General features: G+C 33.5%; 4 protein-coding genes across 9 annotated transcripts; 2 read left to right on the forward strand and 2 right to left on the reverse strand.

Annotated features, from left to right (window-relative positions):
- Positions 1 to 2,653: 2,653 nt before the first annotated feature.
- Positions 2,654 to 112,252, reverse strand: Itpr (Inositol 1,4,5,-trisphosphate receptor). Its single transcript, XM_090115787.1, has 59 exons — positions 112,065 to 112,252; positions 72,057 to 72,174; positions 70,478 to 70,548; positions 69,626 to 69,747; positions 67,069 to 67,188; positions 65,984 to 66,101; positions 65,485 to 65,597; positions 64,891 to 65,121; positions 64,311 to 64,423; positions 63,434 to 63,583; positions 62,947 to 63,031; positions 62,030 to 62,190; positions 61,135 to 61,300; positions 60,662 to 60,805; positions 60,156 to 60,300; positions 58,698 to 58,854; positions 57,996 to 58,086; positions 57,702 to 57,880; positions 56,876 to 57,031; positions 50,578 to 50,775; positions 50,128 to 50,234; positions 49,427 to 49,503; positions 47,868 to 47,975; positions 47,289 to 47,443; positions 46,562 to 46,609; positions 40,001 to 40,160; positions 39,412 to 39,553; positions 38,562 to 38,686; positions 38,113 to 38,244; positions 37,266 to 37,403; positions 36,351 to 36,554; positions 35,594 to 35,709; positions 34,711 to 34,846; positions 34,147 to 34,294; positions 28,731 to 28,864; positions 27,830 to 27,950; positions 27,388 to 27,530; positions 26,948 to 27,138; positions 26,556 to 26,667; positions 26,196 to 26,304; positions 24,792 to 24,932; positions 24,453 to 24,544; positions 15,279 to 15,405; positions 13,963 to 14,073; positions 13,068 to 13,210; positions 12,581 to 12,761; positions 11,979 to 12,208; positions 11,374 to 11,469; positions 10,541 to 10,678; positions 10,069 to 10,261; positions 8,468 to 8,590; positions 7,766 to 7,938; positions 7,303 to 7,467; positions 6,431 to 6,608; positions 5,816 to 6,024; positions 5,284 to 5,449; positions 4,812 to 4,972; positions 3,868 to 4,032; positions 2,654 to 2,859 (listed from the first exon to the last, which is right to left on the reverse strand). Exons 2-59 carry the CDS (start codon positions 72,137 to 72,139, stop codon positions 2,767 to 2,769), a joined length of 8,094 nt encoding a protein of 2,697 aa, XP_089971913.1. The 5' UTR covers positions 72,140 to 72,174; positions 112,065 to 112,252; the 3' UTR covers positions 2,654 to 2,766.
- A 4,455-nt stretch (positions 112,253 to 116,707) lies between these two features.
- Positions 116,708 to 119,578, forward strand: LOC149897878 (vitellin-degrading protease-like). Its single transcript, XM_090115934.1, has 5 exons — positions 116,708 to 116,805; positions 117,251 to 117,422; positions 118,093 to 118,348; positions 118,943 to 119,048; positions 119,335 to 119,578. Exons 1-5 carry the CDS (start codon positions 116,760 to 116,762, stop codon positions 119,538 to 119,540), a joined length of 786 nt encoding a protein of 261 aa, XP_089972060.1. The 5' UTR covers positions 116,708 to 116,759; the 3' UTR covers positions 119,541 to 119,578.
- A 1,423-nt stretch (positions 119,579 to 121,001) lies between these two features.
- Magi (membrane associated guanylate kinase, WW and PDZ domain containing protein magi) lies at positions 121,002 to 147,688 on the reverse strand. The gene is made up of 21 exons (XM_090115730.1): positions 146,898 to 147,688; positions 145,584 to 145,783; positions 143,246 to 143,352; positions 142,085 to 142,184; positions 141,590 to 141,721; positions 140,879 to 140,996; positions 140,272 to 140,435; positions 135,047 to 135,171; positions 134,289 to 134,390; positions 133,727 to 133,838; positions 133,077 to 133,193; positions 131,938 to 132,492; positions 131,134 to 131,247; positions 129,489 to 129,624; positions 126,705 to 126,810; positions 125,883 to 126,018; positions 125,239 to 125,363; positions 124,808 to 124,899; positions 124,376 to 124,462; positions 123,716 to 123,843; positions 121,002 to 123,252 (listed from the first exon to the last, which is right to left on the reverse strand). The coding sequence occupies exons 1-21, from the start codon at positions 147,107 to 147,109 to the stop codon at positions 123,077 to 123,079; spliced, it is 3,144 nt and encodes a 1,047-aa protein (XP_089971856.1). The 5' UTR covers positions 147,110 to 147,688; the 3' UTR covers positions 121,002 to 123,076.
- A 6,003-nt stretch (positions 147,689 to 153,691) lies between these two features.
- On the forward strand, positions 153,692 to 236,413 carry cher (filamin A protein cher). 6 transcript variants are annotated; one of them, XM_090115840.1, is made up of 20 exons: positions 153,692 to 153,854; positions 171,270 to 171,382; positions 203,996 to 204,136; positions 204,621 to 204,790; positions 205,265 to 205,390; positions 205,825 to 205,938; positions 206,585 to 206,773; positions 207,752 to 207,854; positions 208,528 to 208,670; positions 209,084 to 209,192; positions 211,723 to 211,887; positions 214,436 to 214,675; positions 224,329 to 224,519; positions 231,012 to 231,167; positions 232,486 to 232,555; positions 233,182 to 233,300; positions 233,827 to 233,923; positions 234,397 to 234,461; positions 235,419 to 235,560; positions 236,112 to 236,413. In XM_090115840.1, exons 3-20 carry the CDS (start codon positions 204,007 to 204,009, stop codon positions 236,294 to 236,296), a joined length of 2,514 nt encoding a protein of 837 aa, XP_089971966.1. In that variant the 5' UTR covers positions 153,692 to 153,854; positions 171,270 to 171,382; positions 203,996 to 204,006; the 3' UTR covers positions 236,297 to 236,413. The 6 variants fall into 6 exon arrangements, with proteins under 6 accessions (XP_089971966.1, XP_089971965.1, XP_089971964.1 ...); XM_090115839.1 differs by lacking the exon at positions 153,692 to 153,854 and adding an exon at positions 170,186 to 170,264; XM_090115838.1 differs by lacking the exons at positions 153,692 to 153,854; positions 171,270 to 171,382 and adding exons at positions 192,636 to 192,724; positions 203,354 to 203,611.
- The last annotated feature ends 2,867 nt before the right edge of the window (positions 236,414 to 239,280 follow it).

Below are 239,280 nucleotides of genomic sequence, written 5' to 3' on the forward strand. Positions count from 1 at the left end.
TTAGCGGTCATTTTACTTCTTTTATTTAAAATGTGTGTATGTAGGGTTCTGGGTAAAAATAAAACGAGAAAATGTGCCATATCATTTATTTTTTTAACAAAAATGATTGCAGTCAAGTACACGGTCACTACTCTACGTCTAACAAGTAACAATAGATTCGAAAATACAGATCTGACGAACAAAGGAATGTTTGTATAAGATATTAAAGAGCTTAGAAATAGATAAATTTATCAAAAACATTGGAAAAAGTAGTTTTTATTAAGTACGTAAGATACTAAAATAACTGCAATCGGAATGTATTGTTAAAAAAAAAGTTTTAATCATATTTTATTTCATCAATTGCCCATTCAATAATTTTCGAGTATTTCTGTTGTATTTCTTATTGATTGGATTAACATATTTCCTCTGTATTATAAATTATAATATTAAATTATTACAAACAATAACAATTAAATATATCTAACGTCTCACTGCAATATCAAAATGGCACTATATTTGTATAAATGTGAAATTAATTGTTCTTAATAGGAATACAAATATTCGAGCACGTATCATTGGTAGATAATCATAAAAATCCAAGTCTGTTGATACTTCATTTTTTCACTAAAACTAAATTTTAACTAAGTAAACAATTGAGAAAAAATATTTAGATAAATTTTCAAATAAATAATTTCATTTGCGTAAAAAATATTTTCTGTATAAACCCATTCCTAGAAAACCATTACTCAATTAAAACAACCGTAAACTTACAAAATATCTTAACTAAATATACAGTGTGTCCGGACATGACATACCGATATTTGAAGGGGCTATTCTCCAGGTATTTTTATCGACAATTCAATCCCTCTACAGTCCCCTACCTCACCCCCCTCAAAATGGCAAACCTATCAATTCGGATAGTGAATTTATGAAAATTGTAATAACTTCGAAAGTGAGTGTCACAAAATACTAAATTTGGTTTTATTTGAACAATAACAAGTTATTCTAGGGACCACTAAACAAATTTAATTGATAAGAGTGATGAAACATACTTTAAAAAATTCGAAAACCATTTTGAGGGGGGTGAGGTAGGGGACTGTAGAGGGGTTGAATTGTCGATAAAAATACCTGGAGAATAGCCCCTTCAAATATCGGTATGTCATGTCCGGACACACTGTATTTATCAAACACAGAAACCTTGGGTGCTATAAAAATAACTTTATTCAATAGTTTTACTATATCCCATGTAAGTAAAAAAGCAACTAAAACCGAAAAAAATATAATTGTAAAACAGATCTTTAAAAGATTTCAATATTTATTTATATTTGTTTAAAATCTAACTAACTAGTAAGTAGGTAACGGATTTGAGCTTGACGTATTGCACATCCGATAAAAATAGTAACAATTAGTTAAGTAAGTAACAACATCAGAAAAAACTACAATATAATTAAATAGATTTTTTTACTATTTGTTTTTAGAAATATTGACACTAAGACATAAAATGATCCCTTTGAAATATTTTCTACATCCATAACAGAATATATAACATTATACAGATAGATAATAACTAATAGTAGATATTATTATTTATTCCCAATTTTCACTGATCTTGTTCATGGTCAATTAATTTTGTTTTAGTTTAATTTATTAAAGTGAAACTTTTATTACATCGTCTCAAACTGTTTGGTCTGTGTAGCGCATGTCGCGTGTATCGCGGACCGTCACGCGACATGCGCTACACAAAGCAGTGTTCGGAACCGTTCGAACAGTTTCACTTTTACCGTGGTTTCATAAAACCACACAACATTTTTTTGATAAAAAAAGAACCTCCTCCTCTTTTTTTGAGGTCGATTAGACGTCTATCGTTTTAGTATTCCATGATATATTTAGCCTCAATTTAATAATAAAGATTTGGTTTAAGCTCAGATTCATTGTATAAATAGCTCTGAGAGTACAACTATATAGAAAACAGCTAATAGTAGAAAAGTTAAAGATTTGTCTCTAATAAATATCGAATACTTTGGATATGACAAAACGTTTGGGTAACAATATCACTAGACTCAACTATTATTAAAACTACTCAACTACTATAGTTGAAATATTTTAGAATACGATGCAAGCTTGTAGAGCCAACTTGTTTTTGAAATTACATAAATATAAAGAGACATTACGTAGGAGTAGGAAAAAATCCGGCTCGAAGGACTAAAATGCGATGGTCCTTCGAGCCGGATTTATTTTTAAAATATTTTTTTTATTGGTTAAGTTTTAGACAATAATATAAAAAAAAAGTATGTGTCATTTAGTTGCACTCTAAAAGTTTGCATTGTACAATATAAGTATAATAATTATTGCTGTCGAAAATTGTATAATTTAGACATTATATTTTTGATATTTTTTTAATCATTCACCGCTCGTGTATTTGATTATTTCATTATTCAAAATTATTGTGCGATAGGCTCGGACATTACACAACAAAGAAAACATACATAATACACTTAAAATATTAAAGATTTTTAATAAAAGGTAACAGAGAGATATGAGAAAAGACAAGATTAAAGTTAAACAATATTTATATAATATAAAAAATCCAAAAATAAGTACATACCAAATGTAAGTGTAATATCGTACATTCATGTTTTATTATTTTAAAAATAACTTTTAACACAACTATTATTTTAGTTCCGTTAAACGTTCTTACAGGAATCGAAAAGACCAAAATTATTGGTAAATCGTGTAAACAAATATGGTATCTGGGTACAATATGAATAGAGCTTATTATCGCGTGTCTCAGGGCGGCAAGTTCATCTGCAGGTTGTGCAGGTACGCTGATGTCGAGTTGAGCAATCCGATGCGCTGTTTTTGCTTGCGCTGCTCCGTCATCTGGGAAAAACAACATTTAAAGATTATTATGTAAATGTCAATGTAATGGTTATTATAATTAAAACACTTTTCATTTTTAACAGATAATCAGAAAAAAGTGAATGTTTTTTTTAATGTTATACGCATCCATTTAAGAAACGTGTTATACGCTCGCTGTCCACATGACCAACCTGTTATGCAGCTCACTGTCCACTTGACCAACCTGTTATGCAGCTCACTGTCCACTTGACCAACCTGTTATGCAGCTCGCTGTCCACTTGACCAACCTGTTATGCAGCTCACTGTCCACTTGACCAACCTGTTATGCAGCTCACTGTCCACTTGACCAACCTGTTATGCAGCTCGCCGTCCACTTGACCAACCTGTTATGCAGCTCACTGTCCACTTGACCAACCTGTTATGCAGCTCACTGTCCACTTGACCAACCTGTTATGCAGCTCGCTGTCCACTTGACCAACGTGTTATGCTGCTCGCTGTCCACTTTACCAACGTGTTATGTAGCTAGCTGTCCACTTGACCAACGTGTTATGCAGCTAGCTGTCCACTTGACCAACGTGTTATGTAGCTAGCTGTCCACTTGACCAACGTGTTATGTAGCTAGCTGTTCACTTGACCAACGTGTTATGTAGCTAGCTGTCCACTTGACCAACGTGTTATGCAGCTCACTGTCCACTTGACCAACCTGTTATGCAGCTCACTGTCCACTTGACCAACCTGTTATGCAGCTCACTGTCCACTTGACCAACCTGTTATGCAGCTCGCTGTCCACTTGACCAACCTGTTATGCAGCTCACTGTCCACTTGACCAACCTGTTATGCAGCTCACTGTCCACTTGACCAACGTGCTATGCAGCTCGCTGTCCACTTGACCAACCTGTTATGCAGCTCGCTGTCCACTTGACCAACCTGTTATGCAGCACGCTGTCCACCTTAGCAACGTGTTGTGTAGCCCACTGTCCACCTTGGCAATGTATGCAGCTCGCCACACAACCTCCATGTCCCCTGTACCTGGTCGCGCAGCTCGGTGAGCAGGTCGGTGAGCGTGCGCACGGCGAGCTGCGCCCGCTCGAGCTGCGCCTGCAGCGCGCGCAGCTCCAGCTCGCCGCCCTCGCCCTCACCGCCGCCCACTAGTGACAGCGCGCGCAGACGCGGGAACCAATCTAAGTTGTTCGACTGTAAATTTCGGACTTTCAATAAGCGTTTGATAACGTATTCTATGAAACGTATCTGATTAATAATCACAATAATCATAAAAAATATAATAGTGTGCCTAATATAACAGCAAAGATATGCATGGATTACTTAATAAAGGATAGTGGCTTTTATATACAGGGTGTAATCGTTAAGTGTGCACAGGCGATTATTCCGTAACTATTACAGATATCAAAAAACTTTAAACTGATATCGAAAGTACTTAACCTAATGAGTAAAATGGCCATAATAAATTTTTAAAAATAATACGAGAAATATCTAAAAAATTAACTTTAAGCCCTCCCATACATTTAGTATGAGATATGAATATCCCATGTACATGGGTTGATACAAAAGTAATGATAATCAATATTAAACAAGGTCATTACAGTTAAAATAATTATGTATTTCTCTAGATAGTCTTCTAACTAGATAATACTTCGATATTTTTTTTCGAAGTCTACGTCTACGAAGAGTATTATGTGTAGTGAATTTGATGTATCAAGTCATTAATAGAAAAAAAAAACAAAATAGGCCCTAGTAGTGAGCCTTGGAGAACCCCGAAGTAGTTACAAAGGTAAAATGAGTAGAACGATTCGTAACCATGTTTGAAAATTTAAAATTATAATTTTTATTGTTTAAATACATTGCAAACATTGCAGCATTATCAAATGTCTTAGTGGAATCCACATAATATTTGGTATGAATATTTTAACAATTTTTTTTTTGTAATTTTTCCACAAAAAGCATAGATAAATTACCTTTATCATAGAGTGCACGTAGCTCTCAGGACCTGTGAACTCCGTGGGGTCCTTGACCCGCACAAGCACCATAAAGTGCAGGTAGTGCCACATGTTGTGTTCGCTCTTTATGTGCTCTTCGAATGATACTGTTTTGTTGTCGAACGCTGATCTGTTTAAACCTGTCAATCATATTATATCTTAGCTAGGAAGTCTTTCTTTCTTTTTAAGTCTAAGATGGTAGGCGCTTCCCTAGTTCACTTTACACTTGAAAATAAAATACTAACGAAGTTAAACAATTTATAATTGATTTTTACTATAGTGACAAGCATAAAAGAATTATTAAGTTTTTACTTTTAAAAAATTGCGAAACAAACAATCAATCAAAACTGTCTTATTAATAGTTCTGTAGACAGAGTTTACAAAAAAAAATAATGCATATTATAAGATAAGGTGCCAGACAGAATTAATAAGCAAAACAAAAGGTACCCACCGCAAATAAAACAAGTATTTTTCAAAATAAGTTCCTTCTGCTGTTTCTCGCTACGCAGATCAGCGAAGGTGTCGATGATGACACCAAAGATGAGGTTCAGGACAATAATGATCACCACGAAGAAGAATAGTAGGTCGTATACCACACGCGCAACGAATAATGGTTCCTGGATAAATATATTTATGTAAAGAAAATGGAAAAATTTCAACACGATTAAAATTTTCATATTTTATAAGCGAGAAGTGTAAACTCTCACTTTACACTTTAGTTAGTGAAAAAAACGAAATGGTAAACGGTTTTTAATCCGTATGAATAAATTAATATTTTGATACATTCAGAATTTTATTAGATAGATAGGTCTTCGGCAATCAGAGCAGGCAAACAATCTGGTAAGATACCTGATAATAAACAATCACTATAAGGGGCTGTTGGCTTTTCAAAATAATTAAGAAGAGCACTGTTCTGTGAGACAAAACGATGGATTCTAGTTTTTTTTGTTACACAAGCAAATAATAGCCTCCTAAATACTTACAAAGCTAGCCGGCGCGCGAAGTATATCCCCGATTCCACCCCCATTTCTCAATCCCTGGTTAAGTGTAGTCACAATGCACATGACAAGTGAATCACAGCTGCGCTCGCGCAAGTCACCGCCAACAGACACTATGCGGGAAGCTCTAGTGCGGTATTTGGAAGCAGGATCGTCTTCGCATTTGTCCACTTCGAAGCGTGGATCGTCGTCGTCTGTAGGTAGTATTTGAGAAATACAGTTAAAAGTAAACCATAATAAAATAACTCGAACTGGAAAGAATATGTAAATTCAACCCATTTTCTCATATATTTTATAGATATATAAGACTGATTCTGATCTGTAATTTAGAATCATTGTTTTCAATCAATACACGTTAAAATCTAAGTAATGTGGAACAAATATTACCAAAATCATGTTTCTGTTATAAATCAGCACGAAACTTATTTACACACTTTTTGACACTAAGAATTCCATAAATTTTCAATACCCTAAACTCACTTGATTAAAAAGATAATTATATCAAACAATTCTATGACCAATAATAGCAATAATTTGACCAACACAAAGTACAACAAACAAACAAAATTTTCATTTTCATTTTCATTACAAATTACTCACCATCCAATCTATCCACATTGACCAGGAAATCATCCCGGAAGAACATATAGCCCACGATAGAGAACATGTACACGAGCACAAGCGCTAACACAGCTGTGAGGAGGATAGAGCGCCCGTTGCGTGTGACGGAACGCATCACGTTTAAGAGGGTCTCTTCGCGGTATACTATGTCGAGGAGCTGCGGATTTAAATCAATTTATAGGTGAAATTAAAGATGAAATGAAATGTCAGTCAGTAAGTGTTTCAACTAACAAATCTAGTTAGACATTATTTTAATATTTTTTTTTTTTTGTTAAAGATAGTTTGATTCGTTATTTTTCTTTAATTTAAGGTCCCAGAAAGATTTGTTACACAGTTTGAACACGATTATAAAAAAAATTGTGACTTCTTTATTAGAATCCAAAAGCACTTAAATTGGATTAGCAAAATGTCCATCAATCGAACTAAAATGAGTTTTGTATACTATACTTTGTAATTAAAATAAAGTTGCTCTTATTTTCAATGCATACTTTCAAATCAATCTGTACAGTTACCCTTTAAGATATAGTTGAAATAAAAGGTGAAATGAACTGTCAAGTTCTTGTAAGTGGTGAGGACAACTTATAAATCTACTTAGACAATTACAGATGTTTTTTAAACTATTAATAATTCCAGAAAGGGATGTTTACATAAGGATAAATAAACATGTTATATTAATAACTGAATGTACTCACAATCATGAGACAATATTATAATGAAATTCAAAAGCTATTGAAAATATTTTTTTTTAGCACAATTTCCATAAAGGAAATAAATGACATTTTTGATTATAATGATTCGTAAGTACAACATAATTTTGCCATTAATTATAAAAACTAGGTCTCAAAACTTACCAAAACAGAAAAGAAGAACGGATGACAGCAGATAGCCAGGAAGCAGAAGATGAGGTAGACCCCGTGGTACAGCAGCTCAGGGTCCGTGATCACGTCCCGCAGGGATTTGGATAACGTGCCCTGGTTGCCCATTATGCTGACTAAATGGATACCTTTTACTACTATCTGAAATATAAAAAAGTGTGAGTATTAAAAAAAGACGACAAATACAACTACTTAAATTAAACTTCCAGCTAAGGGTAATTTAAAAAGGTGGTATTGGTAATGGTTGTAACATTGATGGTAAAAACAATTCTCGTGCTAAATAGAATGATACTCATAATATTTCTTATGATAATGACGTTCCTGATCCAAACGACATTGGTGATGGTTGCGATTTCACTCTAAAGCATCTAATCTCTAAATCATCATATCTGTTCCAGTTTTTACTTTACGATAAGACTATGACTTTTGTAACACTTACAGTAAGCATTCCCAGCAGCCACAACATAGGTTCGGGCCCTAGCAGATATATGAGCAGTACGATAACGCAAGCCGCTAGGGCCCGTAGCGAGGCCCAGCTTGGGGCCCACGTGACTAAGGCCGCGGCCAAACAGAGAGCTATCCATACTACCATGGAGAGGTGTTCGTCTAATTCTGTAGAAATATTAAATTAAGTAAAGTATCTTTACAGATCAAAAGAGTATCCCTTTTGATGTTGAAATTTTTTTACTTTAAATACATGAGGTCCTAGAAATCAATATCCTGCCGGAAATAGGAGAATGGTTATAAATAATAAATAAATAAATAAATATTATAGGACATTATTACACAAATCGACCTAGTCCCACAGTAAGCTCAATTAAGGCTTGTGTTGTGGGTACTAGGCGACGATAAATATAATATTATAAATACATATATAGATAATAACACCCAGACCCAAGAACAAATAATTGAGTTCATCACACAAATATTTGCCCTGACCGGGGATCGAACCCGGGACCGTCGGCTCAGTAGGCAGTTACTTTACCACTGCGCCAACCGCGTCGTCGCCGTCGTCGTCGGTTGATTGATATTTAATATAAAAAAAGAAAAATATACATTTTTGCAGAACAATACAAATGCCTGAAAAAGACACCAAACCGAGAAATTCATTCCCATTGTTTTAAGCTTAGTAACCACTTACCTGGATTTTCTTCTTGAAACGGATAGAAAAATGCAACAATGACGTTTATGAGAACAGCGAAATTGAACAGAATGTTGCTCCAATACGACATGTAAGATGACACCCAAAAGAGGAATGGTTGACCTGAAATATATTGATTATTTTAATTATTTCATTATATTATTAACTAGCTTTCCGCCTGCGGCTTCGCCCGCGTTTTCAAAGAAAAACCCGCATAGTTCCCGTTCCCGTGGGATTTCCGGGATAAAACCTAGCCTATGTTACTCGTGGATAATGTATATAGATTTCGAATGGTGAAAGAATTTTTAAAATCGGTCCAGTAGTTTATGAGCCTATTCATTACAATCAAACAAACAAACAAACAAAGTTTTCCTCTTTATAATATTAGTGTAGATTTAAACTTATTTTATCATTGCTTCTTTTTTTTAGTATACACCGCCTACTTGTATTTGTAATTTATTATTGTTTTCCTTGGTCGGGTCACCTGGAAGAGATGGCTCTGTGGCCATAAGGTCACCCATTGTGCAATTTGTTTGTATCGTATCTTATGTTATTTCTTTCAACTGGTGTGTGCAATAAAGAATTCATTCATTCATTCATTCATTCATTTTTATAGAATAAACGTTGATTCTTTTCATCATTTTATATTTATAGTAGTTTAGAAATAATTGCTTAGCCTACATTGCAATTTTTTGAACAAAACAAAATTAATATAATTTGTTACTACTGTATTACTTAACTGAGAGTCAGTTAAGTAATACATAAAGGAGAATGGGCATTTTACTATGGAAGTTGGGCCTGAACACTTGAGTTGGACCAATACACATGAGATATTAATTTTATAATAGATCATAACACATACATAACGGGAAAAATATATATAAAAAAATAATCAACCGGGTTTTTGTAGGTACAGTCACATCAAGTTTTATTACTTTGTGTATAATATTTTTTGCAATTAATAACTGTTGCAAGACAATGACAATATCTTTATGTTACTCCTATTCACTTTCACTTACAAAGACGTACTAATCTGAAGCCTTCTAATAACCAAAATACACTAATATTATGTTTTGTAACAGGTACCTATACCGTGTTTATTATAATTCAACGTAGTTAGACGTTTTTTATGGTTAAACTCAGTCACTCCAGTGACATTTAGGTTTATATTTACTTCACTAGAATTAAAAACACCGTTATTGTGCGCAAAATAAATAAAACTTTTTGCCTTGACTGTACAAGAACCCGGTCGATTTATTTTTTTATTTTATTTTTTTCGTAAGGTATGTGTAATGATCTATCACAAAAACAATATTTCGTGTGTATTGGTCTTAGCCTAAGTTTCAGGCCCAATTTGCCCATTCTCCTTTAAGGACAAATGTAAAGGTCTAAATTTTCAAATAGTTCGTATTTCTTTTTAACTGTAAACTAATCAATAAATTATAAAGCATAGATCATCTATCACAGAAACAAAAGTGCATCTGCCATCTACCTATCCCTTCCTAGAACAATTCCGATACATACTAATCTAAATACACCCCTAACCCAAATAATTAAAATCCAAATACATTAATAACTTCAGTCCATTTCCCCACACATACCTCGCAGCTTCTTCTGCCACTTCATCTCATGGAACAGATTATCCAATCTCGAGAAGAAATCCGCCACTTTACTGCCCTGGTCATCTCTTTCAGCGCTCTGCAGGACCCTGTGTTTACTCTCATCAGGAAGGTATTCGCATATTTCTGGTATTGGGAACACGATTTGCTCCATGCTGCGGTCTGTGCGAACTATCTGTAGGAGTAATTTTAGGTTGATGTAATTGTTGAAGTGTTGTTTTAATCATTCGCTAGAAATAAGACAGGATGAGTTAATTTGAACAAACAATGTCTACTTTTTTTCTAGTTTTTGAAGATATTTTTGTAAAAGGTTCACATTCGGGGGGGTACAGTGCAGAAATGTAAAGTTATTTTTTTAATTTTTTTAAGAAATAAAACAAAATTATTTTTTTGACAACCCTAAAACTTTCCTAGTTCTAAACAACCGTATATTTTCCACAAAAGCACATATAACCTCAATCTGCGCAGTGTGCGAGCGGTAGTACTGCAGCGCGGGCGCAGCGGGCCCGCTGGGCGTGGCGCGCACCAGTGCTGCCAGCTCCTTGTTGTGGGCGGCCAGCTGGTGGCACAGGATGTAGATGTTGTGCCCCACCTGTGGGTATCACATTCATTTACGACAATCCAAATAAGATTTGGATCGATTCAACGCATATCATGACGCATAGGTCAAGCCAATTAATATTTCTAACGAAAAAGATCGATCATCATCATCGAAACGAGGTAAACAATAAACTTTTGTATTTAAAGTTAATACAAACTATTAGAGAAAATTAATCAAAATTTCAAAGTGAAAAAAATAGATGAAGGTATCGCAATTTTTTATTGTAGAGAAAGCATAGTAGTTTCAATAGTCACTACCACCCATAAACACTTGTGTTAAAGGCATCCTGTAAGCATAATGAAAACTAAGGTCCAAATATACATCCTTGGAGAACCCCTTATATGGTGTCATTAAACATTATACATTTTATCCTATAAGTAGCTCCATTGCCTTCTTACATTGTTTTCTATCCAGGCGACCATTTTCTTACAAAGCCCAGAACATAACCCCTTAAACCGTAATGATTGATTTCTTAAATAAAATGATGTGATTGACTGTGTCAAAGGCTATCCAGAAAGATTTCTAACATTGCAATTGGTTAGATTACTTATTGTACAAATTTGTTTTGTTTTTTTTTTCATTAAAGTTCAGTAATTGTTTTGTTTATTTATGATATGACGGTTGTGACATTGTTTTTTAGTTCATAAAAAAGTCTTGTGCAAAACTAATGACAAAACAAATCTAACCTCTTTAGGAGAAACTCCTGCACATGGACCATCATCTTCGTTATCTGAGTCAGCGTCCGCGTGCTCTTGGTGGAATGCACTGCATGCTACGTCCACCTGTGTATAAAATTAATTATTTATATTATTAAATATTTATTTTTAAATTTTATAATTCAACATACTCTTTCACACTGATACGATAATAATTCGGAAAAATTACTCATTAATTTTGAAGAGTTTAATTTCCATAGCTAGAAAACCGCTAAAAGTGTATCTAAACTTGACATGACAATAACTTATATTTACGCTGCTGAGCAATATATCCCTACTAATATTATAAATGCGAAAGTAACTCTGTCTGTCTGTCTGTTACGCTTTCCCGCTTAAACCTCTCAACCAATTTTGATGAAATTTGGCACAGACAATCTTTAGACTCTGAGAAAGAACATAGGCTACCTCTAATCAAAACACCACGCGGGCGAAGCCGCGGGCGGAAGCTAGTGATACATAAATGATAAGGTTGTCTTCTGTGCTGTAAGTTTGTTATGTTGGCAGCATTTTACAGTGTATAAAATAAAATAAACACACAAAAGCATTGTATTCATTAGGCACTAAACCAAATCTACCAATTGCTTAGGGTTCATGTTATACAGGATCCTCTCAGCATTATTCTCGGAGTCGTTCCTGGACTCCATGATGGCCAGCAGCAGTTTAGAGGCGTTGTTCTTCAGCTCAAGGACCAGGTCCATGCGGGTCTTGCCCAGGGGGTTGATGTCGTTGAGGATGAGGGCAGTGATGATGTCCAGCCCGTTGCTTTCGTGGGTCGCTATGCAGTTCTGGTTCTCGTGGCAGGGACCTTTTTAAATTAGTTATATTTTGTTATTATGAGAAAAGAATATTATTTTTTACACACGGAAAAAACAGCATTGGAATTATTTTATTTTTTTATCGTTAGATAGTACATTGTTTTTTTTTTATTGTGTATTTTTTAAATGTTGTTAACATTAAACAAAAATATTTTGCGTCAAAATTAAAATACAATCATAAAATAAACATATACTCGCATTTTACATCTAAAACTTAATTTGGAACAATTAAAACAGCATTTGAACAAGGATTACGATTAGAAAACTGCCCAAATTACTGACTGTTTAAAATACTGGAAAAAATGACCATAACATGTATCTCCGACCTTAAAAATATGACTCATTATAGATAAAAAAACTACCTTGACAGTATTCAGTAAGCGTCTCCAACGTCTGGTTGATAAGCGCAACATTTCCCTCGTTAATATACAAGCCTAGTAGCCCGAGTCCACCCGTGGTAGATCCACATATACAGTCCAGGAACATCAGCGTCTCTGACACTAAGTTGTAGTTCGATTTGTTGTTCTGGTTGCGGAGAAGGTTCTGGAAATGTGGAGAAGTAATAAAATCATGATATCCCAAAAAAGACAAAAATATTTATACTACAACATACATAAAATAAAATACAATTCACTTATCTCCATACTAGGAGTTCCTGTTTTGTGGAAATTAAAAACTACGCTACTTTTTTTTTAAATTCAACCAAAGCTATAGCTAAAACATTATTTAAGAACGATCGGAGAGAATTACATTGTTTTTAGCCATTTTAATTTGAATTTAACTAGTAGACCGCCAGCTCAACTAGTTCTCAATAAAATACATAATTTTGTTTCCAAAAAAAATCCATACCTGAAGGTCCGGGTTGTGGTTTTCACAGAGCAGTTGCAAGAACCTCAAGATAGGCTTCATCACGGCAACCTTGGCTGGCAGAACATCCCCGTTACCACTGGACCGTTTCTTTTCCGCCATTATTTCTTCTAACACTGTTGTACCTGACATATGGAAAAATAGAAGTTATTGATCAGATCAAGTTTGGTCAGTATTTTATTTATTACATTTATTTCAGCATACAGTACAGACCTATAGAATATTTACAGTACAAACTAACATACATATGAAAAAGAGTGAGTGTGCCGAGCACACTTGTCAGAAGTGAAACTTCTTTGGCAAGATTCAAAGATACCAAAATCATCGCCTTACTCTATGACGTGACGTTATTACCATGACGCGACCTTGAAATATTACTCTCAACGCGCATCAAGAAGTTTCACTTCAATAATTTATACCTAAACTTAGAAACTAAGCACTACTAATTGTTGACAGCACTGGCCGCTGGCGGTGTAAACTGAAAAGTATTACTATATCGACCAAAAACTAGCACTCTATGACTTCACTTTAAGACACAATATAACATACTGCAAATTACCTTTCTTATTATGACGATATCGTTTGATACGTTTGGGTTGAAAAGGGGTAAAAACTGGAAAACAAACAATAATAATGTTTCCAGTTACAAAAACAAAATGGAAAAAATACCTCAAATTCTTCGTTTCCTAGAATTTAAATATAAGCCATGTCTGTTTTGTAAATTTTATGCAAAAGGAAGGAATATTTATCCTTTTAGAAATACAAACTTAAAGTACCCGCACAAATATTCACTTTTTAAACAGGTTTTTACTAGTGACAATGATAAATTCATGCTTAACTTTTTAAATAGGATTTACTCATATAATATCTCTCTTACCATGCGACATAGTATGTATATCTGAGTAGGCGTGTACCGCGGATCCGCACGCGTTGTTCACTTCTTCGTCCATGTCTTCACCGACCACTAATGGTCCTGTTACTGGTTTACCTGTGTGAAAATAAGTTTTTTTTTATATTAAGAAGATACTACTACCACGCGATTTTTATATTAAGATAGGTAAAATAAAAATCCTGTTATTTTGTAAATTTTGCAGTTAACAAATTTAGTGGGTAATACAAATGCGCACTTCATAGAGCATTAAAATAACTGCAATAATTGAATGAATTTTTTTATTAAATGGCAATTATTTATAAAGGTTTACATATTTTCAATCTAAATTATCGTCCAATTCTAACGTTAATAAAACTCATAAAATATTGTAACGTCACCTTAGATCATTAAGTAATGGATGGAGTACGCTGGCAAATGTTCTAACTAAACTTTCTGCTGATTTTGGTGCGGGGAGGGCAACTCACACTATTGAAACACAATCACACATTCACAAAAATAATTTGTGTCACGAAAGTCGTAAAAATTTACGACCTTTTAAGCGACGAGTTTTTAAATTCAACTCTATCCCTAAGTTCATAAAGATTAAATTTGTATTTCTTTCCAAGTTGTCTCGTGGGGAGTGTGGTTCAATATCGCATTCTAAATTCAACTTTATAACTTAGATCATAAAGATTAAATTTGTATTTCTTTAAAAGATAGTCTCGTAAGGAATGCAGTTCATTATCGCGTTTTAAATTCAACTTTCTCTCTTAGTGGATAAAGATTAAATTTGTATATTTTCTTTCCATGATAGTCTCGTCTCTTTCTCTCTCGAAACATGACTCGATTATTTGTCTTGATCATATCGCTAAACGATACATCGACGATTATTAGAAATTGCATTTAATTAGAAATGTACGTTAAAAAATAAAAAAATATACACAAATTAAAGGTTATTCCATCTTTTTTAATATTCGACATGTTTGAATTGCTTCTGCAAGACTTGACAGTGCAAAACGGCATTTTTAGCGGAGCACTTGCAGACGTCCTTTCGATGTTTTACGAATACGCAGAGTGTTTGTAATCGATTACGCAAGTAGTTTTTATGAAAGCATAAGATTTTTCGATTCGAATAATCTTATACCTCAGCAAAAGGGGAAACGCCTGCGAGTGTTATCCATTACTTAATGATCTAAGAACGTCACCGATGCTTAATAAGTATACAAGGTTTAAATTAAATCCGTATATTTAAAGTCAAAATCGAATCTTAAGAAGCGGAACATACAAACATACATGCTAATAAAAGCGTGTTAAGACCTTACCATCTGGTGTGGAATGTTTCTGTCTGTCTGTGGGGCTGGTTCGTTTGTCCGTGGGCGCTCCGCTCGTACTGCTCACTGCTAGAGAACGGATTTCCTGCTGGGCCTCACGCATTTTGTCGTAGAATACCTGTTGTTTAATGTTTATGTGAAATCTATATATATAAAACTCAAAGGTGACTGATATAGTGATCTATCAACGCACAGCCCAAACCACTGGACGTATCGGGCTGAAATTTGGCATGCAGGTAGATGTTAGGACGTAGGCATCCGCTAAGAAAGGATTTCCCGAAATTCTTGCGGTAACGGGGAAAAACGGGGATGCACGTACGAAGTCGTGGGCGGAAGCTAGTGTTGGTAAAATTATGAACAAGTAAAAAATATAGGGTATGAATTGAGTATAGACACAACATGCAGAACATTGTGTGATATTGAACGAAATAGTTTTATGAGTAAACATTTTTAATTTAGCGCTGTAGACAGTACATCTACTTAATATTAATTATAACTAGCGGTCCGCCCAGGCTTCGCCCGTGGTACATATTTACGTTTTCTCTACATAAAAACCATCCTCGTACTTCAAGGAATATAATAAAAAAAGAATTATCGAAATCGGTTCAGCCGTTCTCGAGTTATGCGCTTACCAACACATTTTGCGATTCATTTTTATATATAAGAAGACTAGCGGGCCGCCCCGGCTTCGCCCGTGGTACATATGAAAAATAGATGTTGGCCGATTCTCAGACTTATAGTCCATTGAATGAGTCCCTCCAAGGGGGGTCTAGAGTGCGTGAGTTAGTAACGTAAGATGTTTCTTCGGAAACATGTAAAGAGTCCCTAGGTAATAAACATACTAAAACCCCGGGACACTAGGAGGAGCCCCGGAGTGGGGGGAGGAGGGAAATGGGTCCATTTTTTCATTTTTCGCTTAAATTTCAAAAACGGTACATGTTAGAGAAAAACTTTCAAGGAAAAGTTGAAAGGCCATAAAATTATCTACAAGTTTTACCTCAATAATTTTTTCCTATATCCTACCGTTTCTGAGTTATACGCAGTAAAAAATGATTTTGGCTCAAACAATTTCCCCATACTACACATCAATCGATCAAAAAATATTTCTTTCTTCCAAAAAACTCAAATGTGCAACTTGTGACCGGTACTGATAGATTGCTCATAATTAGGTCTATAATTGGTAAAATAAACACATTCCTCCATGGAAGCCTTTAGGAGGAATCGATTGTTAAAATATTATATTAGGGTAGTTTGAGTTACTGAACTTGATCTTTTTATTTTTTTCTTCCAAAAAACTCAAAAGTGCAACTTGTGACCGGTACAGATAAATTGCTCATAATTAGGTCTATCATTGATAAAAATACTATATTCCACCACGGAGGCGTTTACGGGGAATTGAATTTTATTAGGGTAGTTACGACACTTGAACTTTTTATTTTTTTTCTTTGAAAAAACTCAAAAGTGCAACTTGTGACCGACACCGATAGATTGCTCATAATTAGGTCTATCATTGATAAAAAAACCAGATTCCACCATGGAGGCGTTTAGGAGGTATTGAATTTTATTAGGGTAGTTACGATACTTGAACTTTTTAACTAACTACACTAATAAAATTCAATTCCCCGTAAACGCCTCCATGGTGGAATCTGGTTTTTTTTATCAATGATAGACCTAATTATGAGCAATCTATCGGTACTGGTCACAAGTTGCACTTTTGAGTTTTTTGGAAGAAAAAAAATAAAAAGTTCAAGTATCGTAACTACCCTAATAAAATTCAATTCCCCGTAAACGCCTCCGTGGTGGAATCTAGTATTTTTATCAATGATAGACCTAATTATGAGCAATCTATCTGTAATGGTCACAAGTTGCACTTTTGAGTTTTTTGGAAGAAAAAAATAAAAAGATCAAGTTCAGTAACTCAAACAGCCCTTATATAATATTTTGACAATCGATTCCTCCTAAAGGCTTCCATGGAGGAATGTGTTTATTTTACCAATTATAGACCTAATTAAGAGCAATCTATCAGTACCGGTCACAAGTTGCACTTTTGAGTTTTTTGGAAGAAAAAAATAAAAAGATCAAGTTCAGTAACTCAAACTACCCTAATATAATATTTTAACAATCGATTCCTCCTAAAGGCTTCCATGGAGGAGTGTGTTTATTTTACCAATTATAGACCTAATTAAGAGTAATCTATCAGTACCGGTCACAAGTTGCACTTTTGAGTTTTTTGGAAGAAAAAAATAAAAAGATCAAGTTCAGTAACTACCCTAATCAAAATTCAATTCCCCGTAAACGCCTCCGTCGTGGAATCTGGTATTTTTATCAATGATAGACCTAATTATGAGCAATCTATCTGTACCGGTCAGAAGTTGCACTTTTGAGTTTTTTGGAAGAAAAAATAAAAAGATCAAGTTCAGTAACTCAAACTACCCTAATATAATATTTTGAGAATCGATTCCTCCTAAAGGCTTCCATGGAGGAATGTGTTTATTTTACCAATTATAGACCTAATTAAGAGCAATCTATCAGTACCGGTCACAAGTTGCACATTTGAGTTTTTTGGAAGAAAGAAATATTTTTTGATCGATTGATGTGTAGTATGGGGAAATTGTTTGAGCGAAAATCATTTTTTACTGCGTATAACTCAGAAATGGTAGGATATAGGAAAAAATGATTTAGATACAACTTGTAGATAATTTTATGGCCTTTCAACTTTTCCTTGAAAGTTTTTCTCTAACATGTACCGTTTTTGAGATATAAGCGAAAAATAAAAAAAAGGGTCCCATTTCCCCCCTCCCCCCACTCCGGGGCTCCTCCTAGTGTCCCGGGGTTTTAGTATGTTTATTACCTAGGGACTCTTGACATGTTTCCGAAAAAACATCTTACGTTACTAACTCACGCACTCTAGAACTTTTTATTCAATGGACTATTACCCGATATGCACAGAAAATTTCATGAGAATCGGTCCACCCGTTTCGGAGGAGTATGCAGACTAACATTGTGACACGAGAATTTTATATATAAGATTAAGAAAAAATCAATTTCTGTATTTCTTAAAACAAGTGGAAAATTACATAAATGCGAATTAGTAACAACTAGCTTAGTAAATAATTCATTATTAAACACTTGACCGTAATTTGAAGCTTACTTCATTGAGAAGGTACCTAGCTTTTTCCGCCTATTTTGCCCTCTCTTTCCGTTGTATATATGCTATCTCTCTCGCACACCTCTCCACCAGGTGGCGGGGCGCACGATAATGTGCGGGCGCTGGATGTTTTTTCATTGGCGTCTAGCTTCCGCCGCGAGAAGGTTGTCTACAAGACTACAACCTTGGTGCTATTAAGTATTAAGTATTGCTTAAAGCAAGTGCTAAAAGTGTTAAAAAGTGTATCCCGTCGGATCGGTACAGTGAGTTATTTTTACATCTATTCTAATAATATTTTACTTAAAAATGAGTAAAAATCTTTAAAGTCAACGGTATAATCGTTGGACTTTATTTAAAATGCTGAGGTTTTTAATGAATCCTTCAGCAATAGTTTATTTTTCAATATGCTTAAATACTTAATAGCATGAATAAAGATATTTAAAATTAACGATACAACCGTTACATTTTACTTGAAATAGTAACTTTTCTTTTGAAATATTTCATTATGCAATATGTACTAATTAATATTTGAATTTTTAATACTGTGAGTAAAGCTATTTTAACGGTGTTACCGTTCGGCTTTACTCGAATCGTTAATATTACTTTTGTGATTATTTGATATTACTAGATATATCAAATACCCTCTCTTGTATATAGATATTTTTAATTATTTATTTCATTTTTAATAATGTGTTTTTATTACAAGGTTACAAGTGAATTTTTCTTGGAAAAATTACAATTAATACCTACTTAGTATGGATATGAGCCAACTCAAAGCTTTACAGGCATACAATCCATTGCTACGACTTTATTACATTGTCGTTATCGCTAGGAACGGTTCGGAATTCCTATAATAGTTTATTACTAAAAATTATCGAACGAGATGAGTCAGCTCCAAGAAGTCACGACATGTCAGAACATGTTGTGATATTATTTTATAAATCGTACGGGAGTTACCGCTCAACTGAATAATGATGGAATTCGCTCATGTATAGTAGATACGTACCATGAATGTACCACACATTCAAAACTATCCGTAGTCTATACGTGTCCTTTTATGAGTATTATTCTGATCCGTTTTTATGTGAAAATAGACATATTACACACGGCTAATTTGATTGAAAATTACGTTTCCTATGTTTCAAATGATGCAACTTTTTTGTTTAAACGAGTAAGTACCAAAATTTTACAATTAAATTCTTTGGTTTACTGAACTTGTGCTGAAAGGGTTATCGTATAATAATTATCGATATACCTTAATATAAATTAGATTTAGATACATTTATTTCAAAGGATTTACAATTCACTTCTAACGTTTTAGAATAATATTATAAACTTGTACACCTTGACAAAAAGTAAAAAATTGCGGGTGAGTGGAGATTATTTTGTGCAATTAATTAATATAACGTCCTACGACGGTATGGTTGCGTTCGTAAGGAATGTTAACGGATATAAAGCAACTAAATGTTACATCGATTGCATGAACAAAAATAAATATGAATCGAAGTTCATTTTAAAATTTAGTGAATTGATTTGAATTATGAATTTATTAAATAGTTAGTTCTTTTTTATATAAAGTATAAACAAAATAATTAATTACCATTGTCAAATCAATTCTTATTAATTCATCCTGGACAGTTGTCGCTAACATTGGAAAATAAGTTAAAGGACCTTGTTAATTGCTATATTATTTAAATGATTATTTACTGCTAATTTTATATTAGCACTAAGGTGTATTCTTGCTCGAAGCAGAATACATAAATGTGGCCACTACTCCTCGCAGGGGTTAGCCAGGTCAAATCCACCCTCGCAGGGTGTCTCTTAAGCATTTTTTGGCAGGCCCTACTTATTTCTAGTTACAAACATCCCTCGCGCAGCTGTCGCTCGCAGGGAAATGGTGCAAATATATATCGGCCCTCGCGGGGCTTTGATTACAACCGTCCCTCACGGAAAAGATGGTGCAAATATATATCAGCTCTCGCGGGGCTTTGATTACAACCGTCCCTCACGGAGAAATGGTGCAAATATATATCAGCCCTCGCGGGGCTTTGACTACAACAGTACCTCACGGAGACATGGTGCAAATATATATCAGCCCTCGCGGGGCTTTGATGGCGATTGGTGCAAATATACAAAGGATTGATCATTAAAATGATCATAGATATTTGCTTTCGTCAACGAGGACCCACGAAAGAAGTTTTGGATATGACCGTATCGGATCTTCACTCTTCTAAGGTAGGTAGAAAAAGGTTTTGAAATCTTCTTCACAGTGGGCAGTATAGTAATATGACCTAATAAATACAATAAAGGTTAGAGACGTCAAATAATGGGCGCATGAAATTGATACTTCGTATCCTAAAAGTTTACGCTTCAGGAATCAGGAAACCACCATTGGTTTACCAATTATGGAAATTGGAATTGAACAAATCGTATTTACCAATGTAAAGCCTATTCACAACAAAGGAAGGCGAGTCGGATCAAATATCATCTCGCAGATGATTTGTGGCGGTGGTTTCGAAGATTGTCACCAAGCCTTGTGTCAACGGTATGTTTGGTATCGTCATTCAATGGCACTAGCCGACCAATTTTCATATAAAAACATCGGAAGAGATTTTTTAATCGCAAAGCGATTGAATGTAACAAATGACGATTGATTCAAAATCAAATTTCAAATTTCAAACGATTGATTACGTATATTTGACCTCTCATAGGCCTATTTTAGTTGCCCGGTCTTGTAGGCAATTTATTTGACTCGTTTTTCAACCCATTTGACCTCATTATTGCACCCATGAGATTTTTCTTCAGGGCTCAAACAATAAATCGCTGAGGGATTAGGATAATCGTTTGTTAGACAAGTTTCTTGTCATCCCACCAGGATTATTATATTGTATAATAAAGTTATATACAACTATTTACGTAAAACGTTTAAGTACTCAACGAATACTGAGAATACTGACTGTTGAGTTACATAGGATAGAGGATAAATAACGGAAAGTCAATCTATCCAAACAAAAGCCTCTATATTATTAGATACTAGATTTCCGCCCGCGGCTTCGCCCGCGTTTGCAAAGGAAAACCCGCATAGTTCCCGTTCCCGTGGGATTTCCGGGATAAAAACTATCCTATGTGTTAATCCAAGTTACCCTCTATATCTGTGCTAAATTTCATTGTAATCGGTTCAGTAGTTTTTACGTGAAAGAGTAACAAACATCCATACATCCATACATCCATACATCCATACATCTATACATCCATACAAACTTTCGCATTTATAATATTTATTAGATTAGATTACTTGGAACCCCTACCCTAACGAGAAAGCTCTGCCAAATGACTGTTCATTTCTTTGCTTTAAGGGGGGGGGGGGCAATAAATGAAATGCAGTAGGTACAGACTATACGGCTTTTAAAATATAAGTCTGGTAAGCGAACTAACCTTTGCTAGTTTAGTTCTTGCTATATCGCTGTCCGTGGCTGCCTCGCGTGTTTACGGATGAATAAACGCATCCACAGCTAACTGTCCTATACTGTCATAATCTTAACACAGATTCATTGGACATAGCTCCCCACGAGCTCTGTTCTTCATTTTTGCACTCGCACAACTGTGGACAACACGAGAGCAATGCCTGCATTGGTAGCAGTTACAATCAAGGGCTAGCAAGGTAGGCTAGCCATATTACGGATGTTGGAACAACCGACTATATTTAGGGCAATTTCCTTTGTCCAGTGTAACGTTTAGACTGTCGTAGCATTCCTACGGAACAAAGATGGGATCAGATCTGCATCCTTAATGAAGTTAATCGGAAGGAGATACTTTCAGACGACGATAGTATTCAAAATCCACCATATTCCTGAGCATAATAATGCATAGTTAAGCTTATAATCTCTCTTGCCATTATCCTGCAGCAGAATTCCTTGGCGATAATTTGTTCTCGTAATGCTGGGGCCACACTAACGTCTAACGTCTAATGCCCTTTATCGCGATAATTATTCCGATAATTTTTAAGGCGTTAAGTGGGTGGCTACACTTCAACGGTCAACGTGAATGCCGATTGTTGGCGATAAAAACGGCGTTAATTTTACTAAAATTCTAGCAAGATGGACGTAGTGTGACCGCTTCATTGCGTTAATTCTTTCGATAAAGCTATCGCCTCGCCAAACGGCAATGTTAATGCCGTTGTTAAATAATACTGGCTACACCTAAAGTTAACGTCCATTATCGCGTTAATTAATGGCATTTCCCGTTAGTGTGGCCCCAGCATTAGAACGAGCGAGGTTGTTACGATAATATGAGAAATCCTGTCAGTTAGAGACCTGAACGACGCGATAGAGTACCGCTATTTCAGTAGTAGTAGCACCTAGAAGGGTGAAGATATTCTGGAAAGCGGAACTGAAGGCCCGGTCAGCAGCACCAGCCACCTAATAGACAGTGTTCAGTGCTGCACCACTATAATCTGCAAAATGACTCTGACGGTATGAAAATGTGGAGTACATTTTCAAAATATCAAATGATATAGTTGGAATAAAAATCCTATTTGCCTCCGTCTACCCAAAAGACGTACGGGTACGGAGTAGCTAGTAGTAGTTGGTTGAATTATAATAAGTATAGTTAAAATCCTTTATTACCGACTGGATAAATTTGGCTCTTTTCCTATCTGACGTTCATATAGCTGTTGACTGCCTAGTGTTATGCACAAACACTATTATAAATAAGTCACGTTATGTAGTCCCGAGACTTTCGGTATATAAGTTCTGATGTAAATCATAATTATATCTTAAAACTGAATTGATTAAAAGTAACGTACTTAGCTGTAGTAATTGCAGTTTTGGGACACAGATAAGCTCTTTATCATTTTAGTCCCTTGTGTTCAGTATATTTGTTTCCAGTACAGAGTTTATGACCTATCAGTTTTAAATAAATAATTCATGCATTGTACTGAAAGTACCAGCCATGTTTAGATTATGATTGCGACGTTGGCTCTAAACATTAAAAGATACCGCACGGTTTAGTTGGATGTTAAAAATCTGTATTATAATTTAAACCATTTACCTGTTTTGTTATTTTATTGCCTTATTCAAGGGGTGACCTTTTAAATTTACTTCTGACCCCAAAAGTAAGGACCAAGGTCTCTTCTTGTCCGCTTGTAGCAGGTTGGGTTAAAACTGTGTGAGTTGAGACATTTGGTAATTCTATGTTAAGATGATTCAATGATGCTTCTGCAGAGTTCTAATTGAATAAATAAAGGTTTGAGTTTGAGGTATTTTTGCCTCGTCGGGATCAGCTGTTGCTTCATTTTGTAAGTAACATCTAAATGCGTAATTGAAAGTCGTTACTGGCGCTTTCGCAGATTTACGCTAAAGATAGTGGAAATTGTAGTAACTTTAACTTTTCAAGCCCAAAAAGGTTAACTAAGGTACGCTTGAACCAATCTCATAAGTTATAATACTTTTAATCATTATGATTAACTTTTTGGTTCTTATTTGATTAACTTTTCATCTGGGATTGTTAATATATTATATAATATAAAAATTTGTGTGATTTATTAGTAGGTATACTATCTGCACACCTTACTCTTTCAAATAAAGAAATAAGTAATTACTTATGTATTCAAATTCACATTGGCGTCACATTGTACACCCCAGGTGGGTAACAAACAGGTCTCAATGAAGTAAGCTTCAAATTACGGTCAAGTGTTTAATAGCTGTGTTTTACCTGAAAATAAAACACATATTAAATACTTACCTATATTTGAAGCTTACACTTAACGTCCACCTGTTGTGGATTTCGACTCGATGAAAAAACATCCAGCGCCCGCACATTATCGTGCGCCCCGCCACCTGGTGGAGAGGTGTGCGAGAGAGATAGCATATATACAACGGAAAGAGAGGGCAAAATAGGCGGAAAAAGCTAGGTACCTTCTCAATGAAGTAAGCTTCAAATATAGGTAAGTATTTAATATGTGTTTTATTTTCAGGTAAAACACAGCTATTTTGTATACAACCATTTAAACAACAAACCTTCAAGAACGCCAGTGATATCTCGCCATTCTGTAGCTTAGTAAATATACTATTTTGGATAATAGGGTTGCCACCTTCCAGAAGGGCAATACCTGAATAATAAACATAAATTATATAATTTGAATTCTTATGGAAATGCTAGTATAGTTTCTTGCCAGTTCTTCTCTGAACTACTTTCCTAACCAGTTCTATTTTTTTTCCTGTATTTTGATGATTCGGAAGCGCTTCTAAACGAAGTATAGTTGGATCAACAAATGTTGGACTTTGAGAGACAAACCTATATTAATGTTACAGCAAAAACTAAAAATAAAACAAACTAAAATAAATTAAGTTTTTTACCAAGCTGTATAGCCTCCAGAAATATAGCTGGTCTATTGGTGCTCTTGATGACCAGTTCCACGACCAGGTCAGAAGCACCTTCTCTATCAAGATGTGCCTGCACTTGCGCCAGCGTTTGACCCGTGCGCATGAGCACTTTTGCTGTTAATTATTTATTAATATGTTAGATTTTATGTGGTAAATATTTTGTTGTTGCTTTGGATGATGTTGTTTCTTTATTCTGACCTTAGTACTTTAGCTTTTTGTCAATTTTTTGTTATCAACTGAGTATATTAATTAGAATGTTGTATAGAACTACAAAAGTACTTGTTTAAACAATGAAATTTTAAATACAGTTTTCCATATTATATTATCTAACAGTAAATAAATAGGTAAGGAACAAAATATTGCCTATTTTCACATATTCAAGTAGATATATTACTTTCCTGTAGTTCTTGTCACGTGATCAAAACTTACCAGTAAGAATTATCCTATGTTTGATAAATATCAGTAGGAATTTGTAAGATATATAAGTACTAGATAATTTATTACTTACTGTCTATTATAGCAAGTGCTTAGCTTAGTGAATTTAAGTGAACATACGAACAAAATAATTATGCTATGTATAATTTGTGGTATAATGGACTGACCTGTCTTCGTCTGCGGTAGTGCTTCAGCTGTGCATGCGTTGCGAAACAAAATATATGTACTACTGCACTAGTATTACCTATACACATGACATTTCTAGTTTCTATATGTACATCTATGTGTACATAAATCTATATTGAACTTGCTGATATTTTCTACATTTGCTTTGTGTAACCACTATTTTAAATGATGTGTATGTCAATTTTAATGATTCTGTAGTAGTGTTTTAAAAGTTATAGCTACGTTGAACACGCTGTAGAATGACAATAAGAGTAAGGTAATTGCCCGACTTGTGCATTTTTATTGATTGTTAGCGAAAGATATGAAATCTGTTTTATGCGTGAGAGTGAAAGGGAAGATTAAAATATTGTCTTTGAAAATATAATGTAGCCATATATCGATAATATCTATGAGTCTATCCTTCCGTCATAGTTTATCACTATATTTTTAATTTTCTAAATATTACTTTCTAGCATTAAAATAGCAATGTACCCGGCTATTTTATCTATTCTAAAACTACTTATTAATATCTATACAAATATTATAAAGAGGAAAGGTTTGATTTTTTGTTTGTTTGTTTGTTTGTATGAATTGAATAGGCTCCGAAACTACTTGGCAGATTTGAAAAATTCTTTCACTGTTGGAAAGCTACATCATTTCTGAGTGACATAGGCTAGGTTTTATCCCGGAAATCGAACGGGAACGGGAACTATGCGGGTTTTTTTTTGAAAACGCGGGCGAAGCCGCAGGCGGAAAGCTAGTAGATAATAAACTAACCTCCTGGACCATGTGTGACAGCAACGACGGGTGGCGCGCTCTGTATTTTCGGTTCGGATTTGCGGTTCACGAAGTATTGGGATAGCAACTTGTTGCGCAACTGGTTGCCCTGGAATGTTGCGTGTTGCAGAATTGTTGCAAGTAAAAAACATACAGTCGAATATAAAATAAGATCATTTCGGTATAGATCTGTGTAAGAATATAATTGCAGTGATTAGATTGTTTTGTGGGGGTGGGAATCTATACATATAATATTTACTCATTTCAATAAATGTAAAATGACGTAGTCATTTATATAGTAGGGTAAGGGATAAAATAGTTGCTCTAAATTTTGAAAATCAAGAATGTTTTGAAGCTTACTTTTTCACCATATTCTGGATCAACAGCCATCATCTCACGGAGTGTCCGTAGCACTTTGACGCATAATTTCTCTTCTTTCTCTTCTAGAAGTTTCTCTGTGTGACGTATCAACCTGTATACAAGAACAAATTATTTAAAATAATTACTTTTTATATTTTTTTGCGGAGACAGAAGTCCAATATTTCAGATATAAATGAATAGCATTTGGAAAAGATTTTATAGAACAATTTCGAAAGTGTGGGAATTTTGCAAGCATTTAACTTGCGACTTGTGTGTGTGTGCGTGTGTGTATGAATGTTGAAAAAGCAGTCAAGCCACTTAATGGCTTGTACAGGATGTCCACCAGCAGCGACTGTTCCGCTTGAAGCAGCTCCCACTGCTCCAGGGTATACCTGGATATGAAGATGCCGCTGGTGTCGGGGCTGGTGAGCTCGCCGGGCGAGGTGAACAGCCGGTGCGGCTTGTACAGGATGTCCACCAGCAGCGACTGCTCTGCTTGAAGCAGCGGTCGTAACTGCTCCTCCAGCAGAGACACTATCTCTTGCAACCCTTCCATCACCGACTTGTCGTTCTGCAGGTTGCTCTGGAAGGTAAATAATGTGAATAATAACTTGTTTTGTCGTTCTTTACAAGTATGAAACGTCAAATTTTGGTACATACTGTAGTTTAACCAAAAATAATTTTATAAATATCGATATCAAAGTGACTTCCGGTAGAGGCAAGTTAATAATTTCATGCGCCAATAGAATTAAATGTTCCGTCTATTTTGTTACATTATGTTTTGTACACCTTATAACAATTATGTCATATTATTATTAAATAACTTCTGTACCTGTGAAGCCATCTTCTCCAACTTGCAGGTTTTAGAAGCAAGCAGCCATTTACTGGTCTGCCGCGAAAGTGCTGCCGCTTTTTCGAACACCGTTTGGATTTTAGCTTCCAGTTCGAGAGGAATGGCTATGCTTCGGGTTTTAGCTGGAATTGAAATTGTAAAAAAATATAACTTATATAGATGCGGCAAAATGTTTAGGATACAGTTTGACCTTCGAAAAATTAAAACAGGATAAAGTTCACTTGGTTTGCGTTAGTTTTGAACAATAAATTTGACATCACCATATTTACAGTACTGCAGATTTTTCCAAAAAGCAAGTAGCAATGACAAACCCCTATTTAAAATATTTTACAAATTACATCTGTTTTTTTTTTTTATTAAAATAAATACTGGTCAATTAACTGGACCGGAATTAACCTTAAACCCTATTTCCTGAACTCACCAACTTCACTAAGTGTCCGGATACACTTTTCCACGTTGAGTTTCTGAGGTGGATTGAGCCATGGACATTGGTAGATTCGGAACGTACTTTGTAGTAGCTTGACGAAGATCGACTGCCGAGTCTGGTTAGCAGAAGTTAATAAATGTGTAATTAGTATTTTCTAGTGTTTGATTTTGAGCGATTTTGAAGTAAGTACCTATATGAAGTATGTGAAGTATCTATATGAAGTGTATGAAGAATATGTAGCTTAATGTTATATTATGTTATATTGTGTGCACCTGTGTGTAGTGTAAGACAGTCTTGAATACACCTTATAACCGAACGGTTGTTTCATTTGTACTCCAAGCCTCTAAGCATACCTCAATTTATTGACTAATATAATGAATCAACTTTAAAATCGGTTAAAATCTTTAATTTCTAATGTGTAAATATACAGATAAATTGAACGGAGTTTTGGTCACTGACCTTTTTTAGATTACGATCTTATTAATGTTGAAAAAAATTGCGCAAATACAAGTCTTTATTACTTTCAAGACAGTCATTCAAGCACTATATCTACGAGAATTATAAAAACTTAAAACGAAGGAGAGAATTAAATGATGATCCAGTAAAGATGGACAATAGCTTTTTTTAGAGATTAATATGACTTGAAGGCAACGCATGTGAATATTTGTATACTTACATATAATTTTCCGTGATAGCAGTATAAATGATAATAGAACAACATGAGTTTATAATGAAGGGAATAACATTTTCAATAAGCCTATTATGGTCGGAAGACATAGATTATTCAAGCTTTCTTAATGTATAAACTTCTAGCTTGAGACTAGCGCCGTATTAAATATCTATATATTTATTTTTAGCTACTAAAATATTTACTTCGTTCAAACTAAGCTATTACCTGAACCGTAGTACTCTGATCACTAAAGGGCGAATTGAAGAAAGTGCATATGGTATGCATGAGCACATCTGTCACATAGTTGACCCAGGCTTGCCGCGAACTGCTTGATAGTTTGACCTCGCTTGTTGATGTTCCTGTAGAATGTGAGTTGTGGGTAGAAATAGAAGTATAGATAAGTATAGATAAAATATTTCTTGTTTTGTTTTGGGTTACATTACTTTTTTAATAATAGTAACGCTGCTTTCTGAATTGAGTATTTGACGTCAAGAACGTCTCAAACCATGCTAAAATGTTGCTCAATATTTTTTGTATCTTGGCCTTTAAACGATGAAATCTTCGAAATCCATCACAAGAACACACAACTATGAATTTCAAATATATTTGGGATGGATGAACTATAAATTTGCTAAAATATACCATATTGCATAAAATTGCAAAATGTGTGTTTAATATAGCTTAATTGAAGTTCTTATTAATTTTATTTTTATGAATTATATCGCTGAGTTAAATAAAAAAATAAAAATAAAAATCGTTTATTTGTTTCAAAACACAGTTTACAATCATTTTAGAATACACTAGTCCCCACACTAGGATCCCCTGTGTTGTGGGAAACTAGTCTCTTCCTGTGTTACAGAAGTATTTTTTAGTTTCTAAAAATTAAAAGCTATACATTGCAGTGTAAGAAATATAACAAAAAACGAAAAACGAAAATAAAATATTTAACAAACTCCAGTGTATGTGTGAGCGAGTGTGCGTGCATGTGAGTGTGTTTGTGTGTGTGCATGTTTATGTGTGTGTGTGTGTGTGTATGTGTGTTTTATTTTTCACTGACAAGCAATGCTTCAGTTTCACTATAATTTAAGTTAAGTAAAAGTTGTTCTAATCTCTTTTTAAAAATATATATAGATGCATTTATTATATTTACATTCAATCTTTTAATGAACTTATTGTAGAGGAAAGGGCCCCTATAACTATAAAAGCGTTTGACAAAATAGGTATTACATTTCGGAAGCGTGAAATTGACTCGTCTTGGGGCTCTTGATGTTGGTGCAAAGGTTTGCTTAGACATTTTGTGGAACTTTTGTGCGGTAGCCAGAATGTAAAGTTGACGGACTGACAGAACTTTTGTGTCGGCGTAGAGTGTAGATGTAGCATATCGAAAAGGTTTCTTGTAAGCAACTTTGAGTATTGCCCGTTGAGCGCGCTCAATTTTAAGCATAAGGGTGGAACCGCCGCCTCCCCAGACTGAAATGCAATAAGAAATAATGGATTCACAGAGTGCTTTGTAAACTAATTTTATTGTATGGGCATCGGCAACTGAACGTAATTTTTTAAATATGTGTATAAGCTTTCTAATCCTAGAGCACAGTGTATTTATCTGAGGTTCCCAGGAAAGTTTGGAATCAATGATGACTCCCAGATATTTTATTTCATTAACTTCTACAATGGATGGACATAAACAAGAAGAAGAGTTTGTACACGAATGTATTTGAAGATTTAGCGACGTAGGTGGGACAGAGCGACTCGTTATACTGAAACTGATGAATTTAGTTTTGTCAATGTTCAAGGTTAAAAGGTTGTCCTGTAACCAAGAAGCGACAGTAAGAAGACCATTTTGAGCTACAGCTTTTACTTCGTTCCAAGAGTTAGAATAAAATACGAGAGCTGTGTCATCTGCAAAAGAGAACAAATTGGTATATGGAAGGGAAAGGGAGCAGAGATCGTTCATGTACAGTAAAAACAATGTAGGAGCGAGCACGCTGCCTTGAGGCAAGCCATATGGGATGTTCATTAGAGTGCTATGTTGATTATTTATGCATACTCTTTGGCGACGGTCAGTAAGGTAAGAAGTGAACCATTGCAGAGCGATGCCTCGAACTCCGTACAATTCCATCTTACGTAAAAGAATGGGCCGCGAGACAGTGTCGAAAGCTTTCGCCAGATCCAGGAATACCGCGATGCATTTCTGTCCTGAGTCTAACTTATTGCTAATGCAATCAACAAGGGAGGAAACAGCACCGTCAGTAGACCTGTTCTGGCGAAAGCCAAATTGGTTGCAAGCAAGTAGCGATTCTTTTTCTAGATAGGAAAGTAGCCTTTTATTTACGACTTTTTCCAGAATTTTGGATAGCGTCGGGAGAAGAGATATGGGTCGATAATTAGAGAACGTTAATTTGCAACCAGATTTATGAATTGGGATGACGTTTGCGATTTTCCAGTCATCTGGGAATGTACCCGTAGTAATACTGAGATTACATAAGTATGTAATCGGGGCAGCAAGGCAGGTTTTTGACATAATAATCATTTTACTTGGAATATTATCCCATCCACAGCTAGAAGAGGTTTTGAGGCTACTAATTAAATTGGCAATTTCAAGTTCGTCGGTCGGTGTTATGAAAAAAGATTTTGTAAAATTAGGTATAGATGTCTTAGCGGCAAGAAGATTCTCAGAGGTATTGAGTTTTTGTAATGTTTTATTTGCAAGATTTTTACCTATGTTAGTAAAGTATTCATTGGTTTTGCAAAGAGACTCGTCAATGGAGTCAGAACATTTTAATAAATCATCAGAATTAGAGTTGGGCGAGTTTAAACTACAGATATCTTTAATAGTCGACCATAAACGCTTTGAATTGCCTTTATTTTTCTTTAAATTTTCACTATCATGGAAGTTTTTAAGATTTTGGAGAATATTATTACAATAATTACGATAACGTATGTATTTTTCTTGCAGTACGGCATCCTTAGGGCGCTTCCTAGCAATGTTGTGGAGACGATCTCTTCGTCTAACGCAACGGAGTAAACCGGGCGTAATCCATTGTTTTCTAATGGCCTTAGAATTTGGAATTGTACAACAGCTTGAATTGTTTTTAATCGCTGTGTGAAGTGGATTGACAAAAGCTGCCACTGCTTCGTTAATGTTGTCGATGCTGTACAAGAATTGCCAGTCAATATTTTGAATATCATTATGAAGATTATCAAAATTAATTTTTTTAGATTTCTGTGAAGGAGGGAATGGTTCAAAATTGTTGAGGGTAACACCCACTATAACAGCATCATGGTCGGATACTGCTGAAGGACAAACAGCGACACGGCAAGATAATTGGCTTTTGATTTGTGCATGGTCTAAACAGCTGTCGCCCCGTGTCGGCAGGTTATGGCCTGAGGTTATTCCATAGTAAGCCAAGAGATCAAGATATTTATGGACTCTGGAGTCTGAACAGGAATTCCTTATATCGATATTGAGATCCCCTACGATAAATATGGACTTATTTTGGTACGATAAGATCAAACGTTCCAGCGATATTAAAAACTCGTCAATATTGTGAAATGACGGGGATCTGTATATTGATATAATAACAATGTTGCTATTCAAAACGGTAACCGTGCAGTTGGCATCAGTAAACGAAGGTTCGTGATTCTCAACTTGCAAGCTCGATTTAAAAAGTAGAACAATGCCATCACTTTTATTTAAGAATTTGTTTGATTTAAATAGAGAGTAGCCAGCCAGATTTAAATATGTAAATGATTCATCAATCCAACATTCAGTTAGGATTATGAAGTCAGGAGCAAAATTGAGTCTATTCAAGAATAAGGAAAAACTATCAAAATTCTTATGAATGCTTCTTATATTTTGGCTTACGATGGTGAGATGACAAGAATTAAAGTAGTTGGAACAACTTTCGGGACATGACAAAAGTGCAATTTGAATAAGCGGCGTGTTATCAATGTTATTAATTAGCTTTAAGTTATCGAATGTTATAAATTATTTTAAAATAGAGGAATTCGAATATATATGCATAAAAAGAAAAAGTATGTAAATAGATGTGAGATAAGATTATTAAATTGATTCCCAATATAGTTAATATTTTAGTATATGGTGAAAAATAATTATTTGTGAGTGAGATTGAGTATATTATGTGAAGTGTGTAAGGAATGTTAATATTAAATTGTGATTTAATCAACAAGCTGGAGTTTGTACTGTTATTAAATTTATAATACGAAGGCAAAGAGATGAGTAGTTTATAAAAGTGATTTTTTCTTACTTCTAGTCATTTATTGTTTTGGAGAGATTTAAGATGGTTTTCGTTTTTCACCAAGATGTAGGGGGCCCCATCGTATTTTCTTAGATAGATATTCCCGTTTGATATCCAGCAGTATTTGTATTCCTCCATTTTTGCGAAGTCACGAGCAAGGTAGAAGAGGCGTTTGGCATTAGGCGTAAGCATTTCGGAAATATAAATAGGGGTGGGGGGAGCCTCGATACCCAGGTGATTACAGTTTAATTGGCGGGTCTTGTTTTCTTTATTAAAGTTTCGTGCAGCGTTTAAGATGTTAGTTTTGTGTAAAGTATTTGAAAACTCAATGAATAGGTTGGACATAGATTTATCTTTCCTATTCGTCGTACGAAACACATCTCTTAAATCATTCGGTTGTATAACAATCTTTAGGGTTGAGCAAAGCTTAGATACGTAGTCAAATAACATGGATTTTGTAGTTTGATCTTTTTTGGGAACATTACGTATTTCTAAGATAGTTTTATTTAATGACCTTGCCAAGGTTTCATGTTGCTCCTCGAGAACTGCAACTTGTAGGCTAACAGCTTTCCACTTGGCTTGCAAACCATCTATCTTGTTTTCCACGTCGTGAATCCTCTCCGTGATGAAATCCACAGTTTTTCAATATCCTGAGTTGTGGTGGAAATTGACGAGATATTCGCTGATATTTCACTTATATATCTTTCCATGGAGTCGAGCCTGGTGTTCTGTTGGTTGCGGAAAGTATCAAGTTGTTGATTTTGTTCTCGCTGGAAATCTTTCAACCATTCTTTCATCTCGTTTCTAAATGTAATAAACTCATCGTCCTCGGATCTTGCCATCGCGCGCTTTTTATTCCGTGCAACAACATGATGTTTGTCACTATCACTATCGTGCGACGAGGCAGCATTGCGATTTGATGCATTACGAGATTTGCCTTCCATCGGGGAATACGGCATTATACGTACGCAATAAGGTTCCTTTTGGCACTTATGACGAATAAAAGTCGGTCGAAGATAGTATGAATGATAGATAATAATAAGGTGCTAATTAGTAGTTTTAATAGTTGTCATCCGTGATTGGAGAATTCAAGGTCATACGGGATGCGGTGCGAGACGGACGAACTATTTGTATTCTTTCTAACGCGTACCGTACTTGATCGCGGTACTAGGCGCACATGAACACTCAGAGATTGTCACTGCTTACACGGATCACCCCGCACTTATGTTCTCCTATTATTTTAAAGATATTTACGCAACTATTTTTTAGATTTTCGAAGGTTAAATTAATTATAATATTGTAAACGTCCACTATCCACGACATCCGAGAGGGAAGAGGAGTTGAAATAATATTAATTAATGTCCGCATTAAATAATACTTACCAGCATCAGGTTGTAATATAGCGTGCATATCCTGCAAGAAGGATCTTTCAAATAGATCCCACATGTAATTGCTTGAGTAGATCTCTTTCATTTCCACCTCTGTGTCTATATAACAGTGGTTAAGGAACCCTACGTAGGCCTCTTTTACCTGCAATTTTATGGAAAGTTATATTTTCATAGGTTTGAATTCGGGTAACCTGATAAGTTAGAATTGAATATTCAAGCAAATTAATATATACATAAATAAAATTTATCGCTCATCAGATTTATTTATTAAACACTACATATACTTTCCGTGCCTAAATTTAGTGGTTGTAAAAATGAAGTTTAATTATATTTATAAACGCTACTAAAATTCAACTAGTAAGGAAGAAACGTAACATATGTTACAAGTGCATTTCTAAAAATAAGATGAACATAACATAATAACAACAAATATAACATTTAAAATATTCTCGAAGGTCCTTTTTTGGCTAGAATACATGTCCTATTCGACAAAAATTCAAATTTTATTGCATCTGAATTTAGTTTATTTTTCGTGTAAATAAATAAACTTTAACTCACCTCTGGTATACAATCAGGGTGAGTGATCATAGCAACTATATCATCGAGAGGCAGCAAACTGTGGCATTTGATCTCAGTGTAGACATTTTTGCCCAAAGTACACGAAGTTAGAAGTTTGACGAGTTGGATGTGGTATCTAAAATTTGAGGATAGATTTGTTTTTTTTTTTAAGACTTAATTATTTATTGGTTGAATGCTTATTCAACGAATTTTAATATTTTTATACTATGTATTAGAAAACTAGCTCTTGTCCGAGTAATTTAGACAACATTTTTTAACTATCATACTGTTTCATTTTCATCTGTAATTCGATTGAATTAAGGTACAACCGTAAAGAAGTTGTGTTAAAATAACCTACTAGCTGTTCGCCGCGGTTTCACCCCCGTGGCTCCACTCCTGTTGGTCGTAGCGTGATGATATATAGCCTTTAGCCTTCCTCGATAAATGGGCTATCTAACACCGAAATAATTTTTCAAATCGGGCCCGTATGTCCTGAGATTAGCACGTTCAAACAAACTCTTCAGCTTTATAATAATATTATATAGTACTAGCTTCCGCCCACGACTTTGTACGTGCATCCCCGTTTTTCCCCGTTCCCGCAAGAATTTCGGGAAATCCTTTCTTAGCGGATGCCTACGTCCTAACATCTACCTGCATGCCAAATTTCAGCCCGATATGTCCAGTGGTTTGGGCTGTGCGTTGATAGATCACTATATCAGTCACCTTTGAGTTATATATATATATATATATATATATATATATATATATATATATATATAATATATATATAAATATAGTATAAACTGACTCCACTTTAAGTTGATATTTGAGTAAGTTATAAATCTGTGATTGTGAAGTTGATTGATTTAAATATTATACTTACGTTAAAGCCTCTGGCATTTCCCCATTTTGTTTGTACTGTCTCATCATTTGCACGAAAAAGTTGAACATCACTTTGTCGTTGTAGAACACCAACACGTCTTCGCCAGCATTCACCAACTAGTAAAGTGAATTCAGGAATAAGACAAGAATAACATGACATTATCAAGAAATTAATAGAATTACAAAATTAAAATATGTGTATGCCAATTGTTGGCGAATTGTGCGGACGTGAAATTTATTATAACTTTGTAACCACAATTCATACAAATAAATTTTCATTTCATTTAAAAAAAAAGTCGTTAAATGTTTACACCGGGTTGCCAGTGACATGTACCACTTTGTGAGTAGCAGATGTCATATTGCCAGTAGTATATCATGGTGCTAGTGGCGTGTACAATGTTGCCTCCTGTATGACGAAGATCTGGCTACGGCGGTCACACTTTTATCCGCGGCATAAACACTGTTGCCTGTAGATTACACATTATTGCCAGTAACCTATACTATACTAGTGGTTCGCCCTGGCTTCGCCCGTGGTACTTACATGTTTACGTTTTTTTTCATAAAAACTATCCTATCTCTCAAGTTGGATCGAACTGCACATGGTGTGCGATTTTTATTATAATCGGTTAAGTGGTTTAGGAGTCCATTGAGGACAAACATTGTGACAAACATTGGCAGTAATATATACCATATTGCCAGTGGTATATACCATATTGCCAGCCATTACCATATAGCTGTTTATACAATGTTGCCAATACCTCCTGCATGACGAGGTCCTGGCTGCGACGTATATGCTGTGGGCCAGCACGCACAATAGTGCGCAAAAAGCGCAAATACGCAGGATGTCGACGACTGCTTTCAATACAGTGTACGAAATGCGCTACAACTTTATCGTTGTTCTCGTGTGCGCACAGGGACGCGTTCTCTTCGAATATAGCGCAGACTGTTTGCGCTTCGCGGATCTGTGGGGGAAATAGATAGCTTTAATTAAGACACAATAAATAAAGCATTCATTGGCAATAAAGAAACATTAAATAGGATTTTAATTGGCAATAGAGAAGCATAAGATAGAGCTTTAATTGGAAATATAAAAACATGAGATAGAGCTTCAATTGGCAATAGAGACACATTGGATAGAGCTTTATTTTCTATACAGATGACTTCAATCGAAAACCTGTGTTTAAAGTAATAGATTTACTTATAATAAGTTCATTAAAATGTCTTATTTGCAACTCGTGTTGCGTGTTGCTGTTGTATGTAGCTCGACATGTGTAGTGTGTTATGAGGTATATCAAATGTGATGTCACGTGTTTCGTATGTATTATGAGACGTGTGTCATGTGTGATGCTTGCACTTAACAGTACCGGCGACAATATCGTTGGTATCTGTATTTCGAAGCAAGTAATTTATAGACAACTAGCTTTCCGCCCGCGGCTTCGCCCGCGCAGTCAAAGAAAACCCCGCATAGTTCCCGTTCCCGTGGGATTTCCGGGATAATACCTATCCTATATCCCGGGGTAAAAAGTAGCCTATATCCTTTCTCGGGTATCAAAATATCTCCATACCAAATTTCATGCAAATTGGTTTAGTAGTTCAGGCGTGATTGAGTAACAGACAGACAGACAGAGTTACTTTCGCATTTATAATATTAGTATGAATAATTAGTGACTTACGCCAGGATTCAGGAACAGGTCCAGGTGTTTATGCAATATCGCCTGGTTCTGCTGGTTGCCGTGGCAGAAGTGCTGGAGGAACTCATGTGCGAGGTCCAGCAGTTCGTCCATCGCTGTGTCGTTCTCGTCGTGTGGCACCTGGAATTTGTGTTTGGGTTAGATTGATAGAAATAGCTGCTTGCCTAAGTTGTAAAAATTTTTTATTCCGTTTTTGGATTATTTTTTGGCTTTTTTCTGTTTTAATAATTTTTTAAATACATCTGTAAATAATATCGGGTAAATATTTATCACAAGATTATTTCTTCTGCGCGACATACTGTTATTGTGTAGCTATATTTTTGCTTTTTTTTTCCACCGTGTCATATGGCATACCGTCACGTCTATTTAGCTTTTTCATACAAAATGCATATCTGCAGATGAATTATTGCTATTATTTGTCGCTCAACTATTTTTTTCAGGTCCTTTTATCAGATATTTTTTTTACAAGCGATCTTCTCATTTATTGCAAACAACATATTTGCAGATGAATTTTGTCTACCATTATTCTCTTCTTTTTGTATCTTTTTTATTTTACAAGCGATTTTTTTCAATTTTCATATAAGAAACTGTTAAGGATTACGGGGATAATTAAAGATAAAATATACAAACTTTGATCATTGAAGCGTGCCTTTATTAATCACACAACAACCAGGGGAACCTCTTACATCTTACAGATTACAGACTATAGGTATAAACTTCCTTTTTAACTGACAGTTGACACAGTGTCACAGCCAACGCAGAGTTGCTACATACAATATTATACAATACAATAAATCATTGTTAATCAACAGAAACATCTTCCCAATACCTGTAGCAGATCCAACACGGTATGGTGCACGCCGATATTCCTCAATAGTCGCTGCTCATGTCTTCTCGGCCGGCCTGCGCCTGCGTCACCGTTGTTACCACGAGTGCAGTATTTAATCATTCTTTCTAGGATCTGTGAATGATTTAAATAATGAATATACATTTTATATAATGTCATATATATAAAAAAAATTCAAATACGTTCGTTAAAAATGTAAGATTTTTGGAACGAATTGGACAGCGTCTTTACTTGAAAAGGTTAATGGTAGAAAATGTTGTATGGTTGGAATTGACAGAGAAAATCTAAAATAAAATCGAGTCTATTTCACTTATTATAAATGTAGGTTCCTGTTGGGGGGAAAAGTTGGTGTATTGTTGCATATTGTGCTTTACTACAATTTGTAAATGTCAATAATAATTAACATTATTAAGTATTAACATAAAACTAACCTCCTTAATCTTCTTATATTCATTCATATGGTCATGCTTGTTCATTCTAGAAGTATCGAGCACATTGTCAAGCGACGCGTTTCTTTCGAGCACCGCGCCGCCGGGACCCACTGTGCCTTTTATTTCTGTAAAAATTGTAATATGTATTAATAAATTAGATTATGAATTTAAATTCTAATAAAGATTACACAAAAATAATAATTAAATAACATATTTTGTTAAAAACATGGCAAAAAAAGATGTTAATAAAAATAAATCTCTATATACAGGGTGTCCCGCTTTCGGTATACTAAGCGCGAAGGGACTTGTAGTTTTGCATACACTGATCACATAAAAAATACTTAAATAACAAAATCACGCGAAAATTTTTTGCTAAATTTTTCCTTAAAATCCATGTATTCGTCTCTAGCTTCGCGCAGCCGGCATATACCGCTTCGCTAATGTGAGTATTCCTCTATGAAAACATAATCTTAAACGATAGCTCACATGCGGGTGGCAAAGTTGGGCGGTTTGCTTGTTGGGGGTGTACACATGGAATTTTAAGAATTCCTCTGTTTTAAAAAAAAATGCGTCTGGAATTTTATAATGATTTTTTACGTACTCAGCGTATGCAAAACTACAAGTCCCTTTGCGCTTAGTATACCGAAAGTGGGACACCCTGTATATTTTACGGATATTTTGTTAAAGGATGTTTTATTGATTTTTAAGTTTTTATGAATAAAAACCGTTATCCATTAAAAAAGGCAAGGTTTATTCCATATTTGACTAGTGGAATTTCGCCTGGAGACCTATTTAAACCCTTTAGTACTATTCAAAGTTAATAAACTATGTAATTTCAATATTATATTACCAGTATGATCATCCAAAGCGCCTGCCCTTCCCTTGTTAAACACCCACAACTCAGATTTCTCCACACTTTGCCGCAGAACATCTAAGTCTGCTTTTATCTGCTTGTAAGATTCCACGTCCGCGTCTGATACTAGCAGTTGTACCTGTCAGTGAATAATAAACTAGAGATTACATTTACAACAATTTACTTTTAAAAACTTATTTTATTGACCAATTTAAGACAAATAGGAATAGAGAAATGCGGGTAAAACCCCGGAGCACAGTTATTTATTTATATAGCAATTCGAAAATACATATTGTATTTAAAAAATATCCCAGGAATAAATTATTTTAATTCGAGTTGATAAGCATTGCAAAGTGTAATTTAAATCAAAAGAAAATTCAAATTATATTTATTTGCAAGAATATAGTTACAAATTACAGATGTTTTGGTTACAATAGTGGCTAATACATTCTACCCATTGATTGGATGTGCAAATATTAAAACAGGAAACAAATTAATCTAATTAATTAAATGTACATACAAAAAGAAGAAGTAAGAGACGTTGCTACAATATCGTAAACATTTAAACCTTGAAAAATGATCTTACCTGTTTAAAAGCCGCCAAAACTTCTTGCCTCTGACTAAAATGCCTAAACAGTAAGGCAAGTGCCCCCGACACCAGCGCTGCGGAGGCACCTTGCGAACACAATTGTAGCAGTACTCGAAGGACCATCCGACCACCACACTCGTCTAAATCTAACCCATCCCTAGAATTGAGGATAGTTATAGTATTTGTGCTTTTAGTGGTCGAGTATGTAGCAAGGGTTAATATAGAGCGAAAAAAACACGGGAGCAGATGGTTTTTGTGAATGGGGAATATGAATTGAATAAAGGTATAGAAAGCTGGTTAGATTATAGAGATTGCTTAAATAGTTTTTTGATTAAACAATAATACAAATCAGGAAACCAACGCAAAAAGCTCTCTCTTGCAATAGATGGGAGAAAAATCCACTGTAAACGTAAATCATGCAGAAACAATCAACAAATAACACGTTATTATTAGAACATGCAAAACACAATCATTTTAAAAAAACATAACGATCATATAAAATATTACATGAGCAGCAATATTATATATAAAACACCTACAAATACTATGACTGTGCATGCACACACCTCGAAACATTTAAATCATTAGGGACACTAGTAACATAATAAAGTATTTGTCCAATTGTCTGACTATGTTTGAAGAACCAATTATATAAATAACCATTAAATAAAGTTAAATTCGTTTATTAAATTAGCAATAAGGAACAATTCTTAGTTCATAATGATTCATCATTTCGGGTGTTTAGGTCAAAAGCATGCAAAGGAAGAAAAATTCCAACTTACACACACTACGGTAGGATGCTAACAGACAAATTGGTTAGTCACACACACATGAACTATTTTAATATTACGAGCAACAGAGAAGAATACAATGTTAGTCAAAATATAGATGGTATGAAAATTTAATCATTTTTTATAGAAAATTCGACCCAGTACGACACTGAAATACAAGAGCTGTATTTCGTAATATTTCCCAAATAGAAATAAGATGCATAATTCTATGTGTATTTTGAAGTAATTCAAGTGAATTAATGTCTATTGTCGTGTTTCTCTTTAGATCTATTACTATCCAATGAAATCCTAGCATTTTTACAAAATGCCATTTTATAGTACCTAATTAAATATAACATTTGGCTCCTTATATAAAAAAATAATAATCTATTAAGCTTGTGGGGGATAGGTGGCGCTAGTGCCATACGTAACATCAGCTCTCGAGTTTTTTACAATTTAAAATTATTAAAAGTACAAAAGTTAATAAAAAAGTGTGTTCAAATTAACAAGTAATCAGTAAATAAGTGCGATTAATGTTATCTTCGTCAACAACCTGCGATTTACGTGGAAATACGGAATCCAAAAAACCATCACATACAACGACCGTTACGTCAAATTTGGAACAAAGAAAGTTGGGAGACAGTAACTATATTTAAACCTAAAAGTAGTAAGTAAAGTATCGGAAACAAAACGTAAGTAAAATAAAACGTAAGTAAAACACAATTATTACAGATATTAACGTATAAAATTGACATTAAGTGTCATTAAACAAAGAACAGCTGACCAACAATTAAAATATTTAGTCACACATTAACGGTTTGAATATACATTGTACAGCTTTATTTGAACTTATAAAATGGATAATATAACTATCAGAAAGAAAACACTCCCTAAACAAAGGTCTGAATCAAATCTACAAGAAATATTAAATGATTCTTTTTTAAGTTTATCCAGTTCAAGTTACACGGATTTATCTACAAAGACAAGTCAACATATTATATCCACTCCAAATACTTCAATAGTGTTCAATGAGAATCAAGAAATAAGCAAATTACAAACCGAATTAATATCCGCACAAGAATCTATCTATAACCTAACAAAACAATGTTATAATCTTAGACAAACATTACACAAAAGTGAGAAAAAAGTACAGAATTTGATAAGTCTAATTTTAAATACTAAATCGGATAAAACATTAACAGGTATCTCGAATAAAACGCCTATAAAACAGACTATAATGAATATAAGTTTTAAAACACCACGGCACTCACCTTTAAAATACTACAATGAAAATATATTTATTCACAACACTTATCCTAAAATCAAACAGAAAACATTAACTAACTTACAACAAAAACACAATTCTCATAGTGTTACTACTGATATGGGTTTGGATAAAAATACTTTAAACTATAACATAACTAAGCCACTAATATTAAATAAAGAATGTGACGGTACCGACAAAAATAAAATTACCAATTGTCAACAAACCATAACAGATGTCAGCACAAAGGTAATAAGACGTAAAATTATAATTATGGGTGATGAACGCGTTAGAAATTTGTCTATAAGTATGCTGGAAAAACGGAAAAATAAGTGGAACGACTGTTATGAAATATTTGGCTTGACAAAACCGCATGCTCCTTCAAGTGAAATATTAAACAGCTGTGAAAGTTTGATACAATCTATAAATAATGAAGACATATTAATATTGGGCTTAGGTTCCAATGACAAAAATCCATATACTCTAATATCAAATTTACTAGAATTATTGGGAAAATTAAAAAATAATAAAATATTTATATTAAATGTAAAATATAACCGTTACTTGAATGAGAAATTTCTTAATACAAAAATGAAACTTTTTTTAAGAGGACATACAAATTGTACATACATTGATATTGATGAAGATTATACATTTTATAATTCCAGACTTAATTATATTGAAAATTTAACAAATAGATTAAATATAGAAATTGACAGCTTAGAATATGCAAATACATTTTTAAATCCCAAAAATATTAAAAAAAGGCTTGCTTCTTCAAAAAAATGCAATATATTCCAAAATAATCAAAACAATTCCTATCCAGTAAAAAAAGGCACTATTCCCTATTATTTTAAGAGGTCAAAAAATGTTTTTCATACTCTAAAACCGAACCAGTTAAATGAGGACATACCAAATAGTAATTTAACATTGAAAAATAAAAATACTCCATCAAATTCAAAATTTTTTCGTATCTAAAACACAATTTTTGACAATTTTACATCAAAATATAGCTGGAGCTATTAATAAGTCAGAAGAACTGTATTTGGCAATATCACAACTAGATAAATCACACAACATTGACATCATATGTTTATGTGAAACGTTTATTAAAAAGGGAAATGAACAGTTACTTAAATTACCAGGATATAAGTTAATATCATCATTTTCTCGTAAACAAAGAAGAGGTGGAACATGTATTTTGGTTAAGCACGACATTCCATGCACCAATCTAGACTTTATAAAGGATTATGGTTGCAATTTATTTTTTGAATGTTGTGGTATAGAATTAAAGCACTTAAATACAGTGATAATTTGTATATATAGAATCCCTAGTCAAAACATAAATATTTTTATAAGAAACCTTCAGGATATATTACAAAGGATTGGACTTAAAAATAAAAAAATAATATTATGTGGAGATTGGAATATTGATATTCTTAAAAAGACTAAGTTTTCAGATGAACTCATTACTTTACTACAGAACTTTAATATTGAATGCTTAATAAAAACACCTACTAGGAAAAATGCATGCATAGACCAAATAGCAACAAATATAAAAAGAAATGTGAACACAGAAGTACTACACCTCGGTTTGTCAGACCATGAAACGGCACAGATATTAAAAGTTAGTATGATAAAGCGCAAAACAAATGTATCCTGGTTTGAAACAAAAAGAGACTACTGTAATGAGAATATTCGTAAATTTTGTGAATGTATGTCATCGTTAAGCTTCTCTGAAATACATGAATTTAATAACTTAAATGAATGCTTCAATGCTTTTTATGAGTTATTCAAACTGTTTTATGATCTTTGTTTTCCTATTATTAAGATAAAGAGAAGTACAGGAAAATCTAATCTTAACTGGATAACAAAAGGATTGAAGAAATGTTGTATACGAAAGCGACAACTTTATCTTAAAAATATATATACAAAAAAAATGTATACTCATAGTTGGAATCATTATGTGAAATATAAAAATATACTAAAAAGGTGCATTCTTAAATCAAAACAAATTCAAAGTGAAAAATTTATTAAATTGGCAAAAAATAAAAACAAAGCATTATGGCAAATGATATCTAATAATATTAATGACGAAACCAATATTACAGAAATTGAAGAGATTGTAGTTAATAATAAAATATACGACTCAATGAATGAAATTTGCGAACAGTTTAATAATTTTTTTATTGACATCACAAATCAAACAAAATTTAATTTGGATGTAAATGCCATAAAAAAGACTTTGACTACAGAAAGTTGCAATACTATTTTCTTAACACCTACAAACAGTAACGAAATTTGTAAAATAATAAAATCACTTAATAACACTAATTCAGTAGGAACAGATGGAATAAGTACAAAAATATTAAAATCATGCAGTGACCATATTTGCGAACCGTTGTCTTTTCTTGTAAATTTATCGATGGAACAGGGAACTTTTCCACACGCGCTGAAAACATCAGTGATAAAACCATTATTTAAAAAAGACGATCCGAAAGATATTAAGAATTACAGACCGATAGCGTTAATACCAGTGATATCTAAAATATTTGAAAAAGTAATCTTAGAAAGAATTAGAAATTATATTGATAGAAACAAGATCTTATGTAAAGAACAGTTTGGATTTAGGAAAAATAGTTCCACTTCATTAGCATGCTTTGATATGGTGAAAGAAATAATTCAAGCCTTCATCGAAAAAAAACCCGTAAGCGCTATATTTCTAGATATGAGCAAGGCATTTGATTTTGTAGACCATGAATTACTCTTGCTTAAGTTAGATAAATATGGTATAAGAGGAATTGCCAAAGAATGGATTGCTAGTTATTTAAAGGATAGAGATCAGTTTGTGGAAATACAAAAAATAGTAAATCAATCAAGAAACGTATATAGATCAGTAAAAAAAACGAATAGATCAGGTGTACCACAAGGAAGTGTGCTCGGCCCGTTTTTATTTCTCTTGTATATTAATGACCTACCGAAATCAGTGAAACACAAATCAGTTTTATTCGCAGACGACACTACCCTAATTGTTAAATGTACTGAAAAGGAAACGTACGAGAGAGATATAAATGAAGCAGTTAAAAGTATTGTAAAATGGTTAGAAGACAACAATCTTAAAATTAACTTATTAAAAACAAAAATAATTCAATTTTATACAAAAAATTGCTCCAAAATAAACCTAAATATAAAGTGTGATAACCAAGTAATAGAACAAGTAGATCATCATAAATTCTTGGGTGTTTTGTTGGATGAAGGTCTAAAATGGAACAAACATATTGATTACGTTTGTGACAGAATTAATCGTTTCGTTTACGTATTACGGCGTTTAAGAGATACTGTTTCTATGAATGCAGCAATAAATGCTTATCATGCCTACGTTTCCTCTGTACTTTCGTATGGAATCATTCTTTGGGGACAATCTTGTGATGTGCGGAAGGTATTTGTCTCACAAAAAAAATGTATCAGAGCTCTGTGCGGTTTGAACCAAAGAGACAGTTGTAGACCTCTGTTTAGTAAATTACGGATCCTTACTTTAACTTGCATGTACATAAGAGAAGTATGTTTATTTGTAAAATATCACCCGGAATACTTTAAGAAGAAAGGAGATGTAAATTCGCATATGTTGACAAGATACCAAAACAAATTACATTTCCCAACGTGTAGAATTAACAAAGCTAAAAACAGTGTAATATTTATGGCTATTAAAATATATAATAAAATACCGGACAATTTCAAGGAACTACCAGTAAACTTTTTCAAAAATAAACTGACGAACTGGTTGATGGTGAAACAATTTTATGACATTGAAGAATTTATGACTTTTAAGTAGTGTAAACTGAATTGTGTGTGATAAGTGTGTGATATAATCGTGTTAATCGTAGTGCGTTCGCGTAATTGTGAAAATTGAATTGTGTGTACATTTAAATAATTAGACTAATCAACTTTCTTTTTCAATATTTGCACACCCAATCAATGGGTAGAATGTATTAGCCACATAATATTGTAATTAAAAACATCTATAATTTGTAACTACATTCTTGCAAATAAATATAATTTGAATTTGAATTTGAATTTGTATTGACATAGGAGTTCATTGGAAAAGTAAGAGCCAGCGCGCACGAGCAACCTTGTCTCCGCAACTATTTTGTCTCTCCCATCAATTTGTATGGGGAGTTGCGTCGCTACGTGCGCGCACTTTCATACTAGCCCATGGGTGGGAGAGAAAATAGTTGCGGAGACAAAAAAGTTGCGGAGACAAAGTTGCTCGTGCGCGCCCTGTCTTAGATGAAGTTAGCGGTTTCTTAATGAAGAAGTTTAACTCTTCTTTATTTTTAAGATATAAGATTATTTTACATAGAAAACATTTCAAATTACAAAAAATACCACACTTTTAAAACACATTTTTACACCATACAAAAACCTTTTAACACATAATAATTATAAAGGCTATTTAAAATAATCTTACATCGAACCTAAACTAAATCATGCTACTTAGCATGCAGTATATATTATCTTACTAACAAATCTACATTTTTTGGAAGACAGTTGTCAGGCACAGTCTGAATTGCTCTGAAATAATATTGTTTATTAATTTCATTATAAATTTGAATATATATGTTATAAATTATGAGAAGAAAATATTATAACTAGATTAAAAATAGATTTGAAAAGTTCAAGTGTAATAAAATTTCTAATAAAAAGTAACTAATATGCTAAATGTATTATTAAGAATAAAAACTACGTTCATCTAGTGAAATATATTTGAAGGCATTAGAAAAATTCGATAAATGTATAAAAAGTAAATAATTTACTCTAAATTAATTTTGCTAAATGAATAATGGTTATGATTTTCCCGAATTAAAAATTTACCCATCACCATGATGTAAGTCATGCGTTAGTCACTTATTAATACTAAATATAAGCCTAATAATAACAAATAAATTATGAATAAGTAATGAAAGTACTTCAATTACATAAAACAAAGAAAAAGTCATTATGTATATTATAATTGGCATGACTCCGCTTTTGATAAAATTAGGCAAAATTTCAAGTTCCAGAATACATAACAATAAATGGAATAGAATTTGTATTAATACAAAAGTTTCATATAAATTTAATTCCTTTTCAATCGTAATTTAACAGTTTCATTGTCCCAAAAATTATTTTTATATTATCTCAATTTTTTAATCAGTCTATAACTCCCCAATAGAGGGTTTTATGAACTAATTGTATAAAAAACTATATTTACCGGCAACTAAATATGCCCTCAGCCTGTAGCCCTATCGCCTCCACATCAGCTCGACCAAGGGAGTCCCCACTTTTGTCCACCGCTTGTTCGAATTCCTTCTTGAAGATGGAAAGCAGACAACTGATACGGTAGTCCAGTCGGACGTCCAGGATAAACTGTATTAAAAAAAGTTCAAAAATAGGGTATTTCAATGTATCGAAGAAACAAAAAATAGAGTGGTGTGAAATCATAAATCGTAATTTCTAAGTAATTTTCATTATTTAATATTCATCAAAACTTTATCATATCTTTAGTAAGTACCCTTTCACTGAATTAGTTGTTTTCAGTAAGTATAATTCCTTGAATCTAAGATGTTTTTTTTTTATAAGAAACCAGCTTTTAATCCGCAGCTTCGCCCACGTAGGCAAAGGAAAACCCGCATAGTTGCCGTTGCCGTGGGATTTTCGTATCCTATGTGTAATGCAAGTTACATTTTATGTGTATAAATTTTATCAAAACTGGTTCAGCAGTTTTTGACAAACAAATAAACAAACTGTCGTATTTATTGCATTTGTAGGATAATAGCAAAATCGCACAAACCTGTAGGATCTCAATAATCTTCAGTTTGGTTTCCATAACGAGTGGGTGTTTTCTGGCCAGCGCAAGCGCAGACGGACTGCGCTGTTGGGCCCCGCCTCCTACTACCTGCTGCTTACGAATTATATTATTTTATTAACAGACTTAAAAAAAAATTAGGTTATCAATTCGGCCGTTATTGCACGCCTCATAAGCGAAGCGTTGAGGTGGGTACTACTGTCACTTCGCGCAAAACATCTGATTTTTCAAACTTAAAATGTCTTTATGTATCATACATTGCACTTGTAAGATAATACATACACACACATATTAAGAAAAAACACTATTTTTAACGTTCATGATATTTTTGATGTCATTTTTGTTATTTAAACTAGTTAAAAAACAGTTTAAAAAAGTTCTGTCTTGGACGTCCGTGTGTCTGTATGTGCGGATCCTTTTTCTTGTTAACACGATAGCGACCGAAATACTTTACTAATCGAGTCTTTTTTTTTCTCTTACGCTTGAGTATGCTCAGGAATAGAACCCTTTCATTTTTCAGGGTCTGATTCGATGTGGTTTAATTGTTATTAAATAAACAAAAATAATAATTAATAAATATTTATTAAAAAAAAATTATGAGGCGTGCACTTTTGGATTTTCCAAATTATTTTTTTACAATTATTACAAGAAAGTAGGTAGTTTTTTGATAAAAATCAGCAAAGTTGCTAATGGTTAAAAAATAATCTTGAAATCAATCAATTCTGAACTGTTGAGAAAGCGTATAAAATTAAAATTATTTACAACTGGCAACATAATACGGGATTAAAAAAAATTGCCATTCGTGCCATGTAGCTTTCTAATGGGGAATATTCATGTTTTTCTTTTTTGTCTTAAATTAATAGCTTACTATTCTATATTGTAGAAAAAAATATTAATGGGTTTCAAAATACTCTAGATATTTTTATAAATGAAATTTAAAAATTTAAAAAAATTTAAGCAGTTCAAACGCTGCCATTTTGCGCGCGCTTTGCGTGACGTCACATGACACGTCCAGTGGGTGTTCACCTGTGTTTACTGTGGAGTGATGAATACAATGTCCTGTCAGATGACGTCACATTACGTTCAACCAGTGGTGGCGCGTTTTGGAAGTTTGAATTTCGCTCATTTATTTTGCACTTTTTGAATATTTTTTTAGGGGTTTAAATAATAAGTAAATAAAAAAAAAATCCTTTTCATTATAATATTACGATAATAAGTATTCGAGAAAAAAATATTTTAGGCCATTTAAAATTTTATGCATATTCCCTATTGTAGCAGTGAGTTTTTAGAGTACCTAATCGTAACTATTATATTTTCATTTTTTTCCATTGTAGTGTTTGTGTAAAGTATAAGTACAATATCCCCGGATGTCTCGGGTTCGCGGGTAGTGGGGAGCACAGTCACGCAGCAGCCTCGGGCGTGAGCGGACGTGTGTTTACTCTAGTTACTGGCGACGTAACGAGCCATTCCAATTCCCTGTGTATACGAGTGTGAACTCGTATGTACATCCATTTATTGTATTATTTTAAATACTATGCACTTACATTATGCGCAGTGCCAAGTGTTATTGAAGTCATCACAGCTCCCATGTCTCCTATTGTTCGAAGTACACCGCCTTCCGCTATGAAACAAAAAATGCGATTTATGTATTTTTTGTTATAAAATGTATGTGCCAATCATGTTTCAGATTAATGTGGAATTAAATTAATAACTCACGTTTTTTTATCTCTCCTTCCTGGGCTGCTTGTAAATAGCAACAAAATGAAAAACATAATTTTAATTACAAATCCAGATAAATCTAGAAGGTTAAAGTTAACATATAAGAAATCAATCTCTGGAATTCGTGTACCGTCGTTAAATGAAATTGAACCATCTTGTTAGCACTCAACACAATTCCTATCAACTATTATTATTACTACAAAAACAATATAATTGGAATTGCTCTCGATTGAACCTTTGCCAAAACCCAGTTGATCAAATGTAGTTTTATTTTAACATTAATTGATTATTTTGCCGTCAAAATTGGATTTATGTATTATTTATATGTGTATTTTTTACCTAATCTGCAGTTAGCTGCAGACTGTGTGTGTTGGATTTAATGTTATATTTGTTAGTGGTGGTTGCCTATAATTGTGACAGCACTATGTCTACGATTGTTATTACTTTAATGCTTTTATCTATGTATCAGTGTATGTCATGTTGGTGATCCTTAATGAAATAAATAAATAAATAAATAATATCTTACATTCAACGTCCCCAGCCAATGCGTTGGTCTCATTGAGAAGGTCCATAGCGGTCACACAGTCTAATATACTGAGTAGCGTCTTTGTTAGCCGGAGGAGATCACTGAAGCTGTAAATGGTTGATTTTTTTTAATGAAAATTTAAAGTGTTAATTTTTTCCGAAATAAATTTTCATGATATTTTCATAGTTCGTTTTATTTCGCATTAAAGTAAGGTTATTTCCTAATTCTGACTTCATAAAATTACTGCTAATGTTGTAAAATATTGATTTTAGGTTATATTTTTTAACCATAATATGGAGTTTTTATCGATACTTCAAACTACTACGCAATCTGCTAGTAACTATAATAAATATTTGCAAAAAATATGGCAACGACATATTTCGTAAAAAACTGATACTCCACATTATAAAATAAAAATTATAAGTAAAAATGTACACAAGCCACACATACCTATAAAACCCGAAGTAGATCAGTTCTCTAGCCAATTTCACGACCTCGAATGTCAGTTTGTTCTGGTCGTGGTCACTAAAGTACCAAGTCCTAGTCACCACATTGCAAAGGTAATTTTCCACGAAGCGGATTGTGGAAGCGAACTGCTGTTTCACTTTCTCTCTAGTCGCGTCTGGCCCACCGCGGACGCATTGGTAACTATGTAGGAAATAATATATTTTTTGAAGATATTTTGTTTAAGCTTGTTTTGTAAACTGTTGGATGCTTTGAAATGAATTTTCTGAAATTTGTATTGCGTGTTTTATAAATAGTCCGGGATACATCGTCCATTTTTGCAAGTGATTACTATCAAGCTAATTTTTCGTGAGTAGCTTTATTTTGATGAGATGCCCAATAATTTCATGTACGAAACTCTCGATTGTGGTAGGTACCAGAGGAAACAAGGATAAAATATTTTGATTTGATTGTTCTCAAATATTAATTACCAACTGAATGTTTTTTTTTGTTCAATCTCAAGATAATTATCTAAATTATTAGAAAAAATATTTGTCCTACAAAATCTATGGTTTGATCAAAGAGTCCCCCTTTCCTATGTGTATCGATAACGAAGTCATCATAAATGATTATCCAGCTGATTTTTTTATTTTCACTTATTTAATACTTGTATAATTCAACGGACATATTGTCCTACAAATTGCGTAATAAATATTTGAGAACCGTCAAATCAAAAATTTTTATCCTTGTTACCTCTGTAAGCTACCACAATCGAGAGTTTCGTACATGAAATTATTTATTATTATTATTTATTATTATAATTAAAACGGTATTGCACCAATTACATTAATTATAAAAAATTACATAAATTATATTACAAAAAATAAAATTAAATTAAATCAAATTACAAATTACATATAAAAAGAAAAACAATAAATTAATATATAATGAATTAATACAATGAATGGTTTCTGTTCCCAACACCAGCAATAAATATGATAAATTGATTGCTAGTATTAAAAACAAAAACCATTCAAAACTTTTCAGAAAAGCTCAAGCACGCCGACAACAACGAGCCCCATCCATCCGCGAACAGATCGCATTCGGGGTTGTTATTGAGGAGAGCATTGAGCGCAGTGAGAGCGCGTGGAATTGGTGATAAGGCTCGGGCTGTAGTGTGAGCCGGCGGTATAGCAAAGAGCACATGCTTGCGCGCTCGACAGTAATTATCAGGCACAAATAATTTACACACCTCATCACTCAAATCAATAGCGTCAATTTTGCCACGCAGAATCTTGCAGACAAAGGCTAATTGATTGTATTTCCTACGTGTCTCCAATGAGTTGTACCCAAGACAGCCTAGCAAAAACATTGTCGGATATAAATAGGGATAGTACCCAAATTGATGCTTGAACAGGAACCGAAGGAAAGCCTTTTGGATTTTTTCGAGCATCAGGGTATATTTTCCCTCGTGTGTGTTCCATACACAAGAACTAGCCTCCAATTTGCTGCGGACCAGGGCTCCATATACAAGCCCTATGGCGCGTCCTGTTCGAAAATCACGCACGTTCCGAAGAACAAACCCAAGCCGTCTAAAAGATTCCTTTGCCAACATTGCCACATGATCGTGAAATGTGAGCCCGCGATCAAATGTGACACCCAAGTCCTTAATTACAGTGCTTCTTTTAATGGATGTATTTTTGATCTTGTAATCAAAGTGTATCGGGTGCCTCATCCGACCGAAGGTCATCACAAAGCATTTCTCTATGTTAAATTCCAATTTGTTTCTAATGCTCCACTCATAAATAGCATCGATGTCATGTTGAAGAGCTAAGCAATCTAACTCAGACCCGATTTCCAAATACAATTTGAAATCATCAGCGTAAAGAAGACTCCTAGCATGAGATACCACTCTAGGTAGGTCGTTTACCATGATCAAAAATAAGAGAGGCCCCAGTATGGAACCTTGACTAACTCCTGAACGCGTGTGGTAGGGTTTAGATTCATACAGACCGAGTCTGACGAACTGTTGTCGGTCACGCAAATAATCCGCCAGCAGCCGAAGAAGTCCCGGGGAAAAACCTATAGCACAGAGCTTCGCCAACAATATGTCATTGTTCACTCTATCAAAGGCCTTCTGGAAGTCAAAGTAAAGTACATCAACTTGACGCCCTCGATCGAGTCGAACCGAAATATATTCGACAAGAGTCATTAAATTTGTATCAACCGATCTCATGGTCCTGAATCCATGCTGTTCATTACACAGATACTTATTCACCTGCATGTAAATATATTTATGTAGGATGCTTTCGAAGATTTTAGCAGCTGAGGATAGAATAGCTATTGGTCGATACTCTTCAACTAGTAATTTGTTTGAGCTCTTAGGGATGGGTATAACTCTAGACAGCTTCCATGTTGCTGGGTAGACACCCGACTTGAGGCCAAGGTTGAAAATATGACATAATGGTACAGAAAGGAAATCTCTAGCTCCTTTGATAAAAGCAGGAGGAAGACAATCAGGTCCCACAGCGCTACTGAGCTTCAACTTGTTAATACCAGTGACGACATCATCGGTGGTGATATTTTTTATGTTTATGTAATTACTATTAGATGAGCTATCCGATATATTACACTCATCGACATTCAAGGTCGGAGAATCTGGCAAAAATACACTAGCGAAGTAATTAGCAAAAGCCTCAGCAGCCGCAGGTCCCGAGAAAGTTGAACTCATATAGGAAACGGTAGGCTCAAAGCCTCCCTTCGATCTGAGATTCGAAATGTGCTGCCAAAACTTACGTGGGGCCACTTTAATGTTGTCCTCGATTGCTTTCATATAGTTTATGTAGGCAGTTTCTATTCGAATTTTTAACTGCGCTCTATGATTCGAAAAATGTGTGTAACTTTCGCAGGACTTTGAACGCTTCCACACTGCATGCAATTCAGATTTGATCTTAATCTCTTTAATAATATCATTGGAAAACCAAACTGGGTAGCGTCTGCAGCTTGAATTCTTACGCTTCTTCCTGGGTACACAAGAATCAAATATAGTGTAAATTTTAGAATAAAATAGATTGCAAGCAACATCCACATTCTGGGCATGCAACACATCTAGCCAAGACGTCTGTGATAATAACTGATATAATTGTATGAAATCACATTTTATGAAATTCCAGTCGTTAGCTGGATCTATATTACTCGGCTGAATATGATCGGAGTGATGAGTTGTGCAAAATGACATATCAATATCTACGTTTAATGGCGGATGATAAGCATCGGGTGGAACAATACCCTCTGTAGCAGCTACACTTATCCCAATCGCAACGCTGCTCTCCCTACAAAGAACGACATCAAGCATTCCGCCGTAGGAATTGCATACAATGTTTTTTTCAGACAAATTACAAAAAGACTTAAAATAACAGTAATAATTATTAATATTCATAGAGGCACTATTTAAATTTAAATCGCCTAGAATGACTATCACTGACGATTTCAAATTATTTAAAAAGCTTTCAACTTTACAAAACCATTCCATGTAATCATTATCATTGGCACTAGGCTTAACATAGACGACACAGATAAAAATTGACCGACCGCACCAACTAAGGCTCGCCCACAGATCCTCTCCTCTCTCTGTTTCGAACTCGGTACAACGCTTTAACATAAGTGACCCATGAGCGCCGAGTAGAACACCACCACAAGGCGTGCCCCTGTCGCGGCGGAGAAAACTCCAGTCACCGTATACTAATTCATTGTCTTCGATAGATTTGTCTAGAAAACTTTCGGTAACAGCTATCAGATTATTATCTAGTAGGGCTAGCCCACTTCGCCAGGTCTTGAGTTTCGTTTTTAGTCCTCGTACGTTTTGATAAAATATACTAAAGGAGGCAGAGTTACTCTTTGTTATTTTGGTCACGAAAGGGCTGGTTTGATCTCATAACTCCCGATTCGGCCTGTTTACGCTTTTGCGCTATCCAGGTTTTAATTCTAGCATTGACCGGCCATACTTCAGTTGACAGACAAGAATCAAAATAAGCAAGAGGAACACCAAGTTTATACGATTTATAATCACCTCGGGGTCGAAGTTCCTCAACAGTACAATTACCCACAGGACAGAGATGGCGGAGGTAGTCACGGATTTCATCAGCACTGGATTCCATATTCCAAAGATGTAGGTATTTACGAGGCTCAACAGCCTTAAGGGAAGTTACATTAGGTCCTGCTGCACCACATAGAGAAGGCGGCCGACGGTTTTGCCTTACTTCCCTCCACTGATGCTGTTCAGATTTAGGGTGGCTAGGGGTTGCCTCGATAGTCTCAACAAGTTCAGCCTTATCAGAGCAGGCCTTCTGGGGAGGGTTGGAGGCCTTCTGGGGAGGGTTGGATTTGGGCCCAGTCACGGCGTTAAGCCTGCTCGATTTCTTTTTAGGCTTCGAAGTCTGAACGGACGCCATGGCTGCCTTGTTTGTGGGAGATCCTTGTGTGGGGAGATTGGGAGCAGTAGAACTCATCAGAAGACTATGAAGATCCGCAATTTGGTTGGAGTAGAAATCCAACTTCGTTTCATAGCTCTCCACTAAGGTCACCGCTTTACTAAGTTGCTCCTTTAATAATGACACCTCATTACGCAAGCAGCGTAGATCTTCGACCGAAATGTTTGGAATGTGGGAGTTAGGGGCGACAACCTTTTTCCGAAACGTTACGTTGGGATCATGACAACCCGCCGACAAATCAGTATGCACGATGTTGCGCCCCCTAGTTAATGCAAGAAGACACTCGTGACAGATCCATACATTGCATACATCTGATTGGTATTTGCCGTTTGTGCACGCAGGATGAAATTTTCTTTTGCAGTCATCAATGGCACACTGCAGATGAGGTTCATCATTGAGCAAAGGAACGAGACAGGCAGCACAGTTCATAATGCTGAATATAGGTGGGAAAAAAAAAAAAAAAAAAAAAAAAAAAAAACCTGGGATCACTGTAAGTTCAGTATTTAAAGTCAAGTTCAGAAACAAAAGTTCAAAAACAAAAGTTCAAAAAAAAAAAAAAAAAAAAAAACACTGGTTCTGATGAGACTCGAACTCGGTCCGATGAATCGTTTCGCGTTATTTCTAGTGGTGTATCTATTGTGCCAGGGAAGCTTAATAATATCTCGGTAATTTATGCTAGTTATCTTATCTAGCTACTTAGGCGAGACAATCACGAGATGTCAAGTATAGATCATTTATCATAGATCACTAACTTATTTAACACACTCAACAGATGTCACTAGTTGCACTGACCAAGTCTTTGTTTCTGTATGAAATGTCACTGGGCTATTACAAAAACTTTGTACTTTTCATATAATTCATATAACACATATTAATATCACTGTTTATACTTTTGTTTTTGCATATACAAAATATTATACTGTATTTCTGTGCTTATCTTGGGAGCATTTACTCACTATATTACACAAAGTACTACTGTAGTATATGTTCTTTAATTTCACTGTTACACTAGTCCAAACACTGAGATAACATTTATACTGAAATTTTGACTAATAAAACACGTTTTAAGCCACTTTATACACAACTATAACAGTTTTTCAGATTTTATATGAAAATTTTATAACGGAATTCAACATTACAACTCAGCTGTCAGCTGTCGTATTATTGGGCATCTCATCAAAATAAAGCTACTCACGAAAAATTAGCTTGATAGTAATCACTTGCAAAAATGGGCGATGTATCCCGGACTAAAAATTTTGATGGTTTTATAAAGAGACAATTATTACACGTAACAGTATGCATTCATTTTCAAATATTATTTGTACGGGCTAGCCGTACATCTTGAGTCAGCGCTTTACACGATCCTATAAAACATAAAAAAACATCTGTAAAAACATCTTACTGTAAAAACATCTTTACATTTCAGTTTGCATTCGCGGCTCGTGTAAGGCGCTCGGAGTGTATGTGCTATATGATTATCAATTATCAGTATAAATCGAATCATAATTTGAATAAACTCGAGATTATAAAGAAACTTTTAATTCCTAAGGATCATGGTACTCTATTTTTATAAAGTCCTATCTAGAAAATAATTGTCTTATTCCATTCTTGCATTATTTGTAATTAAAATTAAAATCTAGTGCCACTTGACTGGCATCACCAGCTACTGCGGGTCACGGTCGATGGTGCAGCATCAGGGAACAGCTGGTAAGTGTGCCCGGAATGTTGTTTGATGTTTCGCTAAAGCGTAGGTACTTTTTTCTACAATTCCGGGCACTCTTAGCAAGTATGTGTGCTGCGTAACAAGTACTGACTCGTGTATGTGTATCCGGTCGCACACCTCGCTCCAGAGGCGCGCGTACTTGACTGGCGTCACCGGCTCCTGCGGGTCGCGGTCGACATGCAGGTGCAGCATCAGCCGGCAGAACGAGGCTCGCACTTCGTGTGGAAGGGCACCGTTTGACATGCACCTGAAAAAGGTTTACAGATTAATGCCTGAAAATTAAAAGGGTACTTTAATACATTAAGTTTTATGGATTAATGCCTAAAAATTATAAGGGTACTGTCTCTTATATATATTTGTTGGAAGTAGCTGAATTACAGCAGATTTAAACAATGAGAAATATGTTAAAAGTGCGCATAAACTAAGTTAAAAAACTAAACGCATTAATAGTGTGGCCAATGAATAAATTAATAAATAAAATTCATTTATTTCAGGCCATATAGTATTAGTAAAATCGACCCGAGCTAGCATTCATATGCCACGCAGCAGTTTCGAGCGTGCTATTCCACGCGTTACATCCCTATAATGTATATATGGAGCGCCTATGTCGGATGGTTTGAAGCACTTAATTTGTAGGAACTTTAATGGCGCGTTTTCTATTTACGGTAAATATGGCGTCTATTCAAGCGCATGTTCAATAGTACACGCTCCCTAACACAAATTATATAGTGTAATGTGTAATAGTTTTTTTTTATCTGTACGTAATAATACCCTGTGCACACGTAATGTTTAACTTAAAAAAATGAATAAGAATACTTCATTGAAACATTTTGTCTTTATAAGTAAACTTTATAGTATTGTAATAAGTTGATAGTTTCCTTCTTTAGATAAAATTACAAAAATAAAACAGTACTCACTTCAATATAAGATCAATATGCAGCTGTTGAGATAAACTATTCAGTGCCAAGTACTGTCTATTTAGACACATGTTCGAAAACAGGTCAAGCTGGTGTCGGTAGTAATCCAAGATGGCCGCCGCTTCGCTTCGTGGGTCCGCTTTCGCTTTTGTCGCTAAGGCGGATAAATATTCTGAGGACTGGAAATAAATGGACATATTAGAAAGAAGAATTACTTATAAAATAACTTTTTTTATTATAACAGACTAAATTTTTCTTAATTTTATTATGGTTAATATATTTTTTTAAACGCACCTGTTTATTATTCCAAAATAATATAACATCTTCTTCCATTGATACTTTGTCGCCTTCTGTCGATTTATCCTCATATTTTAAATGCACTAATCTGCAAATAAAAAATACATATAATATGGTATATAATATGGTATAATAATATGGTATTTTTGTAGAATTTGTTACTTTATCTTAAAAAAAGTGAAGTAAGCGTGAATCCTTACGTATTTAAAACTCAATATTACCACAACCGTATTAGATAAGTGCGATTGTTCAGGAAGAGGATAAGTCAATTAAATAAATAGTTTTTCGGTGCACTGTTATTCTAGCAGACAAAATTTATACGAAAATAACAGTTAGCTTATTTCTATCGATTTGCCTATATTATTATTATATAAACTAACCATACATTATCACCATTTACTGTTGTATTGATCTCCGGAACTGCTACACAAATTTAGAAAAATCTCAATAAACTCGACACCTATTTCACTTTATTCTATCAAAATCAGCACATGCACCTTTCCAAATTAGAAATAACCACACCAAAATAGTCCTAGAGCAGCAGGCCTAGTAATAAAGACTTTTTTTTAACTTTTCTCTTCTTAATCTTGACACCTATAACTTAAACTTAATTCTAAAACAGCACATGCTATTAGGAATCCACAAACACCAACACCAGAGCAGCAGACCTAGAAATAAAAAATAAACCTCGGTTTAAACCTGGTCTCGATGAGAATATCAGCATTATTGGCGCAAAGTACACTCTTGCAAATTAACTCTTGAGTTACTGCGATGGCCTTCTTGTTGGATATACAGAGGTCACTCAGGTAGTCAAGGAAACGGGACTGCCATGTCTTCATGTTTTTACGGACCAGACCTGGAATAAATTAACTTTATGTAAAAAATACTTTTGACTAAACAACTTAAACGTATAGCTACTAGCGACCCGCCCGCTTTGTCTAAACCAAATAAATGATATACAAAAAACTTCCTCGAGAATCACTCTATCTATTAAAAAAACCGCATCATAATCCGTTGCGTAGTTTTGAAGATATAAGCTTACAAAGGGATATAGGGACAGAGAAAGCGACTTTATTCTATACTATGTAGTGATAGTGATTAATGAATGTTTAAATATCTATATCGAATCTAGTCGTTTTACACAACTACTAAAATAATTCAATTTTATTGATAATAATGAATTTTATCAAATGTATGCCAAACAAAAAAGTCCTACAGTAATAAAATATTTAACAGAAACTATTAGTAATAAATTATAATACAACCTACCTAAAATTATAAGCGTTTTTCGAAAATTTAAGATTGTTTCACGGTTCTAAAAGCCTGTTAATTAAGTTATGGTAAACCAATTACATAATATTAAGAACGATATGCTTTTCTTCATTACTTCAACGTGTTGTTAACGTCTTCATTATAGCCACCACACAAATTTCGCTATGTGGATATTTTTTCTGTCAATTAACGTATTTTATTTTTGCGCAACATTCTCACAAACGTATCAAAACAACAAATTTAACGGCTTAACTCATAAGCTAGCAGTCCAATATACACCATGATAAATTCTATCTTATCCGGAAGAATTAAAGTCGGATTTACAAAACTATATCCTGACTGGACTTTGATTTGTTTTCGCTGATTATGTTCTTGTTTGTTAGTTTTTATTGATCAAAGAATGGAAAACTATTTAATTGTCTATTGCGTTATAAAAATAAATAAGCTTTAAATCTTGAAATCGGCTTGATCAAAGTTTATCAAAGTTTAATTATTTATTGTTTTATAACACCTATATCATATAGATACATTGAAGTGAGATATCATATCTTTTGAATATTATAATATAATATTGTAAATGGTGATGTATAAACCATATAAGATGACGTTTTAAATTTTATCTTATTTTCGATTCACACCCACTCTTTCGATACTAAATTATAAAATACTTTTATAATGCATAAATTACCTAATAAATGGCCAAACCAATTTAAAACTGTTTTTAACTTGAAAATAAGATTTTCTTTTAATTCTTTACAAAACCACATTTTTGTCATATTTAATTAAATATTACAAGCTTAACAAGTTCTACTGGTCATCATAGAAATATTTACCCCCTGAATTCCAATAAATATAGAGTTAACTATACCAACAGACGATACATACCAACAAAGGTCTCAATTTCAGCAGCTGTGATGTGCTTTTCCAATAATTTCCTATTATTATGCAATAACGCCGTGATTGTGTCTTCTGCGAGGATATCGTATCCTATTTGTTTTTGCATGAAACCGAAGTGTTTTGCTATGTATTCCTGGAAATAAATAGTGGTTTTTAAATACTAGTAAATTTAATAATTATTATTAATTATACCAGTAAATAACTAGCATATAAGCGATATGACGATTTTTTTATGGTTAATTTACTAATTAATTTTTCTTGGCATTTTTGGTTGAATTAACAACTATGACGTGACAATATGGCGTTCAGTCGATCTTATTCTAATTTGGATCAACCACTGGTCTTGTTGGTGGCTTAAAATATAGGGAAAGAATGCAAATGATCTGATTAAATTAATAAAGAATGGAAGTACATGTACATTTTTAAAATTTCAACTTTATTACATTAGCTATAAGGTCGATAATTAGAGTATTATTTTGCAGTAAAATTTATACCTGATTCTTTCTATAATCCTGTTGGCTAAGACGCAATATCCTGTAGCATAGTCTGAATATGAATTTGTATGGTGCATATCTTGGATCATATAATTCTTCTATTTTTAGGAACGGTTCGCCTTCTGATGATTCTTCGAATGGGCCCTGTTAAAGACAAAAATAAGTTGCGTTAGATACAGATATAATAAAATATTTTGTATATCATTTATTGCTAAAAACACATAGTTTTGTGTAAAATGCATAATAAGAATTTTTGTAAATAAATTTTTATTTTTACGTAGATTTTCATGCATTTCGCATTACATCGTATTCCATACATAGAAGATGTATGCAGTTTCGCACAAAAAATGTAACCTGAATACTTGTATATTAATGTTTAGTTTTTAAATTATATTTAACAGTACCTTAACGACAGACATACGTATGTTTTAAATAGGTATAATCTGAGTATCAAAGTAAAAACAAAAACATACCTGTAATATTTTAAACAGCTGTCTCAATATATATTGTTCTCGTAGTAGTTTCTGTCTGTCGCGATTAGGGTTTTCAACAACGAGGTCCAGGGCTTTAGATTTGTTGGGCTCGTTCTCATAGCCCGCTATGAAATACACTATGTCTTGGAGGAGACAGGTTAAGGCTCTGAAATGTAGGTTTTTGTATGGCTTTACAATTAATTTATTTTAAGTAATTAATAAGGCTTATTCATAAGTCATTTTTGTGGTAAAAGTTAAGAAAAGAATTAAGTGCTTAGCTTAGAGCGCACAATTACAGCTTTGTCCCATTGCCTGCGATTAAATGATGTGTAAAAAATAGAAATAAGTAAGTAAAGTATTTGTTCCGGCATTGTATTTAATTTTAGTTGGGCGTAAAAGTATAAATTAAACTTTATCCTATCAATCCAGTAATTATAAGTAGGAATTTAGTGCACAAATTAAATTACTTAAACCAATATTTTTTTAAATAGACATTACAGGAGCCACCAACGAAATACAACTACCATACTAACACGCTTTTATCTCAAGCTTTATCCTTTTTTAACCGCAATTATGTATATAGTAGGAGCAACTGTTGCTATCCTAAAAAGAACCATACTATTAAGGGTGTTTTATACTTAAGTGTAAAATATATGGTACATTTTAAACTTTAGTATAAAACACCCTTAACACTCCAAAAAGACGTGTGGCACTCGGGGACTGCCGCGGTAAAGCTATTGCATGCTATGCCTTCAAGCCACACCTCCGCGCCCGTCCCCGTGGGGAGCGTGAGGTTTTTTCGTTACGAAATTTCTCGATTCGGTCCCCGCGCTCAAGGTCCGCGATAGAAGCTATGCAATAGCTTAAAAATTTACAAAAAACCATACAAACTCACTTCATCTCATTATGCTCTATATTCCCTTGGTGTAACTTCCCGGAAAGTGCACACAGCACTTTACACGCATCATTCGCGAAATCTAAGTCGCGCACTTCACTTGGTGACACAGATATTAGTGCAAATGCTTCTTTATCCTCTTTTATTACTGAACATCCCACCTGTGAAATAGGAAAATTATCTTAATATATATAAATCTCGTGTCACAATGTTTGTCCTCAATGGACTCCTAAACCACTTAACCGATTATAATAAAATTCGCACACCATGTACAGTTCGATCCAACTTGAGAGATAGGATAGTTTAAACATGTAGATACCACGGGCGAAGCCGGGGCGGACCGCTAGTATTATATAAATTACTGTGGATAATAACATAAAAGTGAAGTCCCGTTTCCCCGTAGTGAGGTAAGGGGCAGATGCATTATGCATACTGTTCTGTTTCACTGATCGATTTTCTTTAGGGACAAGTAGGTGATCAGCCTTCTATGTCCTACCAGACCGAGACATTTTTTTTTATTCGTCTCCACCGGGAACCGAACCCAGAACCCTCAGTTCTACACTCACGCGTCAACCACTGTACCAAGGAGGCGGTCGGATAATAACATACAATTCAAATAATTAAAGTGTTTTTTTTGTAGTATGGACTAACTTTATTTTTAGTTTGATAAAGACTCTCTAATGATTTAGCACATTTTATAAAAGAAGATGTCTGTATCCAACCTCACTCTTTCTTACAAATAACTTTTGCCAGGATGTCGAAAACATTTGAATGCATATAGTTATGATCATTGATTGAATAATTGCAATAAAAAAGTCGATATTCAACCTGATACAAGCTTTTAGTTTAATCCGGCTCGAAGGACCAAAAAGTACAATACATTTTTTAAATATATAAAATAAAACTAATTACTATACCTTTGACATAACAGGTTTCTCTTCCTCTTGGTCAATCGGTATTGATGTGGAATGAACCCATGTGTGCGTGCATAAGTGTTGTAACCTGGAAGTATATCACTAATTAGAGAATTTCAAAGGCAATTTAAATTAAATATCTTTTAGAAGAATTCAATGGCGAGCCATTAAACACAAAACTGTTAGTTAAGTGAGAATTATTTCTTATGAAGAAATTATCAAGCGAAGAAATTATACGTTAATCATATGGAAATTTTTGATTCAAATGTGTTCTTTGAAGCTCAGACATATACAGACATTGAGATATATGTACATAATTATACAATCAGTTATTAGTTGGTATGTCAAATAAGTAAAAAATTACAATTTTATTTTATGGTTTAAAAGCCATATTGTATATTTTTTATGTATGAAATCCACTAACTTATTAAAAGTAGATAATTATTAATTTATTTAACTTCATTGAACAACTTATAACACAAAAACTCACCTCACATAACTACTCTGAGGCACGGGCGCGTCAGAGTGCGTCATAGTGGTTGGGTCTAATTCAAACAATGTCGCGATCTCTGACGAGTGCGGCACCGACACCAGCTGGTACGCGGGTTCGGTGCTCGTGTCACTGCTAACGAAAACTTCACTGTAATATTGTTGAAAAAATAAAATGGATTAAATATGGAGTGTGGAAATGTTGTAGTGAAAAAAAGCTTCGATAAAGTAGTGCGGTGGGGATTGACTGTAATGTATTTAACGAAAAATAACTAATAAGGTAATTGTAAAGCTGGAAGTTAAAAATAATTGAGGAATATGGTAAATAAAAAAGAACGTGGTAAGAAAACACTGTCAAAAATAGTGGATTTAATAGTAGTGAATAGAGATAGTAATAACGTTTGACAAAATGAATGGAATAATCAATAATGAATCATGCTTATTTTTCTGTAATCTATACTAATATTATAAAGCTTAAGACATAGGTTACACGCTCAGTCTGGCGTCAGTTCAGTCCATCAGTCTGCTCAGAATGACGGGAGAATTATCGTCTAACCGGTTGACTGACGGACTGATGGTTCAGAATACCCGTGTTTTTCATCGATCATTCTGGCATCAGTCTAAGCCGGATCAAACTGATGGACTGAACTGACGCCAGACTGAGCGTGTAACCTATGAATAAGAGTTTGTTTTTTTGTTTATTTGAACGCGCTAATCTCGGGAAATACTGATCCGATTTGAAATATTCTTTCGGTGTTAGATTCCCATTTATCGAGGAAGGCTATAAGGCTATAAATCATCACGCTACGACCAACAGAAGCGGAGCCACGCGGGTGAAAACGCGAAGCGCAGCTAGTTCTTGATAATTTTTTACTCACGTTGTTTTAGAACAAGCTTCAGCGGCTAGATAGTGTCCAGTGGCGAGATGCTTGAACCGGAATATTGAGTTCCAGTGTCCTGCGCCGCCACGGCAAGGATCGTGCTGTACCACCTACAATATTCATATAAATAAATTATAATATTTCGTTAGACATACGTACGTAGGCGTTAATTAAATATAACACGATCTTTAATCTGCAAAAAAAATAATTGAAAAATGAATAAAGAAAAATTCTTGAAAGTGAATTAAGTTTTACTTTACTTTGTTGTTTGCAAAAAAATGAGACTGAAATTTAGAAATTTCAATTTGACAAGTTATCCTACCAACAAAGTTCCAGGAAATTGTGTATTCCACCATTTACATGTACACAGTATATATAATATTCCCTTAATAAAATCAGATAGCAGAAGACTATCTAGTTATGATAATATAATTAACTTACTGCTTTGATTATGAATAATAGGCAAAGCAATCGGTTATAAAAACACTTAATGATCGACCATTATAAGTATCTCTACTGACACAATAAAAAATATCACATCAAATTTGCTACTATCCATATTTTATTTTTCACTTACCTCAATTTCCCATAAAGCCTTGCTACTAGTCGCCGCTGTAGCACTCGATCTGCCGGTGGTCCTGAGAAACACATGCTGTCTCTTTCTATACTCGTCCATAGTGAGGAACTTCTCCTGTTCCGCGTGAAAGAGACGCACGACATCTCCACCCTTTAGGATCTCTTCTTGGTTCTCTTTGTGTTCCAGGAATAGGGTCACTTTCCAGGAGGTTGATGAATTTACTACGTTTACCTGAGAAATATAGATAATATAAATATTATAATAAAGTTTTTGCATAGTACTTATGTTTTCAAAGAATGCGAAAAAGCATAAATTTGTTCTTCAATTATACACTAGAGAATCATCTTGTTAATCTACACCCAACAATGGTGTCAAACAATCATCATTTTCTGCATTTTCCAGCAGCTCCAGTAATTTCTTCTACATAATTAAAAAAAAATTTCAAACAAAATTCAACCTAAAAGCCATTACCATAGAACACAAAATGGTTAACCATACCCCAATACATTTGAGTTACTCATGGTATTCCTACTCAAAAAAATGTTCAATCAAAAAACAACCTTATCCCAATAACAATAGAGCACAAACTCGTACCTCCATACATCCAGCATTATCTGGCAGCTCATGATTAGCAGATACGTGTAAAACTTGCTGTCCCGCGTTCACGGGATTCAATATAACCTTATCTCCAACTACCACGTTGTCGCCTGAGAATTTTTTTGATATTCAAACAAAAAGCATTTTATTTCTGTATAATTGAACAGTCTCTATAATCGTTAGACTTTGTTAATATACAGATAGATATACACTTTCATGTAAACAATTTATTCAAATACATTTTATGTTTGACAGTCCCATGACTGGAATCATAATAATAAATTATAAAAATATCACAAAATTTTTTTAAATGCCATTTATGTAAATTAATATCAACAGCTATGTTATAGAGAAAATGCATTTTTACCATAGTTACAAGTAGAAAAAATACAAACATAAGCATTAGCAGATAGATGTTTAATTTGTTTGTGGCCAAAATCACATATTAAAATTATTATAGTCTTAAAAAAATGCTATACATTGGATAAAGTCTTACCAGTTGATCGCAATTTATAAAAGGGTATGACATAAAACCAGGATCCCTCATTCCCATTTGCGTCCAGATGCACTCGCATCGCATTTTTCTCCAATAAGGCGGGTAGTCTTTTATTTACCTAAAACAACATAATATTATATCACATTTTTTAAATTTCGTTGAGGTATAGAATAATTATTAGTAGGTACCTAGTAGCATAATATCTGATTCAATCGCATAAAAAAGTCATATGAATTTTACAGTCGAAGAAAGAATTCATCTGTTTGACTTTCTTTGTATTCATGAAAAGTCGTAAAAAACGGAGAAATTGGTCATTCTACAAAAAATAGAGCAATTGCTAGCAACCAACTAGCAATTCACGAAATAATTCATTATGAATTAATGTCAAATGTGTTCTTTTTAGACCCGCAGGTTTTTTTATGGATTTGTTACACAGGCCCTCACCACTTCGTATATGATGCGAAGAGAAAATAATATGTACTTATATTAACATAATTATATTTTTAATCTGTTACCCATAGTAGTTTCAGTAACACACACGGTGCGGAAAATTAGCGAACCGTTAAAGTCCTAACAATAATGTCATTAAAACTGCCCTACTTCGTATTGTGATGCCACAAAAGGTTGCCGTGAATACAGGTTTCTCGTTCTTGTGTATTAAATTTCCAGATTTTGCGTTACGATTACGACTGTAAATTTATTTAGATAGAAAAGTATTCGAAGATTACAAAAAATAAAGACAAGTCAGAAAAGCATTTTCTTTCGTAGGAAAATAAGGAAACCAGTCGAAAAAATAAATTAATAGACTGTGTTGGAACAAAATGCATAAGCAGAACTTAAAATTTGTATCTTAAGTACTTTGAATAGCTATATCCTTTAGAAATTATTAAAAAAAATACTAAAGTAAATCTTTACATAATCGATGAAGTTGACTAATGGAAAGAAATATAGGGGAAGCCGTGCATACATGTACGTATGTCCCTAACATACGTTTACGGGCAGATTTTTGTCAAGAAATTTTGTAGCTGTTATAGTGAATTATATAAGGAAGCTATAATTAGATAGATTAGTAAAACAGCACATACCGTAAGATACTTATTACTCTTGACGTGCAGCAGTTGTATCACGCTCCCGTACTGCACCACGGTACCCAGTACTTTCGTGTTTTCCATGTCATTTTGTTTCTTCTCGATTTCCGCGGCATGCTGTAGAGAAAGTATGAGTTTGATTAATATTTAATTTGGAGGGAAAAGATTACATAGCATATTAGAAAATTTCTAAAAAAATCACCATTAACAGCCCATATTTACACCGTCATCACCGTGGAAGTGACAAAGCGGCCTAAAATAGAGCATAACTGCCTAGAAATTGCCCATTCACATTTGCTTTAAATATTCATTATAAGAAGCTGAAAATACTAAATTTGGTAGAGTTCCCATCCTTACATTTTCGCAGAGAAAAGATGACGCAAAAAGCTAACATCGATCAACCACACAAAAAAAAGAGAAATTAGATGAGATTTTAGTATGTTGCTTACAGTGCAAAATTGTTTACTGTATGTTTCATAGCAACAGTGCAGATTTCAGATGCGAGTCGTAAAAATCAGTTAGAGGAAATTGTTAAAGTCAAATGGGACAAACGCATCTGACCTATTCTCCTAGTCCTACTTCTACCACAAAAATACCACAACTGCACATCGACCCGTCTAAATTGCATAACAAAGATATAAACAACAATACATAAATCAGTATAATCTAAAGAACATATTTAATCGTTTCATCCATTCGTTTAATGGCGCCATTCATCAAATATACGTTCTTTTGCGACGTTAACAAATCTCAAAGAGGAATGTCTCAGATGTTAGAAATATTACATCTTTGAGAAATGTTACACTCGGCGGAACTTTTTGATCTCTCTTTGATATGATGGATTTCATAATCGAATCGAGATTTTTTAATATTTTAGATTATTTTATCACATACTAGCTTTCCGCCCGCGGCTTCGCCCGCTTAAACATAATAAATTATATACTATAATATAATTTATTATGTTTAAGCGGGCGAATAAAACCTTTCTCTTAAATCACTCTAAGTATCTATTAAAAAAAACCGCATCAAAATCCGTTGCGTAGTTTTAAAGATTTAAGCATACATAGGGACAGAGAAAGCGACTTTGTTTTATACTATGTAGTGATAATTATGTACGCAGTTTTTGTACCATTATGGATAATGGAAGTTATAAATAGACATCAATAAAAATACATTAACAATGTTTTTAAATGCCATCTATATTGCATATAGGTATCGTAACCTCATATTATTTATCAGAATATTCAAATAAATTGATTATTACTTTATGGTTGATTTAAAAATACAATTATCTTGAATATGCACTAAGCTTATTACGACGAAAATACAAAAGATAAACAAAAAGAGCCGGGGTTTTCCGTATCTTTAATTAATTATTTTATTGCCCACAATAATATGTTATATCACGATTAGAGTTAAATATAAAATTTTGATTAAAATTTTGTAATATTTCTAAGAAGTTAGTCAACTGTAGTGAACCTAATAATATCTAGTTACTAGCATCACAATAGACCGGATTTCAATCAGCTTTGTAAACGCTTCTCAGAAATGTGTTGTGGGTTCAATTTTATATGCGAATATTTTGACTATCCTAGACTTTCCTGTAAGAGATCCTATTATACTTACAGCTATGGATATTTAAAACTAATTTAAGTATATTATTTTCAACTTCCTTATAATATCCAAATGGTTTAACTATCAACTACTATCGCTATCGCTTTTCCATCAAAGTTCCACGATAAATTAATAAATGAAATGAAAATCGTTAATAGATCAAAACTATAAATTCGTATTAAAACCTATTCAACAGTCAATCAATGAAGCAAATAAATCTACAACACATAAAGCTATGCCAAAAGACAATAATTAAAATAGTCATCAAGAACGGATTAAAAACGGGTCCAACAAAATTACCCTCAACCGCTTAAAGCCACTGGGATTTAAATGCTCGAAGCAATTTAACTAACGAAGTGAGGTCAAAATTAACTGGACTTCATGTTAAACCTAATTTTATTGAAGGTAAATGTAAATGAACATATGTAGTATCAACTAAAAGTGTTTTGATACTTTCTACGTAACGAATTAAAGGTAAAGTGTATGTGTGCATGAGTGTCATATACATGAGTGTCACTGTGTCATATGCATGAGTCTCATATGTTACGAGATCATACGTCTTCTAAAAGACAGGTTTCACTTTTTGCAAACATGCAATGCCATTCCTTGATAACAATCAAGCTAGTAAGGTATCAATGTAAAAATTCTTGCAGTCTTTCACTGCTTCTTTTGGCATCTACCTTTCTGAAGATCTTCAACACCTGTTATTACTGATTTTTAACAATAGTATGCCGTGTGGAGGAAGTAAGGTGGAATTGCTCCATCGAAAAAAACTTTACTATGCTAGATACATATTTCTAGAATTACTTAAATTTAAAACTAGCTAGACTAGCACAGAGAGCGGCCTTATCACTAAAGAGTAGGTTCCTCTTCCACTTCCAGGTAACCCAATGTGTGAAGTAATAAAGGAGGAGGTAGGTGAGAAGTAATTACCACTTACATGCAATCTCTTCAGCAGCCCCGTGTCCGTATCTGCATTGGTGTTAGCTGACTGCTTGGCGGTGTTCCAAAACTGCTTCTGCGCGGAGTAGCGGTTCATGGGACATATCTTGAACAGGCAGTCTGAAAGACATTTCGTTATAATGGTTTGGTGATTGTTGATATGTGGAGTTATTTTGAATTCGGTTAAATTAGTTTTTGTGTTGCATATTGTATAAAATTTGTGCTGCGAGGTTTGAACTGCGGTCGAGCCCTAATATTTTTATAGCCTATATGTTATTCCAGAGCAGAAGCTACATCACTGTCAATAGCATCAATATTCGCTCAATGCTTGTCGCGTAAAATGGTAACAAACATTTCTTTATATTGCATAGAATGTAAATACACACAAAATAAATAGCTAATGTAAAAAATATGTAAATCGGTATATCGATATATCATTAGTTTATCAGCTAATAACCGGAATAGTTGAACCGATTTAGACGGGGATTCCCCGACGTGGTTGATATGAGCTATGTTAAAATTTAAATTTAAAACCTATTTTACGAATAATAAAAAAGAGAACAGGTCTCATGTGAAAAGAAACCCTATAAGCAAACTCGAACATATTTAACTCTTGCTCTTATAGATTCTTAATTCTTATACGCGTTTGTCACTATCATATTATGTACATATATGTATAAGATTTCTGAGAATTCTGTAATAAATAAATAATAAATAATAATAGATGATATATATAGCCTATAGCGTTCCTCGATAAATGGGCTATCTAACACCGAAAGAATTTTTCAAATCGGACCAGTAGTTCCTGAGATTAGCGCGACCAAACAAACAAACAAACTCTTCAGCTTACCTCTGAACTTCTTGGGTGGATCTGAAAGGTCCCCGGCTTCGGGACACACGACGCATCTGTCATCTACCAACCTGTTGATAATATGAAAAATTAATAATCAAAATCGTAATAAATTATACTACATACTTTGTATTTGCCTTTCGGTCTGCATTGTGCAATTAATATAATTGCTCATTCCTGCCTGGGGCATTGTAAATGTTCTGTTTTGTTCAAATGCTAGAAAATAGGTAACAGTGTTTACAAATTTTATATACATACGTAATTAGGTAGCTATGTCAAAAAACTTATCATTTAGGTATTATAGGATTTATTATCTCCGTATATTTATTACAATTAACATTATGCAATTGAGATATGACCATTAAAATTTTTATCAAATCGTTAAGAATGTCTTTATAAAGCCTATAATAAAATAATGAAGATAGTAACATATAAAATCATACGATATAGAACAAAAGAGTTTTAATAAAAAACTACTGGGAGTTTTGTTATATTCGGAGACTGGGATAGATTACAACATCGATTCACTTTTTAGCTTGAGATATATTTCCATGGCACATTGGAACTGACAAATTGATATTTATTTCTGTTATATTTAACTTGTCCGTTAAATTAACATGAATGTTTTCTGGCATCGATTTCAATTTAGAGGAAAATTAAAAAGAATGATATGACAGGTACCCTACAACTGCTTTAAACTTTATAGGACACTAGCGACTAGCGCAGTCAAAGAAAAACCCGCATAGTTCTCGTTCCCGTGGGATTTCCAGGATAAAACCTATCCTATGTCCTTTCTCGGGTATCAAAATATCTCCATACCAAATTTCATGCAAATTGGTTCAGTAGTTTAGGCGTGATTGAGTAACAGACAGACAGACAGAGTTACTTTCGCATTTATAATATTATAGTATGGATTAAATTAAAATATATTGAATGACAGGTATTTTTTAATCTATTGCATAGCTTCTACCGCGGGCCTTGAGCGCAGGGACCGAATCCAGAAATTTAGTAACGAAAAACCTCACGCTCCCCACTCCGACGGGCGCGGAGGTGTGGCTTGAAGGCATAGCATGCATAGCTTTACCGCGGCCGCGGCAGACCCCGAATGCCACACGTCTTTTTTTTCGAATTTACGATATTGGGTGTTATAATTTAATGAATGTAAGAGAGTGGTAGAAAATTAAAACGGGTAGAATACTTGACCAGATTTGCCAAGTTCTTTTCAAACGTGAATGAAAACAACTACTTACATAAAAAATTTATATTAGTAAATACATACTTATTATATATAAGCATCTACTTACATCTAGCAACAAGCATACAGACAAACACACACACAGCAATAAAGCATACCCATCCACGAAGCTTGATTGAAAAAGTAAAGATAGATTGAAGAAGAAGAACAAGTAAATTATAAACGTCACAGGAATACAAAAAAAGCAGTCACATTAAAATTGATATCGAAAAAGAAATGAAAGTTAAAGGCAATACCAAAATCACATTACTTAAATGAATCATAGTCAAAAAGAATAAGTCAATCAGAAAATTATAAAAAGGTATTGTTAAGCAAGGTACATACCCTAAAGTACTGAGGAAACCGGCCACTGAGCCCTCTGCATAGAGGGACACGATGTCCCCCAGGTGCAAGAAGCTGTCTCCCATGATGGCTCCTTTCCTTTACCCCCATACAATGGCACCTGCTGAACAAACAATCATCATACAATAAACAACTATAGGCTATATACAAATATGCTTCACAATCGCCTATTAAGAGGTCATCCAATAATGTCCGAGCGGTGTTGTATAAAACATTCATTGAAATTTACACCTCATATCGTGGCGATACGGTTCAAAGTCTATTGTATCGATTAGAAAACTCTGCCTTATACATATGTAGGCAGAGTTTTCTATGTTTTGGTACAATTACAATGCAGATATGTCTATTTATGTTTTTCGTTATACGTGAGGTTAAAAAAGTAGTCGTTATGAAGATAGCATCGAACATGGGGTAATCCTAGTAAATGATTACTACTACAAACGTAATTCAGAATTCAGAACCATAGTTGATATACCAAAGAACAGATATCAACTACGATAAACTATAGGTAAGATTTCTTCCTATTCTTCTCAAATTTATTTCCTTTTGGGCGAGATATTTATTATTTACACAACAATTTGATTTTCCTGTACGTTATTCGTAAATATAAACAGACTAATGAAGCGAGATCATCATAGACCATAGATCATACACTATTAATTACAAACATTTATAATTCATAAACCATCATGCTTACTGAAGCAGGATCATTTTCAATTAATGAATTTACATTTACAGGTACTGAATTGGTACTTAGCCCGATTACGTATGAATGCAGGCTTATGCTAGGCGTCCACTAGGCGGATCGGGCCGGGCCGCATCGCAACGCAAAAATACGCCGGCCTATTAGACTACAAGCCCGCATATGAAAAAAATATGGGTCAAATGAACCACCACGGGACATATCTAGTACGAAAGAAGAGCAAAAAATAATAAGATTCATCACTATGCCGTCACTTGTAAGCTGTCCAACTGAGTGCAGATGAGAATTCAAAAGTACAGGTAGACTCGGTAAATTTTGGTCATATATTTTTGTACGGCATTCTTAACCATCGATAGATCTATTAAAAATAATAAGAAACCGCTCAGTGCCGTACAAAAATGTGGGTCCACCAAGTCGGGATTTTTATTTAATTTCCGAGAGTTACCGGGGGTAAATATGGTCATTTGACCATGTACGGCATCTGCGTCATACGATTGCTATACTGCTTTTAATCCATTATTCCGCAACGCCGTACAAAAATCATGGGGACAAGGGGAAAAAATCGAGAGTTGCAATCCCCTCTCTTTCCCCACTCCAGGGGGTCATTTGACTAAGTACGGCTTCGGTTCCAAAACATTATCTAGCACTCAAAAGTACTATTAAAAGCAATGCCGTCAAAAAATAATTGTTCTTTTAAATGTATACCAATAATCATCTTAATTTCATCGAATTCTTGATATAAAGAGCTGTAAGGTCATTTGACCCTGTACGGGAACTTTTTTTTTTAACATGATATTGTAAAATTCAATTGTTGTATAGTATTGCCGTTCAAAAGAAACCGTTCTAAAAAAAGTTATAGAGAAATGCAAAACCAGAAATTTTGTTAAAGTTTAAACATCGTAGATTAATGAAATATAATAGTTTTCTACACTTTATCCGTTGTTTTAAATAGTATTAACATAGATAAATTAGGAAAAAACGATGCCGTACATTTTTATGCAGACCACATCTTTTAGGCTGATGAAAGCGACGAAAGCTACAATTTTAAGGGTGCTTTATGGCCATTTGATACAGTACGGCATTAACATATTTTTACCCAACTACGGCAAAGCAAAAGGAGGGTTATGGTTGTTTACAGGTCATGTATGTATGTTCATCTATTCCCTCGTAACTTCTAAACTACTTATCAGAATTCGACAAATGACATATCATTAGAAGCGTCTGAATTGTTCACTGGATAATCAGTGACCAGCTAGCTAAAGGCTATATGGGGTTTCACAAAATCTAATGTGGCGCCCTCTAGCGACAAAACATACAGAGTAAAAAAATAAAGTTAAGATAAATATGCCGTGTTTGGTATCATTTGAAAGCGCTTTACTTGTACATTTTGAATATGTATATATTACTAGCATTTGCTTGTGACTTTACCTGTATTCATGGGCTGATTGAATATAATTCACATCTTTTCGTTCATAGCTTTTTTATTAGTTCATCAATTTAACGGAGTCCATTCCACTTGACTCCGACTTTCCAAGGTGATAATTAACCACCTCGAGCTTCTTAATATAAATGTATATTTATATTTTATTAGAAAAATATAAAGCAAACATTTCGTTATATGGATTTTTTCTTTTTCAGATTTTTCCCCTTTGAACCAACGAAAATGTACGGCACATGAAAAAATATTATCTATGCATAAAATACTTTAAAAATAAATTTATTTCGTGTTGTGTCAAATGACCCCCTGGAGTGGGGAAAGAGAGGGGATTACAACTCTCGATTTTTTCCCCTTGTCCCCATGATTTTTGTACGGCGTTGCGGAATAATGGATTAAAAGCAGTATAGCAATCGTATGACACAGATGCCGTACATGGTCAAATGACCAAATTTACCCCCGGTAACTCTCGGAAATTAAATAAAAATTCCGACTTGGTGGACCCACATTTTTGTACGGCACTGAGCGGTTTCTTATTATTTTTAATGGATCTATCGATGGTTAAGAATGCCGTACAAAAATATATGACCAAAATTTACCGAGTCTACCTGTACTTTTAAATTCTCATCTGCACTCAGTTGGACAGCTTACAAGTGACGGCATAGTGATGAATCTTATTATTTTTTGCTCTTCTTTCGTACTAGATATGTCCCGTGGTGGTTCATTTGACCCATATTTTTTTCATATGCGGGCTTGTAGTCTATATGTTTTGTATGAAACATCGTCCATTAGCGACGGATCGGGTCGGGGCGGGCCGCAACGCATTGGCGGATATCGCTTCGCAGGCGGATTTCTGCCGGCGGTGCGCTGCGGCCCGGCCCGCCCCGACCCGTCTAGTGGACGCAGGCAGGCGGATGTAAGCGGCGAGCGTCTGTTAGATAAAATCCGCCTAGGCGGTCCGCCGCGCCCCGTACAGGTGGACGCAGGAGCAAACAGCGCGTCCATTAGAGACGGCCCGGTGCGATGCGGCCCGGCCCGATCCGCCTGTAATGGACGCCTGGCATTAGAGTGTAGAGATTGTAGGTATTCATAGAAATTTATAAAACGCTTTGGGTACGAAAATAAAGCTGTTTTGCGAAATAAAATGTTTTAAAATTTTTGAATGACATAGTTACTTTATTTTAAAATGAATGTAATTCATTAAATGAAGGTTTTACTTTTCAAAAGATTGATACAGAAAAAGGTTAGCTAAATTACGGGTTATATTAAAGTACCGTCATTTTATTAAAATCCGTTCCATCTCTAAGTAATAGTGTGGTAATAGCCCCAAGCGTCTATTATAGTAATTAGCAAAACAAATACAAAATTGTGTCAACAATTGATATTGTTACAGTAAGCGAGAAAAATACCCTTGCAAATCATAATAGAGTCCAATTTTTCATTGTTAAAATTTAAATACACTTAGGCGCAACTCTCACTCAAATTTAGACATTATTCGTATCTAGTTACGGGTTATATTGGTTTGTACGAGTTAGTTTGTTTGGATAAGTCGACCTACTCGTTGTACTGAATTCGGTTTAAATTGCGATGTAATGTTTTGTTTCTCTTAACATTATTCAGGGACAATATTCAAGGCCAACTGTAAGTCGAGTGTACGAATAAATATCATATGTTCGCTATTTTAAGAATTTTGTTATCAATTCAGGTACCTACGTATGTATTTTTTGTTGTAGGTACTCAGCGAATTCGATTATTTGAATAAGGTAAGGAAATACATTTGTCTGATTTTAGAATGTAGGAATTATATACATTTTTATTTGATACTAGCTTCCGCCCGCGACTCCGTCCTCGCGGATGTCGGTCTTCGCGTGGATGGTTTATTTCTCCATTTTGAGTAACTCTGACAATAACATCTTATAAATATCTATTGGACCCAAATACGGCTAGGCCTATAATAATACCCAACGTGTGTTCGCGGTTCTACAGAACAACGTCTATGGATAAAACTGAAAAATTAAGATTGTTTTTTTACTACGTATTTTTCCAAGATAAAAAGTATCCTATTTTACGCCCAGGATAATAAGGTATAATTATACCAAGTTTCATCGAAATCGAACCGTTAGTTTTCACGTGATGTCTTCACATACAGACAGACAGACAGACAAAAATTTTTTTAATCACATATTTGGGTTTGGTTTCGATCCAGTAACACCCCCTGCTATTTATTTTTTCAATATTTTCAATGTACAGAATTGACCCTTCTACAGATTTATTATATGTATAGATTTTTAAAGATAAATCAAGCACCGATCTTTTAATTCCGGAAATATTAAAAAATGTATCAAAAATGCAAATTCTCTTTCGATCTCTTGCCAAGGCTAACCAATAATTTCTGGGAATATCATTTATCTTTCTTTCCATATTTTTCATCCGTCAAGTACCCAACACATCAAAGAATAGACGAATCGCAGAGACGACATAAACAAACAAACAATACGTTTCAACGTCTAGGAAATCTGCCAATGAAGCTGTCCATTCTAAATTAATTCTTTGCTATTGGAATTTTTCATTTGGCTCGAGATGGAAGTTTTATTTTGATGGAAAGCATTTCATTTTTATTATCTATATTTCCGGCGTAACTGTTCTATAAATTTCAATGTGTTAATGTCGATTGAGCAAATCCGTTCGATTAAAAAATGGATGACCAAAATTATATTCCACCAATCGACAATTATATCCACAATAGAACTTTCTATAAAATATTGATTGAAATAAAAACTAGGTTCTGAAAAATAACTGTTTATAGATATAAATTATCGTAAATTATCAATATCTTACACCTTTAAGCATTAAAAGACAAGATAGTACAGGATAGAACCTCTTTTTAGCAGTTGTATTATCTATACTAATATTATAAAGCTGAAGAGTTTGTTTGTTTGTTTTTTTGAACGCGCTAATCTCGGAAACTACTAACCCGATTTGTAAAGTTCTTTCGGTGTTAGATAGCCTATTTATCGAGGAAGGCTATAGGCTATATAATATTATCACGCTAAGGCCAACAGGAGCGGAGCAATGCGGGTGAAACCGCGGGGAACAACTAGTAGGGTATATATTTCAAAGCGAAATTCCACCACACGATTCCACTAGGTAAATGTGCTAACAACGTTAGGTATTAGATTGCTAAATGCTCGGAGTGCAATCATGAAATTAAATGTAGGGGTTGCTTCAATCAGACGACCTAAATTGACAAAATGAGGATCGTGTAATGAAATGTTATTTTCTCTTCTAATTTAGATTTTAGATTTATCTCAGTTTCATTTGCGGCGATTGAGGATTTTTCCAAGGGACAGATTAAATAAGGTATGGATTACAATTTAAAGTAAGTAATAAGTATGGAGGCATTTAAATTAAAATTCCTTAATATCCGATTTCTGTGTTATATATTTATTAAATCATATCATAATTTTATCAATATTATTGCTATAATCTCATAAATATTCAAGTCATTTTAAAAAACTAACTTAAACTTACAAATCAGGCTTCGCGGGCAAAACTAGGAGTAACAATCTATATGTATTATGGTCTAAGATCCGAACATAAGGCGAAATTCAACGGCGGCGTGATAATAGAATGAGACCAATTTTATAATTAATTTAGTCTATTAAAAAATGTATTAAAAATGGGTTGACTGGGAAAATCCTGGACAGGACATTTTTAATGAATTAAATTTTTTTTATTTATTTTTATTTTTTATTAATTGCAGTTTCGAGATAATAAAACAATTTTGTAATAAAACAGTGCTGACATTATTTTTTTTTTCATCATCCTATCAAGTGAAAGTAACTGGTACCGACATACCTGTTTATACCTGCCAACCTAGCCGTTTGTCCCGGTAAATATTAGAAAACTATGACTGCACATGGTGACTGTGACGGTGACTGTCAAAGTAATACGTACAATTGTTGTGCTCCGCTATTTAAACCTCAATCATCTGCATAAGTTATCCATATTCAGTGAAAAGTGTAATTATTCATAAATAAACACCGAAATTGCACAAAAATCATTGGAAACTAAGAAAAGATAAGTTTTTAACAATTGAATTTACAAATTAATCATTCCATATTTCAAAGCATTTCGATAACCAACAGCTGTTCTTGACAGATGTCACATATTTGACAAGTGTCAAATACATACTGCCAACATAGGAAAAATATCGGGAGTTGCCATTTGAAAAATATAAAAGTCGCGTTCACGATATTGACCATAGACCTAAACTAAATTTTTTAAAATGAATAATGAAGCACTTTTTGACAAACTTAAAACCGAAATGCAAAACCAAACTAAAGAAGTCTTAAATAAAATGGATGAAAAACTAGCACCTTTCACACGAGAAATAGAAGAATTACGATTAGAAAATAAAATTTTAAAAGAAAAAATAGCGAATTTGGAGAAAACCAGCAGATCAAACAACATTATTATATATGGTCTTAAGGAAACAGAATCATCCCAAACAGATCTTTTGGAAATGGTAACCAAGAAACTTACTACCCATCTGAACATTACGGTTGATCCAAAAGATGTAAATAAGATTTATAGAATCGGAAAAAAAGATACTGTTGGAGGAAAAACCAGACCAATACTCATGGCCTGTGTTAATGGTTGGCTGAAAAATACAATTATGAAGAATAAGAAGAAACTTGGTGATATTCACGTATCGGAAGATTTCCCTAAAGAGGTCTTGCAAAAAAGAAGAGAACTACACGAAAGGGTCAAAGAAGAACGAGATAAAGGAAATTATGCGACTATTAACTACGATAAACTTATTATTAAAGATTATTCTACACAGACAAACAACCGGAAAAGGGATCTATCCATATCGCCAACTACCCCAATCCAGCCAGAGAAAAATGTACCAACAAAAAATAAGAAAAACGCATTCACACTAATGAGAGGCCGATCTAACTCCACAACATCTCTAACTGGAAAAATAGACCACAACGCATAGCAAATACCTATCAGCCACCGGAACAATATAACACAAACCTCAATAGAAGAACTTACAAATACTTTCCCCAAGCCGGTTGGTCACCGTGGGGACAACGACCAACACCCTCACCCCTCAAAAATGAAGCGCAACCATCTGTTAAAAATCTGCACCTACAACGTAAGATCCTTAGCATCACAAGAACGATTAATTGAACTGCTGCATGCACTGAAAAGCGTAGACTTCGATATTATAGGACTGAGTGAAGTAAGGAGAATGGGCTGCAAAATCGAAGAATTACAGGAATACATACTCTGCTATACAGGAGAAACAAAAGGACTATATGGCGTAGGATTTTTAATCAAAAAACATTATAAAAAATGCATAGTAAATTATAGTGGAATATCTGAAAGAGTAGCGGTATTACAACTTAATCTAAACAAACAACTTCTTACACTTGTTCAAGCATACGCACCTACCGAAAAAGCGAGCGAAGAAGAACTTGATCGATTCTACAACGATATTAGGAAGGCCCAGGAAATTGAAGGCAAAACCGTATTGGTTATGGGAGATTTCAACGCTCAAATAGGACAACCATATAGTCATGAAAATTTTGTAATGGGTAAATTTGGATATGGGAGACGGAATGCTAGAGGTGAAAGATTAATTCAATATGCTTGCGAACAAAAACTGTTTATAATGAACACGTATTTTAAAAAGAGGCACAATAGGAGATGGACTTGGGTGTCGCCAGACCATAGAACGAGAAACGAAATTGATTTTATTATGTGCAATGAACCTAAAATGATAAATAATGTAGAAGTTCTGAATAACCTATCCTATCCATCAGACCATAGACTAGTACGAGCATCTCTTTCACTAAAAGTACCGAAATTGAGCAGGAAAACTTTCAGATCCCAACATAAGTTACCTTCAACTGACCAAGAAAAAATGTTGTACATACAGCTACTGAAACAAAATTTAGAAAATGAAGTAAATCTCAATCATGATACAAAAAACATACAATATTTCTACGACAAATTAGAAAACATAATCTCAACAAGCGTTAATAAAAAACCTACAACTAATAAGACAGACAGAGACAATAAAACTAAGATACTAAGCGAATCAACAATAAACCTGCTAAACATGCGAACAGAATTATTAAAAACTAAAAATAAAACAAAAGAAATTAAGGAGGAACTTAAAAAATTGTTTAAATTATCAAATAAAGAAATAGCAAGAGATTACAAAAACCATAGAAGCAAAATTATAGAGAAAAACCTAGACAAATACAGAAGCATCAAACGAGCTAACAAAGAACTTACTACACATAAAGACTGGATACTTAAACTAAATAAAAAGCAAGAGACAACTAAAACACGTCAGGATATTATTAACTATGCAACTACATTTTATAAAGAATTATACAAGAAACCAGAAAGAATGATCCAAACTACACAGAAAAATTTCTTGAGTACGCAACATAAGGAAGATATCGCAAAAGAATTTGTTAGTGAGGACGAAGTATTAAAGCATATCAAAAAACTAAAATCTGATAAAAGTCCGGGCTCAGATAATATTACCAATGAAGCTTTAAAAATGGTGCACCAGTACTCACTCCATATCTTGCACAACTTTATAACTTAGTACTCCAAACCGAAAATGTACCTAAACAATGGTACAGCTCAGAGATAGTTTTGCTCTATAAAAAAGGAGACCCATTAGATATTGCTAATTATAGACCTATTAGCCTTCTATCTAGTATTTATAAACTTTTCACATCCATACTTTTGAGCCGATTAACACCACTAATAGATTCCCAACAACCAATTGAACAAGCAGGCTTTCGTTCGGCCTTTTCAACTATAGATCATATTCACACATTAGACCAAGTACTAGAGAAATATAAAGAGTTCAATCACCCGCTTTATGTAGCTTTTGTTGACTACTCGAAAGCATTCGACTCCATTACTCACTGTTCAATTTGGAAAGCGCTTGAATCATGCAAAATAAGTACCACATATATAAATATTCTAAAGAACATCTACTCTCATAGTGTAAGCAGAATACGGTTAGAAAACAAAGGAGAAGAGATACAAATCGGACGAGGAGTTAGACAAGGCGACCCCCTATCGCCAAAGCTTTTCATCGCAGTATTGGAAGATGTCTTCCAGAGTATTGACTGGAAAAACAAAGGGCTGTGGATTTCAGGCCGATATCTTAGTCATCTAAGATTTGCAGATGACATAGTTCTATTTGCCAACTCAGCCAATGAACTACAACAAATGTTACAACTTTTATCGAACTCCAGCCAGGAAGTAGGGCTGCATATGAACCTTCAAAAAACTAAAATAATGACCAATTCTCGAACTAAATTAATACAAGTATCCGGTAACCAAATCGAATATGTTAACAGCTACATATATCTAGGAAAGCTAGTATCATTTAATGAAAATTGTAATGAAGAAGAAGTTGATAGAAGAATTAATGTGACGTGGAAAAAATTTTGGGCTCAAAAAGAAATTTTAAAAGGAGACTACCACCTAGGATTGAAGAGAATAGTGATGGATACCTGTATTTTACCTAGTTTGACATACGGGAGCCAGACATGGACATATACAAAGAAAATTAAAAACAAAATTACCACATGCCAACGTTCAATGGAACGAAGCATATTAAAAATAAAAAAAATACAGAAGATTAGAAGCAAAGACATAAGAAATAAAACTAAACTAACAGATGCTCTCCGCCAAGCTCTACATCTCAAATGGCAATGGGCGGGTCACATATCGAGATATACAGACAACAGATGGACATTACTTACAACTAAATGGGCAGGACCAACAGGAAAAAGGAAAAAAGGTAAACCAAGAAAGCGATGGGCTGATGATTTAATAGAAACGGTGGGCAAAAACTGGATGACAATTTCACAGGATAGGATTACATGGAAGAGGAGAGAGGAGGCTTTTACCCAATAAGGGATCCGTGGAAATAAGAAGAAAAATAAAACTAACATTAGATACTAAAATAGATTAAGTTAAACTAACAACTAACAAAACATTTGAAATGTAAATTTGTGATTTTTACACGGAATAAATGAGCTTTATTATTATTATTATGTTTCTCATTTCCATAATACTCGGGTACCACCAGAAGGACAGTACCCGGATCTTTGGAAGGCTTACGTGGGGACACGGATCCAACACGCAGAGGCCCTTTCGAGAATTTTAATGTGTTATGGGACACCAGCCGCAGCCTGCCCATGACTGCACTATAGAGATACAGCCCTAGGCAGTCCGCGGCTGATGTAGGACTATTGCAGGGTATGGAAATTTAATAATTGGGCTATGGATTGGGATGCTAAATGGACTGGTATTGGGGACTATGGGAAACTATGGCACCTGCCTTTCTACTAAAAGAAAGTAAAAATATGTTGGCAGGTGGTGACTCGCCCTCTCACTGTATGGGCCCCCGAAATAAGTCGCTGCAATAGTGCGACAAGGGGGCAACATATTGTGAGCAGCTAAGGGTGGAGAGGCGTCCCTGGACTTTAAACTACGATCACGCGCTCCCTGAGGGTCCAGCATCACGTGCCCACTCGCCACTTATGATTCACATCCACCCTTCGAGCTAAAAGCTCTCGCGACTCCACTCTGGCCGGCCGGTTAAGGCAAGCCAGAGGTGGGGGTCCTGTCCTCGTCAGGCTTCACACTCCGACCGGCCGGTGAAGGCGAGCCGGAGATGAAGACAGGGGCCTCCCCCGGGAGCGCTCGGTTCCCGCGGGGTCGCTACTCCCCGACACCCCGCCACAAGGTGTCCTGCGGGTTGACTGATTGCACGGGTGGAATATCTATTGTCAAGTAAACAATAGATATTCCAACCGTGGGCGATGGGGTCGTCACATCCCTACGCCCTTATTATTATTATTATTATGACTGCACATTCTGTAGGTTTCATACTTTAAGTCTATTATATTTTTTTTTATTATCTTGATACTGCAATTAATTAACAAAAAAATGTTTTTTTTTAAATTCATTAAAAATGTCCTGTCCAGGATTTTCCCAGTCAACCCATTTTTAATACATTTTTTAATAGACTAAATTAATTATAAAATTGGTCTCATTCTATTATCACGCCGTTGAATTTCGCCTTATGTTCGGATCTTAGACCATTAGGAGTATGAATAAGTGTGTATTCAAAAATATTATCACATACGATATGCTAAAAAAGTAAAATTAAGCTTTCATTTACAGTACCGCAACATATATAAAAACTATTGCTCCGCCCCGGCTTCGCCCGTGGTACCTACATGTTTAAACTATCCTATCTCTCAAGTTGGATCGAACTGCACATGGTGTGCGAATTTTATTATAATCGGTTAAGTGGTTTAGGAGTCCATTGACGACAAACATTGTGACACGAGATTTATATATATTAGATTCATAATATTGTCAAACATAATGAAAACATCAGTCTTACACAAACGTACCTACATAAGATAGTGCCTGCTGTGTCATATCTTTTAATTAAAACAACTGGCAAAGCGAAACATTATCGCTTTTTGCTAAATTCATTCAGATACGTATTCCAGATACCTTAGCAATATTTTAATCATAGATATTGACTTACATCGGACTGAACATAAGGTAAAACTCAAACTCAATCATGAATCATAAAAGACAAATAACGTAAAGATATATTAAAATATAGCAAAACTGGTAGAAGCTTCCTACTGCGTAGGTCCAACTGCTTCTCCTAAGAATCTTTCTACTATGGCTTCAGTACCTAACCACATTACCATCTTTACCTTACAACTTACCCTACGACTTACCCATCGTCAATACAACTCGACCAGCTTCATCAACAACTTGAGCATATCACACGTGAAGTAGAACATATGCAAGATCAGTTTATACCACACGCGTTTAAAGTCTATGATCCAGTAACTCAGAGCTAGTGTTACGAGCCCAGCCGCTATGTAACATAGCTTACGGTTTATAACCATCTGAAATGGCACCTGAGGCTGTGGAAAGTGTTGGTTTGTGGGGATCAAGTGGAATTGGTCAAGTGTACCAAAAATCTTACGTTAACGTGATTTAAGTCATTGGTGTGATTTGAGGGTGGTGGTTTTAACAGTTTAGGATCGAATGGTCAAAAAGTTTAAAAGGTACCTAGTTATATAATATCTATTAAATTAGCTATCAATCCTAAGTTATAATAAACAATATATTTATGACTAAAGCATTTAGAAATACGCTCTTCTTTGAACGTGTACAATTCGATAAAACTACATTTACTTTGTCCTAATACTCCTAATGATAATAAATTTACCCTATACGTTTAAAATTAAGCATCGATCAGACAGTTTGTCCTTGTTATACGTTTTATTAATGTCATACTAAAAAGCACTCAAACTAAGTAAAGTTGCTTCATAAATTGCGGCAAATGATGGGCTAACCTTAAAACGTTAGACTAACGATTTGAACAACTTCCCGAGTGCTTAAAACGTTTTAAGTACTCATTTTCGACAAAATTTTCCTACGCTTTCACTTGACCTGAGCATGCAAGATAAAAAGAACTTCTAAAAAAACCAAGCGATTGGCAACATTTTAATTAAAAAGGAAAAATAAAAAAGGCGCGCTCGACGCATTGGAATTCAAAATTCGAGCACGAATTCCCGACCACAGACTCGATTTTTTTTTAAACAGCCAGCACGCAACCGGCCATTAGGTGTCAAGTATTATCTGGCACTAACTTTTCCCGCCCGTTACATAGATATAAAGCCCAATCAATATGTGAAGTGGATGCGTGTTAAACCTAATCAGGCAAAGCTTGGGGTACTGGTAAATATAGAAAGGCCCTCTGAAGCGTTTCAGTATGCCCACTGACCTATAAAAATTCTCTTTATACTTCTCACGAGAAATTCTCTTATAGATCAGTTTCCAATATTGCACCCGAGTCCCGGCTACTTCGTTTGTTCCGTATTTTAAACGTATTTGTTTGGTCGCTTCATTTTTATTCAGCATCTTATTACTCAAGTTGCTGTTTGACGTCATTACGTCATGACAAGAAATTCTTTATTTTTATCTTGAATTCATTAGCAATAATTTAGAGACGTCGCTTGAATTATAAGATGATAATTAAACTGATTCTATTTTCGTTTAATTTTATTTGCAAACGGTAAAAATCTAAATATAGAAATCGATAACTGTTCATCTATTGAATTCAAGTCAGCGTAGCGTCATCTAATTTAAATTTAATTCCTTAATATTATTCACGGTGTTGCTAATGGTTTTGGATATTATTATTTGCGTGCCTTGGAGGGTTTACTAAATATACGAATGCTTAGCCACAGCAACATGAAATATAGGATTGTTTAATGTATATATATTATGCGGGTAGATAATTAGTATAAAATCGAAGTATCTATTTTCATGGATATATCTAGAAATTGACGCTGTATTTAAAGTTTTCTTCACCAAACAATGGGCGGACAAAGTCGCAATCAGTAACCAAATATTAAGTAATAATTCAATATTTGGCACTTCCTAAAAATGTAAAAGTGACATCATTAGTGTAACAGCATTATGGTTACACGTACCGCTAAATCAAACAGGAAAACACTGAGATAAGCGATTTTAATGGTACAGATTATTGTTAATGGATACAATGTATTGGATATTTACAAATTGGAATGTCTGCTTCGCTTGCTATATTATTTTAATAAATTATTCAGGCTTAAAATAACGAATAAATAAATAAAAACACCAATAATGAAATATTCAATTGGGTTCATACGATTCGCTAGTACCACCAAAAATATTTTAAATTTAACAAGACAAATAATTATGAACATAGACGAAATAATTTTACAGTTTGTATAAATATTCATAAAACAGTTTAAATAAGCTCTTTATTCAAATAAACGCTATTCATAAGTATTTATGTAAGTACCTATTAGATATTATATAATACTTTACAATTTGTAACGATTAATGGACATTTATTTATAAACAAACTCGAACATGGAAGTTTTTTTTAATCTTTCCAATTTATATTTTTTTAGCATTATTAAAAATGATATTGTATTGCTTAGTTAGATAGCATAAAACAGTTTAGGCGACGACACGACGATACGCGGACATAGCTATATTCACTGTATGCCGATGCCGTCGAGTGCATACATTTTTTGTTCATTTTTAAATTAATAAATTTATTCAGACTGAACGCCTTCCTCACTACCTTATTTGAAGATGGTATCGATACAACCTGTAGGTATTCATTAATTAACAACATAAATTAACGAATACTATACAAAACATCAACATCTGAAAATCAGAAATTTGTCAATTACGATGGATTTTAAGTAATTTGTTTAATCAACAAATGCTTCCGTCTTGTTGTTTTATAGTTCTGCATTATTCTAACGAATTACAGATCATCAGTTAGGTATAGCTTTGTGTATCCTAATGAAAACTGTACCTACTAGTGTAGCAAGATAAGCCTTTCTGCTTTCAATTCGCTCAAATAAACTTTCCGACCGAAGTTTTTCATCGTCTTGTTTTGTTTTAACGAGATAAAGACATTTATTCTGATCATTTATACCCAAAACGGTACTAGAGTAGCGAGATAAGGCTCTGCTTTAAATTCGCTCACGTAACTCTGTAACGAGGATATTTGATACAATCTCAAGCGTTCGAGTTGATCGACAATCTCACCCAAATTCCGCGGTATAGGCACAGTGTATAGGGATTGTTACCGGCCCTACGTAATTATAATGTTACGGTATATGTTCTGCGGTTACGGTATATTCAAATTGTTTGAGTTTCAAGGTGTTCGTGGTGAACTCAACTGGGTGAAAATAACATAGCAGGTTGTCATTTCAGACTTGGTTTATATAATATAAAACTAGTTAGCTACTCCTATGATACAAAGTTGTCACAACATTAAAACAACTAGGTAAAGAGAGCATTTCTTTTTCTTTTTTCGATCGACCAAATATCCAATAACAGATTAAGATAATTCAAACAAGTTACGAATAAAAAGTGAACGTAGATCTGATATACGATAAGCAGATTATTTTTGATAACCCCAGAACTTTTATAGCACTTTGTACACACTTTAACATAATATTCGAACACTTTCCACATCCTCTGAGAGCAGAACCAACACTAGCATGGAACGGACAATTCCATGTATTTGCAAATGAATAATGGCTGAAGCTTTATTTAGTTTTTACTGTTTGTTTTTTTACTACACCTCTTTCATGTATCACACGCATGCGGGCTATTCATTATTTTTATGTAGCTACGGAATATCAACAAATGGAAAAATGCGTTGTTTCCGTAGATGAAAGCTTTGAAAATATGGAGATACTCATTCATACTCCGCTGTTGGGAATGCGAGTTGGCGAGTGTCTGGATTGATTTTCAGTCTATAGAAACATTCTTCGGGAGAAGATATTCTTGACCTAATAATACCCTATGGCTTATTTGATAACACTATATACGTATAGTGGTTTAATTTCTTGAGTACCTTCAGTTTGGGTACCTCTTTAGACCGGATTTTTAACATCCTAGAGCAGAATTTGTATTTAACCTCTGTACACAAAAATGCTAACAATAATAGAAATTATATTTTGATTATGTATAAATAGCCTTTAATGAAGTTATAAAAATGTTTCATTCGACTTTGTGCCATCTGCCATGATTATCATAAAATGATGAATGTTTGTGTCTGTTTATTTTTTTGTGAATTATTCGAACTACTAAATTAATATGGTTCACATAGCAAGAAACTAGCTAGTTAGCTACCTTGCTATAGGTACCTGTAGTATAAGCTGGTATTTTTTTAGCAATAGCAATATCTAATAATCGCATAATGTTGACAGGCTTTTTAGCCAGTAAAAAAGGGGTAAGGTCCCTTGTCACTACGTCACGTTCAATTTTTAATGAGAAGACGGACTCGTGAAATATTTATCTTCTGAAAGTCGCATGTTTCAGAATAATAATAGCCCATCGCAATAGCTGCTCATGAAGTTATTACCTTTGGTCAGGGCTCTTTTAGCAATATCGATGTTTAGAATTAGACATTGGCACACGTGTGAAATGGAACGCACAATTGGAAACAACAAAGTTCTACAAAATACAAGAACAACTACAAATCAATTTAAATATTATTAAAAATCTAGGTATCGTCGGTCCAAAAATTGCATAAAATTATTCGACTTGAGTAATGAGGGTATATTATCGGGAACTAATAATATAGGTACCCACATTATTCAAGTCGTTTACATAAATGAACCACAAACGTCTCATTCCTATTTGCTACCCACTTATTTATTAATAGGATTAATACGGCTTAGTATCTATAAAAAAACATCTAATCAAAAAGCATATTTCAACAATATTATCCAATACATCGTAGGAGGTTGCTATTCACGGCACTTATAAAGATTGCTACGAAGAGACAGTACCTACCTAATATGTTATAAGCAATAAGATAGCAGATGGCAGGTTTCATACAAATGAAAAATGAGATTACGCGTGTAAAAGCCGCTTACTCGAGTGAAAGATTGAATGAATTATGTTATGTATTAGAAACACGTAATGACAGTTTTATTGAATGGATCGCTTATAAAAAGATCGTTATTGTGATAGTTTTAAACTACCTTATTGTGACGGGAACTCTAATTAAAAAATAACTTCTGGATATTTTTGATTAGTTTATCAGTCAGTTACAAGAACATGTGTATGAAAGTGTAAGTGAAAAAGTGCTCGATACGTTAATAGTGTGAAACTGGCTCTAATAAACTCTTGTAACGTTAGCAGTAACTTAATATTATAAATATAGTGTATCCATCGTTAGTTACAGACTACAGTCGTAGTAATGAATAGGAATGAAATCTAAACACCTGTCTTTATTTGCCTTCCCAATTAGCACAACTGCTTTCTAAATTAAAAATCATCGTGCAATGGCATATACCTACTACCTAGAAAAGGTTTTCTTCACTGTATATAACATATGTATAAGGAACTAGCGGTCCGCCTCGGCTTCGCCCGTGGTACATATTTACGTTTTCTCTGCATAAAAACCATCCTCGTACTTCAAGGAATATAATAAAAAAAGAATTATCGAAATCAGTTCAGCCGTTCTCGAGTTATGCGCTTACCAACACATTTTGCGATTCATTTTTATATATAAGAGAAGAAGATGTACAGGAATACGATTATATACCACAACTAGAGGGCTTCAAATATTGTCTACACTTAAAATAATATACCAACTTACTTACATGATTATTGTCTACATATAAAATAATGTATTGTAAGAGATGACATTAATATAAAGGTCTTTGAGAACCGTTTTCAATTATTACTATTGTGATTCAAAACACATAACTCATATCATGTTTCTTGTCTCTCGATGTATTGACAAGGCCGTTGACATCTCAGTGCTCATTGTGTAATTTATAAATGACTGTGGATACCACTAATTATTTGCGTTTATTAAATACTAGCTGTGCCCCGCGGTTTTACCCGCATTGCTTCGCTACTGTTGGTCTTAGCATGAGGATAATAGGTATATAGCCTACAGCCTACCTCGATAAATAGGCTGTCTAATACCGAAAGAATTTTTCAAATCGGACCTGTATGTAGTTCCTGAGATTAGCGCGTTCAAACAAACATACAAATTCTTCAGTTTTATAATCTTAAAATAATATTATTAAGTATACATTGGTTAAATATTTGATTCGATGTCCCCGAATTTCATTATTTTGTGCTGTTTAATCGATAGCTGGTAGTGGATTTTCTTAACAAACTGCTTTTCTTTTCCAACAAAAATGCGTAGTTTTTGTGAAAATCGAAAATGAAAATTATTTTTTTTAAGGTTATTTTTGTACTAAAAACGACACTTTTATACCATTGTCGTATTAAAACTTCTAGTAATCTCGCACACAGGCAATATTTTTAAATATAATGCCGTATTATTAATTTATTTATAACAATTTCTTAAATTATATTACCTGGAAAATGTAAGTTTGTATTTACCACGTATTTACGACATGCCATTATAGATAATAAATGTTATATGACGCGTTCACAATTGTAGATAGATAATAAATATAATTCGAAAGTGATTTTTAAAATGAATTTGTCAAAAATAATTTTAAGGACAGCGCTAGTCGTCCGCTAAACGGATGAATAAAATAAATTAGTTGTCCGATTACCGGATGAATAAAATAATAATTCTTTAGAGAAATGCCGCACGTATTATAGGTTTTTTGTGGGGGGAGGAGAGGGGGGAGGAGGGCACACGTAGGTATTTGATTTTTTTTGCGCGTCGACGGAGCCCCGCTTCGCGGGGCTCCTATTTCTGTGTAGTTTTTTTTTTAAGAAACCTAACCTAACCTAACCTAACGGATAACCTAACCTAAACTTGATTTTTTTTTGCGCGTCGACGGAGCCCCGCTTCGCGGGGCTCCTGTTTCTGTGTAGTTTTTTTTTAAGAAACCTAACCTAACCTAACGGCTAACCTAACCTAAACTTGATTTTTTTTGCGCGTCGACGGAGCCCCGCTTCGCGGGGCTCCTATTTCTGTGTAGTTTTTTTTTTAAGAAACCTAACCTAACCTAACCTAAACCTAACCTAACGAATTGAGGGCCAATATCTCGGCCATTTTTGACTTTAGAGAAAAGTTGTTCCTATAAAACATGCTTATATTAGCGTAATCTTTACGATAAAACAATAATAAATAGGTGTTATAATGACACCAACTCCATCAAAAATTTTCTAAGTCCTGAGCCCCCTTTGCTTTAGTCCAACCCAACTAGCTTTAGTGTTAAAAGGTTATCTAGTAATCCGAATAATCGGACGATTAAATTATTTTATTCATCCGGTAATCGGACGACTAATTTATTTTATTCATCCGTTTAGCGGACGACTAGACACTTCGTAATTTTAATTTAGATAGCATTTGATAATAACAAAAATTTTACGATACATAAATAAAATACAAACAGGTTGTTTAAACCTACGTAGTTTTTTTTTGTTTGAGTGGGAATCGCCCTAAAGTCGCTTCTGGCACTCGCCGGCCGCTGCCGCGGCACGCTCGCTTCGCTCGCTCGGCTCGTGCGGCAGTTCAACAGTTAACCTAACACGCTCGTCGCTTCGCTCCTCGCTACCTATTTGAATACTAAAAGTAAAAGTTAATCGATTTTTAAAACTGAAGCAAGTGAGCTATAAAAAAAACATTAAAAATTAAAATGTATCATTTATACTCTATGATAAGCTAGTATATTTGTATTGCTAATCTGTGATCTGCGTCATATTAACTAATCTGTGTTATCTGTGGCTTGTTGTGAATACAAAATATGGAACGATTTTTGGCTATACTAAATTGTTAAAATACTATTTTGACAAAATAAATTGTAATATGTAAATAAAGTAACTAATAGGTACGTAAATATATTTAAAAATAATGCGTGTGAGTGTGATAATTAGACATTTGGATACTATAATGGCTTAAGATTTTACTTTAAGTTGCGTTTTTAGTACAAAAATAACCTTAAAAAATATCATTTTCAATTTCAATTTTCACAAAAACTACGCATTTTTTGATGGAAAAGAAAAGCAGTTTGTTAAGAAAATCCACTACCAGCTATCGATTAAACAGCACAAAATAATGAAATTCGGGGACATCGAATGTAATATGCAGCCTATACATTTTTATTTTTAATAGTTACAACATTTAACTTATGTTTAACACAATTAAAATGATAAACAAAAAGAACTTAACGTTAAAAGGAACACAGAGATTCACAGATTCTTATTTGAAGAAGGAACAGTAAGTAAGATAACAATCGAAGTATTTCTCGGGACAAAACAAACCTGAAGAAAAACAAAATAAACACGAAACACAAGGGACTATGTTAATTAATGTTAGTCGCTGTTTCAGGCACTTAAAAGTTTGAACTCATAAAAATATACAACTTCTACAGAAAAGAGCTGAGAAAAGCTCTTGTAATTGCTTCTTTTATAGTAATTTTCAACGCACTACAAATAACAATAGATATTCTTATTGGAATATAGCTGTTTGTGGAAGACGCTTTTCCAAGAAGATCTTGAAAGTGATATTTCAGTCACCCTTCGTTCTATTGATTCTTATTCTCCACTAGCGACCCGCCCCGGCTTCGCACGGGTGCAATGCTGATACAAAATACACTACAGAAAAACTGTGAACGTTGTAGGTGTATAAAATTAAAAACATAGCGGTCCGCTCGACTCGCCCGATAGCCGGGCGGCGCGGCCGGTACCGCCGCAAACGCTACGTCCCGCAATTTTTAAATCTGTAATATCTTCGAAAATATTCACTTAAATCATACGGTGTAAAGGGCCATATAGATCTATATTAAATGAACAATGTATTCAAGGTATTTAATTGGTTAAGGATTAATGCTGTATTGGTTAAAATCGCATCGAAAATTAGCCATTATTTGTCGTAAAAAGTAAATGACAAAAAAAAGTTATTGTGGGTTATCCATAAGAGATAGACATATACCATCGCGGACTTTTCTGTAGACCTTTTCAATGTGTATAATACTTAGTACATTATTTTGATAAAACTCGTAGGGTTCAGCCTGCGTTTTCAAAAAAATGTAATTTTTTACGACATCACATTAGAAACCTCAAAAATAACAGTACTTCTCCACTATTTAATGGATGTTATTATACATATAAACCTTCCTCTTGAATCACTCTATCTATTAAAAAAAACCGCATCAAAATCCGTTGCGTAGTTTCAAAGATTTAAGCGTACAAAGGGACATAGGGACAGGGAAAGCGACTTTGTTTTATACTATGTAGTGATGTACATTGTACACCTGACATACGTGTACCGATAATATATCATAAGGTAAGGTAAGGTAGTAATAAGGTACCTACAATATTATTTTATTTTTTCACTTAAATATAAGAATTAATTATTTAAAACTATAAGGTTCTTTTTTACGGAAGAGTGAACTTACGCTCATAAGAAAGTGCAAAAACAAGTAAAAATACGAGGTATTTTTTTTGCTTTCTGTGTTATTTGTTACTTCCTCAACTTGATAATCATTGAAAATTACTGCACGTTTTGAGATACTGTTTATAAATATGTTATTATGCCTTTGATACGAAGACTAAACATTGTCTGTAAACAACGCGTTTGGCGACAAAAATAACGGATTTTGCGTTATCTATGTATGTACCAGGATTCGCGGTTAACATTCATTTGGATATAAGAGGGACACATTAAAGTTAAATGACATAAAGACTAAAGAAACACATCCAGGATGCTGGATACTGCCAAACGCATACGTGGGCACAAGAAAAAATTCATCCTTACTAATGCAAAGTGTATTCGTTTGTTTGTCTTGTGACATGATATGAGTTTTGAGTCTGGTGACAGTCGGGAGGCTAGAGAGTGACAGGCTGCTTTTTATCTGGGGGAAACATCTCTTTCTAGTTGGAAATTCCTGTGACTACTGTGTCGCGGGCGAAAGCTACTTTATCATATTACATAAATCAAATAATATGAACAACTCGAAATGATACTAGAACTGCGAACCATATTGTTTTAATTTACCCATTTATGTACGAAGTAACAAAATGAACAAAGCAAATACACAAGACGATGTAACAAGAACCATAAGGTCCATCATGTGAACACACCTCGTTAGCTCGAATAATTAATTAGTGGCCGGGCGAAGTGGTTAGGTTTCATTAGAACAATTAGTATGCAGTATCTATATAGAGATGTTCATGAGATTTCGCAGCGCTAACAAACGTGATTTCATTTTTGTTTGCTCATTATAAAATTGTATGATAAAACTTGTAACCCTATGAGACACAGATATACAGTGTCCCACCGTCGGTGTACTAAGCATATATGTAATTGGAGGTACAATGACTACGAAAAACTAATATAAAATTCCATACGAATTTTTATTAAAGAATTCTTAAAAACTCTTTGAGTAGGTATACCCCAGGTATACGCCTAACTGACAGCCCACCCAACATTGTCAACCGCACAAACGCTTAGATAAATTTTGATAATATTACCGCTTACCATATAGACAGTAATCCAAAAATCATAATTTTGTTGTTGCTTTGTATCCGAGGCTTTTTTTAAGCTTCTTACTCAGAATAAATATGCTCACAAGCATCTCACAAGAATGTTTTGATTTAAATTTAAATCACATAATAATAAATCTATAAAAATTCAGATAAACTGAAATATGAATGTTGGATGGTAGAAATGTTAATGAAGGGTCACCACATTATTTCAATATTCTCTATCCAAGTACCAAAAAACCTATTATCTAATTCATACTTGGCCATGTAGAACAATTTATTATCAATAATTGAAAAAGAGAGAATGAAAAATTAATTTTGAATATGGAATAGTTTCATTCCACATTCAAAATAAATTATAGTCTAGACTCTAGACTAGAATTTATTATTTTCATTGCAATATTTTCAATTTTTCTCCAAAACCCGAAAACCCGTGTTATGTACATGGTTGTACTAAATATTAGCATATTTTGTAATGTAAGGTTGAAATATTGAAAATACATATACCTACAGTGAACAAATTTTAATTGAACTAAAAATCATATTGTGGGGCCATAAACAAAGAAGAATCATTTTTTTTTTACTATCCATAAAATGTACAATCTGATGAACACCATTTTATGTGTGAATCGAAAATTATCCCAGTATCTTGAGAAAATATATTTGAATAGACTTATAACAACTTTGGATGGATTAACTGTAACTACAAGGATTCAATACATGTAGAAGAAATAACAAGGAAACAAAAATCACCGCTCAAACTTATAAATTAATGTGAGTACCCAATATATTATTAAAATGTTAAGAGATTGTCCAACTGACAAAGATTTTTTAAACAGCTGTTTCTGATAACATCATTCAAACTAAGATTCAAACAGCTTAATTAGTAATAGTTCAGAAAAGTTTTTATCTTTATAAGATACTAGCGGTCCGCCCCGGCTTCGCCCGTGGTACATGTTTACGTTTTCTCTACATAAGAACCATCCTCGTACGTGTGGAAGCAAGTGAGCTATAAAAAAAACATTAAAAATTAAAATGTATCATTTATACTCTATGATAAGCTAGTATATTTGTATTGCTAATCTGTGATCTGCGTCATATTAACTAATCTGTGTTATCTGTGGCTTGTTGTGAATACAAAATATGGAACGATTTTTGGCTATACTAAATTGTTAAAATACTATTTTGACAAAATAAATTGTAATATGTAAATAAAGTAACTAATAGGTACGTAAATATATTTAAAAATAATGCGTGTGAGTGTGATAATTAGACATTTGGATACTATAATGGCTTAAGATTTTACTTTAAGTTGCGTTTTTAGTACAAAAATAACCTTAAAAAATATCATTTTCAATTTCAATTTTCACAAAAACTACGCATTTTTTGATGGAAAAGAAAAGCAGTTTGTTAAGAAAATCCACTACCAGCTATCGATTAAACAGCACAAAATAATGAAATTCGGGGACATCGAATGTAATATGCAGCCTATACATTTTTATTTTTAATAGTTACAACATTTAACTTATGTTTAACACAATTAAAATGATAAACAAAAAGAACTTAACGTTAAAAGGAACACAGAGATTCACAGATTCTTATTTGAAGAAGGAACAGTAAGTAAGATAACAATCGAAGTATTTCTCGGGACAAAACAAACCTGAAGAAAAACAAAATAAACACGAAACACAAGGGACTATGTTAATTAATGTTAGTCGCTGTTTCAGGCACTTAAAAGTTTGAACTCATAAAAATATACAACTTCTACAGAAAAGAGCTGAGAAAAGCTCTTGTAATTGCTTCTTTTATAGTAATTTTCAACGCACTACAAATAACAATAGATATTCTTATTGGAATATAGGGCGTATTACCCGTGGTCCCCCCGCTATGTCCCACTGTGGGTCTACGGGTAATAATTTTTCCCCGTGGACCCACTGCTATAGAATGGGACTACGGGTAAATGAAATAAAAGAATTTTTTACCCGTGGTCCCCCGCTGTCATGCTTTGAACATTATAGAGGTTGGATTATTATTAGAATCTCTTTGCACGATGATTATTTTTTTTATATTGGCCGGTTGATCGTCCTGTGTTTTAACGTCAACCTTCACTGTCTAAATAATTATCTGATAACGCTGGTCAACAATGATTTTGTTGCCCTGGATGTGAAAGTGGTTTCGAATAATTTAATGCATATCACTACATAGTATAAAACAAAGTCGCTTTCTCTGTCCCTATGCCCCTATGTCCCTTTGTATGCTTAAATCTTTGAAACTACGCAACGGATTTTGATGCGGTTTTTTTTAATAGATAGAGTGATTCAAGAGAAAGGTTTATATGTATAATAACATAACATTCATTAAATAGTGGAGAAGTACTGTTATTTTTGAGGTTTCTAATGTGATGTCGTAAAAAATTACATTTTTTCCGCTTACATTGCAAACGCAGGCTGAACCCTACGAGTTTTATCAAAATAATGTACTAAGTATTGTACACATTGAAAAGGTCTACAGAAAAGTCCGTGATGGTATATGTCTATCTCTTATGGATAACCCACAATAACTTTTTTTTGTCATTTACTTTTTACGACAAATAATGGCTAATTTTCGAAGCGATTTTAACCAATACAGCATTAATCCTTAACCAATTAAATACCTTGAATACATTGTTCATTTAATATAGATCTATATGGCCCTTTACACCGTATGATTTAAGTGAATATTTTCGAAGATATTATTTTCGAAGATATTACAGATTTAAAAATTGCGGGACGTAGTCGTATAGGAGCTACCAACGTTGACAAGAGAGCATTTTAGTATAGTTGGTTCTTTGATATACTGTTCCTCTTGCTATTTCGGTTAGAGTCCGGGCTGTCTGGCTGGTCGCAGTGGTTGCGTTATTTAGTGCGCATCTTATCTGCACAGGATAATTTCCTTAATTTTAAGTCATTTTTTAACGCGTAATTTTTAATATTTTGCCTTTAGATAGATCCATCAGACATAATTTTTTTATTGCAAGACCTTTTGTTCGTTGTTAAATAGGTGCCAGACGCAATTTTTTATTTCGTTTTTATAAAAAATTCAAATTATTTTAGAATGTCTGTAAATTTCATATTGTGTTCTTCAAACATAATATAATCTAAAATTAATTAGCCAGACGCTAATTCGATTGTTAAGTATTAAATAATGTGTATAAATAAGAAAAAGTAATGAAGCATGCAGCTCATCAGCTAGTGTATTTTAATTATGCGACAGGAAATAATTGCAAGAATACAATATTATTTACACTTGTTCTTATAAATAAAAGCTAAAATGAAAAAAAAAACATAAAAGTGAAAAATAAATTAAAGTTACCATACATTGAAAAGAATGGAATAAAAACTATATCAATGAAGGATAAACAATTACATTGTTAAATTTATAAAGCCATCTTAATCATCATCATCATCATCTTCCCTCACACTGTCAGAATTATTTATGTTATCGTCTAAGGAATTGTTATTGTTTTCCAATATTCCATCATCTGTAAACAACTAGAAAATTAGTTTCAATATTGATGTACACACATACACACACACAACATACACACACCACACCACACACGACACACACACGTGAACACACACATAAAATAGTCCTTAATAAGAACGCTGTAATACCCCCTGTCACACACAAGGAACTGATAGACGCCTGTAACAGAATTGGGAACAGCAAAGCTCCCGGATTAGATGGAATTCCTAACGTAGCCCTGAAACAGGCAGTTAAATCTGTACCGGGTATCTTTTTGGAAACCTTTGACGCCTGTCTCAAAGAAGGAATTTTTCCCACAATCTGGAAAAGGCAAAGATTAGTACTGCTGCCGAAAGGTAATAAGCCCCTCGATGAACCGTCATCCTACCGTCCTCTTTGTATGATTGACACGGCTGGAAAAATATTCGAGAGAATAATACATAACAGAATTGAAGAAGTAGTCGAACCCCTACTGTCGAACTTCCAATATGGCTTCCGGAAGGGTAGATCCACCCTAGATGCTATCGGACTTGTGATTGACACCGCTAAACAAGCTATTTCCGGGACTAGATGGAGGGGAGGTTCCAAGAAGTACTGTCTTGTTGCTACCTTAGACATAAAGAATGCTTTCAACTCAGCAAGATGGGATGTGATAATGGCAGCGCTTTCAAACCTGAAAGTTCCAGATTATCTCCAGGACATAGTAGCCAGCTATTTTAATGACAGGGTCCTCATATATGACACTGAAGGTGGACCTAAGGAATACAGAGTTACCGGAGGAGTACCGCAAGGTTCAGTACTGGGTCCCCTTCTATGGAATATCATGTATGATGGACTGCTCAAATGTAAAGTACCAAGTGAAACACAACTCGTTGCATTCGCCGATGATCTGGCAGTGGTGGTAGTAGCCAAGTACTTGGAAGAAGTAAACTGGGTTTTTGATAGGACCTTTCAAGTAATTCAAGAGTGGATGAACTCTGCTGGATTGGAGCTAGCAAAACACAAAACTGAGGCCGTACTTATTACCAGTAGGAAACTGACAGAAACGATGTCACTAAAAGTCGGCAACCATGAGGTTACAACGCAGCCATACGTACGCTACCTTGGGATAATGCTTGATTCACGGCTAAGCTTCAATCATCATGCCGAACACATAGCAACCAAAGCAGCGGTGGTAGCAACAACGTTAGCCCGACTCATGCCCAATATTGGAGGTCCCAAACAACATAGAAGAAGACTATTATCATCTGTGTCAACGTCGGTACTCCTGTATGGTGCTCCACTCTGGTCCGACGTGCTGAAAAAACAACAACCCAAACGACAGGTCGCGTCGACGTACAGGGTCAGCGCATTACGTATTGCTAGCGCATTCCGCACCGTGTCCGTGGAGGCATCATGCGTGATCTCAGGGTTACTTCCGATTGAAGTCCTAACAGAAGAACGGAAGAATCTATACAACCGAAAGAAAACCAACACTACACTCACAATGGCTGAGTTGAAAACGGATGAAAGACGAAGGAGTATCGAAAGGGGGCAACATATATGGGATACCTCGACTAAAGGAAGATGGACCCATCGCCTCATTCCGCAAATTAAACCATGGGTCAACCGCAAACATGGCGAAGTTAATTACTACCTGACCCAGATGCTTTCTGGGCACGGTTGTTACCGAGAATACTTGCACCGGTTCAAACACGAAGACTCTCCAGACTGCACAACATGCAGCGGACAGAACGAAAACGCTGAGCATGTATTCTTCGCATGTCCAGATTACCAGGAAGCTCGGCAGACCTGGAAAAACATCATTGGAGCAGACGTTCGTCCTGAAACGCTAATAGCAGCGATGCTCTCATCTAAGCAAACATGGGAAGCAACAAGTAACTTCGCAACAGAGGTATTAAAAGACCTACGAAGCAAGGAGCAGATGCGAAAAGCTGTGGCGTAATACCTAAATAAGAGGAAGAGCAGCAATGCTATACGTCCCCCCGTGAAGTAAAGCCTAACGGCCATCCCGCGGGGATACGGACTGGAGAAAGAGGGTTGTTTTAGTCGGTATGGACCATGAGACCATGATCGAGACCGACATACCAGGTCACAGATCTAGACCTGAGATACTCAACGGTATTTTTTCCCTCTATAATAAAAAAAAAAAAAAAAAAAAAAAAAACGTGAACACACACACTCGCATGTTTAAGCTTGTATTGAATTTAACTAAAGTAGTTAGCATGAATTTATATAGGTATACTGGCGGTCCGTCCCGGCTTCGCCCGTGGTACCTACATGTTTAAACTATCCTATCTCTCAAGTTGGATCGAACTGCACATGGTGTGCGAATTTTATTATAATCGGTTAAGTGGTTTAGGAGTCCATTGAGGACAAACATTATGACACGAGATTTATGTATACATATACATTATACATATTAAGAATTAAGATTAATGAATTAATATTGTTATCATCATCATTCATCACTACATAGTATAAAACAAAGTCGCTTTCTCTGTCCCTATGTCCCTTTAAATCTTTGAAACTAGGGAACGGATTTTGATGCGGTTTTTTTTAAAAGATAGAGTAATTCAAGAGGGAGGTTTATATGTATAATAACATCCATTAAATTGTGGAGAAGTACTGTTATTTTTGAGGATTCTAATGTGATGTCGTAAATAATTACATTTTTTCCACTTACAGTGCAAACGCAGGCTGAACCCTACGACCTTGAATACATTGTTCATTTAATATAGATCTATATGGCCCTTTACACCGTATCAATTATTTTATATTTTCGAAGATATTACAGATTTAAAAATTGCGGGACGTAGCGTTTGCGGCGGTACCGGCCGACCGCCCGGCTATATATTTTATACCCGTGCGAAGCCGGAGCGGGCCGCTATGTTTTTATATTCAACGTTCACAGTTTTTCTGTAGTGTATTTAGTATCAGCATTGCACCCGTGCGAAGCCAGGGCCGGGCGGGTCGCTGGTTAAGTAATAAAAAAAATTGTTTTGTATAGAAGATTGTTGATGTACCCTAATAGTTTATTTTTTAGCCTAAGGAATAAAATGTACCAATGGAAGGTACTTGTTCCCACAACACAGGGAATCCTAGAGTAGGAACAATTCAATTTCTATGCATCTTATATTTTCGAAAAAAAAAGTTATTTTTTATTCTTATTTAATTTTCGCGGCCGACCCTTTCTATGCACAATCATCAAATTATTGTTATACTTACCTACTTTCACTACGTTTTTATTTGTACATATTTAATACTTAACAATCGAATTAGCGTCTGGCTAATTAATTTTAGATTATATTATGTTTGAAGAACACAATATGAAATTTACAGACATTCTAAAATAATTTGAATTTTTTATAAAAACGAAATAAAAAATTGCGTCTGGCACCTATTTAACAACGAACAAAAGGTCTTGCAATAAAAAAATTATGCCTGATGGATCTATCTAAAGGCAAAATATTAAAAATTACGCGTTAAAAAATGACTTTAAATTAAGGATATTTTCCTGTGCAGATAAGATGCGCACTAAATAACGCAACCACTGCGACCAGCCAGACAGCCCGGACTCTAACCGAAATAGCAAGAGGAACAGTATATCAAAGAACCAACTATACTAAAATGACTTTTTTTTTAACGTTAATAGCTCCCGTACCATAGCGTTTGCAGCGGTACCGGCCGGCCGCCCGGCTATATATTTTATACCCGTGCGAAGCCGGAGCGGGCCGCTATGTTTTTATATACAACGTTCACAGTTTTTCTGTAGTGTATTTAGTATCAGCATTGCACCCATGCGAAGCCGGGGCGGATCGCTAGTTATATATAAAACTATTAATGGTTTTGGTAGATTGGCTCTAGTTTTTTTTTAATCCTAATTTTCTTATTAGACTCTAAAACGCAGCATGAAATAGAAGGTATATTTGTTTAACATCATTTATTTATTACAAAGTTTTACTTATTAACATTTAATATTTTTTAAAGGAATACTTAGGGCGTGATCTAAGATAGATACCGAAGCCAAAAATATAGTTTTTAGAATTTTTGTCTGTTTGTCTGTGTTTGTTTGTATGTTAGTCCGGGCTAAACTCAAAAAGTACAAATTTTGGCTTGAGACCTAAGGAAGGACATAGGATAGGTTTTATCCCGGAAATCCCACGGGAACGGAAACTATGCGGATTTTTCTTTGGGCGAAGCCGCTGGCGGAAAGCTATTAATAAAGTATGGACTATGTAAGATGGTATTACTATGGAGCAGCATTAAGGAATATATGGAAGATAAAAACCCATGGAGGGTTGTCGCGTAAATACCACAGGACAGTTCTTTGGCATATTATGATAATATACAGTTACATATTTTGTACCTAATTAAATTGTAATACTGACATTATTAAAAAGAGCAACTATGGAGTTTCTTGCCGGTTCTTCTCCATAGATACTGCTTTCCGAATCGGTGGTAAATGTTAAAAATATGTAAAAATATGACGTTTCATAAGTGCTTCTCGAAGAAGTCTAATTGAATAAATAAATGTTTGAGTTTGAGTTTGAAAATGTTTTGAGTTTGAATGTATACAATTGAAGGGCTAAAACTGTGGGCTAAAATATGTTTTTTCATTGCTCTAATAAAATCAATAAAATTATATCGAGTTCAATAACGGTTACGAATATGTGATTTTTTTATTTTGGAATATCCGTTTGTTCGGATACCGTCGGTATAAAAATAAATTAAAATAAAATTATCAAAATTATAAAAATTTGGTTTTATTTCTAATTAATTATTATTTATAGTCACATTGATTAGTTACAATATTAATATATTTATCCAATTTTCAAACAAAAAAGGCCAGTCCGTTAGAGAATGCATTCAGGGTTTAAAAAATAGTTTAAAAATTAATGAGTAATTTATCAATTTTATATCAGGTAAATTTTTATATCAGGTAAAACAATAGCTCCTCGTAGCTCCAAATATGTGTAATAAATGGCAAAATGGGGATAAAAATGCTTTTAAATACTTAACTGGTGTATACTTCTACATTGGGACTACGGGGAAAGAAATTATGAGATTAATTACCCGTGGTCCCACTGAAAATGACAATTCAAAGATATTCTAGTTTAAACTATAGCAGTGGGTCCACGGGGAAAAATTATTACCCGTAGACCCACAGTGGGACATAGCGGGGGGACCACGGGTAATACGCCGAATATGGCGAATATAGCTGTTTGTGGAAGACGCTTTTCCAAGAAGATCTTGAAAGTGATATTTCAGTCACCCTTCGTTCTATTGATTCTTATTCTCCACTAGCGACCCGCCCCGGCTTCGCACGGGTGCAATGCTGATACAAAATACACTACAGAAAAACTGTGAACGTTGTAGGTGTATAAAATTAAAAACATAGCGGTCCGCTCGACTCGCCCGATAGCCGGGCGGCGCGGCCGGTACCGCCGCAAACGCTACGTCCCGCAATTTTTAAATCTGTAATATCTTCGAAAATATTCACTTAAATCATACGGTGTAAAGGGCCATATAGATCTATATTAAATGAACAATGTATTCAAGGTATTTAATTGGTTAAGGATTAATGCTGTATTGGTTAAAATCGCATCGAAAATTAGCCATTATTTGTCGTAAAAAGTAAATGACAAAAAAAAGTTATTGTGGGTTATCCATAAGAGATAGACATATACCATCGCGGACTTTTCTGTAGACCTTTTCAATGTGTATAATACTTAGTACATTATTTTGATAAAACTCGTAGGGTTCAGCCTGCGTTTTCAAAAAAATGTAATTTTTTACGACATCACATTAGAAACCTCAAAAATAACAGTACTTCTCCACTATTTAATGGATGTTATTATACATATAAACCTTCCTCTTGAATCACTCTATCTATTAAAAAAAACCGCATCAAAATCCGTTGCGTAGTTTCAAAGATTTAAGCGTACAAAGGGACATAGGGACAGGGAAAGCGACTTTGTTTTATACTATGTAGTGATGTACATTGTACACCTGACATACGTGTACCGATAATATATCATAAGGTAAGGTAAGGTAGTAATAAGGTACCTACAATATTATTTTATTTTTTCACTTAAATATAAGAATTAATTATTTAAAACTATAAGGTTCTTTTTTACGGAAGAGTGAACTTACGCTCATAAGAAAGTGCAAAAACAAGTAAAAATACGAGGTATTTTTTTTGCTTTCTGTGTTATTTGTTACTTCCTCAACTTGATAATCATTGAAAATTACTGCACGTTTTGAGATACTGTTTATAAATATGTTATTATGCCTTTGATACGAAGACTAAACATTGTCTGTAAACAACGCGTTTGGCGACAAAAATAACGGATTTTGCGTTATCTATGTATGTACCAGGATTCGCGGTTAACATTCATTTGGATATAAGAGGGACACATTAAAGTTAAATGACATAAAGACTAAAGAAACACATCCAGGATGCTGGATACTGCCAAACGCATACGTGGGCACAAGAAAAAATTCATCCTTACTAATGCAAAGTGTATTCGTTTGTTTGTCTTGTGACATGATATGAGTTTTGAGTCTGGTGACAGTCGGGAGGCTAGAGAGTGACAGGCTGCTTTTTATCTGGGGGAAACATCTCTTTCTAGTTGGAAATTCCTGTGACTACTGTGTCGCGGGCGAAAGCTACTTTATCATATTACATAAATCAAATAATATGAACAACTCGAAATGATACTAGAACTGCGAACCATATTGTTTTAATTTACCCATTTATGTACGAAGTAACAAAATGAACAAAGCAAATACACAAGACGATGTAACAAGAACCATAAGGTCCATCATGTGAACACACCTCGTTAGCTCGAATAATTAATTAGTGGCCGGGCGAAGTGGTTAGGTTTCATTAGAACAATTAGTATGCAGTATCTATATAGAGATGTTCATGAGATTTCGCAGCGCTAACAAACGTGATTTCATTTTTGTTTGCTCATTATAAAATTGTATGATAAAACTTGTAACCCTATGAGACACAGATATACAGTGTCCCACCGTCGGTGTACTAAGCATATATGTAATTGGAGGTACAATGACTACGAAAAACTTATATAAAATTCCATACGAATTTTTATTAAAGAATTCTTAAAAACTCTTTGAGTAGGTATACCCCAGGTATACGCCTAACTGACAGCCCACCCAACATTGTCAACCGCACAAACGCTTAGATAAATTTTGATAATATTACCGCTTACCATATAGACAGTAATCCAAAAATCATAATTTTGTTGTTGCTTTGTATCCGAGGCTTTTTTTAAGCTTCTTACTCAGAATAAATATGCTCACAAGCATCTCACAAGAATGTTTTGATTTAAATTTAAATCACATAATAATAAATCTATAAAAATTCAGATAAACTGAAATATGAATGTTGGATGGTAGAAATGTTAATGAAGGGTCACCACATTATTTCAATATTCTCTATCCAAGTACCAAAAAACCTATTATCTAATTCATACTTGGCCATGTAGAACAATTTATTATCAATAATTGAAAAAGAGAGAATGAAAAATTAATTTTGAATATGGAATAGTTTCATTCCACATTCAAAATAAATTATAGTCTAGACTCTAGACTAGAATTTATTATTTTCATTGCAATATTTTCAATTTTTCTCCAAAACCCGAAAACCCGTGTTATGTACATGGTTGTACTAAATATTAGCATATTTTGTAATGTAAGGTTGAAATATTGAAAATACATATACCTACAGTGAACAAATTTTAATTGAACTAAAAATCATATTGTGGGGCCATAAACAAAGAAGAATCATTTTTTTTTTACTATCCATAAAATGTACAATCTGATGAACACCATTTTATGTGTGAATCGAAAATTATCCCAGTATCTTGAGAAAATATATTTGAATAGACTTATAACAACTTTGGATGGATTAACTGTAACTACAAGGATTCAATACATGTAGAAGAAATAACAAGGAAACAAAAATCACCGCTCAAACTTATAAATTAATGTGAGTACCCAATATATTATTAAAATGTTAAGAGATTGTCCAACTGACAAAGATTTTTTAAACAGCTGTTTCTGATAACATCATTCAAACTAAGATTCAAACAGCTTAATTAGTAATAGTTCAGAAAAGTTTTTATCTTTATAAGATACTAGCGGTCCGCCCCGGCTTCGCCCGTGGTACATGTTTACGTTTTCTCTACATAAGAACCATCCTCGTACGTGTGGAAGCAAGTGAGCTATAAAAAAAACATTAAAAATTAAAATGTATCATTTATACTCTATGATAAGCTAGTATATTTGTATTGCTAATCTGTGATCTGCGTCATATTAACTAATCTGTGTTATCTGTGGCTTGTTGTGAATACAAAATATGGAACGATTTTTGGCTATACTAAATTGTTAAAATACTATTTTGACAAAATAAATTGTAATATGTAAATAAAGTAACTAATAGGTACGTAAATATATTTAAAAATAATGCGTGTGAGTGTGATAATTAGACATTTGGATACTATAATGGCTTAAGATTTTACTTTAAGTTGCGTTTTTAGTACAAAAATAACCTTAAAAAATATCATTTTCAATTTCAATTTTCACAAAAACTACGCATTTTTTGATGGAAAAGAAAAGCAGTTTGTTAAGAAAATCCACTACCAGCTATCGATTAAACAGCACAAAATAATGAAATTCGGGGACATCGAATGTAATATGCAGCCTATACATTTTTATTTTTAATAGTTACAACATTTAACTTATGTTTAACACAATTAAAATGATAAACAAAAAGAACTTAACGTTAAAAGGAACACAGAGATTCACAGATTCTTATTTGAAGAAGGAACAGTAAGTAAGATAACAATCGAAGTATTTCTCGGGACAAAACAAACCTGAAGAAAAACAAAATAAACACGAAACACAAGGGACTATGTTAATTAATGTTAGTCGCTGTTTCAGGCACTTAAAAGTTTGAACTCATAAAAATATACAACTTCTACAGAAAAGAGCTGAGAAAAGCTCTTGTAATTGCTTCTTTTATAGTAATTTTCAACGCACTACAAATAACAATAGATATTCTTATTGGAATATAGCTGTTTGTGGAAGACGCTTTTCCAAGAAGATCTTGAAAGTGATATTTCAGTCACCCTTCGTTCTATTGATTCTTATTCTCCACTAGCGACCCGCCCCGGCTTCGCACGGGTGCAATGCTGATACAAAATACACTACAGAAAAACTGTGAACGTTGTAGGTGTATAAAATTAAAAACATAGCGGTCCGCTCGACTCGCCCGATAGCCGGGCGGCGCGGCCGGTACCGCCGCAAACGCTACGTCCCGCAATTTTTAAATCTGTAATATCTTCGAAAATATTCACTTAAATCATACGGTGTAAAGGGCCATATAGATCTATATTAAATGAACAATGTATTCAAGGTATTTAATTGGTTAAGGATTAATGCTGTATTGGTTAAAATCGCATCGAAAATTAGCCATTATTTGTCGTAAAAAGTAAATGACAAAAAAAAGTTATTGTGGGTTATCCATAAGAGATAGACATATACCATCGCGGACTTTTCTGTAGACCTTTTCAATGTGTATAATACTTAGTACATTATTTTGATAAAACTCGTAGGGTTCAGCCTGCGTTTTCAAAAAAATGTAATTTTTTACGACATCACATTAGAAACCTCAAAAATAACAGTACTTCTCCACTATTTAATGGATGTTATTATACATATAAACCTTCCTCTTGAATCACTCTATCTATTAAAAAAAACCGCATCAAAATCCGTTGCGTAGTTTCAAAGATTTAAGCGTACAAAGGGACATAGGGACATAGGGACATAGGGACAGGGAAAGCGACTTTGTTTTATACTATGTAGTGATGTACATTGTACACCTGACATACGTGTACCGATAATATATCATAAGGTAAGGTAAGGTAGTAATAAGGTACCTACAATATTATTTTATTTTTTCACTTAAATATAAGAATTAATTATTTAAAACTATAAGGTTCTTTTTTACGGAAGAGTGAACTTACGCTCATAAGAAAGTGCAAAAACAAGTAAAAATACGAGGTATTTTTTTTGCTTTCTGTGTTATTTGTTACTTCCTCAACTTGATAATCATTGAAAATTACTGCACGTTTTGAGATACTGTTTATAAATATGTTATTATGCCTTTGATACGAAGACTAAACATTGTCTGTAAACAACGCGTTTGGCGACAAAAATAACGGATTTTGCGTTATCTATGTATGTACCAGGATTCGCGGTTAACATTCATTTGGATATAAGAGGGACACATTAAAGTTAAATGACATAAAGACTAAAGAAACACATCCAGGATGCTGGATACTGCCAAACGCATACGTGGGCACAAGAAAAAATTCATCCTTACTAATGCAAAGTGTATTCGTTTGTTTGTCTTGTGACATGATATGAGTTTTGAGTCTGGTGACAGTCGGGAGGCTAGAGAGTGACAGGCTGCTTTTTATCTGGGGGAAACATCTCTTTCTAGTTGGAAATTCCTGTGACTACTGTGTCGCGGGCGAAAGCTACTTTATCATATTACATAAATCAAATAATATGAACAACTCGAAATGATACTAGAACTGCGAACCATATTGTTTTAATTTACCCATTTATGTACGAAGTAACAAAATGAACAAAGCAAATACACAAGACGATGTAACAAGAACCATAAGGTCCATCATGTGAACACACCTCGTTAGCTCGAATAATTAATTAGTGGCCGGGCGAAGTGGTTAGGTTTCATTAGAACAATTAGTATGCAGTATCTATATAGAGATGTTCATGAGATTTCGCAGCGCTAACAAACGTGATTTCATTTTTGTTTGCTCATTATAAAATTGTATGATAAAACTTGTAACCCTATGAGACACAGATATACAGTGTCCCACCGTCGGTGTACTAAGCATATATGTAATTGGAGGTACAATGACTACGAAAAACTTATATAAAATTCCATACGAATTTTTATTAAAGAATTCTTAAAAACTCTTTGAGTAGGTATACCCCAGGTATACGCCTAACTGACAGCCCACCCAACATTGTCAACCGCACAAACGCTTAGATAAATTTTGATAATATTACCGCTTACCATATAGACAGTAATCCAAAAATCATAATTTTGTTGTTGCTTTGTATCCGAGGCTTTTTTTAAGCTTCTTACTCAGAATAAATATGCTCACAAGCATCTCACAAGAATGTTTTGATTTAAATTTAAATCACATAATAATAAATCTATAAAAATTCAGATAAACTGAAATATGAATGTTGGATGGTAGAAATGTTAATGAAGGGTCACCACATTATTTCAATATTCTCTATCCAAGTACCAAAAAACCTATTATCTAATTCATACTTGGCCATGTAGAACAATTTATTATCAATAATTGAATAAGAGAGAATGAAAAATTAATTTTGAATATGGAATAGTTTCATTCCACATTCAAATAAACTATAGTCTAGACTCTAGACTAGAATTAATTATTTTCATTGGAATATTTTCAATTTTTCTCCAAAACCCGTGTTATGTACATGGTTGTACTAAATATTAGCATATTTATTTTGTAATGTAGGTAGGTTGAAATATTGAAAATACATATACCTACAGCATCGAGATATAGTACGTAGTACATATATCTCGATGACCTACAGTGAACAAATTTTAATTGAACTAAAAATCATATTGTGGGGCCATAAACAAAGAAGAATCATTTTTTTTTTACTATCCATAAAATGTACAATCTGATGAACACCATTTTATGTGTGAATCGAAAATTATCCCACTTTCTTGAGAAAATATATTTGAATAGACTTATAACAACTTTGGATGGATTAACTGTAACTACAAGGATTCAATACATGTAGAAGAAATAACAAGGAAACAAAAATCACCGCTCAAACTTATAAATTAATGTGAGTACCCAAAATATTATTAAAATGTTAAGAGATTGTCCAACTGACAAAGATTTTTTAAACAGCTGTTTCTGATAACATCATTCAAACTAAGATTCAAACAGCTTAATTAGTAATAGTTCAGAAAAGTTTTTATCTTTATAAAATATTGTTGGATAAGTTTTAACTTGAATAACTTTCTATTATATTTAATCGATATAATAAAAATGAACCGACAAATGTGTTGGTAACAACAAAACTCGAGAACGGCTGAACCAATTTCCTTATTAATTTTTTTATAACATTCTTTGAAGTATGGGGATGATTCTTATGGACAGAAAAAGTAAAAAACAACAGATGAAGCCAGGGTGCACTGCTAGTAGATTATAGATTCAACAAATTGACTTTTAAGAAAGAAAGATTTAAACAATTCTAACAATTAACATATTATAAAACTACCTTTGAAACTTTAAAAACGCAGATATATTTTATAAACTAGTTGTGCCGCAGTTTCACCCTCGTATGTACCCGCAGACTTAAATATTTCTATTGCTCATGTGTTTTATCAAATGTATAAACTATATTATTGTAATATTTCATCCAAATTCCATCTGTACATTTGAGCCAATTCATTACAAACATATATGTACTTATTTATACAAATCTTTCCTCTTTATAATATTAGTAAAGATAAATTTGTTTATGGTATGGACTGTAATCCATCTAACTAACTGGTTTTTCGCTAATAAGTTAGCGCTCGCTACTGAAAAAGATACTACAAATACTATAGTTAGTTTAGTTTAGTTTTATTATTCTATTGTCTTTTCTGCTAGCAGTAAGGTTAATTTCCTTCTTTCTTTTTTTATACCGTCCAATACATATATTTTATTAGAGTACTTATATTCTTTGCAACATAAACTCCCACTGAATATTTCATTTTATAAGCGTCCTTCTCAAAAACCAATAATTGGTATAACATTTGATTGAAATTAAAATATTTTGAACGTAAGTATTGAGAAATGGTGCAGGAGACAGATATATATTCAATGTATGGGCACACTATATCAATTTAAAAGAAAATATATTTTGTCTCTATGTAGCCCTAGACCTGTAAGTATATAAATTTCCCATACAAGAATGGCTTTAATAAGGGGCGTCAAGCTTTGTCATTATAAGTTACAAAGAATATGAAATTTATTTGTTTAGGAGTCTACGGTAAGTGTTCTGCAAAATATTCAGTCTTGAGTTCTAGCATCTGGACCAGAGTGAATATTAATAAGAATACCAAGAAATGCACACACGTCAACCACTGTACCAAAGAGGAGATAAGTGTATTAAATATTTAAAATTTAATTTTATTATTAATTCAGTTATATTAAAAACTCATATAATTGTCATCTAAATATTATCTTAAGTAGTACATTACTAGTCAAACATAGATTGTATAATATAGATTTATATTTTATATTTTTATGAAATCTTGATACAAATTATAAAACGAGTTGCTGGAGATCATAAAAAGGAAAATGAGTATGTAGGAATGTTCATATTTGACTATCACAAATATAATGACATCCTGTTTTTAAAATTGGAATGCTAAGCGATTGGCCAAAATTCTTTTATAAAAAGAACTGCAGTTGTACATAACTAGTTCATGTCATCACAAAAATTAATCTATAATTAATTATTATTAATCAAGATGACCCATGCTATGGTGTTTTTAGTTTTATTATTTCAATGGACTGGATAATGAAGATATAGAAGTTTTAGTGCAAAATAAGTATAAATAAAGTAAGTAAATTTTGGTAAGTTGTTAAACTTTATTTACCAACACAATCTTGTTAATTATGTACTTACATAACCTTACTTTTAAAATTATGAATAAGTAATTGTTTTTTGTTTATTAAATGATTTAAATTATTTTGAACAGGTCATCAACACCGAAAAATAATTAACTAAATAACTTATTATACAAATAATAAAAAATTTTGTTATATAAATAAAAAGATTTAACATTAACATATAAAAACTTATAAGAATCCAACAAGTAGATAATGAAATCATCGCCATATCACGGGTACTAACCAAATAAATAACTTAAACATAATAATACTGTTAGCACATCAATGTCAAATAAAAGTTTTATCAAAAATCGCGATCGAAGTGTTATTTATGACTTTGAAAATTTGGCCTAATTATGATAATCTGTGGGTGTTAATTAAAAAACATTATTCTAATAAGAACATATGATTTCAATGTATTCACAGTATACCGTCTGACACGGCTAAATGAATTTACGGTGGCTTACCCTTATCACACGCTTCGAGCACACACAAGATGATAACACATAATCACAACAATGTTAACATACAATGATTAGTGTGATTTATTGCCTAAATTCGAGAAAACATGTAAACTTTATCTTGAAATGACACACGAAACACGAAACACTCCTTCCTCAGAAGAAGGCGCGCAACTGCACTGGGATACCACGCTTAATTTTATAAAGTCCCTACGCTTGCATGAAATCGTTACCAGGATAAATAATTTTACACACCGGCAAATGAAACAAGCTCTGTTTTAACACAAAAATATAATTAACAGGAAAATAAATCAAACAACTTACGAGGATGTAAAATTCAACTTTCTGATCTGAAACTCAACTTAGACGATCTTCTACACTCTGCACAGTACGTTGCACAAGGAAAAGAAATTAACCTTCTATATTTCTCTTTGTACATACGATGCGATGATTTGTAATAAGGTTTATTTTCAAAGAATAAACGTAAATCAGATTCTGATGTAAGTACCGCTAACATAATAGGAATTTTTTCTCCAAACATATTATTTATTTTATTGTATACTCCTCTAGTAGCCCTTGTTTTGCTTGGGATCATCGGCTTTTTTACGCTTCTTGGTCGTTTTACTATCGGCTCACAAGAATGTTTTGATTTAAATTTCGCCCCTCGAACGTGATTCTCCAAAGTATCAGTCATATTTTCTTGACCCTCAAAATTTAAACCGCTAAAACTTCGATTTCCCATATTACACGAATTTAATTTTGAAGTGATTTTGAATAATAACAGGAAATTTCTCATACAGTATTGACGTTACATTGGAAGTTTTGAAGTTTTTTTATGTCTATCATGAACAATGAACAAGAAGGATATATTGTGACATATTTAACTCGTCGTTATTAATTTCCTTATCCGCTAGAGTTTACGAAAGCTCTTCTAATGTAAAGGGGATAAGGATTTGAAATGAAAACAAGTTCTCATTATAACTGTTATCATTCAAGATAATCATAGGAAGCTCCCGAGTTTATCGTAACTAATCTTGTATTAATAATCGATAATTCATACGTGCATGATTATGCCATAAATTTTTTGGTCTTAACGGGATCTATACACAGGGTGACATAGCAATATTCAAGTGCATATTTGGATTTTCATATGCGCGAAAAAGGTACATACTCGGAGCAATTATTAATTGACTTTTCTTATTATTAATTAACTTATCTCATTAAATGACTTTTCTTTGCGTTTTGGTGTTTTTATTTTTTTTTTTTGGTATATCTGATGTGTACAAAAGATAAAGTACGGGACCTAGTATGCTACCTTGAGGTACTCCTGACTAAATTTCATTCATGTCTGATATAATATCAGAATTATTTTTTACTTCGTAGCATCTATTGGTCAGGTAAGAATTTAGTAATGAGAAAAACGAATGTGGGAGCATTTTTTTAATTTTGAAGAGAAGCCCGTCATGCCACACTTTGTCAAACGCTTGGCTTAAGTATAGCTTATACCTAGAAAAACTGCGTAGCAATATTTTTTACTTGCCATCGCTCAACCTATAATATCCACCAATCCAGCAAATATTGTGAATCACAATTTTTTAAAATAGTATTGGAAACTTTCTGTTTGGTTTCTCGGTTTTCAAACTTTCTTTCTATGAAATTTCATCCAATTCGGTAGAATAAGAGTAACAAACAATGTTCACATATTTTGTAAAATTAAGTAGGGAAAATTAGTTTAGGTAACGTAACGGCACCAGTCTTGTACAGATTAAGGAAAAAATTGAAGTTTTTTGCAAATTTCTCGTAGGTTTTTTAACTTTATTGGATATTGTTTAGTTATACCTTTAGTTCAATGTTAGTTTAACGTAACCAATGTTAGAAAAAAGATTACAATGCATAAATAATGAAGTTATTTATAAATTAAAAACCCACTTTTTTGCACCAGTGTTGGACAGTGAAAAATCTAATGATGGACACCCAGTTTTGGACAACATCCAGTTATGAACACCCATTTATGGACTGTACCTAATATGTCGTTTCTCCAGTTATTTACACTTGGAGAAGACTTATAGTTATCAATAGAATCTTGAAAATGATGATTGGAATACAATAAATCGGGGATGTATTTATAAAAAATAGTACTTATTAACACGTTCACTGCGCCATCATTATCAAAGAACTTTCAGCTGGTGCTTTGGAGACCTAAAAGATCTCGAAACTTACCAATCCTTTGGTGCGTTTGAGACCTAATCAGTCTCCTAAAGATACAGTTTTGAAAATAATTTATATCTTCCAGAAAACAATGACATATACTTTGAAGTTTTTGTGGATGAAAGATAGTCTATTGTTTTATATTTTGCTAGGTTCGCACGCAGTTATGACATTTGAATAAACTACAAATACCAAAAAAAAATTAGATATCGATTGTATCTCGTACCGCAACCGAAGATAGTTCAATATGTGTAGTAAGTAGTGATGGGAATGTCAGTTATCGATTGAAATAGTTTTATTAATTATGCAGTAAGTATGTGTAGTGTTTTTCATTAAAACATGGTAAGGAAATTGATTGCTTGCATTGCGCGCATATAGTAACAATTCGTTTTCCGAACATTTTCCAATTTTTATTATACTGGACGATGCAGTAGTATAATCCGGCTTTGATTTTTTGTTCTTCTCCGTAGATACTGCTTTCCAAATCGGTGGTAAATGTTAAAAATATGTAATGACGTTTCAAAAGTGCTTGTAGAAGAAGTCTAATTGAATAAATAAATATTTGAGTTTGAGTTTGTTAGAAATCTTACCAAAATAAATAGATTTTTTACACTTTTTTCTTTTAAAAGAACTCATTAGTTTATAAAAAATAATCAACACCTAGATACGCGAGTATTATTTCCAAAACGAGCGAGCTCCCACATCGATGCTAGGACAACACTAAACCGAATCACGCAGCGTCCGCGCCGCCTACCTTCCCTCTCTTGCGTCTACGAGGCCTACGATTCCACGAGTACCGACATATCTCCTAACGCAAGGAATGAATATAATTACAGTACTGTGCGTTAGGGACCTAATCCATCTCTAATTTATTTTTTTATGTTATTGAACTCAGCTTTAAGTAGGAAGCAAATATGTATATTTGTCCTACCCATTCTTAAAGAACTTTACAAGTTAGATCCTCCCGCAAGGAGTGAAAAAACACGATTATATTCAACGCACAAACCAAAAGTCCTGCAAGGGATCTGATAGATCTCGTAATGCAGTGAACGTGTTAATTATTTTGCATACTTATAATATTTAAAACAGTCTTAATTTCCATTTTCTATGCAAAAATTGGACAAATGCATCGTTAAAATATACGAGTTATGTCCGTTAAGAAACACCAATATGGTTTTTTTTCTCAATAAGTCAGAGATGAAAAATATAACTAAAAAAAAGTACTGCCATTCCATCTATTTTGGGACTTCTTCTTCTTTGTCATATCACTCTAGGGGGGTAGATGTTACCCGCTTCACGATGTTCCGCCATATCTCTCTGTTTCCTGGCATTCCGCTACACTCGTGAAGTGAATCGCCAATCTGAATCCGCCAGCAGCCTTAAATCTGATCGGTCCATCGATATGGATTCCAAATTGTAGCACGAGGCAAAAAGCTTTTTTTAAACTGTTGTCAAGATGGTGTGGATGAAATTTAAGCGTGTGTGCTATAATTATGGTGGTGAAATTTAGCAGCAGACAACGATCCAAACAGTTCATCAGATAACTCTCTATGATAGATGCGTTACAATACGCATAAGTATGCGACTTTTCTACGCAGTGATAGAGAATGAAGCCGAGAACGAGTCGTACAGCACATAATGACCCATTGTTCTAAAATATATTCTTCATGTTTAGTTTTGGACCCATTAGTGTAATTTTAACAAAAAAATATCAATGTCCATTATAGGAACCAAAGCAAATCCAGTCATGGACAATTGTTGTACAATATTGGAACCCTTTGTTTGAAATGGTCGTGATAGGTATATTATTAATCAGAAAGAAAAGACAATACAGAAAAGCGCATGTAATTAATACCTTTAAAAAAAGTTTATTTTCGACATATGTCCATAAATGGATATATCCATAGAATTAAATCCAGTTATGGACACTGATGAATTTTATTTAAACAACATAACCTATCATGATACTAAATCGTGTAATATTTCGTACACTTAACTACTATAAATAAAAGTAATATCAAATTTTGCTGACATTTATACAAAAATTCTTATAACCAAAATTGTGTCCTCACTTCCTTAGTAAAAACGGATTTCTTCGAAATGAGTCGCAGCAACTAAACATAACGTTCTGCCATCTTCAAACATATTGGCCGAATAAGATGAAATGTCGTATTTTGATAGCTTATGAACCAAACTTTTATTTTAAGTATTGCCAAATTATATAACGTTAATTTTGGTCTTAATATTTAAATTTAATATTTATTTTGTCCATTACTGGATGCTTGTCCACGACTGGTGCCGTAAGCCGTTACCTTACTTACTTTTATGTAGAATGTTGAAATGGATAATATAATTTCATTCAAAAAAGTATTGTAGGCAATTAAAAGCAGCCTGTATAGCGTTGAATAAAAATAGCAAATGATAATGGGTCATTGGTGGGTATAAAATGTAGTAATCTGATTAGTAATTCCACGTTTAGTGTTAGGTGTTAAAATGGTAGCCAGGACACTTTGTATCGCGCTCGCGATTTTCGGCGCTGGTAAGTTAACGTTGTTTTAATCACGGGTTAAAATCAAGTACAAATAATCGAAGATACTTAATTTATATTCAAGAAGTAAAATTCAGCCGTGCTAGATCATATAATTACATGCATTCTATGCCTGAAAATTAAACTTTGAGTGGTTCTCTCTGCAAAGGCCGTTGAAAATTAATATTGAAATAAAGTGCATCTGTTTTTTTTTAATTACGCGATAATTAATCAAAAAGGTTAGGGTGACAAAATTAGAAATTAAAAATATTTTATTTTTTCTCTTAGTTAGTAGGTTGAGTGTTTTAATTTTTAAAATTACATGTTGCACCAAACAATGATTACCTAAGGTGAAAAAAAATACTGTTTTTTTACTATCAAGTTAAAGTAGTCTGAGGTTTTCGTAAGGTTTTGTTTCATAGCTGCGTTTTACAATAAATGTCCGTATTTCATATAGCATTAGCGGCACCACAAGAAAGGATAACCGGTGGGGCTGACACCGACATCACTGAATTCCCGCACGTCGCTGCGCTGGTCTACTACTACCCTGGCATCAACCGGGAAATCCAACGCTGTGTCGGACCTTTGGTTTCATCATGGCACGTGTTGACTTCCGCGTACTGTTTCACGTGAGTATCATTGTACTAATTTACCTATACAGTGTGGAAATTTTCAATTGGCCCTGGAGGGAAAATACCTAATTTAAATACTGGAGATAGGAAATTTTACCGTCTATGGTAAGTGAAATTTTAAAAACCTTTTATATCCAGTTTTACTTCTCTTTAAAAATAAAGGAATGTTTCCTTTCGGCAAAATTTGCTACTTCCAGTATTTCAAGTAGTTACTTTCCCTCCAGCCTCCAGGGCCCATTGATAATTTCCGCCCTCTGTAGTCAAACTTAATACGTAAAAGATTTTTTATGGTGAAAGTGAATAAAGGATCTAGGAATGTTGTTCAATTTAAAGAAGTAAAGATAAAAAACTCGATGGAAATTTAATTTATACAGAAAATGGCTTTTATTAGGTATATTCAGAAAGGGTTGAATTAAATCTTAAAATAACAAAATCGAGAGATCAGGCAACGTCCCGGTAAGGTGGAAGTCGCGGGTTCGAATCCCGCCTTGTGATCGATTTTTTTTAATCCTAAAAAATATATTTAACTATAAATCTTTTGAATAATTAAAAAAAAAAAACTGAATATGGTAATATCGAAAATGCTTTATTTATTAAATAATTTGATTATTATCAACGCAACTTGTGTCACATGTTCTAACAACAAATCTAACGATTACATTAACAGCGGAGCCGATCTGTCCAACTTCCGAATCCGCGCTGGTTCCACAAACAGTCTGTTCGGAGGCTTGCAAACCACCATGCGTGGTCTGCTCAAGCACCCCGGCTACGTTGAGTCTCCCCGCCAGAACGACATCGCCCTTGTGTTCTTGCAACAGCCGTTCGGACAAAGCAGTGTTATCAGACCACTGCCTCTGCCCCCACAGGACTATGATCTGCCCGTCGGAGTCTCTGGCGTGGTTGCTGGTTGGGGCTTTGATGCGGTGAGAGTTTATCTAGCTAGGTGATCGATGATCTGCTTTAGAATAAATATCATAGTAAATATTTATAGTTTTTTATGCTTATCTAGTGGAAGCATTATCCACCCCATTATTTTATATATAAACTTTTTTATTAACTTAAAAATGACTTTTTATAACTTTTTACGAGCAGGTTTCTTATACCTATAAATAGGCTCCTCTTGATGAATTTCACACATATTTCACACTAGATTTCCGCCCGCAGCTTCGCCCGCGTTTTCAAAGGAAAACCCGTATAGTTCCCGTTCCCGTGGGATTTCCGGGATAAAACTCTATCCGGGATATTAATCCAAGTTACCCTCTATATGTGTGCTAAATTTCATTATAATCGGTTCAGTAGTTTTTACGTGAAAGATTAACAAACATCCATACATCCATACATCCTTACAAACTTTCGCCTTTATAATAGTATTAAGATTAAGATATTAAGATGTAGAAGTAGGTTGTGTCATTACTTTGTAATTTTAAATGATTATAATAACTGTTGTAACTTGTATTTCGTAATTAAATAATACCTATGTATATCCAGATTCCAGTGATTAATAAAATATATTTCAGGAAGGCACTCAACACGATGCTCTACAGTCCGTCGTCTTAGAAAAGGTGTCCCTTGATGCTTGCGCCGCTGCTTACGCTGACGAAGAACAAATCGATATTAACGAAAGTGAGTATAGTTTATCCTGGCTTTTACATTCTTCCAAAAAAATTCAATACTAGCAAAAAAACGTGGATTTTTATTTGCTTCTAATTCTAAAAATGGTATCTACCTTTTAACCAATCTTAAAATTACCTAAAGAAACTTAGAATAATATATTTACCTAAAAGCGGTCAAGACACCTGAAAATACGTACAAAAGTTAAAATATTTTATATTCTGCAGAATATTAAATTTCTCATTCCAATAAAAAAACCCTCCACCTACACCAAATAATTTAACCATAACAATTTCAGGAGTGTTGTGCGCTGCTAAAGAAAACAGTGGCGCGTGTTTCGGCGACGCCGGCGCACCCATGGTATCAACAATTTTCAACACACAAGCTCTTGTCGGCATTTCTTCCTACTACAAGGACTGCGGATCTTCTGAATACCCCGATGTCTTCACAAACATCGCAAGCTACACTGACTGGATCATGGAGAACGCTGTAGCTCCCCAATAAAAAGAAATACGATTTTATTGAACGTGATTTGTAATGTTTAAGCCTATTTATAATAAACTATATTTGTAATATGTATCGTTTTATTTCTATTTAATCATAATTATTTGACCTACTAACTCGATCAAATTATAATCGATAAAAATGTCGATTTTGTGTAATCTTTCCAAAGCTTTTGACTGTGTATACTGTAGAGGATTCAATTCTTTTTCCGTGAACTCCGTTACTAAGAAATAAAAGGTTTAGCTCAGAATGTTGCTAAATACACATTTAGATAAAAAGCAAGATTTAGAGGTATCAAGCTGAAATTTATATCAAATGCTCAAATGTACTATGAGTAAAAAACTTATAAGAATAAGCCAACGCAATCAAAAGATACATTGTACTTCCCGTGAGGCCGTGAACACAGTCTTGAAATTTGGTTATAAGCAATTTTTTTCTTATAGCACAGATTTAAAGGAAAAAATTCTAAAACCTACATTTTAGAGTTACTACCACAGGTTACTACCTTATACTTTATAGTATGTAGCTTGCTAATACATACTGTGGTTATAACATAATAAAAGTAGGTTTGTTCAGAGCCCTCGGTGCGCGAGTCCTACTCGCACTTAGCCGGATTTATTCATTATTATTCAATAATAAATTTACTTGAAGACAGCACACGATTTCTCGTTTCGTTCACTAAAGCATTAATTATTTATCTATTTTTAGCTTTTATTAATACCTTTTTGATTCTATCGGTAATCGGGGGCAGTTAATCTTACCGGCTCTTCTAATTAGAATTGGTGAGAAATATTTTTTTATAATATACTAGCGGCCCGCCCCGGCTTCGCCCGTGGTACATATGAAAAATAGATGTTGGCCGATTCTCAGACTTACCCGATATGCACAGAAAATTTCATGAGAATCGGTCCACCCGTTTCGGAGGAGTATGCAGACTAACATTGTGACACGAGAATTTTATATATAAGAGTTGTCGTCGCCGAAGCATGGTGTGCTATGAGATTCTAAATTGAAACTGCTAATGTAAATTCTCATAAAATTGAACTGGGCTTGGATCTTTTATATTTTTATTGCTTGCTTGAGAAATAGTTTACGTTTCTTGGATGTAACTTTCAATGATAAAAGAGTGTTTCATATTAAGAGAGTAGATAATGAAATATTGAGTTTATTCGTTACATACAGAAATACTAACCTTTCTCTTTATATTAGTGTAGAATATTTATTTATTTTGTTTACTCATTAGTTTATGATAAGCTCGATAAGCGCATAATCTAACATGAGTAATTTACTAAGAATTATTAACAAACATGAACACCTGATTATTTTGGTTGTAAAATAATAGATCTATGTACTTTTATTTCATCAAAACATAATACAGCTCATTACCATAGATTGTGGCCACCTAATTATCTTTTATAGCTTAAAAATATAGTGGAATGGGAAAGTAAACAAAAACGCAAATTCTACTCAAAATATATATTTATTCAGTAAACCTGTATATCTAAATTCCTTCAATACATAACGCTGATTCAACATGAATAGAGCAACACATCTTTGGACAACATTTAACATTCTATACATCGGGCAAGACAACGGTTGCGGTAAAGGCACAAAGGTATTGCTTTAGCTACGACTCTGCGAATATTTTTGAACCATCGATTAAATAAAAAAGAGTGTGTGTGACGAGCATACGTGTCAGAAGTGAAATTTCTTTGGCAAGATTCAAAGATACCAAAATCGTCGGCATATACCATGGATGACGTTATTGCCAAATTTTGAAATTTTACTCACAACGCGCCTAAAGAAGTTTCACTTCAATAAAATTACTTTTTATATATGAACAATATTAATTACCTGACGTTTTGATCCATTATCTCTCTTTACTTTCAAATTATTTGGCATTGATGAAAAGTTACAAAATAATGAATTAAAACATTTATAAGATAATTTTTAATTTAAAAAATAACCATATTGTTTTAAACTAATAAAAGCCGAGATTTAACTATTAAAGGTGAAATTCATACTAACTTAGAAAAAATATAGATGGACCATAAAAATATACGCAGAGCTTACATCTAGAATTATTAAATAATATTTTATAAGTACTTATACAACATTCCTCCCCTCGGTGGTCCCTTATCCAAACTGTCAGTCAATATAAAACTAAATACTTACTAAATTTGTGACCGTATTTCTAATTTTGTATATGTACAGTACAAAATGGAGATTCTTATTACCTTAGTAATGATTTTTGAGCACTAAGTATATACTATTTTCTTAGTACTACAGATTTAGTGACTTTTTAGATACCTCATACACTTTTATTTGAATTTTTGCTCAAATACATATTCACATCGATACATATTCTGTTTCTCTATATTAATGATTGCATTACATATTTGACTATAGCATAAATAAATTAATAGTATCAAGTCTCTAAATCTGTGACTAACACCATTTATATAGCAGCCAGATCAATACAGATTTCATAATTTTATTATAAAGGTTCTTATAAACTATACAATAACAATAAAATTAGCGATGATGGAATAAAATTGGCTCTTATGATAAATTGAGACAAATAAAAAATTACATAGATTTCAGTATGTAACACATTTTTGTTGTATTTAATTTTAATAATTCCATGAATACAATAATTACGAAGTCAATATAAAATTTAAATGCAAGTTTCACAAATATATGGTCCCTTATCAAACTATACATTTTGCATTATAAAATAATTATAATAATAATTGAAAAATATAATTAAGTTAGAAATAAAATGCATTACTTATTGTAACATAATATTGCTTAACGAAACTTAATTATAATATTTAAAGCTATCTCATTGAATACTAAATTAATTACTTACTAAATGTAGAAATAAACATTTTACAATATGCTTCAATATTCAATTTAAAAATATAATGGCTAGGTTTTTAGCAATAATTGAGAATTCGGTCATTGGAGGTTCAAGTACTTTTTAACTTATAATATATTTAAAGTACAGATATTAAATTTATTCGCGACATTTAATTAAATTCATGATTTCTTTAATGCTGCAAGCAAAATGAAAATGAGCCAATGGATAATATCTTTGTATGGATATTTTCATTTGAAAGGGACTTATTGGAAAAAGTGGACATGCAGTCAGTCAGAGTGATCATAATTAGTCATGTCAGCTTGTAAGTGGCGGTTCAGTAAGTTAATCGAAATTAACAAAGAAAACAAATTCAGCTTGTCATTCAGTAAAAACTCAGTCTGTCTAAAGTTCTAAACGACTTAGATAGCGTGTTGTGTCGTCAGTGTACGCGCATTGTAATGTCAGTGTCAGCGTGTTATAACGTCAGTGTCAGCGTGTTGTAGTCAGTGTCAGCGTGTTGTAACGTCAGTGTCAGCATCACTGCTTTTATAGTCGAATTTTTAAGTCACACGAGGCGGGTAGAGAGCACGGTGGTGCTGCAGCACTTGATAGTTAGCGTGTTATATGCGATGACTACTGTGTCAGTCAATCAGTCAGTGTGTCAGTCAGTCAGTCAGTCAGGGCGTGTGGGCAGCACGGTGAGCGTGACGGTGGTGCCGGAGCGTTTGATCAGCGCGACCACATCGGGGTGCGGCAAGCGAAGCACGGGCAGACGGTTGATCGCCACAATGGTGTCGCCCACGTGTAAGAGGCCGCAGCGGGCCGCTGGCGAGTTGGGGATTAATTGACCTGCAACGGGATAGTCAATATCTTAATCTTAATACTATTATAAAGGCGAAAGTTTGTATGGATGTATGGATGTTTGTTACTCTTTCACGTAAAAACTACTGAACCGATTACAATGAAATTTAGCTCACATATAGAGGGTAACTTGGATTAACACATAGGATAGGTTTTATCCCGGAAATCCCACGGGAACGGGAACTATGCGGGTTTTCCTTTGAAAACGCGGGCGAAGCCGCGGGCGGAAATCTAGTGTAATATAATCCATACCAATATTATAAATGCGAAAGTAACTCTGTCTGTCTGTTACTCAATCACGCCTAAACTACTGAACCAATTTTCATGAAATTTGATATGGAGATATTTTGATACCCGAGAAAGGACATAGGATAGGTTTTATCCCGGAAATCCCACGGGAACGCATTGCTGTTATTAACAATTTTTTGTAAAAAAATTAATATGAACTTACCAATAGTACTAGTGGCCTTGTTAGTAGAAGAAATGACGACGAAACCGAACCCCTCCCCCTCGTTCCTCGTCACCGTGACGTCATAGGGTACATTCCAACCGCTGTTCGCTTCGTATTGGACGCCGTACCTGATTGATAATATTATTTAATGAAAATATTGTATAAGTGGTTAACAATTTGTGGACAAAACGTTTTTTATTATATGGAAAAAATGTTTCAATCGAATTTATACACTGACATGTACGCATGCTCTCAAGCTTGTGTATATCTTAGTGGGGTAGCGACTACTTGATGAATGAAATAGAGGATGAAAAGTAGGTTTATGATATATAATTGGCGGAAAATAAAATATCACATTAAAATTTTATTTACTTGTTATTACAGAAACAATAAACAACTAGACTCATAATGATGCTGCAAATTGGTCCCAAAAAAGACTCTGCCTATGAGACTATTAGGCAGAGTTTAAGAACGCGCCTGGACAATAATAGACTTTGAACATTACCGCATATACATAAGTATTTAATTTGAATATTTTATACACCGCTACTTGGATGTTTTTACAACCTTTTTGGAGATTATGAGTCTAGTTGTTTATAGCATGTTAATGTTTATTTTTTAAGAATTTGTTATGTTTATTTGCTAGAAAACGTTACTTACATAGGCATGTGTGCAGTGGGCGGATACATGGGTGCAGGGTGTAGGATATTGTATGAAGCCGGCGGGTGCGGTACTGTTGGCTCCGCGCTGAAGTCAATATAAGTTTAATTTGTAATATTTTAAATGTTGTATTTATTGATAAGGTAAAAATAATGGCAAATGTAGTCTTTTGAGAACTCACTGGCTTTTGTGTCTGTAAAACCCTCTTAAAGTTTTATTCTAGGTTTGTTCTCTAGATATGTATATTACAATTTAATAAAATAGATTTTGCTTATTCTTCATATCTTTACATAATAAGCAAAGCTCGGGAACGGCTGAACCGATTTCGTTAATTTTTTTTAATAATATTCCTTGAAGTACGTAACGTAAACATGTACCACGGGCGAAGCCAGGGCGGACCGCTAGTTATGAATATATTAATATGAAACTTACGTTAGCAGTGGCTGGTGTTGATGCGTTGGTACTACAGCTGGCAAGCCGAGCGGTTGAATATCTGCTCTGTTATGTCTCACCCCCAGTGTTACCTGTTAATTACAAGGAAAAACCTGTTTTATTGTAAGAATTGTAATATACATTTTTTAGCCTGATTTTATAACGCTTATAAGTTATAAGCTTCACCTTATGTAACCAACTCCTGTAGTGATTTTACCTACTTTAAATGGACAGATTTAATTCAAACTTTGTACACTTATTGGTTGACAATCAATGTTGACAATATTATAATATCATAAATTGAAGCGTGTTTCTCTAATTTTCTTCTAACAATATATTGATTTGTGGACCTAAAAATATTGTCTACGCATCTGCATTTTGTTGGTACATTCTGCCAATAATTTATTTTAAAACTAATTTATGAAACTTACATGTCCCCTAGACGCAGCCTGACAAACATACGCGACAGCTCGAGCGTGAGTAGCTCCACTTAAAGGTATACCGTCTACTGATGTTAGTAGATCGCCCGGTCGGAGTAGACCGTCTGCTGGACCGCCTGTAAATTTAAATGGTTAGATTAAAGATTTACATAATCATAAAAATGAATGAGCTTTATTTACCAACTTGCCGAGTTAGGTGTTAAAGGGATAAAAAAACATACAGGCGTCATTCAACGTCATATTTTCTTGTTACAAGTTAATGGTCATAGTGCAATCTCCAGTGTATTAGATATAAACTTCTTGATGTATTTCAAGAAATGCCTTTTTAAAGTTCTTCTGAAACTTGGTTAACCAAACTTTCATAACAAGATTGGTGTTAATATAAAAAATGTATATCGACACAAGAATATAGAACATAATATGTATCAGATTAGAGGCATAGTTGGTAAAAGCTCTTGTTATTATGAATGTTTACAAAAATAACAATTTCTTAACATTAGCAGTAGATTTTATAATATAAGTTATTGTTATTTGCCATATCATTTTATAATACTTATTTTCATAGACACTTTTATACAAAGAATACATATTATTTTCTTTTAATATTCTTAAATATTTAGTAAACGCATATTTACCCGGCACAACATAGCCCACAGCGACTCGGCTACCATCTTCAGTACCGCCCACAATGCGGAACCCAAAACCTGCGGAACCACGAGCGAGTCGAACCAGCACATCTGCTTCTGGGTCTGTTGAACCACCTGCTTCCACCTGGAAATATTGCAGCTTATATAAAAACAATTGACAAATAATTTTGACGTGACATGTTATAATTCGATAGAGCCAGCTGCACGCACGAAAAAACATGACTCATGCGGCGTTACCTCGCTCTGAGGCGTTCCATGTAAGGCTCGAAGTGCAAGCGAGAGCGCGAAACGAGCGACAAAGAAGCACAATCGGACGTTGTCACGTTCAACTATCGTCAGTAAACCGACTTTACAGACAACCAATTTTTTTTCGATTTATGTTTTCTGCATCAATTTTTTGTTTGCAATTTATTATTAAGTATATATTTTTTAAATTATATAAACCAAATTCCAATTATTTGTCATGCAACGTTTTTATTGTTTGAGACCAATTTTTCCCTTTAATTTGTTCATTTAATTAGGTAAGAATGTATTATTATCATATGTTCTTTTTCATTGAAGTGTTACTTATCCACATATGACCAAACAAATCTTAAATCTATACCATCATAAACTAAATAAAAAAGACGTGTGGCACTCGGGGACTGCCGCGGTAAAGCTATTGCATGCTATGCCTTCAAGCCACACCTCCGCGCCCGTCCCCGTGGGGAGCGTGAGGTTTTTCGTTACTATATTTCTGGATTCGGTCGCCGCGCTCAAGGCCCGCGATAGAAGCTATGCAATAGCTTAATAAATAAAAATCACAAATACCTGCGGGTAGTTAGCGACAAACACTTGTTGCGGCATATCCCCATCGTATGCAGATCTATGTGACACCGGCGAGTGGATGTGACGGGATGGTGACGCGTCACCGAGCCTGGAGGTAAGTTATAAGTTATTTAGAGGATAAATGATACTGAATTATGCATAGGAAGGAAAAAAAACTTTTTGAGTATGTGAATTTATTGAAATTGATAATATTTTGGTTTTATGGCATTCAAATGCTTTATAAATATAAATTTATAAAGAATAGAAAGAATTTTTGGGGACACATCCCTTAGACACATAAAACTGAAAGAATAGAATAAATTCGATTGCTCTAGCGGGTCACGAGTGGCTGAGTTGGTCAGGCATCCGCCCCGGAATGGCGCGAAAGGATGCGGGTTCGAGTCCCGCCTCGGGATCGAATTTTTTCTATTCTTTATAAATTTATATGCGAATTTTGTTAATTAGTCGTTAGATAATGAAAAATTTGCATTTACTGTGAAGGCTATTGCTTTGTGTAGCACAATGCAAGTCATAAGACTAACATATGGGGCATTTCACGCGAAGCGGACACAGATTTCAGGGTCAGGTTTCAGATTTCGGTTATATTTTAGTATGTTACACCTGTATATATCCTCGGTATGTATACGAAATATTTTTGCATTTAGAAGCTTAGTTTTCAAAATACAGGTCTTTGAAGATGTCAGTAAGCGCGAGGTATGGGGGACTTTAAATATAATTATCAGTTCAAGAAAAGTAATTTTTAAATAAATTTATGGCGGAATAATATACCCTACTAAATACACTTTTTATCCTCATATTTCGAATTTCGAATTTATATTTAAAATCCTTAGAAAAATAAAAAAATATTTTTCTTTGTCATTTTCTACAAACTTTGCGTATTTTTTATTTTTTTTAAGATCATTAAATAAATGGCTTATATTATGCTTAAACTTCATGCAAAGTTCTAGAGTGGTCATCGCAGAAGTTTAGAAGCTACATGTATTATAATGGCGAAGCGCGTCAATATCCCCATACTAGCGCCTAGCGCGACGCACTTCAATATTCATACAAACGGGGACAAAAAATAAATTCGAAAAAGGAGAATGGGCAAATTGGGCCTGAAACTTGGGCTAGGACCAATACACACGAAATATTGTTTTTGTGATAGATCATTGCACATACCTTATGAAAAAAATAAAATAAAGAAATAAATCAACCGGGTTCTTGTACAGTCAAGGCAAAAAGTTTTATTTATTTGGCTATTATTTTGCGCACAATAACGGTGTTTTTAATTCGAGTGAAGTAAATATGAATCAAAATGTCACTCGAGTGACTGAGTTTAACCACAAAAAACGTCTAACTACGTTGAATTATAATAAACACGGTATAGGTACCTGTTACAAAACATAATATTAGTGTATTTCGTTTATTAGAAGGCTTAAGATTAGTACGTATTTGTAAGTGAAAGTGAATTGGAGTAACATAAAGATATTGTCCTTGTCTTATAACAGTTATTTATTGCAAAAAATATTATACACAAAGAAATAAAACTTGATGTGACTGTACAAAAACCCGGTTGATTATTTTTTTTTAATATATATTTTTCCCGTTATGTATGTGTTATGATCTATTATAAAAACAATATCTCATGTGTATTGGTCCAACTCAAGGGTTCAGGCCCAACTTCCATAGTAAAATGCCCATTCTCCTTTGAATTAAATGAAGTGTCAACCGATAGGTCTTTAAAAATTAATTGAAGGTTTATGAATAAGTTTTATGCTAAAATAAATAATTGACGAGATATCCGTATTCAAAGTCGTAAAAATGTCATATTACTTTACTGAATAATTTTTTTTTAAGAAAACAAAAGTAATATTTTCTTGCTGGTTATTTACCACTTTAAAACCTTATTAAAACCTGAAACGGTGATATTAACTAACTGTAGTGAAATAAATACTTCAGTACGGTGCGCTAACCAACTAGGCCCTAGTATGGGGATATTGCCGCGCTTCGCCATTATAATATATGTAGCTTCTAAACTTCTGCGATGACCACTCTAGAACTTTTCATGAATTACTTTTCTTGAACTGATAATTACATTCGAAGTCACCCATACCTCGCGCTTACTGACATCTTCAAAGACCTGTATTTTGAAAACTAAGCTTCTAAATGCAAATATATTTCGTATACATACCGAAGATATATACAGGTGTAACATACTAAAATATAACCGAAATCTGAAACCTCACCCTGAAATTTGTGTCCGCTTCGCGTGAAATGCCCCATATATTAGTACAAATTCTGAAGGAAGATATAAAAAGGGGATAATATTACCTTTACTTAGCTATGTATTTAAATTACGATTGTGCCGATACACCATGGTGTTTAAACAGCAAAGTTTTAAAAATAAAATAAAGTATATCTGTACAAACCTTGCGTAAATAACAATAGTTATCGGTCGACGTGTTTTAAGCCTTAATTAAGCGTGAAACAAAATATAAAACTAAATAAAAAACACTGTCATGCAATAAATTCCCGGTTTTTCAAACTACTGTTATTATTTTAATCATACTAATATATACAAGTAACATAAATATTTAAGATTATTTAATTTCTATTAATTTTAAAACAACTTTAAAAAATACATTTTAAAAACTAAGCTATATACAAAAAATCATAGTTAAACAGTAGTACAAACTTATATTTACATTAAATACTTATAAAAAACTATTTTTATACAAGATTTTTCTTCAATTCAAACTATTATTATCTATTAATATAACAAACCTCATAGGAGACCCTTTAAGCCGTCCATTGGAAGAATTATTAGATGGGGATTGACTCTGCATTCGTGTAGATGGGGAATTGTTCAACAGTCTGTCTGTTGCACTGTTGTTTGATGGGGAGTTACTGCGGAGACGACCTGGGGAAATAATTTATTATTTTATAAGGGCTGATTTATCAATCCTTGGTTAAAACTTATTCGTCGAATAATGTATAAAACTACCACTTTAAAAACGTATTCTAATTGTCCGTATTTGACAGTTTACGTGACATTTTAATATTATCGTGTAATACTTTATTGGACGGATAAGTTTTATCCAAGCATTGAAAAATCGGCCCTAAAGTATTTATTTGTGATTTAGTAACTTTTTTTTAAGGAAATCTATGAATGCAGTTTTATTTGTTTCCAATAACGCTGTCATGTTTTGTTTTAGTAAAATTTTCTATGTATACAGTACTAGCATTCCGCCCGCGACTTCGTCCGCTTTGTCTAAATCCTAATAAATAATATATTAAAACCTTCCTTATCAATCACTCTATATTTTAAGAAAACTGCATCAAAACCCGTAGTTTTAAAGATATACATACAGACAGACACGAGATGCGACTTTGCTTTATACTATGTAGTGATTATAATTACTTATTCTTTGGATGGCATAACAAAATTCCACTATGTATAAATGTTTTGTTTCTATTTATTAACAATCAAATCTTTCTATAATATTTCCTAAGAAAATTATTTAACCCGTGACGCGTCCGGCGCACAGCCGGCACCGATCCCGATAGTGTCAAGGGAGTTCACGAAATCTAGCTTTTTTATGACTACCGAGTTTGAAAATTTTATTTACCCTATTGTTCTATAATTATATGCCATGTATGATATATTTTTGGAAAGAGGAAGAAACTAGTTATAGCATAAAAATGTAATCATGACGATATATTTTTTCTATAAAATTATAAAAAATTGATTTTCTTTTGTTTTAATTTTAATTGCTTACATACTAACACTTACATGATAATGCTGAGTCATCAAATGATCATATTCACGTTTTCATATCACTACACGATTGCCAAATACATTCACTTATATTTTCACACATTTAACACAACGTATTTCACTATGAATAATAACAAATCTCCATTATTCACAAACAAGAAAAAAAGCGCCATTTTGCGTCTTCCGCACTGAAAAGTTGAGACACTTTTTCACTGAGTATTCTTCAAATATCCCTAAAACCAATATCATAAACGTATTCTACGTAAAATTTCCAGTAATATACGTCTCAATTATCACTCATCTAATTATTCCTCTCGGCATAATTCACAATCCAAATATTCGTTGAACAAGACAAATGTCACAAACTATGGCCGATGACGCAACTCAATCAATGATTCACTTTTTTTTTTATTTTGTGGTTTTAGTCTTTATTGCCAGCGTCGGAGTCGTACCGATTCGAATTAAAAATGTATAAGGCATAGACAAATATTTTTTATACTGGAAACATTCACTTGTAAGCAGCTACAGGTGACCTTCAAAGTCATTGGCTGCGTTATGAACAGTCGTTGTTTCGCAGGACGCTACAGTACAGTTTTAGTTATGAGCAACCGCCTGTACATAGGACGCGTCACGGGTTAAAATGAATCTTACCAGTAGAATTAGAAGGTGAGTGTGGTCTTATTCGACTCGTGGAAGGAGATTGTCGCGAAAGACCACTTATGGCTGCTGTGGTCGGAGAATGCAGTAGACCGTCTTCTGGGAAACCTGAAATTATTTTGGTTGATTATTTTTTATTTATTTTAATAATTTCTAGTAACTGATACATATTATTATAGTTTGCATATAGTAGATGATCTTTTGTATGTAATGGCAGCTAATACAGTTTTAAATTTGATATGGATTGAATAAAAAAATATGGAATTGCAATCGATTGAATATTAATGGAATGATTAAATTTAAATATAGCTCCATATGTAATGCCATATATGCTTGGTTGACAAGTACAGATTACTTATTTTCCTATATGTATAAATAAGGAAATTATCGATTGCATTTTCAGTATTCCTTTCTTTCCTTGATTATATTTAGAATTAATTTTCAATGAAAAAGTACCTTATGATGTAGTCAAATCTATATTTAATAATTTTTTATCAAAACTTGATGTTTTGGCGACTAAACAGATAAGACTTGCTTGTTGATTTATACACTAGTTGTGATTTGCAGATTCGTTTACGAACAAGAGCATGTATTTTTATAGCTTATGTGATATGGTACATAAGTTACATCAACATCATAGAAAAACGTAATCGAAATTCGTTCAGTGATTTTCACGTGACAGTAACATACACACATCCATACATTCTTACGAACTTTCTCATTTATATTACTAAGATACTAAAATGATTTGGAGATAGTATTTTGTTATACAAAAAAGTAAAAATACTATCGACTTACCTCCATTATCACTGCTATCAGCAACACTAGCATTTCCCCTCCAATACGCAGCATTCATATCAACATGTATAGTCGGCGTGGGCAGTTCTCCCCAATTATTATTCCACCTTTCCCCATTTCCCTCCCAATTTCCATTACTAGTGCCTTCACCGTCCCACTTTTGACTTGTCCCGTCCCACTTTTGACTTGTCCCGTCCCACTTTTGGCTTGTCCCGTCCCACTTTTGACTAGTCCCGTCCCACTTTTGACTTGTACCATCCCATTTCTGGCTAGAGCCGTCCCACTTTTGACTGGAACCATCCCATTTCTGGCTTGCCCCGTCCCATTTCTGGCCGTTTTCGTCCCATTTCTGCGCGTTTTCCGCCCAATTTCGGATATTATTCGAGTTATCTATCCATGTTTCGCGTTCATTCCAGTTGTCTGTCTGTTCGCTCCACGGTGTGACTACAGGCAAAGTTAGTCTGGCACCTGGGGTGCTGCTTCTACGTCGTCTGTCCATAATGCTCTCGCGGGTTTCACGGGATTTGTGTTCTGGCACTGCGTAGGTTGCTTCCACTGTAATTATTGTATATTTATTACTAGAGGTCCGCCCCGGCTTCGCCCGTGGTACATATTTCGCAATAAGAGGTAGCCTATGTCCTTTCTCGGGTATCAAAATATCTCCATACCAAATTTCAAGCAAATTGGTTCAGTAGTTTAGGCGTGATTGAGTAACAGACAGACAGACAGAGTTACTTTCGCATTTATAATGTTAGTATGGATTTCATACTTGTGTATCTTCGTTTGTAGTATGTAGAACAGTCTTATTTCAATTTATTTAAAACTTAGAAATCTAGTCATAGCAAATTAATTATATCTTTTTGCGGACGGCTCATTCATGATTTCATTACATAATTGATATTATAGAAAAACATCACCAAAGTTGTTTTAATATTGAAATACGGGTTTAAACTCCAACGGCTTGCATTCAAGACTTTTTCACTTATAGTTTCCTACATTATTGGTCATTCCCATTACCCACACTTATAGTTTCATACATTATAGATAATTTTATCTGTCAAATAAGCTAAAAAGAACGTATCCTCCAACTATAAATATGCAGCAATATATAACATAACATTAATAAATAAAAAGCGTACCAGAGTCCATTTCATTCTGTCTGCCCCTCGCATTATCTGTTGAGTTCAATGCTGGTGACCTCAACTGTTCAGCCGTGGGAGTCTTGCTTCTACCCAATTGAGTATTTGCTGCGTTATCTAAAATACAAAGTTATTTTATTAGTATAAAAAAAAAACTCGTCATTTGACGTAATACATATTAACATCAAGAAAGAATGTACGAACGGTATTGTAAAAACCTTTCATTGTAATTAACTCTTTATTTCGTGGCAATAACGTTAATATTCTATTGTATCATTAATTAGAAAACTCTGCCTTATAGACACGTGGGCAGAGTTTAGCTTCAGACAATTTTTGAACGTGATTTTGAGTTTATTGTTTATAGTATATTAATGTGTTTTTATAAGATTTCTATATATATAAAACTCAAAGGTGACTGATATAGTGATCTATCAACGCACAACCCAAACCACTGGACGTATCGGGTTGAAATTTGGCATACAGGTAGATGTCATAACGTAGGTGTCCCTTAAGAAAGGATTTTAAGTATAGGTTTTATCCCGGAAATCCCACGGGAACGGGAACATTGCGGGTTTTTCTTTGAAAGCGCGGGCGAAGCCGCGGGCGGAAAGCTAGTTTATACATAAAAATGTTAATATTTGTATACTAACTATTGGTAGGTTGAACCCTCGTAGCTGAGCGGCTGCGGGGAGCTCTAGTTATTGTATTTTTTCTCCAAACACGTAACGTTGTTTCGGACATAGCTGGACACTCTTTTAGTACCTGAAAATTAAATTTCAATTATGATTATTAACATTTGAATGTTTGCTGAATAAAATATTTTTATTGCAGAGTTTTAACTATTTATGAATTTTATAGGACGTTAAACTAAGAAGTTAAAGGATTGAAATTTTTGGTTTTATGGCATTCAAATGCTTTATAAATATAAATTTATAAAGAATAGAAAAAATTCGAAAGTCCCGCCTCGTGATCGAATTTTTTCTATTCTTTATAAATTTATAAGTTAAAGGATCTATATTATGCGTAATTTTACTTTTTATTCCCAAAAAAAGGCAAAACTTAACAGTAAATATTTCTTATTAGAAACTCTGAAAACAGTATCTAGAGAATACAGAGATTTTTATTTCTGACAGTGTTTTTGTTACATTTTCATTTTCTATAATTTTTTAGGCTATTATTAATATATCAAATACAATATTGAATAAAACTAACCTGCACAACCCTTTGATGAGGGGTGTGTCTCACGTCTGTCTCACCAATTTGCAATAGCAAGTCTCCTTCACGCAATCCTGCGCAACGGCCTAAGTCTAATACCTGGAAATAATTATTGTGTTAATAATAACTTAGTTTGAAGAAATGGTAGGTGATAGTAGAAATTTTTAATTTAAAATTGATACAATACTTATTATAGTTTCTTGTTTTCTGGTTTAGTATTGTTCTTCAAATAAAATGATTTTAGTGACTATAATGGAATAAAGAAATCATTTTCATTCCAATTTAGTGCAAGCGAAATGAATTTCCATACTTTGAATACCAATTTCTACAACTCTTAGATAATTTAAAGAACTAAATAGCAAAATAAGGCTTATTAGCCATTAGACGTATTCACAAAACATACTAACACCAATAAATTTTAAAAGTCTGCTGGTCAACAACAATTTGCACGTTTTTTGTTGCTGATTGTGTATGCTGCTGTTATAAATGATCAAACTTAATTATTACTAGGTTTCCGCCCGCGGCTTCGCCCGCGCAGTCAAAGAAAAACCCGCATAGTTCCCGTTCCCGTGGGATTTCCGGGATTGCGTCATTTTCCCGGTATAAAAAGTAGATGTCCTTTCTCAGGTATCAAAATATCCCCATACCAAATTTCATGCAAATTGATTCAGTAGTTAAGGCGTGATTGAGTAACAGACAGACAGACAGAGTTACTTTCGCATTCATAATATTAGTATGGATTAATAATAATTTACCTTTTTAACCTTCTGGCCATGTACACTATCGGCTATAGTAAAACCAAAACCAGCGGCCCCACGCCGTAAAGTGAGAACTAATTCACGACCCGGCTCGTTTGTTGCTGCACTGCGATGTTGGTGATCTGTGGGATATATTATAATTATTATGGGTTTTAACTACTAGCGACCCGCCCCGGCTTCGCACGGGTGCAATGCTGATACTAAATACACTACAGAAAAAATGTGAACGTTGTATATAAAAACATAGCGGCCCGCTCCGGCTTCGCACGGGTATAAAATACACTCACCGGCACGGAATCTTGGCCACTTACAAATTTGCCGATAAAAAAAGTTTGAAGTATTTTTCACGATTTTTTTGTATGCAGATATGTTAACATATTATTTGTTTAATTTTATGGTACGAAGTCATTAAGTTTGAGAATAATCTTTTACCACTTTTTAAGAGTTACTCGAAATTTGTGATTTGTGCGGTTAAGCCGAAGTTACGAATTGTTCGTTTTAAACTTTTTTCGATATCGTTTATGACGTTTTAAGATATTGTTATTGTTGTACTGTAGTCAATGATCATAACAATCAATAAAAAATGCCGTTAACATCTGAACAACCTGCTCAGGCCATCACAATGTTAGACCAATGACTGCCGCAACGTAAAGTACCTAATGTATAGTACGTACCACGTTCAGCGATGCACTATGCATGGAGAAGATACCAGGAGACTGGCAGCTACACGTGCAGACCAGAAAATGAAGGCGTGAGGTGCACATCAGCTCGAGAAAACCCGTTTATTGTTCAAGAGATACTCAGAAATGGCTTTCTGACAGTTTTTGAGATACGCCACCGGCTCTAAAACACCAGGACAATAAATGTGAGTGAGCAATCAGTGAGAAGACTAATGAAGGAAGTTAATTTGAATGTTTGCAGACCAGCACGCCGTCCAGAACTCCTCAGACATCACAGAGAAGCACGTCTTCGTTTTGCACAAGAACATGAAAACTGGACCCACAGCCAGTGCGCTCGTGAGGTGTTCACAGATGACTGCTAAGGCACTTTACGAGCTTCTGATAGACAAGAGTCAGTATAGAGGAGACGAGAAGAGAGGTTTTCACCCATCGCCACACTCAAACTGCGATTTTTCATGGAGGGTCAATAATGGTATGGGGAGGTATAAGTTCCAATGTTCCAAAATTCCAAACACTACGTCCCGCAATTTTTAAATCTGCAATATCTTCGAAAATATTCACTTAAATCATACTGTGTAAAGGGCCATATAGATCTATATTAAATGAACAATGTATTCAAGGTATTTAATTGGTTAAGGATTAATGCTGTATTGGTTAAAATCGCATCGAAAATTAGCCATTATTTCTCGTAAAAAGTAAATGACAAAAAAAAGTTATTGTGGGTTATCCATAAGAGATAGACATATACCATCGCCGACTTTTCTGTAGAACTTTTCAATGTGTATAATACTTAGTTCATTATTTTGATAAAACTCGTAGGGTTCAGCCTGCGTTTGCAATGTAAGCGGAAAAAATGTAATTTTTTACGACATCACATTAGAAACCTCAAAAATAACAGTACTTCTCCACTATTTAATGGATGTTATTATACATATAAACCTTCCTCTTGAATCACTCTATCTATTTACAAAAAAACCGCATCAAAATCCGTTGCGTAGTTTCAAAGATTTAAGCGTACAAAAGGACATAGGGACATAGGGAAATAGGGACAGGGAAAGCGACTTTGTTTTATACTATGTAGTGATAAAAAAAGAGCGTGTGTGCCAAACAAGATTTAAAAATACTAAAATCGCCTTACTCTATGACGTGACGGTATTGCCATGACGCGACCTTAAAATTTTACTCTCAACGGGAAAGAAGAGTCACTTCAGAAAAGTCTCTAAAGAAATTTCACTTCAAAAATCTAAAAACTATATTTTTGGCTTCGATATCGATTGTAGAAAAAAATATTCAATGTACAATTTTGACTTTTCTACGATTTGATTTTATGTATAGACTAGCAATGCCCTGCGGTTTCACCCGCATAGATAGCGATATCGTGACCGTGAAAAGTCTACTATAGGTCGGACTGTTAGGCCTAATTAATTAATGTTAGGCCTATAACTAAAACAGGCATTAATAAATTTAGGAATAATATTAATAAAAACCTGCCCGTACTAAATGATCAATCCTATCCTAATAGTCCTTGTGAAATGTTTAAAAATCTTTTTAATTTAGTACATAAAGAATTTGAAAAAATATTTAAAGTTAAATCTTTAAATATTACCAAGGATTTACCATTTAGTAAATGGGCGACAGCTAGTATACATAGGTGCAGGAACATTCTTTATGAATTATATGGTATGAAGCAATATAATAAAGACCCATCTTTTCTTAGTTATGTTAGAAATTACTCAAAAATTTTTAAAAAAGTTTGTTTCACTGCAAAGCGTTTGTATATCAAAGAAAAAATACGCGACTCTGATAATAAAGTTAAAACAGTTTGGTCAATTATTAATGGTGAAATGGGTAAAAGCAAATCAAGTAATACCATAAAACTTGTAAATAATGACAGGGTTATTGACAAAAGTGCTGATGTTGCGCTTGCTTTTGAAGAATTCTTCAGTAGTGTCCCTGCTACTATTACTAATAGTTTAAATTCGTCTTCAGCACTTGCAGAGACCTTTTTGAGGGACCATGTTGCGGAGTGCAGTACATTATTTGAATTACGACACGTAACTGCTAATGATATTGTTACTGCCTTTAAGACGCTTAATCTTAAAAATACTTGTGATCTTTGGGGAATGTCCGTAAATTTAGTTAATAATATAATAGAAAATATTGCGAAAAATTTAGCTTCCATATTTAATAAGTGTTGTGACTATGGTACATTTCCTAATTTACTAAAGCTTAGTAAAGTTATACCTTTATTTAAGAAGGGCGATCAAGAAGACTGTAACAATTATAGACCTATCTCTATTTTACCAACATTAAGTAAGGTATTCGAGAAGTTAATATTAAACCAATTGAGTAGTCATTTTGCATCTAATAATTTACTGCACACCAAACAGTTTGGTTTCACAAAGGGGCGCTCAACCACAGATGCTGGAGTTGCACTTCTAACACGTATATATAAGGCATGGGAAAACTCAAAAAATGCTCTAGGGATATTTTGTGACCTCTCCAAGGCATTTGACTGCGTTGAACATTGTACTTTGTTACGTAAACTTAATCACTATGGAATTAAAGGAAAAGCCCAGAACCTCATAGCGTCATACCTGCATGATAGGATACAGACTGTAGTTGTTAATGGAGAGCGTTCTAGCGGTGCGTCAATTAACATTGGTGTTCCACAGGGGTCAATTTTAGGTCCCTTCTTGTTCTTGGTATATATCAATGATCTTCCCTATTATTTGCAGGATAGGTGTGAAATAGTTCTGTTTGCAGATGATACCTCATTAATTTTTAATGTGGATAGGCATGACCCAAATGTTGACGAAGTGAACAGTGCTCTTTTACACATATCTGAATGGTTTACTGCCAATAATTTATTATTAAATGCCAAAAAAACCACTTGTGTTGAATTTTTACTTCCTAATGTAAAAAAGTTGAACAGAGATATTACCTTGAACGGGGAGGTATTGCATCCTACTGAGTCTACTGTATTTCTAGGGTTAACATTGGACGAGAAACTACAGTGGGGAGCCCATGTCAACACCGCTGCAGGTAAGCTCAGTTCTGCTGCATATGCAGTCCGAAAAATAAGGCATCTCACCGATGAAGATACGGCTAGATTGGTTTATTTCAGCTACTTTCATAGCATTATGTCCTATGGAATTCTACTGTGGGGCAGGGCTGCAGATATAGAAACTATATTTATCTTACAGAAAAGAGCCATTCGCTCTATATATAATTTACGTGCTCGGGACTCACTAAGAGATCATTTTAAGAATACTGGTATCCTTACTGTACCATCACAGTATATATTTAATAATATTTTGCATGTACACAAAAGCTCTGACTTACACACAAGAGTAGGAGATAGACACGATTATGGCACAAGGAACAAGAATAGAATTGAAATGCCATTTTTCCGATTAGCTAAAGTTAAAAATTCATTTATGGGTCAAGGTATACGCTTATACAATAGAATTCCTCACAATATTAAAGAGTTTAGTAGTTCTAAATTTAAAACTTACATAAAAAATGTACTAGTTCAGAGAGCGTACTACAGTATTCAGGAATATATGGACGATAGAGACCCATGGAGGGTTGTCGCGTAAACACCACAGGACAGTTCTTTGGCATATTATGTAGTTAGGTAGATATAAGTTACATATTATGTAAATTTATTGACATTATTTAAAAGAGCAACTATGGAGTTTCTTGCCGATTCTTCTCCATAGATACTGCTTTCCGAATCGGTGGTAAATGTTAAAAATACTATGTAATGACGATTCGAAAGTGCTACTAAATAGTAGTCTAATTGAATAAATGAATGTTTGAGTTTGAGTTTGAGTTTTGAGTTTGACTATAGGTTTAATTTTTAATCACATGAAAATCACCTTCACCCCGTCCCGCACTACGCCTGCTCATTGAATTATTATGGTATACCTACTATTTTCTGTAGATTGACTTTTAAAAATTCGTTATATCTTTTGAATGGAATATCCAATTTTTTAAATTTAAAAAGTATTTTGCTGGTATTGAAACAATCTATAATAAAACATCATTTAATGGGATAAGGATTAATATATGAGTATGGATAACATGGTTTGATTACTGTCGGCACTTCTATTTTCTTTGAAAACGTAAAAAAGTTGTTGTAGTAACATTACTACTGAAGATGGACATATGGTATCGCGGACTTTCTTGTAGATATTGATCCATTCTATATATAATACCGTAGAACATTTTTTTTTGTTCTATCTTCAATAGATTCCGCAGCGCACGCGATGACAGAAGTTTTATTGCGGAATTTTTTACACCTTGGGTTACATAATTGCATTTTTGGTAAGGATCTCTAATTTTTGTGAAAATGCAATATAGCCTATGTTGCTCAGTGAAGATGCAGCTTTCTAACGGTGAAAGAATTTTTGAAATCGGTCCAGTAGTTTATGCGTGAAAACAATACATACATACATACATACATACATACTTACATAATTACAAACTTTTCCTCTTTATAATATTAGTATAGATTATTTTTTAAGGGCCATTTACCAGAAGCCAGTGTTAGCAGGTGGTCAGCAGACGGACAACGCGGGGGCAACGAAGTAGTATCCGCGGGGAGTTCGTCCAAATCGAAGGACCGTGATAACAGCCGCCGTTGGGCACCTTCCCTGCTGTCTGGTACGTCACGACCTTCGGGGGATTCTAGGTGGAACCTGATACAAACAAACAAATTTAAATATTAATTCTCAAGTCTATGATTTGAGAATATAACTCAATAATGTACTATATAGAACTAGAGGCACAATCATTAATACAAAAAAAGACGCACAAGCGTAATCACACTCAAAAATTGTCCAAAGCAAAACTCTGCTCATGCACGTATTAGGCAGAGTTTTCGAATGAGCGAAATTAATTTCTACATTATACAGTACTAGCTGTGCCGCGCGGCTCCACTCCCGTTAGTTTTATCGTAATGATATATACTATATAGCCTTATATTGCTCGATAAATGGGTTATCTAACACCGAAAGAATTTTTCAAATCGGACCAGTCGTTCCCGAGATTAGCGCGTTAAAACAAACAAACTCTTCACGGAAGTTTTACCAATAATCAATATTAGCCATAAATATGTACTAGATAAACTCTTGTTTATTACCTTGTCCGTAAAGCTCTTGTAAGTTGTTGCATAGCCACTGCATCGCTGCTCGCATCAACCGCTAATGTACTGAGCACCCTTGTGTTGGGGTCCTCCGAGTCAAATGTTAATGGATAACCTGTAACAATTAAATTAATTAAATTACTAGTTAACTTTCTAAGAACTGTCCATAAAATATGTATTTCAATTCGTTGGGGACCCACTATAGTAGATTAATTGTAAAACATGAATGGAAAAAGAAATTTATTTCATTTCATTTCAATTATGATTTATGTTTATTAAGTTGGCGGAGACAGAATACATTATTTCGTTAATTTTCAAATACCTACTCAGTGACGCTCTTTTTCAGTAAATTTTTGGGATTTCAAAACTTCTGTGAGTACAATTAGAATTTCATAGGAAATAATCTTATTTTGTGACTTTTATTGTTTCAATTGGCAATTAATATTATTATTTAAAAACTCCATAAAATACATAACAAAAAAAATATGTTATGACTCTTCAAAAGTGCTTCTAGAAGAAGTCTAATTGAATAAATAAACTATGGAGTTTCTTGCCGATTCTTCTCCATAGATACTGCTTTCCGAATCGGTGGTAAATGTTAAAAATACTTATGTAATGACGATTCGAAAGTGCTACTAAATAGTAGTCTAATTGAATAAATGAATGTTTGAGTTTGAGTTTGAGTTTGAAATTAAGCCTCAAACAAACCTCTAACAAAATGAAGTGTGACGTCACTCCCGGCAGCGATCCCTTGGAATATTTGAGCTACTTGCGCATGCGTCAAGCCACGAACGCCGCGGTTACCAACACCCACTATGACATCGCCGGGTCGGAGAGCACCTGGTTAATAATAAGAATTTAAATAATGTTTATGGTATGAAGTAATTAAAAATATATGTATAATGGCACTAGGATATATAAGTAATAAGACTATTATATTTATAATAAGACCTTAGTTCTATGTACTTATTTTGTTACAGGAAAAAACTGGTAGCTGTAGATCAAGTAGCTTAAGAAATGAAAACAATATTTTCTTATGCTTGCCTTATCATATTAGGAATTGATGATCTTTAATTTTCAAATGTAAGATTAAATAAATATTTCAAACATCATTTTGTGAATCTCTATACATAATAAAAATAACAGTATATAAAGATGAATCATAAATACTTAAATAAGAAATTTACATGTATTACAACTTACCATCAATCCAAGCAGGACTATGAGGTACGATACTGCGAATTTGAAGATATCCTTCTGTTTCTGGAGAACCTTCCGCACCGATTAATGTGAAGCCAAGACCCTGTTTAAAGATTTACATAATTTGTAATAATTGTATTTAATTAAACAATGTACAATATATAACAAAGAAAATATATTTATGTTTATTAATATCATAGTACTTATGTAAATTATAATCTATTTAGCAGGAAAATTTCGATTTCAATTACGAGAAACATGAATTTCTAGAAACTTTATGAATATTCAACTTTACAAATAATAGAAATTATATCATATATTGTTTCATTTCTCTTCCAATATTAATTAATTTAATAAAGTATAAGTACCATTACAAATTGGTGTCATAGACAATGTAAACATAAATTAAACAATAGACAATAACTCTTTTATATTCTATTATTTTATTTGAATATAAATATATTTTGTGTGTACTGCTGAATAAATAGAGCCTTTTGTCATGTGATAATTGTTTAAAATTTAATTATGTTTGTTGCGGTCACTGATCCCCAATTATAAATGGAATTATAGGAAGAGAAATTGTGTAAATAATGTTCTTTATGGCTTTGGAAATTATGTTTATTTGTTAATTATTTAAAATACTATTGTGTCGTATTATTATAAAGTATGTATGCACAACACTAATATAAAATAACTTTATGCATCTTTAAGTTGTAGTGGAACTAGCTTTCCGCCCGCGTTTTGAAAGAAAAACCCGCATAGTTCCCGTTCCCGTGGGATTTCCGGGATGAAACCTATCCTATGTGTTAATCCAAGTTAATCCTTCTATATGTGTGCTAAATTTCATTGTAATCGGTTCAGTAGTATTTGCGTGAAAGAGAAAACACACACACACATCCTCACAAACACACACACACATCCTCACAAACTTTCGCATTTATAATATTAGTAGGACATAAGCATGAATAAATTCTTAACTGTAGAATTCTGTTGTGATTCAAGATCTTGATCATGTTTTGAAATTAAATTTTCTTGTTATGAAATCTAACCTTTTAAGAAAAATTAACCCCTTATTCCATTATAACAAGATTTAAAAGCATGTATTCTTAGTTTTAAACATAAGGTACAAAGGTCACATATTTAATTTGCTAATAAATAAAATACCTGAGTTCCTTTAGTGAGTGTGAGTGAAAACCTCTCCCCTCGTAGTTCACCAGTTGGTGGAGTCCCATTGGATGTATTGTTGTTATTTTCTGCGGCCATTTTCTCAGCTAAAAATAAGTTATGATGATTAGATTTGAATCTAAAAGCATGATGTGGTTTTACTACATTTCTATCATAATATATTTTAACTAATATATGTTTAAGTTTACTTAATCATACAAGACTGACTTTATATTTTCAATAGTTTGTATCTGAATTCTGAATAGAGTATTCAAAAAGCTAAAAGAAAGAGCTGTCATTTATTTATATTTGACTAGCTGCTCCGCGCAGTTTCTCCCCCGTGTCTCCACTCCTGTTGGTCGTAGCGTGATGATATATAGCCTATAGCCTTCCTCAATAAATGAGCTATCTAACAACGAAAGAATTTTTCAAATCGGACCAGTAGTTCCCGAGATTAGCGCGTTCAAACAAACAAACAAACTCTTCAGCTTTATAATGTATTAGTACACTCACCGGCACGGAATCTTGGCCACTACAAATTTTTGCGTAAAATAACACTATTTCTTTTCTACTACAAAATTCAATAAAAATTTAAGCAAAACTAGTTACTTTAATGCTTTTACTAACTTTTAGTAATAATTGAAAGTTTATAAGAAGTACTACCGCGTAGATATGAATTAAACAAGAATTAACGCTTTTCCTGTGAAATTTAAATGATTTCTTAAAAAATCCACAAAAAATAGAAAGAACGTTTCCATAAAACAAAATTGAACCTTTTAATATAGGGTGTTTCCTTCTCTTGCCTTAAACACTGTTTGCATCCAGTCTGGCATACTCTAGAAGACATTTTTGATGTCCATTTGTGCTATAGTGTACCAAACGGCCCCAGCTGTATTTCTAAGCTCATCTAACAATGGTGCTGGGTTTGAATCGAACTTTATGTTTCTTTTAAGCATGTCCCAGATGTGTTCTATTGGATTAAGATCCGGGCTATGAGCTGGCCACTCCAATTTTTCAACAATAACCTCTTGAAGGTACTCTTATACGCATCGTACGACACGCGGTCGTGCGTTATAGTGTATTAGTAGCAAATTTTCTTCACTGATAAACCTGTAATAGGGCTGAACATGTTCCTGGAGAATTTCCTCGATGTACCTGATCAAATTTAAGCCATTATCTACGATAACTAACTCCGTGCGAGCATCGGAACTTATACCTCCCCATACCATTATTGACCCTCCATGAAAAATCGCAGTTTGAGTGTGGTGATGGGTGAAAACCTCTCTTCTCGTCTCCTCTATACTGACTCTTGGCTATCAGAAGCTCGTAAAGTGCCTTAGCAGTCATCTGTGAACACCTCACGAGCGCACTGGCTGTGGGTCCAGTTTTCATGTTCTCGTGCAAAACGAAGACGTGCTTCTCTGTGATGTCTGAGGAGTTCTGGACGGCGTGCTGGTCTGCAAACCTTCAAATTAACTTCCTTCATTAGTCTTGTCACCGATTGCTCACTCACATTTATTATCCTGGTGTTTTAGAGCCGGTGGCGTATCTCAAAAACTGTCAGAAAGCCATTTCTGAGTATCTCTTGAACAATAAACGGGTCTTCTCGAGCTGATGTGCACCTCACGCCTTCATTTCCTGGTCTGCACATGTCGCTGCCAGTCTCCTGGTATCTTCTCCATGCATAGTGCATCGCTGAACGTGGTACGTACTGTACATTAGGTACTTTACGTTGCGGCAGTCATTGGTCTAACATTGTGTTGGCCTGAGCAGGTTGTTCAGATGTTAACGGCATTTTTTATTGTTTGTTATGATCATTGACTACAGTACAACAATATCTTAAAACGGCATAAACGATATCGAAAAAAGTTTAAAACGATCAATTCGTAACTTCGGCTTAACCGCACAAATCACAAATTTAAAGTAACTCTTAAAAAGTGGTAAAAGATTATTCTCAAACTTAATGATTTCTTACCATAAAATTAAACAAATAATATGTTAACATATCTGCATACAAAAAAATCGTGAAAAACACTTCAAACTTTTTTTATCGGCAAATTTGTAAGTGGCCAAGATTCCGTGCCGGTGAGTGTATATAGATAAAATACTTCATTGGAAATAAAAGATAGAAATTTCATATTACCATGTATAAGTAAATGGTAATTATGCAATTTATTTTAATAGTTGTGTTGAATTAGCTTAGACTTTAGCGATTCAAAAACATAATTATCAAGGCAAAAATTATCATATATGCATGCTTTTTTGTACGTTTTTTGTAACTTAAAGCAAGGTTAATACAATCCTACAAAACAAAATTATGTATATTTTTATATCCTACCTCTAAGCCGTCTAGCTTGCAACACAGGGTTCTCATACTGTGTGCGTCTATTGATATGGTCCACATAATATGAGCCATATCTCTCGTCAGTGACTCTTTCCCAACCGTAAGGAAGCTCATCCTCACTGCATTCACCGAGGGAATGCTTTCGTACTCTAGCCAGGCGAGGGTCCAGCCAGTGGGATGTACCAGTGTTGTAGCTGTAAATATTGGTTTATATTATGGTGGTGTTAGGAATGGAAATACGCAAATAGAGAGTACCTAGTTAAAAAAAAATTGGTTTGTCTGTAAAGTCGGTTTACTGACGATAGTTGAACGTGACAAAGTCCGATTGTGCTTCTTTGTCGCTCGTTCCGCGCTCTCGCTTGCACTTCAAGCCTTACATGGAACGCCTCAGAGCGAGGTAACGCCGCATGAGTCATGTTTTTTCGTGCATGCAGCCGGCTCTATATCGAATTATAAGACGTTGTCACGTCAAAATTATTAATAACAATTTTAGTGTCACTTTCAGTGATATGGTTACACAAATGGATTAAAATAACAGTAAATGCTGGTGTTTGGTCAAAGTACTTTAATTATTTTTTATGAAAATTATAATACTAGTTATCATTTAAGTTTAACTACATGTTTTTCTATTTCTAAGTTTAAACATTTAAATTTTAAATATATACAAGGTCAAAAAAGTTAAAAGATATAAATATCAAGCAAACAAAGAAGTTTCTTATTCCATTTACTGTTCATGTTTAGAACAAGAATCATTAATCATTACTAAACAATCATAGCTAACATTAAAATACACTAAACTATAATTACCTCTTCTTTGATATCTTTTTATTATAACAAAAAAGCACTCGGAACACCATTTTTATATAAAAAACTGACGAGTGCTCACTTCTTGTAACACATATGCTAAATCGGAATTAGCACACCATCTGTTTTTCAGCACACAATATTTACACAGTGTTTACTCTGACTGATCTGATTCAATACAGATTTTCTACTCATTGAATTGGAAATATTGGCTAACTATTCCTACATTATGTGAATTATCCTATACTAGAATATGCATATATGGCAATTATCAGTTGAGTTATAGACCAGTGAAATCACTTCCTAGATTAAGTACTTCTGGTTTGTTTTTATTGATAAATAGATTTTCTATTCACATATTTGTTGTATTAGTAAACAAATTATTGTTGTTAGTGCACATTAACAGCAATATAGTTTGTTTTTTTAATATTGCAAACCAGTTGAATATGTTAGATTAAAAAGCTATAGATGTATGTTATTATGTTATTGAAATTATAAACTTACTCTATGAAATACCTCTCTCCTGAAGGTGTAAATGCTTTCTCCCACATTGGAGGTAATGGCCCCAGGTAGTCATCTTCATCTTCTCTCTTATGAACTTGATCACCAACTCTGACTCCAACAACTGAACCACCTACAGTGCCTGCTGTGCCTGAACTGTGAGTTGATATCCCAGCTGAAGAAAGTCTATCAGAATCCACTGAACTCTGAGCCATTGCTTATAATATAATCTGATCCACTTTCATCATCAAAACCGTTTACAAACACTGAGCCTGTTCCCAATTTCAAATATAGAACATTATCTTGTTTTTGTAAATAGCCAGCATTCTTCACTGTTTACTCATCGAATTTTTGGTTCCACAAAAACAAAACAATAGCGGCATGCGGGCATACCACTGACCAGATATGAGTCATTTTAGAAGATGACTCCACGATTGTCATGCACTTATTATTATTAATACAGTTCCACGTAGCTACGCTAACTGGATTTTCTTAATTCACCGTTCAGCCGTGTCATAATTACAATACACTAAGTACGTTGCATGTTGCGTTTAACAACGACAGATATCTGCACTGCAGGTGCATCATAACGAATTCTTTAAAAACATCACGTAATTAAACGCACGTACGTTGATCGTACGCGATAATCAGATAACACTAAATGAGAAACGGATGCCTTTTAACATGCTAATTAGATAACAAGTTCACTTTCTCACAGAAAACAGGTAAATTCTTAACTTTTTGAAAGTAGGTGCAACAAGTTGAAGGGAGCGAATAGGACAGTCGACACTCGAGTCTCGACAGGTAGCTGAATGAAATATCGTTATTCTTGCCCGTAAAGAAATTAAAATATTAATAGGTAAAATACTCTGAAGTGGGCAAAATTGTTAAAATCAAGATGTGTTTCGTGATTGTGGAGAATATACAAAAATAAATGTCGTATTTTTTAAGCATTTGTATTAATTATAATATCGAATATGGGAAAAGTAAACTTATCAATAAATTCTTTAGAAATTACATATAATAAAGATTTACAAATCTGCCATCTATGTTTTTAAAAGTGATACCATGTTTCAACTGTCAATTAACATAAACAATTTGCATTGTAGTTCGATATAGCTACAATAGATGTCATTTTTATAAACAATGATCTAATCACAATTAATATGCTCAGAATTTTTATTTTGGCATTATTTCGGATATAAAATGTGCAGTTATTTTAGGTCAAAACAAATATGCTATTCTGATGAAATCAGTCTAGCAGTTTTTTTCGTGAGAGAGGAACAAACATCCATCTTCACTAACTTTAACATTTATGATATTAGTAGGCTGATAATATGTATTAAGTATAGTACCTACAGTTTTACGTTTATGAAGTTTAGTAGGAACGTATTATATTATATCTTCTTATACAGGGTGTCCCAAAAAGTAGTGATGAACGGAAGCTGGGAGGTAGAGGACCTAGAGGGCTATCCGAATCACCCCCATATATGTTATGCGATTTTTCGTATTTTCGGAGTTATGACGTTTTTTTCAATTTTTCACCTATCGCCGAGTACGATGATATTTTCACTCATGGTGACGTCAATTATTGCAGAAGATGCGTGATTTTTTTTTGTGTGCTAAGCTGAAAGATAGGCCAGTTCAGTATGGCAACATTTACTATCGTTAGATCTTTGAATGGAATAAAAAAAGAATTAAATGTCAAGGAAGATAAAATTACCCAGTATGTTCACCACTTCAAGGGCCCGTAAAAAAATAAAATCACATAAAAAAGTTTTCCGTTTGGCTTTTAAAAACTTGCTCTATCTATCAGGTAGCTACCCTGAAAATTTGATTTTATTATTCAGAAGGCTTCAATCGAAAAATTGAAATCTAAATGTGGTAAGTGCAAAAATTTTATTAACATGATGATCATTAAAACGAAATTAAAACCAATAAATAGGTGTTTAATTATCAGATTTTTTTAAATTACCCCGCTGTTGCTCAATGCAAGTGCGACATCACCTTAAAAAGTTGTCTTTTAAATATCAGAATGCCCTTTTATCATTTTTAATGGTTTCTTCTGCTACTATGAATTTCCGGGTTATTTCGTCCAAATTGTGGCATTCTCTCAAGTAGCCGAGGTCTTTTTAGTATCCCCGTTGAAACAAATTAATGGGGTTTAGGTCGAAGGACCGTGGAGGCCAGGCTTTAAGGCAGGCGTCACCGGCGCATGCGCAGGCTGCAACGACCAATCCATCTTTCAGGGTATCTTTGCCCTTTAGCCTGGCCTCCACGGTCCCCGGACATGAACCCTATTGATTTTTTTTCGTGGGGATATTACAAAGACGAGAGACTAACACAATTTGGACGAAATAACCCGGAAATTCATAGTAGCAGAAGAAACCATAAAAAATGATAAAAGGGCATTCTACTATTTAAAAGACAACTTTTAAGGTGATGTCGCACTTGCATTGAGCAACAGCGGGGTTATTTAAAAAAAAATCTGATAATTAAACACCTATTTATTGGTTTTAATTTCGTTTTAATGATCATCATGTTAATAAAATTTTTGCACTTACCACATTTAGATTTCAATTTTTCGATTGAAGCCTTCTGAATAATAAAATGAAATTTTCAGGGTAGCTACCTGATAGATAGAGCAAGTTTTTAAAAGACAAATGGAAAACTTTTTTTATGTGATTTTATTTTTTTACGGGCCCTTGAAGTGGTGAACATACTGGGTAATTTTATCTTCCTTGACATTTAATTCTTTTTTTTATTCCATTCAAAGATCTAACGATAGTAAATGTTACTATACTGAATTGGCCTATCTTTCAGCTTAGCACACAAAAAAAATCAAGCATCTAGCGCAATAATTCACGTCACCATCAATAAAAATCTCATCGTACTCAGCGATAGATGAAGAATTGAAAAAAATGTCCATAACTCCGAAAATACGAAAAATCGCATAACATACATGGGGGTGATTCGGATAGCCCTTTAGGTCCTCTACCTCCCAGCTTCCGTTCATCACTACTTTTTGGGACACCCTGTATATAAAAATGAATCGCAAAATGTGTTGGTAAGCGCATAACTCGAGAACGGCTGAACCGATTTCGATAATTCTTTTTTTATTATATTCCTTGAAGTACGAGGATGGTTTTTACGTAGAGAAAACGTAAATATGTACCACGGGCGAAGCCGGGGCGGACCGCTAGTTAATTAATAATTATATAATAACTACTTATTTAAATACAAAATCCTAGCGTCTTGCATCGCCTCCAAGCAAAACATTTCATAATTTTAGAACAACACCACATAATTTATTGCTTTTTACAATGTTCGCAACGCTTAAAATTATAATTAGAAATGTTAAGCAAAGTCCAACAATAAAACAGGTATAGTTTACTGTAACTGTTTTATAAAAAGCAAATAAATAAACGGTTAGTGAAATAAAATACGACAAAAAATTGTAGTTAGGTATGTAGGTACTTACTTTATTTTTTACCCCAGCTTCTCTTGTTTTTCATTTTATCATTTATATTGAGATAATATTACTACGTATGGAGGAGACACCACGAACAAAATCTGTGCTCCATTTTTTTGCTCTAACTAAGTTTTAAAAATTATTATTTAGTTAGGTACTTAACGATGAAAGTTATTCCTTTGCACTTTTCCGTATTATTTGTATTATTTGTGCAATATCGTAACACACACGAAGGCATGTTTGATGCGTTTCACTTTAAAACCATTAAAAAATACCGCTCAACATACGTCACATGAGTCATGACGTATGTTGAGTGGAACTTAAGTGATGTAGGCGGTGTCGTCTCCATATTAATATTATCTCAATGTTTATAGTACAAATTGTAATTTCAGGTTTGTTCAGTTATAGTTCATAAGTTATGCACGCGCACGTTCTAACAAATTCTTCATCTTTATATTAGCTAGGTATTAGTATTGATTTTACTGGTATTCCATCAAAATCCATCAAAATATTTAGCCATTTCTTGCTTTTCGTCTTTGTGATATATACAGTAGTATATTCAAGTGAAGGCTCCCACTTTCGGTTTAAAATATTTTGTCATAAAATTATGAAGTGGACAGCTTAGCTAGAGCTTTTTGTAATGGCGATTTTTGAGCGAGGCGATTTTAATGAATTTTCTGCTATTTATCAATGAAATTAATATCTATATGAATAAGACATATCTGCTGAAATAATTAGGTGTTATCTTTTGAGTTTCGTGCACCTAACGTATTTTTGGCGCCCTTGACGATCTGACGCCTATAGAGCAATCGCTTCACCAGCTCTACCTTGGAGCCGGCAATGATAATTGTTACATTTTTATTTTATCTATACTTAATAGTATTATAGAGCTGAAGAGATAGATGTTTAAACGCGTTAATTTCAGGAACTACTGTTTGAAAAATTATTTCTGTGTTAGATAGCCTATTTGTCGAGGAAGGAATAGAGTATATAGGCTTCCTCGATATAGGTAGGTATACATATCATCACGCTAAGACCAACAGATAGTTTATTAAATTGATCTGCTTATTTTTGTATACCTACATTTTACTACAAATACGTCAATTTTCAATTATCGCGAATCCCTTTTCTTTCAAAGGATGAACACAGAAATAAACTTTTAACCTACTTAAGTGATCTGATGTTGAAATGTGTAATGTATTAAGCATTATATTGTTTGATTAATACCCACTCAACATGTTTCACAGCTGATAGGGTTGCTAACTTAAAAAATAACCTTAAATATAGGTACTTAAATGGACAGAAGATAGGTATAGTTTATTGACAATTTTTAAATACCAGTGGTGAACACGGTCCTTAATGTGTGACATAATGACACACATTCTATTTTTATGGTAGTATATTATTATTAGTCTGTGCTACTACCTACTACATAACATTTTCCTAATTCTCATAATAGAAAACTAAAATATGTTCCTGAATAACACACACGATCAAATAAGATACATAGTTTAGTTTAAATATAAGATAATTTAATCACAATAACGCGCGTATGTTGTCACTAACAACTAATGAAATAATATAAAGTGGACGGTAGGTACTTAAGACGAAAATACTACACATTATTTTATTAAAAATACAGGTGGCAACTGGGATCTGGCAACCCTGCACCCACGCTTCATCGGATATTTATTTCACACACAGTACTCAATGGGCATTTTTAAATAAACCAAAAGTCTAATTGTATTTATGCTACCGAATTTAAATGTAAAATAAAAGCTTTCTGGCCGCGATTTATATCATATTGTCTTATTACAAAACTATTAGACAACATAGAAATATAATTCTTACGTTACAAACTATTGTATAAAATAACAATAGTACTTAATAAAAATAAAAACTAGTTTATTTTTAATACTTTTTAACCGCAGTCGAAGAAAAACTGCCAAATTTTTCTATTTCATTATTTTGCAATGCACGAAAATCATCAATGAAAACTATGATATCCAGATATCCTATCCACTGCTGACTGCATTACATTTGGAAATGCCTAGAAACTGAATAAGCTGAATTGGGTATCCAAAAACACTTAAATTTAATCACGATGAACTTGAACATTTAATTATATCCTACCGGGCATAAAAAGGAAGTATAAAGACGACATAAATATAATAAACATTGTCGTATATCGGAGAGCAGAAATATTTAAAAAATAAACGTAGGTACTTATAATACGTACTTCAGAAATCAGCACTAAAGAAAATCTTGATCGAATTAAGCTTTTCTTCTAACCACATGCAGACCCTGCGTAATCCATACTAATATTATAAAATATGCGAAAGTAACTCTGCCTGTCTGACTGTTACTCAATGACGCTTAAACTACTGAACCAATTTGCATGAGATTTGGTATGGAGATATTTTGATACCCGAGAAAGGACATAGGCTACTTTTTATTGCGAAATATGTACCACGGGCAAAGCCGGGGCGGACCGGTATTGAATAATATTCAGGTTGTTCGTTCTACATGCATAACTTCAGTTTTATAATTTCTTGTTAAAATAATTCAATTTTAAAAATTAAATCATTTAAATATAATATTTTATTATGATTACTTACATAATATAATTCTACGTTTAATTTTTCTATGTTTAATTTCTCGTTGCCTTAACGCATCAGCCTACAGGATTATTATATTTATAGTGTTGTGTCCTTCTTAACAATATACCTACCTAGGTATTTAGTTTTAAAACGTATTAGAAAATATAAAGCAGAGATAGAGAAATATACATATTCCAATTAATCTAAAACTCTATGTAAAGTCGCTCAACTAAGCATTTAACTTAGCTTATAATGTCAGAGGAAATTATTTATTTACTTTGTAAGATATAACTGTAGATTCGTAAAGCTTTTGAGACATTTCTAAGTATGGCTAAGGAAAACTTGGTGAAGCTTTTTAAATATTGATAAATGATAATATTAGGCTGCTTGATTAGAAATTGCTGTACATGAGCACTGATTTTACACAAAAATAAGAAAAGCTTATAAAAAATTTAGCATTCAAATTCATTAACATTGGCATTGGCATCAAATTACAGAGGCGTACTTCATTTTCTTGTTTGTTATACTTTCTTTATCATATTTTAGTGAATAGATTTTGATGGCTTTTCCTAATAAGGCCGTGTAAAGTTATAAAGGATACGCTAACCCCACTAATAAATTCCCACACAAAAGCCGGTGAGAACTGACCCTTAACGGTATGACGCGATCAAAAATACATCACACATTTCCGACCGGCACCTAAATTTTACATTACGTGAAACAACTTTAGTCACGTATATCCTCTGGCTCAGTACAGACTCCGTGGACAATAAACTTAAAATTCGAAATTTTAAACTCTCAGTGGAAACAATCAACTATAGCTGGCAACATTTCGCGAGTTCTGTTTCCCGTCATTTAAAATTTCGGCGGTTTTTCAACTTATCGGAAGTAAGTGCAATCTTTTTAAAAAGCCAGCATTCGTGCTAAAATTTGTGTTGTGTGAGTGTTCAAATGTGACTCGGGTAATGTATAATTTATTTTAAAGGCACACGGAGATTAATCGGGTCAAGTTTGTTGATTTTCACCAAATGCTTCATTATATTATTTCTTGGAATCTAGGCGTCAGCCTGACAAATCGTTCGAGTGTGTTTGAGTCGATTATAACGTAGAAATACATTAAATTGGGCTTGGCAGGACAGCTAGATTTTGTAAATATAGTTTTAGGCCCAACCTCAGGCGGGAATGTCAACATAATATGATGTAATCGGGAGCGAAATCTGCTATTTTCGGGATTGGAATCCGTTTTATAAAAGTATGTAAGACTCGTGATTCCTGAACGTAGGTTGACATCTATTTATAATCTGTGACCCTTGTGAAATCGTTGAGTCATGATAATACATTTCGAAATCACAGATACTGGCAAAAATGATGTAGAAATATAAGTGTTCGTAATTCGATGCCTGGAATAACATGCATATGCCTGGATAAATTTTCTGTGTCATTTAGCCAATACAAAGCCTATAAATTGCGTCAATCATGATTACCGACGAATCAACAAATGCTATATTTATGACATAAAGAATGTGGTGATTTCGCCAATATATGTATATATAATACATAATAGTGTAAACAATTTAAACATGATTCCAATTCTAATTGTGTGAAAATTTGAAATAAGATATCATTCTTACATTTTCTCGCATTTTCTGTAGGTTAGCTGTAATATATAATATGGATTAGTGGTCTTCTACGAAGCGTTTGAATTACCGCCAGATTTTATTTTGAAATCCCCGTTAGCATTATTTTAATCGTCAGGAATATAACTGTGGAATTTTATACATTTCAGTTTCACGATGAGCCTCATAAAAGTTGATTTTAAATATTTTTAAACACATTTATGTCTACAACATAAAATTAAATGTAAATCATTGTAGAAATTATAAATCTGTTGAATTTTTTGTTGTTACAAATCTAAGAATCGTAAATTACCTACTGATTGTAGTTACCTACCTAGGTACTTATATGTATATTTTGCTGTAAACTTGTAAAGCATAACTAAAATTGTTAAAAATTCATATCAACAAGAATTATTTATTCAGCCTAAAAACTATAGAGTATCTAACTAAAAACGTAAACTAAAAAAAATTGAAGCAAATTTCTACGTAAAACAGTATATTATATTACCTGTGGTAAATTATCATAAAATGCAATCAGTTCAACGGGAAAAGGATCAAATTACTCTTTAACAAACTGCACTAATGTCCAGCTGTAATAGTGTTGTGCAAAAATAAATCGGTTTATCGTTAGTTGATTCAAGCCATCTGTATTTAAGCATTACGAAAATATTTTGAATTGTTTTAAACGATTTATCGATTTTCATTCTTTCCAATATTGTCAGACAAAATATTTCATCGATTGTTTTTACTTGCTATGTGTCTAATTTATTATCGTATTATATTTTTAAAATAACGTTTTAAATTATTTTGCTTTGAATTTATTTTGTGACTGATAATAAAAAGCTTTCAAACAATTTTTAAAAATATGTTGCTGAAACATGAAACGAAAGGTAAATTGAAATGTAAATAAACACAATAAACTTCATAACTAACTTATGATAACATAACAACAATTAAACATAATTTGATTATAACATTAGATAACTCTATTCAAAAATGAAATATCCAATTTACTTGAAGGATTTGAAGTTGATTTGAAGTCAATGCGCCAGAAAAAAAAAGAATATTCAAAATCGTTCCAATTTTGAACTACTTTTTAGGGTTCCGTAGCCAAAATGGCAAAAACGGAACCCTTATAGTTTCGTCATGTCCGTCTGTCCGTCTGTCCGTCTGTCCGTCTGTCACAGCCGATTTACTCGGAAACTATAAGTACTACAGTGATGAAATTTGATGGGAATATGTGTTGTATGAACCGCTACAAAAATATGACACTAAATAGTAAAAAAAAGAATTGGGGGTGGGGCCCCCCATACATGTAACTGAGGGATGAAATTTTTTTTTTCGATGTACATACCCGTGTGGGGTATCAATGGAAAGGTCTTTTAAAATGATATAAAGTTTTCTAAAAAACATTTTTCTTAAAGTGAACGGTTTTTGAGATATCAGCTCTCAAAGTCGTAAAAAGTATGTCCCCCCCCCTCTATTTTTATAACTACGGGGTATAAAATTCTAAAAAAAAATAGAGGTGATGCATGCTAATTAACTCTTTCAACGATTTTTGGTTTGATCAAAGTATCTCTTATAGTTTTTGAGATAGGTTGATTTAACTGTAATTTATTATATTTGCTGCTACGGAACCCTTTGTGCGCGAGCCCGACTCGCACTTGGCCGGTTTTTATTCTTCTTTTAAGTGACGTGAGCGTTTATTCGTTGTCAGTATCAATAAGTGCGTTAAAAGTATTTATTTATTAAAAAAAGATACAAGCCTATATACCTAGAAGTACCTAACTATAAAACAATAAAATAACAAACACGAGGACAGAGGCACATGACCAACCGCTCTGTCTGCTGCAAATGGACCGTGAAAATACGCCATGTGCAATTGGTAGGAGCGTTCCAACGACGTGCATATTATTTATGACTATATCTATTATTCTGAAAAGGTCAGGAAATTATAATCAAGCACCAACGATTTTGATATCATGGGATAACGGAGATGAGAGAAGGTAAGACGATTCGTAACAAGTCGATCGCCCCGGCATCACCCGGTATAAAAATGTAAAAACGAATAACAACTGGCATAAGTTACTTATCACTCAAGAATAATGTAGCCTTCTACTGGTAGAAGAATAAAATTTGAACCATACTGATAGATTTATAAAATTTGAAGGCTAATAGCCCGTAAATAAAATTAGTCATCATTTTCTAAGTAAGATAATAATCGTTATCCACGTGAATTTCTTGAGCCAACTCTGACTAGGTACCTACCTAATTTGAGTGAAAGAAATGACAATGCGTCTTATGTATATTTTAGTTGTATAAAATAGATAAATTAAACTATATTTTAATCCTTACAAAATATAATATAATAATATGTATATGTAATCTATTAGACAAAAATCCACACAGAACAATCGCGCATTTACTAAATGTAATGATATTCACATTTCACATGAAATTTATTCCTCTTATAAAAAGACAAATTACTTTACACGGACTGACGAAAAAGTAGATAATCCTACTTCAGTATTATTATTTTTTAAACTAGAAAACAAATCTATCTATTCAGCCAATATATGTCTTCTAATGAACATAGGCCTTCCCCAAAGAATGCCAAAGTATGCGGTCATTGTATTCTGAATATATTCGTAGTATGCTAATTAGCTGTTACGTACGCTCAGATTGAAATAAAATTTCAATATTTTTACAATTTTAAAACACGCTACATAGTATTACGTGTACGTTGAAAACTGTGGTTGAAGTTCACCAGTTTGAAAGTGACTTCTGTCTCAATTGTTTTGTCAACAACATCAAATAAACCTTTCGACATTGGCTGAAATATTTTCTTAAACGTTTATAGTTTTAGCTGGTTATATTAACACTATTATAACACTATTACACTATTATATACTAACACTATTATAACATTCGCAATGGCACATAAAAAGTGCAGATAAATAAAACAATAGCTACAGTATTTTGTCTGTGTCTACTGCAAGTAACCAAAGAAAAGTGCTATTTAAATTCAAAATGCATTCATTTAAAGATATTCAGTACTTAAAAGCACCAATAAAATGTGCACGTAAGATGTGCAAGAGCAGCACATCTTGGTCAACGTCCTTACGTGGTCCTTACAGTAAAATAATAAAATTAAGAGGGAAGAATTTACAACAATTACACAATTGCGACATTTTGGCACGTTCAGTCATTTAAACATGTCCACATGATGATTATTGTATTTCTTATCCGATGAGAATTTAATACCTACACATTCGTTGTGAATGCTGAACAAATGTTTTTGTTTTTTACGCTAAGATAAATGACAGTTTTAAACGTGCGACAATGAATCGAGCAATGATGCTTTTTTTACATTTTCAAATGTACTTTTAACTGGTTTCATTATGTCAAAACAATTTAATTTTTGTGTGAATTGTTTGTTTCTTGTAGCCAAATGAGCAGACAATGTAGGTGAATGCATACACATGCCATCAAAAATATTTGTAAGTTCTCAATCGTACTCGTAAATAGTAAGTAAAATAAACGTGAGGAAGACCCTTACAGGCATCTTCAAGGTATTTAAATTTTAGTTAATCGCGAGAAATGCTGATAATTTTTTTCTCTCTTCTCTATCTCATTAACAATATGTTAGGATATTTTAATTATCCCGATGAAAAAGGTTTTGACTAGGTTCTTGTTCTATATGTTTTATTAATTCAACATCAAATAAATGAACTGATTGAAGGTAAACTTTTTGGAATAGCTATGAAGTAGGATGAGTCTACTTTTTGTCGCAAAACCAGTAAAAGTGAAAGATGGATTTTTTTACAAAAGCTAAGATAAAGTGGATCATAACAGCTGAAGGCCGAAAGCTTATTAGCGTATAAATATACGATTTATAAATAGTGAGTAAAATCGATGTACCTATAATGATACGTATAATGATAGTTATGCTAAATATTATGTAGATATTATTTATTTATTTATTTTATTTATGGAACACACAACAATAAATACACATATTACATTATATAGTATAGGATGACATTATCTAATTAATTGTATCTTATGTATTTATCAATTATAGGTGTACACAACATTCACATTAATAACACTTATACAAATAAACATAATCGAAAGAAAAACATAATCAATATACTAAACGCTACTGGAAAAACTGTGAATAATTTGATGCTTATACTGTGCGAGGGATCCGAAAAATATATCAAGATCTGGTAAGAGCATTATTTGTTGGTTATAAGTAGCACACAGTCTCGATAATGGAGCATGTTTGCCTAGGTTAGTTTTGCAAACTGGAACTTAAAAAAGGTGTTTTACCGGTTTTCTGGGAAGGCGATACGGTATCTGAAAAGCGATGTTAGAAATAATGTCATCGCAGACAACAGTACCGTTTACACATTTATGGAGAAATAGTAAATTATGTAATTTGCGACGGTCACGTAACGAAATCATTTAAAAAAAATCTAAGTGTGATATACCTCGAGAGGTAAAAGCCAAGTGTCTCGTAAAGGAACGCTGAATAGATTCAATACCTACGCTGCGAATGTACGGCATAGTAGGGATTCCATACCACACAAGCAAACTCGAGGTGACTGTGAACCAGAGAATTATATAAAACTATTTTAGTTGATGTCTTAAAATGCGAGTCATGTCTATTTATTAATCTATCTGCGGAAATTTATATCAAAAAGAGTAGAAAACTTTCAGTAACTTTATCAGCAAGTCGTACCTACTGGCCCTTAAGCTTTTTATTTTCATCCAATCTTCATAATAGACTTATAACATAACTACTCAAGTTTTTTTTATATAATAGCGGGAGTTTACCCTAATCCCGGGACTTGACCCATATTCCATTTCTCAGAAGCACGGTGCACGACAGAATATCTACTGAAATCCTTGTCCTACATAGATACTAATTAATTGAGAAAGCGGACTGAACTCTACATAAATAACTGTTTATAAATAGCACAATTAACTGATAATTTATATTTAAGTTTCACGTTTAGTTCGTAGTATAAAGAATTTTTTATAGGAATTCATAGTGATATTAAAGGAAATAATCTCAAACTATTGCGTCGAACTGAAGAATTTTATTTCCGTATTTTATCGAGGAAGGCTTAGGCTAGTTTTATTATAACATCTAGCAACGATTAAAAGGATCAGATCATCAAGGCAGTGTTGTCTAGAGATCTTTGAATCTAAATTTATCTATTGAAGATAGGATACTGGCTGTTTTGAATATATCATTGTAGGAATAAATTTCTTGGCTCTACGTTTATGTGGTAGAAAATATGAAATAATTTCGTTGAAGTAACATATGATAATTCAGAATAATACAAACATTTGCAAGATCTCGTAAAATCAACGAAACTACTAGCAAAAGTTATCTTCATATCTCGTACATTAGGATGTATTTATAGACCACGCATGCGCGGTAATCTGACACTATAGTAAAACATGAATCATTGATATGAACTGTCAATTTTTGTCTCTAGCAAGTCTAGACTGTACTTTTTGTTTGAATTAAATTATTTTACAGAAATAATTTATTTTACTCCAAGCTCTATTTCCTAGACGTCGCATGAGTAATGAAGAAAAAATAGTTTTCCTAAAATTTAAACTTAAAGAGTGCTTCTCCTTGCGTCAGTAATATAATTTTTACTATACCTACTATATGAAAGAAAAATGCTTATAAACTCGAAACCAACAACTTTTTTATTTATGTAGATGTTTACAAGGATTCATATTGAAGGTCATATTTGAGAACTACGAGCTTTTATTAAGCTACTAATAAAAGACTAATCGTTCTCGTTGGCTACTGATCTAGCTTTATACGTAACATACATTTTAGTGATTAAGTACATTTCCGAAGTCCATCTAATAGTTTATATTCAAATTCAATGTTAACATTTCAATATTTTGATTTGAATCACAGATCACAGAAACTAATTTGAATAGTTCAACTCTGTAACTGTCGAGTCGTTGTCTGAACGCCTAGCCTGTCTTGACGCTACAGCATATAAAATGACAAGGCGTGGCCCAATACGTAATGCCTCATGGCAGTGTAAAACGCCTTCTAGTTTGAAGTAAAAGATCCTGGGTTTATAATTAGTTACATTTCTTCGACATTGCTGATCCAGTGTAGATTTGTGAACTTATGTCTTACTAGCGGTCCGCCCCGGCTTCGCCCGTGGTACATATTTCGCAATAAAAAGTAGCCTATGTCCTTTCTCGGGTATCAAAATATCTCCATACCAAATTTCACGCAAATTGGTTCAGTAGTTTAGGCGTGATTGAGTAACAGACAGACAGACAGAGTTACTTTCGCATTTATAATATTAGTATGGATAGAATAGCTTTTTACAGCAAGAGGGCTACTTAGTACTTCGCATTACGTGTAGAACAAGTTGCATAACATCACTATTAGACGCATTAGGATTAGAATCTTATTTTACTCAAATTAAAGTGATATTTTTTGTACTAAAACAATTTTTCCATCATACGTTGTAAGTTTCAACTAGCCTCCGTGAATATAAGCAAACTCAAATTCGGTTAGTAGGGCATGCACCATTAATACCACCACTTAGCAGAACGAATAAAGCAGTGTCATAAATGATTTGTGCATATGATTTAACGTCACTGTAATACACTTTGTAACAAGCTAAATTATAATAGTAAATATCAACATTGGGATTTAGTGCCAAGTTTGATGTACTATTAATATGTCATGTTCAGGAATCTGTTGATTTAACAGTGAGGATCTTAACTTGGCTGTGGATCGAAATTGGTTCTTGACTGCAAACTTTCTTTAAAACCTGCCATGTAAAATTAAGCTTGATTTCAAATCAAATTTGATATTGCCAGGGAGGGTCGGGAGTATTGTTTGTTGTTGGACATCTTTCTTAAAAAATAATGGTCACAAATCGAGAGTCGAGTGTAGTGATTACGCATAATTATGCTAATCAGCATGAGCTTAATTAAAAGACTTCTTTTGTATGGCAATTCATGTTCCTATTGAGGATACCGTGGGATCCTGCTTATGTTAAGGTCACTTACAGTCATTATCTGTCTGTTGTCTCTTATTATGATTTGTTATCCGACACCTGTCAACGTGTGTCAACCTACATCTTAATTGATTTATATAACTTTACTTTATAAATAATTGGTTTCTATTAAAATTCTCGCATACATTGTATTAACACGTACCAGTCAATTTAACAACGCAAAAATCTCTGGCACTAATTGCTCCGTGTAATTTTGTATGGTGTAGAGTATTATTTTGACAAACCAGAATATTATGCCTATAAAAGTATAAAGGTTATAAGAATTTTAAGTTTAAAAAGTCTGAAAACCAGCGTTGGTTAATTTTCTCGAGTTTTGGACACAAATAGCTAAGTTTCTGCCTTTTGTTATATGGATTCTATTAAATACTTTTTACGTTACTTAAATTCATAATGCAATAAGTAGGTACCTAAGTCCTAACCCAAATCGATTTCAATCAAAAAACAAGTAGGTAATGTAACGATTTAATAAAAAGTCTCGTAACAATGCTCGCAAACATAATATTTTTACTCACTACGTGTCCGCTATTAATTAACATCTGCACAGATGTTAAAAATCAACATGATGTTTATCGTCTTCAAAATCTCGCATTGATACTCATTAACATTATTATTTATCATTGAAATGATTAAAAATATTCAGTATATTTCCGTAACATCTTCGTCCTCTGGCGTCGTGGGGCTGAAAATAACATTTTTACAACAGAATCGGGACTAACACCATTAATTAGATTTAGTGTGAACGTTTGGATTACGTGTAAGCGATCGCTCGTAAAATACGGATATAGATTGTGACGTCATCAATTATGGCGCGAAAAACTGAATTTATGCTCTTATTGAGATTATGCACTCAATTTTATAGTTTTTAGAGGGCCTTGCGATGAAATTTCGTTTGAAAGAGGTTATTATCGACGAAATCTATTAACTTTTTTCAGGAATTTACTTTCAATTATATTTTGATGTAGGTAGATAAGTACCTGTTTTATATTGACATACGTTTGTTTACAGTTCATTATTGTAAATTAAAATTTATTTTTTTCTATAAATATTGATTGCCATAAGGTTATGTGTTCTTAATGTAATCAAATAATGTATTGATCGGTTGATGACATACCAGGAAGGCATAAACAGTGAGGTGACCTTGTCTAAAATAACTATGCAACGATACATTTTACCGAAATTCGTTATTCCACTCGAATATTTCAAACTAGAGTGATGGTTGTTTACATTTCAATGCCTTACATCAAGCGCATTACGTATTACAAATATGTATTTACTTGCTGTAATTAAAGGTTTTATAAAAAAAATTTAACTTTGAATTGTTATAAGTGGTAACACCAATTATATTTTGTTCATGATGTCCTATATAATTTTACATATTTATGCACTTTTGATTTATTTCACGAATGTAATTAGTGGGTGTTAATCATTATAGTATTTCCTGCTAAAATACTTTACTGCGAAACGAGTATTTATAGAGTCACCTAGCTTCTATCACACTTCTACGTTTAAATATTTTATTGCATTCTACTAGTTTACCGCGCAATTGAACGGAAAAAGGAAAAAAAAACATTACGTAAATAATTTAATTTAAAATTAATTAAAATTAATAATTAATTAATTTATTTATTATTTAATTAATAACATTACATTAACATTAACATTAATTTGTCTGTGGTTGAATAGAATATTTTATTTAAACGAAAATGCAAGTAAAAATATTATTTTTACCGCTTTATTATTATAGATAAATATAAACAATGCACATAAAGTAAAATACAATCGCTAGGTTTAACAATGCTATTGTAAAATAAATATAAATAGCTATAGAACTGTTTAATGTTTATATTTGAAAACGAACAACTGCTTTAAACACTTTTAAGTTAAGACCTAGTTGTAATATTGTTTTATTCTATACCTATATGCTTCGTTTATTTTTGTTCTTTCTTCGTTGTTATATGCAATTTAATTCCTCGAAAATTTAACTACCTATTGTTTACCATGGTAGTATAGTTGCAGTGTAGTGGTAATATCAACCGGGATAAAGAATAAACAATTAAATTTAAAAATGGTTTTCACATAAAAATATATTGCATTTCAACTGGTAATCAATCTTCTGAATATACCTACCTATAGAGACTATAAATTAATCAACACATTTTTACCATTAAAAACTAATCAAAGAACCTGAAGTGCCTGAATGCTCGTTTAAATTCTAAATTTAAATTATTAGAATAGCTGTTGTTCAGAAAACAAATTAGGCGGGAAAACAAAAGAATCACAATGGCTGACATTTCAGCACCTGTCAAACTCTGTCCGCGCGTTAATAGCGGATGTTGATAAATTTGTCTGAAAACTCACTTAACATTTAAAATGTAAATCTTTGTACTGATATTATCTGACATTATTTCTATCAAGAATTTTTTATATATCTGGATCTATATTTTAATAGTAGGTAGGTATTCAATGCTCTATCGAAGTAAATTACACAAAATATAAAAATATGAAAAGCATAAAAAAGTACGAGCGCACGCAGAAAAAGTATGCTGTCGTCAAAATATCCAATTTTAAATTTAAGAATATATTCCAGGCCTCTAGTTCAAATATCATATCACGCGGACGGAAAAGTATTTCATCTAATTATCATTTGACGTCTACGAAGTAGGAGCCAACTGACAGATGACAAGTCGAATAATTTGTCATACCGGCTGCAAACGTGGTGTCAAATAAAAAAAAAGTAACGCGTCCCTCTGGAGAAATGTAAAAATTACATTTTAATTTTATTTTATTGGCAACATTAAGAATTTTTTGACGATGTACAACAAAAAATGTGATATTAATGATAGTAGGTACAACGTTCTTATGCTTATTAGTCTTATTACCATTATCATGATTACCTCCCTGTGTGCTTTTCACAGCTCATTTTTGTTAGACTCAGGTGTGACATCACACATTTTTCTTTCACTAAATTTACTGGTAAATGAATTAACATAATTTTAAATGTCATATTCTCGCTAAGATACTATTTTATTTGTGTTATTATAAGTAAAGACGCTAATAAAATAACAGTGCTCTACAATTATTTGTCTAATTTCCAATCCTTATAAAAACCGTTATCGAAACTGTGCCACAGATAAACTACAGTATACCAACACACAGCATCAATATTTCCCAATTCATGTACAAGGACGCTCGCTTGTCCTCGACACGGCCCCGGGACTCGGGCAATGAAGGACGTCCCGGCCTGACCTCTAGCGAGGCCTCCGGGGACCTCGTCCTTGAGGTCGAGGCCAGGCCTTGGATCTAGGGCCGTAACCTTGGGTCAAGGTTCGCTTGTGACGTAGGAAATGCTTTCAGGGATATTGTTTATGTTGTATGGATATAATATTATTATGTTATTGATTTTATGTATTTTATTGACGAATTCTTTTCTGTTAGGTCTGTAGTTAGATTTACTTTCAGGTAATTTGGTAGATTTTGTACCTCTAATATGTTTTTATGTTGTATTTTTTCGTTGACTTCCCCTTTTCTCGATATAAGGTATAAGCGCTGGATGAGATTAAGGGGGGTTAGGCGGTCAGCGAAAATTCAGCTATTCGGGCCTGAGGTAAGCGGTGAGGGGGTCCGCGTTTAGTATGGAATCAACGTGCTCGAAACTGAAAATCGTAAGCGCCATTCACATTTTTATCAAAAAGTGAATGAAAATATTTAGTATTTTCTAAATCTAAAACAGTCACGAAATCGAGAAGGTAAATACCTATGTATTTGTGATTTTATACGAATTATTATCGTAAAATACAGTTGTAATGAGAATTTATATGATATTTTAGAGGTAACTTCAGGATTTTTTTTTATCGAGCAAAATTTTTCCAATCGTGTTTTGGAAACAGTCATCCCATCACACATACGTTCTGTAATACATATTAGAAATTTCAGTGCGAAAAAACTTCAATATTTTCAATTATAGCTCATAGAAAACAGTCCATTTTTCCGTTTTCACCTACTAAGGGCCCTTAAGACAAAAAGTACTTACAACAAAAATGCTTATTCATAGACCTAATTAATATAACTAATCAAAGGAATTTAATCAAAGAACAATACTAATTATTGCAAGCTGGCCAGTAATTGCCTACGATTGTCAATCATAGCGGGCGGCGTGCCAGGCCACCTGCCTCCACCAATCAGAGTATAAACTCGCTTTTTAACATTCCCTCTTATTTTAATTAAATTATTTCTTGGGCAATGTGACGTCAGATTGATAGGTAGGTATTTTTATGCTGGCAACACTCGATTTATGAGGCTTGATAGACGAGGTGTGATTCGAATTGGTTCAAAGTAATTTAAGCATTTGTCTTATTGGTGAATTAATAAAATACCAAAGAACTCGATAAATTATAAATTGGTGAGCTTTTTTAGTTCTAGTGTCAGTGTTAAGCTGGTTAGTCTAGCTGATTATTTTATGGGCATTTAAATACTTGTTCAAAAAGATATATAGAGTATCTTACGTATGTATATATGTATGTATGTATATATGAGTTTGAATGAAAAGTAATTTATCAAAATTTACATGAATCTAAAATATAAACTAAGTTCGTCCTTAGATCTGTCTTTAGTTGCCCCAAAAGATTTTATTTAGATACCTAGTGCCACAGAATAGCTTACAGTACTGGTAGTACTTAAATTAACCATTAATTACAATTATCTTCTTCGTCAATCTAGACATAGAGATGATAGAGATCAATTATTTTAATGACCCAATTATTTAAACACTAATTACAATAAATACGTTGATTACAATAAATGTACCTGTGAGTGTACCTGTGAGTAAGAAAAAATAAATAAATGATGAGCAAGTAAAAAATGGGAACTATGCGGGTTTTTCTTTCACTACGCGCGCTACGAAACCGTAGAGTGCCGTAGGCGGGAGAGCCTTAGAGAATTTATGAATTTATTTATTAATATTTTGCACTCTTTGCATAATATTATTCGAAACTTTTACTTTTACGTATGTATATTATTATTTTATTGTGTAGAAAAGAAAAGTAGAATTTTTCAAAATACGGTAGGGATTGTGAACAGTAGGTACTTACCTAGTTTTTGGGAACATCTAACTATAAAAATATACCTGGCTAGACAATACCTACTGTAACTTTTAAGTTTTACTTTTACATAAATATTTAAAACACAAAAATAACAATGAAGTTGGTAAGCCACTAGATAAAAGAGGTTATAAGGAAATAAGTTTCTTATTTGTATTAGAACGAGTGTTGCTGCTTTTTTTCCCTATTTCGCATATTGGGTGCTTATATTTGGTCAGGAAAAAAGGGTTACCTTCAAAAAATAATCAATATTATACTAGTTCAATAGTTCGTAAGAATATTATTATCCTTAGTGCATTAGTGTCTTTATATTGTCGCACATGTTGTATTGTATTTATTCTGTTTGTTATGCTTCGTCGTTATTAATTACGATGTAAAATAGAGCGAGAGTGATTTAGTGAGCATATTATGTATATTGTAATAACGTATGCATTATTACTTTCTATTTGTGTGGTAGATACCAATCATAGGTACCTAGTTAATTAAATAATGAATTGTAACAATGCTTGCAAATATTAAAATTCGGAATAGAAATAAAAATATAGTTGTTATAAGAATATTATTTTATGTATTGTGAATGTTTCAATAAAAAAATCATTGTTTAATTTATAACTTATTTAATTGAACCTGATTCATTTTAAAGAATTAAAATTAAATAATTAAAGCAGAGGTTGTTCTCAGACTTTTTAAATACCTAGTGTATTATTTGTTTAAAATATTCAAAAATGTAATCCCATGTGATTGTTATTTGGAATTATCAAAATTTCTACGTACAGAAAAAAGCGGGAATTCGTTTTCAAATAAAAATGCGATACCATCCCGCCAAAACCGTGCCATCTGGCAACACACATCGGAAATTACGTTGTTTTTAATTAAACTGGATACCGACTGCGAACCACAAAACCGAGTCGTAAAGTATAGGAAGCATTAAATCAATTATTATACTGTTAAATAATTACAAAAGTTGTTTATTGAAACCTACGTGTTTATCTAGTCATCCTGCGAATATTAGCAAATATTTGCGTGGGTCAGGGTAATCTTTTGATGTATGATGTTTAACCGTTTATTTATCGTTTTGTACAGTGTTGTTTTACAGTAACGAATATAACCTATTGCCAAATTATTAGAGTTATGTAATAAGTACCTCATTGGAATTAGGTTTTTAGACCACACATAATATGTAAAATATACGTTATCTTCTTTCGTTTTATAGAATTTTTTGTTTTCATATTCTGTGAAATTGCCCGCATCACGTCATATCGTTACGAATTTAATCCACGGATTTTATCTTAATCTTAACTAAGAGATATTTCGATGCTCGCTTAGAAATAACCTTAGTAAGTTTTAGTTTTTCATATACATAGTACGATTATGGACAAATAGAATGTACGATTTACGATTCTTTAGATCGAAATGAAAATCGGATGACGAGCGCGAACGAGGAACGTATGGTAAAAACCATGTAAAACTAAGTATAATTCTGCATGTCATGCACAATGCAATCTAAAAATTCAGAAATGTGTGGGAGAGCATTTCCGATATCTTTCAGTTATTTTAAAATAGTAGAAGTCTATTTCTTTTTAGCATCCTTACATTCTGTTCGCTGCCAACTGTGACACTATTTTAAATTTTAATCCTACATTACAAAGGTCTTATGTCAGCAATCTTCATTCATACAATTTCATAATTAATTGATGTGTTAATTGCTAACAAATGAATGTAGTAATATAATCAATTACTGGGCAAATTGCCACCATGCTGACAATGTGAGATGATGGCAGATTATATATTATTAGTGGTATTAACAATGAAGTATTGGAAGTGATTTTATTATAGGTAGCAATACTATTTAATGAATGAAATAGAAATGGGGTGGAAAGCTTACTCGTAAAATCACGTTTTTTGGTGGAGCTTTATAGAAAGAAAGATTAAAATACTTGTATATTACCTAAGTAGGTACCTACGTGTGGATTTTGAAACTATGTAGATAAGTAAGTTATTATAAATTTTGAGAAATATTATAGGTACAATTATTATTCTATTACAGGAAACAGTTAATTACCTTTTCTGTTTATGATATTATGAGATCCGGCTGCAGGATTAGTGCGTTCATCGTTTATTTTTTGCAAAAACCCAAATTTTATGTATGTATATTTATAATTAGGAGAATAGATATCTACCAGGTTGCCTATCAAAATTTGGCCGCTAGTATTTTTAATTTTATGATTGGCCGGATCTTAGACTATGAGTGACTTTAAATAAAGAGTAATGGAGTTAGGGGATGGTTGAATCGTAAAAAGTCAAAACTGATTAATTAACGAGGAAACACCTGTACCAACATCAACATGGATGCAGTTATTTGTGGTTAATTTACAACCTTTCATTATCTGCTAATCCCTAGCCAAGTGACTAATCCAGAAACATAAAATATGTAAATTATTACTAGATTTTACTACGAACGTGTGGTACTTGATTACCTATAACTAGGTACCTACTACTATTAAACTCAAACTCAAACTCAAACATTCATTTATTCAATTAGACTACTATTTAGTAGCACTTTCGAATCGTCATTACATAAGTATTTTTAACATTTACCACCGATTCGGAAAGCAGTATCTATGGAGAAGAATCGGCAAGAAACTCCATAGTTGCTCTTTTAAATCATGTCAAAATTACATAATATGTAACTTATATCTAACTACATAATAATATATCATAATATGCCAAAGAACTGTCCTGTGGTTTTTACGCGATAACCCTCCATGGGTCTTTATCGTCTATATATTCCTGAATACTGTAGTACGCTCTCTGAAAAATGTACTAATTTTTTATATAAGTTTTAAATTTAGAACTACTAAACTCTAAATCTAATTAACCTTTCAAATCATTAATCAACATAAGTAGGTGTTTATGAAATGAAGCGCTTATCATGTTATTATTGCAATTACGTATTATAAACGTGAAAGTTTATTAGGATGGATGGATGTATGAAGGTTTGTTCCTCTTACATGGGAAAACTACAGAGCGGATTTTGACAATTCTTTTGGTTGTATGGAGAATTTTTTTTTATAGAGTCAGTAGTTTTTATGTACTTGACGTTGACTATAAATATACAATTAGTGTAACAGAAAAAAGTTATCCTTTTCGTTTTTAGTTTTCTTAATTTTTTTAAAATACTAGTCTTCAAAAGATGCAGTACTAACACCATCTAGCGGAAATTCGCAGAAACTCTTGATCATAAACAGCGCCATCTATTATCGTGACACGATTGCATCTGAACTTATACTCCAACCGTCGGAAAAGATCCACATAAACGCCTGAAACGATATTCAGAGATATTTATGCTCAGCAACATGAACTTGGTAGTCCGAAAATAGTTCAGTTTGACATATGAACGGTCGCAACATGTAGTTTTTTATTTTTCATGGCTTTCTTTGGCGAATTATCGCTATAAAACTCTTTTTACGTGTTACTATAGATGAAATTCAATATGGATTCAGGGTAAATATGAGGTTTTGAGCTTGCACGACCGTTATGTCTAATTTTTGAGCCCGTACTGTTTTGTTTTGAAATTTATAACCTGTATGCGTTTGGTGTTTTGTTGCTAATACGATGAAAGTTATGACAATAAAACATGTTTAAATATTATATGTATCTATCTATTTGTTGAATGGCCACTGGAAATATGAATTAAAGATTGCTTGCGATAAAATGTAACTCTATTATTACAAACAATAAGAAAACTACATAGGTACAACGACAAAGTTTGTAGAAATTATATTTAGACTCAAAAATAACAAAGAGGAATAAATAGCAAAGTTAGACAAAATAGCGGTAGATGCGTAATTCCGAAAATAAATTTATCTTATTAAATTCGAGCGGATATTATACAAAACTCGACACGTAATATAATGAAGCTAATGAAAATAAAAATAGTGTAGTAACAAGTGTATTTATGATATCTGAATCGCTGCCATGATAATACTTCGAATGAAAGTGCCATTAATTTTTTTGGATGACGTAAAAGCCTTTCCAGACAGACAAGAATTCTTTTAGCATGATTATTCACTACTTCATACTTGCTAATATAAATCATGAATTATGTGGAACAAAGAACGTAGTATTTTTATTTAGTGATTTGAACAATGGGACAATTTGTTGAATAATGAATTACAGGCATATAAAGTTTGCTTTTAATTTTGTTACCGACAATTTATAAAGCTGTTTCACACATATTTGAAAGCTCTAAAGGCAGCTGTAGGTTAAGCTTTGATTTTATGAATGTAAGGGTAATCAATCGAGAGATTGCTCTTAAAAAAAAGATTGTTTTATATCTACTTATAATTATTATGTCTACCAAAAAATATTTAAAGATATGAAATCGTACGTATGTGTCAGTTTAATGGGTCTAAAGTGGTTTTCTTGATTGTTCAATAGAATAAGATCGGTATTAGAATAATTAAAAGACTATGGAAAAGATACCTTATTTCTTTTAAATTATTTCAGAGGAAGCGGAAAGAGACTGGGCGATTCCAGCGACCCCTGTTGGTACATCGACTCGGCCTACGCTTCGTCGTTAAAAGTTTCTCTACGACTACCTACAAGACAGTTTTTAGAAGGTAAGTTCGTCTACTTATTAATTAAAATGACAACGTTGTTAAACTAATACCTATTATATTCAATATATTTGATATAGGAATAAATAACAGCGGTATCAATTAAATATTTTCAGAGCTATATCAGCCACGGTTTCAACAGAGTGATCTTAAAAGATTCGTTATGGGTATGTTTGTAATGAACCCATGATCAAAGGAATGCTTTGATAAGACCCTGTTGTTGATCCTTGTGGTTAACCGTTTAATTCGTGTCGAATATCATGTAATTGCATTTCCTTTATATGTTTTATTATGCATTATTAATTTAATATTTCACGCATGATCCCCCTGTGAAGTTATTTTTATAATCAGCGCCATCTATGAATAGTTTGAAGAATCACTATTATGCACATCATGGCATTAAGTGTTTTGTGATTGACAACATAGATGGCGTGGAATACGTTTCATAGCTTTATGAAAAATGAAAGCTTCCTCATACGATTTTTTGTTGGATTTTCATATCATCTCTTGTTTTATTGTAGCTTTTTCGGATGTTTTTTTATGTCATAATCGGCAAAGACGATCAAGGGTCGCCTGATATTAAACTCTGCTACCGTCCATCAGTAGTAAATAAATATTTTATTCGTAACATTTTTCAGGTAAATTTTAGGATGAATGTAATTTTAGTAACTAGGTACTTAGTTTTATATTTTACACTATTTTGGATCTGTAAATTAAAATCAAAAACTACTATTGCTCTACCTACATAGGTATTTCATCTATTATATTATACTTCATAAATTATATTGAACAATTAGGTATCCTTGAACAAAATGAATTACCCTATTAACAAAATTTAAAATTAAGCCAATATAAAAACTTATATTTTGATGCTCAATAATATAAAGTTTATTTTTAGCGAGCTGACGTCATCATCTAAATGTTTTATGAGGACAGGTGTAGGAATTTTGTTATTTATAAATGTCATAATATTCCTATTTTATTTTATTTTCTTGGTATTATAAATGGTTAATATTTGAAACTGATGCAAGGATTAAGTTCAAGGCAGCGAGTTTATGTATTTTTTTATAACATTAAATGCTGTTTTTAGTGGAAAAGTACATGAATATTATTGGATCTTCAAATTTTATTATAGTTATACTAGTTAAAGTTTTATTACTGGGATTTGTAACAGGCAAATAAAACAAAATGTAGATAATAATATTAATAGGAGATTCGTCTAGCCTGGTAACAGAACATAAAATATAAACTACAATGAAGATAATCATTACCTACTTCACACACCTTATGAATATATAAAAATAAAAAAAAAAATAATAAAATTATATTTATTTGCCAAAAGAAGGTTATTAAAGTAGATATATACAGATTATGACAGCGGACCCCGCACTAGGCACAGCCTGTCTCGCGGGGTCATAAAACGATTTGGTATACAATAAAAATGGATGTTCATATAGGGTCCAACACGTCCAACATATTATTTTTATTTGAATATACCTATAAATACTACAACTATTTTTCTGTTGATGATACCCAAATGATACCACATGATACCTACCTAGTCGAAAAACAAATTAAAACAACAACATAACAACTTGTCAGTTGTCACATATTTGTTATTTGCATGACGTTTTGACAAACAGCTGGTGCATATTCAGATCAAATGCACCTACTCTCATTCGTTTAGAATTACTAAATACTTACCTAGGGCATTTAGAATATAAATGTAGATTTTAGTTTCCGGTAGGAAAAGAGGTGGCAACAGCAGACTTTAGGATGAATGACCGATGAATTACGATGACATATTTGGGCAGAATTTGTGCTTTTCGTCTCTTTAATTTTCCATTTATTTTATTGAATATTATTTATTATACTTCTGGCTCTGAAATTGAAATTTCAGAAACCGTGATTCTTGATAATATTAAACTTTTAAAATAAATATCTGTCGAATACATTCCTATTTCATACTAACAGATTCTTTTCATCCACCCGAAGGTACAGGCTGAAGTTAGCAAACAGATAAAATTTAAAATATCAATTTCAACCTTGTCAAATATAAAACAATCACAGAAAACAATATAGCAGTTAGCAACGATTGAACTTATATATTATACACACGTTATAATAATATCGTTATAATATAAAAGTAACACATGTCCGCGATTCATCCTCTTCCACAATTAGCAATGAATAAAAAAATGTGATAGGAGCATTCAAATAAAATTCTTAACATAATGTATTTTATTTAGAGAGGGTTGAGCTGAGCATGTATAACGTAAAATAATGTTTAGTGTTGTGTGGGCGACGTTATATTCCTATACGTGAGTCACGGGTCGTTTGCAATAAATATATATTTGTTGATGGATCTTTGGGTGGTATTTATCAAATGACTTTTATAAACTACTAGCTTACCCGCGGCTTCGCCCGCTCTGTCTAAAACCTAATAAATTATATACTAAAACATCACTCTATTTATAAAACCTCTTAATGAAACCGTATCAAAATCCGTTGCTTAATTTTAAAGATTTAAGCATAATAGGGACAGAGAAAGCGACTTTGTTATATACTATTTATTGATTCAAAACACATTACGATTGTACGGTGCAACCGCACAGAGTGCAAAATCATCATTTTTGTATATCACAGCATTTTCATTTTTCATATAGCATTAGTTCACATTAAAACGTCGCGAGCCGCGTACGTATGTAACTCATTACAGCATAGCAATAAAATCATATTATTTAGCAGCTTAGTTTTATTAGTAGCAGCAGCATCCCAGGTGTACGAACCATAGTCCGTACATCTTTATGGTCCTTCGAGCTTAACCGAAAGCAGGACCCATTCGCGTGTGTTAAATCGTGTAGTGGGAACTGCCACGTAAGTTCCAGCAGCAGCGGTGAGTCCACAGCTTTTTACCTATACTATCTATCGAAGCGAAGTAGCATTTTCATCATGGAAGATCTAGTAGCTAACCAAAACATGATCATCGGAGCGATGGAAAAACTTCAAATCAATTTTAAGAAAGACGGTGTCGAACGCAAGACCCCGGCTCATATTAATAAGCGATTAAGTGTGTTAGATTCTTACTGGCAAGAATTTCAATGCAATCATATTAAAATATGTGAATATGACGATAAATCGCATGAATATTTTAGCAATAACATTTATAAGCGAACGGCCGATTTTTATCATGAAACGCGGTCTTACATAATGCGGCACTTGCCAGCGGAAAGCAAGGAAAGCCCTATAAGACCTGCAACACCTGGCTTATTGTCTCAGCCGGGAACAAGCAAGCAGCAACAGGATTTAAATCCTCAGCCATCATTTAAATCGCAAGGTACATCGAGCAAACTTGATGAATTATTCCATAAACAAGCAATTAACTTTAAGGCTTTTACAAGAACTGTAACAAGTATTGATGTTGAAAAAATATGCACTAAGTGGAAATTCGAGGATGCCCTTCAACAGTTAAATTCCCGATGGAGCGTTATTGACTCCCTTCATTGGGAAATCGACAGCATTTTGGACGGGGAAGACGTTGAATATGAGAATTCTTTCACTCGCCACGAAAGCATTTTCAACAACCTTAAAGAAGCGATAAACACAAAGCTCTGGTCAGTCTCTCACAGAGAAAATATAACACCGAAGGTTGACATTCCGATTTTCAATGGAAACTATCAGCATTGGGTATCTTTTAAAAATCTATTCAACGAAGCTGTTCATCTTAATCCTTCCTTATCAAATTCACAAAAAATGCAGTATCTGAAAAGTAAGATCAAAGGCGAGGCAGAACGCCTCATACAGCATTTATCTATAAGCTCACAAAATTATACTTCCTGTTGGGAAATATTAAATCACAGGTACGAGAATAAAAAGCTTATTTTTACATCTCATATTAATATTATTTTAGGCCTACCCAACATGCAGCAGCAATCGCTAACACAAATTAAAAACATGCACGACGCGACAAAGGAATGCCTGAATGCCATCAAAAACCTTGGTGTTGATACAAGCACGTGGGACCCGATGATCGTTCATATCTTAGCGCTGAAATTAGATACCGACACTCATAACGATTACATCGAGTCATTGAAGAATCCTAGAGAGCTACCGACACTGCAAGAATTTCTAAGTTTCCTCGAGATGAAATTTACTGCATTAGAATCATCTAAGCGCAAACAAGATCCACCTAAAACATTCCAGCACCCTCAAAAACCAACACCAGCAGCATATCCTAAAGCATTCCATAAAACGAATAATATATTTAAATCATTCACTAGCAACCATAATTCATCGCAAAACGGAAAAGGTATCAATTACACAATGCAAAATTGTCCAATATGCAACAATAATCATGCAATAATATATTGCAACAAATTCGCCGAATCTCAACCTAAACTGCAATTACAAACAATTACTAGGTTACAGCTATGTCAAAACTGCCTGTATAATCATAATGGTAATAAGTGTTTTTCCACTAAAAGATGCCGAGTATGCAATGAGAACCATCATACTTTGGTTCATGAAGCGTTCGCACAGCGGACATCCCAAAATACAACTAGCACAGCAAGCCCCGAAAATCAACTGAAAAATAGCTCTCACGTATCCCTGGATGATACACAGGAAATTTTACTAGCAACAGCTCAAGTTTCAGTTCAAGCTGCAGATGGTTCATCATTAATCATGCGTGCTCTCATAGATCAAGGATCACAGACTTCCCTTATAACCGAAAATGCAGCCCAGAGACTTGGTCTGCCGCGTCAGCATTGTAAGGGAGTGATTTTAGGTTTAGGCGCGAAAGAGAACACGTGTAAAGGCTTTATGAACATAAAAATATCTTCTCAATACAGCGATTATTCATTAAATACAGGAGTTTTTATAATGAATCATGCAGTGAATAATCTACCGAACAAATCATTCAGCAAACCAGCGTGGTCATTTATTAACGACATACAGCTAGCCGATCCAGAGTTTTATCGACGCCGACCAGTCGACTTATTGTTGGGTGCAGATGTCTATTCATCGATTATCATGGAGGGAATTATTAAGCAAAGCGAATCTATTCCTGTAGCGCAGCAAACACGCCTTGGGTGGATTTTATGCGGCAACGTAAAGTCGTTCCAATGTAACGTTGTAATGGTCGACGTGGATAGCCTTCAAAAATTTTGGTCAATCGAAGACATTAACGAAAACATAGATATATCACAAGAGGATTATCAATGTATTCAGCAATATCAATCAACAACAACTCGTCAGTCAGATGGAAAATACGTTGTTCGTCTCCCTTTACATCCAGACGCAGATGAAAAGCTAGGATTATCAAAAACAAAGGCATGCGCTCAATTTTATCAATTAGAACGTAAGCTACAAAAAGACGACAATTTATTCAATAAATATAAATCATTCATAAACGAATACAAAGAATTGGGTCACATGCACTTAACAATAGCGCGTAACATGAAACCTGCCTACTACATGCCGCACCACGGTGTACATCGAGCCGATTCGAGTACTACGTCATTACGAGTTGTGTTTAATGCATCCGAAAAAACATCAACGGGTGTAAGCCTTAATGACGTCATGTATAGAGGTCCGAATTTACAGCAGGATATCTTATTATTAATTCTAAATTGGAGACAATATCCTTACGCATTTATAGCAGATATCGAAAAAATGTTTCGACAGATTTTAATTTCAAAGCAAGATCAACGTTATCAGCAAATAGTTTGGCGCGAAAATCCGAATCAACCACTCAGAGAATATACTTTGTCCACTGTTACGTATGGTACAAAAGCAGCGCCCTTTTTAGCAATGATGACGCTCAAGCAGTTAGCCAAGGACGAATGCAACCGTTACCCGATAGCAGCGAGGGTGTTAGAAGAACAATTCTACATGGATGATCTTCTTAGCGGTGCATTTGACATCATATCAGCGAAACAATTGCAAAGAGATCTCATCGATTTACTCAAATCGGGAGGATTTAATCTCCGCAAATGGTCAGCGAATGAGTCATCATTATTAGAAGACGCTGATAAAGCAGAAAACCTAGCAAGCGATACGTACAATTTTAAGCATCAGGAATCAACGAAAGCACTCGGTCTTAGTTGGAATGCACGAGATGACAATTTTAAGTTTATGTGCAAACTATCTCCGCAATCCGATTTACAGCCTACGAAACGAGAACTACTAGGAGAAATATCAAAGATATTCGATCCTCTTGGTTGGTTGGCACCAGCAGTAGTTCAACTAAAACTATTATTTCAAAGCGTTTGGTTAACTAATTTAAATTGGGATGACGTCATACCAGACAAGATTAACCTTGAATGGCGAAAATTAAGAGCAGACATAGAGAATATTGGAAATATCGAATTCCCGAGATGGATTTGTAGCGGGAGAGACGATTGCATTGAATTACACGGTTTTTGCGATGCGTCGTTGAAGGCATATGCATGCGTAGTATATGCACGGATAGTGCGTAACGATCAAACGCACATAACACTGTTAGCCGCTAAAACGAAACTTGTCCCCGTCAGCAAAACTAGCCCTTCGTCAAAGACCGACGTATCGTTACCGAGACTAGAGTTAAGCGGTGCAGTCTTGCTCTCGAAACTTATGATAAAGATCAAGCAAAGTTTAAGCGATCGCGATGTAAAAACGTTTGCGTGGTGTGACTCAACAGCTGTACTTGGATGGCTACAGGGCGAGCCCAGCCGCTGGAAGCCTTTCGTCGCAAATAGAGTGATTAAAATAACAACAACTTTACCACCACAGACTTGGCGTTATGTTAAGTCCAGCGATAATCCCGCAGATTGTGCTAGCCGTGGCATGAGCATCGCGCTTTTAGAAAAACATGACCTATGGTGGAAAGGGCCCACCTGGCTACTCAGTGATATTAAACATCAGCAACAATTAACGTATGATACTAAATTAGAAGCAAAGAAAATGTTATCAAATGTCGTTACAAAGAATAATAATATTTCAGCGAACTTTATTAGCGATTTTATTGACAAATACAGCAGTTTTACATATGCGTCACGAGTACTAGCATGGATATTGCGAATATCCTCGTCCGTAACAAAACAAAATTATTTAACTATACAAGAGTTGCAAAATTCACAATTAAAAATTATAAAAGCTATACAATATTTAGAATTTAGTCAAGAAATAAATGATTTAAATAGCTTAAGTAGAGTAGATTCAAAGAGCAAGTTATTATGTCTTAATCCATTTCTAGACGAAGAAGGTTTATTACGAGTTGGAGGTCGTCTAAAAAATAGCAACATCTCATATAACATGAAACATCCCTACATAATACCACAGAGCAGTCATCTTACAAATTTATTAATTGATTTAGCACATAAGTCAACTTACCACGGTGGAACGAGGTTGACGAACTCTTGGCTTCGTCAGCGATATTGGATACTCGGCGGAAACAGAGCGGTTAAGAAACGTTTATATAATTGTGTAATATGCAAGCGACACAACCCGGTAAAACAAGTACAAATAATGGGAGATTTACCGGGAGCAAGAACGAACCCTACAAGACCGTTTTATCACACGGGGGTTGACTTCACAGGACATGTAGATGTGAAATCAAGCAAGGGTCGCGGTATTAAAACAAGCAAAGGATATGTGGCCGTATTTATCTGTATGGTCACAAAAGCGGTTCACTTAGAGTTAGTATCAGACTTATCATCATCCACATTTTTGGCAGCGTTACGTAGATTAGCAGCAAGGAGGGGAACTCCTCGTCACCTATACAGTGACAACGGAACGAATTTCGTAGGAGCCAGCAAAATATTAGCGAATGAGTTTATTGACCAGCAATCTATTTTAACAGAGGAATTTTTCACGGAAATTAGCGAGATGCAAATTGAGTGGCACTTCAATGCACCTTCCTGGCCTAGCGCGGGAGGACTTTGGGAAGCAGCGGTTAAAAGCCTAAAATTTCATTTACGTAGAGTCCTAGGCGATCAAAAGCTTACGTACGAAGAGTTCGCCACTCTACTTTATCAGCTAGAAGCTTGTCTAAATTCGAGACCCCTATCTCCTCTATCTGAAGATCCTGATGACTTAGCATATCTCACACCTTCCCACTTTTTAGCGAGCGGTCCAATTTTAACAATCATAGAAACTGAGAGAGATGAGAGAACGAGGTGGCAATTGACGCAAAAAATATTTAGTGATATTTGGAAACGGTGGCGAGCTGAATATTTAACGTCATTATCAGCCAGAAGCAAGTGGAAAACATCAAAGCCTAACATCAAGTTGAACGACATCGTGATCATACATGACGCTCTTCTACCACCAGGAAAATGGGCGTTGGGTCGTGTGATTGAATTACATCCTGGATCAGACGGCTACGTCAGAGTCGTAAGCGTAAAAACTAAGACGGGTATTATCAAGCGACCGGTTATTAAATTGTCCATTCTCCCTGTTAACACAGAAGAAATAAATCAGCAAAAGCTTCAGAATCATACCAGCAGCTTATCACCAGCAAACACCCCGAAAAAAGCGCATTCCAATTAAAACATTTCATATAAACTTATTATCTATCGTTTAAATTAACAATATTTATTTTAATGCACACGTCAGCTACAAACGTAATATTATACAGTAACAACTTCAATATAACAAGAATAAACGTCGACAAACATTTTATATTCTTCAATAAATTAACATAGTTGAAGATGGATAGAAATTAATTAACTACGCCAATAAGCAACCAAACTTCAAAATTTATTAATAATTAATTATATCAATCATCTGGATATCATCAGCTTTATGAATCTTTAAAAAGTAATATTCATTGTAACATCGTATTATACAAATAAGCCACGGTTGTAAACAATTGGAGTTCCATGACCGCATGTTACTGAATCAGCATTTCGAATCAACGAGGCGCACGCGACCAGGCCTTATCAATGGTGTCAGATATATTATTGCGAATACATTGTCTGAGATTAAAGCTAAATATTCATGATTAATTCACATAAACAACACACTTATAAGATAAATATTGAGCCGGAGGTGTATCCGAAATCCAACTGATTCAGCATTTTATAAACACCCATGAACGCTACCCATCAAATTTGGAGCTGGGTAAAAAAGCTACAACGACTCCCTGCTAGCTCTCGGGAAGCGCATTCAGGGGATAGCAGCAGCAGCGGGCCTGTGGTGTGCGTGGCGGCCGGCGGCGGCGAGCGCCCTCCGCGGCGCGAGCGCCTGCCGCGTACCAGCGCGCAGCGTGCCATCAGTGACCCATGTGTTAGTTTTAGTGATAAGTATGTGAGTGTAATGTGCGTGAAACAAAAAGCAGAGCAAAGTGTGTGTGAAACAAAAAATCAGAGCAATGTGTGTGTGCGTCATTCAGTGAATCAATAAAAGACAATTCCCTATCTTAGAAAAGTGTAGCCTTAAGATCGATATCTGATGATTGTCGGGCATCATTTGTTAATAGCTTTTAAGAATATTGTTTTCACCTTGTAATAGGTTAGCTCATCGTCATATCTATCATAGCTTTCATTTCCATCACTCTTGTTGCCCGGGAGCATGTACGGTGCAACCGCACAGAGTGCAAAATCATCATTTTTGTATATCACAGCATTTTCATTTTTCATATAGCATTAGTTCACATTAAAACGTCGCGAGCCGCGTACGTATGTAACTCATTACAGCATAGCAATAAAATCATATTATTTAGCAGCTTAGTTTTATTAGTAGCAGCAGCATCCCAGGTGTACGAACCATAGTCCGTACAACGATACTTTTTCTTTATTGACTTTGTCGTGACCACATCGATCCGTAGCATCGTATTACAAATCAACAATTATATTATTTAAAAACAAAACAGATTACAGCGTGAACTAACCTATATTTAGTAGTTAAGGTTTATCGATAGAAAGGCTTATGACGAACTTAGCTGACCGTGAAAAATCGATCTTTGAAACGGATGTGAAAAGCATCCGCCCTATGATCCCATCATAGGAGGACATTGATATTTATGTTCTGGTTACATTTGAAATGGGTTTATTACTTTTTAATAATAGATCAAGGTTATCAAGGGCTCGTGTATATACACAAATTAATGTTTTCTTCATCTATATCTCATAGGCGTAATATAGGAGTACACAATATTTTTACACGATGATGTATCAAGGACCAAATGAAAAACATTATGTAGGTACCTATATTCTTATCTCTTTATTTATATTTAGAACTAACTTATGTGACTTATTTTAATAAAGTCGTCATAAACTCTTAGCAAACAGCATAAGCTACTAATAGCAGTCCATTAATATGCAAAGGAAAAAGGCTGCAGTGTCTGAAAAAGGCTCAAATGGTCATAAACTTATTTAAAACCGCAAGTTGATTAGAGTGTGCTGGCCGAACAACATTTGCCGTGCAGTGTGCTAGGAAATACATACAACTTTTAAAAGAATTTAAATATACCTTTCAAAACCAAATATATTACGCCTACGACCTTACCTACGACCAATCATCCAGCCGCAATTTAAATTTTACGCGCCATCAACGTGGCACCTGTCAAACGCCTCATAACCAGTAAAAAGTCGATTTTCCGTTTTTATTGCTTCAATAAATTCTCATTGAAGCATATTATACAAGGTCAAGTACCCCATTTCAGAAGATCGTTGTATTTATATGAAAAACAGATAAAATAGCATAGAAGTAAGTAATTTACGAGTGTAAAGGTTTGAAGGTTTGGGTGTCATCCAGGAATAGTTTAGCACGTTTTAATAGATTATTATGTTAGTTTTAATGAAGATGTATTAATTTCTGTCATTTTATAGAATATGTTTTGTAACGTTATAAATATGAATTTAGCGCAGATTGTGTTCAGGTTTTGCGAAATATTAAAATAAAAGAAGGATATCAAAGAATATTATTTTATTGTATCTGTAGCACAGATGCAAAATACCATGTGTGTGAAACCTATGTTATGTGTACGGTTTACGTATTACATCGAATGTGGACTGTATTTAGGTCGCGTTATAAGCTGCTAATAATGCTATGATATTATGGGACAACTGGGAACACTTTAATTATCGCTATATAATTATATATAATTTACGCGGATTCGAGCGGATAGATTAGCACTCGGGTGCTGCTATGGAAGAACTGCGCTTTCCGGCCGGCTCGGCCGTCGCACGATAATAATGCTGAGGCAGCTTGACCTCATTTACGTATTGCTCAATAATTGTCATTAATGTAATGTAACTATGGATAATAAGTAATTTAAAATAAAATGTTTGTTCGCTGCTCGAACATGCTCCCGAGGCCCACAGAAGATATATATAAAATTTTATAAGTTTGATAATGTTTGTAATGCATAATGATTATAGTTCCACCACTGATTCACTTATAGCAGAGCGTTTGCTAGTTATTGGAGACGTAGACCTATCGCTCCTTTTAAATCGCGCACTTGCCCATCGTCTGAGCCTGTTTTGTTCGCATGATACTTCACTACACTCTCCCCGCTCGGGTAAGGGAGACGCACGAACACTAGTAACACTTTTTTGGTGCACACACACACTAGAATCGACACACTCTTGGGGTATTGTCCGAGACTGAATAGTTTGTTGCGCTGCTGGGACGCTCTGCTGTTGGGCTGCTGGGACGCTCTGCTGTTGGGCTGCTGGGACGCTCTGCTGTGGAGTCGCTCGACTCCTTCGCCACCACACGAAGAAAAAGATGCTTGCTAATATTGCTAGTGCTAGTGTTCCATATGACACCGCGTATTGGTGTAGGTCGTGTTTTGAAATACCTAAGGTATCCGTATTCTCGACAGCGTTTTTCATTATTTTTATTTTCTCCCCAAGAGTTTTTAATGATGCGTTGATATCTTCGTTGTCGGAGTAGTTGGTGATAGGCAGAGCAGAGTTAATCAGATTGTGAATGGGATTTAATTTGGTTTCTAATATGTCGGGTTTCAGATATAGCTTGTTTTCAAGTTGCTTAAATGAGTACAGTGTGATATCTTGTCCCTTTATTATGCATTGTTTGCTTAGTGATATAAGTCCGGCCTTGCTGACTTGGCGCGACTGTATGTCATCGTCACATAGAATGCGTATGTGTGCCGTATCGCATTGAAAATATAAATATGTAGTTAGATCGTGTAATTGTATCCAACTACTTTTACAGCTGTTTATATTGAATTTACATTTATTATTTTTTAATTCGCAAAAACGTTCATTATTGCTAAAGCTTATTATGGGACCGTGCAATTGGCAAAAATATAAATCGTTCTGGTTTTGGCATGCTTGTAGTTCGGCTAATGTTAATGTAATGTAGGCATCTCTCTTTATGTTTATAGAAATATATTCTGCTATTGGTTTTATACTTATCATGTTGCTGTTAACTTGCTTGGGTATGGGTATCAATCTATATAGTTGAAAATTGTCCCGGCTAATTAATGGTATGAGTATTTCAAATATAAAGAAGTTTTCGGTAATTCTAGCTTTTACCTTTATCAATTTATAGATTTTATACAGGTCTGTATGTATGTTCTCTATGGGTAATGTGACGTCCTTGGGAATTTGACTTGATATAATTTGCAGCTCGTCGCGTAATTGCTTTGGTGACAATAAGTGTACATTTATCTGGCCGTGGTAAATATCAGTGGTAGTGTCCAATAGAGTATCTTGTATTCTCCGTAAATTCTGAATCAAATTGTTGCACGCTATTGCTGATAAGGTCACTTCTTGAATGGTCTCAATTTCTGATTGGATTACATTTGTTTTATTGTTTAGGATATTTAAATGTCTGTTAAAGATTTTGTACTGGGTTTCGATGGTTTTTTCAGTTCGCTTTAATATGTTGAATTCGGCTTCTATGACTGATGTTTGGTTCTTCCAAAGTTGGGTTATATGGTTGGCGTTATTTTGAATGAGCTCGATTTCCTGTTCATATTTCTCAGCAAAGCTTTGATCAAGTACTCCGAATAATGAATTAGCCACTGAGCCGACCGCATTGAAAAGACCGCGCCGGGTTCTTGACCGCGCGTCGAAATGCTGATTCAGTAACAGCTGGTTGTAGTATTGCAGTTCATTGTAATCGTGACGTATTTGTAACAAGATAGTCTGGCAGTGATTCGATTCATTCATATTAGCGCAGGTTTTTTCTAAGTAATCCGATAAAAGATCTGCCGCTGTGTTCCCTTGCCAATATGGAGACATGTCAAAATATGCGATTAGCTTCCATTTGTCCCTAGCTAGTTGCATTTCGCCCATCGAGTCAAAGTATATGGATAGATTGCTTTCAAGCTGTTTTAACTTATATTCCGCTGTAGAGTACGATAAAATGCTCATAAAAAATATTAATGATAATACGACGCTTACAAGTTTTGAAGGAATATTTTGTCTGATTCGACTATTCTTTCTTTCGCTTTTCAATCCGCTGCTGTTGTTTTGAATGGATATATTATTATTTTGCTGATGATTGCTTTTTTCTTCGAGTGGTAATAATGATAACTTTACTACTGGCCGCTTTAAGATCCCATTTTTTGTTTTTAATGTAACTACTCTTACTAACCCGTCGCTTCCTGGATGGGTTTCTACTACTCGGCCCACTGGCCACTTCCCGGCTGGCATAATATCATCGTGAATGGTCACTAAATCCCCTATTTTAAGATTCCTTTGAGGTTCTAACCATTTGCTTCGAACGTTCAACTGGCTGAGATATTCATTTTTCCAACGTTTCCAAATATCATTAAAAGTTTTATTTACTAAGTACCATCTGGTCCTGGCATCATGTGCTGTTTCTATTAGAGTATTCTCCGCTCGCTGATGTAAGAAATGTGAAGGTGTTAAGAAATCTAAATCTTCTACGTCTTCCGTAATTGAACATAAAGGCCTTGAGTTAAGGCATCCCTCTATTTGGGCAAGGATTGTGCTGTATTCTTCAAAGGTTAATGCTTGCTCTCCCACTACTCTTTTTATATGCTGTTTTAGGCTTCTTATCGATCTTTCCCAAATTCCTCCTGCGCTAGGCCACGATGGACAGTTCCAGTGCCATTCTATCTCCATTTCGGTGATTTCTTTGTAAAAACTATCGCTAAAATTGCTTATTAATTCATTATATTCTTGTTGTATAATTTTATTTGCTCCGACAAAGTTCGTGCCATTATCTGAATATATATGCTTTGGGGTTCCGCGTCGTGCTGCCATGCGTCGCAGAGCCGCTATGAAAGTTGTGCTGCTAAGGTCAGAAACTATCTCTATATGTACCGCTTTCGTAACCATGCATATGAATAACGCTATGTAACCTTTCGTGGTTTTAACTCCTCGACCTTTATTAATCTTGACGTTGACGAATCCTGTAAAATCGACTCCTGTATGATAAAATGGAGGAGCTGGATTAACACGATAGCTAGGCATATCTCCCATTAGTTGATGTAATTTCGTAGGCTCTCGCTTTTTACATGTGATGCAGGTACGAAGTTGCTTCTTTGTTGCTCGATATCCCTTAACTATCCAGTATTTTTGCCTTAAAATTGAAATAGTAATTTTTGCTCCACCGTGAAAAGAAAGTTCGTGTGCTTCGTTTATCAGTAGTTCCGTTAAACGTCCGCTATATGGAATAATTATTGGATATTTCATATCTTCGCTGATGTTTGCATTCTTTAAACGACCTCCAACTCTTAAAATACCATTTTCATCTAAAAATGGATTTAAGCTTAATAATGCACTATTCGATCGTAATTTATTTTCCTTTTTTAATTGCTCTAAATCAGCTGAGAATTCAGTCGATTGAACATATTTAATAATTGCCGTTTTAGCTTTTCTCACGTCTTGTAATGTGAGATACGTCGGTCTTTGTTCTAATGACGGTGTAATCGCTCGTAATATCCATGCTAATACTCGTACTATTTTTAATAATGAACTATATTTGTTTAATAAATTATCTATTATGCTTGATGTGTATGTTTTTTGAATGATATTTACTTGTTTTCTTATTTCTAAATTTGTCGTATAATTAGTGTGCTGCTGCTTATTTTTAAAATCTGAACTCAATAACCATTCTGGACCTTGCCACCATAATAAATTTTCTTTTAATTGTAATGCTGTTTGACCTCGACTCGCTGCGTCAGCTGGATTCTCCTTCGTTTTTACATAGCGCCATGATTGAGGTTGCATTGTTTCGTGAATTTTCTTTACTCGATTTGCTACAAAGGGCTTCCAACGGTCGGGGTTGCCGTTGATCCAACCAAGGGCTACCATTGAATCGCTCCATCCATAAATTTCAACTTTCATGCTGCTGATGCTATTTTTTATTTTATTCATTAATTTTGCTAATAACTCCATGGCACATAATTCTAATCTAGGTAAAGATACTTCCTTTTTATTCGGCACTAATCTGGATTTTGCTGCTATTATTATAGTTGAGATTGCGCTATTTTTTGCGACTCTGGCATATATGACGCATGCATAGGCTTTTATTGAGGCATCGCAGAACCCATGTAATTCAATTATGCTATTCTCATCACATTTATACCATCTGGGAATTTTAATACATTTTAACGTATTTAGCTCCTTTTTTATTTTTATCCATTCGCTTTTTATATCTTGGGAGACTGGATCACGCCATTCAAGATTTGCTTGTAACCATACTTTTTGAAATAAAATCTTAATTTTTGTTATAAGCGGCGACAACCATCCTAATGGGTCAAATAGCTTAGACATTTCCGATAGTAATTTTCTTTTCGTTAACTTTGCTGAGTTTTCATATAATACGCTATCATAGTCGAATACAAATACGTCACTAATAGGGTCCCATCGTAGGCCTAAGGTTTTCGGCGTGTTTTCCGTTTTAAACATAAATGTTGATTGCTCGTCTCGTTCTTTGCTGATTATGTTTTCAATGAGGCTCTTATCATTTGCAATCCATTTTCTCAATAAGAAACCTGCTCCGCTAAGTACATGATTTACCTCCGCTATTTTTTGCTGACCTTCGCTAATTGTGTGTGCTCCCGAGATGTAGTCATCCATATAAAACTCTTCTTTAATGCTTTTTGCTGCTTTTGGGAAATTATTTTGCTCATCTTGTGCTAGCTGATTCAACGTCATAATTGCTAAGAAGGGTGCTGCTTTCGTTCCGTAAGTGATAGTTGTTAATTGATACGCTTTTATAGGCTGGTCTGGGCTTGATCTCCACCATATCTGTTGAAGTTTTTGGTCTTCTTCTTTTACTAATATTTGTCGATACATTTTTTCAATATCAGATGTATAGGCGTAACGGTATAGTCTCCAATTGATAATGATACTTTGTAAATCCTTTTGCATATTGGGTCCCTTGTGCATAACGTCGTTTAAGCTGTAGCCTGTCGTGGTTTTTGCTGATCCGTTAAATACGACTCGTAGTTTAGTGGTGCTGGATGCTGCTCGCTGTACCCCATGATGTGGTAAAAAACATTGTACGCTTGAATTAAATGCTGCTAGTTTCATGTGTCCCAGTTGTATATATTCGCTCATAAATTGCTTGTATTGCTCCGATAATTCATGCTGCTTATTAAGTTTATTTTCTAAATTCTTAAATTGTGCTAACGCTAGTTTTTCAGACGATCCCAATTTTTCTAACGCTTGATCCTCCATAGGTATGCTTACTTCATAACGCCCGTTTTTTAATCGCTTTGTAGTTGCTAAGTAATAATCTAAACATTGCTTATCTTTCGCTGACATATCATTGTGCTCTTGTATATCCTCTATTTTCCAAAAATCTTGAATTGCTTGTATATGATTCAAAATAACGTTGCAGTGGAAGGTATTTATGCTGCCTCCACATAATAACCAACCCAATTGCGTCTGCTGTGCTAGTGGTTGTGAGATTTCGCGGCCTCGAATGATCCCATCTAACATAATGTACGAATAAATATCTGCTCCAAATAAAATATCTATTGCTCGGCTTTTGTTAAATTCTGGATCTGCTAAGTTTAAGTGCGCTATACATTTCGACCAGCCGGGTTTTTCGAACGATCTATTAGGTAGATTTTTTATAAGATTAGTCATAATGAATGTATCGACGTTGAAGGTAAAATTGTTATATATAGATTGGCAATTAATCTTGAGTTTTCCACGACAGTTGTTTTCTTGGCCCCCTACACCAAGGACGATCCCTTTGCTTTGTTGACGTTTTAAGCCCAGTTGCTGTGCTGCTCGTTCGGTTATGATGCTAATTTGAGACCCTTGGTCGATCAGTGCTCGCATTATGTGCTGTTTGCCATCTTTAGCTGTTACCTTTACCAATGCGGTGGCTAAAAGTACTTCAGAATCATCTTGCTGAGACATATTCGATTGATTTTTGGGGCTGTAATAGACCTGTCTTTGGGTGTTGCTACTCATCAATTTTTTATTTCTAAAATTTTCGCTAGCTTGCTGCTTAAAACATTCGTGTAATAACGTGTGATGTGCGCCAGCACACACATGACACCGCTTATTCGAAGTACATTGACTTCCATTGTGATCAAAAATGCAATTGATGCAAAACCGTAGTTGCTTAACCGTTTGTAGTTTATTCATAAATGATAATTTAATAAATTGTGGACAATTAGTGAGCGCGTGTTCGAAATTGCATAAGGGGCATTTTTTCGCTGAGGTGTGCATTGACGTCAGTGACCTCTTTACTTGATTATTAATATTAATTCTACTTGAATTAATATGTATGGGTTGTCTGTTCGTTGCTAATAATTGGTTTGATGTTCTATGATATCTTTGTTCTGCTGCTGAATTTTGGTTTCTTCGTGATGATTCAAGCGATGTAAATTTGTTTTCAAGAAAATCCAAAAATTCTTGTAGTATAGGGAGCTCTCGAGTGTTTTTTAATGATTCTACGTATTCAGAATAAGTTTCGCTGTCTAATTTTTGCGATAATAAATGTACCAATAGCGGATCCCAAGTAGTTATATCTACGCCTAGGTTTTTTATAGCGTGCAAGCTTTCTAATGTGACGTCATGTAATTTCTTGATTGCTAGATATGATTGCTGCTGTATATTAGGTAAATTGAGAAATATGTTAACGTGCGATGTAAAAATTAGCTTTTTGTTATTAAATCGATGATTTAGGATGTTCCAACAAACTAAATAATTATCGGAGCTGATAGGCAAATGCTGTATAAGGCGCTCGGCTTCCCCGCTTACTTTAGCTTTTAAAAATTGCATTTTTTGCGCGTTCGATATTGATGTATTTTTATGTATAGCTTCATTAAAAAGGTCCTTGAATGATACCCACTGATGATAATTGCCAGAAAATGTCGGTATATCCATCTGCGGAGTTGATTTATCTCTATGACTTGTTGCACACATTTTTGAGTTTATAGCTCTCTTTGTATTAATATATATTTTTTCATGCTTAGTAAAATTAATTTCGTACGCTTCATCTTCCTCTCCAAGTTCACCCACTATCTCCCAATGTAGATTTTCCACCGCTGACCATCGATTGTGGAGAATACGAAGGGAGTCTTCATATTCCCACTTCTCCTCCAAATTATTCACATCAATATTGCTTACTGCTCTGATAAATGCTTTAAAATTGACTTCCTGCTTTCGAGATAAATCGTCTAATTTGCTGTTGGTCCCCCGTGATTGAAATGTTGTAGACCTAGGCGTCGTTTGAGATTCTAAACCGGATCCTCCCGCTTTCGGCTCTAGATGGGCTTGCTTTTGTAATAAAAAATTATCATATGCTTCACTGATCGCTTCCTTTGCTCGAATATAAATGTCGTGAATGTTAATAAATTCTTCCCGCATAAAATATTGATGCTGTGTCGATTCATATTTTAAAAGCTTTTCATGATTTTTCTGGCATTCATCCCATAAAGATTCTAATATATCTAAACGCTGTCTGCAATATTCGATACTCTTACGCTCTGCACTATCTTTTTTAAAATTCGCTAATAACTTCTATAAGTTTTAAAGTATTTAGGATTCTGAAATTGTAGATAAAAAAAATTATGATACATTTAAAAGCATATTTTTAAATTGATAAAGCGTTTTGTTTAATGATACTCATCTGAGTCTTCTTACATAGGATTTAGTACTTCTTTCTTTTCCATCGTTACATAGAAATAGATAAACACATAAAAATAATGGAAGGATTCTTGAGAGTGATCCATTAACGTTAAAGAAGTAGAATTTAATAGTTTAATGACATCTCAATAAAAATATATTTAGATTCACGAATTTTTTAAAGTTTTTCTTTTTATTTGAAACTGAAAGTTTAAGGATGGGGAAATTGCCGTTTGGAAAATTTCATATTTAGTTGAAATAACTTATGCTTTACCTATTTACTTAAATTTCCTATGGTTTTCCTTTTTATTCAACATCCTACATACTACAGGCTTCGTAACATAGGCATATAGGGTAATGTCGTAGCTATCATTTCGAATCACACGAAAAATTTATTTTTCTTGTAATAACGATCTAGTTAACATACCAACAAGATACCCAACAGCTGTTCATAGCGCCATGTCACTACTTGGCATCGCTTCAATATGAAAAAATATTAAAAATTGGTCAAGTACGAGTCGGACTCAACACTAAGGGTTCCGTACACATAAGCTAAAGAGCAGCTGAAAAAAATGGTCACTTATCCAATTTATGACAGTGCGAACCATTACTATATCTCGAGTTTTTATTATTTGTTGTTATGGCGGCTACATAAATACATTATATCTGAAAAATTTAACTGTTTATCAAGCACACTTCATAAAATATAGCCTGTTGACGGACGGACAGACAAGAAGACAGAGAGCGTATTCTGTGTTATTTATAGGGCCCTGTTTTTACCCCTTTGATACGGAACTCTAAAAATGACGTCGCAAGTGACTCACAGGCGCCATTTCTATCAATTTCCCGGATCCAAATTGCAAATTGCAAATGCAAATAGAATCTTGTATTGCGTCACATTTTATAAAGATTGTTTTAAATAAAATGTAGAAAGTTAAATGTGTGCGATATTTTTAAATTTATATTTATGATTTAAGGACATAGTTTATCATGCCTCAACTTCAAGTAAAGTTGATTGCACTAATAAAGAAGTGAAATTGTGTAGGTATTTCAACTTACTGGATATATTTTACAATAGAGCGTGATATTTTGCAGTACCTACCTGAATACTTTTACGTTTCTTCTCAGATAAATTAAAATTAAATTTTCAAAAGTTGTTTTCATCGACCTCAAGCAATATTGTGGTTATGATTTTAAATTCGGCTACATATGTTTTTCTCTAAAGGAAGTGGAAACTCTAAACTATAATTTTCACATGCTAACTATACCTAGAAAAAAAGACGCATTCTTTTAGAACCACATGGATATCCACATTTTTACAGGAAAGCGAAATGAAGTAGGATGATGGCCACGTTTTGTATGGTTCAAAAGAGATTTTCATATGCATGAAAATATGCTCTTAAATATGTTCCATTTGAAGCTCGGTAAAATGCCTATGTTAAAAAACAATTCTTGATACTATTAACATTATTTAATAATGTACAGTATAGGTACGTAATTAGCTAATTTACTTTATTAAATCGCGTTTTCGCTACACGTAGAACTGAGAGGTTCTAGGTTCGATTCCCGTAATGATGATTTGTGTGAAAAATAGTATCTCTTTTAAACTACAACAAGATAGTCTTTTGAGTTCACATCCTGGGTTCATTCCTATGTAAGGAAAACCTAACGGAAATATAAAAGTATGTATTACCCAACTAGATTTCCGCCCGCGGCTTCGCCCGCGTTTTCAAAAGAAAACCCGCATAGTTCCCGTTCCCGTGGGATTTCCGGGATAAAACCTATCCTATGTGTTAATCCAAGTTACCCTCTATATGTGTGCTAAATTTCATTGTAATCGGTTCAGTAGTTTTTACGTGAAAGAGTAACAAACATCCATACATCCATACATCCATACATCCAGACATCCATACAAACTTTCGCCTTTATAATAGTATTAAGATTATTCAATTAACACAGTATCCAACATCTCATTTAGAATGTCACTTCTATTATTATAACACAAAATATGCTACATCTAATGAAATACGTTAATTTAATGATAAAACATCAGGAAACACTGACCACTAACTATTTATACAAAAACCTTAAGAAAGGGCAAGCGCGACATAATTCAACGAGCACAACACTTGTCGAAATCCGGAAAATATATGGGTATATAATTATAATAAAATATATAAATAAATACTAAGGTGCATGTTACTACGCAGGACGGATTCAACCGTCTAGTTGGTTTTCGCGCGTACCGGAGAGCGGTCCTCTGGAATTCGAATTTTAAAAAAAGAAGAAAAAAAATTGTTTTTGGCCAGTGTAGTGCTAGTGCTCGGTAATTAAATTTGGTGTTTGAAATTCAAAATGGCGGGAGTACGACATTCCATATTCTATCCATAGATAACACTATACATGTAGATAATTAATTGTCGTTATATTGCTATTGTATTGGTGAGTAAAACGATGCTACGAAGTGCTACGCGTTAGCTACGGATCGTTCGATATTGGAGCGCTACAGACAATGCCATTGTTTCGTAGGCGAACTTATTTAGCTGTCTAAACTTTTTTAACTTGTATGAGAATAAACTTTTAAATACTTAAATGATATTTAAAATAAAAGCGAAGAATAAAACTATTAATTTATTAGAAGAAATAAAACTCACAAGGTTTTAAACTTGGAAAACGGATGTGTTATAAAACCTTCATGGTTATGAAAGCTTCTATGATTTATGACACCGTTCGCAAATAATATTTTTTTTCTAGAATATTCGCGTTCAAGATTTCAATTCAACCTTAAACACAATTAATTAGGAGAGTTTGTTTCCACTACACCAACTTTTTTATAGATTGTATATGCGCAATTACTCGATGGTTAATATTTCAAAGTTACAAAATCAATCTACACTTCACACAATTTTTTAATTCTCTGACGGATATAACGCGTGAAAAGAAAAATATAAAATAATAAAATCCTTGGTTAATTTTCTTTCATATTTAAGCAAACGCCTGCAGATTCTTTTGCTTTATATAGTCAGAAATCACCGTAAAGTACACATTATTTTCTATAGTTAGAGCAATTATCACGCTTGTCTTACACGGTTTCAATTACATAACGTGTCACGACAACTCCGTCGTGTCGTGTCGTCCCGTGCGACAGTGGACACAGCTAAGCCAGCTCTATTTATTACGGCACCGCATAAGTAGCAAGCAGTTGTGATCATTATGAAATTTATTGATGTTTTTCATTTTAGATGTCCGAGCCAAATTTCTGTGAATATATTTAATATTATGAACACTTCACGAGTTTGTTCGCACGTATTCTGGATATTTGGCTTGTATTACAGATATTCGTGTTACATAGAATATGCAGTTTTTATGCAGTGTCTATTACGTGTGGAAATATGCTAACATTTAAATCGTCGTTTTTAAAAATGTACTAAAAATTGCAAATTTGAAGTCCTTGCAGATTTTATACAATGCATTTTTACATTTTAGAATTTATGTGATCGAATCGTAAGGATTTGCATAGATACTCGACAAAATAGTTTCTTTATCTTGAGTAAAATGACTACAAAAATACATAAAATACGATTTATGAACAAAATGAACATTACATAGTATATAAGTAGTTAAAAACGTAATATTTTCAATAAATTATATTGCATCTATTTTATATTCAAGGACAATATTGGTACATACAAGTAAATCATGTTAAAAGCCACGTGGCATGATATCAAATGCGTATTTAATATCATTCAGCGCCTAGACCTAAAATTAGACCTAATACACAGAGATATTGGTCTTTTCAATAACTTTTACTTGAAAGTACCTACTGATTTCAAGGCTAATAATAATTATATAGATGTAACGCTTATGTTGATAGAACTATTAATTTCAATAATAAGTCATTGAAATTTCAACCAAATGCCATGAATTTTAGAAGAATGTGATACAAAAGAGAGAAACTGAAAAACTTTAAATACGGATTGATAAGACGTACTTAATTGACTTGACAAATGATTCACTAAAGATTTCTACATAATATTTCTACATAATATACGGAAGGATTATTCAATACTACATGCGTTTAATGCAAAATTAAATACAAAATCCCTAAAATCTATATTCTCTCTAGTTAAAAATATCCCCTTAACACGCAACAAATAGTCAAGTCTAGACAATTTCACAATTTCTTTACTTTCAAACAATTTAATATCGTATTAATCAAATATAAACTTCTGTATATCAGTCAGTCCCACGGCAGCTGTAGAACGGATGTATAATTTTGATGTGACATTCTTGGCCGCTTTACTATGACATGTCCCAGATTATTTCTGTGCCTCCATATTTTGGAACTGGAGTGAAATATACTATATATCTGACTAGATAGACGCAAGCTTACGTTTCTTATGAAAGTCTATTGTATGGACTGTGTGTTTTACTATACGCTTAGCTGCTCGTCTCAGTTCCACTTTGGAAAAACAATAAAATATAGCATATATTGTGACTCAGGAAAAATATAGCTTTCAGCTGGTGAAAGAATTTTTAGGATCGACCCAATATGAAAACTATAAAAACTTACCTGCTTAGAAATGTTTGAGTTACTCGTTACATATAAAAATACTAAAGTACACATATTAATTAATCTTCTATATAATTATTGTGTAGATATTGGAGAAAAAAACAGTAGTAAAATGAATTGTATTATTATATATTCGAAGCTGAAAATAAGGACAGAACAATATTTCATTTCTAGATAAAATTATTTGATGCTAAATCGTTATATATATAATCGTTATATTATAAACGATAAATTAGATAGGTACTCGTTGTCATACCTAACAGGAATTGCTTGTATCTGTTTAGCAATCACACCGAACATTAAAAAGTACTTAAAATTAAACTATATGGAATTTTTTTTACAATCATAAAGGATGTACTCAATGAACATTTTTATCCTAAGATCTTGGAAACTAAATGACAGCTTTGAAAGTCGTATGCCAAGTGGGTCGGGCAAGGAATGCGGATTTTCAGTTTATCTCTATGAAAATTATTTTAACTTGTGAATTTACTATGGTTATGAGGACATGACGATTGTAGGGTTCTGTATATGATATTTCACGATTAAATTTCTCTGGCTTTATTGTCTGAATAGGGTTTTTATATAAAACTGTTGATTTTCCAGTCAAAAAAGCCTTCTGAATAAATTATCTTGGGTCTAGCTTGACAATTTTCATAAAGTATCTGTTAACGTACTGTTATGCCATTAACTAATTATTAATTACCTATATGTATAGAAAGCAGAATTCTATCTACGGAAAAGTGAATCCTGAAAAATATATGTCATCGAATAACATTATTATTTCCTCAAATTTAATTCAATGAAAAAACAAAATAATTCACTTAAAGATCTCAATACATACCTATATATCTACGGCCTACGAGACAGTAGTTGAACTTATTAGTCTATTATATATTTTATCCAGTACTCCAATATCTATTAAATCTAACAGCCAATAATGTAAACCAAAATACAAATAATAAAAAGCATCAATAATTTAAATAGATACGTAAATGTGACTATTTAATGGTGGTACTTAAACGCATCTCCATCACCTTGTCACGTACAATTTGGCTCCAGATGTTGCTGGAATCATATTGTTGGCTGCCATGAAGGTTAGAGTACCTTGGTTAATTAGTTTGACGTTTCAATACCTGTGAAATGATTAATTTAATGTCTGTAATATGTAAGTATATCTGTGGTATAGCATTTGTTGCGAAGAAGCGAGGAATTCAAAAATTATTGGATGGTTAGAATCATTCAAATTCAAATTATATTTATTTGCAAGAATATAGCAAATTTAAGTGATATCATAAAATATGGTACATAATATATTCTGGCAAAAATGTAGTTATAAATATTTATAGGTTTTATTATTAATTAGCTTTCCGCTCGCGGCTTCGCCCGCTTCATCAAAAACGGCATAAATTATATACTAAAACCTTCCTCTTGAATCACTCTATCAATTAAAAAAAAACGCATCAAAATTCGTTGCGTAGTTTTAAAGATTTAATATACATATATATAATATACATACATAGGGACATAGGGAGTAGGGACAGAGAAAGCGACTTTGTTTTATACTATGTAGTAATATTTAACGATGTAAGACAATCTACGCGTTATTTGGGTTAGTAATATTAAAATCGAAAATAATTTAATTTAAACTAATTCCTTCGGTGGTAAATGGAAAACTATGTTATGACGATTCAAAAGTGCGTCTAGGAGAATTCTAAATAAATAAATGTTTGAATTTTGTTTGAGTTTCTGTTACAGTATTATAAATTCTTCACCAACTTGGTGTTGAAAATTTGTTTGTTTAATCTATAAAAATAAGACGGAGTATAAATAAAAAAGTCGACCTTAATTATGTTTACAAAACATGAAATATTATTGTAGGACAGTTAAAATAACAAATTTTGTCAACCAAAGAACTCGTTTACTTAAAAAATTCATTTATTAAAGAAGATTTGTATTTTCTGGAAAATTTCGAAATACTTTTTGAAAACAAACAATGTTACATTGAATAACATCTTTTGTAAATAACTCTAATGTGTTTTTGCTTTACTACCCACTTTAAGAAACATTTGTATAACCTTTTAACGAAAAAATATCCAAGCTAAATCAATTGAGAAACGAATCAATCAAATTACGACAAAATTATAAACACGCATGATCGTATTTTTGCGTTGTTTGTTTAAGAAATCGTTAATCGACAGATGTGATATTCTGAATCATATAGGAATGGCCCAGTTTCATAGATTTATAGGTTATTACTCATTGAAATTATATTCGATGTAATAGATATTAATATTAGATTCATCTACTTTAATTTATTGGGGTTTCCCTATGAAGCAAGATGGATGTTATTTTCACGTTCTGGTTAGCGTAGATTTTCTTATATCTCAAGTTTCATTCTATACTGATAATTTATTGACTAATTCAAAAACTTACTGTAAAATAGTTAAGAGACACGTACAAAATATTGTTTAGAGTCGGCATTTTTCATACGTAAATTTTGCTACATCCCACCCATTATTTTCAACAATTTCTTGACCAAACACTAAATTCCAAACTGATATCTAAATGTAAAACAAGTCGCGTACAAATTCAACATTTTCTTATTTGTGACAAAAGGAGACAAGCCGCTAATTTGTCGAAACAAAATGAAAATATTCGAATTGCTAACAGAATGACTAATTCGTATTGAAGTTTAGCCAACGTACCAAGGAAACCGTGTAAGCATTAATATCCTGCGGATATGTGAAAGTACTAATTGATTATTTGTGAGATATTATTATTTTTGACAGATGTTTAGTCCTAGACGTCTAGTTATGGTTGTTGTAATAACACACAAGGCTTCATCTATATGTATATATAAAACTCAAAGTTGGCTGATATAGTGATCTGAACAGCCCAAACCACTGGACGTATCGGGCTGAAATTATCTATCTATCTATCTATCTATTAGGGATTTTTTGAAAGCCTAGGTTATCGTTTGCTGTTTTTCTAAGTTTATTATTTTTCTTTGTGTTCTAAAGTTCAGTTACAAGTAAATTATCGTGTCGATCTATGAAACATTCTGTATTTATTTTTCACTTACGTAATTCTATTGCTCAATTAAACTAAACACTAGAGTATTAGACGATAATTACTTATTATGTATACTCGATACAAAGGGTAGTATCCTTTATTCGTTGCTTTATATCGTTAGATCGAAGTGGTCGGTGTTTAAGCATTTCGACATTTTTGCTCAAATTATTACTGATTGAAAATATTTTATTGTTACCTTTTAACGAATTAAAATGGATTTATTCATTGTAGAAAATAGATACTGTATAATTATAATTGCTAAGTCACTACACATGCTTTGTGTTTTTGTTGTCTATCTACAGGATTTAAACTAAATAGGCACGTCAAGGGCCTATTTGCGACGCTTTATACCACCTGCACCTGTATTAAGAACTAGGCATTTAAAAAAAAAAAAAATGTTTCAGGACAATTTTCACATACGGCACGAATCACGATCTGATCCCATACTAAGCTTTCGCTTGTGTTATGGAAACCAGATGGCTGATAAACATACATATATAATTTTAAATAAATACTTATATAGATAATTAACACCCAGACCCAGAGCAAACATCTATGTTCATCACACAAATATTTGCCCCGGGTGGGAATCGAACCCACGACCTCTGGCTTGGAAGGCAGGGCCACTACCAACCGGTCAGTCAAATGTTAGAAAGTTACAAATAAAACAGACAAAACTCTTATATTTATAATATTACAGGGATTCATACGTTCATGAATAGATTCCGACCTATATGTTGACGTCAGAATATAATCTCTTAAAATGTCGGTCATGTAAATACCTATTCTAGAAATTAATTTGTTTGTAGGCGTTTGGACATTTTCTGGTTGTAGGTCGGTAACCACGTTTTTCATGTTTCCCTGTGTTGTATTTTACAGAAATATAATAGATTTATGAATACTTAAATATAATATTTTATGTTACTAATGATGATGTTTCTGAAACATTTTTTGGTTACTGTTGGAATTCGTTACACTATTTATTATATTATACAACTTTTGTATTATAAGTGTATTAGAGTGAATTAAGGGTTATTTACTTAAGCCTCACTTATGCATACCTATATCATTTTTGTGAACATACGTTGTAGGCATTCCTAGAGAATAATTAGGCAGAAAATTACGTAGTGGATACGCAAAATGAGTAAATTCCAGAAAAAAATAACGGTTTCTTCACGTTTGACAGATCCGTGAAGGCATGTCACATGTGCTGACACAATTTTCTCTCACTTACTCTATCACTTTCAAGGTTTTCGCGACATAAATATTCCTTTCCAAATATATAACAAGACACACAGACAGAACTACTTCAATAATAATATTCTTACCGCGGAATTATGCAAGATTACCCGTACTCACATTAAAGACATCACAATTCTTTGAACATTCCAAAAGCTATTTGTTCAATCAAAGAGAATGATTTAAACCCATATTTTTTAATATTTATGTGTCTATTAACATGGATAAGCGTTATCTAGAGCAAATTCATTCATCACTTTGAGGAATTTTTCAGTTTAAAAAGATGTCTACGTTTGATGTATGGCTGGAACATAAAAATTTTGTTTTACAAAGCAAAATGTTGGTATTTAGAGTGAAGTACTGATGGATGTTAGGGATTAAGATGTGTATTTTTGATTCTAGTTGTAGGTATATTTTGAAGGTATCTGAATAGTTTTCACTAGGTATTAAATATTTTCGTGTTTGTTGACTATTGAAATTTTGATTAGAAAATTATGTGAATAACTCGAATTACGCATGTAAAAAGCTAATACATTATGGGTATTTCGATGCCTTTACTACGCAACGAAACTTATACCAAGGTAAAAATATAATTTACTGCATATAAAAAAAACGAAAAAACGTCAACACCCTAGCTTCCGTAATAAATAGATAATTACATAACATTTAAACTGACCACGAAACAAAAATATATTCACGAACACATTAAATCGTAACAAAATGAACAAATGAAAACTCTTGATCCCTAATATTTTGTTACAAATAAATCAATACAAAAATAAAACACTTAACAGAATATTCCCGCATATTCAAAGGGCCATTAGTAAGACTACAATAACAAAAGCGTGAATTCAAAACAAAACCACAATAACATGTATAAATAAACCCATCACACATCACAATTAAAAAATCTTTTACATCTCATAATATCGTGTTTATAGCCTGGTAGCTTTACCCCCGACTTCGCCTGTATATTGTCGAAGATTGTCTTACTAACACAGAAAGCTTCGTGGGCACAACACTTTGTTGAATATTATCTTGATCAAATGCATAGTTAACGATTCTTTACAGGACATATAGACAAATAATATGTATTTTTATACAATACGTATACTAGCTGTTTGCTCCGGCTCCGCCCTTGTCGTATTTTTTTTTGTTATTCAAAGTTTTATCAGGTATTTAAACCTTCCTCGAACCTTAAGAAAATACAAAAGGTAAATTATTCGAATTTATCCAACCATTCTTGATTTATGCGCTTACCAACATTAATTTTTACTTGTATAGATAGATGATATTATTACGGTACATTTAGACCAAAAGACCATATAGCTAGAGCTAGAGCAAGAGCCATCTTTCGTGATCTTTTATGTAAACGAAAACTCGTATTCAGTGTTGTTCAGTATTAGAACATTGCATAGACTCTTTTCGAACAACGAAAGAATGCTCTACGCCATTTTACACTAAAAGAATTTGACAAAGACGGGTTAGAATGAGCGTTCGCTCGTTTGAAGTAAATGCACCGTTATTATAGGAGTGGCTCCAGAAGGAATCTTAATTAATGTCAATCATATTTGCCAAAAGTATTTCTTAGCAGTCTAATTTAGTAATGGCTATTTTAAAATTGTTTACATGGTTGGATGCAAGGTTGGATGTGTACATAGTTTTTGTGTTGTTATTTATTACATTTAGTGGGTTTTAGAATAATTAGGTGTTTGGTTAGGTTAAACGTATATTACGTTTTAATGTAATGATGAGTCATTTGTGTATCAATAATGTTGGGAAATATACGTAAAATACTTTAAAGTTCGGGAACACCTGCTACTTGTATGTGATTTATGTTTTAAATGATTTATTTGTATTTTTATTGTCAGTAATAGATACCTACATCTTTCTATGTAGTGCTTAAGATACTAAATGAACCTAAAGCTTCTAGGTTTTGATTTACTTAGTCCTTTTTGACTTTGCATACACATTTTATGTTTTATATATACTCTAAAACAGTTTGCTGTACACCACAGAGAAGGTTGGGTACAAAATATGTCACCTAAAAAATATTTGCAAGGTCTATATAATATGGAATACTGTAACACAATTCAAATTTAAGTGATCCATTGTATGTAAAAATTGATTTCGGTCTTACCACGTCTTACGCCGATTATAAGAAGGCCTGTGTCCTTGAAGTAGACACTGATACGAGCTGATAATAGTAAATTAACTATCATCGTATTAACAACATCTAGCTTTCGCAATAAACCTGTCAAACGCAGTCTTCGCAATAATGAACCAGTCACATAAAAAACTATAAAATTCCAAAGACAATCCGATGGTCATTAATTAGATAAATGAATAGATTATATGATAGCGATCGTAAAATAGCAGTATCTCGTTCGAAACGTCACCGTCGTCATATAGCATGGATCTAATTCGAGAGACGGCTGATGCCAAGTATTTTTATGTTTTTTCTAAATATTCAAAGTATAATAAACAAGTGGATTTATATTATACGCGACAATCGGTTGCTGAAATGTTGTGTCAAGCGTCGATTCGCGTTACTCATCGTATAGCTGCTATATTTAATTTTTAGATTATTCAGCTTTTTGTAAGCTACGAATATTTGTAGATAATTTTAAATGCATGTAATTTAAGTAGATACATAATTCGAGTAATCTGTATGTTTATTTGTGCTCTTTTTTGAGTTATTCTAAATTGAGAAGAGTTCAAAAAGTGATTTTATCATTTGTACACAATATCATCAGGATAAACAACTATATCAGCCTATTTTTCCTATATTTCCAAACCTTTTGTCATATGCAAGAAAAAAAAAAAATACGGATTATATTTTGAAAAGATAGAGTCTCATAACATCCACTGCATTTTCTTACGTATTTTCGATAAAAGAATGAAAAGAAACCGAAACACACTTTCCAAAATAAAAAAAAATGTCCACAGAATGAAAAAGGTATAAGTTACTTCTAAATCTAAACAGAAAATGAAATACGCTAAATCTATAATCCACAGATATAAAAGAGCGTGTGTGCCGAGCACACGTGTCAGAAGTGAAACTTCTTTGGCAAGATTACCAAAATCGTCGCCTTATTCCATGACGTGACGGTATTGCCATGAAGCGACCTTGAAATTTTACCCTCAACAACTTTAAATTCTAAAGCTTGAAACAATAGTCTATTATTATCCTAAACACAATAACTATAAACATGATTGTTTAAAGCCGTTATATTTTATTTTTCTCAAATCCCACGGTGGGGTTAACATTTAAACTGGTATAACTATTAAATAAATCTGCCAACGCACAAGCTATGTATATTTTAGACAACATTTTAGATAATTTGGTGACGCAAATTGTCTAATGTCTTAAATGACGGGAAATATAAAAGATAGGTCGAATATGAATGCTTTCAGCTGGTTGACTTGTTTCGTAAACGGTTATTGAATTTGGTTTATGAGGCCTTTAATAGATAATATCTTGTATATGTTTTGTTCATGATATCTGAAAATACTGTTTTCCGAGTTAACGGTATTTAATTGTTTTAGTGACGGCTCTGATGATGTGAACGATAAAAAATGAGAAACAGTTTATCTAGTAAATGTTTGGGTTTTATAGAGAAAATATATGGAAGTTTTAATGTTTCATTAGTCATTACTATATCCACTATATAAGTATATAGCCCTTTAGTAAACGTAGCAGTATTCTGGTTGAGTCTAGTTATGCGTGAGAAAATGTCTACCAATTTGCCCCTAAATTATCAGTTTTACTCATTTAGAGTGCACCTCGTACGGCAAGGTTACATGGGGACACAAGATTTTACTTTTCTTTGCGTAGAGGAATGTCAGTCTTATTTCAATTAGCGAAAATAACACGTAATTGGGATCTGGCTATCACCATATATAAAAATAATTTAAACAATTTACCATACAACAGTTGATATTCTAAAATTTCACTAAACCAGAAACGTATAGCAAGGCACAAACGCTCCAAGATCCGTACGTAGCACAACTCATTCAACACACACACACACATACACAATGACACACATTAATCTTACAAATTTCAAGTGGTGATTTAATTGAAATCAATGGCTTTAATGGGACTGTGGAATTCTCTCGTTGGTACCAACGAAAAGGAATATAACTGGAACGAAGTAGCCACATTGTATTTAGACACTCACAAGAAATATTTCTCTGTGTCTGAGATCGATCAAGAAGCAGTGCCTATCGTGTTCTCTGAGTCGCATAAAATTGGGTTCAACAAAGCCGGCTTGGGATATACACCGATTAATTTCCTCACCATTTACCATATTGACAGTAGAAAAGGTTTGTTATAGTGTATGGTGTTTATTGATTTAAATTTGAAAATAATACACAATTTACCACTATTTATTTTCACTTAAAATCAAGGTTACCTAATTGTTCAATTTATTCTAACTGAGTGGAGATGTGATACTTGTTAATAGGCATAAAACTGATTAACTCGAATTTTCTGTTATCAAAATATTATTTATAGTTAGTAACACCATTCATAGAAGAAGACCGAGTTATATTTGGATTTTTAGGAATATCATTCAGTCCTTTTAAAACTTGTTTATTAGAAAAAGTTCTAAATTATCCATCCTTTTTTACTAACGTAATCCTATCCCAAGTCCTATAAATTTTAAACTCAGGAATACCTTTGAAATTGAATTAAAATTTCAATTCTAGCGGAAGTCAAGATGCCTAGCGGTAACATCGACCAGCCCACGATAGAGGACAACAGGGATGGCACCGTCAGTATCAAGTACGAGCCGCGGGAGGAGGGGGTCCATGAGCTCTATGTGAAATACAATGGGGAGCATGTGCAAGGTAATATTATTTTAATTAATGACTATATTTAGAACGAACTACGAATATTTTAAGGAGAAATGAAATTAAATCTATGACTCTATTGTCCGTGATCTTTAAGAAGTTTTATGTCCGTACGTAACATAAAATACCTACACTTGATAATAGTTGCTCTATATTTGATTTCGCAATGAATTCGTAGATATGCACTTTGTGAATTCTGTAGCCAATCTTTTTTACTGTTACCTGTTTTTTACTGTAACAAAATTTTTGTAAATCAATGCTACATTTCAAATTTCTGTCAATCTATTGATATGAAATTCCTGAATGACCCACTATTTGTCTGATACCTCTTCTTTGATTTCATACGTATTTAATAGATCCAGAGAACGATCAATTTATCAATTTTATCCTTAATTTCCCACTATTTCTGAATAGCCCTTTCAAAATATTCAATTATGGAACAATAAGAGTCATTAATTTATGTAATATCTGTTTTCCTCAGGTTCCCCCTACAAGTTCCACGTGGACTCGATCTCCTCAGGGTACGTGACGGCCTACGGGCCAGGTCTGATCAGCGGAGTGAGCGGGGAGCCGAGCCAGTTCACCATCAGCACCAAGGGAGCTGGGGCTGGGGGTCTGTCCCTGGCTGTGGAAGGGCCTAGTAAGGCTGAGGTGAATAATTTTGGAAATATATTAAATTATATAAGCTATACCTAATGATGCCTTTGGTTGCTGATGTTCTTTAATAGGCTTGCTATTCGACGAAAAAATAATGTAATCTAAATTTCAATCGGAGTAATATGTAGTTATACTATGTAGGCTGCAAGTTTTGATTTTTTAAATTTTGGTTGGATTGAATTGTGATGTATTATTCTCAAAATCTGTTTGAAAAAATATTTTAAAAATAAATTATCCCTCCTTCCTAGTTCCTACTACTAGCATTACGTACTAAATCATGTTTGATAGGCACTCTTTCGCAAAACAGCTCTGTATACAATATTGTACAGCTTCTAGATTAGCCAATATCACGCAACACAGGCTACTTTTTGCGCGGCTACACGCGGCTACCATGCTAGTATTCCATATTTTGCTGCTTTAGCAATATTTTCTTAGTATTTATCTTATTTTACTAATTTTTCGTTCCAGATCACTTGCCACGACAACAAAGATGGTACAGTGTCTGTGTCGTTCCTCCCGACTGCGCCCGGCGAGTACAAGGTGTCTGTTCGATTCGGGGACAAGCATATCAAGGGATCGCCGTTTATGGCTAAGGTAGGGTTTTCTTTTTAGTGTGTTTGTATGTGTGTAGAAAGAATGATAAGATGTTTGTTTGTGTGTTATATGCAAGTGTTAACGAATGCAAGTAATAAATAGGTAAGAAAGTATCAGTAGGATAATCTTCGTGTACATTGTTTAGCGAAATTCCTTCAAATTATAACATACATTTGTTCGTTTTATAGTGAAAATTCTTATTATTTTATTCTATTTGCATCTGACTTTTAATTTAACTGGAAGATGAAGGCAGGGCAGCATTAAAAAATAGTTTAGACGGCAACTTAATAACAAAATTTTATTAGATACTTTTAAGAGACAAGAGTCATATTATAAGAGTATCATTTGTTTTTACATTCCTGAATTTAAGCAAGAAGAACTGACTAACTTGAATATTATAACATTTATTTTATTTTCATTTTTTAATATTTCAGGTAACAGGTGAAGGTCGTAAGAGGAACCAGATCTCCGTGGGCAGCTGCAGCGAAGTCACTTTGCCTGGGAAGATCACTGACAATGATATTAGGAGCCTTAACGCTTCTATCCAGGTAAGAATTTCCCTTTGAATGTATGTGTCAAATGCATTTGAACAAAATCTGTAATAAGACAAAAAATAAATTGAATTCAATCGAAATTATTATTTAATGAACTCCTTGGTACAGTGGTCCAATGTATGATCATTGAATCGTGGTGAAACATGTTCGATTTCCGTTGAGGATTAACGAAAAAGACATGGTCTCGTTGTGGTGGGATAAATTGTAATATTTTATTCGAAAATGCAGAAAAAAATATCTTGTAGAAAATCTCTCACATATTAAGTGGTATGAAATAAGTTATGAAAATGGAAAGATCTGCGTTGTCTTGGGTCCGATTTCCTGTTTTGATCAACAAAAACATATTATTATAACATGCTTGCATGCATATAATATGTAAATGCTCAATTTCGATTTGAATCGTGTCGCGATCGCGTCGTGATCGAATTTTTTATATTCTAAGGGCTGATTTTTTAATCCTTGGACTACCATTTCAGAAATGTATTGTAATTGTCCGTATTTGACAGTTTACAGGTGACATTTTAATATGTTCGTGTAATACTTTATTGGACGGATAAATTTTAACCAAGGATTGCAAAATCGGCTCTTAAAATAATAATATAAAGCATTTGAATGCTATAAAAAACTATACCATTTCCAGGCACCATCAGGCCTCGAAGAGCCCTGTTTCCTGAAGCAACTGCCATCAGGCAACATTGGCATCAGCTTCACCCCCCGGGAGGCCGGTCAGCACATCGTCTCCGTCAAGAAGATGGGGGTCCACATACAGAACTCGCCCTTCACCATCACTGTCATGGAACAGGAAGTTGGGGATGCTAAGAAAGTCAAGGTAAGATAATATGTGATAGGAACTGAATGTTTCTCAACATTATGTTTTGGTCTATTTTTGCATCACTACATAGTATAAAACAAAGTCGCGTTCTCTGTCCCTATGTCCCTATGTATGCTTAAATCCTTAAAACTACTCAACGGATTTTGATGCGGTTTTTTTAATAGATAGATAAAGTGATTCAACAGGAAGGTTTTAGTATATAATTTATTAGGTTTTAGACAAAGCGGGCGAAGCCGCGGGCGGTAAGTTAGTTATACTTTAAAGTATTGCAAAGTAAATTTTAGTAAAACACACTGTTGTATATCTTAATCTTAATACTATTATAAAGGCGAAAGTTTGTAAGGATGTATGGATGTATGGATGTATGGATGTATGGATGTATGGATGTTTGTTACTCTTTCACGTAAAAACTACTGAACCGATTACAATGAAATTTAGCACACATATAGAGGGTAACTTGGATTAACACATAGGATAGGTTTTATCCCGGTAATCCCACGGGAACGGGAACTATGCGGGTTTTCCTTTGAAAACGCGGGCGAAGCCGCGGGCGGAAATCTAGTTATTGCATATTATAATGAACTTTAGAGTTATAGAGTATAGTAGTAAGATATATTTTATTAATTTTCATAGTATTAGTATTTGTGTAAAGATATTTTTAATATAATAAGTAAATAATGGTTATTGGTTATACAATATAAATATTTATCAAGCAAATACCTATAACCAAATACTCACCTGAAAAAACATAAGACAAACAAGATTTGACATACATATATTTTTATGAATATTCAGGTATGAAATATAAGTACCTGAATATTTCATACCTGAATACAAAAAATTTCATATATTAAACAGTTGGAATTTTTAATAGTCGTATTCTCGACCTTCCACATTGCCATTGTCACTCGCAACAAAAATATATCTATTGTTTATGTAAATATTTTGATATACTAAAATATAAAAAATTATCAGGTATCTGGCAGTGCCCTAAAGGAGGGTAAGACTCAGGGGGAGAATACGTTCACGGTGGACACCAGGAACGCGGGCTATGGAGGTCTTTCCTTGTCTATTGAAGGTAAATATTGTTTATAATAATTTGTACATATTTGAATAATTTTTGTGTTTGTATTATAAATGGTACTTACTTTTGTAATATAATTTAAATATACGGGGTGTCCCACTGTTGGTATACTAAGCTCAAAGGAGGTTATAGTTTTACATAGGTGCAATGTGCACACGCTGAGTACGTAAAAAATACTTATAAAATTCTAGACCCATTTTTTTTCAAATAGATGAATTCTTAAAACTCTATTTGTACACCCATAACAAGCAACCCGCTCAACTTTGCCACCAGCACGTGAGCTATCGTTAAGGATTATGTTTTCATAGACAAACTGCATTTTTACGTAATTTTGTTGTAAAGTATTTTTTACGTGATCAGTATATGCAAATCTACAAGTCCCTTCGCGCTTAGTATACCAATAGTGGGACACCCTGTATATTGAAACGATCACATTTACAAATTAATATCATATTAAATATTAATGAAACCTTTATGAAAAAAATTGAAGTTAATAAATTGTTTCTTGGTACTAGGTACTACGTATTTTAAATATTTTTTCCATAATTATAGTGATATGATTATTGGTAAAAGTAAAACTTATTTCTAGTTTTATATTTGTTTGTATCCTACTAATATTATAAATGCGAAAGTTTGTGTTTTGTTTGATTCATACACAATTACCCAGGTCCCAGCAAAGCTGAGATTCAGTGCGCGGACAGCAAAGATGGCGTGCTGGCTATCAGCTACAAGCCGACTGAACCTGGTTATTACATCGTGAACCTTAAGTTCGCTGACCACCATGTTGAAGGATCACCTTTTACTGTTAAGGTAAAGTTTTGCTATAAAATTTTGATAAAAAAATTGCTAGAATAAAGTTTTTGTGTGGGATAATTTCGATGTTATGAGTAAATTCTTATAAAAAAATCAGTTATTCGCTAGTGTAAGTTTCGTTAAAACTTACTATTTTGAAGTTTAGCGGTAACACAAATATGTAGATAGTTTGATAGATAGAGAAATTAATAATACTTAATTGTGTTTATTTTTTGATATTTAGTGTTAAAATATTATGTTTTACATTGAAAACATTCAATTTAATTTGGTTTCATCAATCAAAGCTTAAAATCTAAATTTCAAATATACCTTTAAACACAATTTTCTTCGACAAGATCGAGAACATATTTTGATCCTACATACTACAACATTATTCAATATATTAAAAGCATTATAATATTATTAAATAGGTGACAGGCGAAGGCAGTAACCGCCAACGCGAAAAGATCCAACGACAACGCGACCCGGCGCCGCTCACTGAAGTCGGCACTAACTGTAAACTTACCTTTAAAATGCCTGGTAAGATATACAGTGGTGGTCATATAATTAAGAACGCTGATACAAAGGGAAGATTTTTTCAGACTAAGATGCATAACTAATTCCATGTAATTATTTTTATTTTTCTCGATATAGAAATACTTTTCCAACAAATCACTGTATTCATTAATACACGTGATTAGCCTAAAAATTAATAGACAAACTTTTTACACTACTTCTAAACATAGTATTCCTATTTACTAGCTGGTCACGTAATTAAGAACGCTAAATAGTTTATACTTTTATTCAAATTTCAATAGAGAACACTGGACTCGATTTGTTGTGTGTTGTGGTTGTTTGTATAATTTTGGTGCCATTAAGCGTTGCAAAAGATTAAAAGTGATTACTTCTCATAAAAAAATGGAAAAAAATAAAAGTTGTGATAAATCTACTAGGGAAGTTATAATAAAACTTCGCGGGAAGAATTGGTGTTATAAAAAGTGCATCTGCAATGTTCAAACTATGGTTTTCCATGCTATAAGGCATTTTGATACGTATCAAACAACTTCAGATGTCCCACGTATGCCAAGACAGAAAAAACAACTCCTCAAGATGACCGAAACATCGTCCGTATGGTGAAACAAAATCTTTTTAAAGTGTCCAATGGGCTGAGAAAAGAATATTTCGGCGAAAATAACCCTTCAGCAATCTCAGCACGCACTATTCGAAGACGTTTGGTAGAAGAAAAATTGCACGGTCGGATAGCAAGAAAAGTACCCATGTTGAAACTTTGCCACAGGCAAGCCCAGCTTAGATTTGCAAGAAAAAATAAAAACTGGACTGTGCGACAGTGGAAAAATGTACTTTTCTCTGACTAAACGAAAATAAACAGAGTATGTTCCGATGGAAAACGATATGTTCAACGTCCTCCGAATACAGAATTCGACCCTAAGTTCACGAAAGTTACATTAAAGCACGGTGGTGGAAATGGGAAAATTTGGGGGTGCTTTTCTGGACATGGTGTTGGACCTGTAAAGTTGATAGAAGGTAACATGAATCAATTCCAATACAAAAATATACTGGAAGAAAAAATGTTACCTTATGCTGAAGAAGTTCTACCGGTTATTTGGACATTCCAGCATGACAATGATCCAAAGCACACTGCACACACTGTAAAGGAATTTCTAACAGCGCAGTCAGTTTCTGTTTTGGACTGGCCAGCTAACAGCCCTGACCTAAACCCAATAAAGAATCTGTGGTTCGAAGTAAAGAAAAAGGTTTCAAATACACAGTGTCGAAATTTAAGGGAGCTGTACGACGTTTTCTTAGAAGAATGGAACTCTATTTCTCTAGCAAAATGTTAAAAATTAATAGAGTCAATGCCTCGCCGGTGTAAGCAGTAATTAAAAGCCGTGGACATGCTATTAAATATTAATTTTAGTTAAAAATGTATTAACTTGCTTTACAAATTTTTCTCGCAACGTATTATTGTAATTTTTTTAAATGAAAGTGTCATACAAATCAATTCCCGAGCAGATAAATTAATCGTTCTTAATTATTTGTCCAGCTTCACTATTATTTGAATGTGTTGCTTTGGTAAAATAAATTATTTTTGAATAAAATATTGTTGGCGATTTTATTATTTATTCTTAAACTTAGTTGCTCTATTAATGTGGCTATTTTATGGCATAACTAGTTGCTTCTCAGAAGGTGCACATCTCTGTGTATGACATTATTTAAATAAAAATTTCTAGTACTTCAGATCGTTCTTAATTATAATATGACCACCACTATATTTTATTAATTTTAATAATTTGTTCTATAGGTATTCTTATATCTTTGTGCCATACATGCACATATCTGTCTTTTATGTGTAACTAGCGGTCCGCCCCGGCTTCGCCCGTGGTACATGACACATGTTTACGTTTTCTCTACATAAAAACCATCCTCGTACTTCAAGGAATATAATAAAAAAAGAATTATCGAAATCGGTTCAGTCGTTCTCGAGTTATGCGCTTACCAACACATTTTGCGATTCATTTTTATATATAAGATGTAATTTTAAAAGTGTTAAGTAAGCGTGTTAAAAAATTAAATTGCCAAATAAATCAGGACATTCAAATTCAAATATTTTATTCCCTGAACATGGGTACAATTCTGGTGTTATACAATCATGAGGTCCAGCCATATCCTACCCGTCAAGGCATATGGAATTACAATTATAAAAATACCAATTACAGACATCTTTAGGACACAAAGAAATTAAAAAATACACAACTAGAATAAAAAAAAACTTTTATTTTAAGTACCTATCAGTGTACCTAATTACATAAAATATAATTATAATACACTAGCTGTGCCCTGCGGTTTTACCCGCAGTGCTCCACTCATGTTGGTCTTAGCGTGATGATAGGTAGGTATATATAGCCTATAGCCTTCTTCGATAAATGGGCTGTCTAACACCGAAAGAATTTTTCAAATCGGTCCTAAGATTAGCGCGTTCAAACAAACAAACATACAAATTCTTCAGCATTATAATATAAGTATAGATTAATAACAATTCCTCGTCCAGGAATCACCTCCTTCGACCTGGCAGCCACGGTGACCAGCCCGGGGGGTGTCTCCGAAGACGCGGAGATCCAGGAGGTGGAGGATGGTCTGTACTCCGTCCACTTCGTGCCCAAGGAACTGGGGGTCCATACGGTCTCTGTGAAGTACAGGGAGATTCATATTCCTGGTGAGTAAATACATTTACAAAAGAACAACTATGGAGTTTCTTGCCGGTTCTTCTCCGTAGATACTGCTTTCCGAATCGGTGGTAAATGTTAAAAATATGTAATGATGATTCAAAAGTGCTTCTCGAAGAAGTCTAATTGAATAAATAAATGTTCGAGTTTGAGTTTGGTTATGAATGAATAAACACTTTAATTGCAAAAAAAGTTTGGTAAACCGATTTTAAAACAACGTAAAACAAATAATAATTTGGAAAATCCAAAAGTGCACGCCTCATAATTTTTTTTAATAAATATTTATTAATTATTATTTTTGTTTATTTAATAACAATTAAACCACATCGAATCAGACCCTGAAAAATGAAAGGGTTCTATTCCTGAGCATACTCAAGCGTAAGAGAAAAAAAAAGACTCGATTAGTAAAGTATTTCGGTCGCTAACGTGTTAACAAGAAAAAGGATCCGCACATACAGACACACGGACGTCCAAGACAGAACTTTTTTAAACTGTTTTTTAACTAGTTTAAATAACAAAAATGACATCAAAAATATCATGAACGTTAAAAATAGTGTTTTTTCTTAATATGTGTGTGTATGTATTATCTTACAAGTGCAATGTATGATACATAAAGACATTTTAAGTTTGAAAAATCAGATGTTTTGCGCGAAGTGACAGTAGTACCCACCTCAACGCTTCGCTTATGAGGCGTGCAATATAATATGTATCTTGCTTTATAGAACCTTGCATTTTGGCTATTTGAATAAATTAGTAATTTTATCTCTGATTTAAAATAGAAAATAAAATAATTCCTTTATATTACGTACGTAGAGTATAAAGTCGAGGAAATATGTATGATATTTTATTTCATTTTTTAAAGAAACTTCACTCACACGATTAAAGTGTGCAGAATTTTATAGCATACGTACCTACCTACAACGCAAAAGAATCACGAGCTATTAATAAAAAAACGGTTTCGTTCAAAAACGTATATTTTTAATTGATTCGCAGTATTCATACATACATTTAAGATACTATTTCATTACAAATTAGTTACATATACATTTGCAAATCTTTAAATAAATAATTATCCATAATTCGTAAAAGTAATACTGTCTGACTCACTGCCTGTTATATTTTAACCGTTGATCAAATATTTTTTTTTTTATATTGAACAGAATTTTAATATAACTATTAGTATGGTTATAATATCTGTGGTATTCCTAAAGGAAAAATAGGGAAGGAATTTAAAAAAAGGAGCACGAGTCTGACCAAGTCTGGCCAATGTCGTGAGCGAAGCTGCGGGCAAAAAGCTAGTTGTCAAAACGTAAAATATGTTATAAATAATTGTTCCTCACTTGATATTGTAGGTGCAGATGTGAACAGCTGTCAACTTTTTTAATATAAGTAATTTCTTATTATCGAGGTCGTTGTTATTTAAAATTGCAATTATTAAAGAAATAAAATTGTACACATGTTACTGCTGTATTATGGCTAAATTAAAGAATATCATGAGATATTGCTTGTTTTGTATTCAAAGTATAAGATATCGTTAGCGCTCAAAAACTTACCTACAAGTTATGTAACAGTAGCTTTCCGCCCGCGGCATCGCCCGCGTTTTCAAGAATAACCCGCATAGTTCCCGTTCCCGTGGGATTTCCGGGATAAAACCTATCATATGTGTTAATCCAAGTTACACTCTACATGTGTGCTAAGTTTTATTGCAATCGGTACAGTAATATTTGCGTGAAAGAGTAACAAACATACGTATACATCCTCACAAACTTTCCCATTTATAATTACTAGGATTCATAATTAGATTAGACACAATAATGGAAATTGATAAAAAAAATATATTTAGGTATATAAATACTTGCGGTTTGTATAAAGTCAACATGTTTGACATAAATACCAGTTTTTCTTTAAAAAATAATCAATATTTTTAGAGCACGAACATAGTAGGAAAACTCCCATGACATTTTGTTGTCTTGACAAAAAATAAAGGCAAATAAGTAGACTTTCACGTTTATGTTATTGTTGTGGATTTATATGTACTTTAAGGTACTTATATTTTTATTATAATATTCAGTAGTTATATGTGCTAATAAAAAAAAACCATATAAATACTTACCTCTACTAGATAAGCAAATGAACGAAAACATATTTTGAAATAAAATAAAAATAAAGGTAGAAAAAAGCGTTGATTTAGCGAGACAGTATGACACAGAAAATTGGCATCAATAGAATACCACCACAAAAAAGAAATACTTGAATAAAATAAAACCAAAAATACAACAATGTTATAATGAATGATGTTGAATTGACTGAATCGATCTTTTTCTGGTTTTTAACAAGACAGATTTTATAAACAATTACTATATTATTCCACGACCTTCTTACATTTCCTTTCCTACCAGGTTGCCTGGTAGAGATTGCTGTTCATCAATAAGGCCGCCTTTTGTACAAATGATGCCTTTGTAATTTTGTTCTTTTTTTTCTGCTTTGTCCATTCATGTTTGTACAATGAAGTATTATAAATAAATAAATATATTATAGGATCCCCCTTCCAATTCACCGTGGGGCCTCTCCGGGACTCCGGGGCCCATTTAGTGAAGGCTGGGGGCACCGGCCTCGAGCGGGGTGAAGCCGGGCGCTTCAACGAGTTCAACGTGTGGACCAGGGAGGCTGGGGCCGGGCAACTGGCCATCTCCCTTGAGGGGCCCAGCAAAGCAGAGATTGACTTTAAGGACAGGAAGGATGGATCTTGCGACGTTTCGTATAAAGTTGATGAGCCTGGTAAGTACCTACTCCTATTCTTTTTGAAGTGAAACTTCTTTATCGGGGTTTGAAAAAAAATTAGTGTAACATTTTTTCGCTACGCGCCATCTTTTTCTTATCCCTACCACGCGTGATTCGACGTATTTCTGTAAAGTTGCATATATATATGTAGTAAATTATTTTTTGAAAAATAAGGTCATAAAGAAATTTCACTTCTTACGTGTGAACACTAGTACAAGCACACATTTTTTTTAAATATAATTTTGTTTAAAATCGGTTTAACTATATTTCAAATGATAGCTTCTCTGCTTAGGTGTTCGACAATTTTACCTGGTATCAGAATTTATTGGACGCTGTGTCAATGAACTTTACATTATTCAGCAGATTAAAAGATGCTACTGTACTACGGTTGTTTCGATACGTACTTAGTCACATAGGTATTCTCTGTAAAATGATTCGCCAATAAGCGCGTATGACGCAATCCAGTGCACATCACTTGCACAAAATGTGAACAAAAAATCCAACGTATTTAGGACAATTCACACGTGGCCTATAAATATATTTTACCCTTTAAGTCTCTATAAGAACGCGACGAAAAACTGACGAATTATCACAAACATTAGTAAAAACTATATCGTAAATTCAAGTAATCACTGGCTGAAATCGCGACAGCATCGCTAAAAAAGTTAGCGGAAAAAAGAAAAAAAAAATTTAAAAATCGATCTGTCAAAATGGCCCGCGGTATTTTGCCGCGTTCGTGGTCAAGGCAATGCGATTGGCCGGTCGGTGGAGGGGCGTGGTTAGCATGGAACAAGTCAGTTTATTTATGAAGTGCATATGAGTGTTTATATGTTTTTTACCGCCGAGTTCTGTATGGAACCGCGGGGTGGATGCCATTTGACTTGCTAAGTCCGATGTGGACACGATAAGGCTGCGTGAATTATACGGTTATTTTGCATTTATGTTGACATGATTAATTATTAAAATATACCATTAAATTTTCCGTTTAACTGTCACGGTGGATGGATAGTGCACACGACTGTCGCTTCGACAATAACAACTATTTTACATAGAGCACATTTTATAGTAGGTACCTATATAATTACCTATATCTTTTGGGTTGTTTAACCTAAGTCTAAAAATCCAAATAGGCTAATTTGTATATGGTTGAGTGACAAATGGGTACGTACCATATTACGTTAAATCAGATTATTATTTGAGATAGATGCTGCAAAAAAAGAGATTGATGATACAATATTTTTTCATATTATTTACTATTTTTGAGTTCAGAATCACTTTTACCATAAGATTTCAATACAGTACACTTTTTTTAATTTCATAGTATATTTAAACCAGTGACCCTATAACCAATGCGGACAAAAACTAGAGCAAAAATAGGTAGAGATCAGTAAAATTCCACACTATAAATTAAAAATGAACACTAAACAAAAAGTACTAATGTCCCATGTAAACAAAATGTAAACGACTTTTAAATACCTACTTTAAATAACTCGCAAAAGCTATAAACAATATAACTTGTAGATTATGCAAATTGGATTCAATTATGGCGCCATTTGTTAACGTCATCTGTACGCAATAGCAATTTAATGTTGGCAGATAAACAATTCTCTGGTTAGATCTATTAACATATTTTGTTTCATAATTACCTACTCCAGTAGGGGATATAGTTATGAACTAGCTGTGCCCCTTGACTTTGTTTGTGGATTTAAAAATTTCATAAATTTTCAATTATTGATATATTACAACAACTATGTGCTTTTAAAAAGAGCATACGGTTTAAACAAATTAATGCCAAATTATGAATAGTCATGGACGATCTAAAAAGTATAAAATTTGAAAGATCTGTCGAATAGCTAATCTTTTGTAATATAAAAAGAACAGAAATTTTATCAGTGAAGAGAACAAAACAAATGTAAGAATAGAAAAACAATTTACATTCACTGCGTTGTTGTAGCAACTTTTATAATTAACATTGCCTAACGTAAATTCTATAGAAATACCTTATATTGATCAAGAGACTGTCATAAACTTATTTTTTTACAAAGTTTATGCAACAATATCCCATAGATAGTGATAGAATAAAAAAAATCGTATTAGACTGCCAGATAAAGCGTGTTTATTTTTATGTAGAGTAAGTCGGAACAAATAATCACAAAAATCTATACTAATATTATAAAGCTGAAGAGTTTGTTTGTTTGAATGCGCTAATCTCAGGAACTACTGGTCCGATTTGAAAAATTATTTCGGTGTTGGATAGCCCGTTTATCGAGGAAAAGCTCGGATTATATTATATCATCACGCTAAGACCAACAGGAGCGGAGCAATGCGGGTGAAACCGCGGGAAACAGCTAGTATTAAATATTCACATAAATATGACATTATTACTCAAACTATATGACTCGTTTGGAGAGGTTAGCAGGAAAACAGTTTAGTAGTTGGATAGAGACAAAAATGTAAGTTGACGAGAAAATGCATAAGCCTATTCTTATCATTTACAACTTAGTAACTAAATAACTGTAAAAATCTGAATCAATAAAACCAAGCCACGATTGACCAACGCACCGCTGAACTACATAACTTTCATTATTCTACGTCCATTACCGGCAAAAACGTTGCCAAAACGTAGAATTACAAATAGTGCAACAATATCAGTCGTCGAATCGATAAAAAACGGCGCAGACGAAACAAGTTTAACGACCCTTTGTCCCACAAACAAACAACGCAACTTAAGTCATTATTCACTTAGATAACTCGGAAATTTTTCTAATACACTTATGAAGATCCGACATCAGCAAAAAGGCGCGCTTTCTTTGTCGGATGCTCGGCGAATTTTTTCAGAGTCCCCCAACAATGGGCCCGGACAAATTCTGTTTAGAGCCGGAATTCCTTTCCTTTGGTGTTTAAAAGTCATTTTAATTGACTGGCACGGTGTATATGGAAAAAAATAACTGTTTAGGAAGCAGACGACGCGCTATGACGGAATGCTGCATCGGATATTTGGGTAGTAAATATTTACGGGTATAGTAAGATGGTATAAAAAGGATTGAAGTATGTTTAGGGTATTGATGGCGATTATGCGTGGCTATTAGAATGCAAAAGTTGATTACGTTTGTTGTGGTGATACTCTTACAATGATCAACGAATGGTAATGCGATTTAGTATAAATGGATAGGTAGAGATTTGAAATGTAGCTGGGTTATATTTTCATGTTTAACTTATGTCTTATTACTTCTAAATAATGTAAATTTAACCCTACAAGATATGATTAATATACTAGCGAATTTGAAATTAATATAAAACATATTTTATTTGTTCACATTATGTACATAGTTTGAATACATATTGTTTTAAAGTATGCTCCGAGCGAAATAAACAATATTTTTATAAAGTGACACATAGAATGACATGTAGGTAATGTCGATCCAAATATGTTCACTTATTTAGAAGTTATGTTGGAATAAATAAACATAAATGCATAATGCATAAATAAAAACCCTGAAAACACAGCTTTTTGTCATTCTCATACGTTTATATAATTTTGAAAATAAAATGGATAATAATAGAAGATAATTTATGACTTCATATAGTGTTAAGAAAAACAAGGAAAATTAACATAGTTAAACATATGTTGGTGAGATATAAACACCTGCGAAATGCTAAAAATATCTCTATTACGTTTTTACTTGCACGGGTCATCGAACCCGCAACCTGTCAGTACTGCTGCATATTGTCTACATCATTATTTGTATTTAAAGGTTTATTGATACAAATATACTAATCTTGGTTTAAACGTCTGTTAAACCCTTAATAACTGCCGTGATTTCGTAATTGTAGAGCTAATTAAACTAACTCTACATACATTTTTCTATTCTTTATAAATTTAAATTTTTAACTCTACATAACCAAAGAGTGTAAAAAATTATTATCGACAGCTCTATTTTCTATTTATATACGATAACTGTCAATTTTATTATACACCTCAAAAGTCGTCTTCTATTCGAATATTAGTTTTTGCTGAGCTCTCACTGTGCAATTTGTATCAGTCTTAGTTTATAAATTCGGTTAGTTAGACTACACGTTGGTAGGGTTGATATTTTAAACTTATATCTTCTATAAGTGAGGAAAATATCACACATTGGTAACATTTCTGCGATACATACTGCACGGAATACCAATAATGCAGTCACATATCGATACCTATTGTGAATAACACGCTATACATTTTATTTGCCTGAATTTATAGCATAGGTATTTGAATAGAAAAAAGAGTTTATTCTGATCAACCACATAACTGTTAATTAAGCCAATTCGGTATTTTGTGGGTATTGAAATATTCCTACGGTTTATTACTTTATTACAGTTTTGATTTCTTCAGCCCTAGACTTGACCTATTTATTTATATGAAGATAAAAATAAGTAAAGGAAACAAACACGCTTTCATAAATTTGTAGAAGATTTCGATAAAAGTAGAGAGTGTTTTACTTTGCGATACAAATTAGTTCAGTATAATATGTATAATTAAAACGTTAGGCGCAACCTAATCCCCATTTAAACAACCGTTTAACCGCCAGTTATTGTTACAAAATGTACTGTGCTACTCTCCCCACTATTAAAGAAAAAAGCCAAAACGCATTTTTTGCACAATCAGTAAAAACATGTTGAAAAAAGGACACTCGAAATGTAAATCCACAACAACAATATGCCTACCGCGTTGTTTGTTGCAAATGGTGAAGCGTGAGTTGTTCATATTTTTATGAGGTTCCGTATGTATCTATTTGAAATGAATTAATTCATTATTTATCTCGTTTTTGTGCTGTAGTAGGGTGTAGACGATTTTATTCATATTTTATACTAGCTGTGCCCGCGACTTCGTCCGCGTGGAATAGTGACTGCATAGTAGGTAGTTACTACTTAACTTTTATTGAATAAACACGTACTACCATAAATAATTAAACGAACTGTTAGTAAAATTTATTACTAAACTGAGCTAAAAAATAAAAATAAATACCTAGTTAATTTTCTACGTAAAATTTATTTTAAATTATGTCATATTATTTTTAGGCACCAGGAGGGAAGGGAGCAAATTTATTTTTCTTCCTTCCTTGTATGGATGTTTTTGACAATATATATAACCGTTTCTACGAAAAATCTATTTTTTCATTCGTTGATCTCAAAAATAAAAATTCCGATCACCAGAACGACAGGAAATTTTAATAATTTATTTTTAATTGTGTTTTGCAAAATTTTGTTAAATTACGACTGGATGAAAATTTTGTTCGTGGTCGTCGTCGTCGTTGGTAAGGTGAACAAATCCTTATCAAAACATCATACGCTTAAGACAATAATAAGTATCGATAGCGGATTCTATTCCTTTGCGTTTTGACGTTTGTCTCAGCGCTCAGATCTTTCCTGTCTCACGCCGTAGTAACTAAACCGTTTAGACCGTGCAATAAAAATTAAATAAAAAAAACTCAACGCAACGAAGAAAAGTGCATAGAAAAAGGAAAAAATGTTGTGTGGTTTTATGAAACCACGGTAAAAGTGAAACTTAGGCACAAAATTATCGTATTTGTACGATAATGTCTCCGAATACTGCTTTATACCTATTCGGCAGCCGACCGTCACGCGACATGCTCTACACAGACCAAAAAGTTTGAGACGATGTAATAAAAGTTTCACTAATTTTACAAACTTCCCGAAGATCTTTAAAAATAAATACCATTTTAAATATTTATAAAAATAAAAAAACAAAGTCATCGGGGCTGCCATACCATCATTATCATATCATATACAATTATATTTTTTTTATAATGGTACTTAATTTTAAAGATCGTCGGGAAGTTTGTAAAATTATTATTTATTCCTTTTCCTTCGTTGCGTTGGGTTTTTCTTTTTAATTTTTAAATTTTTAACTTCGGTTTCTTATTTTCATGTGATATTTTCAAGTGAGCGAGACCTACCTCTCCATATTACATTCCTACATCATATTGATATCTATAAGTTTGTTGCTCCTTGACATCTTTTAAGTTGGGCCGTAACCGTGCACAAATTGTAATGGATCACAGTGGCAAAAGAAGTGGTATCTTTAGGAAAAAAAATTGCCAAGAGCCAGGCCTATGTGGCTTTGAGTAGAGTTCAAAATTTCCAGGGTGTGGCTATCCTCTCGCTCCCATATCCCCCTCTTCTTTCACAGACTTTCAACCCTTCTCTTTCCACACCTAGTAAATGGCAGAACCGATTTTGATGTAAACCATAATATTATCTAATTATACCTATATGTACACGTCATATCCTGTCGTTTGATGCTCCATTTGGTATATTTATCTAACCACTGTCACCCCTAAATGTAATAAACGGATGAACCGATTTCGATAAAACACGTTGCTCTTTTATATTTTAATATGCCGCTTGAGTATTGACCACATTCGATTATTGTTCATTCCCACTTTCACCGCTGTAATCTAATAAATGGATAAACCGAATTGGATAAAAATATAACTAATATTTTTTCCCACATTCCCACTTTTACCTCTATATACCTAGGTATAATAAATGGATGAACCGATTTTGATACACTTTATCTAAGAACCAGCGTCGGAAAATATGCTGCCTAACACGCATCTAATTCGTATTACCTGTTAGCGAGCTACGGTGGCACAAACAGACAAACATAGCGGTCAAACACTTATCACCCATCTTTTTGATGGTTAAAAATGATTAAAAGGGGTTAAAAATATAATACGACATAATTTAAAGGACATTTTATGTATAAAATTTACCTAGAAGTAAGCATAATTCTAATTTGACCCCTTCCCCCCCTACTACCTTAGCTTACCCCCCCACCCTTGGGGACTTTCGATATGATCACCTGGACATTTATAAGGAATAATTACTGTAGCGTATAATAGATAACTTACGTTTTATCGTACACTGTATAGTGTACAATAGAATGCCTTTGCAAATGTTCGCCGTGAAATGGTCATAACTTTTTTATTTACAAACCGATTAACATGAAATAAACACTTAATGTTAAATGAAGATTACCACAATATATTAGTGAAAACCGCATCTAAATCGGATAAGCCGTTTCTGAGATTAGCGTGCACAAACATACAGACAAACAGACAAAAAAAATTATAACTACAGTTTTGGGTTTGAGATCGATTTAATAATAACCCCTGCTATTTTTTTTACATATTTTCATTGTACAGACATCACTTTTCTAGAATTTTATTATAATAATATGTATTGAATATTGATTGACCACGCGCAGGGTTACTAATTTCCACTACATCCTCACGCAAATCGTCAATTTTTATGAACATTGAATCTGTAAATAAAAAAAAATCAAAAGATAAGTGTACCTAATTTTAATAAAAAGCTACTAACAAATAAAGTTTTATCAAGAACTAAAGTGACCTTCTTTGGGCGTATAATATAGTCTTGTAAAAGTTATACATGATAAAAATAAAATTTCATCATTTTCTTATTTTGTCATAACTTTAACTAATTAAAAACATAAGTCTAACTATTAATTATAATAAACAATAAATATAAAAGCTACAACTTATCCTTTGTGGGAACGCAAGAAGGCGAAAATTAAAAAAAAGCCGAAGATTTTTAAAAATGTAACCAATGAACACAATCACTGTTATATACTATTACCCAAAGAGAATACAAATACTACGTCTATTACCTATATAACTGTAACTAACATCAAATAATAAACATCTACCCTCACTTATAAAAATTTAGTATATTCACATGAAATATAAGCGCACCTGAAATTTACTCTGGGAAGATATGAATTATTTATTTAACTTTAAAAAAAAACAAACTCACCAACATCATAATATTTAAATTATGAATTTCCAAGGAGCGTTAATATTATGTAAATTGATTTAATTTTAATGAAATCTCATAGATGGCGCTGTTTTAAATTTGTCTTTATACTACTAAGATTCATTATACTGTTTCTCTGCCAAAATTACTTAAATGATGTAGTTTTTATAGTGTAAAAGTAGACAATAGCATGGCTTACTCAAAAACAACATTTAAACATGAGTCTTTATATTGTACGCTGTCGTAGTACACGGAATACGTAAGAAAAATAAAGGTTCACAGCTCCTCCCCCGAAGGTGATAGCATGATAATATGTATATAACAGCCTGACCCGACCTGTTAGTAATATTCATGCAAAATTTGAAGTAAATCCGTGCAGTACTTTCTGAGATTAGACTGGACAAACATACAGACAAACAGACAAACAGACAAACCGACAAACAGACAAACAGACAAAAATTCTAAAAACTATGTTTTTGGCTTCTATATCGATTATAGATCATGGATTATGTATTCTTTTAAAAAAATATTCAATGTACAGTTTTGACTTTCCTACGATTTTATTATATGTATAGATAGTTTTTTATTGTTCTGTACGACAATGATTGAAACAAATTCGTTGTAACACAGCTGCTCTATGATAAATCTGTGGAAGCAAAGAAAAATAAAATATTTCTGGACATTTTTAAAATTCTCTCTTTATTAAAGTACACTTTTAAAACTAGTTGTCTTGAATACATTAGAAAGGAGACGTGGATATCTTAGAATACCTGTAGTAGGTATACGAGGGATCTCTAAAAATAACGCAAAATTTAAATTTCTCTGCGAGTCGAAGAAGAATTATTATCCATCGTTAGTGGCTCATTTCGATTGACAGCTTCTCCCCGAAAAACAGTTTTTATATTCTAATGAAGTTTTTGTTGAGCTTTTTTCGCATTTTCAACGGGTTTTTAGATCAATGCAAATAATGTCGGTACTTTTGAGGATTAGTAAATTATGTCGTTTGATTTGTTATTGATGTGCCAACTACCAGGTGTGCGAGGTTTGGGAAATTTATGAAAGACTCTGTTTCCGTGTGTTTTGTCCTTGGATAAATTAATTCCAATTTAAATATAAATAAAACAATAAATTATCTGCAACTTTTTCGCCCACTAGATTTAGCTCTAGTTCCTTCTTTCTATCTGGGTACATCTTCTCTCTACAATACAATTTACAAAAATTCTGTAATATAATAATTATTTTAAATATTGCATCAAGCAGTATACTATAAGTTCCAAATGGAGTATAATTTATAGGTGATACATATTATAATGTGAATGTTTAATTCCATCTCGAATACAATAAAAAGTCACGCTTTTCGATATCTACATGCATTCAGTTTTATGTTTTGTTTCTTCATGATTACACTGAAATCCTTATCAAAATCAAGATAATAATATTTTATAGAGCTAATATTTTGTGTTTGGAGAAGTATGTGTAACTATAATCTAGATTTTTTTCCAATGATTTATGATACAATAAAATATAAACCAATTAATCAATAAATGAGGGCATTGATAATCACTAAGTATTACTTTTAACACTACAAACAATTACTTATGTATTTATGTTAAGTACACTTCAATTTTTATAATATTAAGACGAACCTCAATCACCGGTACAGTCTGTAAATCAGCGCTGTATAAGTGCAGCATTTTCCTGAGTCTGTGTCCGTTTGCCTAATTTTAAGAGAAATTTTGTAATGTTTTGGCTGTGGTTTTTGGCAATAAATTTATTTTCTTTCTTTCTTATACCATGCTATCCTCCAGGTGAATACCGTATCGGCTTGAAGTTCAACGAGCAGCACATACCAGACTCTCCCTTCAAGGTGTACATCAGCCCAGCGGTGGGAGACGCTCATCTGCTTGAGGTCGCGCAGTTCCCGGACTCCGCGCAAGTGGACAAACCAACACAATTCTATATCAGACTCAATGGTGCTAAGGGACAGCTTAGTGGAACTGTAAGTAGTTTTATCTTGAGACTATATCTATTTAAATTAGTTTTTTCATCAACTTCAGTCCATATACGTTCCCACTGCCTATACCTCTATAGCAATTAGAGGTACAAGGACGATATCTTTGCTGGGCTACCTATGTTACTATAAATCAGATTTCAACCCAAAAATTGAGATAACAAACTTTGCACTTTGTTAAGAAAATTTATGAAGTATCATGTCGTCATATACCTTGAATACAGATCATACATAAGAAGTTTCTAACACATCTTAAGAAAAGCAAAGGCATCTCAGGTCCAAATAAACAGAGCTTTTAAAAAAATCTATGCCTATGTTTTTCGATAAAGATGTAGGTTAAAAGCGTTTAAAAATTAATCGTGTGGTTTTTGAATGAAGGATAATGAGATTGTTTTTTTCAGAAATCCTTAATTACATATAAATAACATGATTCTTCATTAGTTACCAGTAGTCAAATATCACTTTTTTCATAATTAGAAGAGTTTTTGTAAAAAAAACTACGTATCTAAATTATCCTGGTATTTTACTCTAATTTCCTTTACAGACTCTTTAATAAGAGGTAAATCGCGTACTAAATCCACCACATACGTCAATAACTTTCACGGTGAAAACATTTAGACCGGACTCTCAGTGGAGTTTCGTTTGCAAAAATACCGGACCTAAATCTGACTTCTGATATATATTGTATAGATCCCAGACATCCTATAGACAGATGTTGCCAACCAGTTTTGTGGTCCCCCTCCCCCCACAACGGTAATTAAATATGGCATACAAAGAAAAAAATAAAAATTTCCAAAACATGCCGCGTGGGGTATCAAATGAAAGAGCTTATTGAGTAGATCACGAATATATAGCATACTATAACATTTCTTACACTTTCTCTAAGATTTTTTAGAAAATTTACGAAAATGGTCCATTTTTGAGTTAACTTTAAACCACTATAGATTGAAAACTCATGAATATATTTTTTAAATTATTATTTTAAATAATTAACAATAGTCCATTGTTTACGATTCAATAGTTCGTACAGTGAAATAGTTGCATGGGGGAGTGGGGGAAGCATTCAAAGATGGCGAGTATATTTTCAAGTTTATGCCAGAAATAAAGGCCTAATACAAAAATATCGGTGTCAGGGCTTAGAATAATTATCTCTGCACTGTCGTTGTGTTTGACAGAATGAAAAATATGGCAGAACATTCTTGAATCAGCCTCTTAACTTCATCAGCCTCTTCTAAACTTGAAAATATACTCGCCATCTTTGAATGCTCCCCCCACTCCCCCATGCAACTATTTCACTGTACGAACTATTGAATCGTAAACAATGGACTATTGTTAATTATTTAAAATAATAATTTAAAAAATATATTCATGAGTTTTCAATCTATAGTGGTTTAAAGTTAACTCAAAAATGGACCATTTTCGTAAATTTTCTAAAAAATCTTAGAGAAAGTGTAAGAAATGTTATAGTATGCTATATATTTGTGATCTACTCAATAAGCTCTTTCATTTGATACCCCACGCGGCATGTTTTGGAAATGTTTATTTTTTTCTTTGTATGCCATATTTAATTACCGGGGTGCGGGGAAGGGGACCACAAAACTGGTTGGCAACATCTGTTTATAGGATGTCTGGGATCTATACAATATATATCAGAAGTCAGATTTAGGTCCGCTATTTATGCAAACGAACATCTCCTTGGAGCCTGCTCTAATTGATGTATTTCTAAATGACAATATATTTTTAACATTGGCTGAAATTGAAAATGTTATTAATCCAACAAGAACATGACTTTTCAAATTGTTTTATGTAAATTATTATTGATAACTTTTATGGTTAGGGAGCCAGGTGCAAATTTGGTTCATTATTTCCTCTCAAGAGATAATTCGTCAGACGCATGAGAGTATAGTATTATAAAGCCTCGTGAACGTCAGCTGGCGCTCGGTTGGGGGGGTGAGCGGTTGTAGCCTCCCACGCACATAGGAAAAAAAATACATTCATTCATTCATTTCCTCTCAGCTAAAAATTTGTCAAATTGTAGCTAACCCAATATCTCAACGAAAAAAAATAGTCAGCTGGTTACAGCATGGTGTATTATACGTCAGCTGGTGTCTCGAACATGAAAGTTAAATTTAAAGAAAAATTTATTTTCCGTTATTTCCTCTCAAACAAAAATTTACCTGATGATAGCTTATATGTAACTGTGGATAAATATATATGTCAGCTGGCTGTATCTTGGTGGAAAAACCGTCAGCTGATATGGGAGGCTACAACCGCTCTTCCCCCCAACCGAGCTCCAGCTGACGTTCACGAGGCTTCATAATACTATACTTTGATGCATTTTACTAATTACCGCTTGAGAGGAACTTGGTCATAAAATCTGCTGCTGGCTCCAGGACCATTATAAATAATTCGATTTTTAACCCTTAATATAATACGTAATACCTAATGGTTGCTTGAAAACTTGGTGAACGTTCTTTTGAGTAGTACATATATTATTTACTAGCTTTCCGCCCGCGGCTTCGCCCACTTTGTCTAAAACCTAATAAATTATATACCAAACCTTCCTATTGAATCACTCTATCTATTACAAAAAACCGCATCAAAATCCGTTGCGTAGTTTTAAAGATTTAAGCATACATAGGGACAGAAAAAGCGACTTTGTTTTATACTATGTAGTGAAATGGATAGGCATATATATGGATGATGCTAGCCCCGGGAAGTAAGTACTATATTTATCTTTAAGTTAAAAGTAGGCATTAATAAAAACTATAAGAAAAATTGGTACTTACCTACTTAATTATAGTTATTTAAATGCAAATACTTACACGAAAGTCGATTTAAAATTCACACCAATAAATTATTTTCCATACCATCACGCCATCAATCAATCTATCGAATTGCCTTAATTCACAAAGGTTTACCCCAAATATTAAATATGAATCGAACCCCAGACCAATGCCCGATGGACAACTGCCATTGCACAATGGGGTCAGTGATTTATTGTGTGAATATGATATTTTTCCTTATCTTTACGCAGAGATAAAAATAACATATAAATATGGTTTTTATGGTTATTTTTTTATAGTAATATTCTGTTTAGCTTGACGTTCTTAGCATAATTTATTTCGCTGTAAAAGTATTTTTTTACGTATACGTTTAATTTGAAAAAAAATGAATTTACGCGACAAAACATGGCATGAGTTTTCATGAATTTCAATATAAGTAGGTAGACATAGATCAACATAAGGCAATTTTGTCACTGTTGCAGGCGTTAATGGTTCTTGATAAAATGTAGAGACATTTTTCAATTTATTTGATTTCTATGTTTTTTATTATAATTAAACATATAAACACACACACGAATACGATCCGAATTACAGATTCTCCCGTATTTATAGACCCTTGAATAGTGGTATTGTATAAAATTGAAAAATTGAATTCTGCGCATAGACAGACTATTGTGCCCTCAAAGATTGTGCCATTCAAAGAACATTTATACAATAATCATTGTGAGAAGAAATTGTTCGATAGTATAAGACTTTACCTTTACCTACTTAATTGTAAGAAGTTTAGATGTACTTGTTACTAATTTATAAGGATCAGATATTATCAAAATCCATTTAACCGTTCTGGCGTGATCGAGTAACATACATGCATCCAAGGAGCATCTGTTAGTAGAATAGTAGGTTTTATTCAATAAGATACAAATGCATGCAAAAGTTAATGTCGTGTATTAATATAAATTCATGCAATTTGTAAATAATAATCTCTTTGGCAACATTTCAAATATCACAATATTAATACCAGTGTGCCAAAAATTATTTAATTTTAGTAGAGTTGAGTTTTATTCAAATTTAAAATTATTCATCAAATTATTCTGTTTTAAAACCGACAATATTATTGATGATGGATCATGTTATTATAACTACACACACACTACACATTTGTATTGTTACCTCTACCACAGACTAATAATAATATACTACGTATACAACCTCTACATTTTAAAGTTATCTCGTATATTGAATAACTAAATTATTTAAAAGATTAAAAATCAATACGATGAAACCAATTGATGACCTTTAATTTGTTAAGAAAAAGACAAAATATATAACATAAATATATACCTATAACCCACGCGAATAAAACCAAAGAACAAAAAAATCTCGTCTATACGAAAACTCAATTCTTTAATATTCCAAAGGCGATATTCCCTAGTTATTTCCCCATCAGTCCACTTCTGGCCAGTTGCCGATGCGGGTATTTGTAAAAAGAAATCGGTCAAGTGCGACTCGGACTCGCGAAAGTAAAGGTTCCGTACAAATAATATAAACTGCCAAATGTCCAATATATGACCGCGCCGACCGTTGCTTCGATTTTTATTATTTGTTGATAGAGCAGCAATATAAATATATATATTATCTCTGAATATTTCTATCTCTATCTATCACGGTTCAAAAAAGGTGATAGACGGAAGAACATAAAGACAAGCGAAGTCTCAGTAATAGGGTTTCTATTTATCCCTTGCGTACGGAACCCCAAAAAAAGGCAATAAAACATGACCACGTGACGGCCGTTACTCACATTTTCATGAGATGCGGTATTAAAATTAATATGGCAACACTTGGTCAGTGTTGTTTATGTGGGATACGAATCTTGGACGGATAGGGCAAGGCTGTAGGATTTATTGCCTTTTATCTAGTGTGAAAGAAGTGTTTCTTTTTTTAATTTGTGATTTCTTTTATTTTCAACTTCGAAATCCATTTATTTAGTCTGAAATGATGTGTTAGATTTTAATTATTTTAGAAACTATCATTTTCATGGTGTGATTGATTAGATTTTCTTAAATAAAAAAATAAATAAAAAATAAAATAATATTTATTTGCCAAAAGAAGGTTATTAAAATATATACAGATTATGACAGCGGACCCCGCACTAGGCACAGCCTGTCTCGCGGGGCCATAAAACGATTTATACAATAAAAATGGAGGTTCACGTAGGGTCCAACACGTATACGGTATAATACAATGCAACTTTGAACATAGTACGGTACGGTCACTTAAAGTAATAGTAATAATAATAAAAGTTATATGCTTATTTATACAATTGTACAGTTAAAGTATTCTTAGGATCTGTTCTGTCTGCTTATAGTCTTTGGACACTAGAATGCTTATCAATTTAGATTTAATATTGAGTAATGTGAATTGCCGGAAGTTAACAAGTTTACTGAATTTGTTATACAAGAATGGGAACATAAAATTTTGAAAACGTTTGGAAAAGAAACATTTGGTCAATGGGGTTGGTGCTCTTAATAGCCGTTTCGAGTTATTTGTGTAAAAATTAGATTTTAAGAGTTTTTTGTGCATTGAGATGATTGCATGTAAAATATAAAGTCCTCTAACATTTAAAACATTAGCATCCCTGTAGAGAGACACTGTCACACAAATCATCAAATATTTGCTGAATTTAAATTGAGACTTAAGTAATTGAATTAAAAAAAATATATATTTTATTTCCTTAAATCAAAGATGAACACATTTTCATGTTTAGACTGCAGACTTATATTTTATAATAACTATTAATATAATTTCGTGTCGAAATCCACGTTTATTTTTAATTCCAACCCAAAAGCGAATACAAGAATTTTCATTAAATTTGACCTCTATTTATACGTATCATTGTAATTAATTATAATAATAATTAGTAGAAGCCATCTTAACTATATTATACTCAAATTTAAGGTCGTTCTCAAGGCGACTGTAACGCATTTAATAATTAAGTGTAGTTAATTTACCTGTCTCTAATTGCTATGTTATTTAAACATTGTTTATTAAATCTTCTGAATGAATGAAAAAGATATCCCAAAGGGCTATGGAAAATTGGGGAATAGAGAATTTTAACACAATCGTTTTGTATCCATAAACATATATATGTTTCAATTGCATCTTTAAATATAAAACTTCATTCGATTCCCTGTATGTATGTATATTGTATACCTAATATTAGCAATAGAATTATGTGATCAAATCATATAATATTTTATGGATAAGAAATATAGAAACATTGAATCCATTCACTATGTAAATCGATCACTAAGTTTTTTCTAATACTTTCTCCCATTCCAAAATCAAACTCAAGCATTTATTTATCTAATTAGACTCCTAGATACACCTTTATCACAGAATAATATAGATAATATTGTTATACTGTGCCTTTATTGTACATAATATTACGTACTAACTATGCTCCGCGGTTTTACTCGCATTGCTCCGCTCCTGTTGGTCTTAGCGTGATGATATGTAGCCTATATCTGTCCTCGAAAAATGGGCTATCTAACACCGAAATAATTTTTCAAATTGCACCAGTAATGCCTGAGATTAGCGCGTTCAAACAAACAAACTCTTCAGCTTTATAATATTAGTATAGATATTACGTATTACCTATATATAGATACTTTAACATAGTTTTACCATTTCCCAGGTGGTATCCCCAACAGGCAAGACAGACGACTGCTTCATCCAGAACATAGATGGAGACCAGTACTCCATCAGGTTCATGCCACGAGAGAATGGCGTCCACAACATCAATGTTAAGTTCAACGGAGTGCATATACCCGCGTCTCCGCTGAGGATCAAGGTTTGTATCGACCATTGGCGTATAAACAACTACAACACAACTTACAACAAACAACAAAAAAATCTACAACACACAAACAAAAAAAAATGGTGAAGGAAAACTCTATGTTTGATATAATAATTGACTTTGTCTTCTATGAGTGTTTTATACAAAAAATAGGATTTTGTTGTTATGGACAGTTTGATCACTTGATAATTATTGATATTGGTCAAAATGTGCGGTTTACAATATGTTCAGAAGTTGTGAATTCGAGAAATGCGAACATCGATTTTTAAAGAATAATTTCGGCTTAATTCAAGTGTGGAATTTTGTATGAAATTCGCCAATTGGTATGCTTAAAGGGATTACATTTTTTTCTAATTAGAATATTATACTCGAAATACCTAATCAATTTTAACAAAAACTATCAGCTTTGTCATATCCCTACATTGTGCTTCAAAACAATCGCCGCTAGATGGCGTTACATCTATTAAACTACGCGAAAATTCATACATTTTATTTAAACCAAGTTACAGTTATATTAATATTCAAGTATATTATCAAACATTTTATTCCAATTAATCCATCTGCTATTCCTACCGACATTAATTAAATAGAAACCTAATTAGACTTGCTAGACATTAATTAGGCACACTGAATAAGGATTTCAAAAGGTCAGTTATATTTTAAATACGCCATAAACGTCAGTTGCATATTAATTATTATTAGTGACGTCTTTATGCAAAAAGAAAATTAGGTCAAAGTAAAAGTACGTAAATCTTTTCGTCTATTTTATTAAATGCAAACGCGTTGGCATTATGCAAACTTTAAAACTATTGTTAAAATATAGTTATAAAACTCTTTTTTCTTTTAGTATAGCTGTAAGAAAGTAAAGTAAATGATTGATAATTGAGGTATTCTATTCATAAATAACTTGCTGTACCCAGCAATAACTATAACGCCTTATTTCGCAATATTGTGTCCAAATTGGCACTTAATCAATGCAGAACTTTTTGAGCTTTTAAGCATTCGCTATCCAAGTGTACATATTATAAGTTCACTTGTAAGTGAAGTCCCGTGTCCCCAAGTGGGGTAAGGGGCAGCATTATCCATACATGTATGTTTCACTGATCGATTATCTTTAGGGACAAGTAGGCCAGCCTTCTGTGTCCTGCCAGACCGAGACATTTTTTTCGTCGTCTCCACCGGGAATCGAACCCAGGACCCCTCGGTTCTCCGCTCACGCGTCAACCACTGTACCAATGAGGCGGTCAAGTACATATTTTTGGAAATTTCCACGTGAAGAAAATGGTGTTAATTCTTAATGATTGTTTCCCAGGTCGGTAAGGATGACGCTGATCCAGCTGCTGTGCACGCGCATGGAGCTGGTCTGGGAACTGTTAAGACAGGTGAGATAATAAATAGCTTGAATTTTTTTTTTTGTTTTATGGCATTCAAATGCTTTATAAATATAAATTTTTAAAGAATAGAAAAAATTCGATCACTGAGCGGGACTCGAACCCACATCCTTTCGCGCCATTCCGGGGCGGATGCCTGACAAATTCAGCCACTCGTGACCCGCCAGAGCGATCGAATTTATTCTATTCTTTAAAAATTTATATAATAAATAGCTTGTTATTTATTTAAGTAACAACACATCAAACATATAAAGTTTTATAAAAATACATAATATTGAACATATTGTCTAAAATATATGTGTAGGTACATATTAGGTATCTATTCAGTTATGACATATCTTTTTCAATTACTCTTAAATAATAGATATTTTATAAGAAAATAATTATATTATATTATGACTCATGTCATCTGTTTCATTGAAAACTGTTGTTCCTTATCAACATTGAAGCAATTTTGAAATACCGTTTACTATAGAAGATTATAAAGATTGGTATACTTAGATTAAAAAACTTTACCTGTACCAAATACCATGCAAACTCAGTTCTTGGTGTTTTTTTCTGTTCGTTTAAAAACAATTAATTTATAATACGAATTTAAAAAAAAATCTTTTATTTAGGCGCCAAAACGGACCTAATAATCGACACATGTAACGCCGGAGCGGGAATCCTGGCGGTGACAATGGACGGCCCCTCACGTGTGGCCATGGACTGTACTGAGGTGGAGGAGGGGTATAAGGTGAGGGTTTAAATCGGGTTTATTTGGGTTTTAATTGAGATTTAATAGTAATATTTTTTAGATGTTCGCATGATGTTTTTTAAAACATCCTTATTGAATTTGTCGTGAGAAAGTAGTTTTAATATTTTATTTTATTTTTCTCTCTGCTGATTTTCACAAGGAATTAAGATAACCTGGTAAGAAAGTTCTTCGTCGCATTAACTCATTATTCTTAGTCATTCTTAATTATATAAAATATATTAATTAGAAAATTTTCAAAACAATGTAAACTATAAGGCGAGAGTAGAGTCACTACTTCCACGCTCCGCTTATGAGGCGTGTAACATTCACATTATTATTGGAAATTGAAACTAATTAGAATTCATTTAGAATTGTAGTTCTAGTTCGCTATTATCTACTTAAAATTTTCTTTCAAATTATTCCTGTAATTGAAATTAGGTGTGCTACTACACAATTTTGTCTCTAAAAATTCTTTATAAAATCAGTCAGATTTAAATATTTCCATTGATTCTAATTATATTTTCAGGTGCGATACACGCCTCTGGCCCCCGGTTTCTACTACATGAGCATTAAGTACAACGGTCACCACATTGTCGGCTCACCCTTCAAGATTGAGGCTGCAGGTTTGTAGATTTGTATAATGTATCCAAAAGAAAATAAAAAAAAAACAAATAAATGCTACTTACGTATTAAAATTTTCAAATTGAAAGATTAATGATTCAGACGATAAACGTTTATTTATTTATTGATATCTTCATAACTCAATCTATACTTATACTTATTTATCTATAATATCTATAATCTATAATAATATTATTTTGTAAGGTTTGTAATTATGTATGTATACGTATGTATGTATGGTTTTCACGCATAAACTACTGGACCGATTTCAAAAATTCTTTCACCATTAGAAAGCTGCATCTTCTCTGAGCAACATAGACTAGGTTTTATCCAGGAAATCCCACGGGAACGGGAATTATGTGGGTTTTTCTTTGAAAACGCGGGCAAAACCGCAGACGGTAAGCTAGTAATGAATAAACTTCTTCCTTTTACATTCACCATTTATTTGGTCTCTAAACCAAAAAATTCCTTACAGGAGAGAACTTAGCAGAAATCGGAGCGCAAGAAACCAGCTCAGTGACAGTGGAAACAGTACAAAAGGTACTTATTTAATTCACCGTATTTACAATTATTAATTAATACAATTTATTTTAACATTTATAATATACCTATAAATATTCTAACAGTTTATATCTACATACACATAAAATTCTTGTGTCACAATGTTAGTATTCTCCTCCGAAAGGGCTGGACCGATTTTCATGAAATATTGTGCGTTGGTTAGATTTGTGAGTCGGCCAATATCTATTTTTCATACCCATAACTGATAAGAGTAGTGCTGAACAACTAGTTTTAGGCGCGGGTCAAACACAAGCGGCGCGGGCGCGGGCGTGCCATAAGCGCACCTCTTGAATCTGTTTTGCACCACGTGCTTCTTATACATTTTGTATGAAAGAATTTTGGACAGGTGTCGAGACGGCACGCCACGGTTGTGCCAAGGTTGCGCCGCCTTTCCAAAATTATTGCATACAAAATGCCAATAGCGCACCCGATGCACACCGGCGCCGCTTGTATATAATATGTCCCGCGCCTTAGTATTTCGACTGACCGGTTGGCTTGGTTGGTAGTGGCCCTGCCTTCCAAGCCAGAGGTCGTGGGTTCGATTCCCACCCGGGGCAAATATTTGTGTGATGAACATAGATGTTTGCTCTGTGTCTAAGTGTTAATTATCTATATAAGTATTAATTTAAAAATTATATATATGTATGTTTATCAGTAATATGGTTTTCATAACACAAGCGAAACCTTAGTATGGGATCAGATTGTGCCGTGTGTGAAAATTGTCCTGAAGTATTTATTTATTGAAGTGAAACTTCTTTATCGGGGTTAGATAAAAATTTAGTGTAACATTTTTGAGTTACGCCGTACGCGTGACATTTTTGCGTTACGCCATACTCGTGACATTTTTAAGGTCATAAAGAAGTTTCACTTCTTACGTGTGTACACGCATACATTTTATTTATTATTTATTTATTTATTAATGTTAAAATGTATAAGGTATCAAAAGCTGCGCAGAAGCAAGGGCCAGTACTTCCCCACTTCAAGTCGGACGCCACGAAGGTCACGAGCAAGGGCATGGGCCTGAAGAAGGCGTATCTGAACAAACACAACCAGTTCACTGTACATGCTGGGGATGCGGGTAAATATTGAAAACTTGTTTTCCATAATTTTCCCAATTTTTTTTTGTTATAAGTCCACTTGGTTCCTAGGAGATTGACTCAGTTCTCATGATAACTTTGTATGCTCTCAAAAGAGTTCCCCATTTTTGCAAATTTTTTCATGGAAATCGTAATAATTATATCACTACTCTAAATAGGAATATTTTCTTATTTTTTTGTAACAATTTTCATTCATAGTTTGTTCTTATAAGTCATATGTATCTATAGCCTAGTCTTTCTCGATAAAATGTAGTAGCCAACACAAAGTTAGTCAGCTTTTGTCTGTTGTTCAATTCGAACCAGACTTTCGTGATTATTTTAGCGTTTAAACAATGAAAAAAAGCCTTGCTTTATAAATGTTGAATTTGATATTTTTGGTTTAATGGCATTCTATTCTTTATAAATTTATATTTATAAATGTTTTTAATTTGATTCCAATCTGTATTACAGTACTTTAAATTCATGCCTTATTTCATATCACTAATATAATTTGTTTATTACGAAAACTTTATCAATTTTTCTTATTCCCCAGGTAACAACATCCTCTACGTCGGTATCTACGGACCCAAAGGTCCCTGTGACGAGGTCCAACTGAAACACAAAGGTAAAAACAACTACGAGTGTTGGTACGTAGTGCGCGACAGGGGGGAGTACATTGTGATCGTCAAGTGGGGGGAGGAACATATCCCCGGATCGCCTTATAAGGTCGAGGTCTAGATCATCTAGATCAAAATGTAGATGTAGATTTACTTCGATTTTGTTAGGTTAATTTGTAATGTTTTTTTTTCAGCCATGTTTTTGTAATTTCGTATTTAGTTCGTCTGGTGTTTCAAAAATTGTTTTATTCTATTAGATTATTTACTATTTTTGATGATAAATGTTTCGGAATTTGTAATGATGGTTTTGTTTCATTTTTATATAAAGTAAAAAATTTAAAATCATTTTGTTCATTGCCAGATATATTATATTGATTTGTAGAAGAATGATTGTCTACTGTTTCGGAATTGTTACTTGTATTTCTCATTTCTTTAGTTTTTTTTAAAGATTATTAAATTCTATTATTAAAAATTTTGAATAAACGAAATTAGTCTTTAAGTGCCTGAAGATTGTATTTTAGAACTTACTTAATCTTAAATTGTTAAAGTTCATTTTTTTAACGATTTGATTGAATTAAAAGAACCATGTGTATAAATAATAATAGTTTAAAATCAAGCTGCAGAATTACGCATAGAATTAACATATAGTAACGACAAATTGCTGAGCGTTTTATTTTTCTTGTTACTAATATAGTGCATTTAATTGCACTATATTTAAATTTTACTTGCACAAAAGGAAGTAAATCTACATAATATGTTTGTTGTTTTACAAGTCAAGTGACTGCTAGTCAAACAAATATAATATCCTTTACGGATATTCTAGTCATCTTAAAGCTCTTTATTAATTAGGATTTTGGAAGTGCCATACTTATCAGTTTATTCGCTTTTCAATTTAAATTTATTATCAACTTTTTTACTTTTTTTATTATCATCATTATTTATATGATTTTCGTTTAGTATTAGGGCGACTAAATGACAATACATATAAAATAAAAATATTCCTCTATACGTAAGGTGTAAGATGCGATATCTTTACAAAAACTCTGCACGAATTTGTTTCTTTATACATTTTTCTACAACTTTTTCTTAAAAAAAGTGATTCCGAAAAATATTCTTGGATTCGAGCACAGTTTTTGCTTTAAGGCCATTTCAGACGTGATTTTCTTTTTCCGTTTTAATTCTACTAACTCGACCCCATAAAATCTGTATCTGTTAATGGCCTTATTTCTAAGCTATTGTATCTTATTTAATCTAAGTGTATTGTAATTTGCTTTCTAATTTGAATGGTTTGTGCTGTATGAGTTTTACCTACGTAGGTAGAATGACCCCATATATTGTAAATACCTACTTTAAGTATATGTATTATTTGCGACTGTTAACTAAATAAATAGATAAAGTTCAATTTTTCTTTTATTTTTACCCTTTTTCTTATTATATACTTACTTGCTCCTAGTACTTACGATAGAATAGAAACCTCTTCTTTGTGTAGAGCTGCTATCATCGTGTCGAAGGAAAAAAAATACGCCAGAAATCAGTAACCTATGAGATTATAAATAATTTGCTGACAAGAAATGGATGGGAATTCTATTATTATTTTTAAGCATTGAACAGGTTCTTTCTTGTAACTTCTTCCTATTAAGTCAATTCTCAAGAAGGCCTGAACCGATTTTGAATATTTATCGTTTGTTAATTTTGTGTTGGTAATTGTAAAAAGATGATAACTCCAAAAAAATTCAAGACCAGGCTAAATAGGGATTAGCAGCTAGATCTATAAATTTCGAGTCATACTTAAACTCCTGTGAAGCGACTGGACCGATTTTAATGAAACTTTTTATGTATGTAGGTCTAAAAGTGAAACTGAAAACTGCTTGACGGGGCAACCAGTAAAACATATAATTCAGTAATCTATGTATCTAAGTAAACTTTTAAGATTGAAATTCATTTAGTGAAAATTGCTTCTGCAGGATTCCTAGGTATCGATTTTATGATCTATATCTGTATTCGTGTATTTGTGTAACACATTACTATAGGTTATTGTGTAATAATAAAGTTTGTGATTATATTTCTAATAAAATAGAAACGAAATTAGTTTCAAAAATTATTTCATTTTTCAAAATTATTTTCAAATATTAATTAATAGATATATATGTATCTAGATTTCTTGCAGAAGTGCTTTTGAATTGTAATGTTATACATTTAAATTTACGTTTGAATAAAAGTATAGCTACAGACTATAATTATTACTCCTCTTGTAATTTTTAAATCGAAAAAAAAGAACTTACATAGGTATTTCAATTAAAGCTACCTATTATATAAAAAAGGGCTAAACGTGAAGGTTGGGGTGTAAATAAAAGTACAGTTTCTTGGCATAATTGTAATTAATTTTTATTTGATTTTAAGTAACAAAAGATTTCGTCCACTTTCTAAAATCTTAAACGGGAACGCTAGACAAAGCGAAATAATCATAAAACGAAATTACTTACAAAAATATGTAATTTAATCATTATAATAAGTTTACACTTAACTAAAAAAAATCAATTACAATATCACATTTCTACTTACAATAGATAGATATTGGCGATCTTTAAACCCTTAAACCAATTATAAACGAAAAATTTGGGATAAAACTCTCGGTTTAATGTCATGTCGTTGAATACTATACATAAGAAGTGCAATCACTTATTAATAACAATTCGGAAGAGATAATATTGCCGTAGTTTACAATAAAAACAATGTTTCATTTGTACAAGAACTAAATTAGCATTTGGCTAACTTTGTGACGCGACAGACAGCTTCGGGACAGCGGCACAATCACAAATAACCACAACCTAACAATTCGTAACCTAAAAGATCAATAGCAAACAAATTTAGACAAATTATTCTCAAAAATATTCCTCACCCTTTCATTTCCTATCACATTTCCATTTACCTACTAGAATTGATTCACAATTTCGAAATAAAAAAAAATCAACAATGTTCGTATACTTTAAATTATTCTAATTCGACCACGATCATTAGACAATTTTATTACAAGATCAAATAATCAGATTGAATACGTATTGTCTAATATTCTTCGTCGGTATTCATAAAAAATAACGAAAAATA

Source organism: Colias eurytheme, chromosome 24 (genome assembly GCF_061535395.1).
Source record: "Colias eurytheme isolate Ceu_HAF_F1 chromosome 24, ilColEury1 Martin Lab GWU primary, whole genome shotgun sequence".
NCBI lineage: Eukaryota > Metazoa > Arthropoda > Insecta > Lepidoptera > Pieridae > Colias > Colias eurytheme.

Excerpts from the sequence above, each read along its gene's own strand:
- Itpr (XM_090115787.1), bottom strand. The coding sequence starts at position 72,139 with ATGGGAGACAGCTTCTTGCACCTGGGGGACATCGTGTCCCTCTATGCA. Across the intron at positions 47,976-49,426 it reads CACTTGGCACTGCGCATAAT|CAGGTAGTAGGAGGCGGGGC; the intron begins GTAAGTGCATAG and ends ATTCGTAAGCAG. Across the intron at positions 7,468-7,765 it reads GGCTGCTGGGAATGCTTACT|ATAGTAGTAAAAGGTATCCA; the intron begins GTAAGTGTTACA and ends TTTATATTTCAG.
- LOC149897878 (XM_090115934.1), top strand. The coding sequence starts at position 116,760 with ATGGTAGCCAGGACACTTTGTATCGCGCTCGCGATTTTCGGCGCTG. Across the intron at positions 116,806-117,250 it reads GCTCGCGATTTTCGGCGCTG|CATTAGCGGCACCACAAGAA; the intron begins GTAAGTTAACGT and ends TATTTCATATAG. Across the intron at positions 117,423-118,092 it reads ACTTCCGCGTACTGTTTCAC|CGGAGCCGATCTGTCCAACT; the intron begins GTGAGTATCATT and ends TTACATTAACAG.
- Magi (XM_090115730.1), bottom strand. The coding sequence starts at position 147,109 with ATGGCTCAGAGTTCAGTGGATTCTGATAGACTTTCTTCAGCTGGGATA. Across the intron at positions 134,391-135,046 it reads ATGGCCAGAAGGTTAAAAAG|GTATTAGACTTAGGCCGTTG; the intron begins GTAAATTATTAT and ends AATTATTTCCAG. Across the intron at positions 126,811-129,488 it reads CTTAAAGGGTCTCCTATGAG|GCTCGGTGACGCGTCACCAT; the intron begins GTTTGTTATATT and ends ACTTACCTCCAG.
- cher (XM_090115838.1), top strand. The coding sequence starts at position 203,374 with ATGGCTTTAATGGGACTGTGGAATTCTCTCGTTGGTACCAACGAAAAG. Across the intron at positions 206,774-207,751 it reads GGGATGCTAAGAAAGTCAAG|GTATCTGGCAGTGCCCTAAA; the intron begins GTAAGATAATAT and ends AAAAATTATCAG. Across the intron at positions 208,671-209,083 it reads GATCACCTTTTACTGTTAAG|GTGACAGGCGAAGGCAGTAA; the intron begins GTAAAGTTTTGC and ends ATTATTAAATAG.